This window comes from Phyllobates terribilis, unplaced genomic scaffold (assembly GCF_046119375.1).
Source record: "Phyllobates terribilis strain yellow unplaced genomic scaffold, ASM4611937v1 Scaffold_8__6_contigs__length_399053987, whole genome shotgun sequence".
NCBI classification, from domain to species: domain Eukaryota; kingdom Metazoa; phylum Chordata; class Amphibia; order Anura; family Dendrobatidae; genus Phyllobates; species Phyllobates terribilis.
In genome coordinates, this window is record NW_027362768.1 from 29,166,844 (window position 1) to 29,455,201 (window position 288,358).

The window sequence follows — 288,358 nt, forward strand, 5'->3', positions numbered from 1 at the left end:
ACAACAGCCACGGGCTGCATCATCAATCAGCTACAGTGCGGTCAGATATATCACGCGACCGTTGCCGCCATCAATCAGCATTGCACGGGTCCGGCAGCCATTCCACTGACAGTCACCACTGGTAAGTAGCTTGTGTTCTTTCACCAGTGATAAGAGTTTGTCACATGCATTTCAATGATTATTGAACATTGTGAATATTCCGTATTTATGAAACTGATGACTTTGATTTGCTGTGTAATTTCAGCTCCCTGTCAACCTCACAATGTAACTGCAGATATAAATTGCTCCAGCTCAGTGATCAGGTTGAGTTGGGACGAATCCCTCGGAGCTCAGAGTTATTATTCAGTGCTGAGGACACCAGAAAACCAGTATCTTCTGTGTAACAATACTGAGCTGGGGTGTGAGATCCGTGATCTTCCATGTGGACAGGCCTATGATGTGACAGTGACAGCAGTCAATGACCGGTGTGAGAGTGCACCCAGCCCTCCATCTGCGTTGTACACAGGTATATTGGAATCTCTGACTTCAAATATTGGCTGCAAATTATTCAAATAAATATAATACTAGATAAGGATGATGACTAGATATGGTTGTACCTGCTCTGGCTGGGGGAATTGTTAAGGCTTCAGCTCATCAGCAGCCACTGATTGGCTGCAGCGCTCATATGAAATAAACAATATCACATGATTGCCGGGGGAGTGGTGCCAGTACAGGAGACAAGTTGGCTTTTTTCTTGCCGTTCTGGGAAGTAAGTATGATTTTTTTCTTATTTTATTCATTACACTGGAGTCATTCAAAAGGGGTTGGGTAGTAGCGGACAAGCCCTTTAAATAATGTATTTAAAGTGACTTCTGATTGCATCGTAAGTGGCCTCATTTCCAGATATAGAAAGTTTTTTTTAACATGAATCTTCTTTGCAATATTCACCATGGTCATGAAAAACAGCTGTTAAAAGGGAACTACAGAATATAGCCATCTATGGGGGGGGGGGTGCAATAGTTTTGGAAATGCTAATGTAATCTAGTGGACATGTAAGAGGGGGAAAGCCGCAAATTCCCCTCTTTTGTGGGGAATTGGGTGTATGTTACTTTAAGAAAAGGTTATTAGTACCACATTCGTGTTGCTATGTACGTGTCCCCACTTTGTGCACCTGTTAGCCAAGAGTGGTGTAGGGCTGGCCGGCAGCTAAGATCTGCAATGCCCCCAATCACTCAGTCACTGGGCACCAGGAAATAAAATTGTATCTTACCAACTTGCAGGAGAAGGTGCCATTATCAAATCATGGCCAGGTAGAGCCTGATGCTGGTGTATTGAGGAGCGTTGTGTAATGTTGGCTGGTAGGAGCTGTTCTATAAAAGACAACATTTTGGCTCGAGTCATGGAGTGTGCGATGTGACCACGTAGGGTGCCAGGAATGCTTGCTCAAAGTGTCTGAGTGGAGTAAGCCTGAGCACTGACACTGAATATTGAGCCAGAGAGTTGAGCCATTAAACGATAGAGAGCCATAGCAGAGTGTCTGGTAAAGTGTCTGGTGCAACTCCACATCAAGCTCCATAGGGAGCCAGCAGCCTCCCAAAGATTCATAGCAGCACAGTCCGATGTGGACAGTTAATTTGTGCACAACCCAAGATCACAATGGCCCTGTTGGAGCATTTCATGGTCCCTGACCCCTAGTGAAAGGGAATCTGTCACCAGGATTTTTCTATGTAATCTGACAGCAGCATAATGTAGGGGCAGAGACCCTGATTTCAGTGATGCAGCACTTAGTTTACTGGGTGCAGCAGTTGTGATACAATCACAGTTTTCTCTGCTGCAGATCCAGCAGTGCTCAGACTGCTAAGCTCTGTATATCCCCGCCCACTACTCTGATTGGCAGCTTACTGTGTGCACTGTACATTGACAGAAAGATGCTAATCAGTAGTGGGGGTGAGGTTATACAGAGCAGTTGACTAGGAAGCACAAGGCAGCTAGTCCTTTAGTGACAATCTCCTGCTGATGAAACACTGATTTTATTAAAACAGCAAAACAAGGCCCAGTAAGTGAAACATAACTGGAATCCGGCTCTCTGCCCCTTCATCATGGTAATCTCAGGTTACATAGCAAAATCCTGCTGACAGATTCCTTTAAACCCTTTCATGGCTAGTTCCAGTCACCGCGCTTCATCACACGGCAAACGAGTTAAGATGACTGCTGTCTCTGACAGCAAACCATCCCTGCACGTTGCCCCGGGGGGCTGTACCGTCAGCAATCGCTGTGATTGGCCAGGCAATTCTGACCAGCCAATCACAGCAATTTGACAATAAAGTGAAAAAAAAAAATTCAATGAGGCAAGCTGTCTGAGACAGCACCAATCAATGCAGTCAAAATGGATGGGGTGATTACGATATCACCTGTTTATTAACATTTTGGCGCCGATTGGCTGAACAATAATTACTGATTTAAAATAGCGATCGCTGCTCTGCACGCCATCTTTTCCTCAGACCCGGCGTGCAGAGCGGTTGTAGACCCCCCCCTGTGATCTCCTGTGTCTCCTGCGATCCAGTGCAGTGCTGGCTGCCGTGTAACCGATCTGTGATCACAGCAGCAACAGCAGTTCAGCAGTTCCCAAATCACAGTTCCAGGCCCCCCTCCCAGTAGTTCTGAAACTGATGGTGCCCGTATTGCACCAGGTCAACATTTTCCTAGTGAGATTCCTCAAACTGCAAGGAAGGAGAGAACACAAACAAGACGCAGAGTATGCTCCAAGAGGGGAATACGAATGGACACAATTTACCATTGTGAAACCTGCCCTGAGGCCGGTGCCCACCACATGGCATCTGCAATGAGTTCCAGACAATTTTGTGTTCCAAAAGTCAAATGGTGCTTCTTGCCTTCCAAGCCCTGCCGTGCGACTAAACAGCAGTTTTTCACCACATATGGGTTATCTGCGTAGTCAAGAGAAATTGCACAACAAATTGTATCATCCATTTTCTCCTGTTACCATTATGAAAATTAAAAATTGAGGCTTAAATAACATATTGCGGGAAAAATGTGACTTTTTATTCTCACGGCTCGATGTTATAAAATTCTGTGAAGCACCTGGAGGTGCAAGGTGCTCATAACACATCTAGATAAATTCCTTGAGGGGTGTAGTTTCCAAAATGGGGTCACTTGTTTGGGGTTTCCACTGTTAGGCACATCAGGGGCTCTCCAAACGTGAGATGGCGTCCGCTATCGATTCCAGCCAATTTTGCGTTCCAAAAGTCAATTGGTGCTCCTTCCCTTCTGAGCCCTGCCATGCATCCAAATAGTAGTTTTCTACCACATATGGGGTATCAATGTATTTAGGAGAAATTGCGCAAAAGAAAAATTTAAATTTTTTTCCTTCCACATTTCTTTAGTTCCTGTGAAGCAACTGAAGGGTTAAAAACTTCTTGAATCTGGTTTTGAGCAGTTTGAGGGGTGCAGTTTTTAGAATGGTGTCACTTTTGGGCATTTTCTGTCACATAGGCCCCTCAAAGTCACTTCAAATGTGATGTGGTCCATAAAAATATTGGTTTTGTACATTTTGTTGGAAAAAATAGAAATTGGTGATAAACTTTTAACCCTTCTAACTTACAAACAAAAAAAAATTATGTTGATGCTGATGTAAAGTAGACATATGGTAAATGTTATTTATTAACTATTTTGTGTGACATAGCTCTCTGGTTTAAGGGCATAAAAATATAATTTTGAAAATTGTAATATTTTCAACAAATTTCCAATATTTTCACGAATAATGTAACCGCAAAGAATATCATCCTAAATTTACCATTAACACGAAGTACAAAATGTCACAAAAAGAACAATCTCAGAATCGCTTGTATCTGTTGAGGCGTTCCAGAGATATTACCTCAAAAAGTGACAGTGGTCAGAACTCAAAAAATTGGCCTGATCAGGAAGGGGAAAACAGGCTTTGGGGGGTGAAGGGGTTAAGGACTGCTCAATACACTGTTGTGCCACTGCTGTAAGAAATATCATCATTCTCCAGATATGCCTTCCCTACAGATATAGTTTTCTCAAAGTATCAAGAATAGATGCTAATAGTAATTGGAGTAGAAGAAGGGCCCTGTTTATAATGGCAATAATTCCGTCAGTGGGACATCATCGTGGACCATTAGAACTTTTCCTTGGAATTCGTGCTTAATACATGCTTGTAACAGGGAATTGCAAAGATTGCTCTTCTAAGGCACATTAGATTGACTGTCTTCTAAAAACAATGGGGAAGGTGGTGACAAGTTTAGGAAACTGAATGAAGTATTTTATGTCTAATGTATATGGAATTGTTGAATAGAAACCTGTAATATCAGACTTTCTGTCGTTCAGTTCCCTGTGTGCCAAGTCAAGTTCAAGCTGATATAAATTGTGAGTCCAATGTAGTAACTGTGTCCTGGGCTAAGACGGCGGCAGCCGTGAATTACACCACAGTCGCCACTGGACCTCAGGGAGAGCGGCACCATTGCCAGTCCAGCGACACGTCCTGCAGCCTCACACAACTCTCCTGTGGTCTAAGGTTGGAGGCCTCCGTAGCTGCAGTGGGAAACACTTGCACAAGTGATTTCAGTGGATCTGTACCTTTTCATACAGGTTTGTTCTCAGAATGGAGATTTATATTATAATTCCATTTCCAAATTGCAATTTCATTGTTTTTCTACAAATGCCCTACTTCTAAGTCTGAATTGTGCCCATGAACAGTTATAGCCAAAGATGCACTTGGGCATTCACATCATATCAGACCTGGTTTCCAAAAATGATCAAAAATTCCTGATCCATGTGCATGATGGAAGCTATAAGCACATGGGCATGATGGAAGCTATAAGCACTGTGTTCCCCCATATGGTGCCTCTCTGGCACACCTATAGCTGCAGTGTTTCTAGGGGAGAATAGCATCTTAACACTACATATTGTGCAACATGGACCAATTTTTTTATTTGATTCATATGAAAAAAAAACATTATGCCACTGCTATTTTATACATTCAAGTAATAAAAAAAATGCCAGCGCACTGTCCAGGAGTATATGAAATTAAAAACAGGAGTATATACACAGTGGGGGAAATAAGTATTTGATCCCTTTCTGTTTTTGTAAGTTTGCCCACTGACAAAGACATGAACAGTCTATAATTTTAAGGGTAGGTTAATTTTAACATTGAGAGATAGAATATCCCAAAAAAAATCAAGAAAATCACATTGTATAAATTAGATATTTTTTTTGCATTTTGCAGTGAGAAATAAGTATTTGATCCCTTACAAACCATTATGAGTTCTGGCTCCTACAGACCAGTTAGACGTTCCTAATTAACTCGTTACCGGCATTAAAGACAGCTGTCTTACATAGTCACCTGTATAAAAGACTCCTGTCCACAGACTCAATTAATCAGTCGGACTCTAACCTCTACAACATGGGCAAGACCAAAGAGCTTTCTAATGATGTTAGGGACAAGATCATAGACCTGCACAAAGCTGGAATGGGCTACAAAACCATAAGTAAGACGCTGGGCGAGAAGGAGACAACTGTTGGTGCAATAGTAAGAAAATGGAAGAAATACAAAATGATTGTCAATCGACATTGATCTGGGGCACCATGCAAAATCTCACCTCGTGGGGTATCCTTGATCTTGAGGAAGATGAGAGATCAGCCTAAAACTATACGGGGGAAACTTGTTAATCATCTCAAGGCAGCTGGGACCACAGTCACCAAGAAAACCATTGGTAATACCTTAGGCCTTAGAGGTTTAAAATCCTGCAGTGCCCACAAGGTCCCCCTGCTCAAGAAGGCACATGTGCAGGCCCGTCTGAAGTTTGCCAATGAACAAAAGGATGATTCTGTGAGATATTGGGAGACGGTGCTGTGGTCAGATGAGCTGAAACTCATTGTTACCCATCGACAGCCCCGAAACCTGAAAGATCTGGAGAATATCTGAATGGAGGAGTGGGACAAAATCCCTGCTGCTGTGTGTGCAAACTTGGTCAAGAACTACAGGAAATGCCTGACCTCTGTAATTGCAAACAAAGGTTTCTGGACCAAATATTAAGTTCTGTTTTTCTATAGTATCAAATTCTTATTTCATGCAATAAAATGCAAATTAATTATGTAAAAATCATACCATGCGATTTTCTGGATTGGATTTTTATTTTTTGATTCTGTCTCTCACTTTTGAAGTGTACCTACGATAAAAATTATGTACAGTGGCATGTAAAAGTTTGGGGACCCCTGGTCAAAATTACTGTTATTGTGAACAGTTAAGCAAGTTCAAGATGAAATGGTCTCTAAAAGGCCTAAAGTTAAAGATGACACATTTCCTTTGTATTTTAGGGAAAAAAAATAAACATTGTAATTTTTCTTTTTAAAAATTACAAAAAGGAAAATGGGCCGATGCAAATGTCTGGGCACCTTTGGAGATTTGTGTGCTCAGGTAACTTTGACCAAGGTTTCAGTCCTTAATTAGCCTGTTAGGGTTATGGCTTGTTCACTATCACCGTTAGGAAAGGCCAGGTGATGCAAATTTCCAAGGTTTATAAAAACCCAGCCTCCTGTAACCTTGTGCCAAAAAACAGCAGCCATGGGTTTGTCTAAGCAGCTGCCTAGCACTCTGAAAATGAAAATGGTGGAGCCCCAAAAAGTAGGAAAAGGTTATAAGACGATTGCAAAGTGTTTTCAAGTTGCCTTTTCCTCAGTTCAAAATATAGTTAAGAAATGACAGTTAACAGGAACAGTGAAGGTCAAGATAAGGTCTGGAAGAGAAAGCAAAATTTCAGTGAGAGCTGCTTGTAGGATTGCTAGAGAGGCAAATCAGAACCCCAACTTGACTGCAGAAGACCTTCAGAAAGATTTAGCAGACTCTGGAGTTGTGGTACATTGTTCTACTGTTCAGAGACACCTGCGCGAATATGGCCTTCATGGAAGAGTCATCAGAAGAAAACCTCTCCTGTGTCCTCACCATATAATTATTTTAGTGTCAGAAGTATGCAAAAGAACATCTAAACAAGCCTGATGCATTTTGGAAACAAGTCCTGCGGACCGATGAGGTTAAAATAGAACACAATGATCAAAGGTATGTGTGGAGAAAAAAAGAGCACAGAATTTCAGGAAAAGAACATCTCGCCAACCATTAAGCATGAGGGTGGATCAATCACGCTTTGGGGTTGCGTTGCAGCTAATGGCACAGGGAACATTTCACGGGTAGAGAGAAGAATGGATTCAATGAAATTTAAAAAAATTCTTGATGCAAATGTAGCACCCTGAGGATTCGGCTGCTACAGGGGTATTACACCTCAAGCCACAGGTGTGGTATTCCACTCCCGGGTAAGGATGGAGTATGGAACTGAGCTAGAAGGCTGCATGCACTACATACATCCCATTTCCGGGGGACAGATCAACGGTACTCCCACCAGTTTATGTGCAGGTACGACAGCGTCTGTCCCTGGCTGGAGTGGGAGGGGGGTGGAACATCCCAGTAGTGTAGGGGCAGATAGGGGGAGTAGTCTGGGTAAAGATAGGAGCTCATTGGGTGCTGGTCATCTGAGCTCACACATAGAGGGAGTATATAAGGTGGGCACCATCTTAGGACAGGGTCAGTCAGTCAGTCAGTGAGTCAGCAGTAACTCCAGGAGAGGAGAAGGAAGAGGGACTCAGAGGCGCAGGACGAGAGGGGACCCCAAGATCCCAGAATAAGGACAAAAGGGTGAAGGGTCGGCAAAAGGGTACCGGATCCCAAGCTGGCGGAGGCCAAAGCAAACCTTAGCCAGGAACCGGAGGTCGTGGTCAAGATTTGCCACGACCCTCACCAAATCCACCAGAATGGCACACCGAGCATAGGGTCAGGGAAGCCAGAGAAGGTTCAACCACCAAGAGACCCGAGGGAGCCGGACATAGGTGGATCCCTGGTGAGAACGGCCAGAGAGAGAGAGAAGAAGGGAGCTCAGGACCATACTCAGGAATTGCCCGGGAGTTGACCGAGTCCCGCACCTGGTGGACGCAGCACGGCTTGGGTGGTCACTGCTGTACAGAGTGACCCGAGCAACACCAGTGAGTAAAAACCCTGAAACTGCATTTCATGCCTCTGAGTCTCCTTGCTGCACCTTCACAACCACCATCCTCCACGTCTGACCCCCTGAGGCTATACCCCTCCCGTTGGGGGTTATACTACCACAGCTGCACACACACCACCAGCCTCAGCGGACCATCCTGCAGCGGCGGCCTTTTGACCGCAAATCAACGGGTGGCGTAGTCGACACTAAGAACATCTGCAAGGACTGCCGCACACTGAGTTTGACACCCTGGGCACGGACCGGGTCACAGCCACTCGGAGACTACAACCCCCATCTGATCCGGCTCCGGGTATCCCTAACAACATGGCCCAGGGGGCGCGTCACAAACATAACACCATCTGTAAAAAATCTGAAGTTTAACAAAGGATGGCTTCTACAAATGGACAATGATCCTAAACACACGTCAAAATCCATAATAGACTACCTCAAAAGGCTCAAGCTGAAGCTTTTACAATGGCCCTCACGGTCCTCTGATCTGAACATCACTGGAAATCAGTGGCTAGACCTCAAAATAGCAGTACATGCAAGACAGCCCAGTAATATCACCAAACTGGAAGAATTTTCCAAGGAAGAATGGATGAAAATCCCTTAAACAAGAATAGAAAGACTCTTGCCTAGCTCCAAAAATCATTTACAAGCTGTGATACTTTCAAAAGGGGGTACTACTAGGTAATAACCATACAGGGTGCCTAAACATGTGCATTGGCCCTTTTTACCTTTTGTCATTTTTTAAATATAAAAGATGAATATATATATATTTTGCCTAAAATGCAAAGGAAATGTGTCATCTTTAACTTTAGGTCTTTTAGAGATCATTTCATCTTCAACTTACTTAAGTGTTCATAATAACAGTGATTTTGACCAGGGGTGCCCAAACTTTTACATGCCACTATATATATATATATATATATATATATATATATATATATACACACATATATATATATATATACACTGCTCAAAAAAGTAAAGGGAACACTTAACAGAATATAACTCCCAAGTAAATCAAACTGTCCACTTAGGAAGCAACACTGATTGACAATCAGTTTCACATGCTGTGGAGCAAATGGAATAGATAATAGATGGAAATTATTGGTAATTATCAAGACACCCTCAATAAAGGAATGGTTCTGCAGGTGGGGACCACAGACCACATCTCAGTACCAATGCTTTCTGGCTGATGTTTTGGTCACTTTTGAATGTTGGTTGTGCTTTCACACTCGTGGTAGTATGAGACGGACTCTACAACCCACAGAAGTTGCTCAGGTAGTGCAGCTCATCCAGGATGGCACATCAATGCGAGCTGTGGCAAGAAGGTTTGCTGTGTCTGTCAGCATAGTGTCCAGAGGCTGGAGGCGCTACTAGGAGACAGGCCAGTACACCAGGAGACGTGGAGGGGGCCGTAGTAGGGCAACAACCCAGCAGCAGGACCGCTACTTCCGCCTTTGCGTAAGGAGGAACAGGAGGAGCACTGCCAGAGCCCTGCAAAATGACCTCCAGCAGGCCACAAATGTGCATGTGTCTGCACAAACGATTAGAAACCGACTCCATGAGGGTGGTATGAGGGCCCGACGTCCACAGATGGGGGTTGTGCTCACAGCCCAACACCGTGCAGGACGCTTGGCATTTGCCACAGAACACCAGGATTGGCAAAGTCGCCACTTGCGCCCTGTGCTCTTCACAGATGAAAGCAGGTTCACACTGAGCACATGTGACAGAGTCTGGAGACGCCGTGGAGAGCGATCTGCTGCCTGCAACATCCTTCAGCATGACCGGTTTGGCAGTGGGTCAGTAATGGTGTGGGGTGGCATTTCTTTGGAGGGCCGCCCAGCCCTCCATGTGCTCGCCAGAGGTAGCCTGACTGCCATTAGGTACCGAGATGAGATCCTCAGACCCCTTGTGAGACCATATGCTGGTGCGGTTGGCCCTGGGTTCCTCCTAATGCAGGACAATGCCAGACTTCATGTGGCTGGAGTGTGTCAGCAGTTCCTGCAAGATGAAGGCATTGAAGCTATGGACTGGCCCGCCCGTTCCCCAGACCTGAATCCGATTGAGCACATCTGGGACATCATGTCTCGCTCCATCCACCAACATCACGTTGCACCACAGGCTGTCCAGGAGTTGGCGGATGCTTTAGTCCAGGTCTGGGAGGAGATCCCACAGGAGACCATCTGCAACCTCATCAGAAGCATGCCCAGGCGTTGTAGGGAGGTCATACAGGCACGTGGAGGCCACACACAATACTGAGCCTCATTTTGACTTGTTTTAAGGACATTACATCAAAGTTGGATCAGCCTGTAGTGTGTTTTTCCACTTTAATTTTGGGGGTGACTCCAAATCCAGGCCTCCATTGGTTAATAAATTTGATTTCCATTGATGATTTTTGTGTGATTTTGTTGTCAGCACATTCAACTTTGTACAGAACAAAGTATTCAATGAGAATATTTCATTCATTCCGATCTAGGATGTGTTATTTGAGTGTTCCCTTTATTTTTTTGAGCAGTGTATATAATAGTAGTGTCTTTTTATGTCACAGGGAGGTCTTTGGACCCCCTTTAGGTTCAAGTGATATCTCTGCACTCATTATAACTACTCCCCTAAATATTTTCATTAAACCATATACTTTGTAGGCAGTTCCAAAAAACCACAAGATGCTGTTTGTCCAAGAAAATTAGGTTTTTAAAGAAGTACTCGCAACTAAATTGTTATTCTCTAATCCCTTATCAATATGTATGTAGTGAAATTTGGATGTGTTTTATACTTAATGATCACCATCCTGTCTGTTCCCAGCATCGTTCCGATCCTCTTCTGAACCACGTGACCACAAATCAGATGAGCCGAATAAAAAGCTTCTTTGGTACGGATTGGCAGTTACTTTCTCAATGTCTGTCTTTGAGAGCCTCAAAGTGACTCTAATAAGCTTAGATTGAGATATTTTGTGAACCGGCTAAGCTGAATTGCAGTCGCGTGGTTCAGAAGAGGATCAGAACTTTGCTGGGAACTGGATAAGTGAGTGATCGGTAAGTATTGACACACATCCACACTGCACTACATATATATTATTAAGGAGTTAGGGAATACAATCTTTGCTAGGAGTGTTTTTTAAGTGTGGAAATAATTGTTTTATATATTTTTAGTCCCCTGTGCAGTAAGAAACATTAATGCGCTGCACCAATGTGGTAGCGACTATGCAGATGTCACCTGGGAGGCAGCCGCAGGAGGAGTCACCTACACAGCTGCGCTCAGCACTGAGGACGGAGCGAGGAGTATATGCAACACTTCAGATGCCAGCTGTGTAGCCTATGGCTTAAAATGTGGTCAGCAATATGCAGTTATGGTGGAAACATTTGGGCCAAGTTGTAGCAGCAGAGTCAACGCCACCGACTATATCTTTACAGGTGATTTCATCTCTGATCACATAAATGATGACGATGTAGATTCCACGGATTGCCTGAATGCTATATTATTCTGTACCACTGCGTCCACTCTTAAACCTGTCATTTTCCCTTCTCTATTCATTTTATACAGTCGTAGCCAAAAGTTTTGGGACTGACCCAAATTTTGGTTTTCACATACAGTAGTTTACTGCTTCAATGTTTTTAGATCTTTTAGTCAGATGTTTCTGTGATTACTGAATTACAGTTATCAACATTTGATAAGTTTTTCCTTTTGTTGATAATCACATTAAGTTTATGTAAAGACTCAATATTTCCAGTGCTGACCTTTATTTTCCAACACTTCTGCCCTTCACTCTGACTGATGACTACCCATTCTCGTCTAATCAGTGCTTGGAGTTCATCATAATTTCTGTTTTGTCTCTTGCTTTTTGAGGACTGACCCCAGGTTTTCAATGGGATAGAGATCTGAGAAGTTTCCTGGTCATGGACCCCAAATTTCAATCTTTTGTTCACCTAGCCATTTGGTTATCACTTTTGCCTTGTGACATGGTGTCCATCTTACCAGGAAAAGCATTGTTCAACACCAAATTGCTCCTGGATTGTTGGGAGAAGTTGCTCTTGGAGGAGGTTTAGATCCTATTCTTTATCCATGATAGTGTTCTTTGGAAAAATTGTGAGTGAGCACCTCCATGGATGAAAAGCTCCCACACATGAATGGCCTCAGGATGCTTTACTGTTGGCATGACACAGGACTCATGGTAGTGCTCACCATTTCTTCTCTGGTCAATTATTCTTCTAGATAATCCAAACAGTTATAAGGGGGCGCCATCAGAGAAAATAACTTTTCCCCAGTCTTCTGCAGTCCAATCGCTTTGCTTTCTGCAAAGTTATTTTCTTTGATGAAGCCCCTTATATCACTGTATTTACTTATACAGATAACAAGGGATTTGAACAACCATACAGCTCTGGACATGAAATCCATACAATCGATCATTAGGAGCACTGCTCTGAAAGCTGAGAAGCCTGGTGATTTTGCAAGATATATAACAGTAGCTTATCAGGAGCTGAGATGGAGGGGGAGGGAGGTGAGCAGATAATTGCTGCATAAAATCAATAGACTGGATAGAGATGGCTGGGATATTAGAAGTTAACTTCTAGCCTGGAATGTACCTACTGGTCACACTTGGCCAGGTTCTGGGCAGGCACAACTAGCCGAGCTCCATGGAAGCCAGCTGTATATTCTGAAAGATAAATGCTCTCATTACTGGATAAAGACAGCAGATCAATTGCAAACCTGCTATCTAACTAATTAATGGAATTTAATAACATGAGAATACCCCTTTAAGAAAAATCATATATACTATATGTATATTATATGACTGAATACGGAGGTTTGACCAAGATGTTCATACATAACTATTTTAGCAGTAATTTCTTTAATTTACCTTTTCTTTATAGCACCCTGCAAGCCACAGAATGTCACCGCAGAGGTTGACTGCCTGACCAACCGAGCAGCTCTATTCTGGAGCCGGACATCTGGGGCTGCCCGTTACTTAGCATCGATCATAGGACCAGAAGTAGATGGTCCTACCTGTAACTCCACATCCACTACCTGTAACATTGATCATCTAAACTGTGGACTCACATATGACTTTATTGTCACAGCATCAAATGCACAATGCCAAGGTGAAAGCAGCATCGTCACACAACTTGTCACAGGTACAAACAACATATAATCTGCAGCAAGGTGAAGGCCGACCGTGGTTAGGTGAATGAGGAATGACAATATGTGGAGATGTATATGTGCAAGTATAAATCTAACTTTTTACAATGAAACCATTTTTAAGAATGTCCATATTTGTCTTTGCAAGCTCCGTGTGCTCCTGGTCTTGTCGTGACACAAATGCATTGTCATACTGGATCGCTGCTTCTGTCATGGAATGTAATGGCCAATATTGGAAATTTCACCTCTAATTTGATGGGCTCTGATGGAGTTAATAGAACATGCAAATCCACAGAAGCGAATTGCACCTTCCCCAGTCTGCCCTGTGGACAAGAATACGCGGCGTCTGTGTATGCCACAAACCAATACTGCGATGGGCCGATAAGTCAGAATGTCACGATCCACTCCGGTAAGGCAGCGGAGCTCAATGAATCTAACAAAACTGTTTTTGTGCATAGATATTTACTGTAGTCAATATTGGATTCATGAAAAAAAATGCAATACAATTCAATAATACAAAACAATAGATGTTACTGCATTGTGTGACTATTCTAGACGTAAGTCTCAATGACCAGTGTGAGCACTACGTGACATTCCTGTCTTTTCATACATTCACCAAACTTCTATATGACTTCTACAAGCCTCATATGTACAGTATGGCAAATATCTATTTGTGAAGTTTTGATGGACCCTCAAAACCTGTTACCATAGGTCCCCATTTAGTTATTATGCTGTTGTTCTTTGCAAAACTATTTGTATTAGATCTGATATTTAGTTGCCCAATCTATAATATGCAAAATTTTAATTTATGCTAGAAAATCTGCATAAATGAAAAGTCTTCATGTCAGTGGCATTGCGTGGATTGCCAGTGCCCGGCGCAAGGAAAGTATTGCAGTCCGTCATCTAGTATCAATAATGACAGTAGATAATAAACAATGACACATAATAATGCCTCGAAGTTCCTCCTTTAGAAAGTATCAATGCCCCTGTGGTGAGGCCAGGGACTGGAAATTCATATTCCCAGTTATGAAGGTCTCAGCAGGAATGCTAGTCTGTCTGACTTCAAAGGACCCCAGGGGAAATGGTGTATTCCCCACAGTCAGGATATGACTTAATTACCATTACGTTACTATGCCGGCTCCAAAAGGATGCTATTGCCCAGGGTGACAAGCCAGGAGAGAATTGAATACAGGTCAGCTAGGATATATACCTTTGTAGTGCAAACGCCTATTCCTGACAAGAGTATGGGGGAGCTAATTGAATCATGGCAATGAGGAATAGCTAATTGAATTACCTCTGAAGTCAGGGGAAGCTCCTGTGTTAGATCAATTACCATGCGCACCTTACAATGAGAATATTGCTGGGAAATGGATTATGAAATGTCTGATAGAAGGGAAGAGGAGATTACATGTAAATCGCCCATTTTCTGCCCTGCCCAAGTTACGTATAAATGTGTCCCTCTGTGAGAGAGGAGGCGTCTTCTGTTGAGGGTCACCTGTTGCTACAGATGTGCTGAAAGACCCAAGGAACCGCCCTGGACCCATGACAGCACCCTTCCTGCCGTGTCCAGAGACCTTTCACATTATCCTAAACCCGGAACTCACGGAAATTTTAAGGAAGGATCAGGGGCACGTGGCTCCGATCGGTTTGTGACAGCCCCCTTATAAAATAGTGAAGTCTAGATGAGTGCCCTCTCTAAAAGTAATAATTCCATCTTTGTGACCCTCCACACATCCCCCCAAAAAGAGGCCAATTCTTCAAGACTGGCGTAGTGCACACTCCAATATTGCTGGATATACGGTGCCAAATTCATTGAGAGCCACACGCCGCTTAATGAATTCAGCGCATCTTCTGTGTAGCGTGCGCTTCCGAGCACTGCACCAGAAATGCTATTCCATTCCCCGACTGGAGTAACATTTCTGTTGTACAAAATTTCAGCAATTTTTGAGAAGAATTTGACAGAAGGCATGGCCACGCCTCAGCTTCGCCCAGTTAGGTGGAGCTGATTCAAACTGGCATGAAAACTCCAGAAGTTGCAACATATTTGTGCAACTCCCCTTTGTGCAAAAATGTTGCAATTTTTCAAAACTTTTACACCAGTTTTCTGGTGTAAAAGTTTTGATGAATCATCCCCAAAGTTTATACACACATGATCCAAGCAATTGTGTTCTCTTCCCCTCTGCACACAGAGCAAACCAGCACAGGAGGTGCAATGCAACTGCATCATTGCGCTCACTGCAATGGGACACTGACATCTTGTAGGACATAACTCTAAAGCTGCCTGCTCTGCCCTAGGTTCCAACTGTATCAATAACATATTTATGCTGATACAGCTAAAAATTGCATTTTCTGGAAGTCATAGGCATGTGCACTGTCACAGATTTTTGACACTTGCTACCCTGTGCCCCCCCCACGTTACACCACTGCTTCATGTATTTACTTTTAGTTTTCTTAGTGGACACTTCACTGGACATTGCTCCTATCACTTAATAACAACAGGAGTCAGGAGTTATTCCTTTACTCACATGATGTCAATTCTAATCTACAGCCCCTTGTGCTCCTGTGGATGTACATCCCTCCCTAAACTGTACAGATAACTCAGCTCTGGTATCTTGGGGTGTTTCACCTGGAGCCTCCAATTATACCTTGTCAATGAACAGCTCATATGGAAACAGACATTGCAGAAGTGAGGACACGAGGTGTTGGGTACAGGATCTGGCATGTGGGGAGAGCTACGCTGTAGCCGTCAGCGCACACAATGAGGTTTGCAGCAGTGAAGAAAGCCGTGCCACTCAGCTTCTAACAGGTGAGATTACATTATTATTTTTAAATTGGGTTTTAATTCCTTATGCAAAAAATAGTTTCTGGTTACTGAAGAAAACTTATAGTGCTGTAAAATGTAACAACACAGTGTAAATGTGTGCAAATGCCATAGACGTGTTTGATAGGAGCTTCACCCACCGAGTATTTCCACAGACACGTCACACACTACGCCTGGCTGCCCGCCTCAAGTAAAGGCGTATACAACCCAAAATGATGCACGACAGAGCACACTGTGACTTCATCTGCATCATTATAGTCAGAGGCCCCATCAGAGCATACTGCCAGATCCCGTTTTGCGGGGTTTCGACTTAAGCCCCGACGGAGCAAATGGATGTAGTGGAAAATGCTATGTGAACATAGCCTTAGTCACATACTAGTGATGTCTATTTTCCCGGACTGTTTGCTTGGAGAAGATTGAGAAACCTCCATGGTTTGGTTTTTTAGGCATGTGAGAAAAACTGATGAATCACTGATGGTAAAATTGCAGGTAATGGAGAAACAAATGGGTTAATTCTGCGCTGACGTGTGGAAGGATGATGGATGCCAATCCAAGTATAAGTGGTTTATTTGTCAACACGTTTCAAAGTATATAAACTTCTTCCTCAGGACAGCCATGATAGCTGAGGAAGAAGTTTATATACTAACGTAGAATTAACCCATTTGTTTCTACATTACCTGCACTTTCATCAACTCTTGGGTCTGCAGCAGCCTTAAGCATCATTAGTGGTTGTGTGCACACAATCCGGCTAGGTGAGCATGACGCGCCCCCTGGGCCGTGGGGTACTCGGTAGCCGGGCTAGTCGGTGATGGGGATGTCACGGTGGCAGTGACCCGGTCCGTGACCCAGGGCGGTCAATTAAAGGAAAAGTAAAAGGGAATAAAGTTTTTAGAGATAATGTTCGTGACGCCACCTGTGGTATGCGGCTATATGGGGCCGCCGCTGCGGTGCTGATCCATTCGAGCCGATGGTGACGCAGCCGAGTTGGTTCAGCTCTCCACTGGCAGAGCTTAGCTCCAGGGCAGTATATGAAGAATTGTGGAGGTATATGTTGTTGGTGCGGTGTAATGCAGGGCTGAGGGCGCAGATAATGACCAGACAACGAATTAATGGCGGTTTCCTCTATTTTTACTTTTGTTAGAGCAGATCGGGGCACGGGTACTAGCTGGTAGTGGAGACCCTGGAGGCCTGGAAGCAAGTTGGGGATCCACCTCGCCAGGTGGAGTTGGAGGCCTTCCCTCTGCGCTATTCTCTTTGGCCCTGCTGCTTGAATCTATGCTGCGGCCCTCGTCCCTGAGTAAAACGTCTTTTTCCTCACCCGTATGGCAGGCTGCTCGGGCCTTCCTCAAGTGTCGCTCCTACGTGGCGGTGCTGGGCAATACGATGCTGCTGAGCCGCTGGGTGTCTGATGGGGCCAGGAGACCTGCAGTCTAGTGCCCTATGGATTTAGCGGCTGGACCTTCAGTGCCCTGCAACCACGGACTCCATGGTGTCCAGCTCCTTTGAGCTTCTCTCTGGGGTGAGCTTGTCCACAGCTTCCTTCCCCAGGTCCTTCCTCGACGCTCTCACGTCTCCAACTACTCTCCACTCATTCTTATTAACCCCGCCTCCAGATTCCAGTTGTTAAGGGGAGGAGCTCCCCTTTCTGGTCTGGAGCCAGGAAAGTGTTGTATGCTAATAAACCTGATTAGGGGACCCCTTCTTGCTTCCAGGCATGGCATCACCCCTTGTGAGGGAGGTAATGCCACTTTGGCAACCGGACCCCTGGGGTGCCACAAGCACCATTATGCAATTCTTTTAACATTGTTACCCAGATAAGACCCTATTTAGTGCTTTGTGTCTTTCCAGTCCTTATTTTCTAATGATGACACTGACCAAACACGGATGAGAATGGATCAGTTTTTTTCATGTACAAAAACAAAACAAAGATCTGAATGAGGCCTAAGGCTGGGTTTAGACCACGTTATGAATAATAATATCCATATTGCCATCCCGTATGGCCTCCAAATCTCAACCCGCATGTCCATTTTTGACATCCATATAATTTCCGTTTTTATACATGAATTAAAAAATTTCCCAAGGCCAAATACAGTTTTCTATGCTGTGTCTCTATGACATTCAATTATATTTGCGAGTCTGATAAAAAAAGTGGATGAGAGTTGTACATGCTGTGACTTTTTTACTTGTAGATCATCGGACCATGTGTAGAACTGTTCATCTGCACTACCCTATTCACTTACATTAGTCTGTGTGTTTGGCACACGGACAGCATAAAGACTGAACGGATCCCGAGTCAGTCCAAACCCTAGATTTCATTTTTGCACATTTTCTAGCACTGGAGGGGTAAGAGAGAAGTAAAACAGATGTCTCCTATGACAAATAATGTGCATTGCTTTATTTGTATTACCCTTTGGACTGTGATTTGGCAAAGATAAAGGAGGTTGTGGTTAGAGTCTTTAGCAATATTTCGTTTATTTCTTTGTTCTTTTATAAAGTTTTACCTATGTTTCACAAATGTTTTGTTAAATATAGTCCCTACTAGGAATATCAGATTTTCTTTTAGTCTTCAAAAACAACCTACATGAGCAGATCAGTCAAGAAAACTTTAATCCATGGAAAATAAAAGCCATTGGCTGTTTTGCAAGGAATATAACTAAAGCTTCATTCAGATGGCAATGATGTTTCTTGTACACAAAAACCAGTCTGAGTGTCATCAGTGGATTTGAGCAGAGTGTGATCAGAGTTTGATCAGTTTATACTATGAGAGTTTGGGCAGAGTTTCATCACTTTTTCTCAGATAAAAAACATGTGATGGAGGTTTTTCAAGCTTCTAATATCAAACAGTCTGTGAAAAACAGAAAGCACAGGGATGGCATCCAAGTGCTGTGTGATTTTTTTTTAAGGGCCAATAGACTTGTACTGGCAATTTTGATCCGAGAAGCTAATCAATATCAGATAAGTCTTTGTGAAATTGTGCAGACTACTGGGACATGTGAACATACATGGAGTTGTGATCAGCCCAATAGACTATAATAGGTACAAGTTCTTGAAAAACAAGAGTAGAACGTGTATGAGAAAAAATGAAGTCTGAATGAGCCCTAATTTTTATGAATGAACCCTAATTCAAACCTCATTATCAATTTACATTGCGTTACATTAGATTTTGTTGTATAAAATCTGGATTAATAAATCATACGTTTACTCATCTTTCAGGTCCATGTTCTCCAGTGAATTTACAAGCTAATATTACTTCTGAGTTGGTTGTCCTGGCCTGGGGAGAAGCACAAGGTGCTGTGAATTACACCGTACAAGTAGCAGGCACTAATGGAGAAATATACATTTGTCATTCATCCAATTCCTCATGTGAAATGAAGGACCTCGCTTGTGGCAGTCAATACTCTATGTCAGTAAGAGCTATTGGACCCTATTGCAGTAAAGTCAGTGGCAGCTATTTATTTCAAACAGGTAAAAAAGATACATTAAGATATCTTTATAATTCACTGGAGTTATAAATATTACCTAGAATTTTGTAACTGTTCAAATGGAATCGTCAAAAACATTCCACTCCAGTATTTTTTTTTAATACATTTGTTAAACTGCCTAAATATTTGGGTCACAGTTTAGTAACACAGACTGAAGCTCTCAAGTTACAACATCACAATGTATCAGCCATTTAGGAATATTTTACTATTCATCAGTTACTGTGACATTATATTAAAATATTGTTTTTTTTCTGTCTATGATTTTTATGTCACGTCATCGCCTATACAGTATATTTTATGGTGGGTTATTCCCAACATTGCAAGTTAACACCTATCCACAGGACACAGGATAGCTGATAACTTGCGGATCAGTGGTGTTTTGACCTTTGGTACATCCAGCGAAAACGGGACTCTGAAATGCCCCGCCGGAATAAAGTGATGGTCGCACATGCCCGCCATTGCTCCATTCATTATCTATGGGCCTGATTAGAGTAGAGGAGAGTATGAACAATCACCACTGTATTCCGAAAGACCAATTCATATCTATGTTCTCTGGATTGGTGGGATCCTAGCAGTTGAACCCCACCAATCTGCAAATTAACAGTTATTCTGTGTCCTATGCATAGGTGTTAACTTGTAATATTGACACTTTGATTATTAAAGTATATGTCCAATGAAAAATATATTGTTCACACGACGCTCAATGTAAAGTACTTTTATGAAGCTTTTCTCTCCAAAGTTCAGCTGTTTGGACTGCAGACCTCTTCTTATTCCTAATTCACTGTGGGAGATTATATTTGTCTGCAATGGTACAGATACATTTTCTACAAACCTGCTAGCTCACATTATAATTGGCACTCTTCACTTTTCCCTTTCCCTTGTTAGTTCACTCCTGTGGTCAAGCACTTCTCACACTGCATGAAACAGTGCTGAGGCTGCTGTGATCACAAGACAGCAAGATCTACCCCATTATGTTATGGGAGTTCTGTATCATGTTTGTTATCATGTCTTTATTATAATTAAGTGTTTATGTAGTTACTGCAAAACTGAAGTTTAGTGTCAGTTCGTCTGCACCCAGGCTAGTCCAGGAGCACCGTCACTTACAGTATCCATGCACTTCACTGGCATCACATCCACAACGGGGTGATTGGCTAACCAGCATGTGCAGGAAGAGCATGGAGGAGAAGAACAAGTCATCCCTCTTCTCCTCCTCCCTACACACACCGCTTTGTCAATCACACTGCACACTGCTTTAGGCATGATAACAGTGATGTGCAGTGATGAGTGATGGCACTCCCAGACTCGTCTGGGTAAATGCACACCAAGATTAAACTTAGTTTTCCTGTAATTACATTACATAATGTGGCGCCCCTGAGGGTTCAGTCGCCACAGGGGTACTGCACCTCAGATAGAGGTGTGGTATCTCCTCTTCCAGGTAAGGATGGAGCATCACTCAGGACCCCACTTCACACTCAACACTACACCAATCCTGTCCTGTAGGGGGCCTAAATGTACCAGGGTGCTGCCCCGGCCTGGGATAGAGGAGATGGGGGGAACCAAAGATAGGGGGAACCATGTAGTGGGTGAGGGTGGAGGACACACTTTTAGGAAGCACTTATTAATTGATATATAATCTACGGCCATCTTAAGTTCAAGGTCTTTGACTGAGGGTCTTCTGCCAGGGTCCAGCAAGAGTCTGTAGCTGGCTGAAGATTTGCGGTCCTCGTACTCTGGCCTTGAGACGAGGAGCGGGTCAGAGTTAACCACTGTCTCTACCCGGTCAGGGTCCTGTTCTAAGAAGGCCCTGGAGGGGAACGGAGGAGATAGGCTCCACAGGCAAAAGGATCCCAGGGGGATACGGACAGAGCGGAGTCGCCACCTGTATTCTTCACTCTGGCCTAGTCAGAGGGATTCCTGCTGCAAAAGGGGTAACCGGCACCCGATATCTGGCTTTGTCACTTCACGTCTCAGTCAGAAAAGCCCGGAGGCTTAGTGGATCCCAGGGAGATACGGACGGAGCGGAGTCGCCACCTGTATCTCTTAAACTGCGTTTACCCAGTGGGACCCGGCCTTACACCACATTCATTCCACACACAGTCAGGAGAAGACTCAGTGGGAGAACTTACCAAGGAGAGGAACACACACACCAGCGGGGTCTCGACAGGTGCTCCTGATCTACCTGGGAAGTGCAGGACCCCCTTCCCGGTGGCTGCAGTACGCCGTGTGTAGCAGTGAGAAGCTTTGCGGCTGAAAGTTCATCTACAGTGAGTAAAGACCCGGATGACTTCATTCACTGCCTCTGCTTGTTTATTCCCGCGCGGCACTGCACCCACCATACAGTTTCACCAAACACTGCCCTGAGGCCTACTCCGCCTGTGGGGAGTAGTACCAACCAAGCTGCCAGAACACCAGCCTCAGAGGACTGTTGCAGCGCTGGTGGCCTTCACCGGAAACCACAGGTGGCGTAGTTGAACAACCACTCATCCAAAAAGCCCATTATTTTAATGTGACATTCCTGGGCACGGAACGGGTCTAGGCCACGACTGCATCCCCGCAACACCTACACTGACCCGGCTCTGAGTAACCCCATCGCTCAGGGAGGGCGAGTCAATAACATAAACACTTATTTATAATAAAGCCATTACAAACATGATACTGCACTCCTAACACATTATGGGCTAGAATCCCACTTAAGTCCTGTGACCACAGCAGCCTCAGAACTGAGATTATGCTGAGATTTTGCTGTAATTGCTTAAATCAGGGGCGTTGGTAGGGTCACAGATGATCAGGGGACCTAACCCAGAGACATATGTTTTGCCACATCCCTACCACATGATGCTGCCACCACCATGTTTCACTGTGGGGAAGGTGTTCTTGGGGTGATAAGCTGTGTTGATTTGGCGCCAGACATAGTATTTACCTTGGTAGGCAAAAATTTCAACTTTGGTCTCATCTGACTACAGCACCTTGCTCCATACATTTGGGGAGTCTCCCACATGTCTTTTGGCAAACTCAAAATGAGCCTTACAATTTTTGTGTGTAAATAAAGACTTTTTTCTGACCCCTCTTCCATAAAGGCCACTTTTATGGAGTGTACAAGCTAATTGTGGTCGTATGGACAGATACTCCAGTCTCTGCTTGGGAACTCTGCAGTTCCTTCAGGGTTATCTTTAGTCTCTGTGCTGCCTCTCTGATTAATGCCCTTCTTGCCCGGGCTCAGAGTTTCGGTGGGTGCCCTCTCTTGGCAGGTTTGTTGTGCTACCATGTTCTTTCCATTTGATGATAATGGATTTGATGGTGCTCCGGGGGATCATCGGAGATTGGGATATTTTTTTATTACCCAACCCTGACTTGTACTGCTCAACAACTTTGTCCCTGACTTGTTTGGAGATCTCCTTGGTCTTCATGGTGTTGTTTGGTAGTGGTGCCTCTTGCTTAATGGTGTTGCAGCCTCTGTGGCCTTTCAGAAAAGGTGTGTATATACTGACAGACTATGTGACACTTAGATTGCACACAGGTGGACATCCTGTCACTAAGCATGTGACTTATGAAGGTAATTGCTTGCACCAGAATTTTTTAGGGGCTTCATCACAAAAAGGGTGAACACATATGCACATGCCAATTTTTAGTTATTTGATCCCATAAATTTAATTTATGCCTATATTTTTCTCACTTCACCAACTAAGACTATTTAGTGCTGATGCATCACACACAAATCGGATTACAAAAATATGTAAACACAGGTTGTAATGTAACAAAATAGGTAAAAAACCAAGGTGGGGAGGTGAATACTTTTGAAAGCCACTGTATATATATATATATGTATTGTGGTAGATCTGACTCGCCCCCTGGGCCGCGGGGCACTCGGAGCCGGGCAATAGGGAGACGATGGGGGTAGTAGTGGCAACCCGGTCCGTGGCTCAGGGTGGTCAGACCAGTGGTAGTCCCTTTATAGGTTTTAAGTGATGTCCACCCGTGGACTGCGGCTATTACGAACCGCCGCTGCAAGGTAATCCCCTGAGGCTGGTGGTGTGTGCAGCTGAGATTGTATAACTCCCCACGGGAAGAGTGTAGCCCCAGGGCAGTGCAGGGGATGGTGAGAGTGATGGTGAGGAGAGTCCCGGTACCGTTAGTGCTGGAGGAGCAAGGCACACACAGACAACGTACTGCAGTCCAATGCCTTTTACTCACAGTTCATATACTCCGGGTCACTTCTGTACAGGCAATGACCGCCCAAGCCGTGCTGCGTCCACCAGGTGAGGGGCTCGGTCAACCCCCAGGCAATTCAGGAGCGTGGCACAGGACCCCCTTTTATCCTTTCTCTGGCCTGCCTCACCAGTGACCAACTTTTGTCCAGCTGCCGCGGATCTGCGCGGGTAAACGTGGGCCCAGTTCCCCGCTGTCCTTTATGGTGCTTTCCTAGCAGGTTTGATGAGGTGTCGCACCAATAAATGATCACGACGTCCGGTCTTTGGCTGAGGGTAGTTTCTCCTCCACCAACTTGGGATCCGGTACCCTTAATCTGCCTGACCCTTCACCCGGTATTCTCATGGGTTCTTAGGGTCCCTTCCACATTCTTGTTTCTGAGCCCTTCTGTTTCTCTCTCTCTCTTCTCCTTCTTTCCTGTTCCTTCTCTTCTCAGGCCCCGGCCTTTTCTCTAGGCCTGCCTCTGAGCAGAGCTCCTACAGAGCCTCTGCTCCCTGTCTTCTCTGACTGAACTCCCTCTGACTGAACTGACTCTGATCTAAGATGGTGCCCACCTTTTATAACTCCCTCTAGAACATGAGCCCAGGTGACCAGCAACCAATGGGCTCCTACCTACGCTCAGGAACCGTCCCCTCTTGCTCCTACATCACCGGGTTTTCCTCCCCCCTCCCCACTCCAGCCAGGGACATGGTCTGTCATGCCTGCATTACTGCCTAATGGGAGCACCGTTGAACTGTCCCCCGGAAATGGGGTGTGTGTGATGTATGCAGCTACCCGAGCCCTGGTCCATACTCCATCCTTACCCGGGAGTGGAATATCACACCTCTGGCAGAGGTGCAATACCCCTGTAGCGGCCGAGCCCTCGGGGCGCTACAGATCCACTCACTCAGCTACACATAGAGGTAGCCACAGCAATGCTGTCTCTTTAAATCTTCCACAGATTTATTATGTGCAGTGCAGGATTAGCAAAATAAGGCCTAACGAGAAAGCAAAACATAACATATGGCACAGTCCATGTTACTGCTAGGATCCGCCCGCTCAGGAAATAAAGGTTCAGCTTTCCTTAACACAAACATACAACTCTGGAGCTCACATCTCCAGGCACACCCACCAATCAATCAGCCAGAAGGCTGTGCATTTATCCTCTGAACTCCCCCCAGGGGAGGAGATATGTTGAACAGCCTCCCACCCTCTCTCCAGCTGTTCAATCAACCTAGCCCTAAACATGGCCAATTAACCCCTCTCATCACTTAGTGTGCTGGGGCATTTTTCTAGGTTCATATCACTGAAGCTAACAACCTCAGTGATACATATCTCCCCTCCAGTACATTGCCAGCGACTTTGTCACAGTGTATATGTATATATACGCATATATATGTACAGTATATATATATATATTAAAAAAAAAATATTTATATATATATATATATATATATATATATATATATATATATATACACACTACCGTTCAAAAGTTTGGGGTCATTTAGGAATTTCATTATTTTTGAAAGAAAAGCACATTTTTTTTCAATGAAGCTAACATTAAATGAATCAGAAATACACTCTATACATTGTTAATGTATTAAATTACTATTCTAGCTGCAAATGTCTTGTTTTTTTTTTCAATATATACATAGGTGTATAGGGGCCCATTTCCAACAACCACCACTCCAATGTTTTAATGGTACATTGTGTTTGCTAACTGTGTAAGAAGGCTAATGGATGTTTAGAAAACCCTAGAAAACCCTTGCACAAGTATGTTAGCCCAGCTGAAAACGGTTTGGCTGATTTGAGAAGCTATAAAATTGACCTTCCTTTGAGCTAGTTGAGAATCTGGAGCATTACATTTGTTTGTTCTATGAAACTCTCAAAATGGCCAGAAAAAGAGAACTTGCATGTGAAACTCAACAGTCTATTCTTGTTCTTAGAAATGAAGGCTATTCCATGCGAGAAATTGCCAAGAAACTGAAGATTTCCTACAACGGTGTGTTCTACTCCCTTCAGAGGAGAGCACAAACAGGCTCTAACCAGAGTAGAAAGAGAAGTGGGAGGCCCCGCTGCACAACTGAGCAGCAAGACAAGTACATTAGAGTCTCTAGTTTGAGAAATCGACGCCTCACAGCTCCTCAACTGGCAGCTTCGTTAAATAGTACACGCAAAACGCCAGAGTCAACGTCTACAGTGAAGAGGCGACTCCGGGATGCTGGCCTTCAGGGCAAAGTGGCAAAGAAAAAGCCATATCTGAGACTGGCTAATAAAAGGAAAAGATTAATATGGGCAAAAGAACACAGACATTGGACAGAGGAAGATTGGAAAAAAGTTTTATGGACAGACGAATCAAAGTTTGAGGTGTTTGGATCACACAGAAGAACATTTGTGAGACGCAGAACAGCTGAAAAGATGCTGGAAGAGTGCCTGACGCCATCTGTCAAGCATGGTGGAGGTAATGTGATGGTCTGGGGTTGCTTTGGTGCTGGTAAAGTGGGAGATTTGTACAAGGTAAATGGGATTTTGAATAAGGAAGGCTATCACTCCATTTTGCAACGCCATGCCATACCCTGTGGACAGCGCTTGATTGGAGCCAATTTCATCCTACAAGAGGAGAATGACCCAAAGCACACCTCCAAATTATGCATGAACTATTTAGGGAAGAAGCAGGCAGCTGGTATTCTATCTGTAATGGAGTGGCCAGCACAGTCACCAGATCTCAACCCCATTGAGCTGTTGTGGGAGCAGATTGACCCTATGGTACGCAAAAAGTGCCCATCAAGCCAACCCAACTTGTGGGAGGGTCTTCATGAAGATGGGGTGAAATTTCTCAAGATTACCTCAGCAAATTAACAGCTAGAATGCAAAAGATCTGCAATGCTGGAATTGCTGCAAAGGAGCATTCTGTGACGAAAGCAAAGTTTGAAGGAGAAAATTATTCTAATAAAAATCATTATTTCTAACCTTGTCACTGTCTGGACTATATTTTCTATTCATTTTGCAACTCATTTGATAAATAAAAGTATGAGTTTTCATGGAAAACACAAAATTGTCTGGGTGACCCAAACTTTTGAACGGTAGTGTATATATATAATATATATACATACATATACACACACATAATCACTCTTTTCTTCATCATAGGATTGTGTACTTAGGCATCAGCAGCCTGAGGAGCCCTCCTGTCAGCCCTGCACACTTCCCCTGTTCGGACTGCTGAGCTACTGGGAACATTACAGGAGTGAGAGGGCTCTTGTGTGTGAATAGTATCCACAGAGGGGAAATTGCTGTAAGGTTTCTCCCCTCTCCTCCGTAATGTTAGGCCACTCCGCTCTCCTCATGACTGACGTATATCTCCCCTCTTCTCAGTGGTTTCTCCCGTCTCCCATCTTCTCAGTGGTGTTTCCCCTCTCCTCAGCACGCTTACATACCTGGCCCCGCTCACCTCTTCCCTTTACCCCTTGGTGACACAGGCACTCGCTCTGCAACTAGACGGGGACATTTCTCTTGTAACTGGCGCCGAAGAGGAGGAGCAGGGAGCGGGCAGGAGGATACACAGCTAATCATATGCACGCACCCGCGGGGCTGGGCCACAGTGAGGAATTGGTCAGTATTTGATATCAGTATCTGTAAGCCAAAACCAGGAGTGGGTGATAGATACAGAAGTGGTGACGTGTTTCTATTATGCTTTACCTCCGACTGTTCCTCTCCTGGTTTTGGCTTATAAATACTGAGGTAAAATACTGAGCAAATACTGAACGTGTGCACATGGCCTTAGGGCTCGCTCACACGAGCGTATACCACCACGGCTGAGTGCTATGCAGTATTTTATCCGAAAGCACTCAGCCGTGTTATTCTATAGGGCTGTGCAGATCTGCTTTTATTTTCTCATGCCAATTCAGCATGCTGTAAGTTGCTCCAATATCTGGATCACACACTCCTATACAAGATTATGGTTGTGTGTGAATCATCAGTCTGCACTCAGATGTCATCCAAGTGCAGTCCAATGTACAGACAATGGAGAAGATGGAGAAATGAAGTTCTCCATCTTCTCTGCACCTGTGCTGTGATTGTCTCATGGAAGAGAATCAGATCACACTAAGATGACACTCGGCTCAAATTCTGACAGAGTTTGAGCTGAATGTCATTAGCAGAATCGGCTCAATTCTCTTGCATGAGAGAATATACGCCAGTGTGAACGAGCCCTTAGGCACATCCTGCATGTGTGCATGGCTCTTTTTACAAATAAAGTTTATTGAAAAAAAAGCCTGAGATTCGGGGCAGTGCACTTCTGATCAGTGGCACAGGCCCCAGATCTAAGTGCCTATAAATGCCCCTGACTTAAATACTTATTCATAATAAAGACACGAAAACAGCCGTTATTAGGAGGCTGATACAGCACATTATGGGGGTTCCTGCTTTCAGGCTCCCTTTAATTCGTTTTCAGGTGGCGCCTGCTTTCAACTTCTAGTATTAGGGCACGGCCCCACTATCAGTATTTGGCCACGGCCCCACTATCAGTATTTGGTCAGTATTCGGTCAGTATTTTTTCCCAGGAGTGGGAGCCAAATCCAGGTGAAGAACAATCAGAGAAAACGTATAATAGAAACAAGTCACCAATTCTGCATTTATCACCCACTCCTGGTTTTGGCTCCCACTCCTGAGAAAAAATACTGACCGAATACTGACTGAATACTGATAGTGGGGCCGTGGCCTTAAGGACAAGTCTGGAATACGACACTTAAACACCTACATGTTGTTAATCTTCTTATGTATATGTCGGACCTGACAGTATTAGGGAACACTCTTTAAACGTATCATTACATTACTAATGTATTCTGTTCTTCTTTCAGCTCCTTGCTCTCTCCAGAATGTAGTCACAGCGCTGGATTGTACAAGTAATGTAGTCACTGTTTCATGGAACATAAGTTCGGGTGCCGACAGTTACCAATCTGAAGCAATTGGGACAAATGGAGAAAAATCTGTGTGTAACTCCACAAATACATCCTGTGACTTTTCTGACTTGACATGTGGAGAATTATACCTGGTTACCGTTACGGCAAACAATGAGGCCAGCAGTAGTAAGCCCAGTGCACCTGTTGAATTTGCAACTGGTAAGTTCTCAATAGTTTAGTATTAACTAATTAATCATTGTTACTTTGTAAGCAGGGAAATCACAAGTGATTTTTAACTGTCACCAGAATAATGTAGAGGCAGAGACCCTGATTCCAGTGATGTGTCACTTCCCTGGTTGCTTGCTGTTGTTTTGATAAGGGACACATGTCAGATTTAAAAATGGGGCTCTGTCAGGAAGATAAAATCAGTCTTCGGTGGAAAGGGGTTCAAAAGTATCTGTCGTCTTACAATTTTTCTTTGTCAGTAGAGTGGGTCCTTATTGTCTGCATTGCTTGAGGGGTGTAGGGATGCAGCAAATGAAGGTATCCAGTCGGATATAAAACTTCACCGATTTATTAGCACAGCATAAAAAGTTCCAGGCACATAAAAAATATTGTATCAAGGCAAAATCTGATGTGATTCGGACACAGAACTGTCCTTACCCTAACTAAGAACAGTTCTATGTCCGAAATGCGTCGGTTTTTGCCTTGATGCAATATTTTTAAGCTGCTTTTATGCTGTACTAATAAATTGGTGACGTTTTATATCTGAATGGCTAAACCTTTCTTTGCTTTGTCTGCATCTCGAGCCAAGCAGGGTCCTACTTTCTGTGCCGAGGATCTTCACAGCCAATGTACCGGAGCTGGTAAGCTTCGTGCTTATCGTGTAGGGACACACCCCACTGATAAGGGGAACGGTTATCCCTAATTATCAATTCATTCATACATTTACATGAGGAGTGACAGAGAAACGGCACACTGCAGATACTTTCATATTGTTTATGTTATGGGGAATGCTTGTATTTTATATAGCAGACACGTCTGGAGGGCTGACAGCTCTTCTATAGGAGAGTATTATTTGGATACTAAATACATATCATATTGTTCTCTTTTTCAGCTCCCTGTGTTCCAGTACAAGAAGTGCCCAAACTCATCTGCTACAACAATTCTGTTGCCCTGTCCTGGAGTCAAACATCTGGTGCCATCAGATATGTCGCCAATGTGACTGGTCAAAAAGACTTTTATTCCTGTCAAACAGAAGATACTGCATGTGTAATCAATGAGTTAAAATGTGGTCAGACATACAGTGCGACGGTGACTGCCATCAGCAAGCAGTGCAGTGGTCTGCCATCTGCCCCGGTTACACTGACATCTGGTAACACTGAATAAGCTATGTTTTTAAAGGGAATCTGTCACCAGGTTTTTGCTCCCCATCTGAGATTGGTATATTGTAGGGGAAGAAACCCTGATTCCAGCGATGTATCAGTTACTGGGCTGCTTGTAGTAGATTTGATAACACCACTGTTTTCTCTGCTGCAGATCTAGCAGTTCTCTGAATGTTGAGTTCTGTATAACCCCGCCCACACCACTGATTGGCAGCTTTCTGTGTACACTGTGCATAGGCAGAAATCTGCAAATCAGTGGTGGTGGTGGGGTTATACAGGGCACATGAATATGGAGGACTAAATGGCTGCAGGTTTTATAGTCTTAGGCCATGGCCCCACTATCAGTATTTGGTCAGTTTTCAGTCAGTATTTTTTCTCAGGAGTGGGAGCCAAAACCAGGAGTGGGTGATAAATGCAGAATTGGTGACTTGTTTCTATTATACCTTTTCTCTGATTGTTCCTCACCTGGTTTTGGCTCCCACTCCTGTGAAAAAATACTGACTGAATACTGACCAAATACTGATAGTGGGGCCATGGCCTTAAAGTGATAATCTCCTGCTGATAAAACTGTGATTTTATCAAAACTACAGCAAGCAGCCCAGTAAGTAACACATCACTAGGTCTCTGCCTCTGAATTATCCTGACCTAAGATTAGGTGGCAGAAACCTTGTGTTAGATTCCTTTTAATGATGACTTTTACCATGGATAATCCATTTTATATATCCTATGAATATCCATTATTATAGGTCCTTGCCAACCGCAGAATGTGGTCTCCAACTTCAATTGCTTAAATCACTCAACCCTTGTAACCTGGGATGAAGCCCCTGGGGCCCTGAGATATGTATCCAGTTTGATGTCAGTTGGAGAAGAACGCTTTGAGTGTAATAGTACAGATACGGTCTGTGAAATCACGGGTTTGCAGTGTGGATGGAGCTACAACGTGACGGTGACAGCTTTCAGCAGTGAATGTCAGAGTGCACCCAGCTCCCCAGCTCGGCTCTATGCAGGTGATCACACTCAATCAATGGAGTTGTATAGCTTAATAACTTGGCTATTTAGTTCCACAGACATCAATGAGGTAACCGCTGCCATGTCCAGTTCTTTCATGTTGCAGATATTCCTCATGCTTCCCGATCAAACATCCAATCTATTTTCTCGTCTCACAAGAATACTGTCCAGAGTAGGAACCTTGATAATGTGGGGCACCATGCAAATTGTTTGGTTTCCTGGCAGAATTGGTAAAATGTATAATTCTACTTATGACTACAAATCTACTGATTATTCTCTTTTTTTTAGTACCTTGTGTGCCGACTGAGCTACAAGCTAAGGTTGACTGCGAATCTGATTTTGCAATCGTATCTTGGACTATTGTAGCTGGAGCTGAAAATTACACTGCAGTGATCACCGGGCCTCAGATGGAGCAATATTACTGCAACACAATCAACTCGTCTTGTAACTTTACCCAATTGTCATGTGGGCTTGTATATCAGGCAACTATTCTTGCAGCTGGAAAGTTATGCAGCAGTACTGTAAGCTCGGCCATTACCTTTCACACAGGTATGTGGGATGTCATTCAATCTTTATATGGATTGTATGGGGCATTTATAAGGTATAAACTCAACTACATGTCTTTGATTTACATCCAGGAATCAAATTTTTTAGCAACCCTATTCTCAATACTTATTTACTACACAGTGCTTGGTTGGAGTCTTGGAGCTAATAATGTCAGAGTCATATATATTAAATGCCAGACTGAAACCACTTTCTATACTAGGCAGCATCTACAGTCATGGACAAAGGTTTTGAGACTGACACAAATTTTGGTTTTCACAGTTTTCTGCTTCACTGCTTTTAGATCTTTTAGTCGGATGCATCTATGGTTATTGAAGTAAAATGAAAAGCATTTAATATATTTTCAAACTTTTATTGATAAATACATCAATTTAAGCAAAGACTCAGTATTTACACTGTTAACTAGTGTTGAGCGAGCATGCTCGACTCTGCTCGGTTCTCGCCGGAGCATCACGCTACTCAGGATGTTCGGCGAGCACCGATCATTTCCGGGTTACTCGGGCGGGAGCTCGGGTCTCCGCCCTGCATGTTTGCCGCTCTTTACAGAGCCAATGAACATGCAGGGATTGCCAGCCAGTCACTGTAATGCCGCAGCCATGTTGTTTGTGGGCATTACAGTGATTGGCTGGCCGCACAGCGTCACCTCGAGTATTTAAAACCGGGCGCCGCCATCGTGGACACAGTCGGCTAGGATCAGACAGTGTAGGGACAGCGCTGCTGATTTAGGGAGAGATATATATACTGCGAAATAGTTAGTGTAGGGTCTGTAAAGGCTGCCCGATCAAACAAACAGTCCTTCTCAGGACTAATATCCATCCCAGATATCAGGCAGGCAGGCAGGCTGGCTTCACACTGTACAAATACCCGTCTTATTAACCTTTTGGTGTCCCCCCCCCCCAAAAAAAAAGTGTGTCTCTGATTTTTCAGACACAAATATATCTGTTGAAAATAGTCTGGTGTAGGCTAGAGAAACAGAAGTGTGGTTTTGCAGTTCCACGGTTCAAACCAATGTATTATCCACTTTTGGGCCATTTGTATCTAAAAAAAAACAGTTTGAGTGTGTCGCTCACTGTTCAGCCGCAAATATATATATTTAAAAAAGTCTGGTATACACCAGTAAATTCTAACTGTGGTTTCGCTGTTCCTCGGTAAAAAATCTCTATTATCCTGCTTTTGGCATTTTTTGCCATAAAAAAAACCTAATAGCGTCTCCCTGATTTTTCAGACACAAATATATCTGTTGAAAATAGTCTAGTGTAGGCCAGAGAAATAGAAGTGTGGTTTTGCAGTTCCACGGGTCAAATCTCTGTATTATCCTGCTTTTGGCATTTTTTGCCATAAAGAAAAACTAATAGTGTCTCCCTGATTTTTCAGACACAAATATATCTGTTGAAAATAGTCTGGTGTAGGCCCGAGAAATAGAAGTGTGGTTTTGCAGTTCCACGGGTCAAATCTCTGTATTATCCTGCTTTTCACATTTTTTCCGTAAAGAAAAACAGTAATAGTTTCTCCCTGATTGTTCAGATTGTTTAAAAGAGTCGGGTGTAGGCCAGAGAAATAGAACTGTAGTTTTCCTCTTCCACGGTTCTAATCTCCTTTTTGTTACCCTTTTTCCATTGATAGTGCGAGTGTAAGCTATTTTACTTCCTTTACAATGGGCAAGGCGCGTGGCAAGGGACGTGGAACTGGACGTTCTGGTGATGGTGTGTGCAGAGGACGGGGCCGTGGCCAAGGTGAAAATGTGCCACAGCCAACAGCCACATCTTCTCGCTCCCACTTCTTGACCAAATTACTAGAGAAGCACAGAACAACACCAGTATTGCGAACTGATCAGTGTGAACAGGTTATTAATTGGATAGCAGATAATACTTCCAGTTACCTGGGCACCACCACCTCCGGTCTGTCTTCCACATGGTCAACTCTTAGTAGCCGTGAGTCTCGACCGCATACTCCTCCTCACCCTGATGCCCCTTCCTCCCACCATGCCGAGTGTCATCAGACAGCAACTGATCCCACACTTGGACACTCTGAAGAGCTGTTCACTGGTCCATTTCCAGATTTGTGCCCCTCGCCTGCTCCGCTTGAAGTGGTGGAAGAGGAGATCCCATGTAGCGATGCCCAAATATTTAAACAGCCACGGCCACAGGAAGTCGACGCTGGCAATTTGTCACAAGAGCTGGATGATGACGAGACACAATTGCCAGGAAGTGAGGAGGAGGATCGTGGTGCGCAAGTGGAAGAGGAGGAGGTGGTGGATAATCTAGTAACTGACCCAACGTGGCAGGAGGACATGCAGAGCGAGGCCAGCAGCACACAGGGTGAGGGAGGCAGAGTACCCCAACAGGCAGGAAGAAGCAGTGTGGTGGCCGCACACAGAAGGCAGGCAACAGTTCCCCATAACACCAACACGAGGGACGTTGCCAGTACAACCTTTAGGTCTTCCAGAGTCTGGAATTTTTTTAAAGACTCTGCGGATAACATCAAAAAGGCCATTTGTACCACCTGCCATGCCAGCATCAGCAGGGGTGACAAAACTACCAGCCTGACCACCACCAGCATGATCAGGCACGTGGCAGCAAAGCACCCGACTTTGTGGGGTGAACCCCAGGGTCCACGATTAGTGTCAGCGGGTGTCACCACTGCTTCTTCCGCTGTTGTGCGTGCAATAGAACCCCCTGTTGTGTGTGCAAGGCAATCCCCTGTCCATACTGCATGCAAAGATGCCCCCTCCTCTCAGTCTTCACTTGTTCTGCCAGTTTCTCAAGAAACAGCATCAACGTCCACGTCCCACCGCAGCTTTCAATTGTCCATATCCCAGACCTTTGAACGAAAGCGGAAATTCGCAGCCGACGCCCCACAGGCCACAGTTCTAAATTCGCACATTTCATGACTGCTTGCGTTGGAAATGCTGCCTTTTAGGCTGGTGGAGACGGAATCCTTCACTGGCACACTGGGTAAACATAGTATAAACGGGGACCCAGTCGGACCTTGGGACGGAACACATCCTCCCCACACTGAGGATTGCGGGCCCTATGTCAGTCAGAGTTGCCCCCACAGTGTACAGCTCCTGCGCATCCTACTCCTCCTCCTCTTCATGTTCAGCCTCCATCTCAGATATCACCACATCAGTTACAAGCTGGAAGCACTGCAGTACTGCCTCCGCCAAGAGGCAACAGGCTGTGCTGAAACTCATAAGCTTAGGTGAGAAACCTCACACTGCTTGTGAGTTGTGGACAGCTGTGAAAGAGCAGGCAGATCTGTGGCTGAGACCGCTGAACCTATATCCAGGCATGGTCGTGTGTCACAATGGCCGTAACCTGGTGGTGGCTCTGATGCGAGGCGAGATCACACACGTACCATGCCTGGCTCATGTGCTTAACCTCGTGGTTCAGCGGTTTCTTAAATCGTACCCCGAGTTGCCAGATCTGCTCGTCAAAGTACGCCGCCTGTCAGCTCATTTTCGCAAGTCGGCTACAGTTTCTGCCGCCCTTGCTGTGTTGCAGTAGCGTTTGCTGCTTCTGTCACACCGACTGGTGTGTGATGTCCCCACATGTTGGAACTCTACCCTCCACATGTTGCAAAGGATTTGTGAGCAGAAGAGAGCAGTTGTGGAGTACCAGCTACAACAAGGCCATCGATATTCAGGTCAGACTCCACACATAAGACCTCTGGAGTGGACCTGGATGTCTGACATATGTACCATCTTGACAAACTTTGAGGAGTCCACCAAGATGGTGAGTGGCGATGACCCCATGATTAGCGTCAGCATTCCACTTGCCTGTCTTTTGCAACGCTCTCTGCAGAGAATTAAAGAGGAGGCATTGCAGCCAGAGTATGATGAGATGGATCAAGAAGCCGTAGCGGTCGATTACACACAGCCCAGCCTCATCTCATCCCAACGTGCATTGGGGGACAATGAGGGAGAGGAGGAGGAGGAGGAGGAAGAACAGGAGCTTGTATCATGCGCTGTAGACGGTAGTACCTGTACAACTGTCATACCGTCGGTTCAGCGTGGGTGGCCTGAGGACAGGGGGGAGGAGGAGGAGGAGGAGAAGGAGAGCATGGTCAGTCGTCATCTTGGTGAGGACACGGAAGTCTTGCCCGTTACCAGTCTGGCACACATGGCTGACTTTATGTTACGCTGCCTTAACCGTGACCCTCGCGTTGTCAAAATGTTGGGTGACAGTCATTACTGGTTGGTGACACTTTTAGACCCCCGCTACAAGGAGAACTTTCACTCTCTTATTCCTGAGGTGGAGAGGTCTACAAAAATGGGGCAGTACCAGAAGGCCCTTCCTGCAGAACTGTTAAAAAAATTCCCATCTGAACACGCTAGCGGCAGAGGTCACAGTTCGTTGCCCAACCAAGGCGTACATGCGAGAGAGACGCAACTCCAATCCAGCAGAGGCAGGGGAACACTGTCAACGTTCTGGGACAGTTTTCTCAGACCCTCCCTTCGGACAGACCCTGAGGCGCGGGGTACTCTCACAAGGAGTGGAAAGTTTCAAAAGATGGTGAGGGAGTACCTTGCCGACCGTACCAGCGTCCTCCGTGATTCCTCTGTGCCTTTTAATTATTGGGTATCCAAGCTGGACACTTGGAATGAACTCGCTCTGTACGCCTTGGAGGTCCTGGCCTGCCCTGCCACTAGTGTGTTATCGGAGCGTGTTTTTAGTGCCGCTGGGGGAATTATAACTGATAAGCGCACTTGCCTGTCAACTGACAATGCTGACAAGCTGACCCTTATCAAAATGAACAAGGACTGGATTGGGCCAGATTTCTCATCACCACCAAATGACAGCAGAGTAACATAAAGTCAAATCCACTGTGTTATTTCGGGAGGTGTATTCACATGCACCGCTTCACACCCACACATGGGTATACGCTTCCTCATTTCGGCTGTTTTATGCTCTTCTCATTATCCTCAGCTTCCACCACCACTATACCACCAGGGTGACCGTGGGCTGTGTTGCAATTATTGAAAGTTCCTCCGTCCTTATTTTTGGCAGCTTTTGCTTGGAAGGTGTAATGCACACACCCGGGCTGAGCATCGTGTGCGTGTATATGTAGTGATTCCACTGTGCCATGAACCGGAGAGTGCCTGGAGGGGCGTAACTAAGTATCTGCCCGATCCGACCAAGTTCGCACAACGGCATACGACGCCAGTGCACCAGGGAGGAATCGGGCAGAGGGACCAGGTGCTACTCCAGGTCAGACCCCGGACACGGCTGTTGACCCACACAGGGGAATACTGGAACAGGCAGGTTAGGCTGGCACACCGACTGGTGGGTATAGGCAGACACGGCTGGAATACTGATGGGTGGATGCTGGCGAGCATGACTGGTATGCAGGCAGGCGGGTATGCTGGCAGGGGGGTACAGGCAAGCACGGCTAGAGTGCAGACAGGGAGGCACTAGCAGGTAGGAACACAGGCGGGATAGGACCCAGTACACACTGGGACTCAGAAACAGAACCACACATGTGGCGGACAAACACAGCAGAGTGAGGCCGCCCAGAGTGGTGAGCGAGAGCAGGGCAAGACGAGACCGCCTAGAGCGGTGAGCGAGAGCAGGGCAAGACGAGGCCGCCTAGAGCGGTGAGCGAGGGTAGAGCAGGACGAGGCCGCCTGGAGCGGTGAGCGAGAGTAGAGCAGGACGAGGCCGCCTAGAGCGGTGAGCGAGAGTATAGCAGGACGAGGCCGCCTGGAGCGGTGAGCGAGAGTAGAGCAGGACGAGGCCGCCTGGAGCGGTGAGCGAGAGTAGAGCAGGACGAGGCCGCCTGGAGCAGTGAGCGAGAGTAGAGAAGGACGAGGCCGCCTGGAGCGGTGAGCAAGAGTAGAGCAGGACGAGGCCGCCTGGAGCGGTGAGCAAGAGTAGAGCAGGACAAGGCCGCCTGGAGCGGTGAGCAAGAGTAGAGCAGGACGAGACTGCCGGAGCAGCGAGCAAAGGGTCAGAGCAGAGCGAGACTGCCGGAGCAGCGAGCAAAGGGTCAGAGCAAAGCGAGACTGCCGGAGCAGCGAGCAAAGGGTCAGAGCAGAGCGAGACTGCCGGAGCAGCGAGCAAAGGGTCAGAGCAGAGCGAGACTGCCGGAGCAGCGAGCAAAGGGTCAGAGCAGAGCGAGACTGCCGGAAAAGGGTCAGAGCAGAGCGAGACTGCCGGAGCAGCGAGCAAAGGGTCAGAGCAGAGCGAGACTGCCGGAGCAGCGAGCAAAGGGTCAGAGCAGAGCGAGACTGCCGGAGCAGCGAGCAAAGGGTCAGAGCAGAGCGAGACTGCCGGAGCAGCGAGCAAAGGGTCAGAGCAGAGCGAGACTGCTGGAGCAGCGAGCAAAGGGTCAGAGCAGAGCGAGACTGCCGGAGTAGCGAGCAAAGGGTCAAAGCAGAGCGAGACTGCCAGAGCAGAGAGCGAGGCAGCGCAGAAGGGACAGGGCTCTGTTCACACGGAACAGACAGGACGGGAAAGACAGAGCCAGATACCCACAGGGTACTTGCAGTGAAGTAGCGAGTGGACCACAAACTCACAAACGGAAGTACAGTGACAACGAACAGGAGTTAGGTACGAGTTCAGACTCTGCAGAAAAAGGAAAGGTACGGACATAGAGAAAAACAGGAAACAGGCTAGAAGAGTATTCAGACAAGAACAGACACAGTAGCAAGATACAGGAGCTGGTCTAGGTATGCAGCCCCTAGAAGGCGGAAGGAACAGGCTAGGATCGTGTTCAGACAGGACAGTCAAGATACAGGAGCGGGTCTAGGTATGCAGCCCCTAGAAGGCGAAAGGAACAGGCTAGGAGCGTGTTCAGACAGGACAGACAAGATACAGGAGCCGGTCTAGGTATGTGTCCTCTAGAAGGCGGAACGAACAGGCAAGGAGCGAGTTCAGACAGGCCTGGAAATACAGCCTCCAGGAAAGGCAGGCAAGCAAACACAGAAACTGACCTGGCACATTCAGAGTGAAAGAGCACACTGAATGAAACACAATGCTCAGGCAGGGTTTCTTGGGAGGAGCTGGGTTAAATACCAGGTGACAGACAGCAATAGGCTGAGGACGCATCAGGTGTGTGCCCGCAGCAGGTGCAAGAAACAGGAAGTGATCGGGCGCCGCCCTTAAGCAGCAGAAACAGAGGCAAGCAAACAGCATGGAGGGAAGCCAGGCTAGCAGACTGGACTGGAGATCAAGTGCGCGCTCTTGCACAGTGGGAGATGGACCACTATGCAAGGACGCCGCCAGGTATGTTACAGAAGGCATAAGCGAAGACTGTGGGAGACCCACTCCCCAATAATGGGAATAATATTTTTAAGATGCTGTACTGTATGGCTCTTGTAAGGGGCATTAAAACCGTCTTGTTAAGCTACTGTGACCTCCACCACTTTTCCAAGGGGCATTAAAACCGTCTTGTTAAGCTACTGCGACCTCCACCAATTTACCAAGGGGCATTCAAACCGTCTTGTTAAGCTACTGTGACCTCCACGTCTCTTCCGAGGGGCATTAAAACCGTCTTGTTAAGCTACTGTGACCTCCACTTCTCTTCAAAGGGGCATTAAAAGTGTCTTCTTAAGCTACTCTGAACTCCACAGCTCTTCCAAGGGGCATTGAAATGTTGTTTTTAATTACCTCTAACCTCCACGACTCTTCCAACGGGCATTGCATTTCCTCCTAATTTTAGTCAGCTTTTGCTTTTCAATGCAAAGGCGAAAACTAAGGGAGACCCACTCCCCAATAATGGGTAGAAGGTTTTTAGTACGCTGTAATCCATGTCTGTTTCTAGTGGCATTGCAGTTCCTCATAATTTTTGGAAAGCCTTCCATTCACTGCTTAGGCCAACAGTGTACAGGAGACCCAGTTGCTATAAATGGAAAAAACGGTTTAGTTAAGGCCCTCTGACCTCCATGTAATTTCCAAGGGGCATTGGAGTGCCTCAAAATTTTTGGTAGGCATTGCACTCACTGTATGCCCTATAACTGTGTAGCCGAACCGCTCCTTTTGTTACAGAAACATATCCTACAAGACATATGTGGTTGACTGGCCTGATATTGATGTGAATGGTCCCTGTTCCTCCTGCTTTTTCTCCTTTGACACCACCTCATCCATCATTTATCACCTGAAGCTTTGTTTTAATGGGAGTCATAGAACTGGGATAGTAGCAGGAAAACATCCAGCAATCCTTGGAGGAGGTAGGATATGCGCCAAAATGCTGACCACCTCAGGCCTAGCCGCTACTACATACATGCGCTTGCATTCCAAGAAAACAAAGCAGATGCTAACTTCTATCATCATCATCATGCTCCTCACCTTGGCACTCTCAACTACCCTGATGGAGAACCAGAGTCTACCGGAGGAGTCTGGTTCTCTGGTGGGCTCGTCCAATGCTGTCCTAAAGCAGGCCAGACTAAGAAAAGTGTGTGGGAAGGTGACAGGAGAAATAGGGGCGGCTGGATACCGTTTATGGACACCCGGCCGCCCCCAGGCGGCTGGGGACCGTGTGTGGACACCCGGCCGTGGGGCGGCTGGGGATCGAGTATGGACACCCGGCCGCTCCCTGGCGGCTGGGGACCGAGCGTGGACACCCGGCCACCGGGCGGCTGGGGACTGAGTATGGATACCTCGCTGCCGAAGCAGCCATGAGGTAGTGGCCAGCCTCGGCCTCCTCCAAACTAAAAGGCCCCATTTCAAGTGCAAGCTAGCAGTATGGTATTGCAGCCTGGGGGTGGGTGGGTGGCAGGCTGCACACTTACGCTTGCATTCCAAGAAAACAAAGCAGATGCTAACTTCTATCATCATCATCATGCTCCTCACCTTGGCACTCTCAACTCCCCTGATGGAGAAGCTAGGGCCTACCGGAGGAGTCTGGTTCTCTGGTGGCCTCGTCCAATGCTGCTCTAAGCAGGCCGGGCTAAGAAAAGTGTGTGGGGGGAAGTTGACAGGAGAAATAGGGGTGGCTGGGGACCGTTTATGGACACTCTGCCGCCCCCAGGCGGCTGGGGACCGTGTGTGGACACCCGGCTGCCCCCTGGCGGCTGGGGACCGAGTGTGGACACCCGGCCGCCGGGCGGCTGGGGACGGAGTATGGATACCAGGCCGCCAACGCAGCCATGACGTGGTGGCCAGATTCCGCCTCCACATGCCTAAAAGGCCCAATTTCAAGTGCAAGCAAGCAGTATGCTATTTCAGCCTGGGGGTGGGTGGGTGGCAGGCTGCATACTTGCGCTTGCATTGCAAGGAATGGGAGAGGTACAATTGAACACTGCTCTGGGAGAAGGACTTGCACGGGGATAGTTGCAAGTCTGCATCTTCTGATGGGCACACTTTTAGGCAGTGACCTGGGTGTCAGAGATGCTTCCAGGGGTCTTCCCCATGCTGTTCCCATGTCTTTTCAGCACTGTATGCATGTGTCACACAGCACATGGCCAGATAAGGTTGTAAAATGTTAAAATGACATTTCCCGGTGAATGCATTTGTCACGGTTGAAAGCAATACAAAAGTGCAAAAATGCATAAAAAATGCTACTTGTGAACATAGCCCAAGGTGTGGAGGTGTATTTTTTTTTTTTGTTATTTATTTTACCTTATACACAAGTCTTTACCCTGGAAAGGAACTTCCTTAACATATTTCACAGGAAAGCAGTTTCAGTTTCATTTTTGAACTTTTTATTGTGAGCCCTTAAAAGTGGCTTAATACCTCTGACCACGTTGTTGACAGCAGTGACCTGGGGGTCAGAAATGCTTCCTGGGGTGATCCCCATGCTGTCCCCATGTCATTTGAGCACTGTCACTATCGTTTTGGGCACTTGTTAGGCTTTTAAAAGACTGCCAGGGGTGCCGCCGCAAAAATGCTCGGGTCGAGCATTGGGCTCGTTGCTCGGGTCGAGCACCCGAGTATCACGGCGAGCTTGGCCCGAGCTTCGAGCACCTGAGCATTTTAGTGCTCGCTCAACACTACTGTCAACCTTCATTTTTCAAAAATTCTGTAATTCGCCCTGACATGCTGGATATCATCTTCTGGGCCAAATCCTGACTGATAAGAACCCATTCTTGTCTAATCAGTGCTTGGAGTATATCACAATTTCTGTGATCCAGCATGCCAGGTCGTAGCGTGGAAGGATTGAAAAGTAAGGATTGTGATGACACAGCTTCTGTAGCGCTGGCGTCCCTGCCCTCTGCTAGGCAGGGACGCTGCTCCCCTCACCTCTCTTCTCCGTGCCCGGCGTCCTCTCCCCGCTCTGCTGTCAGCGCGCGCTCCTTCCCGGCGTCCTCCTCCCGCTCTGCTCTCAGCGCGCGCTCCTTCCCGGCCCCTGTGCTTAGGGCGCGCGCGCGCGCGCTCCCCTCCTCTTAAAGGGGCCGCGCGCGCCGTCCTAAGGAGTCCCCGGCCAATGGCCGGAGGACTTCATCATATTTAAGGCACCTCCTCCAAAATGGAGGTGCCCGAGCAATGTTGTTTGCACCTGTGTCTCACCTGTGCTTCAGCCCTCAGGTCCCGTTGCCAGTTACCTGCCAGTTACCTGCCAGTTTCCTGCCAGTTTCCTGCTAGTTACCTGCTTGATTCCTGCCTGAATACTTGTTACCTGTCTGCCAGCCTGAGGTCCGACGGTCTGCCTTACTACTCCTGTCAGTCTGTCTAAAGGACCAGCCTGCCCGCTCACCTGGGAGCGCATATCAGCTACCTGCCTGCTTGCCTGAGGTCCGACGGTCTGCCTTACTACTCCGGTCAGTCTGTCTATGGACCAGCTTGCCCGCTCACCTGGGAGCGCTTCTCCGTTATCTGCCTGCTTGCCAGCCCGGAGGCTCCGTTGTCACGTGCTGTGACCACCAGCTATCTCAGAGACTCTTGCCCGCTCACCTGGGAGCGCATCTCCGTTACCTGCCTGCTTGCCAGCCCGGAGGTCCCGTTGTCACGTGCGGTGACCACCAGCTATTCCAGAGACTCTTGCCCGCTCACCTGGGAGCGCTTCTCCGTTACCTACCTGCCTGCCAGCCCGGAGGTTCCGCTGTCACGTGCCGTGACCACCTGCTATTCCAGAGACTCTCGCTTGCTCACCTGGGAGCACACATCTACCATCTGCCTGCTAGCCTACCCGGAGGCTCTGCCATCACAGGTCGTACCTACCCCTTACCCAGAGACTGCCCTGATCACTTGCCGTAACTCCCTGTCCGTTCACCCAGAGACTGCCACCCGCTCCCTTACAAGGGCCGCCCCCTTGTATAGTAGCTCAGAGGTTCCGCCTCCCGGACCCGTTACAGTTTGCTCGGGCCCCTCCATTTTGGAGGAGGTGCCTTAAATATGATGAAGTCCTCCGGCCATTGGCCGGGGACTCCTTAGGACGGCGCGCGCGGCCCCTTTAAGAGGAGGGGAGCGCGCGCGCGCGCGCCCTAAGCACAGGGGCCGGGAAGGAGCGCGCGCTGAGAGCAGAGCGGGAGGAGGACGCCGGGAAGGAGCGCGCGCTGACAGCAGAGCGGGGAGAGGACGCCGGGCACGGAGAAGAGAGGTGAGGGGAGCAGCGTCCCTGCCTAGCAGAGGGCAGGGACGCCAGCGCTACAGTACAGTTTGCTCGGGCCATGGAACCCGGTGGCACCCAAGCTCCCTCGCTCTCGGACCTCTGTCTTGAACTGTCCCGTCAGAGGTCCCAACAGGAGGCCATCCTGGGTCACCTGCGGAATGTTAATACTCGCCTGAACACTCTGTCAGATCCACCAACAACCTCCGCCAGTGCCATATCTTGCAATCCGGCAGCTCCGCTGCCCACTAATACTATGGTATCCTACCCCGGACCCCGGCTTTCTGCACCTCCTCGCTTCGGAGGCGACCCCGTCCAGGCTCGGGGCTTCATAAATCAGTGCACCCTGCACTTTGAACTTTTGTCCCATCAGTTTAATTCCGACCGGGCCAAAATTGCCTTTATTATGTCCCATCTCACCGGGGAGGCCCTGGCCTGGCTAAATCCTCTATGGGAGAGAGGAGACCCCCTGGTGTCCAACTTGCCTGCTTTTCTCTCGGCTTTCCGGAAAGTCTTCGACGAACCCGGACGGAAGACCTCATCCGCATCCTCTCTGCTACGCCTCCGTCAGGAGGGTCTCACCGTGGGCCAATATGCCATACGGTTCCGCACCCTTGCCTCGGAGCTGGCCTGGGATAACGACGCTCTGGTATCCGTCTTCTGGGAGGGTCTGTCCGGTCGTATTAAAGATGAACTTGCTGGTCGGGACATTCCTACCTCTCTCGATGATCTAATAACCCTTGCCACCCGGATTGACCTACGGTTCCAGGAGCGTGCCAAAGAGGTCACCCGTGAGAGAAGGATTCCACGTTTAGCTCCTACTTTCCAGAAACCCGTCATTCCCTCCATCTCTCCCCAGGTACACTCTCCTGAGCCTATGCAGGTCGACCAGACCAAGATGGTCAAAACCCGTCAGGACTCACGCCGTGCCGAGGGGAGCTGCTTCTACTGTGGCAGTAAGGAGCACCGGATCCGTGCCTGCCCGGAGAGGTCGGGAAACGCCTGTGTCTAGGTTCGCTCAGAGAGGTCCACCTAGACAAAAATAAATCCTCTCCATCCCTGCTGTTGTCAGTTTCGATCATCTACGGGGAGAACCGTTATTTCGAACTAGCCCAACTTGACTCTGGAGCAGCCGGGAACCTTATTTCACAGTCCCTGGTTGAGAAATACCGCATCCCCACCAAACCTCTGGCTGTACCCTTGTCTGTCGCTGCCGTGGATGGGGGCCTCTTACCTCGCCCCATTCAACTCATCACCGAATCCATTACCCTGCAGGTGGGAATGCTGCATTCTGAAAGTATCTCCTTTCATGTTCTACCTGGACTCTCTCACGCCCTCTTGCTAGGTCTGCCCTGGCTCCAGAGACATGCACCCGTGCTAGACTGGCAAACCGGAGAGGTCCTTCGCTGGGGACAAGACTGTCATAAAACCTGCCTGGTTCCCGTCCATCCCGTCCGTCCCTCTCCTACCCCAGCTAATCTACCTGGACTTCCGATTCCTTATTGGTCTTATGCAGATGTCTTTAATAAAAAGGAGGCAGAGACATTACCACCACATAGACCATACGACTGTCCCATCGATCTGCTACCCGGTACTACTCCTCCCCGTGGGCGTATCTATCCTTTATCCGCTGCTGAGACCCGGTCAATGTCCGAATATATTGAGGAGAATCTGGCCAGAGGATTCATCCGGAAATCTACCTCCCCGGCGGGAGCAGGCTTCTTTTTCGTCAAAAAGAAGGACGGCTCTCTCCGTCCCTGTATAGACTATAGAGGCCTAAACCTGATCACGGTGAAGAATAAGTACCCCCTTCCGCTCATTCCAGAATTATTTGATCGCCTGAGGGGGGCTAGGATCTTCACCAAACTGGACCTTCGTGGGGCGTACAACCTGGTTCGTATTCGTCAGGGGGATGAATGGAAGACGGCATTCAACACCCGGGACGGCCACTATGAATACCTGGTAATGCCCTTTGGTCTCTGTAACGCTCCTGCCGTCTTTCAAGAGTTGGTCAATGACATCTTCCGGGACCTTCTCTACTCCTGCGTAGTGGTGTACCTGGACGACATCTTGGTCTTCTCTCCGGATCTCCAGACTCACCGGAGGGACGTTCGTCAGGTCCTGCTCAGGCTAAGGCAGAACCATCTCTACGCTAAATTTGAGAAGTGCCTCTTTGAGCAGACCTCGCTTCCGTTTCTGGGCTACATTATCTCTCAGACCGGCCTACAAATGGATCCTGAGAAACTGTCTGCCATCGAGAAATGGCCCCGACCGGAGGGGTTGAAGGCCATTCAGCGATTCCTGGGCTTCGCCAACTACTACCGCCTCTTCATACCACACTTCTCTTCCCGGACGGCCCCAATTTCTGCGCTCACCCGTAAAGGTACTAATCCCAAAGAGTGGCCACCCGAAGCAGAGGAGGCCTTTCTTTCCCTTAAACAGGCCTTCTCTTCCGCCCCGGTGCTGCATCGCCCAGATGGCAACAAACAGTTCTTCCTGGAAGTTGACGCCTCCTCCTCTGGAGCCGGAGCGGTACTTACTCAAAAATCATCTTCCGGGAGGATGGTAACTTGTGGCTTCTTCTCTAAACTCTTCTCCTCCTCTGAGCGCAACTATTCCATAGGAGACCGAGAGTTATTGGCCATCAAACTGGCATTGGAGGAGTGGCGTTACCTGCTCGAGGGGGCTCTTCACCCGGTAATAATTTACACTGACCACAAGAACTTGGCTTACCTCCAGCATGCCCAGAGACTTAACCCGCGCCAAGCCCGGTGGTCCTTGTTTTTTGCTCGTTTTGATTTTGTCCTTCATTTTCGCCCGGCTGACAAAAACGTCAAGGCGGACGCCTTGTCTCGGTCCTTTCTGGTGTCTGATCTCGAGGAGGATCCGAAACATATCATCGATCCCGCCAGAGTAATGCAGGTGGCTCCCGTGAGTCTAAATCGTCTTCCTCCTGGTAAGACGTTCGTACCAGTACCTGATCGGGAGAAGATCCTACACTGGGGTCATTCTTCTAAACTAGCTGGCCACGCCGGTCAGAAAAAGACCCTCCAGCTTATTACCCGGCACTACTGGTGGCCTAACCTGCACAAGGATGTAATAGACTTTGTTTCTGCCTGTGTGTCCTGCGCCCGCAACAAAGTTCCGAGACACCTGCCGGCCGGCCGCCTCCTACCTCTGCCAGTACCTGCTGCCCTCTGGCAGCATATAGCGATGGACTTCATTACTGATCTACCCGTCTCTGCCGGTTGTACGGTCATTTGGGTGGTCGCTGACCGCTTCTCCAAGATGGCTCACTTCATTCCACTGCCAGGTCTTCCGTCTGCACCCGAGCTGGCTAAAGACTTTATCCGCCACATCTTCCGTCTTCATGGCCTGCCCCGTCACATCGTGTCGGATCGTGGGGTACAGTTCACTTCCCGTTTCTGGAGAGCCACTTGTAAATTGCTGGACGTCACCCTGGACTTCTCCTCCGCTTACCACCCACAGTCTAATGGTCAAGTGGAGCGGATCAATCAGAACCTGACCAGTTACCTTCGGCACTTCGTTAATGTCCACCATTCTGACTGGGTGGATCTCCTGCCATGGGCCGAATTCTCGTACAACAATCACGAGAGCGAGTCTTCCTCCAAATCCCCGTTTTTTGTAGTCTACGGTCAGCATCCTCGGATCCCGTTTCCCGTCTCCACCTCGGCGGACAATCCGGCTGCGGAATCTCTTGTTAACAAATTTTCCTCCATATGGGAGAGTACCCGGTCCGCACTCCTTCTGTCATCCGAGCGTATGAAAAGACACGCTGACAAAAAACGTCTGGACCCTCCTCAATTCCGCCCTGGGGATAAAGTCTGGCTCTCGTCCAAATATGTCCGGCTCAAGATCCCTTCCTATAAGTTAGGGCCTCGGTTCATCGGCCCACTGGAGGTCATCAGTCAGATCAACCCGGTGGCCTATAAATTGAAACTCCCGGCCAACTTACGGATCCCTAACTCCTTCCATGTGTCTCTCCTCAAACCTGTGGTGCTTAACTCTTTTTCCAAGTCTACAGGTACGCCTCCTGCTCCGGTTTCTGCTGAGGACGAGTTTGAGGTAGAGAACATTCTTGCCACCAAAAGGGTAAGAGGAAAGACCTTTTTTCTGGTAGATTGGAAGGGGTTTGGTCCTGAGGAGAGAACGTGGGAGCCCTGGGAGAACATCCATGCCCCTCTCATCCTAGCTAAATTTCTGTCTGGCCTAAAAAAGGGGGGGCCTAAAGGGGGGGGTACTGTAGCGCTGGCGTCCCTGCCCTCTGCTAGGCAGGGACGCTGCTCCCCTCACCTCTCTTCTCCGTGCCCGGCGTCCTCTCCCCGCTCTGCTGTCAGCGCGCGCTCCTTCCCGGCGTCCTCCTCCCGCTCTGCTCTCAGCGCGCGCTCCTTCCCGGCCCCTGTGCTTAGGGCGCGCGCGCGCGCGCTCCCCTCCTCTTAAAGGGGCCGCGCGCGCCGTCCTAAGGAGTCCCCGGCCAATGGCCGGAGGACTTCATCATATTTAAGGCACCTCCTCCAAAATGGAGGTGCCCGAGCAATGTTGTTTGCACCTGTGTCTCACCTGTGCTTCAGCCCTCAGGTCCCGTTGCCAGTTACCTGCCAGTTACCTGCCAGTTTCCTGCCAGTTTCCTGCTAGTTACCTGCTTGATTCCTGCCTGAATACTTGTTACCTGTCTGCCAGCCTGAGGTCCGACGGTCTGCCTTACTACTCCTGTCAGTCTGTCTAAAGGACCAGCCTGCCCGCTCACCTGGGAGCGCATATCAGCTACCTGCCTGCTTGCCTGAGGTCCGACGGTCTGCCTTACTACTCCGGTCAGTCTGTCTATGGACCAGCTTGCCCGCTCACCTGGGAGCGCTTCTCCGTTATCTGCCTGCTTGCCAGCCCGGAGGCTCCGTTGTCACGTGCTGTGACCACCAGCTATCTCAGAGACTCTTGCCCGCTCACCTGGGAGCGCATCTCCGTTACCTGCCTGCTTGCCAGCCCGGAGGTCCCGTTGTCACGTGCGGTGACCACCAGCTATTCCAGAGACTCTTGCCCGCTCACCTGGGAGCGCTTCTCCGTTACCTACCTGCCTGCCAGCCCGGAGGTTCCGCTGTCACGTGCCGTGACCACCTGCTATTCCAGAGACTCTCGCTTGCTCACCTGGGAGCACACATCTACCATCTGCCTGCTAGCCTACCCGGAGGCTCTGCCATCACAGGTCGTACCTACCCCTTACCCAGAGACTGCCCTGATCACTTGCCGTAACTCCCTGTCCGTTCACCCAGAGACTGCCACCCGCTCCCTTACAAGGGCCGCCCCCTTGTATAGTAGCTCAGAGGTTCCGCCTCCCGGACCCGTTACAGCTTCTAATCTTAATTAGCTAAACGTCTAGATTTGTTAGACCAAGAGAAATATACTATTGTGTTTGTGTTGACTTTTGAATGTATGTGTTTTATTTTGGCTGGTCAAGAAGTACATACTAGTATTTGTATAAACCTAAATTTTGACTTCTCTTGGTCTGGAAACAATAGTTTTTGTTAATTTGCTAATTACACTTTGTACTAAGCCAGCTAATTGTTTATTTACAAGAGCAGTGAGATACCAACTATGCAAATTGATTAGATGCTCAAACAATGAGACCTGAGCCCTGCACTTTCCCCTTGATCTGTGAATGATGACCTAAGTCACAGAAAAATATAAAAAGGGATTTCTATCGTGCTGTGAGGAGAATCAGAAAAGCAGAGAATCAGAAAGACTCTTCAGGACAGTAGTTTGGTAGCATGGCTACATCCAGAGAGACACAGATTTAGATTACACAGGATTCCAGCCTAAGGGTACACGGCCCTGGCTGGAAGGATACAGATCTGCTCCATTGACCATCATAGAAGCCATGAATACATTTTGGGAAACCAGGTTGGGACAATGAGGTCACCTGACGCCATGGTTTGTTGTTTGGGGTTGCCAGTTGGGACCCTCCGGTCACCTGGAATCCATGGAGATGTTCGGAGAAGCCAGGCTGGGACCCTCTGGTCTCCTGACTTTGTATCTCGATGGACTGCCTGCTTCCTAAGCTTGCCGCTACCTCCTGTCTGTGGGGGAAGGGGGGCCACTGGTTGAGGTAGTTGGCTCTGAAAGTCCCGAAGTCGCAGCTGCTCTATTCTCGGCGGGCCAGCAGAAGGGTGAGACTGTGTAATTTTGCACCATCTTGGGTATTTGCTGGGACTGTTCTGTCTGTTTATTGTCTGCTTTGTGGTTCAATAAAATATTACCACGCTGTGTTACCATCACCCTGTGTTGTCTGAGTAGTATTATGCCCACGGAAGACCTCGGGTCTTCACAAGGATCATCCATGTAAATATTGAGTCTTTGCATAAACATTATGTATTTGTCAATAATAGTATAAAAACGTATGAAATACTGGCAATTGTACTTCACTAACCATAGAAACATCCGAATAATAGATCTAAAAACAATGTAGCATCAAACTGTGAAAAACAAAATTTATGTCAGTCTCAAAACTTTTGGGCACGACTGTAAATACTATAAGTTTTGGTGCAGATAGTAAAGTGGCAAAAACAGTTGTGTTTTCATGTAAATGTTCAATTAAACATTGTGCTTCTAATGTCCAGTTAAACATTGTGAAATAGTTTGTGTTCAGTGTGATTGGGTCTCAGAGGCTAGCCTGTCATTACATAAGTCTCAAGTTCACACATTTAGGTTGTCATGGCAAACCGATTGTCCAAGGAACTAGTCTGATTGCCGTATGTGGAGTCGGGAAGATATTTTCCCCTAGTATGGGGCAATTAGCATCTGCCTCATGGGGTTTTTGCCTTCCTCTGGATCAACATGTTGGGTTATAGGTTGAAATTAATGGCCTTATGTCTACCTTCAACTTTAAAGGAAGTCCATCAGCATAGCACCTTGTAGGGGACATAGCCCTAATAAAAACCATACCAAATCCATTGCTGTGTTTGCAGGAAATCGTTCTTTATTCAAGTATATTATGAAACTGCTCAGGTCACCCTAGGTGTGTTCCGAGGTTGGGGTAGGCAGCACAGGTTTAGGATATGTAGCCGAGGTCAGGAGCAGAGAGATCAGACAGGATAAGACGACAAGCTGGGTCAGTAACGGGAGGGATAAACAACAAAATACCTTGACAGAAAGTCGATGCTAACAGCAACTGGACCTTAAACTCAGGCAAAGTGTGGAGGGCGGCGCTGCCTAATATTGCACCTGATGGTCAGTGATTGGCTGGGGAATCCATACTCTGTAGGACACAGCAGGGTAAAATTCCTGCAGGCTCTGGCAGCGCTCTCCTATAGCCATGAGCTGACAGCATACAGATTCAGCAGTGCTGAGGAGTGCTGCAAGAGACAAACTCAGCAAGCCGGCCTGACAGGAAGAGAGGCAGTGCAGTAACCACAGAGAGTAAGGTGGCGCTGAGGAGTCATGGGAGTTATCACTGGGACATGTAGCAACAAATTTGGATACTAAAAGGTATGATTTTTATTAGGGCTATGTCTCCTACAAAGTGCTGTGCTTGGTTTAAACAAAAATTTGCGCTTACAGACTCCTTTAAGACCTCACTCAGACGTCCGGTTTTCCAGTACGTGTTTTATCAGTGGTTTTCATAGATAGAATACATACCCATTTTAATCTATGGGGATGTTCACATGTCCATGAGTTTTTGCAGATCGCGTGTCTGGGCTAAAATCACGGAGACATGACAATTTTTTATCCGCATCACGGATGAAAAGTTCCAACACAAGTCTATGGGTCCATGAAAATCACATACAGCACACGGATGGCATCAGTGTGAAGTCCTCGTTCTGTCTGTGATTCACGTCATAATTTATCATCTATTTCCTTATATGTGAAAAACACTAATAAAAACTCACAGATGTCTGAATGAAGCCTAGAACTGTGAAACTATTTGGCTTCAAAACTGCCTCAGAAAACTAAAACAAAAGCTGATTATCTGTCCGACTCCTCACCTTAAGACCAAGTTCACATGACCGTATCTTCGTGAAAAAAACAGACAGCACTCAGACCTATATTATTTAATGGGGCAGTTCAGATGCGCAATTTTTTTTTTCACGGACCCAACCTGTGCATAAAAAAAATTGCAGCATGCACATCCAGGTGTTGGAAGAGACTCGCCCATTCAAGTCTATGGGTGCGCAAAAAAAAATCAGATTTCACATAGAGCCACCAAATAGCATCTGACTTTTATGGATACATTGCAATTTTTTAACCCAGGAAACTATTTGTTTAATAATTATTTTTAATGACTATTGCTGTATAAAAACAGATTGCAAATGGATTACATAGTTACATAGTTACATAGTTTATAAGGCCGAAAAAAGACAAGCGTCCATCCAGTTCAGCCTATTTCTTGTGCACTGCAGCTATTCCGCAGCGTTGATCCAGGGGAAGGCAACAAAAAACCATGCGGTATAGGCCAATTTACATCATTGAGGAAAAATTCACTTCCCACCACCAATCTGGCAGTCAGATTAAATCCCTGGATTAATTAACTAAGCATAAGATGTAATTTTATTGTTCTCAAGAAAGGCGTCCAGGCCTCTCTTGAACTCTTTAAGTGAGTTGGACATCACCACTTCCTCTCCCAGAGAGTTCCAGAGTCTCACGGCTCTGACCGTAAAGAATCCCCTTCTATGCTGGTGCAGGAACCTCCTTTCCTCCAGACGCATAGTGTGCCCCCTCGTCTTTGTCACCATCCTTGGTATAAACAGGTCATGGGAGAGATCTCTGTACTGCCCCCTGATGTATTTATACATGTTTATGAGGTCTCCCCTAAGCCTTCTCTTTTCCAATGTAAATAGGCCTAATTTTGACAACCTCTCTGGGTATTCTAGTCCCTCCATTCCCTTTATTACCTTAGTCGCCCTCCTTTGTAGCCTCTCTAGCTCCAATATGTCTTTCCTGAGCACCGGAGCCCAGAACTGTGCACAATATTCTAAGTGCGGCCTTACCAGCGCTTTATACAGAGGAAGAACAATGTTCTCATCATATGCCCCTATTCCTCTTCTGATGCATGCCATGACTCTATTTGCCTTCGCAGCTGCTGCCTGACACTGGGCACTCCAATTTAATTTGCTGTTAACCAAGACGCCCAGGTCCTTCTCCATGTCAGATTTCCCCAACGGTTTCCCATTTAATATGTATGGGTGACTGCTGTTTTTCTTTCCCATGTGCATGACCTTACATTTATTGGCATTGAACCCCATTTGCCATTTTTTGGCCCAACTCCCCAATTTATCTAAATCCTCCTGTAGCTGTGCCATATCCTCATCTGTATTAACTACTTTACAAAGTTTAGTATCATCTGCAAATATTGCTATTTTACTATGCAACCCTTCCACTAGATCATTAATAAATATATTAAATAATATAGGGCCCAAGACAGACCCTTGAGGCACCCCGCTAGTAACCCTGACACACCCTGAGCTTACTCCATTGATAACCACCCTCTGCTTTCTATCACTCAGCCAGCTATTTACCCACTTGCACACATTATCCCCCAGACCAAGCATTCTCATTTTATATACCAACCTTTTGTGTAGCACGGTATCAAACGCTTTGGAGAAGTCAAGGTATACAACATCCACTGACTCTCCCCGGTCCAGCTGTGAGCTCACCTCCTCGTAGAAGGCGATCAGGTTTGTTTGGCAGGAGCGATCCCTCATGAATCCATGTTGATATGGAGTTAGACAGTTATTATCATTAAGATAAATGATAAAAATATTGTTTGAGTTTTCTGGATGTAACTTGGACATTTTTTTTTGTTCGCTTGTGTGAATTTAGCCTAAAGGAAAGCTGTCACCTGATTCATGCTGCCCAAACTGTGGGCAGCATGAATCAGAATGGCTGCATGATTGCCAGGTATATTCTTTTCTAAAACGATCCAGCATTTCAGACAGCATATACTTTACTTCAAATGAGAGAATCAAGCTGATTATGCAAATGGCACGGATCAAACTCTGATGAGAGTGTGATCCGATTCTCTTGGAATTTCTCCATCTTTTTGGAGAGAGTGTGATCCGATTCTCTTGGAATTTCTCCATCTTTTTGGAGAGAGTGTGATCCGATTCTCCTGGAATTTCTCCATCTTTTTCCATTCTGCGAGTCCGCGGAAATTGGACTGCACTCAGATGTTATCAGAGGGCAGTCCGATGTTTTTCACACAACTATAGACTTGAATGGGTGAGTGGCATCCGATTTCAGAGTGAAATCTCAGCATGCTGCAATTTTTTTCACAGACAAATTCTGTCAGTGAAAAAATTGTGCATTAGCCCCATTGAATAACATTGGTCGAGTCCTATCCGATAAACATTGGATAGCACTAGTGATGAGCGAGCATGCTCGCTACTGCTCGACATGCTCGGCGCTCGCCAAGTATTTTTGGGGTTGCTCCGTGGAAGCTCGGGTCTCCTCCCTGCATGTTTGGCACTCTTTACAGAGCCAATGAACATGCAGGGATTGCCTGCCACTCACTGTAATGCTGTAGCCATGTTGGTTGTGGCATTACAGTGTTTGGCTGGCCGCACAGCGTCATCAGGTCTATATCAGACCTGGCGCCGCCGTGCTCGTCACAGTCACTCCGGAATCAGACAGTGTAGGGAGAGGTGCTGCTGCTGAGCTAGGGAGAGATTTGCTTGTTTCTAGTTAGTGTAGGTGTACTAAACTATATTGGAGACACATATCCATCTCAACAAACAGTCCTTCTGAGGAATAATCCATCTGCAGAGATATCAGGAAGGCAGTGTATATAGGCAGGCAGGGTATATAGCAGACTGCAGTGCACATAGCACGAGATTCTCCATTCCAGTTTTGTCTGCTGCTGCTGTTAGATATTTCTAGAAATAGGCCCAGGTCTCAGGGGCCAGGAATATTTTTTTTGGGATCTTAATCCTCATTATTTGCTTAAAAAGCAATCCAGAGAACACCGTTTGTCTGCGCCATTTGCTTGTTGGCACTGCAGAATATAGCCAGGTCCTTTCCATATTACAGCGCTAAAAATCCAGCTATTTAAAACTGTGTTTTCTCCATCACACGGATCACATATACGTTTTCAGAAAATACTGCCATTTCTGGCCTACATTAAATGTTTTTTTTCAGTGTGTCAGCAAAGTTTTTGACACCGGTTTGCTGTTCAAAATAGTTACCTACAGGCCAGGTATTTAAAACTGTGGTTTCTCCGTCACATGGATTACATATAACTTTGCTCCAAATTCAGCCATTTGTAGTGAGCGTGTAAGATATTGTCCTCCATTTAAAATGGGCAAGGCATGTGGCAAGGGACGGGGAACTGGATGTGATGGTGATGGTGCATGCAGAGGCCGAGGCCGTGGGCAAGCTGAAATTGTGCCACAACAAACATCCACATCTTCTCGCCTGACCTTCCTGTCCCAATTCCTAGGGGACCACAGCACACCACTATTGAACCCAGAGCAATGTCAAAAGGTTGTTGGTTGGGTAGCGGATAATGCTTCCAGTCACTTTTCCACCACCAGCACCATCACACGGTTAAGTCTCAGTAGCTGTGAGTCTGGACTGCATATTCCTCACCCCGATCCTCCTTCCTCCCACCATGCTGAGTGCCCGGAGACCACTGATCCCACACTTGGACACTCCGAAGAGCTGTTCACTTTTCCATTTATAGATTTGGGCCTCTTGCCCGGTCCACTTGAAGCGGGGCAAGAGGAGATCGCATGTAGCGATGCCCAAATATTTGAGCAGCCACGGTCACACAAAGGCGATGGTGGGAAAGTGTCACAAGAGGTGGACGATGATGAGACACAATTGCCAGAAAGTCAGGAGGAGGATCACGGTGCGGAAGTGGAAGACGAGGTGGTGGATGATAAAGTAACTGACCCAACCTGGCAGGAGGACATGTAGAGCGAGGACAGCAGCACACAGGGGGAGGGAGGCAGAGCACCCCAACAGGCAGGAAGAAACAGTGTGGTGGCCGCAGACAGAAGGCAGGCAACTGTGCCCTGTAACACCCACACGAAGGAAGTTGCCAGTACAACTGTTAGGTCTTCCCGAGTCTGGTTGTTTTTTAAAGACTCTGCAGATAACCCCAAAAAGGCCATTTGCACCACCTGCCAGGCCAGCATCAGCAGGGGTGGCAAAACTACCAGCCTGACCACCAGCATGATCAGGCACATGGCAGCAAAGCACCTGACTTTGTGGGCCGAACCCCAGAGTCCAGGAACAGTGTCTGCGGGTGGCACCACTGCTTCTTCCGCTGTTGTGCATGCAAGCCAATCCCCTATCCATGGTGCATGTGAAGATGCCTCCTGCCCTGCACCTGTCGTTGCACACTCTCAAGTAGCAACATCAGGAAGCACATCCAAGTCCTTGTCTCAGCGCAGCGTTCAATTGTCCATACCCCAGTTGTTGGAACACAAGCGCAAATACGCAGCCAATGCCCCACAGGCCACACAACTAAATTCCCACATTTCACGACTGCTTGTGCTCGAAATTTTGCCTTTTAGGCTCGTGGAGACGGAAGCATTCCGTAACCTGATGGCGGCGGCCATCCCTCGGTACTCGGTCCCCAGCCGCCACTATTTCTTTCTATGTGCTGCGCCCTGCATTACACAAGCACGTGTCCCAAAACATTAGCCGTGCCCTCAACAGCGCACAGACACGTGGACAAGTGCTTGTGGGCAGGGACGGTACATCTCGCTGATGGCACACTGGGTTAACATAGTGAAAGCCGGGACCCAGTCAGACCTTGGGATGGAACAAGTCCTCTCGACGCCAAGGATTGCGGGCCTTAGGTCAATCAGGGTTGCCCCCACAGTCTACAGCTCCTGCACCTCATCCTCCTCCTCCTCTTTAGCCTCCATCTCCGAAATGACCACATCAGTCATAAGCTGGAAGCACTGCAACACTGCCTCGGCCAAGCGGCAACAGGCTGTGCTGAAGCTAATATGCTTAGGTGGCAAACCGCACAATGCTGAAGAGTTGTGGACAGCTCTGAAAGAGCAGGCAGATCTGTGGCTCACACCGCTGAACCTACAGCCAGGCATGGTCATGTGTGACAATGGCCGGAACCTGGTGGCGGCTCTGAGGTGAGACGAGCTCACACACGTACCATGCCTGGCTCATGTGCTTAACCTCATGGTTCAGCGGTTTCTCAAATCCTACCGGAGCTGCCAGATCTGCTTGTTAAAGAACGCCACCTGTGTGCTCATTTTAGAAAGTCACCTACATCTTCCGCTGCCCTTGCCGTGTTTCAAAAGCGTTTACAGCTTCCGGCTCACAGACTGGTGTGTGGTGTACCCACGCGTTGGAACTCTACACTGCAGATGTTGGGAAGCATTTGTGAGCAGAAGAGGGCAGTTGTTGAGTACCGGCATCAACAAGGCCGTCAGTGTTCAGTTCAGACTCCACACATAAGACCTCAAGAGTGGACATGGATGTCAGACATATGTACCATCCTCGAAAACTTTGAGGACTCCACCATTCCGCTTCTCTGTCTTCTAAAATGCTCTCTGCTCACAATCAAAGAGGATGCATTGCAGGCGGAGCACGATGAGATGGAGCAAGTAACCATACAGGGTGATTACACACAGCCCAGCCTCATCTCATCCCAACGTGGATTGGGTGACAATGAGGAAGAGGAGGAATAACAGGAGCTAGTTTCATGTGCTATAGACGGTACTACCTGCACAACTGTCATACCGTCTGTTCAGCGTGGATGGCCTGAGGACAGAGAGGAGAAGGAGGAGGAGAGCATGGTCACTCGTCCTCTTGGTGAGGACATGGAAGTCTTGCCTGTAAGCAGTCTGGCACGCATGGCTGAGTTTATGTTACGCTGCCTTTCCCATGACCCTCGCATTCTCAAAATTTTGGGTGACAGTCATTACTGGTTGGTGACACTTCTAGACCCACGCTACAAGGAGAACTTTATATCTCTTATTCCTGAGGTGGGCAGGTCTACAAAAATGGGGCAGTACAAGAAGGCCCTTGTTGCGGAACTATTAAAAAAATTCCCATCGGAAAACGCTGGCGGCAGAGGTCATAGTTCATTGGACAACCAAGGACTACAGGCGAGAGAGACACAACTCCAATCCAGCAGAGGCAGGGGGACACTGTCAAAGTTCTGGGAGAATTTTCTCAGTCCCTCCCATTGCACAAGCCCTGAGGCGCGGGGTACTCTCACAAGGAGTGCAAAGTTTGGGAAGATGCTGAGGGAGTACCTTGCAGACCATACCAATGTCCTCCGTGATTCCTCTGTGCCTTATTGGGTATCCAAGCTGGATACGTGGAATGAACTGGCTCCCTACGCCTTGAAGGTCCTGGCCTGCCCTGCCACCAGCGTTTTATCAGAGCGGGTTTTTAGTGCCGCTGGTGGAATTATAACTGATGAGCGCATCCTCCTGTCAACTGAAAATGCTGACAGGCTGACTCTTATAAAAATGAACAAGGACTGGATTGGGCCAGACTTCTCAACACTACCGAATGATAGCAGCGTAACATAAACTCAAATCCAGTGTCTTTTTTTGGGAGGTCTATTCCCATGCACCTCTTCACACCCACACATGGGTATACACTTCCTGATTTTGGCTATTTGCTCTTGTCCTCCTCCTTCTCGTCATCCTCATCCTCCACCACCATATCACCAGGGAGACCGTGGTCCGTGATGCAACACCCACATAATTTTTTTAAAGGGTGTTTATGGTGCCCGTAAAAAAAAATTTGTATACAGTATGTTCATGTATACACCCCAGGGGTAAATGTTTGTCAGCCCATACACTTAGTGCATGGGCATTACAAGTATAGGAGTCCCGCTCCTTTCTAATGGGAACATTTTTTATGAGGCCCTCCTCCACGTCTCTTCCAAGGAGCATTGGAGTGCCTCCCAATTTTTGGCAGCCCTTGCATAGGCAAACACAATGGGAGACCCACTTCCTAATAATAGGAATATTTTTCAGGAGGCCCTCCTCTACGTCTCTTCCAAGGGGCATTGGAGTGCCTCCAAATTTTTGGCAACCTTTGCATACACTGCATATGCAAACATAATGGGAGACCAACTTCCTAATAATGGGAACATTGTTTTCAGGAGGCCCTCTGACCTCCACATCTCTTCCAAGGGGTATTAGAGTGCCTCTAAATTTTTGGCAACCCTTGCATTCACTGCATAGACAAACACAATGGGAGATCCACTTCCTAATAATGGGAACATTGTTTTCAGGAGGCCCTCTGACCTCCATGTCTCTTCCAAGGGGCATTGGAGTGTCTCCAAATTTTTGCCAACCCTTGCATTCACTGCATAGGCAATCACAATGGGAGACCTATTTCCTAATAATGGGAACATTGTTTTCAGGAGGCCCTCCACTAAGTCTCTTCAAGGGGGTATTGGGGTGCGTCCAAATTTTGGGCAGCCCTGCCACTCAGTGCATACGCAATAACAGTATAGGAAACCCACTCTTTAGTAATGGGAACAATAAAACATAGCCGGCTGATGGCTCTCTAAGAATAGTGAGGGCCGACTGCTGGCCCTTTAAGAATAGTAAAGGCCGTCTGATGGCCCTATAAAAATAGGCTTTGTGACTTTCAGATTCCCTCCTTCATAAATGAACCACGATGTGTCTGATGATATCTCACACACCACATGGCCAGATAAGGTTGTAAAATGTTAAAATGACATTTCCTGATGAATGCATTTGTCACGGTTGAAAGCAATGCAAAAGTGTAAAAATGCATCAAAAACGCTAAGTGTGAACATGGCCCAAGGTGTGGAGGAGTATTTTTGCTTTTGGTTATTTATTTTGCTTTATATACAAGTCATTACCCTGGAAAGGATGTTCCTTAACATATTTCCCAGGAAAATCCATTTTGGTTTCGCTTTTGTATGTTTTATTGTGAGTCCGTAAAAGTGGCGTAATACCTCTGACAACGTTGTTGACAGAAGTGACCTGGGGTCAGAAATGCTTCCAGGGGTCTTCCTCATGCTGTTCCCATGTCATTTGAACATTGCTCCCATCGATTTGGGCAAGTTTTAGGCCCTCTGCAGACCGCCGGGGGGAGCCGCCTGAAAAATGCTCGAGTTTCCCATAGACTTACGTTGAGCTCGTTGCTCGGGTCGAGCACCCGAGTATTCCAATGTGCTCGACCCGAGCATCTAGCACCCGAGCGTTTTAGTGCTCGCCCATCACTAGATAGCACTTGTCCGATGTATATGATGGTGTGATCGAGCCCTAAAGACAAGACTGGTTTGGTGTCACCTCCCAGGAGGCTATTTCCAGCACAGCAGTAAGATACGAAAATAGGGATATATCACAAAGTAATATAGTTTTATAGTTTATTGACATCAATCGTAATTAGTCTAAAAGTGAACTTGTGCTTTATTTTAAAGAAGTTTTTATTGTAGTTATTGATAGAGATCTGACACAACTGTACTTTTTACATTTGTCTGACTTTTCCTTTCTTTTCACAGTGCCATGTGTTGCAAGTAATATAGATTTACAGTATCATTGTGGGGCAGATCACGCGGTGGTGTCCTGGGCTGCAGCCCCTGGTGGAGTGAATTATACAGCCTCCGTCAGTGCCCTGAATGGGGATGTAGGTTACTGTAGCGCAGCAGACACCAGATGTACTGTTAGCGGTATACAGTGTGGACAGGTCTATTCTGTGACTGTGGACTCCATTGGGACAGAGTGCAGCAGCAGAGCCCTCTCTCCACAACTGACACACACAGGTATCTCTTCTCTCTTTTATATAGTTCTGGTGTGGCTAACCCAGTGAATATTAGGGTAGACTCACATGCTGCAGATTTTTTGCAGTCATTTCTACAACTGTCCCATTCATCTTAGTGGAGATTGCAGAAAGTCAAGCACATGCTGCAAGAACCAATGAATGGAACAAATTCTAAGCTACAAAACTTCTGCAACAAATCTCCTATAAGGCCACGGCCCCACTATCAGTATTTGGTCAGTATTCGGTCAGTATTTTTTCTCAGGAGTGAAAGCCAAAACCAGGAGTGGGTGATAAATGCAGAATTGGTGACTTGTTTCTATTATACCTTTTTCTCTGATTGTTCCTCTCCTGGTTTTGTCTCCCACTCCTGAGAAAAAATACTGACCGAATACTGACCAAATACTGATAGTGGGGCCGTGGCCTTAGAGTTGTTATACACAATGGTTTTGGAAAAAACTTCTTCAACTGTCAGTGACATTTTTATTTGTCAGGATTTAAGAGGCATGGGGAATAGAAAGGAAGGACCTTTGCTCCATATGTTTCTGGCTTAGACTCAAAGAAACAACATAAAAAATTGTAGTGGTGTTTTTCCACAAAATGTTGTGTATTATCGTGGATGTTTCATTAATTTTTTTTTATTTTTAAACTGCATAGCTAATTAAAAAGTGACTGAAGTGCCGATTAATACATTTTTTTTCTCCATTGCTTTGTTGAGTTAGGGCCCACAATATGCAAATTTCCCCTTCACCCAAGAAACTGTAAGGCTATGTGCATACCATCAGGAATTGCTTGCAGAAGTTTCTGCAGCGTTTCTGCAAGGTTCTGCACCTCTTGGCATCAAAAACGCTGCGGAAATTCCTCGCATTTTTTTGTACTTTCATGCGTTTTTTGTGCGTTTTTGCCTGCGGATGTGCCATGCTTTTTTTTCCAATGCATTGTATAGGAAAAATGCAGGCAAATCCCCACAAAGAATGGACATGCTGCTTCTTTTTCTGCACATGAAATCCTGTCAGGAAAATTCCTGATCATATATACAGATCTTCCAAAATCCTACAGAAAATGCTGGCATAAGGTTTGCAATGCGTTTTTGGGGCCAAATCCGCTCGGATTTGCCGCAGCAAAAACGCATAAAAAACACACCGTGAGTACATACCATAAAAGAGATTATTTTCTGGGAGCATTTACATTTTCTACTCTATGACGCTGCCTTCTTATGATTGGCAAAGCAAAAGTCCCCAGAGAAGAGAAGGTCAAAGCAGGCATTTTCAGCGTGATCTGGTGAGACTTGATGCGTCTAACTTGACCATGCTGAGAACCAAATTCCATGTCAAAATGGTTGAATAATATTTTTTAAAAGTTTTTCTGTCTGATATTAAAGAGGTTGTCCACTACTTGGACAACCCCTTCACAATTGCTAGCTTCCTCCTTATAAAATAACAGCTCATACTCGCCTTCTGTACCGGCGCCGGTACAGCTACAATGGCTCTGGCTCTCCCGGGGCTCATCATGCTAACCCTGCGGCCCCAAAGAAGTGAGATCTGCTGCTGTTCTATGACTTTCTCTAGATGTCAGTTATGTCAGAAGGAAATGGGAGTGAAGTGGCCGCTAATTGGTTGCAGGGCTTGCATGACATAATGTCATGCAAGCCCCGGGAAAGCCTGAGCCGACATCACTAGAATGGCACCCGCACCAGAGATGAGAATAGACTGTTGTTATTTTATAAGATGGAATATAACAATTGAGAAGGGGTTGTCTGAGTAATGTACAGACCCTTTATGATGAGCATTTCATGCTCACTTTAGTATTAGGATTATACAGCCATTCTGATTTGTTTGTTTTTTTAAAGCTGTTGCGGTGTATATTGTGAAATGTGGTGACAGATACGCTTTCAATAAATGAAACTAATTTCTGGTTGGATGTTATTGTTGGAAATGTTGTCTTCAGCTATAGGAACTTTATAGAAAAAGAAAAACCATGGCTATGTGGAATTTTAAATCAAATATGTTTCATATACGGTACTTCTTACATATGTCTGAAAATGCTGTAGCGAGCACGGAAAAGTAATACATACAGACTCTTGATGAGAAGTCCCTTAGTTGCGCAAATAGGTTCCTCTAAGTTAGAAACCTGCTTTGTATTAGACATCAGAACAAATATTTCCCTGTAGGGTAACCTGCAGCGTAATTCATGCTGCTGTCAGTCTAGATGAGCAGGTGGGATTAAGCCGACAGCGGACTAGTGGTCACTGGCCTTCGTTTTCAGTGTTTCAGAGTAAAACATACTTTTCTTATCAAGGAGCATGGATCAAGTGATAGGTTCCCTTTAATTAGAGTAATATATGTCAAGAAACCTCTGATTGTATCAATGAGAATCCAAAAGTGGCATAATGAAATAACTTCCCTCTCTTGTCCTATCCTTTTGTGGGGAAATGTGGGCATAATATAGGCATACGATCATTTAGGTTAAGTTCACATGATCAGTTTTTCATGCTGTTTATTTTCATGTGCAAAAATTACAGTGTCCTACAATTCCAGCAAAGTGGATGAAATTGCTAAAAATCTCATGCCCACGTTCTTTAACGCTGCCGGCGGTGCCTGTTTGAAATCTGCAACTTGTCAATTTCTTTTACGGGTACGTCCAGTTTTCTGTGCAGATTTTTCCTGTAGAATATAGATGTGGAAAATCCGCAGGTACGAAACTCATGTAATCTGCACATGACTGTATCAATAAAGATTTGTCAAAGCCAAATACCAGGAAGTATCAAAAACAAAGCAGCTTTATTTAAAACATGACATACAAAAAAGAGACAAATAGTGATAAAAACATATGTAAAAAATGCAGCCAAAAACACAATAAAAAACCACGTCAATGATTAAGACGCGCTGCTTTGCGTCAAAACACGTATGTTTTTAATGTCTGGACTGTGACTTAATGGATTTTATACTATCTGAAGCTATGAAATAAATGAAGAATGGATTTTTTATGGACTTATAGCGCTGGACTTATTCATTTTTATGAAAAAACCAAGTAACCCCATTTTAGCTGCCAGATACAGAAATGGTGCAGGAAATCTGCAACGTTAAAATCTCCCCAATACTCATCGTGGGAACGTAGCCTTAGTCACTTAGTAGCATTACTCTTTGATATATTACTATGTCAGCATTATACACAATGTTGTAAAGTATAATTGCTAGTAAATCTTCTTCTTGTGTCTCCAGGACCCTGTGTGCCTCAGAATGTCTCCATCGCTGTTGCCTGCCTGACAAACGTTGCGGCTGTATCATGGGGCAGCACTCCGGGGTCTATTAATTATACTGCCCTGGTGACCACATCAGCTGGCGAGGTGCACACCTGTCATACCACATCTACTGCCTGTAATATCACCGGTCTGAGCTGTGGCGTCACTTATACTGTCAGCGTAACGGCATATAATGACCAGTGTCAGGGTGAAAGCAGCCCGGATGTGGAACTGATCACAGGTATCTTCTGGAAGTGTCCCTGCACTGTATGGGAGAAGGTCATTTATAATCTGACCTGATTCATATCCATTATACATTCATCTCATTTACTATAGATTTTTTCTCTGTAACCCAGTCTTTGCCTGATGCTTTTTTTCCATTTTTATAGTTAATTGATAGCCTGCAGCTACATAGTGGCACATTTCATGTTCATTTTAGGACTTGGAATATTATGTTTTTTCCTTTACTTTTTTCCCCTGGAACATTTGTAAGGGGCACGTATCATTTTACTTCATATTGACTCTATCTTTCTGCAGCCCCCTGTGCACCGGAGCAGGTCCATACAGAGACGGACTGTGCTACAAACGCTCTAGTCATCACCTGGAAGGAGAATAACCGTTCTGACATCTTCACCTCCATTTTAACAACACCTAGTGGGAACATGACTTGTACATCTGGACAGGCCAACTGCACTTTCTATAACCTGCCATGTGGAAGTGAATTTGTGGCATCCGTGTCAGCCACCAACAGCCACTGTAGCGGACCAAGGAGCACATATGTGACTGCTCAGACTGGTAAATATAGAGTGCAAATCACATGTTCTGCATAAAATAATGTTTTCAGACCATTAGAGTAAATCAGACCTATGTAGGTGGTACTGGGTACCATCCCTATTTGCTGCTCATGGACCTGTCGTGACATAACATGTGCTTTGTAGTGTGTCGCTCTGCTTGATGGAACCATTAGATGATAGAGTGGCCATATGATCAGCAGACATACTCTGGTCAGCGCCTGTGTGCTAAACAAACACCACCTATATCATTTCATAAGGGCACGTGTTCTAAACCAATGACACTGGGCAGGAGGCCTCCATGCATTGTTTGACACACACAAATTGCTGATCCTAACTTCTGCCTGCCACAACATTTACTGAGGTTCCTTAGAAAAGGGTATGACTTTATAGTAGTTTGGGTGATTGTGCTAATTATGGTCTTAAGGCCCCCATAACACATGAGATGGCTGTCAGCCGAACAATGCTTCAGCCGTTCATTCTGCCACCAACCATCTGAGCCATCTCTCATTCATCCAACATTAGAAAGTCATCGACAGACATCTCTGGGAGAACAAAGCGATTGGTAGTCCAAAATCAGACATGCGTGATCAACATCTCACACGGCAATCAGATGACCGGGGGTCCCCATACACATTAGACTGTCAGAAGAACATTAATCTAATAGGTATTGGGGTGCTTTAGTTTTCTGCTCCAATACTGAAAAACCTATCCTGGAAAGTATCCTAAAGTATTCTTCTAACCATATTCATATCTAGATTTAATGTGCTGTTTATTTGGTTGTGCATTTCTGCATACCTCTCTGGTAACAAATGGTTATATGAACTAACTAAAGGCAGCCATACACATCAGACTAAAGTCAGCTGAACCCACTGATATTGTGAGGTGACAATCCAATGTGTCTGTGGGACTTTAGTCCAATGATGATTTCAGGGGGAGACAAGGATCCGGCCTGTTGAATTTCAGCAGTGGATCCTTCTCTTCTCCACTCTTGAGCGGGTCTCTCATAGAGAACACAGGAGTGCTCAGCCAAGACATTTATTCCTGAATATGGAGGAGTCAGGTGAAATATAAGTTGGGTGAATGATCATTCAGCCGACAGCTCTGTAATGTGTATGGGGGCTTTTACTTTAGCTTTAATCATCTCCCTTTGACCTTTTATTAGAGGGATATTAAAACTAAAAAACGGAGTATTGGTGATGTTCCTTGGAGGAATTTCTTGTGTTCTATAAAATTAAAGAGTAAAATCATTTTTAAACTTTTTTTATCTTACCTTCCTTGTTGATCAGTAGTTGATGGTGTCTTCAGCATCTGATCAATCACTCAAACCAAGAAGCAGAAGCACTCATCTTTATCCTTGAGTATGAGCAGAGTGGTGTATGGATGAACATGTACGTGGGCTGAACTGCTGAAGTAAATCAATCCTTCAGAAATGATGATGAAAATGAGGTTTTTTGATCACAACGCGTTTTACAACAGTGTATGTTTTTTTTTCTTCACTTAATAAAGATGCAGGTACAGCATTGAAACGCATTGTGAATAAAAAAACCTTATTCTCATCATCATTTCTGATCTACTCCAGCAGCGCAGCCCACCTATGTATTCATCCAACTGGATCCAATATCTCCTGGATTTATCCACCAGCCATGGGGCAGCAGCAGCTGTTTTTCTTCATGTTTTCATAGGACTTGTGCCCGTCACATTTCTACCAGGTGAGCGTAACCAGCACTCTCCTACTCTCCCCCCATAGGGTTTCCAGCTACTGTGTGCTCTGTTTCCCACTTCTAGATCGATTCAGAGTGGTGTATGGACATATAGAATTTTTTATTGCTCATACATCACTGTGCTCGTTTCCAGATAAGATCAGGGTTTGGGTACTTGGTGGGGTTTTATAACCATGACTGACACGAATGAGGAAGAACTGTAACATAAAAAAAATGTTCACAAGTTTAGTTGTGCTGTAAGTTTATTCACTTTTCTCTTTATTTTGCAATCCACAGCTCCTTGTATCCCAATGAATGTGAACACAGCCCTGGACTGCATTAGTAATTCAGCATTGATTTCATGGAGTAATTCTCGGGGAGCATTAAATTATATTTCGTCACTTAATGGATCAGTTGGAGAAAGGTACAACTGTAGCAGCCAGGCCACGTCATGCTGGATGAGAAGTGTCCCCTGTGGTGGAGAATACACTGTAGTAATGATGGCTCAGAACAACATCTGTAGCAGTGTAGAAAACAGAGCGGGCGTGCTGGAGACATGTAAGATACTTTATATTCTATAGCTTGCTGATAAATCTTATGTAGGTCGTCCTAACAGACTAGATGTGAAATATGACATGAATCGTGTAATATCTGATACAGTGTTATCTAAAAGGTTCTCTCTTCTTAGGTCCTTGTGCTCCACAAAATATGTCTATATTTTCCCCCTGTAACTCTGATGAGGTTTCGCTGCAGTGGTTGGCCGCCCCAGGGGCTGTATATTATACGGCCAAAGTAAGATCATCAGAGGGAAGAAATTATATGTGCAACACAACAAACACCACCTGCAGCATTGGAGGACTTCAGTGTGGAGAGACTTACAATGTCACTGTCACGGTATTCAATGATTTTCTGGCAAATGTCAGCCTAGAGGAGAAGACATTTACCAAAGGTAATCACAAGAAGTATGCAAATGCCAAAGTACTGACAATAATTAGTGACCCTGTGTGTGGGTCTCTCTGCCAGCAAATAATATTAATGTTGTGTTACTGCATTACTGCTGTTCCATGTTGCAAGTACTGTATATGGTTCTCTTACACAGATGGTCCCTTTTTTTTACATACTGTACCCTAAGACTCGAATAGTGTAGACCACCTGATGATCTGAAACAGTACCCCGGTTGGGGCATTCATGTCTGTATGTACGCACCTGTGTGTAGTTAGGAAAGATATCTGGTATTGGCCTAGTGGTCACAAAAGCCCACGGAGGAGATGTAAATCAGTGGTTGTTGGATGATTCCAAATGTGTCACATTTATGAAGACTGCGACTTTAATAAATTAGGTACAAATCTCTCCCGCTCAACATAAGATGCATGAGGTAAGTGTACCAGTTATAGTAAGTGTGGCCATTACTGCTATTAGTGGCCATTGTCTCCTTCCCTCCTGCCAAGTTTTGTCCTGGGGTCCCATAGCTACTTGTTGTACCCCTGTGAACAGCTCCTCTCTAGTATGTTTTTTCGTTTATACCATATTCCTGTGTTTCCTGTATTCGGCATCTGTGTCACTGTCTTCAGTTTTATATCAGGTAATATGTTGTGTAGGACACATACAATGTTGGTGCCCCCATCACAGAGACTGAACCCCATAACACTTGTAATGTAATTTGGGTCAGGAGCTGACATTATTACATTACAATTGGTGGATATATTTACGATCTACTCTCTGTGTATAGACGCTCCTCTACATTTCTGTAATATGAGGGCCGTAGTGATCACTCCAATCAATATTACTGTATACAGAGAAATCCAGACAAAAACTGCAAATAACAATATAAGCTCTATATATCTTTATATTGAAATATCAATAAGACATATTGTAATGAACATGTTACTGGTCCTTTACAAAATGAAAAAATGATCACAGTGACTGCCAGGTCCGACACGGTGGATACCACAGAACAAGCCAGAGTCATTGAACCAAAAGATCCAGAGGAAGGAGAAGAAACCCCCCGGAGAGATCTGCCTCAGAGAAAAAAATCCTTCCTGACACCATATTTGACCATCAGATATTTCCTAGGATCACGTCTGTCCTGCTGCATATTGCTGTATATCTATATGTAACTATAAACTCAGGAAAGCCGAACCTGCAAGGAAAATGTCAAATATAACCTGCTCATACAGGGCTAAAATCTGATATACACCCTGCTCCTAGGAGTTTACAATCTAATATACACCCTGCTCCTAGGAGCTTACAATCTAATATACACCCTGCTCCTAGGAGCTTACAATCTAATATACACTCTGCTCCTAAGAGCTAACAATCTAATATACACCCTGCTCCTAGGAGCTAACAATCTAATATATACCCTGCTCCTAGGAGCTTACCATCTACTATACACCCTCCTCCTAGGAGGTAACAATCTAATATACACCTTGATCCTAGGAGCTTACAATCTAATATACACCCTGCTCCTAGGAGCTTACAATCTAATATACACCCTGCTCCTAGGAGCTTACAATCTACTATACACCCTGCTGCTAGGAGCTTACAATCTACTATACATCCTGCTCCTAGGAGCTTACAATCTAATATACACCCTGCTGCTAGGAGGTAACAATCTAATATACACCCTCCTCCTAGGAGCTTACAATCTAATATACACCCTGCTCCTAGGAGGTAACAATCTAATATACACCCTACTCCTAGGAGCTTACAATCTAATATACACCCTGCTCCTAGGAGCTTACAATCTAATATACACCCTGCTCCTAGGAGCTTACAATCTAATATACACCCTGCTCCTAGAAGCTTACAATCTAATATACACCCTGCTCCTTGGAGCTTACAATCTAATATACACTCTGCTCCTAGGAGCTTACAATCTACTATACACCCTGCTCCTAGGAGCTTACAATCTAATATACACCCTGCTCCTATGAGCTTACAATCTAATATACACCCTGCTCCTATGAGCTTACAATCTAATATACACCCTGCTCCTAGGAGCTTACAATCTACTATACACCCTGCTCCTAGGAGCTTACAATCTAATATACACTCTGCTCCTAGGAGCTTACAATCTACTATACACCCTGCTCCTATGAGCTTACCTCGCGTGCAGGGTCCTCTCTCCTCCTGTACCAGTCGCTGACTCGTTTTGTTAAGACTATGTAAATGTTTTTGCTATGTATATCCCTATCACATGGAATAAATGGCGCTATAATAATATAATAATAATAATAATAATAATATACACCCTGCTCCTAGGAGCTTACAATCTAATATACACTCTGCTCCTAGGAGCTTACAATCTAATATACACCCTGCTCCTAGGAGCTTACAATCTAATATACACCCTGTTCTTAAGAGCTTACAATCTAATATACACCCTGCTTCTAGGAGCTAACAATCTAATATACACCCTGCTCCTAGGAGCTTACAATCTACTATACACCCTGCTGCTATGAGCTTACGACGCGCCCCCAGGGCAGTGGGGTACTCGGTGTCCGGGCCTATGGATGCTGGGGGGAATATGTCACAGTGGCTGGCCCGGTCCGTGGCCCAGGGCGGTCAACAAAAAGGGGATAGTTTATATGGGATTTGTAGTTTGATCGTGACGCCACCTGTAGTTTCTGGTAATTTGTACCAGCGCTGCTGCAGACCTCTGAGGCAGTTGATAGGCAGCTAGGATGGAACAGCTCCCCACAGGTGGAGCGGGCCTCAGGGCAGTGTAGAGTTTGACGGTGGGTGGTGATGCTGGGGCTTGTAGTGCAGTCGGGATGGCGCAGCAGGAGTAACTGACAGAGACAGGGGATTCGCTTCAATACCTTTACTGGTGCGGATGTCAGGTACGGTCCAGGGTACTCGGTAGGAAGGATGCACTTCAGGACTTCTCTCCAGTGAGCGGGTATAAGGCCTCCTGGTCCGTATCTCCCTCTCTCTAAGCTCCTGGCCAGCCTGCAACTGGGCCTGCCTTTTGTGTCGTACTGTTCCTTCACCTGTCGCTTGGTAGTAGGACCTTTTTCTGGCAACCACTATCCCTGGGCACCGGGGCCTTCGTGGTTCCTGGTCCTGTGTGGGTCTAGCTTCAGGTCGGCCAGGTACTTGTAGTCCTCCTGGTATGCCGGTGATCCCTCCAGGTTATAAAGGGCCCTGTAGGCGCGGACCCGGTGTCCGGTTTACGTTCTGGGGTGAGCCTGTGGTGCTCCTCTGCCCCCTTATCACTTCTCTCCTCTGCATCTTGCCTCCGGCCACACTCGGGGCCCTCAGGCTTCTACTCGTGCTGTAGGCCTTGGCTCGCCTAAGCACAGCAGCCAGCGTGCTGCATCTTCACTGATCTCCTAGCGTCAGCACACTCTGACTAACTAACTCCACCCTCCAGTATATATATCTCTAACAGGGCTCCCTCTGGTGGTCTGAGGTGGAAGGGTGGAGGTGTTTGTATCTAGTGAGGGCCTCTTGTGGAGAAGTCCGTCCATGCACCCTTTTGGGTTCTGTGGTACCTGTGCACAGCAGGGCACCACACTTACACTCTAATATACACCATGGTCCTAGGAGCTTACAATCTAATATACACGCTGCTCCTAGGAGCTTACAATCTAATATACACCCTGCTCCTAGGACCTTACGATTTAATATACACCCTGCTTCTAGGAGCTTACAATCTAATATACACCCTGCTCCTAGGAGCTTACAATCTAATATACAGACTCCTACTAGGAGCTTACAATCTAATATACACCCTGCTCCTAGGAGCTTACAATCTAATATACACCCTGCTGCTAGGAGCTTACAATCGAATATACACCCTGATCCTAGGAGCTTACAATCTGATATACACCCTGCTCCTAGGAGCTTACAATCTAATATACACCCTGCTCCTAGGAGCTTACAATCTACTATACACCCTGCTCCTAGGAGCTTACAATCTAATATGCACCCTGCTCCTAGGAGCTTACACTCTAATATATACCTTGCTCCTAGGAGCTTACAATCTACTCTACACCCTGCTCCTTGGAGCTTACAATCTAATATACACTCTGCTCCTAGGAGCTTACAGTCTACTATACACCCTGCTCATAGGAGCTTACACTCTAATATACACCCTGCTCCTAGGAGTTTACAATTTAATATACACCCGGCTCCTAGGGGCTTACAATCTAATATACACCCGGCTCCTAGGAGCTTACAATCTAATATATACCCTGCTCCAAGGAGCTCACAATCTAATATACACCCTGCTCCTAGGAGCTTACAATCTAATATACACTCTGCTCCTAGGAGCTTACAATATACTATACACCCTGCTCCTAGGAGCTTACAATCTACTATACACCCTGCTCCTTGGAATTTACAGTCTAATATACACTCTGCTCCTAGTAGCTTACAATCTAATACACACCCTGCTCCAAGGAGTTTACAATCTAATATACACCCTGCTCCTAGGATCTTACCATCTAATATACACCCTGCTCTTAGGAGCTTAAAATCTAATATACACCCTGCTTCTAGGAGCTTACAATCTAATATACACCCTGCTCCTAGGAGCTTACAATCTAATATACACCCTGCTGCTAGGAGCTTACAATCTAATATACACCCTGCTCCTAGGATCTTACAATCTAATATACACCCTGCTCCTAGGAGCTTACAATCTAATATACACCCTGCTCCTAGTAGCTTACAATCTAAGTTACACCCTGCTCCTAGGAGCTTACAATCTAATATACACCCTGCTCCTAGGAGCTTACAATCTATTATACACCCTGCTCCTAGGAGCTTACAATCTAAGTTACACCCTGCTCCTAGGACCTTACGATTTAATATACACCCTGCTTCTAGGAGCTTACAATCTAATATACACCCTGCTCCTAGGAGCTTACAATCTAATATACAGACTCCTCCTAGGAGCCTACAATCTAATATACTCCCTGCTCCTAGGAGCTTACAATCTAATATACACCCTGCTGCTAGGAGCTTACAATCGAATATACACCCTGATCCTAGGAGCTTACAATCTAATATACACCCTGCTCCCAGGAGCTTACAATCTACTATACACCCTGCTCCTAGGAGCTTACAATCTAATATACACCCTGCTCCTAGGAGCTTACAATCTAATATACACCCTGCTGCTAGGAGCTTACAATCTAATATACACCCTGCTCCTAGGATCTTACAATCTAATATACACCCTGCTCCTAGGAGCTTACAATCTAATATACACCCTGCTCCTAGTAGCTTACAATCTAAGTTACACCCTGCTCCTAGGAGCTTACAATCTAATATACACCCTGCTCCTAGGAGCTTACAATCTATTATACACCCTGCTCCTAGGAGCTTACAATCTAAGTTACACCCTGCTCCTAGGAGCTTACAATCTAATATACACCCTGCTCCTAGGACCTTACGATTTAATATACACCCTGCTTCTAGGAGCTTACAATCTAATATACACCCTGCTCCTAGGAGCTTACAATCTAATATACAGACTCCTCCTAGGAGCCTACAATCTACTATACACCCTGCTCCCAGGAGCTTACAATCTACTATACACCCTGCTACTAGGAGCTTACAATCGAATATACACCCTGATCCTAGGAGCTTACAATCTAATATACACCCTGCTCCCAGGAGCTTACAATCTACTATACACCCTGCTCCCAGGAGCTTACAATCTAATATACACCCTGCTCCCAGGAGCTTACAATCTAATATACACCCTGCTCCCAGGAGCTTACAATCTAATATACACCCTGCTCCTAGGAGCTTACAATCTACTATGCACCCTGCTCCTAGGAGCTTACAATCTAATATACACCCTGCTCCTAGGAGCTTACACTCTAATATATAGCTTGCTCCTAGGAGCTTACAATCTACTCTACACCCTGCTCCTTGGAGCTTACAATCTAATATACACTCTGCTCCTAGGAGCTTGCAATCTACTATACACCCTGCTCCTAGGAGCTTACACTCTAATATACACCCTGCTCCTAGGAGTTTACAATCTAATATACACCCTGCTCCTAGGAGCTTACAATCTAATATACACCCTGCTCCTAGTAGCTTACAATCTAAGTTACACCCTGCTCCTAGGAGCTTACAATCTAATATACACCCTGCTCCTAGGAGCTTACGATTTAATATACACCCTGCTTCTAGGAGCTTACAATCTAATATACAGACTCCTCCTAGGAGCTTACAATCTAATATACACCCTGCTCCTAGGAGCTTACGATTTAATATACACCCTGCTTCTAGGAGCTTACAATCTAATATACACCCTGATCCTAGGAGCTTACAATCTAATATACACCCTGCTCCTAGGAGCTTACAATCTAATATACACCCTGCTCCCAGGAGCTTACAATCTACTATACACCCTGCTCCTAGGAGCTTACAATCTAATATACACCCTGCTCCTAGGAGCTTACAATCTAATATACACCCTGCTCCTAGGAGCTTACACTCTAATACATACCTTGCTCCTAGGAGCTTACAATCTACTCTACACCCTGATCCTTGGAGCTTACAATCTAATATACACTCTGCTCCTAGGAGCTTGCAATCTACTATACACCCTGCTCCTAGGAGCTTACACTCTAATATACACCCTGCTCCTAGGAGTTTACAATCTAATATACACCCGGCTCCTAGGAGCTTACAATCTAATATACACCCGGCTCCTAGGAGCTTACAATCTAATATATACCCTGCTCCAAGGAGCTTACAATCTAATATACACCCTGCTCCTAGGAGCTTACAATGTAATATACACCCTGCTCCTAGGAGCTTACAATCTAATATACACCCTGCTCCTAGGAGCTTACAATCTACTATACACCCTGCTCCTAGGAACTTACAGTCTAATATACACTCTGCTCCTAGTAGCTTACAATCTAATATACACCCTGCTCCAAGGAGTTTACAATCTAATATACACCCTGCTCCTAGGATCTTACCATCTAATATACACCCTACTCTTAGGAGCTTACAATCTAATATACACCCTGCTGCTAGGAGCTTACAATCTAATATACACCCTGCTCCTAGGATCTTACAATCTAATATACACCCTGCTCCAAGGAGCTTACAATCTAATATACACCCTGCTCCTAGGAGCTTGCAATCTAATATACACCCTGCTTCAAGGAGCTTACAATCTAATATACACCCTTCTCTAGTAACTTACAGTCTAATATACACCCTGCTCCAATGAGCTTACACTCTAATATACACCCTGCTCCTAGGAACTTACAGTCTAACATACACTCTGCTCCTAGGAGCTTACAATGTAATATACACCCTGCTCCTAGGAGCTTACAATCTAATATACACCCATCTGCTACGTGCTTACAATCTAATACACACCCTGCTCCTAGGAGTTTACAATCTATTATACACTCTGCTCCTAGGAGCTTACAATCTAATATACACCCTGCTCCTAGGAGGTTACAATCTAATATACACCCTGCTGCTAGGAGCTTACAATCTAATATACACCCTGCTGCTAGGAGCTTACAATCTAATATACACCCTGCTGCTAGGAGCTTACGATCTAATATACTCTCCGCTCCTAAGAGCTTACAATCTAATATACACTCTGCTCCTAGGAGCTTACAATCTAATATACACCCTGCTGATAGGAGCTTACAATCTAATATACACCCTGCTGCTGGGAGCTTACAATCTACTATACACCCTGCTCCTAGGAGCCTACAATCTAATATACACCCTGCTCCTAGGAGCTTACAATCTAATATACACCCTGCTCCTAGAAGCTTACAATCTAATATACACCCTGCTCTTAGGAGCTTACAATCTAATATACACTCTGCTCTTAGGAGCTTAAAATCTAATATACACTCTGCTCCTAGAAGCTTACAATCTAATATACACCCTGCTTCTAGGAGCTTACAATCTAATATACACCCTGCTCCTAGGAGCTTGCAATCTAATATACATCCTGCTGCTAGGAGCTTACAATCTACTATACACCCTGCTCCTAAGAGCTTACAATCTAATATACACCCTGCTCATAGGAGCTTACAATCTAATATACACCCTGCTCCTAGGATCTTACAATATAATATACACCCTGCAGCTAGGAGTTTACAATCTAATATACACACTGCTCTTAGGAGCTTACAATCTACTATAAACCCTGCTCCTAGGAATTTACAATCTACTATACACCCTGCTCCTAGGAGCTTACAATCCAATATACACCCTGCGGCTAGGAGCTTACAATCTACTATACACCCTGTTCCAAGGAGCTTACAATCTAATATACACTCTGCTCCTAGGAGCTTACAATCTAATATACACCCTCCTGCTATGAGCTTACAATCTAATCTACACTCTGCTCCTAGGAGCTTACAATCTAATATACACCCTGCTCCTAGGATCTTACAATCTATTATACACCCTGCTGCTAGGAGCTTACAATCTAATATACACCCTGCTCCGAGGAGCTTACAATCTAATATACACCCTGCTGCTAGGAGCTTACAATCTAATATACACTCTGCTACTAGAAGCTTACAATCTAAAATACACCCTGCTACTAGAAGCTTACAATCTAAAATACACCCGGCTGCTAGGAGCTTACAATCTAAAATACACCCGGCTGCTAGGAGCTTACAATATACTATACAAAGTGCTCCTAGGAGCTTACAATCTAATATACACCCTGCTCCTAGGAGCTTACAATCTAAAATACACCCGGCTGCTAGGAGCTTACAATCTAATATACACCCTGCTGCTAGGAGCTTACAATCTAATATAAACCCTGCTGCTAGGAGCTTACAATCTACTGTACACCCTGCCCCTAGGAGCTTAGAATCTAATATACACCCTGCTCCTAGGAGCTTACAATCTAATATACACCCTGCTGATAGGACCTTATAATCTAATATACACCCTGCTGCTGGGAGCTAACAATCTACTATACACCCGGCTCCTAGGAGCTTACAATCTAATATACACCCTGCTCCTAGGAGCTTACAATCTACTATACACAATGCTCCTAGGAGCTTACAATCTACTATACACAATGCTCCTAGGAGCTTACAATCTAATATACACCCTGCTGCTGGGAGCTTACAATCTACTATACACCCGGCTTCTAGGAGCTTACAATCTAATATACACCCTGCTGCTAGGAGCTTACAATCTAATATACACTCTGCTACTAGAAGCTTACAATCTAATATACACCCTGATCCTAGGAGCTTACAATCTAAAATACACCCTGCTACTAGAAGCTTACAATCTAAAATACACCCGGCTGCTAGGAGCTTACAATCTAAAATACACCCGGCTGCTAGGAGCTTACAATATACTATACAAAGTGCTCCTAGGAGCTTACAATCTAATATACACCCTGCTCCTAGGAGCTTACAATCTAAAATACACCCGGCTGCTAGGAGCTTACAATCTAATATACACCCTGCTCCGAGGAGCTTACAATCCAATATACACCCTCCTGCTAGGAGCTTACAATCTAATATACACTCTGCTACTAGAAGCTTACAATCTAATATCCACCCTGCTCCTAAGAGTTTACAATCTAATATACACCCTGCTCCTAGGAGCTTACAATCTAAAATACACCCTGCTACTAGAAGCTTACAATCTAATATACACCCTGCTGCTAGGAGCTTACAATCGACTATACACTCTGCTACTAGTAGCTTACAATCTAATATACACCCTGCTCCTAGGAGCTTACAATCTACTATACACTCTGCTACTAGGAGCTTGCAATCTAATATACACCCTGCTCCTAGGAGCTTACAATCTAATATACACTCTGCTACTAGGAGCTTACAATCTAAAATACACCCTGCTACTAGAAGCTTACAATCTAATATACACCCTGCTGCTAGGAGCTTACAATCGACTATACACTCTGCTACTAGTAGCTTACAATCTAATATACACCCTGCTCCTAGGAGCTTACAATCTACTATACACTCTGCTACTAGGAGCTTGCAATCTAATATACACCCTGCTCCTAGGAGCTTACAATCTACTATACACTCTGCTACTAGGAGCTTGCAATCTAATATACACCCTGCTCCTAGGAGCTTACAATCTACTATACACTCTGCTACTAGGAGCTTACAATCTAATATACACCCTGCTCCTAGGAGCTTACAATCTAATATACACCCTGCTGCTAGGAGCTTATAATCTAATATAAACCCTGCTGCTAGGAGCTTACAATCTACTGTACACCCTGCCCCTAGGAGCTTAGAATCTAATATACACCCTGATCCTAGGACCTTACAATCTAATATACACCCTGCTGCTGGGAGCTAACAATCTACTATACACCCGGCTCCTAGGAGCTTACAATCTAATATACACCCTGCTCCTAGGAGCTTACAATCTACTATACACAATGCTCCTAGGAGCTTACAATCTAATATACACCCTGCTGATAGGAGCTTACAATCTAATATACACCTTGCTGCTGGGAGCTTACAATCTACTATACACCCGGCTTCTAGGAGCTTACAATCTAATATACACCCTGCTCCTAGGAGCTTAGAATCTACTATACACCCTGCTCCAATGAGCTTACACTCTAATATACACCCTGGTTCTAGGAACTTACAATCTACTATACACAATGCTCATAGGAGTTTACAATCTAACATACACCCTGCTCCAAGGAGCTTACACTCTAATATACACCCTGCTCTTAGGAACTTACAGTCAAATATACACTCTGCTCCTAGGAGCTTACAATCTAATATACACCCTGCTACTGGGAGCTTACAATCTACTATACACCCTGCTCCTAGGAGCTTACAATCTAATATACACCCTGCTCCTAGGAGCTTACAATCTAATATACACCCTGCTCCGAGGAGCTTACAATCTAATATAGACCCTGCTGCTAGGAGCTTACAATCTAATATACACCCTGCTGCTAGGAGCTTACAATCTAATATACACCCTGCTCCTAGGAGCTTACAATCTAATATACACCCTGCTCCTAGGAGTTTACAATTTAATATACACCGTGCTGCTAGGAGCTTACAATCTAATATAAACCCTGCTGCTAGGAGCTTAGAATCTACTATACACCCTGCTCCAATGAGCTTACACTCTAATATTCTCCCTGCTCCTAGGAACTTACAATCTACTATACACCCTGCTCCTAGGAGCTTACAATCTACAATGCACCCTGCTGCTAGGAGCTTACAATCTAATATACTCCCTGCTCCTAGAAGCTTACAATCTAATATACACCCTGCTGCTAGGAGCTTACAATCTAATATACACCCTGCTCCTAGGAGCTTGCAATCTAATATACATCCTGCTGCTAGGAGTTTACAATCTAATATACACCCTGCTGCTAGGAGCTTACAATCTACTATACACCCTGCTCCTAGGAGCTTACAATCTAATATACACCTTGCTCCTAGGAGCTTACAATCTAATATACAACCTGCTGCTAAGAGCTTACAATCTAATATACACCCTGCTCCGATGAGCTTACAATCTAATATACACCCTGCTCCTAGGAGCTTACAATCTACTATACACCCTGCTCCTAGGAGCTTACAATCTAATATACACCCTTCTCCTAGGAGCTTACAATCTACTATACACCCTGCTCCTAGGAGCTTACAATAATATATACACCCTGCTCCTAGGAGCTTACAATCTAATATACACCCTGCTGATAGGAGCTTACAATCTAATATACACCCTGCTGCTGCGAGCTTACAATCTACTATACACCCGGCTTCTAGGAGCTTACAATCTAATATACACCCTGCTCCTAGGAGCTTACAATCTACTACACACCCTGCTCCTAGGAGCTTACAATCTAATATACACCCTGCTCTAGGAGCTTGCAATCTAATATACACCCTGCTCCTAGGAGCTTACAATCTAATATACATCCTGCTCCTAGGAGCTTACGATCTACTATACACCCTGCACCTAGGAGCTTACAATCTAATATACACCCTGCTCCTAGGAGCTTACAATCTAATATACACCCTGCTCCTAGGAGCTTACAATAGAATATACACCTTGCTCCTAGGAGCTTACAATCTAATATACACTCTGGTCCTAGGAGCTTACAATCTAATTTACACCCTGCTGCTAGGAACTTATAGTCTAATATACACCCTGCTCCAAGGAACTTACAATCTAATATACACTCTGCTGCTACGTGCTTACAATCTAATACACACCCTGCTCCTAGGAATTTACAATCTACTATACACCCTGCTCCTAGGAGCTTACAATCTATTATACACCCTGCTCCTAGGAGCTTACAATCTAATATACACCCTGCTCCTAGGAGCTTACAATCTATTATACACCCTGCTCCTAGGAGCTTACAATCTACTATACACCCTGCTCCTAGGAGCTTACAATCTACTATACACCCTGCTCCTAGGAGCTTACAATCTAATATACACCCTGCTCCTAGGAGGTTACAATCTAATATACACCCTGCTGCTAGGAGCTTACAATCTAATATACACTTTGTTCCTAGGAGCTTACAATCTAATATACACTCTGCTCCTAAGAGCTTACAATGTAATATACACCCTGCTCCTAGGAGCTTACAATCTAATATACACCCTGCTGCTAGGAGCTTACAATCTAATATAAACCCTGCTGCTAGGAGCTTACAATCTACTGTACACCCTGCTCATAGGAGCTTACAATCTTATATACACCCTGCTCCTAGGAGCTTACAATCTACTATACACCCTGCTCCTAGGAGGTAACAATCTAATATACACCCTGCTCCTAGGAGCTTGCAATCTAATATACATCCTGATGCTAGGAGTTTACAATCTAATATACACCCTGCTGCTAGGAGCTTACAATCTACTATACACCCTGCTCCTAGGAGCTTACAATCTAATATACACCTTGCTCCTAGGAGCTTACAATCTAATATACAAGCTGCTGCTAAGAGCTTACAATCTAATATACACCCTGCTCCGATGAGCTTACAATCTAATATACACCCTGCTCCTAGGAGCTTACAATCTACTATACACCCTGCTCCTAGGAGCTTACAATCTAATATACACCCTGCTCCTAGGAGCTTACAATCTACTATACACACTGCTCCTAGGAGCTTACAATAATATATACACCCTGCTCCTAGGAGCTTACAATCTAATATACACCCTGCTGATAGGAGCTTACAATCTAATATACACCCTGCTGCTGCGAGCTTACAATCTACTATACACCCGGCTTCTAGGAGCTTACAATCTACTACACACCCTGCTCCTAGGAGCTTACAATCTAATATACACCCTGCTCTAGGAGCTTGCAATCTAATATACACCCTGCTCCTAGGAGCTTACAATCTAATATACATCCTGCTCCTAGGAGCTTACGATCTACTATACACCCTGCACCTAGGAGCTTACAATCTAATATACACCCTGCTCCTAGGAGCTTACAATCTAATATACACCCTGCTCCTAGGAGCTTACAATCGAATATACACCTTGCTCCTAGGAGCTTACAATCTAATATACACTCTGGTCCTAGGAGCTTACAATCTAATTTACACCCTGCTCCTTGGAGCTTACAATCTAATATACACCCTGCTCCTAGGAGCTTACAATTTAATATACACCCTGCTCCTAGGAGCTTACAATCTAATATACACCCTGCTCCTAGGAGCTTACAATCTAATATACACCCTGCTCCTAGGAGCTTACAATCTAATATACACCCTGCTCCTAGGAGCTTACAATCTACTATATACCCTGCTCCTAGGAGCTTACAATCTAATATACACCCTGCTCCTAAGAGCTTACAATCTACTATACACCCTGCTCCTAGGAGCTTACAATCTACTATACACCCTGCTCCTAGGATCTTACAATCTAATATACACCCTGCTCATAGGAGCTTACAATCTAATATACACCCTGCTCCTAGGAGCTTACAATCTAATATACACCCTGCTCCTAAGAGCTTACAATCTAATATACACCCTGCTCCTAGGAGCTTACAATCTAATATACACCCTGCTCTTAGGAGCTTACAGACTAATATACACCCTGCTCCTAGGAGCTTAAAATCTAATATACACCCTGCTCCTAGGAGCTTACAATCTACTATACACCCTGCCCCTAGGAGCTTACAATCTACTATATACCCTGCTCCTAGGAGCTTACAATCTAATATACACCCTGCTCCTAAGAGCTTACAATCTACTATACACCCTGCTCATAGGAGCTTACAATCTACTATACACCCTGCTCCTAGGATCTTACAATCTAATATACACCCTGCTCATAGGAGCTTACAATCTAATATACACCCTGCTCCTAGGAGCTTACATTCTAATATACACTCTGCTCCTAGGAACTTACAGTCTAATATACACCCTGCTCCAATGAGCTTACACTTTAATATACACCCTGCTCCTAGGAACTTACACTCTAACATACACCCTGCTCCCAGGAGCTTACAATCTACTATACGCCCTGCTCCTAGGAGCTTACAATCTAATATACACCCTGCTCCTAGGAGCTTACAGTGTAATATGCACTCTGCTCCTAGGAGATTACAATCTAATATACACCCTGCTCCTAGAAGCTTAGAATCTACTATACATCCTGCTCCTAGGAGCTTACAATCTACTATGCAACCTGCTCCTAGAAGCTTACAATCAATAAATCCACCCTGATCCTAGGAGCTTAAAATCTAATATACACCCTGCTCCTAGGAGCTTACAATCTAATACACACCCTGCTCCTAGGAGCTTACAATCTAATATACACCCTGCTGCTAGGAACTTATAGTCTAATATACACCCTGCTCCAAGGAACTTATAGTCTAATATACACTCTGCTCCTAGGAGCTTACAATCTAATATACACTCTGCTGCTACGTGCTTACAATCTAATACACACCCTGCTCCTAGGAATTTGCAATCTACTATACACCCTGCCCCTAGGAGCTTACAATCTACTATACACCCTGCTCCTAGGAGCTTACAATCTATTATACACCCTGCTCCTAGGAGCTTACAATCTAATATACACCCTGCTCCTAGGAGCTTACAATCTATTATACACCCTGCTCCTAGGAGCTTACAATCTACTATACACCCTGCTCCTAGGAGCTTACAATCTAATATACACCCTGCTCCTAGGAGCTTACAATCTAATATACACCCTGCTCCTAGGAGCTTACAATCTACTATACACCCGGCTCCTAGGAGGTTACAATCTAATATACACCCTGCTGCTAGGAGCTTACAATCTAATATACACTTTGTTCCTAGGAGCTTACAATCTAATATACACTCTGCTCCTAAGAGCTTACAATGTAATATACACCCTGCTCCTAGGAGCTTACAATCTAATATACACCCTGCTGCTAGGAGCTTACAATCTAATATAAACCCTGCTGCTAGGAGCTTACAAACTACTGTACACCCTGCTCATAGGAGCTTACAATCTTATATACACCCTGCTCCTAGGAGCTTACAATCTAATATACACCCTGCTCCTAGGAGCTTACAATCTAATATACACCCTGCTCCTAGGAGCTTGCAATCTAATATACACCCTGCTCCTAGAAGCTTACAATCTAATATACACCCTGCTCCTTGGAGCTTACAATCTAATATACACTCTGCTCCTAGGAGCTTACAATCTACTATACACCCTGCTCCTAGGAGCTTACAATCTAATATACACCCTGCTCCTAGGAGCTTACAATCTAATATACACCCTGCTCCTAGGAGCTTACAATCTAATATACACTCTGCTCCTAGGAGCTTACAATCTACTATACACCCTGCTCCTATGAGCTTACCTCGCGTGCAGGGTCCTCTCTCCTCCTGTACCAGTCGCTGACTCGTTTTGTTAAGACTATGTAAATGTTTTTGCTATGTATATCCCTATCACATGGAATAAATGGCGCTATAATAATATAATAATAATAATAATAATATACACTCTGCTCCTAGGAGCTTACAATCTAATATACACCCTGCTCCTAGGAGCTTACAATCTAATATACACCCTGTTCTTAAGAGCTTACAATCTAATATACACCCTGCTTCTAGGAGCTAACAATCTAATATACACCCTGCTCCTAGGAGCTTACAATCTACTATACACCCTGCTGCTATGAGCTTACGACGCGCCCCCAGGGCAGTGGGGTACTCGGTGTCCGGGCCTATGGATGCTGGGGGGAATATGTCACAGTGGCTGGCCCGGTCCGTGGCCCAGGGCGGTCAACAAAAAGGGGATAGTTTATATGGGATTTGTAGTTTGATCGTGACGCCACCTGTAGTTTCTGGTAATTTGTACCAGCGCTGCTGCAGACCTCTGAGGCAGTTGATAGGCAGCTAGGATGGAACAGCTCCCCACAGGTGGAGCGGGCCTCAGGGCAGTGTAGAGTTTGACGGTGGGTGGTGATGCTGGGGCTTGTAGTGCAGTCGGGATGGCGCAGCAGGAGTAACTGACAGAGACAGGGGATTCGCTTCAATACCTTTACTGGTGCGGATGTCAGGTACGGTCCAGGGTACTCGGTAGGAAGGATGCACTTCAGGACTTCTCTCCAGTGAGCGGGTATAAGGCCTCCTGGTCCGTATCTCCCTCTCTCTAAGCTCCTGGCCAGCCTGCAACTGGGCCTGCCTTTTGTGTCGTACTGTTCCTTCACCTGTCGCTTGGTAGTAGGACCTTTTTCTGGCAACCACTATCCCTGGGCACCGGGGCCTTCGTGGTTCCTGGTCCTGTGTGGGTCTAGCTTCAGGTCGGCCAGGTACTTGTAGTCCTCCTGGTATGCCGGTGATCCCTCCAGGTTATAAAGGGCCCTGTAGGCGCGGACCCGGTGTCCGGTTTACGTTCTGGGGTGAGCCTGTGGTGCTCCTCTGCCCCCTTATCACTTCTCTCCTCTGCATCTTGCCTCCGGCCACACTCGGGGCCCTCAGGCTTCTACTCGTGCTGTAGGCCTTGGCTCGCCTAAGCACAGCAGCCAGCGTGCTGCATCTTCACTGATCTCCTAGCGTCAGCACACTCTGACTAACTAACTCCACCCTCCAGTATATATATCTCTAACAGGGCTCCCTCTGGTGGTCTGAGGTGGAAGGGTGGAGGTGTTTGTATCTAGTGAGGGCCTCTTGTGGAGAAGTCCGTCCATGCACCCTTTTGGGTTCTGTGGTACCTGTGCACAGCAGGGCACCACACTTACACTCTAATATACACCCTGGTCCTAGGAGCTTACAATCTAATATACACGCTGCTCCTAGGAGCTTACAATCTAATATACACCCTGCTCCTAGGACCTTACGATTTAATATACACCCTGCTTCTAGGAGCTTACAATCTAATATACACCCTGCTCCTAGGAGCTTACAATCTAATATACACCCTACTGCTAGGAGCTTACAATCGAATATACACCCTGATCCTAGGAGCTTACAATCTGATATCCACCCTGCTCCTAGGAGCTTACAATCTAATATACACCCTGCTCCTAGGAGCTTACAATCTAATATGCACCCTGCTCCTAGGAGCTTACACTCTAATATATACCTTGCTCCTAGGAGCTTACAATCTACTCTACACCCTGCTCCTTGGAGCTTACAATCTAATATACACTCTGCTCCTAGGAGCTTACAGTCTACTATACACCCTGCTCATAGGAGCTTACACTCTAATATACACCCTGCTCCTAGGAGTTTACAATTTAATATACACCCGGCTCCTAGGGGCTTACAATCTAATATACACCCGGCTCCTAGGAGCTTACAATCTAATATACACTCTGCTCCTAGGAGCTTACAATATACTATACACCCTGCTCCTAGGAGCTTACAATCTACTATACACCCTGCTCCTTGGAACTTACAGTCTAATATACACTCTGCTCCTAGTAGCTTACAATCTAATACACACCCTGCTCCAAGGAGTTTACAATCTAATATACACCCTGCTCCTAGGATCTTACCATCTAATATACACCCTGCTCTTAGGAGCTTAAAATCTTATATACACCCTGCTCCTAGGAGCTTACAATCTAATATACACCCTGCTCCTAGGAGCTTACAATCTAATAGACACCCTGCTGCTAGGAGCTTACAATCTAATATACACCCTGCTCCTAGGATCTTACAATCTAATATACACCCTGCTCCTAGGAGCTTACAATCTAATATACACCCTGCTCCTAGTAGCTTACAATCTAAGTTACACCCTGCTCCTAGGAGCTTACAATCTAATATACACCCTGCTCCTAGGAGCTTACAATCTATTATACACCCTGCTCCTCGGAGCTTACAATCTAAGTTACACCCTGCTCCTAGGAGCTTACAATCTAATATACACCCTGCTCCTAGGACCTTACGATTTAATATACACCCTGCTTCTAGGAGCTTACAATCTAATATACACCCTGCTCCTAGGAGCTTACAATCTAATATACAGACTCCTCCTAGGAGCCTACAATCTAATATACTCCCTGCTCCTAGGAGCTTACAATCTAATATACACCCTGCTGCTAGGAGCTTACAATCGAATATACACCCTGATCCTAGGAGCTTACAATCTAATATACACCCTGCTCCCAGGAGCTTACAATCTACTATACACCCTGCTCCTAGGAGCTTACAATCTACTATGCACCCTGCTCCTAGGAGCTTACAATCTAATATACACCCTGCTCCTAGGAGCTTACACTCTAATATATACCTTGCTCCTAGGAGCTTACAATCTACTCTACACCCTGCTCCTTGGAGCTTACAATCTAATATACACTCTGCTCCTAGGAGCTTGCAATCTACTATACACCCTGCTCCTAGGAGCTTACACTCTAATATACACCCTGCTCCTAGGAGTTTACAATCTAATATACACCCTGCTCCTAGGAGCTTACAATCTAATATACACCCTGATCCTAGTAGCTTACAATCTAAGTTACACCCTGCTCCTAGGAGCTTACAATCTAATATACACCCTGCTCCTAGGAGCTTACAATCTACTATACACCCTGCTCCTAGGAGCTTACAATCTAAGTAACACCCTGCTCCTAGGAGCTTACAATCTAATATACACCCTGCTCCTAGGACCTTACGATTTAATATACACCCTGCTTCTAGGAGCTTACAATCTAATATACAGACTCCTCCTAGGAGCTTACAATCTAATATACACCCTGCTCCTAGGAGCTTACAATCTAATATACACCCTGCTGCTAGGAGCTTACAATCGAATATACACCCTGATCCTAGGAGCTTACAATCTAATATACACCCTGCTCCTAGGAGCTTACAATCTAATATACACCCTGCTCCCAGGAGCTTACAATCTACTATACACCCTGCTCCTAGGAGCTTACAATCTAATATACACCCTGCTCCTAGGAGCTTACAATCTACTATACACCCTGCTCCTAGGAGCTTACAATCTAATATACACCCTGCTCCTAGGAGCTTACACTCTAATACATACCTTGCTCCTAGGAGCTTACAATCTACTCTACACCCTGATCCTTGGAGCTTACAATCTAATATACACTCTGCTCCTAGGAGCTTGCAATCTACTATACACCCTGCTCCTAGGAGCTTACACTCTAATATACACCCTGCTCCTAGGAGTTTACAATCTAATATACACCCGGCTCCTAGGAGCTTACAATCTAATATACACCCGGCTCCTAGGAGCTTACAATCTAATATATACCCTACTCCAAGGAGCTTACAATCTAATATACACCCTGCTCCTAGGAGCTTACAATCTAATATACACCCTGCTCCTAGGAGCTTACAATCTAATATACACCCTGCTCCTAGGAGCTTACAATCTACTATACACCCTGCTCCTAGGAACTTACAGTCTAATATACACTCACTCTGCTCCTAGTAGCTTACAATCTAATATACACCCTGCTCCAAGGAGTTTACAATCTAATATACACCCTGCTCCTAGGATCTTACCATCTAATATACACCCTACTCTTAGGAGCTTACAATCTAATATACACCCTGCTCCTAGGAGCTTACAATCTAATATACACCCTGCTCCTAGGAGCTTACAATCTAATATACACCCTGCTCAAAGGAGCTTACAATCTAATATACACCCTGCTCCCTGTAGCTTACAATCTAAGTTACACCCTGCTGCTAGGAGCTTACAATCTAATATACACCCTGCTCCTAGGATCTTACAATCTAATATACACCCTGCTCCTAGGAGCTTACAATCTAATATACACCCTGCTCAAAGGAGCTTACAATCTAATATACACCCTGCTCCCTGTAGCTTACAATCTAAGTTACACCCTGCTGCTAGGAGCTTACAATCTAATATACACCCTGCTCCTAGGATCTTACAATCTAATATACACCCTGCTCCAAGGAGCTTACAATCTAATATACACCCTGCTCCCTGTAGCTTACAATCTAAGTTACACCCTGCTCCTAGGAGCTTGCAATCTAATATACACCCTGCTTTAAGGAGCTTACAATCTAATATACACCCTTCTCTAGTAACTTACAGTCTAATATACACCCTGCTCCAATGAGCTTACACTCTAATATACACCCTGCTCCTAGGAACTTACAGTCTAACATACACCCATCTGCTACGTGCTTACAATCTAATACACACCCTGCTCCTAGGAGTTTACAATCTATTATACACTCTGCTCCTAGGAGCTTACAATCTAATATACACCCTGCTGCTAGGAGCTTACAATCTAATATACACCCTGCTGCTAGGAGCTTACAATCTAATATACACCCTGCTGCTAGGAGCTTACGATCTAATATACTCTCCGCTCCTAAGAGCTTACAATCTAATATACACTCTGCTCCTAGGAGCTTACTATCTAATATACACACTGCTGCTGGGAGCTTACAATCTACTATACACCCTGCTGCTAGGAGCTAACAATCTAATATACAACCTGCTCCTAGGAGCTTACAATCTAATATAAAACCTGCTCCTAGGAGCTTACAATGTACTATACACCCTGCTCCTAGGAGCTTACAATCTAATATACAGCCTGCTCCTAGGAGCTTACGATCTAATATACACCCTGCTCCTAGGAGCTTACAATCTACTATACACCCTGCTCCTAGGAGCCTACAATCTAATATACACCCTGCTCCTAGGAGCTTACAATCTAATATACACCCTGCTCCTAGAAGCTTGCAATCTAATATACACCCTGCTCCAATGAGCTTACAATCTAATATACACCCTTCTCCTAGTAACTTACAGTCTAATATACACCCTGCTCCAATGAGCTTACACTCTGATATACACCCTGCTCCTAGGAACTTACAGTCTAACATACACTCTGCTCCTAGGAGCTTACAATGTAATATACACCCTGCTCCTAGGAGCTTACAATCTAATATACACCCATCTGCTACGTGCTTACAATCTAATACACACCCTGCTCCTAGGAGTTTACAATCTATTATACACTCTGCTCCTAGGAGCTTACAATCTAATATACACCCTGCTCCTAGGAGCTTACAATCTAATATACACCCTGCTGCTAGGAGCTTACAATCTAATATACACCCTGCTGCTAGGAGCTTACGATCTAATATACTCTCCGCTCCTAAGAGCTTACAATCTAATATACACTCTGCTCCTAGGAGCTTACAATCTAATATACACCCTGCTGATAGGAGCTTACAATCTAATATACACCCTGCTGCTGGGAGCTTACAATCTACTATACACCCTGCTCCTAGAAGCTAACAATGTAATATACACCCTGCTCCTAGGAGCTTACAATCTAATATACACCCTGCTCCTAGGAGCTTACAATCTAATATACACCCTGCTCTTAGGAGCTTACAATCTAATATACACTCTGCTCTTAGGAGCTTAAAATCTAATATACACCCTGCTCCTAGAAGCTTACAATCTAATATACACCCTGCTGCTAGGAGCTTACAATCTAATATACACCCTGCTCCTAGGAGCTTGCAATCTAATATACATCCTGCTGCTAGGAGCTTACAATCTAATATACACCCTGCTGCTAGGAGCTTACAATCTACTATACACCCTGCTCCTAAGAGCTTACAATCTAATATACACCCTGCTCATAGGAGCTTACAATCTAATATACACCCTGCTCCTAGGATCTTACAATCTAATATACACCCTGCAGCTAGGAGTTTACAATCTAATATACACACTGCTCTTAGGAGCTTACAATCTACTATAAACCCTGCTTCTAGGATCTTACAATCTAATATACACCCTGCTCCTAGGAGCTTAAAATCTAATATACACCCTGCTCCTAGGAGCTTACAATCTAATATACACCCTGCTCCTCAGAGCTTACAATCTAATACACACCCTGCTCCTAGGAATTTACAATCTACTATACACCCTGCTCCTAGGAGCTTAGAATCCAATATACACCCTGCGGCTAGGAGCTTACAATCTACTATACACCCTGTTCCAAGGAGCTTACAATCTAATATACACTCTGCTCCTAGGAGCTTACAATCTAATATACACCCTCCTGCTATGAGCTTACAATCTAATCTACACTCTGCTCCTAGGAGCTTACAATCTAATATACACCCTGCTCCTAGGATCTTACAATCTATTATACACCCTGCTGCTAGGAGCTTACAATCTAATATACACCCTGCTCCGAGGAGCTTACAATCTAATATACACCCTGCTGCTAGGAGCTTACAATCTAATATACACTCTGCTACTAGAAGCTTACAATCTAATATACACCCTGCTCCTAGGAGCTTACAATCTAAAATACACCCTGCTACTAGAAGCTTACAATCTAAAATACACCCGGCTGCTAGGAGCTTACAATCTAAAATACACCCGGCTGCTAGGAGCTTACAATATACTATACAAAGTGCTCCTAGGAGCTTACAATCTAATATACACCCTGCTCCTACGAGCTTACAATCTAAAATACACCCGGCTGCTAGGAGCTTACAATCTAATATAAACCCTGCTGCTAGGAGCTTACAATCTACTGTACACCCTGCCCCTAGGAGCTTAGAATCTAATATACACCCTGCTCCTAGGAGCTTACAATCTAATATACACCCTGCTGATAGGACCTTATAATCTAATATACACCCTGCTGCTGGGAGCTAACAATCTACTATACACCCGGCTCCTAGGAGCTTACAATCTAATATACACCCTGCTCCTAGGAGCTTACAATCTACTATACACAATGCTCCTAGGAGTTTACAATCTACTATACACAATGCTCCTAGGAGCTTACAATCTAATATACACCCTGCTGCTGGGAGCTTACAATCTACTATACACCCGGCTTCTAGGAGCTTACAATCTAATATACACCCTGCTGCTAGGAGCTTACAATCTAATATACACTCTGCTACTAGAAGCTTACAATCTAATATACACCCTGCTCCTAAGAGTTTACAATCTAATATACACCCTGATCCTAGGAGCTTACAATCTAAAATACACCCTGCTACTAGAAGCTTCCAATCTAAAATACACCCGGCTGCTAGGAGCTTACAATCTAAAATACACCCGGCTGCTAGGAGCTTACAATATACTATACAAAGTGCTCCTAGGAGCTTACAATCTAATATACACCCTGCTCCTAGGAGCTTACAATCTAAAATACACCCGGCTGCTAGGAGCTTACAATATACTATACAAAGTGCTCCTAGGAGCTTACAATCTAATATACACCCTGCTCCGAGGAGCTTACAATCTAATATACACCCTGCTGCTAGGAGCTTACAATCTAATATACACTCTGCTACTAGAAGCTTACAATCTAATATACACCCTGCTCCTAGGAGCTTACAATCTAATATACACTCTGCTCCTAGCAGCTTACAATCTAATATACACCCTGCTCCTAGGAGCTTACAATCTAAAATACACCCTGCTACTAGAAGCTTACAATCTAATATACACCCTGCTGCTAGGAGCTTACAATCGACTATACATTCTGCTACTAGTAGCTTACAATCTAATATACACCCTGCTCCTAGGAGCTTACAATCTACTATACACTCTGCTACTAGGAGCTTGCAATCTAATATACACCCTGCTCCTAGCAGCTTACAATCTAATATACACCCTGCTCCTAGGAGCTTACAATCTAATATACACCCTGCTGCTAGGAGCTTATAATCTAATATAAACCCTGCTGCTAGGAGCTTACAATCTACTGTACACCCTGCCCCTAGGAGCTTAGAATCTAATATACACCCTGCTCCTAGGAGCTTAGAATCTAATATACACCCTGCTGATAGGACCTTACAATATAATATACACCCTGCTCCAAGGAGCTTACACTCTAATATACACCTTGCTCTTAGGAACTTGCAGTCAAATATACACTCTGCTCCTAGGAGCTTACAATCTAATATACACCCTGCTACTGGGAGCTTACAATCTACTATACACCCTGCTCCTAGGAGCTTACAATCTAATATACACCCTGCTCCTAGGAGCTTACAATCTAATATTCACCCTGCTCCGAGGAGCTTACAATCTAATATAGACCCTGCTGCTAGGAGCTTACAATCTAATATACACCCTGCTGCTAGGAGCTTACAATCTAATATACACTCTGCTCCTAAGAGCTTACAATCTAATATACACCCTGCTCCTAGGAGCTTACAATCTAATATACACCCTGCTCCTAGGAGTTTACAATTTAATATACACCGTGCTGCTAGGAGCTTACAATCTAATATAAACCCTGCTGCTAGGAGCTTAGAATCTACTATACACCCTGCTCCAATGAGCTTACACTCTAATATTCTCCCTGCTCCTAGGAACTTACAATCTACTATACACCCTGCTCCTAGGAGCTTACAATCTACAATGCACCCTGCTGCTAGGAGCTTACAATCTAATATACACCCTGCTCCTAGGAGCTTGCAATCTAATATACATCCTGCTGCTAGGAATTTACAATCTAATATACACCCTGCTGCTAGGAGCTTACAATCTACTATACACCCTGCTCCTAGGAGCTTACAATCTAATATACACCTTGCTCCTAGGAGCTTACAATCTAATATACAACCTGCTGCTAAGAGCTTACAATCTAATATACACCCGGCTTCTAGGAGCTTACAATCTACTATACACCCTGCTCCGATGAGCTTACAATCTAATATACATCCTGCTCCTAGGAGCTTACAATCTACTATACACCCTGCTCCTAGGAGCTTACAATAATATATACACTCTGCTCCTAGGAGCTTACAATCTAATATACACCCTGCTGATAGGAGCTTACAATCTAATATACACCCTGCTGCTGCGAGCTTACAATCTACTATACACCCGGCTTCTAGGAGCTTACAATCTAATATACACCCTGCTCCTAGGAGCTTACAATCTACTACACACCCTGCTCCTAGGAGCTTGCAATCTAATATACACCCTGCTCCTAGGAGCTTACAATCTAATATACATCCTGCTCCTAGGAGCTTACGATCTACTATACACCCTGCACCTAGGAGCTTACAATCTAATATACACCCTGCTCCTAGGAGCTTACAATCTAATATACACCCTGCTCCTAGGAGCTTACAATCGAATATACACCTTGCTCCAAGGAGCTTACAATCTAATATACACTCTGGTCCTAGGAGCTTACAATCTAATTTACACCCTGCTCCTTGGAGCTTACAATCTAATATACACCCTGCTCATAGGAGCTTACAATTTAATATACACCCTGCTCCTAGGAGCTTACAATCTAATATACACCCTGCTCCTAGGAGCTTACAATCTAATATACACCCTGCTCCTAGGAGCTTACAATCTACTATATACCCTGCTCCTAGGAGCTTACAATCTAATATACACCCTGCTCCTAAGAGCTTACAATCTACTATACACCCTGCTCCTAGGAGCTTACAATCTACTATACACCCTGCTCCTAGGAGCTTACAATCTAATATACAACCTGCTCCTAGGAGCTTACAATCTAATATACACCCTGCTCCTAGGAGCTTACAATCTAATATACACCCTGCTCCTAGGAGCTTACAATCTAATATACACCCTGCTCTTAGGAGCTTACAGACTAATATACACCCTGCTCCTAGGAGCTTAAAATCTAATATACACCCTGCTCCTAGGAGCTTACAATCTACTATACACCCTGCCCCTAGGAGCTTACAATCTACTATATACCCTGCTCCTAGGAGCTTACAATCTAATATACACCCTGCTCCTAAGAGCTTACAATCTACTATACACCCTGCTCATAGGAGCTTACAATCTAATATACACCCTGCTCCTAGGATCTTACAATCTAATATACACCCTGCTCATAGGAGCTTACAATCTAATATACACCCTGCTCCTAGGAGCTTACATTCTAATATACACTCTGCTCCTAGGAACTTACAGTCTAATATACACCCTGCTCCAATGAGCTTACACTTTAATATACACCCTGCTCCTAGGAACTTACACTCTAACATACACCCTGCTCCCAGGAGCTTACAATCTACTATACGCCCTGCTCCTAGGAGCTTACAATCTAATATACACCCTGCTCCTGGGAGCTTACAGTGTAATATGCACTCTGCTCCTAGGAGATTACAATCTAATATACACCCTGCTCCTAGAAGCTTAGAATCTACTATACACCCTGCTCCTAGGAGCTTACAATCTACTATGCAACCTGCTCCTAGAAGCTTACAATCAATAAATCCACCCTGATCCTAGGAGCTTAAAATCTAATATACACCCTGCTCCTAGGAGCTTACAATCTAATACACACCCTGCTCCTAGGAGCTTACAATCTAATATACACCCTGCTGCTAGGAACTTATAGTCTAATATACACCCTGCTCCAAGGAACTTATAGTCTAATATACACCCTGCTCCTAGGAGCTTACAATCTAATATACACTCTGCTGCTACGTGCTTACAATCTAATACACACCCTGTTCCTAGGAATTTACAATCTACTATACACCCTGCTCCTAGGAGCTTACAATCTAATATTCACCCTGCTCCTAGGAGCTTACAATCTAATATACACCCTGCTCCTAAGAGTTTACAATCTAATATACACCCTGCTCCTAGGAGCTTACAATCTAAAATACACCCTGCTACTAGAAGCTTACAATCTAATATACACCCTGCTGCTAGGAGCTTACAATCGACTATACACTCTGCTACTAGTAGCTTACAATCTAATATACACCCTGCTCCTAGGAGCTTACAATCTACTATACACTCTGCTACTAGGAGCTTGCAATCTAATATACACCCTGCTCCTAGGAGCTTACAATCTAATATACACCCTGCTCCTAGGAGCTTACAATCTAATATACACCCTGCTGCTAGGAGCTTACAATCTAATATAAACCCTGCTGCTAGGAGCTTACAATCTACTGTACACCCTGCCCCTAGGAGCTTAGAATCTAATATACACCCTGCTCCTAGGAGCTTACAATCTAATATACACCCTGCTGATAGGACCTTACTATCTAATATACACCCTGCTGCTGGGAGCTAACAATCTACTATACACCCGGCTCCTAGGAGCTTACAATCTAATATACACCCTGCTCCTAGGAGCTTACAATCTACTATACACAATGCTCCTAGGAGCTTACAATCTAATATACACCCTGCTGATAGGAGCTTACAATCTAATATACACCCTGCTGCTGGGAGCTTACAATCTACTATACACCCGGCTTCTAGGAGCTTACAATCTAATATACACCCTGCTCCTAGGAGCTTACAATCTACTATACACCCTGCTCCAATGAGCTTACACTCTAATATACACCCTGCTTCTAGGAACTTACAATCTACTATACACAATGCTCATAGGAGTTTACAATCTAATATACACCCTGCTCCAAGGAGCTTACACTCTAATATACACCCTGCTCTTAGGAACTTACAGTCAAATATACACTCTGCTCCTAGGAGCTTACAATCTAATATACACCCTGCTCCTAGGAGCTAACAATCTAATATAGACCCTGCTGCTAGGAGCTTACAATCTAATATACACCCTGCTGCTAGGAGCTTACAATCTAATATACACTCTGCTCCTAAGAGCTTACAATCTAATATACACCCTGCTCCTAGGAGCTTACAATCTAATATACACCCTGCTACTGGGAGCTTACAATCTACTATACACCCTGCTCCTAGGAGCTTACAATCTAATATACACCCTGCTCCTAGGAGCTTACAATCTAATATACACTCTGCTCCTAGGAGCTTACAATCTAATATACACCCTGCTACTGGGAGCTTACAATCTACTATACACCCTGCTCCTAGGAGCTTACAATCTAATATACACCCTGCTCCTAGGAGCTTACAATCTAATATACACCCTGCTCCTAGGAGCTTACAATCTAATATAGACCCTGCTGCTAGGAGCTTACAATCTAATATACACCCTGCTGCTAGGAGCTTACAATCTAATATACACTCTGCTCCTAAGAGCTTACAATCTAATATACACCCTGCTCCTAGGAGCTTACAATCTAATATACACCCTGCTCCTAGGAGTTTACAATTTAATATACACCGTGCTGCTAGGAGCTTACAATCTAATATAAACCCTGCTGCTAGGAGCTTAGAATCTACTATACACCCTGCTCCAATGAGCTTACACTCTAATATTCTCCCTGCTCCTAGGAACTTACAATCTACTATACACCCTGCTCCTAGGAGCTTACAATCTACTATGCACCCTGCTGCTAGGAGCTTACAATCTAATATACTCCCTGCTCCTAGAAGCTTACAATTTAACATACTCCCTGCTGCTAGGAGCTTACAATCTAATATACACCCTGCTCCTAGGAGCTTGCAATCTAATATACATCCTGCTGCTAGGAGCTTACAATCTAAAATACACCCTGCTGCTAGGAGCTTACAATCTACTATACACCCTGCTCCTAGGAGCTTACAATCTAATATACACCTTGCTCCTAGGAGCTTACAATCTAATATACAACCTGCTGCTAAGAGCTTACAATCTAATATACACCCTGCTCCGAGGAGCTTACAATCTAATATACACCCTGCTCCTAGGAGCTTACAATCTACTATACACCCTGCTCCTAGGAGCTTACAATCTAATATACACCCTGCTCCTAGGAGCTTATGTAGCACCCTGAGGATTCGGCTGCTACAGGGGTATTGCACCTCAACCCAGAGGTGTGATATTCCACTCCCGGGTAAGGAAGGAGTGTGGAACTGAGCTCAGATAGACTGCATGCACTACATACATCCCATTCCAGAGGAGCAGGCCGACGGTACTCCCACTTAGAAATGTGCAGGTACAACCGAGCCTGTTCCTGGCTGGAGTGGGAGGGGGGTGGTACATCCCATGTAGTGTAGGGGCAGATAGGGGGAGCAGTCTGGGTAGTGATAGGAGCTCATTGGGTGCTGGTCACCTGAGCTCACACATAGAGGGATATATAAGGAGGGCACCAACTTAGATCAGGGTCAGACGCTGAGAACAAGTCAGTTGGAGAGGAGAGAGAAGGAAACAGCAGCCCTGGAGAGAGAGAGAGGAGAAAGAAAGAGAAAGACCCAGAGGGGGAAGACTGAAGGGACCCAAGAACCCAAATTAGAGCACCGGGTGAGGAGTCAGCAAGAGGGTACCGGAACCCAAGCTGGTGGGGGCAAAGACATTCCCCAGCCAGAGACCGGAGACCGTGGGCAGTGTCTGTCACGGTCACCCACCACATTCACCCCGAAGGCACACCACATGGAGGGTCAGGGAACCCAGGGCCAAGGGTGTCCCAAAAGAAGGCCCGAGGGAGCTGGACCTAGGTGAATCACTGGTGGGGACGGCTGAAGAAAGGACAGAGGGAGAGCTCAGGGCCACGCTCTGGACTTGTTTGGGGGTTGACCGGATCCAGGACCTGGTGGACGCAGCACGGCTCGGGTGGTCACTAGCAGCTGGAGTGACCAGTACAACATCAGCAGTAAGTAAACACCCTTAACTGCACAACCCGAGTCTGTCTTCATTGCCGGCTGCACCGCACCATCACAACCCCCATCCTCTGCGCCTGTCCCCTCTGAGGCTATACCCCTCCCGTTGGGGGTTATCTCACCAAGCTGCGCACCCACCATCAGCCTCAGCGGACCCTGCAGCAGCGGCGGCCACAGTGACCGCATCACAACGGGTGGCGTAGTCGACACAAAAGAACTTTAGCAACATCTATAGAACTGCCACATCACACTGAGCTTGACGCCCTGGGCACGGGACCGGGTCACAGCCGCTCGGAGACTACAACCCCCCATCTGATCCGGTGCCGGGTATTCCCCTCAAAAAGGAATATGTCCCAGGGGGCGCGTCACTTACAATCTACTATACACCCTGCTCCTAGGAGCTTACAATAATATATACACCCTGCTCCTAGGAGCTTACAATCTAATATACACCCTGCTGATAGGAGCTTACAATCTAATATACACCCTGCTGCTGCGAGCTTACAATCTACTATACACCCGGCTTCTAGGAGCTTACAATCTAATATACACCCTGCTCCTAGGAGCTTACAATCTACTACACAACCTGCTCCTAGGAGCTTACAATCTAATATACACCCTGCTCTAGGAGCTTGTAATCTAATATACACCCTGCTCCTAGGAGCTTACAATCTAATATACATCCTTCTCCTAGGAGCTTACGATCTACTATACACCCTGCACCTAGGAGCTTACAATCTAATTTACACCCTGCTCCTAGGAGCTTACAATCTAATATACACCCTGCTCCTAGGAGCTTACAATCGAATATACACCTTGCTCCTAGGAGCTTACAATCTAATATACACTCTGGTCCTAGGAGCTTACAATCTAATTTACACCCTGCTCCTTGGAGCTTACAATCTAATATACACCCTGCTCATAGGAGCTTACAATTTAATATACACCCTGCTCCTAGGAGCTTACAATCTAATATACACCCTGCTCCTAGGAGCTTACAATCTAATATACACCCTGCTCCTAGGAGCTTACAATCTACTATATACCCTGCTCCTAGGAGCTTACAATCTAATATACACCCTGCTCCTAAGAGCTTACAATCTACTATACACCCTGCTCCTAGGAGCTTACAATCTACTATACACCCTGCTCCTAGGATCTTACAATCTAATATACACCCTGCTCCTAGGAGCTTACAATCTAATATACACCCTGCTCCTAGGAGCTTACAATCTAATATACACCCTGCTCTTAGGAGCTTACAGACTAATATACACCCTGCTCCTAGGAGCTTAAAATCTAATATACACCCTGCTCCTAGGAGCTTACAATCTGCTATACACCCTGCCCCTAGGAGCTTACAACCTACTATATACCCTGCTCCTAGGAGCTTACAATCTAATATACACCCTGCTCCTAAGAGCTTACAATCTACTATACACCTGCTCATAGGAGCTTACAATCTACTATACACCCTGCTGATAGGAGCTTACAATCTAATATACACCCTGCTGATAGGAGCTTACAATCTAATATACACCCTGCTCAAAGGAGCTTACACTCTAATATACACCCTGCTCTTAGGAACTTACAGTCAAATATACACTCTGCTCCTAGGAGCTTACAATCTAATATACACCCTGCTACTAGGGAGCTTACAATCTACTATACACCCGGCTTCTAGGAGCTTACAATCTAATATACACCCTGCTCCTAGGAGCTTACACTCTAATATACACCCTGCTTCTAGGAACTTACAATCTACTATACACAATGCTCATAGGAGTTTACAATCTAATATACACCCTGCTCAAAGGAGCTTACACTCTAATATACACCCTGCTCTTAGGAACTTACAGTCAAATATACACTCTGCTCCTAGGAGCTTACAATCTAATATACACCCTGCTACTAGGGAGCTTACAATCTACTATACACCCTGCTCCTAGGAGCTTACAATCTAATATACACCCTGCTCCTAGGAGCTTACAATCTAATATACACCCTGCTCCTAGGAGCTTACAATCTAATATAGACCCTGCTGCTAGGAGCTTACAATCTAATATACACCCTGCTGCTAGGAGCTTACAATCTAATATACACTCTGCTCCTAAGAGCTTACAATCTAATATACAGCCTGCTCCTAGGAGCTTACAATCTAATATACACCCTGCTCCTAGGAGTTTACAATTTAATATACACCGTGCTGCTAGGAGCTTACAATCTAATATAAACCCTGCTGCTAGGAGCTTAGAATCTACTATACACCCTGCTCCAATGAGCTTACACTCTAATATACAACCTGCTGCTAAGAGCTTACAATCTAATATACACCCTGCTCCGAGGAGCTTACAATCTACTATACACCCTGCTCCTAGGAGCTTACAATCTAATATACACCCTGCTCCTAGGAGCTTACAATCTACTATACACCCTGCTCCTAGGAGCTTACAATAATATATACACCCTGCTCCTAGGAGCTTACAATCTAATATACACCCTGCTGATAGGAGCTTACAATCTAATATACACCCTGCTGCTGCGAGCTTACAATCTACTATACACCCGGCTTCTAGGAGCTTACAATCTAATATACACCCTGCTCCTAGGAGCTTACAATCTAATATACATCCTGCTCCTAGGAGCTTACGATCTACTATACACCCTGCACCTAGGAGCTTACAATCTAATATACACCCTGCTCCTAGGAGCTTACAATCTAATATACACCCTGCTCCTAGGAGTTTACAATCGAATATACACCTTGCTCCTAGGAGCTTACAATCTAATATACACTCTGGTCCTAGGAGCTTACAATCTAATTTACACCCTGCTCCTTGGAGCTTACAATCTAATATACACCCTGCTCATAGGAGCTTACAATTTAATATACACCCTGCTCCTAGGAGCTTACAATCTAATATACACCCTGCTCCTAGGAGTTTACAATCTAATATACACCCTGCTCCTAGGAGCTTACAATCTACTATATACCCTGCTCCTAGGAGCTTACAATCTAATATACACCCTGCTCCTAAGAGCTTACAATCTACTATACACCCTGCTCCTAGGAGCTTACAATCTACTATACACCCTGCTCCTAGGATCTTACAATCTAATATACACCCTGCTCATAGGAGCTTACAATCTAATATACACCCTGCTCCTAGGAGCTTACAATCTAATATACACCCTGCTCCTAGGAGCTTACAATCTAATATACACCCTGCTCCTAGGAGCTTACAATCTAATATACACCCTGCTCTTAGGAGCTTACAGACTAATATACACCCTGCTCCTAGGAGCTTACAATCTACTATACACCCTGCCCCTAGGAGCTTACAATCTACTATATACCCTGCTCCTAGGAGCTTACAATCTAATATACACCCTGCTCCTAAGAGCTTACAATCTACTATACACCCTGCTCATAGGAGCTTACAATCTACTATACACCCTGCTCCTAGGATCTTACAATCTAATATACACCCTGCTCATAGGAGCTTACAATCTAATATACACCCTGCTCCTAGGAGCTTACATTCTAATATACACTCTGCTCCTAGGAACTTACAGTCTAATATACACCCTGCTCCAATGAGCTTACACTTTAATATACACCCTGCTCCTAGGAACTTACACTCTAACATACACCCTGCTCCCAGGAGCTTACAATCTACTATACGCCCTGCTCCTAGGAGCTTACAATCTAACATACACCCTGCTCCTAGGAGCTTACAATCTAATATACACCCTGCTCCTAGGAGCTTACAGTGTAATATACACTCTGCTCCTAGGAGATTACAATCTAATATACACCCTGCTCCTAGAAGCTTAGAATCTACTATACACCCTGCTCCTAGGAGCTTACAATCTACTATGTAACCTGCTCCTAGAAGCTTACAATCAATAAATCCACCCTGCTCCTAGGAGCTTAAAATCTAATATACACCCTGCTCCTAGGAGCTTACAATCTAATACACACCCTGCTCCTAGGAGCTTACAATCTAATATACACCCTGCTGCTAGGAATTTATAGTCTAATATACACCTTGCTCCAAGGAACTTATAGTCTAATATACACCCTGCTCCTAGGAGCTTACAATCTAATACACACCCTGCTCCTAGGAATTTACAATCTACTATACACCCTGCTCCTAGGAGCTTACAATCTATTATACACCCTGCTCCTAGGAGCTTACAATCTAATATACACCCTGCTCCTAGGAGCTTACAATCTATTATACACCCTGCTCCTAGGAGCTTACAATCTACTATACACCCTGCTCCTAGGAGCTTACAATCTACTATACACCCTGCTCCTAGGAGCTTACAATCTAATATACACCCTGCTCCTAGGAGCTTACAATCTAATATACACCCTGCTGCTAGGAGATTACAATCTAATATACACTTTGTTCCTAGGAGCTTACAATCTAATATACACTCTGCTCCTAAGAGCTTACAATGTAATATACACCCTGCTCCTAGGAGCTTACAATCTAATATACACCCTGCTGCTAGGAGCTTACAATCTAATATAAACCCTGCTGCTAGGAGCTTACAATCTACTGTACACCCTGCTCATAGGAGCTTACAATCTTATATACACCCTGCTCCTAGGAGCTTACAATCTACTATACACCCTGCTCCAATGAGCTTACACTCTAATATACACCCTGCTCCTTGGAACTAACAATCTAATATACACCCTGCTCCTAGGAGCTTACAATCTACTATACACCCTGCTCCTTGGAGCTTACAATCTAATATACACCCTGTTCCTAGGAATTTACAGTCTAATATGCACCCTGCTCCAAGGAGCTTACAATCTAATATAAACCCTTCTCCTAGGAGCTTACAATCTACTATACACCCTGCTCCTAGGAGCTTACAATCTAATATACACCCTGCTCCTAGGAGCTTACAATCTAATACACACCCTGCTCCTAGGAGCTTACAATCTAATATACACCCTGCTGCTAGGAGCTTACAATCTAATATACACTCTGCTCCTAAGAGCTTACAATCTAATATACACCCTGCTCCTAGGAGCTTACAATCTAAAATACACCCTGCTACTAGAAGCTTACAATCTAATATACACCCTGCTGCTAGGAGCTTACAATCGACTATACACTCTGCTACTAGTAGCTTACAATCTAATATACACCCTGCTCCTAGGAGCTTACAATCTACTATACACTCTGCTACTAGGAGCTTGCAATCTAATATACACCCTGCTGCTAGGAGCTTACAATCTAATATAAACCCTGCTCCTAGGAGCTTACAATCTACTGTACACCCTGCCCCTAGGAGCTTAGAATCTAATATACACCCTGCTCCTAGGAGCTTACAATCTAATATACACCCTGCTGATAGGACCTTACAATCTAATATACACCCTGCTGCTGGGAGCTAACAATCTACTATACACCCGGCTCCTAGGAGCTTACAATCTAATATACACCCTGCTCCTAGGAGCTTACAGTCTACTATACACAATGCTCCTAGGAGCTTACAATCTAATATACACCCTGCTGATAGGAGCTTACAATCTAATATACACCCTGCTGCTGGGAGCTTACAATCTACTATACACCCGGCTTCTAGGAGCTTACAATCTAATATACACCCTGCTCCTAGGAGCTTACAATCTACTATACACCCTGCTCCAATGAGCTTACACTCTAATATACGCCCTGCTCTTAGGAACTTACAGTCAAATATACACTCTGCTCCTAGGAGCTTACAATCTAATATAGACCCTGCTGCTAGGAGCTTACAATCTAATATACACCCTGCTGCTAGGAGCTTACAATCTAATATACACTCTGCTCCTAAGAGCTTACAATCTAATATACACCCTGCTCCTAGGAGCTTACAATCTAATATACACCCTGCTCCTAGGAGTTTACAATTTAATATACACCGTGCTGCTAGGAGCTTACAATCTAATATAAACCCTGCTGCTAGGAGCTTAGAATCTACTATACACCCTGCTCCAATGAGCTTACACTCTAATATTCTCCCTGCTCCTAGGAACTTACAATCTACTATGCACCCTGCTGCTAGGAGCTTACAATCTAATATACTCCCTGCTCCTAGAAGCTTACAATCTAATATACACCCTGCTCCTAGGAGCTTACAATCTACTATGCACCCTGCTGCTAGGAGCTTACAATCTAATATACTCCCTGCTCCTAGAAGCTTACAATCTAATATACACCCTGCTGCTAGGAGCTTACAATCTAATATACACCCTGCTCCTAGGAGCTTGCAATCTAATATACATCCTGCTGCTAGGAGCTTACAATCTAATATACACCCTGCTGCTAGGAGCTTACAATCTACTATACACCCTGCTCCTAGGAGCTTACAATCTAATATACACCTTGCTCCTAGGAGCTTACAATCTAATATACAACCTGCTGCTAAGAGCTTACAATCTAATATACACCCTGCTCCGAGGAGCTTACAATCTAATATACACCCTGCTCCTAGGAGCTTACAATCTACTATACACCCTGCTCCTAGGAGCTTACAATCTAATATACACCCTGCTCCTAGGAGCTTACAATCTAATATACATCCTGCTCCTAGGAGCTTACGATCTACTATACACCCTGCACCTAGGAGCTTACAATCTAATATACACCCTGCTCCTAGGAGCTTACAATCTAATATACACCCTGCTCCTAGGAGCTTACAATCGAATATACACCTTGCTCCTAGGAGCTTACAATCTAATATACACTCTGGTCCTAGGAGCTTACAATCTAATTTACACCCTGCTCCTTGGAGCTTACAATCTAATATACACCCTGCTCATAGGAGCTTACAATTTAATATACACCCTGCTCCTAGGAGCTTACAATCTAATATACACCCTGCTCCTAAGAGCTTACAATGTAATATACACCCTGCTCCTAGGAGCTTACAATCTACTATATACCCTGCTCCTAGGAGCTTACAATCTAATATACACCCTGCTCCTAAGAGCTTACAATCTACTATACACCCTGCTCCTAGGAGCTTACAATCTACTATACACCCTGCTCCTAGGATCTTACAATCTAATATACACCCTGCTCATAGGAGCTTACAATCTAATATACACCCTGCTCCTAGGAGCTTACAATCTAATATACACCCTGCTCCTAGGAGCTTACAATCTAATATACACCCTGCTCCTAGGAGCTTACAATCTAATATACACCCTGCTCTTAGGAGCTTACAGACTAATATACACCCTGCTCCTAGGAGCTTAAAATCTAATATACACCCTGCTCCTAGGAGTTTACAATCTAACATACACTCTGCTCCTAGGAGCTTACAATCTGATATACACCCTGCTCCTAGGAGCTTACAGTGTAATATACACTCTGCTCCTAGGAGATTACAATCTAATATACACTCTGCTCCTAGAAGCTTAGAATCTACTATACACCCTGCTCCTAGGAGCTTACAATCTACTATGCAACCTGCTCCTAGAAGCTTACAATCAATAAATCCACCCTGCTCCTAGGAGCTTAAAATCTGATATACACCCTGCTCCTAGGAGCTTACAATCTAATACACACCCTGCTCCTAGGAGCTTACAATCTAATATACACTCTGCTGCTAGGAACTTATAGTCTAATATACTCCCTGCTCCTAGGAGCTTACAATCTAATATACACCCTGCTCCTAGGAATTTACAATCTACTATACACCCTGCTCCTAGGAGCTTACAATATATTATACACCCTGCTCCTAGGAGCTTACAATCTAATATACACCCTGCTCCTAGGAGCTTACAATCTATTATACACCCTGCTCCTAGGAGCTTACAATCTACTATACACCCTGCTCCTAGGAGCTTACAATCTACTATACACCCTGCTCCTAGGAGCTTACAATCTACTATACACCCTGCTCCTAGGAGCTTACAATCTAATATACACCCTGCTCCTAGGAGCTTACAATCTAATATACACCCTGCTGCTAGGAGCTTACAATCTAATATACACTTTGTTCCTAGGAGCTTACAATCTAATATACACTCTGCTCCTAAGAGCTTACAATGTAATATACACCCTGCTCCTAGGAGCTTACAATCTAATATACACCCTGCTGCTAGGAGCTTACAATCTAATATAAACCCTGCTGCTAGGAGCTTACAATCTACTGTACACCCTGCTCATAGGAGCTTACAATCTTATATACACCCTGCTCCTAGGAGCTTACAATCTACTATACACCCTGCTCCAATGAGCTTACACTCTAATATACACCCTGCTCCTTGGAACTTACAATCTAATATACACCCTGCTCCTAGGAGCTTACAATCTACCATACACCCTGCTCCTTGGAGCTTACAATCTAATATACACCCTGTTCCTAGGAATTTACAGTCTAATATGCACCCTGCTCCAAGGAGCTTACAATTTAATATAAACCCTTCTCCTATGAGCTTACAATCTACTATACACCCTGCTCCTAGGAGCTTACAATCTAATATACACCCTGCTCCTAGGAGCTTACAATCTAATATACACCCTGCTGCTAGGAGCTTACAATCTAATATACACTCTGCTCCTAAGAGCTTACAATCTAATATGCACCCTGCTCCTAGGAGCTTACAATCTAATATACACCCTGCTACTAGGAGCTTACAATCTAATATACACCCTGCTGCTAGGAGCTTACAATCTATTATACACTCTGCTCCTAGGAGCTTACAATCTAATATACACCCTGCTCCTAGGAGCTTACAATCTAATATGCACCCTGCTCCTAGTAGTTTACAGTCTATTATACACCCTGCTGCTAGGAGCTTACAATCTAATGTAAACTCTGCTGCTAGGAGCTGACAATCTACTATACACCCTGCTCCTAGGAGCTTACAATCTACTGTACACCCTGCTCCTAGGAGCTTACAATCTAATATACACCCTGCTCCTAGGAGCTTACAATCTACCATACACCCTGCTGCAATGGGCTTACACTCTAATATACTCCCTGCTCCTAGGAACTTACACTCTAATATACTCCCTGCTCCTAGGAACTTACAATCTAATATACACCCTGCTCCAAGGAGCTTACAATCTAATATACACCCTGCTGCTAGGAGCTTACAATCTAATATACACCCTGCTCCTAGGAGCTTACAATCTAATATACACCCTGCTGCTAGGAGCTTACAATCTAATATACACTCTGCTCCTAGGAGCTTACAATCTAATATACACCCTGCTCCTAGGAGCTTACAGTCTAATATACACCCTGCTCCTTGGAACTTACAATCTAATATACACCCTGCTCCTAGGAGCTTACAGTCTAATATACACCCTGCTCCTTGGAACTTACAATCTAATATACACCCTGCTCCTAGGAGCTTACAATCTACTATACACCCTGCTCCTTGGAGCTTACAATCTAATATACACCCTGCTCCTAGGAGTTTACAATCTAATATACACCCTGCTCCTAGGAGCTTACAATCTACTATACACCCGGCTGCTAGGAGCTTACAATCTAATATACACCCTGCTGCTAGGAGCTTACAATCTAATATACACTCTGCTCCTAAGAGCTTACAATCTAATATGCACCCTGCTCCTAGGAGCTTACAATCTAATATACACCCTGCTACTAGGAGCTTACAATCTAATATACACCCTGCTGCTAGGAGCTTACAATCTATTATACACTCTGCTCCTAGGAGCTTACAATCTAATATACACCCTGCTCCTAGGAGCTTACAATCTAATATGCACCCTGCTCCTAGTAGTTTACAGTCTATTATACACCCTGCTGCTAGGAGCTTACAATCTAATGTAAACTCTGCTGCTAGGAGCTGACAATCTAATATACACCCTGCTCCAATGGGCTTACACTCTAATATACTCCCTGCTCCTAGGAACTTACAATCTACTATACACCCTGCTCCAAGGAGCTTACACTCTAATATACACCCTGCTCCTAGGAGCTTACAATCTACCATACACCCTGCTCCAATGGGTTTACACTCTAATATACTCCCTGCTCCTAGGAACTTACAATCTAATATACACCCTGCTCCAAGGAGCTTACACTCTAATATACACCCTGCTCCTAGGAGCTTACAATCTAATATACACCCTGCTCCTAGGAGCTTACAATCTAATATACACCCTGCTGCTAGGAGCTTACAATCTAATATACACTCTGCTCCTAGGAGCTTACAATCTTATATACACCCTGCTCCTAGGAGCTTACAATCTAATATACACCCTGCTGCTAGGAGCTTACAATCTACTGTACACCCTGCTCATAGGAGCTTACAATCTTATATACACCCTGCTCCTAGGAGCTTACAATCTACTATACACCCTGCTCCTAGGAGCTTACAATCTAACATACACCCTGTTCCTAGGAATTTACAGTCTAATATGCACCCTGCTCCAAGGAGCTTAGAAACTAATATACACCCTGCTCCTAGGAGCTTACAATCTACTATACACCCTGCTCCTAGGAGCTTACAATCTAATATACACCCTGCTCCTAGGAGCTTACAATCTAATATACACCCTGCTCCTAGGAGCTTACAATCTAATATACACCCTGCTCCTAGGAGCTTACAATCTAATATAGACCCTGCTGCTAGGAGCTTACAATCTAATATATACCCTGCTGCTAGGAGTTTACAATCTAATATACACTCTGCTCCTCAGAGCTTACAATCGAATATACACCCTGCTCCTAGGAGCTTACAATCTAATAAACACCCTGCTCCTAGGAGCTTACAATCTACTACACACCCTGCTCCAATGAGCTTACACTCTAATATTCTCCCTGCTCCTAGGAACTTACAATCTACTATACACCCTGCTCCTAGGAGCTTACGATCTACTATACACACTTCTCCTAGGAGCTTACAATCTAATATACACCCTGCTCCTAGGAGCTTGCAATCTACTATGCACCCTGCTGCTAGGAGCTTACAATCTAATATACTCCCTGCTCCTAGAAGCTTACAATCTAATATACACCCTGCTGCTAGGAGCTTACAATCTAATATACACCCTGCTCCTAGGAGCTTGCAATCTGATATACATCCTGCTGCTAGGAGCTTACAATCTAATATACACCCTGCTGCTAGTAGCTTACAATCTAATATACACCCTGCTGCTAGGATCTTACAATCTAATATACACCCTGCTCCTATGAGCTTACAATCTAATATACACCCTGTTCCTAGGAGCTTACAATCAAATATACACCCTGCTGCTAGGAGCTTACGATCTAATATACTCTCTGCTCCTAACATCTTACAATCTAATATACACCCTGCTCCTAGGAGCTTACAATCTAATATACACCCTGCTCCTAGGAGCTTACAATCTACTATATACCCTGCTCCTAGGAGCTTACAATCTAATATCCACCCTGCTCCTAGGAGCTTGCAATCTAATATACACCCTGCTGCTAGGAGCTTACAATCTACTATACACCCTGCTCCTAGGAGCTTACAATTTAATATACACCATGCTCCTAGGAGCTAACAATCTAATATACACCCTGATCCTAGGAGCTTACAATCTAATATACACCCTGCTCCTAGGAGCTTATAATCTACTATACACCCTGCTCCTAGGAGCTTACAATGTAATATACACCCTGCTCCTAGGAGCTTACACTCTAATATACACCCTGTTCCTAGGAGCTTACAATCTAATATTCACCCTGCTCCTAGGAGCTTACAATCTAATATACACCCTGCTCCTAGGAGCTTACAATCTAATTTACACCCTGCTCCTAGGAACTTACATTGTCATATACTCTCTGCTCCTAGGAGCTTACAATCTAATATACACCCTGCTCCTAGGAGCTTACAAGCTAATATACACCCTGCTCCTAGGAGCTTACAATCTAATATACACCCTGCTCCTAGGAGCTTACAATCTAATATACACCCTGCTCCTAGGAGCTTACAATCTAATATACACACTGCTCCTAGGAGCTTACAATTTAATATACATCCTGCTTCTGGGAGCTTACAATCTAATATACACCCTGCTGCTAGGAGCTTACAATCTCATATACACCCTGCTCCTAGGAGCTTACAATCTAATATACACCCTGCTCCTAGGAGCTTACAATCTAATATACATCCTGCTCCTAGGAGCTTACAATCTAATATACTCCCTGCTCCAAGGAGCTTACAATCTAATATACACTCTGCTCCTAGGATCTTACAATCTAATATACACCCTGCTCCTAGGATCTTACAATCTAATATACACCCTGCTCCTAGGAGCTTACAATCTAATATACACCCTGCTCCTAGGAGCTTACAATCTAATATACTCCCTGCTCCAAGGAGCTTACAATCTAATATACACTCTGCTCCTAGGATCTTACAATCTAATATACACCCTGCTCCTAGGAGCTTACAATCTAATATACACCCTGCTCCTAGGAGCTTACAATCTAATATACTCCCTGCTCCTAGGAGCTTACAATCTAATATACTCCCTGCTCCTAGGAGCTTACAATCTAATATACACCCTGCTCCTAGGAGCTTACAATCTAATATACACCCTCCTCTAAAGAGTTTACAATCTAATATACACCCTGCTCCTAGGAGCTTACAATCTACTATACACCCGGCTCCTAGGAGCTTACAATCTAATATACACCCTGCTTCTAGGAGCTTACAATCTAATATACACCCTGCTCCTAGGAGCTTACAATCTAATATACACCCTGCTCCTAGGATCTTACAATCTAATATACACCCTCCTCTAAAGAGTTTACAATCTAATATACACCCTGCTCCTAGGAGCTTACAATCTAATATACACCCTGCTCCTAGGACTTACAATCTAATATACACCCTGCTCCTAGGAGCTTACAATCTAATATACTCCCTGCTCCAAGGAGCTTACAATCTAATATACACTCTGCTCCTAGGATCTTACAATCTAATATACACCCTGCTCCTAGGATCTTACAATCTAATATACACCCTGCTCCTAGGAGCTTACAATCTAATATACACCCTGCTCCTAGGAGCTTACAATCTAATATACTCCCTGCTCCAAGGAGCTTACAATCTAATATACACTCTGCTCCTAGGATCTTACAATCTAATATACACCTTGCTCCTAGGAGCTTACAATCTAATATACACCCTGCTCCTAGGAGCTTACAATCTAATATACTCCCTGCTCCTAGGAGCTTACAATCTAATATACTCCCTGCTCCTAGGAGTTTACAATCTAATATACACCCTGCTCCTAGGATCTTACAATCTAATATACACCCTCCTCTAAAGAGTTTACAATCTAATATACACCCTGCTCCTAGGAGCTTACAATCTAATATACACCCTGCTCCTAGGAGCTTACAATCTACTATATACCCTGCTCCTAGGAGCTTACAATCTAATATCCACCCTGCTCCTAGGAGCTTGCAATCTAATATACACCCTGCTGCTATGAGCTTACAATCTACTATACACCCTGCTCCTAGGAGCTTACAATTTAATATACACCCTGCTCCTAGGAGCTAACAATCTAATATACACCCTGATCCTAGGAGCTTACAATCTAATATACACCCTGCTCCTAGGAGCTTATAATCTACTATACACCCTGCTCCTAGGAGCTTACAATGTAATATACACCCTGCTCCTAGGAGCTTACACTCTAATATACACCCTGTTCCTATTAGCTTACAATCTAATATACACCCTGCTCCTAGGAGCTTACAATCTAATATACACCCTGCTCCTAGGAGCTTACAATCTAATTTACACCCTGCTCCTAGGAACTTACATTGTCATATACTCTCTGCTCCTAGGAGCTTACAATCTAATATACACCCTGCTCCTAGGAGCTTACAAGCTAATATACACCCTGCTCCTAGGAGCTTACAATCTAATATACACCCTGCTCCTAGGAGCTTACAATCTAATATACACCCTGCTCCTAGGAGCTTACAATCTAATATACACACTGCTCCTAGGAGCTTACAATTTAATATACATCCTGCTTCTAGGAGCTTACAATCTAATATACACCCTGCTGCTAGGAGCTTACAATCTCATATACACCCTGCTCCTAGGAGCTTACAATCTAATATACACCCTGCTCCTAGGAGCTTACAATCTAATATACACCCTGCTCCTAGGAGCTTACAATCTAATATACTCCCTGCTCCAAGGAGCTTACAATCTAATATACACTCTGCTCCTAGGATCTTACAATCTAATATACACCCTGCTCCTAGGATCTTACAATCTAATATACACCCTGCTCCTAGGAGCTTGCAATCTAATATACACCCTGCTCCTAGGAGCTTACAATCTAATATACTCCCTGCTCCAAGGAGCTTACAATCTAATATACACTCTGCTCCTAGGAACTTACAATCTAATATACACCCTGCTCCTAGGAGCTTACAATCTAATATACACCCTGCTCCTAGGAGCTTACAATCTAATATACTCCCTGCTCCTAGGAGCTTACAATCTAATATACTCCCTGCTCCTAGGAGCTTACAATCTAATATACACCCTGCTCCTAGGATCTTACAATCTAATATACACCCTCCTCTAAAGAGTTTACAATCTAATATACACCTTGCTCCTAGGAGCTTACAATCTAATATACACCCTGCTCCTAGGAGCTTACAATCTAATATACACCCTGCTCCTAGGAGCTTACAATCTACTATATACCCTGCTCCTAGGAGCTTACAATCTAATATCCACCCTGCTCCTAGGAGCTTGCAATCTAATATACACCCTGCTGCTAGGAGCTTACAATCTACTATACACCCTGCTCCTAGGAGCTTACAATTTAATATACACCCTGCTCCTAGGAGCTAACAATCTAATATACACCCTGATCCTAGGAGCTTACAATCTAATATACACCTTGCTCCTAGGAGATTATAATCTACTATACACCCTGCTCCTAGGAGCTTACAATGTAATATACACCCTGCTCCTAGGAGCTTACACTCTAATATACACCCTCCTCCTAGGAGCTTACAATCTAATATACACCCTGCTCCTAGGAGCTTACAATCTAATATTCACCCTGCTCCTAGGAGCTTACAATCTAATATAAACCCTGCTCCTAGGATCTTACAATCTAATTTACACCCTGCTCCTAGGAACTTACATTGTCATATACTCTCTGCTCCTAGGAGCTTACAATCTAATATAAACCCTGCTCCTAGGAGCTTACAATCTAATATACACCCTGCTCCTAGGAGCTTACAAGCTAATATACACCCTGCTCCTAGGAGCTTACAATCTAATATACACCCTGCTCCTAGGAGCTTACAATCTAATATACACCCTGCTCCTAGGAGCTTACAATCTAATATACACACTGCTCCTAGGAGCTTACAATTTAATATACATCCTGCTTCTAGGAGCTTACAATCTAATATACACCCTGCTGCTAGAAGCTTGCAATCTCATATACACCCTGCTCCTAGGAGCTTACAATCTCATATACACCCTGCTCCTACGAGCTTACAATCTAATATATACCCTGCTCCTAGGAGCTTACAATCTAATATACACCTTGCTCCTAGGAGATTTCACTCTAATATACACCCTGCTGCTAGGAGCTTACAATCTAATATACACCCTGCTCCTAGGAGCTTACAATCTAATATACACCCTGTTCCTAGGAGCTTACAATCTAATATACACCCTGCTCTTAGGAGTTTACAATCTACTATACACCCTGCTCCTAGGAGCTTACAATCTAATATACACCTTGCTCCTAGGAGCTTTAAATCTAATATACACCCTGCTGCTAGGAGCTTACAATCTACTATACACCCTGGTCCTAGGAGCTTATAATCTACTATACACCCTGCTCCTAGGAGCTTACAATGTAATATACACCATGCTCCTAGGAGCTTACACTCTAATATACACCCTGCTCCTAGGAGCTTACAATCTAATATACACCTTGCTCCTAGGAGCTTTAAATCTAATATACACCCTGCTGCTAGGAGCTTACAATCTAATATACACCTTGCTCCTAGGAGCTTATAATCTACTATACACCCTGCTCCTAGGAGTTTACAATCTAATATACATCCTGCTCCTAGGAGCTTACAATCTAATATACATCCTGCTCATAGGAGCTTACAATCTAATATACACCCTGCTCCAAGGAGCTTACAATCTAATATACACCCTGCTCCTAGGAGCTTACACTCTAATATACACCCTGCTCCTAGGAGCTTACAATCTAATATACACCCTGCTCCTAGGAGCTTGCAATCTACTATACACCCTGCTCCTACGAGCTTACAATCTAATATACACCCTGCTCCTAGGAGCTTACAATCTAATATACACCTTGCTCCTAGGAGATTTCACTCTAATATACACCCTGCTGCTAGGAGCTTACAATCTAATATACACCCTGCTCCTAGGAGCTTACAATCTAATATACACTCTGCTCCTAGGAGCTTACAATCTACTATACACCCTGCTCCTAGGAGCTTACAATCTAATATACACCCTGCTCTTAGGAGTTTACAATCTACTATACACCCTGCTCCTAGGAGCTTACAATCTAATATACACCTTGCTCCTAGGAGCTTTAAATCTAATATACACCCTGCTGCTAGGAGCTTACAATCTACTATACACCCTGGTCCTAGGAGTTTATAATCTACTATACACCCTGCTCCTAGGAGCTTACACTCTAATATACACCCTGCTCCTAGGAGCTTACAATCTAATATACACCTTGCTCCTAGGAGCTTACACTCTAATATACACCCTGCTCCTAGGAGCTTACAATCTAATATACACCCTGCTCCTAGGAGCTTACAATCTAATATACACCTTGCTCCTAGGAGCTTTAAATCTAATATAAACCCTGCTGCTAGGAGCTTACAATCTAATATACACCTTGCTCCTAGGAGCTTATAATCTACTATACACCCTGCTCCTAGGAGTTTACAATCTAATATACATCCTGCTCCTAGGAGCTTACAATCTAATATACATCCTGCTCCTAGGAGCTTACAATCTAATATACACCCTGCTCCAAGGAGCTTACAATCTAATATACACCCTGCTCCTAGGAGCTTACACTCTAATATACACCCTGCTCCTAGGAGCTCACAATCTAATATACACCCTGCTCCTAGGAGCTTACAATCTAATATTCACCCTGCTCCTAGGAGCTTACAATCTAATATACACCCTGCTCCTAGGAGCTTACAATCTAATATACACCCTGCTCCAAGGAGCTTACAATCTAATATACACCCTGCTCCTAGGAGCTTACAATCTAATATTCACCCTGCTCCTAGGAGCTTACAATCTAATATACACTCTGCTCCTAGGAGCTTACAATCTAATATACACCCTGCTCCAAGGAGCTTACAATCTAATATACACTCTGCTCCTAGTAGCTTACACTCTAATATACACCCTGCTCCTAGGAGCTTACAATCTAATATACACCTTGCTCCTAGGAGCTTACAATCTACTATACACCCTGCTCCTAGGAGCTTACAATCTACTATACACCCTGCTCCTAGGAGTTTACAATCTAATATACACACTGCTCCTAGGAGCTTACAATCTACTATACACCCTGCTCCTAGGAGCTTACAATCTAAAATACACCTTGCTCCTAGGAGCTTTCACTGTAATATACACCCTGCTCCTAGGAGCTTACAATCTACTATACACCCTGCCCCTAGGAGCTTACAATCTACTATACACCCTGCTCCTAGGAGCTTACAATCTAATATACACCTTGCTCCTAGGAGCTTACAAACTACTATACACCCTGCTCCTAGGAGCTTACAATCTAATATACACCTTGCTCCTAGGAGCTTACAATCTAATATACACCCTGCTCCTAGGAGCTTACAATCTAATATACAGCCTGCTCCTAGGAGCTTACAATCAAATATACAGCCTGCTCCTAGGAGCTTACACTCTAATGTACACCCTGCTCCAAGGAGCTTACAATCTAATATACACCCTACTCCTAGGAGCTTACAATCTAATATACACCTTGCTCCTAGGAGCTTACAATATAATATACACCCTTCTCCTAGGAGCTTACAATCTAATATACACACTGCTGCTATGAGCTTACGATCTAATATACACCCTGCTCCTAGGAGCTTACAATCTAATATACACACTGCTGCTATGAGCTTACAATCTAATATACACCCTGCTCCTAGGAGCTTATAATCTACTATACACCCTGCTCCTAGGAGCTTACAATCTAATATACACTCTGCTCCTAGGAGCTTACACTCTAATATACACCTTGCTCATAGGAGCTTACAATCTACTATACACCCTGCTCCTAGGAGCTTACACTCTAATATACACCCTGCTCTAAAGAGTTTACAATCTAATATACACCCTGCTCCTAGGAGCTTACAATCTACTATACACCCTGCTCCTAGTAGCTTACAATCTACTATACACTCTGCTCCTAGGAGCTTACAATCTAATATACATCCTGCTTCTAGGAGCTTACAATCTAATATACACCCTGCTCCTAGGAGCTTACAATCTAATATACACCCTGCTCCTAGGAGCTTACAATCTACTATACACCCTGCTCCTAGGAGCTTACAATCTACTATACACCCTGCTCCTAGGAGCTTACAATCTAATATACACTCTGCTCCTAGGAGCTTACAATCTAATATACAACCTGCTCCTAGGAGCTTATAATCTAATATACTTCCTGCTGCTAGGAGCTTACAGTCTAATATACACCCTGCTCCTAGGAGCTTACAATCTAATATACACTCTGCTTGCTCCTAGGAGCTTACAATCTACTATACACCCTGCTCCTAGGAGCTTACAATCTAATATACACCCGGCTCCTAGGAGTTTACAATCTACTATACACCCGGCTCCTAGGAGCTTACAATCTAATGTACACCCTGCTCCAAGGAACTTACAATCTAATGTACACCCTGCTCCTAGGAGCTTACAATCTAATATACACCCTGCTCCTAGGAGCTTACAATCTAATATACACTCTGCTCTTAAGAGCTTACAATCTAATATACACCCTGCTTCTTGGAGCTTACAATCTAATATACACCCTGCTCCTAGGAGCTTACAATCTACTATACACCCTGCTCCTAGGAGCTTACAATCTAATATACACCCTGCTCCTAGGAGCTTACAATCTAATATACACCCTGCTCCTAGGAGCTTACAATCTAATATACACCCTGCTGCTAGGAGCTTACAATCTAATATACACCCTGCTCCTAGGAGCTTACAATCTAATATACACTCTGCTCATAGGAGCTTACAATCTACTGTACACCCTGCTCCTAGGAGCTTGCAATCTAATTTACACCCTGCTCCTAGGAGCTTACAATCTAATATTCACCCTGCTGCTAGAAGCTTACAATCTAATATACACCCTGCTCCTAGGAGCTTACAATCTAATATACACTCTGCTCATAGGAGCTTACAATCTACTGTACACCCTGCTCCTAGGAGCTTGCAATCTAATTTACACCCTGCTCCTAGGAGCTTACAATCTACTATACACCCTGCTCTTAAGAGCTTACAATCTAATATACACCCTGCTCCTAGGAGCTTACAATCTACTGTACGCCCTGCTCCAAGGAGCTTACAATCTAATATACACCCTGCTCCTAGGAGCTTACACTCTAATATACACCCTGCTCCTAGGAGCTTACAATCTAATATACACCCTGCTCCTAGGAGCTTGCAATCTACTATACACCCTGCTCCTACGAGCTTACAATCTAATATACACCCTGCTCCTAGGAGCTTACAATCTAATATACACCTTGCTCCTAGGAGATTTCACTCTAATATACACCCTGCTGCTAGGAGCTTACAATCTAATATACACCCTGCTCCTAGGAGCTTACAATCTAATATACACCCTGCTCTTAGGAGTTTACAATCTACTATACACCCTGCTCCTAGGAGCTTACAATCTAATATACACCTTGCTCCTAGGAGCTTTAAATCTAATATACACCCTGCTGCTAGGAGCTTACAATCTACTATACACCCTGGTCCTAGGAGCTTATAATCTACTATACACCCTGCTCCTAGGAGCTTACACTCTAATATACACCCTGCTCCTAGGAGTTTACAATCTAATATACACCTTGCTCCTAGGAGCTTACAATCTAATATACACCCTGCTCCTAGGAGCTTACAATCTAATATACACCTTGCTCCTAGGAGCTTTAAATCTAATATAAACCCTGCTGCTAGGAGCTTACAATCTAATATACACCTTGCTCCTAGGAGCTTATAATCTACTATACACCCTGCTCCTAGGAGTTTACAATCTAATATACATCCTGCTCCTAGGAGCTTACAATCTAATATACATCCTGCTCCTAGGAGCTTACAATCTAATATACACCCTTCTCCAAGGAGCTTACAATCTAATATACACCCTGCTCCTAGGAGCTTACACTCTAATATACACCCTGCTCCTAGGAGCTTACAATCTAATATACACCCTGCTCCTAGGAGCTTACAATCTAATATTCACCCTGCTCCTAGGAGCTTACAATCTAATATACACCCTGCTCCTAGGAGCTTACAATCTAATATACACCCTGCTCCAAGGAGCTTACAATCTAATATACACCCTGCTCCTAGGAGCTTACAATCTAATATTCACCCTGCTCCTAGGAGCTTACAATCTAATATACACTCTGCTCCTAGGAGCTTACAATCTAATATACACCCTGCTCCAAGGAGCTTACAATCTAATATACACTCTGCTCCTAGTAGCTTACACTCTAATATACACCCTGCTCCTAGGAGCTTACAATCTAATATACACCTTGCTCCTAGGAGCTTACAATCTACTATACACCCTGCTCCTAGGAGCTTACAATCTACTATACACCCTGCTCCTAGGAGTTTACAATCTAATATACACACTGCTCCTAGGAGCTTACAATCTACTATACACCCTGCTCCTAGGAGCTTACAATCTAAAATACACCTTGCTCCTAGGAGCTTTCACTGTAATATACACCCTGCTCCTAGGAGCTTACAATCTACTATACACCCTGCCCCTAGGAGCTTACAATCTACTATACATCCTGCTCCTAGGAGCTTACAATCTAATATACACCTTGCTCCTAGGAGCTTACAATCTAATATACACCCTGCTCCTAGGAGTTTACAATCTAATATACACCTTGCTCCTAGGAGCTTACAATCTAATATACACCCTGCTCCTAGGAGCTTACAAACTACTATACACCCTGCTCCTAGGAGCTTACAATCTAATATACACCTTGCTCCTAGGAGCTTACAATCTAATATACACCCTGCTCCTAGGAGCTTACAATCTAATATACACCTTGCTCCTAGGAGATTTCACTCTAATATACACCCTGCTGCTAGGAGCTTACAATCTAATATACACCCTGCTCCTAGGAGCTTACAATCTAATATACACCCTGCTCTTAGGAGTTTACAATCTACTATACACCCTGCTCCTAGGAGCTTACAATCTAATATACACCTTGCTCCTAGGAGCTTTAAATCTAATATACACCCTGCTGCTAGGAGCTTACAATCTACTATACACCCTGGTCCTAGGAGCTTATAATCTACTATACACCCTGCTCCTAGGAGCTTACACTCTAATATACACCCTGCTCCTAGGAGTTTACAATCTAATATACACCTTGCTCCTAGGAGCTTACAATCTAATATACACCCTGCTCCTAGGAGCTTACAATCTAATATACACCTTGCTCCTAGGAGCTTTAAATCTAATATAAACCCTGCTGCTAGGAGCTTACAATCTAATATACACCTTGCTCCTAGGAGCTTATAATCTACTATACACCCTGCTCCTAGGAGTTTACAATCTAATATACATCCTGCTCCTAGGAGCTTACAATCTAATATACATCCTGCTCCTAGGAGCTTACAATCTAATATACACCCTTCTCCAAGGAGCTTACAATCTAATATACACCCTGCTCCTAGGAGCTTACACTCTAATATACACCCTGCTCCTAGGAGCTTACAATCTAATATACACCCTGCTCCTAGGAGCTTACAATCTAATATTCACCCTGCTCCTAGGAGCTTACAATCTAATATACACCCTGCTCCTAGGAGCTTACAATCTAATATACACCCTGCTCCAAGGAGCTTACAATCTAATATACACCCTGCTCCTAGGAGCTTACAATCTAATATTCACCCTGCTCCTAGGAGCTTACAATCTAATATACACTCTGCTCCTAGGAGCTTACAATCTAATATACACCCTGCTCCAAGGAGCTTACAATCTAATATACACTCTGCTCCTAGTAGCTTACACTCTAATATACACCCTGCTCCTAGGAGCTTACAATCTAATATACACCTTGCTCCTAGGAGCTTACAATCTACTATACACCCTGCTCCTAGGAGCTTACAATCTACTATACACCCTGCTCCTAGGAGTTTACAATCTAATATACACACTGCTCCTAGGAGCTTACAATCTACTATACACCCTGCTCCTAGGAGCTTACAATCTAAAATACACCTTGCTCCTAGGAGCTTTCACTGTAATATACACCCTGCTCCTAGGAGCTTACAATCTACTATACACCCTGCCCCTAGGAGCTTACAATCTACTATACATCCTGCTCCTAGGAGCTTACAATCTAATATACACCTTGCTCCTAGGAGCTTACAATCTAATATACACCCTGCTCCTAGGAGTTTACAATCTAATATACACCTTGCTCCTAGGAGCTTACAATCTAATATACACCCTGCTCCTAGGAGCTTACAAACTACTATACACCCTGCTCCTAGGAGCTTACAATCTAATATACACCTTGCTCCTAGGAGCTTACAATCTAATATACACCCTGCTCCTAGGAGCTTACAATCTAATATACAGCCTGCTCCTAGGAGCTTACAATCAAATATACAGCCTGCTCCTAGGAGCTTACAATCTAATGTACACCCTGCTCCAAGGAGCTTACAATCTAATATACACCCTACTCCTAGGAGCTTACAATCTAATATACACACTGCTGCTATGAGCTTACGATCTAATATACACCCTGCTCCTAGGAGCTTACAATCTAATATACACACTGCTGCTATGAGCTTACAATCTAATATACACCCTGCTCCTAGGAGCTTATAATCTACTATACACCCTGCTCCTAGGAGCTTACAATCTAATATACACTCTGCTCCTAGGAGCTTACACTCTAATATACACTCTGCTCCTAGGAGCTTACACTCTAATATACACCTTGCTCATAGGAGCTTACAATCTACTATACACCCTGCTCCTAGGAGCTTACACTCTAATATACACCCTGCTCCTAGGAGTTTACAATCTAATATACACCCGGCTCCTAGGAGCTTACAATGTAATACACACCCTGCTCCTAGGAGATTACAATCTAATATACACCCTGCTCTAAAGAGTTTACAATCTAATATACACCCTGCTCCTAGGAGCTTACAATCTACTATACACCCTGCTCCTAGGAGCTTACAATCTACTATACACTCTGCTCCTAGGAGCTTACAATCTAATATACACCCTGCTTCTAGGAGCTTACAATCTAATATACACCCTGCTCCTAGGAGCTTACAATCTAATATACACCCTGCTCCTAGGAGCTTACAATCTACTATACACCCTGCTCCTAGGAGCTTACAATCTACTATACACCCTGCTCCTAGGAGCTTACAATCTAATATACACTCTGCTCCTAGGAGCTTACAATCTAATATACAACCTGCTCCTAGGAGCTTATAATCTAATATACTTCCTGCTGCTAGGAGCTTACAGTCTAATATACACCCTGCTCCTAGGAGCTTACAATCTAATATACACTCTGCTTGCTCCTAGGAGCTTACAATCTACTATACACCCTGCTCCTAGGAGCTTACAATCTAATATACACCCGCCTCCTAGGAGTTTACAATCTACTATACACCCGGCTCCTAGGAGCTTACAATCTAATGTACACCCTGCTCCAAGGAACTTACAATCTAATGTACACCCTGCTCCTAGGAGCTTACAATCTACTATACACCCTGCTCCTAGGAGCTTACACTCTAATATACACCCTGCTCCTAGGAGTTTACAATCTAATATACACCCGGCTCCTAGGAGCTTACAATGTAATACACACCCTGCTCCTAGGAGATTACAATCTAATATACACCCTGCTCTAAAGAGTTTACAATCTAATATACACCCTGCTCCTAGGAGCTTACAATCTACTATACACCCTGCTCCTAGGAGCTTACAATCTACTATACACTCTGCTCCTAGGAGCTTACAATCTAATATACACCCTGCTTCTAGGAGCTTACAATCTAATATACACCCTGCTCCTAGGAGCTTACAATCTAATATACACCCTGCTCCTAGGAGCTTACAATCTACTATACATACACCCTGCTCCTAGGAGCTTACAATCTACTATACACCCTGCTCCTAGGAGCTTACAATCTAATATACACTCTGCTCCTAGGAGCTTACAATCTAATATACAACCTGCTCCTAGGAGCTTATAATCTAATATACTTCCTGCTGCTAGGAGCTTACAGTCTAATATACACCCTGCTCCTAGGAGCTTACAATCTAATATACACTCTGCTTGCTCCTAGGAGCTTACAATCTACTATACACCCTGCTCCTAGGAGCTTACAATCTAATATACACCCGGCTCCTAGGAGTTTACAATCTACTATACACCCGGCTCCTAGGAGCTTACAATCTAATGTACACCCTGCTCCAAGGAACTTACAATCTAATGTACACCCTGCTCCTAGGAGCTTACAATCTAATATACACCCTGCTCCTAGGAGCTTACAATCTAATATACACTCTGCTCTTAAGAGCTTACAATCTAATATACACCCTGCTTCTTGGACCTTACAATCTAATATACACCCTGCTCCTAGGAGCTTACAATCTAATATACACCCTGCTCCTAGGAGCTTACAATCTAATATACACCCTGCTCCTAGGAGCTTACAATTTAATATACACCCTGCTCCTAGGAGTTTACAATCTAATATACACTCTGCTCATACGAGCTTACAATCTACTGTACACCCTGCTCCTAGGAGCTTGCAATCTAATTTACACCCTGCTCCTAGGAGCTTACAAGCTAATATTCACCCTGCTGCTAGAAGCTTACAATCTAATATACACCCTGCTCCTAGGAGCTTACAATCTAATATACACTCTGCTCATAGGAGCTTACAATCTACTGTACACCCTGCTCCTAGGAGCTTGCCATCTAATTTACACCCTGCTCCTAGGAGCTTACAATCTACTATACACCCTGCTCTTAAGAGCTTACAATCTAATATACACCCTGCTCCTAGGAGCTTACAATCTACTGTACGCCCTGCTCCTAGGAGCTTAAAATCTGCTATACACCCTGCTCCTAGGAGCTTACAATCTAATATACACCCTGCTGCTAGGATCTTATAATCTAACATACACCCTGCTCCTAGGAGCTTATAATCTAATATACACCCTTCTCCAAGGAGCTTACACTCTAATATACACCTTGCTCCTAAAAGCTTAGAATCTACTATACACCCTGCTCCTAGTAGCTTACAATATAATATACACCCTACTCCTAGGAGCTTACAATCTACTATACTCTCTGATCCTAGTAGTTTACAATCTACTATACACCCTGCTCCTAGGAGCTTGCAATATAATATACACCCTGCTCCTAGGAGCTTACACTCTAATATACACCCTGCTCCTAGGAGCTTACAATCTAATATACACCCTGCTCCAAGGAGTTTACACTCTAATATACACCTTGATCCTCGGAGCTTACAATCTAATATACACCCTGCTCCTAGGAGCTTACAATCTAATATACACCCTGCTCCTAGGAGCTTACAATCTAATATAGACCCTGCTCCTAAGAGTTTACAATCTAATATACACTCTGCTCCTAGGAGCTTACAATCTAATATACACCCTGCACCTAGGAGCTTATAATCTAATATACTTCCTGCTGCTAGGAGCTTACAGTCTAATATACACCCTGCTCCTAGGAGATTACAATCTAATATACACCCTGCTCTAAAGAGTTTACAATCTAATATACACCCTGCTCCTAGGAGCTTACAATCTACTATACACCCTGCTCCTAGGAGCTTACAATCTACTATACACTCTGCTCCTAGGAGCTTACAATCTAATATACACCCTGCTTCTAGGAGCTTACAATCTAATATACACCCTGCTCCTAGGAGCTTACAATCTAATATACACCCTGCTCCTAGGAGCTTACAATCTACTATACACCCTGCTCCTAGGAGCTTACAATCTACTATACACCCTGCTCCTAGGAGCTTACAATCTAATATACACTCTGCTCCTAGGAGCTTACAATCTAATATACAACCTGCTCCTAGGAGCTTATAATCTAATATACTTCCTGCTGCTAGGAGCTTACAGTCTAATATACACCCTGCTCCTAGGAGCTTACAATCTAATATACACTCTGCTTGCTCCTAGGAGCTTACAATCTACTATACACCCTGCTCCTAGGAGCTTACAATCTAATATACACCCGGCTCCTAGGAGTTTACAATCTACTATACACCCGGCTCCTAGGAGCTTACAATCTAATGTACACCCTGCTCCTAGGAGTTTACAATCTAATATACACCCTGCTCCTAGGAGCTTACAATCTAATATACACTCTGCTCTTAAGAGCTTACAATCTAATATACACCCTGCTTCTTGGAGCTTACAATCTAATATACACCCTGCTCCTAGGAGCTTACAATCTACTATACACCCTGCTCCTAGGAGCTTACAATCTAATATACACCCTGCTCCTAGGAGCTTACAATCTAATATACACCCTGCTGCTAGGAGCTTATAATCTAATATACACCCTTCTCCAAGGAGCTTACACTCTAATATACACCTTGCTCCTAAAAGCTTAGAATCTACTATACACCCTGCTCCTAGTAGCTTACAATATAATATACACCCTACTCCTAGGAGCTTACACTCTAATATACACCCTGCTCCTAGGAGCTTACAATCTAATATACACCCTGCTCCAAGGAGTTTACACTCTAATATACACCTTGATCCTCGGAGCTTACAATCTAATATACACCCTGCTCCTAGGAGCTTACAATCTAATATACACCCTGCTCCTAGGAGCTTACAATCTAATATAGACCCTGCTCCTAAGAGCTTACAATCTAATATACACTCTGCTCCTAGGAGCTTACAATCTAATATACAACCTGCTCCTAGGAGCTTATAATCTAATATACTTCCTGCTGCTAGGAGCTTACAGTCTAATATACACCCTGCTCCTAGGAGCTTACAATCTAATATACACTCTGCTTGCTCCTAGGAGCTTACAATCTACTATACACCCTGCTCCTAGGAGCTTACAATCTAATATACACCCGGCTCCTAGGAGTTTACAATCTACTATACACCCGGCTCCTAGGAGCTTACAATCTAATGTACACCCTGCTCCAAGGAACTTACAATCTAATGTACACCCTGCTCCTAGGAGCTTACAATCTAATATACACCCTGCTCCTAGGAGCTTACAATCTAATATACACTCTGCTCTTAAGAGCTTACAATCTAATATACACCCTGCTTCTTGGACCTTACAATCTAATATACACCCTGCTCCTAGGAGCTTACAATCTAATATACACCCTGCTCCTAGGAGCTTACAATCTAATATACACCCTGCTCCTAGGAGCTTACAATTTAATATACACCCTGCTCCTAGGAGTTTACAATCTAATATACACTCTGCTCATACGAGCTTACAATCTACTGTACACCCTGCTCCTAGGAGCTTGCAATCTAATTTACACCCTGCTCCTAGGAGCTTACAAGCTAATATTCACCCTGCTGCTAGAAGCTTACAATCTAATATACACCCTGCTCCTAGGAGCTTACAATCTAATATACACTCTGCTCATAGGAGCTTACAATCTACTGTACACCCTGCTCCTAGGAGCTTGCAATCTAATTTACACCCTGCTCCTAGGAGCTTACAATCTACTATACACCCTGCTCTTAAGAGCTTACAATCTAATATACACCCTGCTCCTAGGAGCTTACAATCTACTGTACGCCCTGCTCCTAGGAGCTTAAAATCTGCTATACACCCTGCTCCTAGGAGCTTACAATCTAATATACACCCTGCTGCTAGGATCTTATAATCTAACATACACCCTGCTCCTAGGAGCTTATAATCTAATATACACCCTTCTCCAAGGAGCTTACACTCTAATATACACCTTGCTCCTAAAAGCTTAGAATCTACTATACACCCTGCTCCTAGTAGCTTACAATATAATATACACCCTACTCCTAGGAGCTTACAATCTACTATACTCTCTGATCCTAGTAGTTTACAATCTACTATACACCCTGCTCCTAGGAGCTTGCAATATAATATACACCCTGCTCCTAGGAGCTTACACTCTAATATACACCCTGCTCCTAGGAGCTTACAATCTAATATACACCCTGCTCCAAGGAGTTTACACTCTAATATACACCTTGATCCTCGGAGCTTACAATCTAATATACACCCTGCTCCTAGGAGCTTACAATCTAATATACACCCTGCTCCTAGGAGCTTACAATCTAATATAGACCCTGCTCCTAAGAGTTTACAATCTAATATACACTCTGCTCCTAGGAGCTTACAATCTAATATACACCCTGCACCTAGGAGCTTATAATCTAATATACTTCCTGCTGCTAGGAGCTTACAGTCTAATATACACCCTGCTCCTAGGAGATTACAATCTAATATACACCCTGCTCTAAAGAGTTTACAATCTAATATACACCCTGCTCCTAGGAGCTTACAATCTACTATACACCCTGCTCCTAGGAGCTTACAATCTACTATACACTCTGCTCCTAGGAGCTTACAATCTAATATACACCCTGCTTCTAGGAGCTTACAATCTAATATACACCCTGCTCCTAGGAGCTTACAATCTAATATACACCCTGCTCCTAGGAGCTTACAATCTACTATACACCCTGCTCCTAGGAGCTTACAATCTACTATACACCCTGCTCCTAGGAGCTTACAATCTAATATACACTCTGCTCCTAGGAGCTTACAATCTAATATACAACCTGCTCCTAGGAGCTTATAATCTAATATACTTCCTGCTGCTAGGAGCTTACAGTCTAATATACACCCTGCTCCTAGGAGCTTACAATCTAATATACACTCTGCTTGCTCCTAGGAGCTTACAATCTACTATACACCCTGCTCCTAGGAGCTTACAATCTAATATACACCCGGCTCCTAGGAGTTTACAATCTACTATACACCCGGCTCCTAGGAGCTTACAATCTAATGTACACCCTGCTCCTAGGAGTTTACAATCTAATATACACCCTGCTCCTAGGAGCTTACAATCTAATATACACTCTGCTCTTAAGAGCTTACAATCTAATATACACCCTGCTTCTTGGAGCTTACAATCTAATATACACCCTGCTCCTAGGAGCTTACAATCTACTATACACCCTGCTCCTAGGAGCTTACAATCTAATATACACCCTGCTCCTAGGAGCTTACAATCTAATATACACCCTGCTGCTAGGAGCTTATAATCTAATATACACCCTTCTCCAAGGAGCTTACACTCTAATATACACCTTGCTCCTAAAAGCTTAGAATCTACTATACACCCTGCTCCTAGTAGCTTACAATATAATATACACCCTACTCCTAGGAGCTTACACTCTAATATACACCCTGCTCCTAGGAGCTTACAATCTAATATACACCCTGCTCCAAGGAGTTTACACTCTAATATACACCTTGATCCTCGGAGCTTACAATCTAATATACACCCTGCTCCTAGGAGCTTACAATCTAATATACACCCTGCTCCTAGGAGCTTACAATCTAATATAGACCCTGCTCCTAAGAGCTTACAATCTAATATACACTCTGCTCCTAGGAGCTTACAATCTAATATACACCCTGCTCCTAGGAGCTTATAATCTAATATACTTCCTGCTGCTAGGAGCTTACAGTCTAATATACACCCTGCTCCTAGGAGCTTACAATCTAATATACACTCTGCTCCTAGGAGCTTACAATCTACTATATACCCTGCTCCTAGGAGCTTACAATCTAATATACACCCGGCTCCTAGGAGTTTACAATCTAATATACACCCGGCTCCTAGGAGCTTACAATCTAATATACACCCTGCTGCTAGGAGCTTACAATCTAATATACACCCTGCTCCTAGGAGCTTACAATCTAATATACACCCTGCTCCAAGGAATTTACAATCTAATATACACCCTGCTCCTAGGAGCTTATAATCTAATATACTTCCTGCTGCTTGGAGCTTACAGTCTAATATACACCCTGCTCCTAGGAGCTTACAATCTAATATACACCCTGCTCCTAGCAGCTTACAATCTAATATACACCCTGCTCCTAGGAGCTTACAATCTAATATACACCCTGCTCCTAGGAGCTAACAATCTAATATACACCCTGCTCCTAGAAGCTTACAATCTAATATACACTTTGCTCCTAGAAGCTTACAATCTGCTATACACCCTGCTCCTAGTAGCTTACAATATAATATACACCCTGCTCCTAGGAGCTTACAATCTACTATACACCCTGCTCCTAGAAGCTTACAATCTAATATACACCCTGCTCCTAGCAGCTTACAATCTAATATACACCCTGCTCCTAGGAGCTTACAATCTAATATACACCCTGCTCCTAGGAGCTAACAATCTAATATACACCCTGCTCCTAGAAGCTTACAATCTAATATACACTTTGCTCCTAGAAGCTTACAATCTGCTATACACCCTGCTCCTAGTAGCTTACAATATAATATACACCCTGCTCCTAGGAGCTAACAATCTAATATACACCCTGCTCCTAGAAGCTTACAATCTAATATACACTTTGCTCCTAGAAGCTTACAATCTACTGTACACCCTGCTCCTAGTAGCTTACAATATAATATACACCCTGCTCCTAGGAGCTTACAATCTACTATACAACCTGCTCCTAGGAGCTTACAATCTACTATACAACCTGCTCCTAGGAGCTTACAATATAATATACACCCTGCTCCTAGGAGCTTACAATCTACTATACACTCTGATCCTAGTAGCTTACAATCTACTATACACCCTGCTCCTAGGAGCTTACAATATAATATACACCCTGCTCCTAGGAGCTTATGACGCGCCCCCTGGGCCTGTGTTGCTGCTGCTGTGCAGGGGGAATACCCAGAGCCGGATCGCTGGGGGTTGTAGTTCTCCGTGGCGGTGACCCGGTCCGTGCCCAGGGTGGTCAAACCAGTGGCAGTCTAAATGTTGTAATAAGTGTCCGACTACGCCACCCGTGGATTGCAGTCAGTGGGGACCGCCGCTGCGCTGCCGACCGCTGAGGCTGATGTTGGTTGCGCAGCCGAGAATGGGATAACTCCCCACGGGAGGAGTATTGCCTCAGGGCAGCTAATGTGAGAGATGATGGGAGTGATGGCACGAGCGTCCCAGTCCCAATGGTGCCGGTGCGGCGAGGAATCACAGAGACGTGCAGTTGCAGTTTTCAAAGCTTTACTCACGGTTGTTATTCTGGTCACTTGTGCACATGAGGGACCGCCTGAGCTGTGCTGCGCTCACCAGGCAAGGGACTCGGTCAACTCCCAGGCAATTCCAGAGTGTGGTTCAGAGCTCCCCTCTCTTCCTTTCTACTGGCCGTCCCCACCAGGGACCCACCTTTGTCCAGCTTCCTCGGGCCTTCTGTTGGCGAAACCTCTCTCCGGTTTCCCTGACCCTATACGGTATGCCTTTCTGGTGGATGTAGAGAGGGGTCGCACCAAGATGTGGTCACAACCTCCGGTTTTGGCTGAGGATTAGTCGCCTCCACCAATTCGGGTTCCGGTACCCTGCTCTGCCAACCCTTCACCTTGTATCTCCTGGGCATATGGGGTTCCTTCTGCCTTCGTGTCTCTGGGCCTTTCTCTGTGTTCCTTGCTTCCTTTCTCCTCTGTTCCAGTTCCTTTCCTACTTTCCTTTCTGTTCCTTCTTCTCTCTCCCTCTCTCAGGCTCCAGCCTCCTGACAAGGCCTGCCTGCAGAGCAGAGCCCATGCAGGGGCTCTGCTTCCTGTCTTCTCCTCAGACTGTCTCCACTGAACTGAACTGGACTGGACCTCGTTCTAAGATGGTGCCCACCTTATATACCTCCTTCTGACACCCGAGCCCAGGTGACTAGCAACCAATGGGCTCCTACCTATGCCCAGAGACCCACCCCTATCTGCTCCTACACCACTGGGTATTCCACCCCCCTCCCCACTCCGGCCAGGAACAGATGCTGTCGTGCCTGCACTTCTGTCTAGTGGGAGCACCGTTGAGCTGTTCCTCGGAAATGGGGTGTGTGTAGTGCATGCAGCCTACCGAGCCCTGGTCCACAATCCATCCTTACCCGGGAGTGGAATACCACACCTCTGGTTCGAGGTGCAATACCCCTGTAGCAGCCGAGCCCTCGGGGTGCTACATTCCCCCCTGGTAAATCACAGCACGTCCTAGGGCTGGAAAAGAGCAAAGACAATTTAAACATACAAGTTTTTAGAATGCATTCGTATATAAGACAATAACTTTTCACTCATCCCTTTATGGGAGGTATTCTTCTCTTTTTAACGTTACTGGTACTCCTTTTCATAAAACATCTTGCTAATGCCACTGGAACTCTTTTAGCATATAAAACATCACATAAAACATTTGTATTATTATTCTAGCAGCATATAAAACTTTTCAATATAAAACATTTTCAAGACAGATTCTTGAGTTCTGGCCGCTGTGCAACTTGCGACCAGGTAAAGGTGCAACAGTCCATTTAATCCGTCTTGAGGTAGGCGTTGCGTTTTTTGTATAAAACCAGTAGCGGGCGCTTTAAGAAGCGCAACTATTTACAAGGGATTGGCCGCTCTCAGTCCTCGGCCAGTGGGGATAAGGGAGTGGCTGCTCACAGTCCTCAGCCTGGTTAGGGATTAGGGGCACACAAGTAACAGTTCTTTAACTATTCCACACGAGTCCCAACGGGGACCACACTTCACTCAGCAACAGTTCTTGTACCCTGACGGGTAACTATATACAGTTCCATCTTACCGTTTACTGGTAACGGTGTCCTTCTCGCTCTTCCGGGTAATCTTCTGGTCCGTCCGGATCCTCAGTGTATTCCGTGTCTGGGCGGTACTGCAGTTCCTCCTCTGTGAGCCGGTGAACGTGGAGGGTGTACAGTCCCTTTGCGCCATTGTGTCGGGTGTAGGTGACCACGTCGCCGGGGTACAGGTCACGTCCGTGATGTCCCTCTGGCAGGTGGCTTTCAACGTCCCTTCTAGTGACGAAGACGTCGGTGTCAGCCTCCGGGTCTCTGACGAAGCCCCTGCCATGCTCCAGCTGGAACTTGACTACGGTCCCGGTGGCTCTGGGTCCGCAGATGGCGTGGATGTCTTGTCGGGCCCTCCTCTTTTGCTCCGCGCTCCTGGCCTGGAGTCGCTGCTCCCTGATGCGCCTCTGCCGCCGCTCTCTTTCATAGGTGGCTAGCTGCTGACGGCAGCACTCCAGGCGCTGGGCTTCTTCCGCCCGGGTCTCCTGGGTGAAGCCCATGAGGTTCTCGCCAGTGGGGTCCCATGCAAACTGGGCATCCTCCGGCAGGGGTGGAGCGATGTTGGCGGGCTCCGGGGCCGGGATCAAAGGCTCACTCAGGGGTCGCTCTTTCCGGAGACGGGGGTTGGCGAACTCCGGCAGCCATTCAAAGGGTAGCCCGTCCGGGCGGGTATATTGGGCATACAGGTCCGCGCCCAAGGGTGGCACTGTGGGCTTCGGACGGGTGGCAGCGCCCGGGGGCACTCGGCCTTGCGACCAGGCCGGTGGTCGCTTGTTGGTCGCGCCTGGGGGTGGCACCGCCAAGGTAGGGGGCGCTGGTGAGGCAGCGGCGCCCGGGTGTGCTGGGTCTTGCGTCCTGGCCCGTGACGTCTCACGCTGTACGGCGCCAGGGTTCAGAGGGCACAGCGCGGGGCGGGGCGTGACGACGGTGCTTGCTGCCTGAGGCCTAGCTGGTGGCGGTGGAGGCGTGGTGTCAGGTACGGTCCCCGGGGCTTCGGGTCCCGCAACAGAGGGTGAGGGCAGGCTGGTGTTCCCCGGGCTTGGGGTGGTGGTGTCCCCATTACCTGCCTCGGTCTCCGTGGCCTCCTCCGCGGCGTCATCTGCAGCTGCCGGTCCCTCTTCTCCGCGCCCAGTGGTAAGCGCGCTGCCCGGTTCTGGCGGGGTCCTCTGCTGGTCACCTCCGTGCTGCCGGGCCATCTCCTCTCTCCACCCGGGAAACACATCCCGCTGCGCCCGGACCATTCTTCTATTCAGATCTTCCAGCGCTGCGCGCGCACGATCCGGGTCTCTAGGCAGTTGGGCCAGCAGTTCTGTCAGGCTGCAGGGTGGCTCCGCTTGCAGCAGGCTGCGGGCCAGGGTGCTGGTGGAGTTTTCTGCTCCCTCCATCTGCGGGTGCAGCAGGTCCAGACTGATCCAGGCCGTGCCCGGCCCCACAGTTTTCTTTCCTATCCGCCCCCATGGGGGTTGGTCTTGGGGGCATCTGCTGACAATCACCTTCAGGGGCAGCCCCCCCACGTTGATGGACATCTCCATTGCTGCATTCATGGCTGGTGGGGGCGGGCTCCCTCTTTGGCGCCACTCTGGGACCTGGCCCACGATGGGAGGTGGCTTCCTGCTGTCCTTTGGTGCGCACATAATGGCGTCCGCTCTGCCAGGGCGGGAAAAACGGATGAAGATGGCGGGAAACGGTCCAAAATGGCGTCTGATGGCGGGAATCGGCTCCGGATGGCGGGAATCGGCTCCGGACAGCGGGAAACTTCTGGAAATGGCGGGAGACTTCTTTTTAAGGTACATGTGCAGTTTTCTTCAGGCACGCAATACCCGCTTGTGACGGGTTGGTAATGATCCTTCCGACTACGCCAAAGTTGACGCGTCCCCTAGGCCTGTGTTGCTGCTGCTGTGCAGGGGGAATACCCGGAGCCGGATCGCTGGGGGTTGTAGTTCTCCGTGGCGGTGACCCGGTCCGTGCCCAGGGTGGTCAAACCAGTGGCAGTCTAAATGTTGTAATAAGTGTCCGACTACGCCACCCGTGGATTGCGGTCAGTGGGAACCGCCGCTCCGCTGCCGACCGCTGAGGCTGATGTTGGTTGCGCAGCCGAGTATGGGATAACTCCCCACGGGAGGAGTATTGCCTCAGGGCAGCTAATGTGAGAGATGATGGGAGTGATGGCGCGAGCGTCCCAGTCCCAATGGTGCCGGTGCGGCGAGCAAACACAGAGACGTGCAGTTGCAGTTTTCAAAGCTTTACTCACGGTTGTTATTCTGGTCACTTGTGCACATGAGGGACCGCCTGAGCCGTGCTGCGTTCACCAGGCAAGGGACTCGGTCAACTCCCAGGCAATTCCAGAGTGTGGTTCAGAGCTCCCCTCTCTTCCTTTCTACTGGCCGTCCCCACCAGGGACCCACCTTTGTCCAGCTTCCTCGGGCCTTCTGTTGGCGAAACCTCTCTCCGGTTTCCCTGACCCTATACGGTATGCCTTTCTGGAGGATGTAGTGAGGGGTCGCACCAAGATGTGGTCACAACCTCCGGTTTTGGCTGAGGATTAGTCGCCTCCACCAATTCGGGTTCCGGTACCCTGCTCTGCCAACCCTTCACCCTGTATCTCCTGGGCATATGGGGTTCCTTCTGCCTTCGTGTCTCTGGGCCTTTCTCTGTGTTCCTTGCTTCCTTTCTCCTCTGTTCCAGTTCCTTTCCTACTTTCCTTTCTGTTCCTTCTTCTCTCTCCCTCTCTCAGGCTCCAGCCTCCTGACAAGGCCTGCCTGCAGAGCAGAGCCCATGCAGGGGCTCTGCTTCCTGTCTTCTCCTCAGACTGTCTACACTGAACTGAACTGGACTGGACCTCGTTCTAAGATGGTGCCCACCTTATATACCTCCTTCTGACACCCGAGCCCAGGTGACTAGCAACCAATGGGCTCCTACCTATGCCCAGAGACCCACCCCTATCTGCTCCTACACCACTGGGTATTCCACCCCCCTCCCCACTCCGGCCAGGAACAGATGCTGTCGTGCCTGCACTTCTGTCTAGTGGGAGCACCGTTGAGCTGTTCCTCGGAAATGGGGTGTGTGTGGTGCATGCAGCCTACCGAGCCCTGGTCCACAATCCATCCTTACCCGGGAGTGGAATACCACACCTCTGGTTCGAGGTGCAATACCCCTGTAGCAGCCGAGCCCTCGGGGTGCTACACTTACACTCTAATATACACCCTGCTCCTAGGAGCTTACAATCTAATATACACCCTGCTCCTAGGAGCTTACCCTCTAATATACACCTTGCTCCTAGGAGCTTACAATCTACTATACACCCTGCTCCTTGGAGCTTACAATCAAATATACACTCTGCTCCTAGGAGCTTACAATCTACTATACACCCTGCTCCTAGGAGCTTACACTCTAATATACACGCTGCTCCTAGGAGTTTACAATCTAATATACACCCTGCTGCTAGGATCTTACAATCTAATATACACCCTGCTCCTAGGAGCTTATAATCTAATATACACCCTTCTCCAAGGAGCTTACACTCTAATATACACCTTGCTCCTAAAAGCTTAGAATCTACTATACACCCTGCTCCTAGTAGCTTACAATATAATATACACCCTGCTCCTAGGAGCTTACAATCTACTATACTCTGTGATCCTAGTAGTTTACAATCTACTATACACCCTGATCCTAGGAGCTTACAATATAATATACACCCTGCTCCTAGGAGCTTACACTCTAATATACACTCTGCTCCTAGGAGCTTACAATCTAATATACACCCTGCTCCAAGGAGTTTACACTCTAATATACACCTTGCTCCTAGGAGCTTACAATCTAATATACACCCTGCTCCTAGGAGCTTACAATCTAATATACACCCTGCTCCTAGGAGCTTACAATCTAATATACACCCTGCTCCTAGGAGCTTACAATCTAATATACACTCTGCTCCTAGGAGCTTACAATCTAATATACACCCTGCTCCTAGGAGCTTATAATCTAATATACTTCCTGCTGCTAGGAGCTTACAGTCTAATATACACCCTGCTCCTAGGAGCTTACAATCTAATGTACACCCTGCTCCTAGGAGCTTACAATCTAATATACACCCTGCTCCTAGGAGCTTACAATCTAATATACACCCTGCTCCTAGGAGCTTACAATCTAACATACACCCTGCTCTTAAGAGCTTACAATCTAATATACACCCTGCTCCTTGGAGCTTACAATCTAATATGCACCCTGCTCCTAGGAGCTTACAATCTACTATACACCCTGTTCCTAGGAGCTTACAATCTAATATACACCCTGCTCCTAGGAGCTTACAATCTAATATACACCCTGCTGCTAGGAGCTTACAATCTACTATACACCCTGCTCCTAGTAGCTTACAATATAATATACACCCTACTCCTAGGAGCTTACAATCTACTATACTCTCTGATCCTAGTAGTTTACAATCTACTATACACCCTGCTCCTAGGAGCTTACAATATCATATACACCCTGCTCCTAGGAGCTTACACTCTAATATACACCCTGCTCCTAGGAGCTTACAATCTAATATACACCCTGCTCCAAGGAGTTTACACTCTAATATACACCTTGCTCCTCGGAGCTTACAATCTAATATACACCCTGCTCCTAGGAGCTTAAAATCTAATATACACCCTGCTCCTAGGAGCTTACAATCTAATATACACCCTGCTCCTAGGAGCTTACAATCTAATATACACCCTGCTCCTAGGAGCTTATAATCTAATATACTTCCTGCTGCTATGAGCTTACAGTCTAATATGCACCCTGCTCCTAGGAGCTTACAATCTAATATACACTCTGCTCCTAGGAGCTTACAATCTACTATACACCCTGCTCCTAGGAGCTTACAATCTAATATACACCCGGCTCCTAGGAGTTTACAATCTAATATACACCTGGCTCCTAGGAGCTTACAATCTAATATACACCCTGCTCCAAGGAACTTACAATCTAATATACACCTTGCTCCTAGGAGCTTACAATATAATATACACCCTGCTCCTAGGAGCTTACAATCTAATATACACTCTGCTCCTAGGAGCTTACAATCTAATATACAGTCTGCTCTTAAGAGCTTACAATCTAATATACTCCCTGCTCCTAGCAGCCTACAATCTAATATACACACTGCTCCTAGGAGCTTACAATCTAATATACACCCTGCTCCTAGGAGCTAACAATCTAATATACACCCTGCTCCTAGAAGCTTACAATCTAATATACACCCTGCTCCTAGGAGCTTATAATCTAATATACACCCTTCTCCAAGGAGCTTACACTCTAATATACACTTTGCTCCTAGAAGCTTACAATCTACTATACACCCTGCTCCTAGAAGCTTATAATCTAATATACTCCCTGCTGCTAGGATCTTACAGTCTAATATACACCCTGCTCCTAGGAGCTTACAATCTAATATACACTCTGCTCCTAGGACCTTGCAATCTACTATACAGCCTGCTCCTAGGAGCTTACAATCTAATATACACCCTGCTCCAAGGAGCTTACACTCTAATATACACTCTGCTCCTAGGAGCTTACAATCTACTATACACCCTGCTCCTAGGAGCTTACACTCTAATATACACCCTGCTCCTAAGAGCTTACAATCTAATATACACCCTGCTCCTAGGAGCTTACAATCTAATATACACCCGGCTCCTAGGAGCTTACAATGTAATACGCACCCTGCTCCTAGGAGCTTACAATCTAATATACACCCTGCTCTAAAGAGCTTACAATCTAATATACACCCTGCTCCTAGGAGCTTACAATCTACTATACACCCTGCTCCTGGGAGCTTACAATCTACTATACACCCTGCTCCTAGGAGCTCACAATCTAATATACACCCTGCTCCTAGGAGCTTACAATCTAATATACACCCTGCTCCTAGGAGCTTACAATCTAATATACACTCTGCTCCTAGGAGTTTACAATCTAAAATACAACCTGTTCCTAGGAGCTTATAATCTAATATACTTCCTGCTGCTAGGAGCTTACAGTCTAATATACACCCTGCTCCTTGGAGCTTACAATCTAATATACACTCTGCTCCTAGGAGCTTACAATCTACTATACACCCTGCTCCTAGGAGCTTACAATCTAATATACACCCGGCTCCTAGGAGCTTACAATCTGATATACACCCGGCTCCTAGGAGCTTACAATCTAATATACACCCTGCTCCAAGGAACTTACAATCTAATGTACACACTGCTCCTAGGAGCTTACAATCTAATATACACCCTGCTCCTAGGAGCTTACAGTCTAATATACACTCTGCTCTTAAAAGCTAACAATCTAATATACACCCTGCTCATAGGAGCTTACAATCTAATATACACCCTGCTCCTAGGAGCTTACAATCTACTATACACCCTGCTCCTAGGAGCTTACAATCTAATATACACCCTGCTCCTAGGAGCTTCCAATCTAATACACACCCTGCTCCTAGGAGCTTACAATCTAATATACACCCTGCTCCTAGGAGCTTACAATCTAATATACACCCTGCTCCTAGGAGCTTACAATCAAATATACAGCCTGCTCCTAGGAGCTTACAATCTAATATACACCTTGCTCCTAGGAGCTTACAATATAATATACACCCTGCTCCTAGGAGCTTACAATCTAATATACACCCTGCTCCTAGGAGCTTACAATCTAATATACACCATGCTCCTAGGAGCTTACAATCTAATATACACCCTGCTCCTAGGAGCTTACAATCAAATATACAGCCTGCTCCGAGGAGCTTAGAATCTAATATACACCCTGCTCCAAGGAGCTTACAATCTAATATACACTCTGCTCCTAGGAGCTTACAATGTAATATACACCCTGCTCCAAGGAGCTTACAATCTAATCTACTCTCTGCTCCTAGTAGCTTACACTCTAATATACACCCTGCTCCTAGGAACAATGTAATATATACCCTGCTCCTAGGAGCTTACAATCTAATATACACCTTGCTCCTAGGAGCTTACAATCTACTATACACCCTGCTCCTAGGAGCTTACAATCTACTATACACCCTGCTCCTAGGAGCTTACAATCTAATATACACCCTGCTGCTAGGAGCTTACAATCTACTATACACCCTGCTCCTAGTAGCTTACAATATAATATACACCCTACTCCTAGGAGCTTACAATCTACTATACTCTCTGATCCTAGTAGTTTACAATCTACTATACACCCTGCTCCTAGGAGCTTACAATATCATATACACCCTGCTCCTAGGAGCTTACACTCTAATATACACCCTGCTCCTAGGAGCTTACAATCTAATATACACCCTGCTCCAAGGAGTTTACACTCTAATATACACCTTGCTCCTCGGAGCTTACAATCTAATATACACCCTGCTCCTAGGAGCTTAAAATCTAATATACACCCTGCTCCTAGGAGCTTACAATCTAATATACACCCTGCTCCTAAGAGCTTACAATCTAATATACACTCTGCTCCTAGGAGCTTACAATCTAATATACACCCTGCTCCTAGGAGCTTATAATCTAATATACTTCCTGCTGCTATGAGCTTACAGTCTAATATGCACCCTGCTCCTAGGAGCTTACAATCTAATATACACTCTGCTCCTAGGAGCTTACAATCTACTATACACCCTGCTCCTAGGAGCTTACAATCTAATATACACCCGGCTCCTAGGAGTTTACAATCTAATATACACCCGGCTCCTAGGAGCTTACAATCTAATATACACCCTGCTCCAAGGAACTTACAATCTAATATACACCTTGCTCCTAGGAGCTTACAATATAATATACACCCTGCTCCTAGGAGCTTACAATCTAATATACACTCTGCTCCTAGGAGCTTACAATCTAATATACAGTCTGCTCTTAAGAGCTTACAATCTAATATACTCCCTGCTCCTAGCTGCCTACAATCTAATATACACACTGCTCCTAGGAGCTTACAATCTAATATACACCCTGCTCCTAGGAGCTAACAATCTAATATACACCCTGCTCCTAGAAGCTTACAATCTAATATACACCCTGCTCCTAGGAGCTTATAATCTAATATACACCCTTCTCCAAGGAGCTTACACTCTAATATACACTTTGCTCCTAGAAGCTTACAATCTACTATACACCCTGCTCCTAGAAGCTTATAATCTAATATACTCCCTGCTGCTAGGATCTTACAGTCTAATATACACCCTGCTCCTAGGAGCTTACAATCTAATATACACTCTGCTCCTAGGACCTTGCAATCTACTATACAGCCTGCTCCTAGGAGCTTACAATCTAATATACACCCTGCTCCAAGGAGCTTACACTCTAATATACACTCTGCTCCTAGGAGCTTACAATCTACTATACACCCTGCTCCTAGGAGCTTACACTCTAATATACACCCTGCTCCTAAGAGCTTACAATCTAATATACACCCTGCTCCTAGGAGCTTACAATCTAATATACACCCGGCTCCTAGGAGCTTACAATGTAATACGCACCCTGCTCCTAGGAGCTTACAATCTAATATACACCCTGCTCTAAAGAGCTTACAATCTAATATACACCCTGCTCCTAGGAGCTTACAATCTACTATACACCCTGCTCCTGGGAGCTTACAATCTACTATACACCCTACTCCTAGGAGCTCACAATCTAATATACACCCTGCTCCTAGGAGCTTACAATCTAATATACACCCTGCTCCTAGGAGCTTACAATCTAATATACACTCTGCTCCTAGGAGTTTACAATCTAAAATACAACCTGTTCCTAGGAGCTTATAATCTAATATACTTCCTGCTGCTAGGAGCTTACAGTCTAATATACACCCTGCTCCTTGGAGCTTACAATCTGATATACACCCGGCTCCTAGGAGCTTACAATCTAATATACACCCGGCTCCTAGGAGCTTACAATCTGATATACACCCGGCTCCTAGGAGCTTACAATCTAATATACACCCTGCTCCAAGGAACTTACAATCTAATGTACACACTGCTCCTAGGAGCTTACAATCTAATATACACCCTGCTCCTAGGAGCTTACAGTCTAATATACACTCTGCTCTTAAGAGCTAACAATCTAATATACACCCTGCTCATAGGAGCTTACAATCTAATATACACCCTGCTCCTAGGAGCTTACAATCTACTATACACCCTGCTCCTAGGAGCTTACAATCTAATATACACCCTGCTCCTAGGAGCTTCCAATCTAATACACACCCTGCTCCTAGGAGCTTACAATCTAATATACACCCTGCTCCTAGGAGCTTACAATCTAATATACAGCCTGCTCCTAGGAGCTTACAATCTAATATACACCTTGCTCCTAGGAGCTTACAATATAATATACACCCTGCTCCTAGGAGCTTACAATCTAATATACACCCTGCTCCTAGGAGCTTACAATCTAATATACACCATGCTCCTAGGAGCTTACAATCTAATATACACCCTGCTCCTAGGAGCTTACAATCAAATATACAGCCTGCTCCGAGGAGCTTAGAATCTAATATACACCCTGCTCCAAGGAGCTTACAATCTAATATACACTCTGCTCCTAGGAGCTTACAATGTAATATACACCCTGCTCCAAGGAGCTTACAATCTAATCTACTCTCTGCTCCTAGTAGCTTACACTCTAATATACACCCTGCTCCTAGGAACAATGTAATATATACCCTGCTCCTAGGAGCTTACAATCTAATATACACCTTGCTCCTAGGAGCTTACAATCTACTATACACCCTGCTCCTAGGAGCTTACAATCTACTATACACCCTGCTCCTAGGAGCTTACAATCTAATATACACACTGCTCCTAGGAGCTTACAATCTACTATACACCCTGCTCCTAGGAGCTTACAATCTAAAATACACCTTGCTCCTAGGAGCTTTCACTCTAATATACACCCTGCTCCTAGGAGCTTACAATCTAATATACACCTTGTTCCTAGGAGCTTACAATCTAATATACACCCTGCTTCTAGGAGCTTACAATCTAATATACACCCTGCTCCTAGAAGCTTACAATCTAATATACACTGTGCTCCTATGAGCTTACAATCTAATATACACTGTGCTCCTATGAGCTTACAATCTAATATACACCCTGCTCCTAGGAGCTTACAATCTAATATACACCTTGCTCCTAGGAGCTTACAATCTAATATACACCCTGCTCCTAGGAGCTTACAATTTAATATACACCCTGCTCCTAGGAGCTTACAATCAAAAATACAGCCTGCTCCTAGGAGCTTACAATCTAATGTACACCCTGCTCCAAGGAGCTTACAATCTAATATACACCGTACTCCTAGGAGCTTACAATCTAATATACACCCTGCTCCTAGGAGCTTACAATGTAATATACACCCTGCTCCTAGGAGCTTACAATCTAATATACACCTTGCTCCTAGGAGCTTACAATCTAATATACACCCTGCTCCTAGGAGCTTACAATCTACTATACACCCTGCTCCTAGGAGCTTACAATATGATATACACCCTTCTCCTAGGAGCTTACAATCTAATATACACACTGCTGCTATGAGTTTACGATCTAATATACACCCTGCTTCTAGGAGCTTACAATCTAATATACACCCTGCTCCTAGGAGCTTACAATCTAATATACACCCTGCTCCTAGGAGCTTACAATCTACTATACACCCTGCTACTAGGAGCTTACAATCTAATATACACCCTACTGCTGGGAGTTTACAATCTAATATACACCCTGCTCCTAGGAGCTTACAATCTAATATACACTCTGCTCCTAGGAGCTTACAATCTAATTTACACCCTGCTTCTAGGAGCTTACAATCTAATATACACCCTGCTGCTAGGAGTTTACAATCTACTATACACCCTCCTCCTAGGAGCTTACAATCTAATATACACTCTGCTCCTAGGAGCTTACAATCTAATATAAACCCTGCTCCTAGGACCTTATAATCTACTATACACCCTGCTCCTAGGAGCTTACAATCTAGTATACACCCTGCTCCTAGGAGCTTACAATCTAATATACACCCTGCTCCTAGGAGCTTACAATCTAATATACACCCTGCTGATAGGAGCTTACAATCTAATATACACCCTGCTACTAGGAGCTTACAATCTAATATACACCCTGCTCCTAGGAGCTTACAATCTAATATACACCCTGCTGCTAGGAGCTTACAATCTAATATACACCCTGCTCCTAGAAGCTTACAATCTAATATACACCCTGCTCCTAGGAGCTTACAATTTACTATACACCCTGCTCCTAGGTGCTTACAATCTAATATATATCCTGCTCCTAGGAGCTTAAACTCTAATATACACCCTGCTCCAAGGAGCTTACACTCTAATATACACCCTGCTCCTAGGAACTTACAGTCTAATTTACACTCTGCTCCTAGGAGCTTACAATCTACTATGCACCCTGCTCCTAGGAGCTTACAATCTACTATGCACCCTGCTCCTAGGAGCTTACAATCTAATATACACCCTGCTCCTAGGTGCTTACAATCTACTATACACCCTGCTCCTAGGAGCTTACAATCTAATATACACCCTGCTCCTAGGAGCTTACAATCTACTATACACCCTGCTCCTTGGAGCTTAAAATCTAATATACACCCTGCTCCTAGGAGCTAACAATCTAGTATACACCTTGCTCCTAGGTCCTTTCACTCTAATATACACCCTGCTCCTAGGAGTTTACAATCTACTATACACCCTGCTCCTAGGAGCTTACAATCTAATATACACCCTGCTCCTAGGAGCTAACAATCTAGTATACACCTTGCTCCTAGGTCCTTTCACTCTAATATACACCCTGCTCCTAGGAGTTTACAATCTACTATGCACCCTGCTCCTAGGAGCTTACAATCTAATATACACCCTGCTCCTAAGAGTTTACAATCTACTATACACCCTGCTCCAAGGAGCTTACACTCTAATATACACCTTGCTCCTAGGAGCTTACAATCTACTATACACCCTGCTCCTAGGAGCTTACAATCTACTATACACCCTGCTCCTAAGAGCTTACAATCTAATATACACCCTGCTCCTCGGAGCTTACAATCTAATATACACCCTGCTCCTAGGAGCTTACAATCTAGTATACACCCTAGTCCTAGGAGCTTACAATCTAATATACAACCTGCTCCTAGGAGCTTACAATCTAATATACACCTTGCTCCTCGGAGCTTTCACTCTAATATACACCCTGCTGCTTGGAGCTTACAATCTAATATACACCCTGCTCCTAGGAGCTTACAATCTAATATACACCTTGCTCCTAGGAGCTTTCACTCTAATATACACCCTGCTGCTTGGAGCTTACAATCTACTATACACCCTGCTCCTAAGAGCTTACAATATAATATACACCCTGCTCCTAGGAGCTTACAATCTAGTATACACCCTAGTCCTAGGAGCTTACAATCTAATATACAACCTGCTCCTAGGAGCTTACAATCCACTATACACCCTGCTCCTAGGAGCTTACAATCTACTATACACCCTGCTCCTAGGAGCTTACAATCTAATATACACCTTGCTCCTAGGAGCTTACTCTCTAATATACACCCTGCTCCTAAGAGCTTCCAAACTACTATACACCCTGCTCCTAGGAGCTTACAATCTAATATACACCTTGCTCCTAGGAGCTTACAATCTAATATACACCCTGCTCCTAGGAGTTTACAATCTAATATACACCCTGCTTCTAGGAGTTTACAATCTAATATACACCCTGCTCCTAGGAGCTTACAATCTAATATACATCCTGCTTCTAGGAGCTTACAATCTAATATACACCCTGCTCCTAGGAGCTTACAATCTAATATACACCTTGCTCCTAGGAGCTTACAATCTAATATACAGCCTGCTCCTAGGAGCTTACAATCTAATATACACCCTGCTCCTAGGAGCTTACAATCTAATATACACCCTGCTCCTAGGAGCTTACAATCTAATATACACCCTACTCCTAGGAGTTTACAATCTAATATACACTCTGATCCTAGGAGCTTACAATCTAATATACACCTGCTCCTAGGAGCTTACAATCTAATTTACACCCTGCTCCTAGGATCTTACAATCTAATATACACCCTGCTGATAGGAGCTTACAATCTAATATACACCCTGCTACTAGGAGCTTACAATCTAATATACACCCTGCTCCTAGGAGCTTACAATCTAATATACACCCTGCTGCTAGGAGCTTACAATCTAATATACACCCTGCTCCTAGAAGCTTACAATCTAATATACACCCTGCTCCTAGGAGCTTACAATTTACTATACACCCTGCTCCTAGGTGCTTACAATCTAATATATATCCTGCTCCTAGGAGCTTAAACTCTAATATACACCCTGCTCCAAGGAGCTTACACTCTAATATACACCCTGCTCCTAGGAACTTACAGTCTAATATACACTCTGCTCCTAGGAGCTTACAATCTACTATACACCCTGCTCCTAGGAGCTTACAATCTAATATACACCATGCTCCTAGGTGCTTACAATCTACTATACACCCTGCTCCTAGGAGCTTACAATCTAATATACACCCTGCTCCTAGGAGCTTACAATCTAATATACACCCTGCTCCTAGGAGCTTACAATCTACTATACACCCTGCTCCTTGGAGCTTAAAATCTAATATACACCCTGCTCCTAGGAGCTAACAATCTAGTATACACCTTGCTCCTAGGTCCTTTCACTCTAATATACACCCTGCTCCTAGGAGTTTACAATCTACTATACACCCTGCTCCTAGGAGCTAACAATCTACTATACACCTTGCTCCTACGTCCTTTCACTCTAATATACACCCTGCTCCTAGGAGCTTACAATCTACTATACACCCTGCTCCTAGGAGCTTACAATCTAATATACACCCTGCTCCTAGGAGCTTACAATCTAATATACACCTTGCTCCTAGGAGCTTTCACTCTAATATACACCCTGCTGCTTGGAGCTTACAATCTACTATACACCCTGGTCCTAGGAGCTTACAATCTAATATACACCCTGCTCCTAGGAGCTTACAATCTAATATACACCAAGCTCCTAGGAGCTTACAATCTACTATACACCCTGCTCCTAGGAGCTTACAATCCACTATACACCCTGCTCCTAGGAGCTTACAATCTACTATACACCCTGCTCCTAGGAGCTTACAATCTAATATACACCTTGCTCCTAGGAGCTTACTCTCTAATATACACCCTGCTCCTAAGAGCTTCCAAACTACTATACACCCTGCTCCTAGGAGTTTACAATCTAATATACACCTTGCTCCTAGGAGCTTACAATCTAATATACACCCTGCTCCTAGGAGTTTACAATCTAATATACACCCTGCTCCTAGGAGCTTACAATCTAATATACATCCTGCTTCTAGGAGCTTACAATCTAATATACACCCTGCTTCTAGGAGCTTACAATCTAATATACACCCTGCTCCTAGGAGCTTACAATCTAATATACACCTTGCTCCTAGGAGCTTACAATCTAATATACACCCTGCTCCTAGGAGCTTACAATCTAATATACACCCTGCTCCTAGGAGCTTACAATCTAATATACACCCTACTCCTAGGAGTTTACAATCTAATATACACTCTGCTCCTAGGAGCTTACAATCTAATATACACCTGCTCCTAGGAGCTTACAATCTAATTTACACCCTGCTCCTAGGATCTTACAATCTAATATACACCCTGCTGATAGGAGCTTACAATCTAATATACACCCTGCTACTAGGAGCTTACAATCTAATATACACCCTGCTCCTAGGAGCTTACAATCTAATATACACCCTGCTGCTAGGAGCTTACAATCTAATATACACCCTGCTCCTAGAAGCTTACAATCTAATATACACCCTGCTCCTAGGAGCTTACAATTTACTATACACCCTGCTCCTAGGTGCTTACAATCTAATATATATCCTGCTCCTAGGAGCTTAAACTCTAATATACACCCTGCTCCAAGGAGCTTACACTCTAATATACACCCTGCTCCTAGGAACTTACAGTCTAATATACACTCTGCTCCTAGGAGCTTACAATCTACTATACACCCTGCTCCTAGGAGCTTACAATCTAATATACACCATGCTCCTAGGTGCTTACAATCTACTATACACCCTGCTCCTAGGAGCTTACAATCTAATATACACCCTGCTCCTATGAGCTTACAATCTACTATACACCCTGCTCCTTGGAGCTTAAAATCTAATATACACCCTGCTCCTAGGAGCTAACAATCTAGTATACACCTTGCTCCTAGGTCCTTTCACTCTAATATACACCCTGCTCCTAGGAGTTTACAATCTACTATACACCCTGCTCCTAGGAGCTAACAATCTAGTATACACCTTGCTCCTAGGTCCTTTCACTCTAATATACACCCTGCTCCTAGGAGCTTAAAATCTACTATACACCCTGCTCCTAGGAGCTTACAATCTAATATACACCCTGCTCCTAGGAGCTTACAATCTAATATACACCTTGCTCCTAGGAGCTTTCACTCTAATATACACTCTGCTGCTAGGAGCTTACAATCTACTATACACCCTGCTCCTAAGAGCTTACAATCTAATATACACCCTGCTCCTAGGAGCTTACAATCTACTATACACCCTAGTCCTAGGAGCTTACAATCTAATATATAACCTGCTCCTAGGAGCTTACAATCTACTATACACCCTGCTCCTAGGAGCTTACAATCTAATATACACCTTGCTCCTAGGAGCTTACAATCTATTATACACCCTGCTCCTAGGAGCTTACAATCTACTATACACCCTGCTCCTAGGAGCTTACAATCTAATATACACCCTGCTCCTAGGAGCTTACAATCTAATATACACCCTGCTCCTAGGAGCTTTCACTCTAATATACACCCTGCTGCTTGGAGCTTACAATCTACTATACACCCTGCTCCTAAGAGCTTACAATCTAATATACACCCTGCTCCTAGGAGCTTACAATCTAATATACACCAAGCTCCTAGGAGCTTACAATCTACTATACACCCTGCTCCTAGGAGCTTACAATCCACTATACACCCTGCTCCTAGGAGCTTACAATCTACTATACACCCTGCTCCTAGGAGCTTACAATCTAATATACACCTTGCTCCTAGGAGCTTACTCTCGAATATACACCCTGCTCCTAAGAGCTTCCAAACTACTATACACCCTGCTCCTAGGAGCTTACAATCTAATATACACATTGCTCCTAGAAGCTTACAATCTAATATACACCCTGCTCCTAGGAGTTTACAATCTAATATACACCCTGCTCCTAGGAGCTTACAATCTAATATACATCCTGCTTCTAGGAGCTTACAATCTAATATACACCCTGCTCCTAGGAGCTTACAATCTAATATACACCCTGCTGCTAGGAGCTTACAATCTAATATACACCTTGCTCCTAGGAGCTTACAATCTAATATACAGCCTGCTCCTAGGAGCTTACAATCTAATATACACCCTGCTCCTAGGAGCTTACAATCTAATATACACCCTGCTCCTAGGAGCTTACAATCTAATATACACCCTACTCCTAGGAGTTTACAATCTAATATACACTCTGCTCCTAGGAGCTTACAATCTAATATACACCTGCTCCTAGGAGCTTACAATCTAATTTACACCCTGCTCCTAGGATCTTACAATCTAATATACACCCTGCTGATAGGAGCTTACAATCTAATATACACCCTGCTACTAGGAGCTTACAATCTAATATACACCCTGCTCCTAGGAGCTTACAATCTAATATACACCCTGCTGCTAGGAGCTTACAATCTAATATACACCCTGCTCCTAGAAGCTTACAATCTAATATACACCCTGCTCCTAGGAGCTTACAATTTACTATACACCCTGCTCCTAGGTGCTTACAATCTAATATATATCCTGCTCCTAGGAGCTTAAACTCTAATATACACCCTGCTCCAAGGAGCTTACACTCTAATATACACCCTGCTCCTAGGAACTTACAGTCTAATATACACTCTGCTCCTAGGAGCTTACAATCTACTATACACCCTGCTCCTAGGAGCTTACAATCTAATATACACCATGCTCCTAGGTGCTTACAATCTAATATACACCCTGCTCCTAGGAGCTTACAATCTAATATACACCCTGCTCCTAGGAGCTTACAATCTACTATACACCCTGCTCCTTGGAGCTTAAAATCTAATATACACCCTGCTCCTAGGAGCTAACAATCTAGTATACACCTTGCTCCTAAGTCCTTTCACTCTAATATACACCCTGCTCCTAGGAGTTTACAATCTACTATACACCCTGCTCCTAGGAGCTAACAATCTAGTATACACCTTGCTCCTAGGTCCTTTCACTCTAATATACACCCTGCTCCTAGGAGCTTAAAATCTACTATACACCCTGCTCCTAGGAGCTTACAATCTAATATACACCCTGCTCCTAGGAGCTTACAATCTAATATACACCTTGCTCCTAGGAGCTTTCACTCTAACATACACTCTGCTGCTAGGAGCTTACAATCTACTATACACCCTGCTCCTAAGAGCTTACAATCTAATATACACCCTGCTCCTAGGAGCTTACAATCTACTATACACCCTAGTCCTAGGAGCTTACAATCTAATATATAACCTGCTCCTAGGAGCTTACAATCTACTATACACCCTGCTCCTAGGAGCTTACAATCTAATATACACCTTGCTCCTAGGAGCTTACAATCTATTATACACCCTGCTCCTAGGAGCTTACAATCTACTATACACCCTGCTCCTAGGAGCTTACAATCTAATATACACCCTGCTCCTAGGAGCTTACAATCTAATATACACCTTGCTCCTAGGAGCTTTCACTCTAATATACACCCTGCTGCTTGGAGCTTACAATCTACTATACACCCTGCTCCTAAGAGCTTACAATCTAATATACACTCTGCTCCTAGGAGCTTACAATCTAATATACACCAAGCTCCTAGGAGCTTACAATCTACTATACACCCTGCTCCTAGGAGCTTACAATCTACTATACACCCTGCTCCTAGGAGCTTACAATCTAATATACACCCTGCTCCTAGGAGCTTACAATCTAATATACACCTTGCTCCTAGGAGCTTTCACTCTAATATACACCCTGCTGCTTGGAGCTTACAATCTACTATACACCCTGCTCCTAAGAGCTTACAATCTAATATACACCCTGCTCCTCGGAGCTTACAATCTAATATACACCCTGCTCCTAGGAGCTTACAATCTAGTATACACCCTAGTCCTAGGAGCTTACAATCTAATATACAACCTGCTCCTAGGAGCTTACAATCTAATATACACCTTGCTCCTCGGAGCTTTCACTCTAATATACACCCTGCTGCTTGGAGCTTACAATCTAATATACACCCTGCTCTTAGGAGCTTACAATCTAATATACACCTTGCTCCTAGGAGCTTTCACTCTAATATACACCCTGCTGCTTGGAGCTTACAATCTACTATACACCCTGCTCCTAAGAGCTTACAATATAATATACACCCTGCTCCTAGGAGCTTACAATCTAGTATACACCCTGCTCCTAGGAGCTTACAATCTAATATACAACCTGCTCCTAGGAGCTTACAGTCCACTATACACCCTGCTCCTAGGAGCTTACAATCTACTATACACCCTGCTCCTAGGAGCTTACAATCTAATATACACCTTGCTCCTAGGAGCTTACTCTCTAATATACACCCTGCTCCTAAGAGCTTCCAAACTACTATACACCCTGCTCCTAGGAGCTTACAATCTAATATACACCTTGCTCCTAGGAGCTTACAATCTAATATACACCCTGCTCCTAGGAGCTTACAATCTAATATACATCCTGCTTCTAGGAGCTTACAATCTAATATACACCCTGCTCCTAGGAGTTTACAATCTAATATACACCCTACTCCTAGGAGTTTACAATCTAATATACACTCTGCTCCTAGGAGCTTACAATCTAATATACACCTGCTCCTAGGAGCTTACAATCTAATTTACACCCTGCTCCTAGGATCTTACATTGTAATATACAATAAATATTCTGCTGCTAAATCTTACATAAACCTATGCCACTGTTCATATTATGATAGGAGCCTGCATTTTACATATGACCTAGAAAAGCGTCTGACATATATACTATACGTGTCTATAGGGTTCATTTAATCGGAAAGAGCACAAAGCACTCACATTTTGACCATTTTACATTCGTATATCCCTTTTTTACAGTATGAAACAACATGTACACTGTTCAATAGAAAGGTATCCAGTAAGTAAGACCATTAGATGCATAATCCACTCTATGACTGCACAGTGGAATATATTACCATCTTCCCGGGCAAGTATACAGCTGGTGATCCTGCAGAAGTTGTATGTCAACACAAGCTCACGTTGTGTGAACAAAACCCAAATAGATGTCAGCAAGCGCTCATTTGGCCGACAGCTATTCTTCCTGACCCCAACTTTATTTGGCCGGTGGATCCGGTCGCTATTTTGATGGGGAAATTAGCGTTACATGTAGCGCTATTTTTTTCTGTCATATTCGATGAAATCTTCTATGGAGGTTCGTAGTAAGAGCTTCCAAAGAAGATGTGAAATCAGCCAAAAATGTATGAGGACTAGTGAGTGACATCAGACAAAATGGCTGGAATGTAATGAACCTGTCTTCCAATATCTTGTCCTAGAAGACTCCGTGATACCATGTATTACATGGCAACCCACTAATTTAAAAGAACATCATGTAATACCGCACATGTCCTGGTGAGGCCGCTACCTGCCCCAGCCCTGTTTCAAATATTATCAGCCCATATGAGCGCAGATTTAAAAAATAACAAACTGAGTTCTTACTCAGCCTGCCTGACTCCAGCGATGCTTGTCTGCAGCTTCCGAATATTGTGTGCAACGATGACGTCATGTCGACAGCGCTGCAATCAATCTTTGGGTTCATTTGCTCCTGCCATCTACAGTCATGGCCAAAAGTGTTGGCATCCTTGGAATTGTTCCAGAAATTGAAGAATTTCTCCATGAAAATTATTGCAATTACACACGTTTTGTTATACATATGTTTATTATCTTTGTGTGTATTTGAACAACACAAAAAAAACTGGAAAAAATGGCAAATTGGACACAATTTCACACAAAACCCCAAAAATGAACCAGACAAAATTGTTGGCACCCTTAACTTCTTATTTGCTTGCACAGCCTTTGGAATAAATAACTGCAATGAATTGTTTCCTATATCCATCAACAAGCTTCTTACACCTCTCAACTGGAATTTTGGACCACTCTTCTTTTGCAAACTGCTCCAGGTTTGTCATATTTGAAGGCGCCTTCTACCAACAGCAATTTTAAAATATTTCCACCGGTGTTCAATGGGATTTAGATCTGCACTCATTGCTGGTCACTTCAGAACTCTCCAGCACATTTCTGGGTGTTTCTTGAAGTATTTTTGGGGTCATTGTCTTGCTGGGAGATCCATGACGTAGGACGCAAACTCAGCTTTCTGACACTTTGCACTATATTGTAACCCAAAATCCTTTGGTAATCTGAAGATTTCATGATGCCTTGCACACAGTCAAGGCACCTAGTGCCAGAAGCCCCAAAACATCTTTGAACCTCCACCATATTTGACTGCAGGTACTGTGTTATTGTCTTTGTAGGCCTCATTACATTTTCAGTAAACAGTAGAATGATGTGGTTTATCAAAAATCTGTACCCAGAAGAATTTTGGCTTACTCACTTACATTTTGACAAACTGCAGTCTAGCTTTTTTATGTCTCTTTGTCAGCAGTGAGGTCCTCCTGGGTCTCCTGCTATAGCATTTAATTTCATTCAAATGTTGACGGATAGTTTGCGTTCCCTGAAGACAGCCTGAATTTCTTTGGAACGTGATTGGGGCTGCTTTTCATATTGCCCACACCTGTTACTTGCCACAGGTGAGTGTTAACGAGCATCATATGCTTGAAACAAAAGTTGTTTACCCTCAATTTTGGAAAGGTGCCAATAATTTAGTCCAGCACATTTTTGGGGTTTTGTGTGAAAATATGTCCAATTTGGCTTTTTTTTCTGAGTTTTTTGTGTTGTTCCAATACGCAAAGAAAATAAACATGTGTATAACAAAACGTGTAATTGCAATAATTTTCTGGGAGAAATGCTTCATTTCCTGGAACAACTTCAAGGGTGCCAACACTTTTGGCCAAGACTGTACATCTACTGAACCACTGAGCCTAGTGATTGACTGCAGCGCTGACGATGTGACGTTATTGCTACAGCCTAGCAACAAAGACTGCAGTATCAACAGAGAGACATTTCTGGATCCAGGGAAGGTGAGTAAGAGCTCAGTATATTTTTAAAATCTGCAATGGTATGGGCTGATAATATTTGAAGAGAGACAACTCCTTTGAGGAATATGTCTCATTTACCTCCTCAAGGACCTGTAACTTACATTTTTGTTACAGGTTACTGTGGACTGTAAGGAGTGCGCTCAGGAGCGGAGCTCACTTCATACCTGGGAGATGACGGCTGTGTTACATAGGCGGCAGCTGCCGGTCACAGCACCGTCTGGAACTATCTCCGATCGCTGCTGTTTAGAGATGAGCGTTGTTCTACTCGAACTGTTCGCCAATCTCAAATTCGAGCTGTTTTGGGCGGTGTTCGAGCCGTTCGGCGAACACGAACAATTTGAGAAAAATTCGGCTGTTCGAGGTTATGTTCGATAACTGTTCGTGCACCAAAATCATAACTGGATTTTTTCTCAGTAATGATGAAAATTAATGTTAATACGCAGTTTGAGTGTACAGCGGGGTTGGGGGAGGGGCAGGGGATGGATCTCTGCAGGAACAATGAAGATCTCCATTTTTTTTTCTCTTTCCCGCATTTGCAGTGGGGAGGTGCAATCTGTCAGCCTATCAGCAGCGCACACACGGAGCGAAGTGCTTTTTTTCACACAAGCAAGGGCATGTGTCATTGGCAGTGTATGTCACATGTCCTTGCCCTATAAGACCAAGCCATTTTCCCCGTCGCCACCATTTTCTCACTGCTGCAGCTGCGTGTTAGATGGCACCGCTGTTGCTGTGTGCGCTATACCTTGTTAATTTCAAGCCAATTTTCGCACAAATCTACAGATAGCTTGGGAGTAGGGAATAGTTGTGATTGCAGTCCTTTTAAGGACTAGGTTACAGCATTTCCTACAACTTTTATCAGGGAGGTCTGTGCTCTTAAATAGATAGGTTGTGGGAGTAAAGACTAATTGTAATTGGAGTCCTTTTCAGGACTAGGTTACATGAGTTCCTATCAGTTTTTGCCAGGCAGGTCTGTGCCAGTGCTGTGCAAGTTTTTTTCACAGCATTTGGCTGAATCTAGCAAAGCTAATCCTTTTTGGCCTATTGCAGAGTGTGTTAGTCAGTGGAGTAGCCTATCTGTGTTGCAAGATATACCACCTGTGTATAGAATACCAATTTTTTTTACTGCACCTAGTGAAGTAAAATCTTTTGGGCATAGCTTCATTCTATTAGTCCATCTATACTGACCTCCATCAGGTTGCAAATTAAAACTAATTTTTATCTGCATCTACAGTACCTCTGAAAAAATATTTGGGCTTCTAGCAGTGTGTGGGACTTGTTCTATTAGTCCATCTATACTGACCTCCATCAGGTTGCAAACTGAATATATTTTTTTCTGCATCTACCTCTGAAAAAATATTGGGCTTCTAGCTGTGTGTGGGTCTTGTTCTATTAATCCATCTATACTAACCTCCGTCAGGTTGGAAACTGAATATAATTTTTTTCTGCATCTAGCTCTGAAAAAATATTTGGCCTTCTAGTAGTGTGTCGGACTTTCTCTATTAGTCCATCTATACTGACCTCCATCAGGTTGCAAATTAAAAATAATTTTTATCTGCATCTACAGTACCTCTGAAAAAATATTTGGGCTTCTAGCTGTGTGCGGGACTTGTTGTATTAGTCCATCTATACTGACCTCCATCAGGTTGCAAACTGAATATATTTTTTTCTGCATCTAGCTCTGAAAAAATATTTGGCCTTCTAGTAGTGTGTCGGACTTTCTCTATTAGTCCATCTATACTGACCTCCATCAGGTTGCAAATTAAAAATAATTTTTATCTGCATCTACAGTACCTCTGAAAAAATATTTGGGCTTCTAGCAGTGTGTGGGACTTGTTCTATTAGTCCATCTATACTGACCTCCATCAGGTTGCAAACTGAATATATTTTTTTCTGCATCTACCTCTGAAAAAATATTTGGCCTTCTAGTAGTGTGTCGGACTTTCTCTATTAGTCCATCTATACTGACCTCCATCAGGTTGCAAATTAAAACTAATTTTTATCTGCATCTACAGTACCTCTGAAAAAATATTTGGGCTTCTAGTAGTGTGTCGGACTTTCTCTATTAGTCCATCTATACTGACCTCCATCAGGTTGCAAACTGAATATAATTTTTTTCTGCATCTAGCTCTGAAAAAATATTTGGCCTTCTAGTAGTGTGTCGGACTTTCTCTATTAGTCCATCTATACTGACCTCCATCAGGTTGCAAATTAAAACTAATTTTTATCTGCATCTACAGTACCTCTGAAAAAATATTTGGGCTTCTAGCAGTGTGTGGGACTTGTTCTATTAGTCCATCTATACTGACCTCCATCAGGTTGCAAACTGAATATATTTTTTTCTGCATCTACCTCTGAAAAAATATTGGGCTTCTAGCTGTGTGTGGGTCTTGTTCTATTAATCCATCTATACTGACCTCCATCAGGTTGCAAACTGAATATATTTTTTTCTGCATCTACCTCTGAAAAAATATTTGGCCTTCTAGTAGTGTGTCGGACTTTCTCTATTAGTCCATCTATACTGACCTCCATCAGGTTGCAAATTAAAACTAATTTTTATCTGCATCTACAGTACCTCTGAAAAAATATTTGGGCTTCTAGCAGTGTGTGGGACTTGTTCTATTAGTCCATCTATACTGACCTCCATCAGGTTGCAAACTGAATATATTTTTTTCTGCATCTACCTCTGAAAAAATATTGGGCTTCTAGCTGTGTGTGGGTCTTGTTCTATTAATCCATCTATACTGACCTCCATCAGGTTGCAAACTGAATATATTTTTTTCTGCATCTACCTCTGAAAAAATATTTGGCCTTCTAGTAGTGTGTCGGACTTTCTCTATTAGTCCATCTATACTGACCTCCATCAGGTTGCAAATTAAAACTAATTTTTATCTGCATCTACAGTACCTCTGAAAAAATATTTGGGCTTCTAGCAGTGTGTGGGACTTGTTCTATTAGTCCATCTATACTGACCTCCATCAGGTTGCAAACTGAATATAGTTTTTTCTGCATCTACCTCTGAAAAAATATTGGGCTTCTAGCTGTGTGTGGGTCTTGTTCTATTAATCCATCTATACTGACCTCCATCAGGTTGCAAACTGAATATATTTTTTTCTGCATCTACCTCTGAAAAAATATTTGGCCTTCTAGTAGTGTGTCGGACTTTCTCTATTAGTCCATCTATACTGACCTCCATCAGGTTGCAAATTAAAAATAATTTTTATCTGCATCTACAGTACCTCTGAAAAAATATTTGGGCTTCTAGCTGTGTGCGGGACTTGTTGTATTAGTCCATCTATACTGACCTCCATCAGGTTGCAAACTGAATATATTTTTTTCTGCATCTACCTCTGAAAAAATATTTGGCCTTCTAGTAGTGTGTCGGACTTTCTCTATTAGTCCATCTATACTGACCTCCATCAGGTTGCAAATTCAAAATAATTTTTTTCTGCATCTAACCCAGCCAATAGTTTTGGCCTAATACCACAGTTTGGCCACTCAGCTCTGCTCGGTTACCATCCATTGTTTTTTTGTGCAAACAACTCCAGAGTTGTGAATTAGTTAACCACCAAAATGAGTGGAAAAAGGCCTGCTGCTGGTGGAAAGGGGAATAGGCGTGTTGGGAAGGGGAAAAAAGGTTGTGTCCGTGGGGTAGGTGTTAAAGCAACAGTAACATCTGCAGAAGAAAGACCATCTTCCAGCCAAACTAAAATGTCTACTTCTTTTAGCGGACAATGTGATAAGATCCCTTTCTTACGGCCACGCCAATCGCTACAAATTCCAGATGAGGCACAAAAACAGCAGGTGCTTCAACGGATATCAAGTGCTCCTTTAAGTGGGCTCTCCTCCACATCAACTTCAACATCACAAATACTCCAGTCCTCAAAGGTGTCACCCAAATCGCACTTGCTTCCTCACAGCTCCCAAATCTCCAGCTGCCCGTCTGAGTATGAGGTAGAACAGATGGTTGAGTCTGCAGAGCTGTTTACTCATACTATAGCCTGGGAATCAGAGGTCGACTCCAGCGCTTCTGTGAATCCAGACGAGGAAATGATCTGCACTGATGCCCAGAATCTTTATGAGTCGGATCCAGGACCAGACGCAGAAGGTTCTGACCATAATGTAGACCCTCATTCCCAAACTGTAACTCCTGTTGGTGGAGACAATGAGGAAGACGATGATAAGACTCAAATACCTGATTGGAGCGACAACTTTAGTTTTTTGTCAGGGCAGGAACAGGTTGGCTCTGAGGACGACGGGTGTGATAACGCACAGGGTGATGATGATGAGGTCGGAGATCCCACTTACTGTCAACCCACAGTCAGCCAAGAGATGAGGTCAGCAGAGGAGGTGGAGGAAGATGCTAGTGACGACGAGGTCAGGTTGCGCCTTCCTGGACAGAGACGTAGTACTGGAAGCACGTCAACAACTGCATCCTCAAACACAACTCTGCCTCTCACCACAAGTCGTGGTGGCTCTTCAGGTCGCATGGGTGCTAAGCCTTGCATAGCCTGGGCATTTTTTCAGATCGATAAAGATGACCCAACTCGTGTTATCTGTAACATTTGTCAGCAAAAGCTAAGTAGAGGCCAAAAAATACATAGTTTGAGTACTTCATGCATGAACCGGCACATGGACATGAAGCATAAGTTGCAGTGGGAAGCTCAGTGTGCTACAATGCGGCCTAGCCGGCCGGGCCAACCACCGTCTGCCATATCTTGTGCATCCGCGGCCTCTTCATCCTCTGTGACTGGGGGGACAGCAGTCACACCTGTTTTGGGGCGCAGACCTGCCACCTCTTTACCCGCAACAGCCAGCGTGATTGGCAGGTCATCATTTTCTTTGGAGGTGGTAACACCAGCTGGTGTTGAGCGCTGTCCGACATCGATAGCACCACCTTTGGATGAAGGCAACCTAACATGTCCGCCTGCATCTTCCTCACAGACCGGCAGTTTGCCGGGGACACCCTTATCAACCCCGTCTAAGCACAATAGCCAGCCCTCGGTCCCTCAGATGTGGACAAGTAAAAGACCATTTCCTCCTAGCCATGAGAAAGCTAAGAGGTTGAATTTCACCATCTGCAAGCTCTTGGCTACAGAAATGCTGCCTTTCCGCCTGGTGGACACAGAGGATTTTCGAGACCTTATGTCCGTCGCAGTGCCCCAGTACCAGATGCCCAGTCGGCACTACTTCTCAAAGAAAGGTGTGCCTGCGCTCCACCAGCATGTCGCACACAACATCACCGCTTCTTTGAGAAACTCTGTGTGTGACAGGGTGCATTTCACCACAGACACTTGGATGAGTAGGCATGGACAGGGGCGTTACATGTCGCTGACTGGGCACTGGGTAACTATGGTGACAGCAGGACAAGGGGCTGCTGTCCAAGTCTTGCCGTCCCCACGAGTTGTGCGTCAATCCTCTTTATGTCAAAGTTCCTCCACTGCTTCTGCCTCCTCAACCTCCTCTCGGTCTTCCACCTGCACCCAAAGCCTGTCTGGTCATGCCACAAGCTTTCTAACTGCGCAGAAGGGATCCTGCACACCTCCTTACTATGCTGGCAGTAGGGCTCAACGTCATCAGGCGGTTTTTACATTGAAATGTCTGGGAAATGTGAGTCACACAGCTGAGGAGTTGTGGTCAGCTCTGGAGAACCAATTTCATGAATGGTTGTCTCCACTGGACCTGAAACCAGGGAAGGCCGTGTGCGACAATGCTGCAAACCTGGGTGCGGCCCTTCGCCGGGGCAATGTCACACACGTGCCTTGTATGGCTCACGTGTTGAACCTGGTTGTCCAGCAATTTTTAGCCCACTATCCCAGACTAGATGGCCTTCTGCAGAGGGCACGGTCGCTGTGTGCTCACTTCCGCCGTTCGCATCCCGCAGCTCAGCGACTTACATCTCTACAGAAGTCGTTGGGCCTGCCACTTCACCGGCTAAAATGCGATGTGCCTACCCGGTGGAATTCAACTCTGCACATGTTGCAGCGACTGTGGCAGCACCGACAAGCCCTGGTGCAATACGTTCTGACGTATAGCCTGGGCCAACGAGATTCAGAGGTGGGGCAAATCACGCTGGAGGAGTGGTCTCAGATCAGGGACCTATGCACCCTTCTGCACAGTTTTGAAATGGCGACGAAGATGTTTAGTGCTGACGATGCCATTATCAGCATGACTATTCCGGTGATTTACATGCTGGAGCACATGTTAAACAGAATTCGGAGTCAGGTGGTGGCACAAGAGGAGGTGGAGGAAGTAGAGGAGGAGGAGTTGTATGCGGAAGGGCTAACATCTGCAAGGTCCAGAAGGTCGGCAGCACCAAGGCGGCAGGCATGTGAGGGTGGGGGAGATGGTTTTACCAGGGCGCATGGTAGCAGCCAAACTAGTGAGGAAGGTGCAGGAGCCCAGGAAGAAGTGGAGGACGAACTGATGGAAGACTCATCAGATGAGGGAGACCTTGATCACATTTCTGTTGTGCGAGGTTGGGGGGAGAGGACAGAGGAAGGAAGCATGATTGTTACCTCGCCACCAACACAACAGGGACTTGGTGCTCCTGGATGCGCAACACACATGAGTGCCTTCTTGCTGCACTACCTGCAACATGACCCTCGAATTGTGAGAATTAGAAATAATCCTGACTACTGGGTTGCCACACTGTTAGATCCCCGGTACAAAAGTAAATTTGCAGAAATTATTCCTGCCATAGAAAGGGATGCACGCATGCAGGAGTATCAGCAGAGACTGTTGCAGAATCTTACATGTGCTTTTCCACAAAATACCAGTGGTGCACGTAGTGAATCTCACAGTTCCAACTTGCCAACCGTGGGACCGTCAAGTGTTCAGCACTCAAACCGTAACAGAACCACAGTATCTGCTGGTAACATCAATTTTGCGGAATCATTTCACCACTTTTTTAGCCCATCCTTTGCAAGGCCACAGGAGACAAGAAGTCTGACACATAGTCAACGCCTAGAGACGATGGTACAGGAGTATCTCCAAGTAAACATTGAAGCCACGACTGTGTCACTGGACCCTTGCTCTTTTTGGGCTTCCAATCTGGATAAATGGCCGGAGCTAGCCACTTACGCCTTGGAGATCTTGTCATGCCCCGCAGCCAGCGTTCTGTCTGAACGTGTGTTCAGCGCTGCTGGTGGTGTGCTGACAGATAAGCGCACGTGGCTCTCCACTGATAATGTAGACAGACTCACGTTCATAAAGATGAACAAATCATGGATCCGAAACGACTTTTCTACCCCTGTGTCATCCTGGGGAGAGTAAAAGCTTGATGATTGGTTAAAATCACCCTACCAAACGTTTTAAGCTTTCAAATTACTAATCATGTTTATCTGTATCTTGACTGGAAAATAATTTGGGCTTTGTAGCAGTGTGCAGCACTGATCCTATTAGGCCATCTATAATAAGCTCCACCAGATTTAAAATTAAAAATAATTTTTAGCTGCATCTAGCCCGGAAAATAATTTTGGGGCTCCGAGATGCGCAAGACACATAAGTGCCTTCTTGCTGCACTACCTGCAGCATGACCCTCATATTGTCAGAATTCGAAGTAATCATGACTACTGGGTTGCCACACTCTTAGATCCCCCAAACTTTTCGATCAACCTTTTCATTTTAATAAAGACCAAAAAAATGGTCATTTTTGAAATTATAAGCATTAGCAGGTTGTTAGAAACTGAAATCAAACAGTTTTCAACTCAAAACTTTATTCTAGGTGATGTTACATTTTCACATAGGACCCCTTGTTCGAAAGGAGCTTCTGAACTCTCTCGTCCATTGAATTTGTCAGGTTTTGGATGGTTTCTGCTTCAATTGTTTTGCATGAGGACAGAATACCCTCCCAGAGCTGTTGCTTAGATGTGAACTGCCTCCCGCCATCATAGACACTCCTTTTAATGATGCTCCAAAGGTTCTGAATGGGGTAGAGGTCAGGGGAGCATGGGGGTCACACCATAAGTTTGTCCCCTTTTATGCCCATATCAGCCAGAGATGCAGATGTTTTATGTGCAGCATGAGATGGTGCATTATCATGCAGAAAAATGATCTTGCTGTGAAATACACGGTTCTTCTTCTTGAACCATGGCAGGAAGTGCTGTTTGAGAAAATCCACATACATTATGGAGTTCATCTTTAGCGCCTTCAGGGATCCTAAAGGGGCCGACAATCTCTCTCCCCATGATTCCAGCCCAAAACATTACTCCACCTCCTCCTTGTTGGCGCTGTAGCCGTGTTTGCGTGGGGTGTCCATCAACCAGCCTTCCTCCACTCCATCCATCTGGACCATCGAGCGCTGCACGGCACTCATCCGTGAACAAAACAGTTTTGAAATCAGTCTTCATGTAATGTTTGGCCCACTGGAGCCGTTTCTGCTTGTGTGAAGTGGATAGAGGAGGTCGACAGGATGGCGTATGCACAGTTGCAAACCTCTGAAGGACCCTGCATCTTGTTGTTCGGGGGACGTTGGAGGCACAAGCAGCTTCAAAAACTTGTCTGCTGCTATGACAAGGCTTTTTTGCCGCTGCTCTTTCAACCTGACGTAATTGCCTGTAGGAAAGAGTCCTCAATTTGCCCTTATGAGCACGCACACGTGTGTACTGTGAATCAGCTACATACTTCTTGATTGCCAAGACACTTCATCCTGATCATCGCACAATGTTGATTGTAGTCATGCCTTGACCTAAACACTCCACAATTTGTTGCTTCTCAGCAGCCGACACATCCTTTTTCTTTCCCATTTTGGCAGAAAATGTAGGCTGCTTAATAATGTGAGAGAGCCTTCTTAAGTAGTCTTGCCTTTCATTGGACACACCTGCCAAACTAATTAGCACAGGTGTCTGCAATTGCTTACAGTGATATAAAGAGCCCTGACACACATCACCATCAATGAGTTTAACTGACAAACAAACAAATTCTTCCCTTATCACTCCTAAACACTTTTTGCATAATAATTTGGAACGCGGTGTACATGTGCTTTTCCACAAAACACCAGCGGTTCACGTAGTGAATCTTACAGTTCTAACTTGCCAACCGTGGTCTGTATGGAATTGTTCAATAAAGGGCCCAAAATTAAGATAACATAGATGGGAGAGGTCTCTATGAATAGGAATTCCTAAGTATTTGATACCCTGTGAGGGCCAGGCAAAGGGAAAGTTGGACTGGATGGAATCCTATATGGATTTGGGGAGGGAGACATCGAGGGCCTCAGACTTCGCTGCATTGATTTTAAAATTTTACCATGTAACAAAGTGATCTATTTCAGCCATAACAGCATGGATGGATATATGTGATTGAGTGATATATACTAGGACATCATCAGCAAATAGAGAGCACTTGTACTCGGTGCCTCCCACCTCAATCCACCTAATATTGGGGTTATGGCGAATTGATGAGAGCAGGTGCTCCGTCACTAGGATGTATAAGAGAGGGGACAGAGGACATCCCTGCCTTGTCCCATTGGTGATTGTGAAAGGTGATGAAAATGTTCTGACGCACCCCCTGGGCCTTGGGACACCCGGAGCCGGACCCTTTTTGGTGGATGCTGGTGGTTGTAGTCTTCGTGACGGCGACCCGGTTCCGTGGCTCAGGGCGGTCAAACCAGTGGCGGAACTATTTATGTGGTTTTGATGTTTAAATGTCCGACTACGCCACCCGTGGATTGCGGTCAGAGTGAACCGCCGCTACAGGGCAGACCGCTGAGGCTGGTGTTGTGGGTGCAGCAGAGCGTAGCATAACTCCCCACGGGAGGAGTATAGCCTCAGGGCAGTGTATGCGGAGGATGGGGGTGATGGTGCAGGCAGCAGCAGTAACGACACGGAGTCAGTGATGCAGTCCAGGGCCTTTACTCACAGTTCTTATTATCCAGACCACGTCTGCAGGTAACGGCTGCTCACGTCGTACTGTGCTCACCAGGTGAGGGGCTCAGACAACTCCCAGATAACTTTGGAGCACTTCACAAGACCCCCTTTGTGTGTCCTTTGTCTGGCCTTTCTTACCAACACTTCTGTCCGGCTGCCTCGGGCCTCCTCTTGGTAAACTTGGCGCCAGTTTCCCTGACCCTATGTGGTGCCTTCCTAGCGGGTGTAGCGAGGGGCTGCGCCACATAAAATGTCAGAGCCTCCGGTTTGTAGCTGATGGTCGTTTCCTGCCTCCACTAGTTCGGGGACCGGTCTCCCCCTTTGGCCTGACCCCTCCACGCAGGTGGATTCGGGCGTGCAGTGGCGACTCGCCCGTCCGCACCCCTGGGATCCCTTCATTCCTCGTTCCTGGAGCCTTCTCCGCTCCTCTTCCTTCCTTCTCCCTCTTCCAGGCCTGGGCCTCTGTTACTAGGCCCGCCTCCGGAGCAGAGCTCATGCAGAGCCCCTGCTCCCTGCCACTTCTGCTCAGACTTCTCTGCACTGAACTAAGATGGTGCCCACCTTTTATACTCCCTTCTCAATGCACCCAGGAACTGCTTCCTCCCTGCTCCTGCACTACAGGGTTCCCCTTCCTCAGTGTTCCCTCCCCCCACTCCAGCCAGGGACAGGGACTGTCGTGCCCATCTCAGGGGCATATTGGTCGCCCTGCCCCACGGCAATGTGGTGTAATGCATGCAGGTGTCGGGTCCTGATCCACACTCCATCCTTACCTGAGAGTGAGATATCACACCTCTGGGTGAGGTGCAATACGTCTGTAGCAACCGAGCCCTCAGGGTGCTACAGTTCCATTTATCTTCAGCCTAGGTGACGTATTGCGATACAGGGCCGTGATTTTGGCTATAAAAGGGTCCCCTAGACCCCTACCCCAAGCTTTTTAAGAGAATCATATATGGCGTGCCAGGAGACTCTATGGAATGCTTTCTCAGCATCCAACGAGAGTATCTAATTACAAATTTTTAACTGCATCTAGCCCAGGAAATACTTTGTGCCTAGTAGCAGTGTCTGCTAGTCAGCGGATTATCCCGGCTGTTAAGCAAGCTACACCACCTGTAGTTTAGACACTTAATTTTTTCAAAGGAAATGCTTCGGGACCATGGGATACTCAGTGAAGAGCATCAGGAGGCACCCCAAGGCATAGGGGTTGGGACTGGCAGTAGGATGCCTTGCGGTGGACAGCCGAGCTCGATCCTTATAAAAGCTTTTTAACTGCAGCAGCTTTAGTGGACGCTACTGGAGCTGGAATTACGCGGCTGCTGGCATGAGACTTGCCCTCCAATAGATCCTTGTAAATGGATTTAAAGTGTATTCATTCAAATTAGAGAGACAATTTAAATTAAAAAGCTTAGAGCTGCCTCCACCACAGGGGGGCTCGCTCGACCCACCAGCGGACAGGCACCAGTATTGGGAGAGGGGGGCTGGCCGTCAGGGTTCACCGCGGCTCTGGCACAAACCCGGCGACACGGAGGTGGCACGGGCAGGAGCGGACTGGCCGTGTCGGCTTCTCACTTTTTGGATTTTAGAAGGGCATGACATGCCTATATCTGTGTCTCCCCCTCCTTTTACTCCTCCACCTCTTTTATTTTCGCATGACTATATGTACTTGTCACTTTTCCATGTGTTAGTTGTGTCTTCTGAGCAGTTTGTCAGCTTTTGGACACCTTTGAAGGTGTTTTCTATGTGTTTCTATGTGTTTTTGTTTGCCTGCCATTGGTTTTAACGGTGTTCGAAGGTGTTCGACGAACAGTTCGGCGAACACACGGGTGTTCGACGAACCGAACCGAACTCGAACACTACGGGGGTGGCTCAACACTACTGCTGTTATCTATTTATTTAGATGTTACAGTCAGTTAGTAACAGCGGCATTTAAATTGCCTGGTTGATTGCGGAGAGCTGATGGTTTACCGAGGCTGCCATTTTTGTCCTAGTGTGAAGCTCAGCTAGAGGCTGAGCTTCATAGGTGAGCTGGAGTTACACTATATACTGAAATATTGTAGTACTGCAGTATATAGTATGTGATCAAACAGTCACAGATTCAAGAACCTCAAGAGCATATAAAATAAAGTAAAAAAATGTTTAAAAAACCATTTAAAAATAAACCTATTGAAAAATAAAGAAACTAAAAAATATCTAAACTGATCAAAAGTTATATTAAATGCTGAAAAGAAAACAAAGGGGAGACTTCAGTATTGCCGTTTTTCTACCCTACAAAATACAAGAAGGAGCTATCAAGTTGTTGCTTGTACCCCAAAATGGTATCAATAAAAAGTGCAAAAAACAAACCCTCACACAGCTCCATTGAGGAAAAAATAAACCGTTACAAGTCTCAGAAAATGTCGACAGAAACAATTTTTTTTAATAGTACCACTAAAATAATAATAAAAAACATCTAGTTTAAGGTATCTTTGTAATTGTACCGACCTGGAAAATTAGGTTCCAAGGTCAATATCACAATGGAGAATGTAAAAGCAAAACCCAAAAAACAATTATGGAATTTAATTTTTTCACCATTGCACCGCACCGTATTTGGAAATTTCTTCTTGTTTTTCAGCACAGTATATGGAAAAGTGAATGGTGTCATTCAAAACTGTAGCTTGTACAGTAAAAAACAACAAGCCCTAATAGATCTATGTCAAGGGAAAAAGTTATGGTTCTTAGAAAAAGTGAGGGGGACGAAAGTGCAAAAACAAAAAATGTATGTGACATTAAAGGGATGAAAAGTACCTACGATTTTGTTTTGTTTAAATGATGCAATGGTGCAAGTCTACGTGTCTGTAAAAAGGGTGGATTATGGGATTCATTGACTTTCTATTGAGCTCAGGCACAAGCTCAGATCTTCTGCCTACCGAGCAGCACTCTGCAGAGAAACTTTTCGAATAATAGTTGGTGGTCTCAGGACCTGGACCCCCACCGATCTACTGCACATTTTAGTACCTTTCATTTTAAAAAAATAGTGATATGTACTCTTTAAGGAATCATCTTTATTCACAGTAAGGAACACATCACACAGAGATGTTCACTGTTATTTTAGGGATAAGCGGCACAGTCCCAGACTTCAGCACAAACACCCTCAATGTATGAATGGGGACCTCGCTATTACATCTACAGCTACTTATCTGGACTCGTCCTCCTCAAACTGTCAGACTCTAGTGACACAAAATGGTTCAGGGTGAGAACTTTGTATATTCCATAACAACTGTGATGTCATGTGATGTCTATGATATCATGTGCCCTGTGATGTCATCATAACTGTCACTGCTGGTTTATGTATCAAGAATATAACATTAGGCTAGAGTTACATTTATTAAACAAAAAGTCACAGACTGCAAATAATCCCCACCATTATTTTTTTATTTTGTAACACACATTTAAATGAACCCTTTTATTCTTAAATGTTAAATGATTATTCCAATCTTTAGAAGTTATCAGCTATCTATGGTATAAGTTGTAATTTGCTGAAGGTGAGGGTCTGACTGCTGATACCTCCACCGATCCTAAAACTGGGGCTTTGCAGAGCTCCATCTGAATGGAGCTGTTGGGGGCCATGTGCACCCCTGCTCCATTCTTTCACTATGGGTCTGCCAGAGATACAGCACTGAGTACAGCGTCTGGCTTTTCCTGGCAGTCCCATAGAAAATGAATGGAGCTGTGGTGCACATGATTGGCCAGCCCTCCATTAGGATGTGGTTCTCAGGCCCAACTACTGGGACCCCCACAGACTTATCCCATGGATAGGCGATAACTTCTAAAGATTGGAAAACCCCTTTACTCTACACCTACTGCTATATAAATTAAGGGAACATACTGCACTCCATATACTCCAATTCCTGACTGCAATAAACTACAAGTTCCATGTCACTGCCTAATACAACCAAGAGAACTAACTATAGAGAATTAAAGCATTTTACAAATAGATATGTTACAAAAATGGTAGGTTTTGTCCAGATTAATGGCCAAACTATCCAAAAATGGACCCCTGTCCATACGCTTTATTAGAGCATATGAATGTCATTCAAGCTGTCAGGCTCTAATGACACAAGATGGCTCAGATGTAGCACTTTGTACTTTCTATACCAATTGTGATGTCATGGGATGTCTGTGATGTCGTGTACTTTATGATGTCATCATATCTGCCACTGTTGTTTAATATATCAAATTTACAGGCTCAAGAAAAAAGTAAAATTGCTTAAAAAAATAAAACAAAAAAAAATAAATATATATATATATATAAAATGGAAGATAATGGAGGCTGTGATTATTTTACACACTTATTAATATTACGATTTGCAGGTATTAGTTGTGTCATGCTCCACCTCCTGTCCTGCACGTTATAAGCATCTAAACAGTACTTATAATAAACTGGTTTATTGTATTAATGGACAACTTACACGCTCTGGATGCATAATATAGAAGGCAGTTATTGGTACAGAGGTTTCATAACATTCCTAATTTCCATCTGTGTTCTGTACTCGGTGTAAGGCTAGGATCACCACACTATAGAAATCAGTCAGAGTTGCATGCAGTAAAGTAGGACGATGTTTTTCTCACTTGTCATCCGCATATATTCTTTTTTTTTTACTCAGCAGCTATTAATCATTTACAAAAACATTTACAGTTTCCTATGTTACAGAATTGCAATGTTTCTGTAAAACCCGTATGCTGTACTGTGGCATCCGATTTTTTACTCGCACCCATAGACGTGAATGGGTGACTCTCATCCAATTTCCGGAGGAAAATCGTGCATGTTGCTTTTTTTCACACATTGATTTGGTCAGTGAAATAAAATGATTTATCTGCACTGCCCCATTGAATAACATTGGTCCAAGTGTGTATTCTTTGGTTAAGTCACCTTTCTGCTGGTATTCAGGCACCAGATTAGTGGCTTCATCTTTGGAAACCAAAATATGGTAGATTCACCACCTAAAGCAGAATTTTAGAGAAAATTGTCATTGTCTTTTGAGTTGTTACCAACTACGTCACACTTTCCCAACAGTGGCTTTGGGGCTGCTTTGTGTGGTGCCCATTAAGTGTCTTTGGGGCTGCTTTGTGTGGTGCCCATTAAGTGGCTTTGAGGCTGCTTTGTGTGGTGCCCATTAAGTGGCTTTGAGGCTGCTTTGTGTGGTGCCCATTAAGTGGCTTTGAGGCTGCTTTGTGTGGTGCCCATTAAGTGGCTTTGGGGCTGCCTTGTGTGGTGCCCATTAAGTGGCTTTGAGGCTGCTTTGTGTGGTGCCCATTAAGTGGCTTTGGGGCTGCTTTGTGTGGTGCCCATTAAGTGGCTTTGAGGCTGCTTTGTGTGGTGCCCATTAAGTGGTTTTGAGGCTGCTTTGTGTGGTGCCCATTAAGTGGCTTTGAGGCTGCTTTGTGTGGTGCCCATTCAGTGGCTTTGGGGCTGCTTTGTGTGGTGCCCATTAAGTGGCTTTGAGGCTGCTTTGTGTGGTGCCCATTAAGTGGCTTTGGGGCAGCTTTGTGTGGTGCCCATTAAGTGGCTTTGAGGCTGCTTTGTGTGGTGCCCATTAAGTGGCTTTGGGGCTGCTTTGTGTGGTACCCATTAAGTGGCTTTGGGGCTGTTTTGTGTGGTGCCCATTAAGTGGCTTTGAGGCTGCTTTGTGTGGTGCCCATTAAGTGGCTTTGAGGCTGCTTTGTGTGGTGCTCATTACTGTGCCCAGTGTGTCGGATGTGATATGGACATGCAGCAGTTACACATCCCAGTAGACGACATGCTTGAGCGCCTGTGTAGTCTTAGGACTTGACTCGTACCTGACTAAGCCTAGGTCGTGCTGCATTTCCATCCCAGGCTCCCTTGACGTTCTTCTTCTCTGCTACTCCATGCTTTCATTACAGCATTAATATGCACAGTTTTGAAAATGTTCATCCTACAGATACTCACCTGTTTTATCTCCTGTCTTAGCGCCATGCCTTCCTGCTAACCTAATGGCAGAACTACATTGTGGGAAAAGTTCTGCCACTGTACTGTGGGATCCGGCACAAGGAGCGACAACATATTCTCTGCTCGTGACTGGAACAAATGGCTTCAGTGAATCGTGCAGCTCGGGAAACACATCTTGTGACATCAGTGGCCTCCAGTGTGGGCAGGCGTACAGTGCCACCCTCACCGCATCAAATGCACATTGCAATAGCATACCTAGTACCTTGGATATTTACACAGGTAAAATAGTGCTATATTAGAGTGCATTTACCAGGAAACACTAATAGGAAGGTCCTTGCAATTATTTAGAAGGGTCTATGGGGCAATATTGTTCAATAATTGGGTAATAGCTCAAACAAAAGCATGAAATCCCCAATGAGATAACAAATTATGTCTTTATATGCCTCCAGCATGTCCTAATAATTAGATACTTGGGTCTGATGGGGTGTCAGAGGGAGCAAAGGGGTTAAATAATAATAAATAATACAATTTGTATAAAACAGCGCAAAATGCCGCAACCTTCTTTTATATAAGCAGTGATAAAAGGTTGCACTTCAGAAGTACCTATCACAACTGCTGAAAAAACAATATATATCCGTCATTGGGGTGTTAAGCAGTCAGTATGGCCATCACATAGTCACCCGTAAATTTGATTGGAGAGGTGTATTACCACCTTTTTGCTGGGGAAATGTGTGGTAGCCCTTATATTTCTCTGGTGAGATCAGCAATGATCAACTGATTGCTGAAGCAGGTTTAATTTTTGGTGGAATTGTAAAGATTGTTGTTATTGGGAACCTATGGAATTAGTAGTATTACTGTATAGTCACTTCTCCCCCACTAAAAATGATACCTCATTTGTAGAGATCTGATGTGCCAGTCAAGAGAAATCTAGCATAGAAGCAATATGCAAATCAGGCTGGAGGTGCACTGGGGGTGTGTCAGTGCACTTTTCAAGACACAGTCCACATGCGCTGACACACCCCCAGGGCACATTCAGTCTGAGTTGCATATGACTTCTACACTAGATTCCTCATGACTGGTACATTAGATCGTTCACAATAGATATAATTTTTATTGGTGAACAAGCCCCTATAACCATATCACTACTGCTACAAGCAGAAAAAGAAGCTTATGACCGCACCAAAATCAACATCAATGCTCATCTGTGCTTGGATGCTTGGGCAAACAATCTGGGATTGGCAATCCAGAGTAGTTACCCCAAAAGAGAAGAGATTCCCCGACATCCAAGTAATAAAATATACACATTATGGAACATGAGTCTTTCTCAAGTGCTGATTCTGTAAAACATTTATGACTGCAAGTTCCAAAAATTGGACCAAAATGACTCTATGGCACTATATAAAGGGATCCAACACCTGAACAAAAAATATATAAGCGGGGCCCAATTATAAAGCTAAACAACCAACAGGAAATTAGACCCTTAAAATATAACTTTTATTTAAATATACTAAAAAGGACTCAATAATCACCACAACAACAAACAAGAAATGAACTGCCAGGGATCAGGGGTAAGTCACACATCAGTCACGAAGGATTACGGGCTCTGTCTGTCTCTATTTTGTCCCTAAATTCTCTCCCTTCCTGACAGCGGAGGTTGGCACCCTAATTTTTGCTTGGTGGCGCCCCCTCTCCTTGTCGGTGTCCCTAATATCCCTGGTGAATATCTATCTTTATAATTAAAAAAACACAATCGTGAAAAAAAGATAGAAAAAAGTGAACGTAAAGATTAAGAGGCCGACAATTCATCATAAATATACATTAAAGAAACCCAAGTCTGTATATTGCACAACATGCAACAATGTTCACTTTTCTCAATCTTTTTTTTTCACGATTGTGGTTTTTTAATTATAAAGATAGATATTCACCAGGGATATTAGGGACACCGACGTGGAGTGGGGGCGCCATGGAGCAAAAATTAGGGTGCCAACCTCCGCTGTCAGGAAGGGAGAGAATTTAGGGACAAAATAGGGACAGACAGAGCCCGTAATCCTTCCTGACTGATGTGTGACTTACCCCTGATCCCTCGCATTTTGTTTCTTGTTTGTTGTTGTGGTGATTATTGAGTCCTTTTTAGTATATTTAAATAAAAGTTATATTTTAGGGGTCTAATCTCCTGTTGGTTTTTTCTCTGTATAAAGGGAACCAGTGTGTAGAAAATGACCCAGAATTCGTAGATTCAAGTAGTAAAAACTGGACAATTCTTAAAAAAAATTGAACTGAGAGTCAATTTAAAAACATCAAATATGTACGAGACACTGGGTCCTCGCGTTTCAAACCTGTTGCAAATGTTGTCTTTCTATATCATGTAGTGTCATGATTAAGAGCCTTATACGGCTTCAAAACGCGAAGACCCGGTGTCTCATACATATTTGTTGTTTTTAAATTCACTCTAATTTTAAGTATTTTTCAATAATTGTGCTGTTTTTACTACCTGGATGGATGGATGCTGGGTCACTTTCTACACACTGGTTTCCATATGCTCGCCCAGGAGCGGGCCTGCAGTTTGTCTATGCACCGCATACAGAACCACTACCAAACTACCTGTGGGATTAGTGATCTGATGAAAAATCTCCTTTTCTGGATTAGGTTATACTGTATAAAGGGGCCATTCTTACTGTTATAAAGGGCAGGATAAATTACCAAACCCCAGTAAGATGAAGCTGATCCCCTGGTAATATAGGGAGGTGCAAAATTCTGATAAAGGTCCACCCGCACGCTGAGCATTCAGGAGAAAGGTATCCTGGCTGACAGCCTAGTGGTCACAGCTATACTAGTAGATCACACAGCAGCCCAGCTCCTTCAAGTACCAAAGTACATCCCACAAAGTATTTACACCCCATCCTTCTCCCAACACTACAAGCCCAGACTATATCCTGTAGAAATGATAACAAATAATGTATTTATGGACTGGTCCTTGGAGAGGTAGAGGAAGGACAGCAGCTTCAGCTGACGGACATGGTTAGAAAAATAACAGATTTACTCCGACCTGTCATGTAAAATTCGAGTAGGAGTTCAGCATACAACTATCTGTCTTAGAAGCTCTCAGAAATGTACAATATTAAACTAATTTTGTGAATCATATCTGCTTCGTTTTATTATTTTCTAGCGCCTTGTGTTCCACAAAATGTGAGACCAACAATTGTGTGTGATGTAAGAACAACTAAAGTGTCATGGAATGTGACGCCAGGAGCCTGGAACTATACTGCAGCAGTCAGAGGGGATGGCGGCGCTGCACACTGGTGCACCACACTGGGCACAACATGCAGCATTGACAGTCTGGACTGTGGGCAAAACTACCAAGTCATCGTCACTGCCTCCGGGGGGCAATGTACAAGTGAGAGCACAGCTGTCCCGCTCCATACAGGTAGGACAACTTCTATGGCTTCATTACATTTACTGCAGTAATTTACCTAAGGAAAGAGGCCCTATGCCTATGCTCATGAAAAAACATTGGAAATATACACAACTCGCCTTAGGACAAAGTGGTAGCACCTGCTACATATAGGACATCAAAAAGGAACTGGAGTGTTGTCATAGTGAATCTGCAGAAACTCTTAATGATGATTAGTATGCCTTATCACAGTGGTTATCAAGGGGCTCTTATTCTAAAGGGTAATGAATACACATCACATCTTGTAGGATGGGTTGGTGCCTGGCTCTGGGTCAGACATCCTCAAGAGAAGGTAGAAATGATAATTCTGTTTCTAAGGCGTACGTTTTCTCCTTATGGAGCGTGACATGCCAGGTCTGACATGCCAGTGTGAGGAGACTTAAACTCCTTGCATGCTCCTCTGGGAAATTAAATATGCAAATTGTCTCTTCAGAGAGGAAGAGGACCCGATAAAAGCTTTTATCCTAAGTCATATTGCACGACTCATTAAAGGGTTGATTGTGACTTGTAGGATTGCTACTTCCTATAGGTGGCACTATAGAGTTCAAGTCCTCTTCCTCTCTGAAGACACAATTTGCATATTTAATTCTGTTTCAGCATTCTCAATTCTGTGACATTGGCTGTATTCACACCACAGCTACCGCTATAGATCCACTGGGAATTTGTCCAGTTGTTCACCTGGTTTTGGATCTGTTATTTATTTTAACCTGCGCACTTCCATAGTCAGCACTTTTTGTTATTATTTCTGTATCCTTAATTGTACATCCTTAGCGTATGTGCACATGACGTCATTTTCTGCCTGGAACTCCCCCTGAAAAAGCGCTAAAGAAAAGCCAAAAAGAATGAATGACTTGCAATGAATATGTTCTTTCTTTCAACACTTATTTTAACTGCTTCAGGCTTTGAAAACAATGAAGTGGCTAAAAGAAGTGACCAGTTCATTCTTCTGGAGGCTTCCACTAGGAAGATGCTCGCTATTTAAAGTTTAAATTACTTAAAAAAGATGCCAGAGGTGGGACTGTGCACCCTGCTACTACAGGTACCACAGGACTCAAAAGGGTGCATGGACGGACTTCTCCACAAGAGGCCCTCATTACATTACAAACACCTCCACCCTTCCACCTCATACCATCAGAGGGAGCCCTGTTAGGGATATATATATGGAGGGTGGAGTTAGGTAGTCAGTGAGTTCAGTCAGAGAGTAGTCTGAAGACAGTGTGCTGGCACTTAGACCAGTGAAGAAGCAGCACGTGAGCTGCTGTGTTCTGAGGGCCCCGAGTGTGGCCGAGGCAAGGAGAGAGGAGTTAAGGGGGCAGAGGAGCATCACAGGCTCACCCCAAGACACAATCCGGACACCGGGTCCGCGCCTACAGGGTCCTCATACCCAGTAGGGAATACCGGCATACCAGGAGCCTTCCAGACCCCTGGTCATCCTGCAGCTACCATCAAATACAGGACTAGGAACCACGAAGGCCCCAGCGTCCAGGGATAGTGGTTGCCAAAGAAAAGTCCTACTACCAAGCTGTCAGGTGAGAGAGCAGCACAACACAGAAGCTAGGCTAAGTTCCTGGCTGGCCAGAAGCTTAGAGAGAGGAAGACTCGGATAAGGAGGCCTTATACCCGCTCACTGGGGAGAAGTCCAGAAGTGCACCCTTCCTAGCAAGTACCCTGGACCATACCTGCCATTACACCAGTAAAGGTACTGAAGCGAATCCCCTGTGTGCGTGTCCGTCATTCCCCCTGACCCGACTGGGCCATCTCTCACCTGCATCCCTTCCATCAACCCTGCCCCGGGGGCCCGCTCCGCCTGTGGGGAGCAGAAACATCCCAGCTGCCATCCCATCACCCCCGGAGGTCAGCAGCAGCGCTGGTAACTATTACCAGAAACCACAGGTGGCGTCACGAGACAAACTGTTAACAAAAACACTAAAACCACTTTTAAAGAGTGACCCAGAGGACGGGCCCGGGAGCCGACTGCCGTGACATCCCAAGGAGGTAAAGGCCCGGGTACCGAGTCTCCCCCATATGTCCCCCCTGGGCGAGTCACACTCTTCTTGGCGTCACGAACAGAATTTCGTGCCCGTTGCCACCGGGTACTGTGTGCCGTAATTGAACTGTGTTTGTACTGTGGTGAACATCGCCGCCATTACCGCGTCGCCGTGCGGGAAGAAGAGGGGCGTAACTGCGGGAATCAGAGAGGCGTGACTGTTGGAAGCGCGCGAAGCTCAAGCCCCGCCTCGCGCTCTGACGCAGCACCAGGAAGCGTCAGGTCCTGAAAGGAGACCGTCGTCTGCGGAGCTGCGGCCTACCCGAAAAAGGAAAAGAAGGTAGGCTACGGTTTACTAGGGGGGCGCAACCATGGCTGACTACCAGCAAGACGCCGGAGCACCGGATAACGCTCTCGATGCTCAACTCGCGCCTGGCGCTGCTCAGGCCGGAGCGGCCGCCCCACCAGCAGGGGTCGTGACCCCATTGATACCCATGGCCCTGCCGTATATCCCCGGAGCGAAATGGCTTCCCCAGTATGACGGCAAACCAGACACCCTGTCTGGATTCAAAAGGAAAATGTGCGGTGTACTGGACATGTACTCAATGACTGGTAAACAGAGAGCCGCTGTTGTGCTGGGACAATTGACTGGTGCCGCAGAGCGGGAAGTTGAGACCTGGCCAGCCGCAGACCAGAAATCAGTATCCATTATATTTAAGAGATTGCAAACTGTCTTTGAAAACCGCACTGAGACAGATCTTCGGATGAGGTTCTATCACTGTACCCAGAAACCTGAGGACAGTATCCGGGACTATGCCTGGCGACTACAAGAGGCACTGCGGGCCCTGAAACAGGTTAGTCCAGACAGCATACATGATTAGAACAAAATGCTGACAGAACAATTCATCCGGGGGTTAAGGTCCCAGGAGGAAAGCAGAACTGTACGGTGGTGGGCCTTAGATCATCCAAATGCCACCCTTGACACCCTGAAGGACATGGCTATTAAAGGCCTTCAGCCCCTGGAAACATCAAGTACTGCTATCCAGCGTTACCAAGGTGGGGCCACCCCAATGGCCACAGCACTCACTACCCCTTCATTAGCGGCTGAGACGAAAGTGCGAACAGCGCCCCCTAGCGAGCTGGACAGCCTGCGCTCTGAAGTGCGTCAGCTAAGTAAAACCCTGACCACTGTCCTGAGCGCCCTGCAGCTACAGACGGAGCCCGAGCCGGAGGGAAGGATCCTACTCGCCAACAGTCCTGAGGATGTCCCCTGGATGAGGAGAAGAAGGAGGACAACGCAACCCCATGGGAGGACCAACGACCAACGTCGCCCTCCAGGAGAACTCATCTGCTACCGTTGCCACAAGGCAGGCCACACCGCGCGGATCTGTCCTTTAAACGGGCAAACCCTGGGGCCAAGGGCCGACACCCAGGAGTAGATCAACCAGGCCCATCAAGCTGGTACGAACGGTTTGTAGGAGGAAGGCCTTTCCTGTCCATCGTGCTGGACGGCATAGCAACACCTGCACTACTGGACACCGGCTCACAGGTAATTGTGGCGCCCCTGAGGGTTCAGTCGCCACAGGGGTACTGCACCTCAGTAGAGGTATGGTATCTCCTCTTCCAGGTATGGATGGAGCATCTCTCAGGACACCACTTCACCATTCAACACTACACCACTCCTGTCCTGAAGGGGGCCTAAATGCACCAGGGTGCTGCCCCGGCCCGGGATATAGGAGAAGGGGGGGGACCAAAAGATAGGGGGAACCATGTAATGGGTGAGGGTGGAGAACACATTTTTAGGTTACACTTACCCATTCATATTTAATCTTCAGCCATCTTAAGTTCAAGATCTTTTGATTGTGATCTTCATCGCTGAATGTGGCTTTCGGCTAAGAACCTGCAGCCTATTGAAGATACACGGTCCTCGTTCTCTGGCCTTGAGACGTGGAGCGGGTCAGAGTTAACCACTGCCTCTACCCGGTCAAGGTCCCTACCTAAGAAGGCCTGGAGGGGAGCAGAGGAGACAAGCTCCACGGGCAAAAGGATCCCAGGGGGATACAGACGGAGCGGCACACGCCACCTGTATTTCTTACTCTGGCCTAGTCAGAGGGATTCCTACTTCAAGAGGGGTGACCGGCCCCCGATATCTGACTTTGTTACTTCACGTCTCAGTCAGAAAAGCCCGGAGGCTTAGTGGATCCCAGGAGGGATACGGACGGAGCGGTATACGCCACGTGTACCTCTCTACCTGCGTTCATCCAGTGGGACCCGGCCTTGCACCTAGTTCTAACCACACAAACAGTCAAATGAAGACTTAGTGGGAGAACTCACCTAGGAGAGGAACACACACACCAGAGGGGTCTCGACAGGTGCTCCTGATCTATCTGGAAAGGCTGGACGCCCTTCCTGGTGGCCGCAGCACGCCGTGAGGAGCAGAGGGAAGCTTTGCGGCTGAAACTTCATCAAGTAAGTAAAATACCCTGGATGACTTCACACCCCGCTTCAGCCTGTTATTTCCTGCGCAGCACAGCACCCACCATCCTTCCTCACACTGCCCTGAGGCCCGCTCCGCCTGCGGGGAGCCGTCCCATCTTAGCTGTCTGCAACATCGGCCTCAGTGGACTGAAACAGCGCTGGTGTCCATCACCGGGAACCGTAGGTGGCGTAGTTGGAAAATTACCACTCAACCCTGAAAGCCCATTAAACATCTTTTATTGTGACCGCCCTGGGCACGGACCGGATCCGGGCTGCGACTGCAACCCCCGAGACACCTACACTGACCCGGCTCCAAATAAAACCCCACTTCCCAGGGTGAGGGCTGTGAGCGTCACATAACCATCATACCTGATGTCCTCTACAAAAGGTACTGGTCCATGGATGAACTCCACCCGCCAGCCATAAATCTCTCTGTGTATGCCTCCAATGGCCTCCCTCTTAACCTAGTAGGGGTTAAGGACGTGACAGTGAAAGTGGGGAGAGTGGAACTAAAGGTCCAAGGACTGATTGTAATAGAGTCTAACCCTGGTGATACCAATCCATATATGATACTTGGTGCAACTATTGTTGGTAACTGTTTGGGAGATGTGTTGTTTTTACTCCAACAGATTGCTGACACTGCCAAACCAGGGCAGAGGAAGGTGCTCCAGAAGGAAATTTGCGCCCTCCTGTACCAGCAACAGGTAAAACTAACAGGTGGTGAGATTGGTAATGTACGGGTGACAGACCCGATACCCATTGTGATTCCTCCAATGAGTGAAATGCTGATTTGGTGTAGGGCAGCAATAGGTCTCAAGGTACAGAACTACCAGGTGATAGTAGAGCCCGTTAACTCAGAGCACAGACCTACACTCCTAACTGCTAGAGGGGAAGTTGATGTACGCAATGGGAGGGTACCCGTACATCTCCTAAATTGTGGGGAGGAGGAAGTTAAATTGCCACGATACGCCACTGTTGCCAGACTGTATACTGTGAATGATGATGCCATACACACAGTGGAATCCTTGACCCCACCAGATACAGTGGAGGACAATGACTCCGAAGCTCAGCTGGAGGAATGGTGTCAACAGCTCCATGTTGGGACTGACGCCACTCCTGTCCATCAGAAACATGGTGTCTACAGAGTGGTTCGGGAATATGAACAGGTGTTTAGTAAACACCCACTTGATTTTGGAAGGGTTAAAGGGGTACAACACCACATACCCACCGGTAACCATCCACCCATTAAGGAGCGTTACAGACCCATACCACCAGCACATTACCAAAAAGCCAAAGAAATGTTGCATGACATGAAAAAGGCAGGGGTAGTAAGGGATAGCTGTAGCCCCAGGGCAGCTCCCCTGGTCCTGGTCAGAAAGAATGATGGTAGCATGAGGATGTGTGTAGATTATAGACAAATTAATCGAATAACACATATAGATGCATACCCTTTGCCCCGTATAGAGGAATCCCTGGCTGCACTAAAATCTGCCAATTATTTCTCTACATTGGATCTCACTAGTGGGTACTGGCAAGTCTCTTTTGCTGAGGAAGACCGGGAGAAGACAGCCTTCACCACCCCGATCGGATTATGCGAGTTCAACAGCATGCCATTTAGACTCTGCAACACACCCAGAACGTTCCAGAGGTTGATGGAGTGTTGCTTGGGACACCGGAACTTTGAGACAGTGCTGCTATACCTGGATGACTTTATAGTGTACTCGAGGACGTATGAAGACCATCTAAAGCACCTGGCGGAGGTATTTGAGGCATTGTCCCAGTATTGGATGAAACTAAAACCTTCCAAGTGCCACCTGCTCAAACAGAAGGTTCAGTACCTGGGACAGGTGGTCAGCTCAGAGGAAGTAGCACCAGACCCGGAGAAGGTCACTGCAATCCAGAAGTGGCCTGAACCAAGGAACATCAAAGAGGTACGTCAATTTCTGGGACTGGTCGGGTACTACAGGAGGTTCATTAAGGACTACACCAAAAAGGTAGCACCTCTACAAAATCTCCTGGTAGGACAGTCCAAAAGAGGTAAAAGTCCCCCATTACAGTGGGGCAAAGAGCAGACTGAGTCCTTTGCATCAATGAAGGAAGTCCTAACCGGTGAGGAAATCCTGGCTTACCCCGACTACAGCCAACCTTTCCTGTTGTACACCGACGCCAGCAACGAGGGACTGGGAGCTCTGTTGTCCCAGAAGCAAAACGGCAGAGAAAATGTAATCGCCTATGCCAGTAGGAAGCTTCGCCCTACTGAGAGGAATCCGGAGAATTACAGTTCCTTCAAGCTGGAGTTCCTGGCCTTGGTCTGGGCTATCACTTAAAGATTCAAGCATTACCTAGCCTCAACCAAATTCACAGCCTTTACCGACAATAATCCCTTGACACACCTGGAGACAGCCAGGTTGGGAGCCATGGAACAGCGTTGGGTGGCCAGACTGTCGAATTATCAGTTCACAATCAAGTACCGGGCAGGTCACAAGAACACCAATGCTGATGCCCTATCAAGAATGCCCCACCAGTCGGACACCGAGGATGAAGTGGATGACCTAGAAGAAATTGAATTACCTGCTTTCCACAGAAGCTGAGTGGTCCACGAGCAACACGCCTCCAGAAGACTTCATGGTAAGACGCTAAACCCTTTACCTCATCACAGTTGGAAGGAGACCCAGGACAGTGACCCGGTTGTCAGCCTCATCAAAGAACTGATAACCCAAGAAGGTTCTCACCTGGAGAAGGATGCTCCTCCACAAGTCAAACACCTGTGGAATGAGAGAAGCCGACTGTTCATCTACAGAGAAAAGCTGTGCAGAAGGTATGTCAACCCCAGAACCCATGAAGTGGTGTGGCAGATTGTTGCACCCAGGACGGATATCCAGATGGTGCTAGAGGCCTACCATGACCAAGCAGGTCATTTTAGTTGGAAGAAGCTGGAAACCCTGCTGAAGGACCGATTCTATTGGGTTGGAATGCGGAGTTCCATAGAAAGGTGGTGCCGGAATTATGGGCCCTGTAGCCTCAGAAGGAAAGACTGCGGCAGCCAGAAAGCACCCTTGCAGTCCATCAAAACAACTCAACCCCTGGAGATTGTCGCTCTGGATCACGTCAAACTGTCGCCCAGCAGATAAGGCTATTCCTATGCCCTGACCATGGTGGATCACTATTCCCAGTTCCTGGTGGTAGCCCCTGTCAAGGATCTGACAGCAGAAACTGCAGCAAGAACGTTCCAAGCCTACTTCTGCAGACCCCATGGATTTCCGGACAAGGTGCTAACAGATCAAGGCCCTGCTTTTGAAGCTGAGCTATTCAAGGAATTCTGTCACCTGTATAGATGCAAGAAGATCCGGACTACGCCACATCACCCGCAAACCAACGGTATGTGCGAGAAAATGAATAACATCGTTATAGACCTGTTAAAAACCCTACCTTTGGAAGAGAGGAACCAGTGGCCAGACAAACTACCTGACCTAGTGGACCTGTATAACCACATACCCGTGAGTTCTACTAACTGTACCCCAGCGTACCTCATGAGAACAAGACCTGGAAAATTGCCCATGGACCTGGAGCTCGGAGTGGTAGAACGTGCTACAGATAAGTCAACTGAAGATTGGGATACAAGTCGGCAAGAGCAGTACAGGAAAGTACAGGCCTGTGTCGAAGACAGTCTAAACAAGGTGAGGGAAAGACAAGAAGACCAATATAACAAACATGCACCAGCAGAACCCTTGGCACCAGGAGAAATAGTGCTAAAGCGGAAAAGAAGAGGTCACAAGCTCGATGACCAGTGGGAAAGAGAGCCCTACACAGTGTTAAATTCCAAATTCGACAACACCAAAACCTGCCTGATCAGCAAAGATGGAGGTAAGACGACCGCAACAGTCTCGAGAGACCACTTGAAGTTGTGCCCAGGTCTACTGAAGACACAAGAGGAAGAAGCACCTCTTGTAATACCGGAGAAACCCAAGGAAGATGTACTTCATACAGTTCTAGGAGACTTCCCTGCGGACTGGCCTCAACTTGATGGAGCAGTTATTATACCAGTAATACACTTCTGTCAACCACCAGACGAGCCTCCACCACAAGAAGAACTTGCTCAGGAACAGGAAGAGTCCCCAGTAAGAGGAGGATCACCCGTTGAGGCAGAGCCTGAAGGCCCAGTAAACAGTGTACTTGCGAGTCCCATAGAGAGATTGAGGCAGTTTTATAATCTACCAGCACGTAGATCTGACAGGTTAACAGAGAGTGCATGCACAGACACCAGTATCACCCCAGTGCTACGAATGTCCACACGCAGCACACAAGGCCAAATCTCTGCCAGATATAGGGAATAAGTACAAAGTGCCTACATTGTAAATAGTTACCCAGTTGGGTATTACCTACTGTTATTTATTGTGTGAACTGAAAATAATATGTGCCTTTAGTTACCCGTGAGGACTGTGAGCAGCCAAAAACTTTCCCATGTAAATAGTTGCACTTACCAAAGTGCCCCCCTTATTTATTTCATATTAAAAAGACCACAGAACAAAAACCCGTTTGGCGTGGCCGAAGACGTGGTCCAACTCCTGGATCACTTATGACCTGTAGCCACGCCCAAGGCCTACGTTGAGGGTTTTCAGACAGGTCCCTCATGCTCCTGTTGTTACACCTTCATCAGTGAAATGGACACCTGGTGACGGGACTTACTGTAACATTGTCATTGTTGTTGTAATTATTATTGTTACTGTTGTTACCTGTCTAAAATGCTTCAGTCCAGGAGTACTGAATTGGCACCCTGCTACTACAGGTACCACAGGACCCAAAAGGGTGCATGGACGGACTTCTCCACAAGAGGCCCTCATTACATTACAAACACCTCCACCCTTCCACCTCATACCATCAGAGGGAGCCCTGTTAGGGATATATATATGGAGGGTGGAGTTAGGTAGTCAGTGAGTTCAGTCAGAGAGTAGTCTGAAGACAGTGTGCTGGCACTTAGACCAGTGAAGAAGCAGCACGTGAGCTGCTGTGTTCTGAGGGCCCCGAGTGTGGCCGAGGCAAGGAGAGAGGAGAGAGGAGTTAAGGGGGCAGAGGAGCATCACAGGCTCACCCCAAGACACAATCCGGACACCGGGTCTGCGCCTACAGGGTCCTCTATACCCAGTAGGGAATACCGGTATACCAGGAGGCTTCCAGACCCCTGGTCATCCTGAAGCTACCATCAAATACAGGACTAGGAAAAACGAAGGCCCCGTCGTCCAGGGATAGTGATTGCCAAAGAAAAGTCCTACTACCAAGCTGTCAGGTGAGAGAGCAACACAACGCAGAAGCTAGGCTAAGTTCCAGGCTGGCCAGAAGCTTAGAGAGAGGAAGACACGGATCAGTAGGCCTTATACCCGCTCACTGGGGAGAAGTCCAGAAGTGCACCCTTCCTAGCAAGTACCCTGGACCATACCTGCCAGTAAAGGTACTGAAGCGAATCCCCTGTGTGCGTGTCCGTCATTCCTCCTGACCCGACCGGGCCATCTCTCACCTGCATCCCATCCATCAACCCTGCCCCGGGGGCCCGCTCCGCCTGTGGGGAGCAGAAACATCCCAGCTGCCATCCCATCACCCCCGGAGGTCTGCAGCAGCGCTGGTAACTATTACCAGAAACCACAGGTGGCGTCACGAGACAAACTGTTAACAAAAACACTAAAACCACTTTTAAAGAGTGACACAGAGGACAGGCCCGGGAGCCGACTGCCGTGACATCCCAAGGAGGTAAAGGCCCGGGTACCGAGTCTCCCCCATATATCCCCCCTGGGTGAGTCAGGACCACTAGGAAATGATGAAAAAAGCCAGTGAAGATGCTTCAGGAGAAACACCGCCTGCGTTTTCCAGAAGTGTCTTGCCTTTGAAAAACTCAGCAGGTACACCGACGTTTAAATGATGATATGTACACATTAGCTTAGGGTGTGTCCACACTGAGGTTTTTCTTTTTGTAGCAGAAAGTTTCCATTATTAGGGTATGTGCACATGTGGCGCCCCTGCGGGTCCAGTTGCCACAGAGGTACTGCATCTCACCCAGAGGTGTGGTACCCCACTCTCAGGTAAGGAGGGGGTACTACCCGGGACCCACACACCCACATCCAATACACTCCACTTCGGTAGGGAAGGGCGAGATTGCTAGTTAGAGGAGGTGCGTGGAGGAAGTAGATCAGGGGAGCACAGGCAGAAAGAGTATAAGAAGAAGGGGAACCATCTAGAAGGGTCGAGTCCTGCTCAGGAGAGCAGTGTAGGAGGGTCCAGGCTCCTGTCTCCAGTGCTTGGAGCAGGAGTTGAGTTGAGAGAGAGGAGTCGGGTCCAGTCAGAGAGGCCCAGGAGGAGCGAGTGAGAGAGGACGGGAGCAGAGGGAAGGCTCCAGAGACAGAGGGGATCCCAGGGGCATGGTGAGTGCAGGAAGCCACCAGTGTGCCCGAGTTCACATGGACGTGGAGGGATCAGGCCGCAGAAGGGGACCAGCCCCAAAACTAGTGGAGAACAACCAGGCTCAGCTAGCCAACCGGAGGTTGCAGCATTTTCAAGGAGTCGCAGCCAAAACCCACAATTATATCGCTGAAAAGGTGGCCACATAGGGTCCAGGGGATTGCAAGTCGCCCGACAACACACGAGGCCACTGGCTTGGGACACTGATTGTGAGGGGCAGGGCAGGAGGGTGAGAGCCAGCGCAGTAAGATGACCGGGAAAGGTACATAGGTCCCGTTTAAGTGCTTCTGAGGTACTTGAGAGATTGCTGGACCCCTACCCTGGAGGACACAGAACGACGTGGGCGGTCATTCCCCTCTGCAGCGGTGACTTGGAACTGCTTTGAACTGTGAGTAAAGCCTGAAGACTGCACCCCACTGTGTCCTTGACTCATTATCAGTGCCATAACCTGCCTTACACCGCACCAACAACATCTACCTCATAAAATCATCATCTACTGCCCTGGAGTTAAGCTCTGCCTGTGGAGAGCTGAACCAACTCTGCTGCGTCACCATCAGCTCCAGAGGATCTGCACCGCAGCGGCGGCTCCCATGTAGCCGCATACCACAGGTGGCGTCACGAACATTATCTCTAAAAACTTTATTCCCCTTTTCTTTAATCTTTAATTGACCGCCCTGGGTCACGGACCGGGTCACTGCCACCGTGACATCCCCCAGCATCGACTGGCCCGGCTACCAAGTACCCCACAGCCCAGGGGGCGCGTCACACACTGTCCGGAGTCGCCTGCGGCCCCGACACAGCGGAATAGCCGCCGGCAGCTTCTGGTCGTTTTATGCAAATGAGCGACGCCATTTTTTTTTCACCTGCGGACTTTCCTCATAGAGGTTAGGTCTATGGGGAAAGCCCGCATGCCGACCCGCAAGAGAAATTGACATGCTGTGGTCTGGGAAGACGCACTGCATGTCATTTTCCGTGGGTGAGCCGCAGACGCATAGTGGACAAGGGATTTCTAGAAATCCCATCCGTTATGCTGTAACATTTAGATGCTGCGGGTTTGACGTTGCATGACACGCATCTTCAAACCCGCAACGGCTCCTGACCGTATGCACATACCCTTAGCTACATGCACACAATATTTTTTCAGGAGGCTTCCACTGCAGAAACCACCTGGAAACCCGAAAAAAAAAATTCATAAGAATGAACTTATGGATGTCTATGGAAAAAGTTCATTGCTGTACCTATGTTCAGATTTTGTTACTTTTTTTTAACTATTCAGGGTTCGGAAACCACGGAGCAATTAAAATAAGGACTGTGTTCATTCTTCGGAAGGCTCACCCTCAAAAGCCGCTCACTCTCTACATGGAAGATATAGTAAAAAGTTCTCGATGACCGAGTTGCTGCAGAAATGATAGTGAATTTGCTGATCGGAGCTGCTTTAGGATAAAGCTGCCTGCTTTTCCAGAAGTGGTTTTGTGAGTGATAACTCCAGCAGCTGCACCGGCGTCTAAAAGATGTCATGTCCACATAATCTCTGCAATCAAAATTCTTGGTTTTTGGAGAGTTTCTACTCCGAAAAACCCAGCAAAAAAAACTCATAAATTTGGGCTATCTACATACTGAGTTTTTGGAGCAGATCCTTACCAAAATCATCCTCAAAAACTGCTTCAAAACCTCTATGAAAACACTTCCATTTAATCTCTATGGAAATCCATTTTGCTGTTCATAGGAAGAGTTTTTGAGCTTTTTTTTCCTGAAGAGGTTTTGAAAAACTGTAAGTGAAAAAAAAAGTACAGATGACTTCAACTCCTGGAGGAGTCCTGACAAAAGTAGGCACTGTCTAAGCAAAACATTGCAAAGAACATCGCAGGCAAAACTGTTCAAAACCTCTTCAAAACCAGGGAAAGAAAGGCAACAGCAATATCTCCACAGAAGACATGACTTTCCTGAAGTGATTTCTGCTTGGAAAACTCATGGTTTTTAAAGACTTCAAACAGCTCAGTGTGAACATAGCCCTACATTAAGTACTCTGATTATAGTCACATGGCAGAAGTGCTTCAAATAGATCTACATAGCTGCGATGTTATTGGGGTTTCCTGCCATAATTACCACATTGTTTCTTTTTTCAGGTTTATTTTAGCTCTCTAACTATATGATCAATAACGTGTAATTTCATTTACATTTAGTAGGTGATGTGAATGGTCTATCTAATGTCTTTTTATCTTACTTGCCATTTTCATACACTGTCAGGCCGCGTGCACACATTCAGTATTTGGTCAGTTTTTTACCTCAGTATTTGTAAGCCAAAACCAGGAGTGGGTGATAAATACAGAAGTGCTGACGTGATTCTATTATACTTTTCCTCTGATCGTTCCACTCCTGGTTTTGGCTTACAAATACTGAGGTAAAATACTGACCAAATACTCTATATGTGCACGCGGCCTTAGGCTACGTTCCCGCGATGAGCTTTTATCGCATTTTTGACATTATGTTTTTTCTCTTTTTGTGTCATGCTTTAAATAAAGCTGCTTTGTTTTTGAAACTTCCTGGTATTTGGCTTTGACTAAACTTTATTGATATACTTAGGTGCGGATTACGTGCGTTTGTGATGCGTTTCCGCTGCTGAAACGCACTAAAACCGCATGTGTGTTTTTTACCTGTGGATTTTCCGCATGTAATGTAAGTCTGTGGGGAAAATCCGCACATAAAACTCAGGATACCCACAAGAGAAACTGACATGTTGTGGATGAGAAACACGCACCGCAGGTCAGTTTACACAGTGTAAAAAAAAGCACAGCGGGCAGGAGATCTCTATAGATCCCATCCACATTGCTGGAGCTGTAAGAGGCTGCGTTTATGACCCAGTGAAATACACAGCACCAAAAACTCAACTCACTAAAAGCTCATTGTGGGAGCGTAGCCTTATTTTATTTTACTTATATGGTAAAAGAAAACACTAAAAAATATATATATATGGTAAAAAAGAACACTCTAACTAAAACACTTGCACAAAAATTTCGAGTATACAAAAAAAAATCATTCCAGGGGGAGACTGGAGCACATCTGCGCAAAAACTGTATAACTTTTAAAAAAGTCACAAATAATGAATTAACTTCAAACATCTGGATTCCAAAAACTGCCATAATGGTGAACAGACAAAAAGCTGATATGCATTGACAAAGTAGACTTCATCTAAGGCCACGGCCCCACTGTCAGTATTTGGTCAGTATTCGATCAGTATTTCATCTCAGGAGTGGGAGCCGAAATCAGGAGTGGGTGATAAATGCAGAATTGGTGACTTGTTTCTATTCTACCTTTTCTCTGATTGTTCCTCATTTGGTTTTGGCTCCCACTCCTGAGAGAAAATACTGAATACTGACCAAATACTGATAATGGGGCCGTGGCCTTACAAGAAGAATTCGGCACAAAACAAAAGACAGCCTTAAAAAAGGCAAAACTAGATACAAAATAGGCACAAATGCAATAATGAATCGAGCTCTATTGCAAAAAAGTACACACAAAAAATAACTATATATGTTTTTTATTTTATTTATAGTGTTCTCTAATGTTCTTTCCCAATATACCTGCTCCATCATTAGGTCCCTGTGTGCCTCAACAACTGGACACCAAGCCTTCATGCGCCTCGGACTTTCTAACACTGTTATGGAGCGCTGCCGCAGGAGCCGATTATTACACAGGAACATTAATAGATCAAAGTGGGAAGACACTGACATGTAATACTACAGATCTGAGATGTGACATTAGTGGCATTGAGTGTGGCAAGACTTACACTGTGACAACGGCAGCGTATAATGACCAGTGTCGCAGTGACAACAGTTCTTCTGTCTCCATTGTTACAGGTAACTATTTCATTCAGGGTATGTTAATCAAGATCTGTTGCCATCATTGCACATACTCGTCCACAAGGTTTATCATGCTAAGTTGGTACTACATAATAAAATACAGGTAAATCCCAGGAGTGCCAGCAGGTGTATGGACAAGGAACAATAAACCAATAAACCATGTAAGGGATAAAGAAACATACACATAAAGAGCAGCACATCCAATATAAAAAGGGGGTACTTTATAGACATATATACCTACTAGATACAAAACATATCTAAAAAGAAAAACCATCAGAAAACATAAAGGTCACAGTCCCAGCCCCAGGTTTGGCAATGGACCTCCACTCACAGTATAAATGAATGGATGCAACACAAGGATGAAAAAATGCATTAATGATGCAGTAAATAAAACTGTACTCCACAAAATAGCAGACACAGAAAAAGATGTTTGCAGTTACCACATTCTCAATACGGAGTTCCAATCCAGGAATGATTAAGAGGGTGTGCATCCATACTTAGTCAGGTGGGGAATGCTACCCCCATGTATCGCCATACCAAGATTGCTTCTTTGGAAGTGATATCAGTCATGTTAACACAATCAGCGCAGGATGTCCACGGGAGCGCAAGTAATCAGTAAGGTGAGGAGGATTTTTTGTTTTACTTTTTAGTGCCTCATTCATGTTTTATTTTTGTTTTTTAATCACGGGTGGAAAACCTCATTAATACACTTTCATTGTGTTTGGAGCTCCGTTTATCTGATACAAGAGCTCCATGTCCCCAGCTATACATGGATTTAAAGGATTATGCCAATGTTATGAAGTTCATATAGTAAGTTCAATAGCATGAGAATAAGCAAGTTTGTAACTGACTTGCATTTTTCTCTGCTGTCATTCTCCTGTTATGAGAGCTTTTATCTTACATAGTGTACAGCTTGTTGCCAAGGAGACCGACAACTAGAACCTGGCTGAGTATACAAAATAGCTACATTCCAGGCTGATGAATTAACAAAACACTCCCATGAAATTTTTTATTCTGTAAACCTATCTACATGTGTATGTAATGTAGTGTAAGTGCGTTAATATACTCACCAATTGCAGTCTTGCCCGGTTTTCAGCATCTGTCTGGTCCTCTTCTCACTCATGTGACTTCTATTCTGACTCTCCAGATCACACTGGATTTTATGTGTGATCTGGAAGTTGCTTTTACAATTAAGTCTATGGAGAAAGAGGTACAGTAAGTACAATTATCAGCATTTCATAAGGTTTTATACTTTTATTGACAAATACAACAAATTTATGCAAAGACTCAATATTCACAGAGTTGACCCTTAATTTTCAAGACTTCTGCAAATAAAAACACAGAAATTGCGATAATCTCCAATCACTGAATAGACAAAAATGGGTTGTCATCAGGATTTGGCCCAGAAAGCTGGTATACAGTATGCCAGCACAAATTTCAGAAGTCTTGAAAAATAAGGGTCAACGGTGTAAATATTGTGTGTGGGGAACTGTAGGGGATCATACTGTTTAGGGGCTGTGCTTTCTGTTTTATTGGGTTTGGGAGCTGCAGAGGCTCATACGGTGTGGGGGGGCTGTGGGGGATTATAATGTGTATAGGGGGCTGTGGGGGAAATCATAATGTGTTTAGACCATCATTCTGTATGTGGGATAATACTTTTTGGGTAGCTGTACTGTGCTGTGTTGAGGAGCTGTGGGGAATTATAATGTGTTGGTGGGCAACACAGCTCTTATATAATGTGTTGGTGGGAGGGGAACTGTGGGGATAATCATACTGTGCAGAGGCCACCGTACTGTGTGTGTGGGATCATACTTTTAAGGAGATATGGGAGTCATCATAATAACTGTGTGGGGACTGTGGAGATCATATTGTTTGGGGGGCCACTGTTGACCATCATGCTGTGTTGAGGGGCTGTTGGGAATTATATCGTGTGGGGCATCATATTGTGTGTGGGGACATCATACTGTGTGTGGGGAGGCAGTTGGGTTCAGCATACTGTGTGGGGAATCTCTGAGATCATCATTCTGTATTAGGGACTCTGGGGCATCAATCTTTGTGTGGGGGAGCTGCTGATCATGCTACAAGGGCTGAATAAGAGGAGCAATATGATTTACTGGTTGCTATAAACTTTATAATAAGCAGTAAATTATATAGGTTTGATTAGCTGCTACTGGTAAGAGTACATACAATAAGCTGTATTGTAACTTCTATTAGTTGAAGCAGCGAGTCAACAGACTTTTAATTTTGCTCAATATTAAGCAACAAAATTAAGATAAAATAATAAAATGTTAATATTTATATTGAACAGAATTCAATTTGGTTCATTGTTTCGGCCCTCTACAACAGTCACAGTCTCTCATGTGGCTCAACTGTAAAATGAATTGCCCACCCCCGCACTGGACAATCCCTTTAAATCTTAAAAAGAGAATGTATTTTATTATTAAGAGATGGAATAAATGTTAACATAGTATGTAAAAAGTATTGTAAAAAGATGAGAGGTCTGAGTATTAATATATTAATATCTCAGCTGAGATTCAGTGAAAATGTATTATTATTATTTCATTTTAGCTCCGTGTGTTCCTACTAATTTTGTGAAATCTGTGACCTGTGAGACTTATTCCATATCTTTATCATGGGATGGGGCTCCTGGAGCCACTGCATACACAGTGACAGCTCGTGCAGGGCAGAATGAGACCTCCATCACAACCACAAATACCCACTATGAACTTCATGACCTCTTATGTGACATGGAGTATGACATCATCTTGGTCAGTGAATCTGCAGATTGCATCAGCAACGGGAATAATTCCATCCACCTTTGGACAAGTAAGTCTTAAAGGACCAAAACTGTTTTTTTTTTTTATTGTAGATGAACAATATTTCATATTTTATTTTTTCATTGTTTTGGTTTTTCTAGTTCCTTGTCCTCCCCAGATTCTAGAAGCCTATGCATTATGTGATAATAATTCAGGGTTCATACAATGGGAGATTAGTCGCAATGCAAGGTCATATTCGGCTGTAGTGGAAGGAGTTAATACCTTGGCTTGCAACACAACTAACACTAGGTGCGAGACCCCCGAACTAGAATGTGGACGGAATTACACAGTCACCGTTTGGGCTGAGGATGGAACATGCATGGGTCAGAATAGTACGAAAAGATCATTTAAAACAGGTCAGTGTCCAGAATGATGCATGATGCCATTTACTAGATGAACATTTGTTGGCAAACCTGGCACAGGTATCAATCCACACAATGATGAAATGAATCAACACATACATTCTAGATTGTATGAAATGAACTCTCTTTCACCATCCTAAAGCCCCGAGAATGGGCTTGTTGATCACTTTGCTAACCAGAGATATCAGATATTTACCCCTGAGCCCTTCTTAAGGGGTTATTCCCATCTTCATAAATGGTATTGTCGGATAGTGCTACTTAATTCAAATCTTTTTTCAATTTACTACTTATTAAAATTTTCAGCCATTCTTGAGTTATTAACACTTTTATTTACAGCTCGCTGCCTTGAAGACCGACCATCGCTGCTAGACATGAGAAATATGCACAGTTCTTAGAAATTCTTTTATATTGAGCTTGTAAGCACTGAAGCTGACCAGGTTCACTGGACATCACTGTTACCTCCTAATCCAGGCCTGCTTCAGTGCAGTGCTTACAAGCTAGACGACAGCAGTGGTCAGTCTCCAAGGCAATGAGCTGTAAATAAAAGAAAATTACTAATATGTGAAGATCAGATGTAAATGTTAATAATGAGCAGTAAATTGCCAAATCGCTTGCACGATCTGACAATATCCATCTTTGAAGATGGGAGTAACCCTTTAACCACTATTACTAGGAATGCAATCACTACCCCTAGACCACTCTACTGTATATACATGTCTTATGTAGGTAAAGTGAGTATAATATATGCTCAGTGTTCTCTCTAAATCTACGCAGCCAGTTGCTGGTGCTGTGTTCTCTCTTAGCTGTGCAAGCAGTATAAAAAAATATATAAAAGTACAGTACATTAGTGTTGGAGGGCAATTCCATAAGATAAGACAGCAAGAACAGCGCTACATGCCATTCCATACATTATATCAAATGACACAAATCATGACAGAATAAGGACAGCAGTCCACTCCTTGTGAATCTCCCCCAAATTGTTGAATGGCCTTTTCTTAACAATCCTTTCAAGGCTGTGGTTACCCCGGTTGCTTGTGCACCTTTTTCTACCACACTTTTTCCATCCAGTCAACTTTCCATTAATATGCTTGGATACAGCACTCTGAACAGCCAGCTTCTTTAGCAATGACCTTTTGTGGCTTACCCTCCTTGTGGAGTGTGTCAATAATTGCCTTCTGAACATCTGTCAAGTCAGCAGTCTTCCCCATGATTTTGGAGCCTACTGAAACAGACTAAGGGACCTTTTTAAACGCTTAGGAAGCCTTTGCAGGTGTTTTTTGTTCATTATTCTAATTTACTGAGATAATGACTTTTGTGTTTTCATTGGCTGTAAGCCATAATCATCAACATTAACAGAAATAAACACTTGAAATAGATCACTCTGTTTGTAATGACTCTATATAATACATGTGTTTCACGTTTTGCTTTGAAGAACTGAAATAAATTACCTTTTTGATGATATTCTAATTTAGTGAGAAGCACTTGTAATAGTCATGATGAAATAAACTGGTATAGAGGTTTCAGCAAAAAAAAAAAATCTTTGTATTATGAAAGGTTATACAAATTTCCAATATATTTTCCTTGTGTTTTTTCTTTTAATTTCATTGCTTGCTATCTGGATAAGTTCAGTATTTCCTCCCAGTTGTCACTGTCATACGATGATCATGCCACAACTCCTGTAATCAGTCACCTTTATTGAAATCAGAATATCCTTGAACTTGTTTTGCGGAAGATATACATACAGTATAATATGAAGGAGTCTTGAATTACAATTTTTTTTTACATTACTATTCTTATGAAAGAATAAAGTCTCCCAAACTCTTTGCGATTTTAGTGCCATGTGTTCCTCAGAACATAAACACTACAACTTTGTGCCAGGAAAATACCCTTAACGTGTTTTGGGATATCAGTCCTGGAGCTACTGGCTATTCGGCTACAGCTGTGGGAAGACAGGGGGATGTTATCACTGCAGACGTCTCGGACAGCACCTGTCAGTTGTCCCCTCTTCTATGTGGGGAGGTATACAGCTTGACTATTCTGGCCATGCATGATGAATGTAAGAGTGCACAGAGCGCCACCGTGGAAGCCAAATCCGGTAAGTGGGCAATGAAAAGGATGATATTTGTGAGGTCACTCCGTCAAATGGGTGGGAGGTTTGTGCTTTGTGTTTATACCCGAAAACTGGATTCAACCATGTCCCCAGATGTATCCATTGACGTCAATAAGGAAAATGGAGTCCAAATAATGAACATTATGGCTATGCATTGTCAATGGTGGGCACATCGTATATGTCAGGAACTGCTCCCAATATGTACTTCAGTTGCATGTGATAGATGTGAAACAGCCTCATAGTTACTTCACATGAGCACATAGTGGGACTAATGAAAATCATTATAATTTCATATAGTGGACATGGGTACTGGGTTACCAGACATCTTTACACTGTTATCAGCCCAAATTGAAATCTGGTAAATTCTCTAGATGCCATTCCTGACGTATCTATCCACACTGATAACTTTTTTCAAATTTTGAAATCGAGCCCCGGTTTGTAATAATAATAATAATAATAATAATATTAGCATATACCTCCAATTAGACATGTAGTATAGTTCTTCTGATTCGCTAGGTCGTTTTCCCCACGTGCAGGGCATTGCAGTAGCTCAGGTCCATGGTGATGACCACTAACAACTAACTGACTGTCACTTTGAGTGGTGGTAACCATGGATACCTAAGGTCCTGCAATGTCCTGCACATGAATAAGAACTATATTACATTTCTAATTGGAGGTATTTTCTAATATTATTATTAATTAATTAATTATTAATATTATTATTATTACACCTACTACATATTGGGATAGGATTTTTAAACATGAATTCACCAGGTATGTAGTTTCCAGGCAAAAACTAGAAGTGACCAAATAAATGAATCATAAAATCAATTTTTTATTTGAAAATTATATTTAAAACATAATTAAAATCAGGAATAGGTGCTAGAGAAGAATGAAGGACTAGAGCTCCAAATAATGGTAATAGCAATATAGGCAGGTAAACTCATGGGTTTGTTAATCTTATTATACACGGCTAAAGCAGATAGCTAATGATTTTCATATGTGAGGATGTTCCCCTACTTCTGCCAGTGAAGAAACTATTTAAAATCTGGCAATTAGATAAATATCAATAGAAAATTTAATTGAGCAATATACTCATAATATGTTATGCTTATTTATTGCTGCTTGAAAATGCTCACCGAGAACTAGAAGTAATACATTGTAATTATTCAAAATGGCCTGCAGATGGCACTTGACCTCTCCAAGTATAAAGTGCACATGCTTATAATAAACTGATTAAAGTGCAAAATGTCACAATAATATTCACCTCTATATATAAAGCACTCAGAATAGTACAATTATATCAATACCATTTGTCAAATTTAGACATTATAGCTATAAAGTGCATTAAGCAGATAACACATAAGGTACAACTATTTGAAAACCACTATAATCAGCATGGTAACATATCCTAAATTAAACAGGTGTCTTAAGGTGCATCAGTGCCTGACAATTGTACTTGTCTTATTGCCTATTTGAATGCATAGCTTCTAACATAATATTAGCCCTGAAAATTCTGAGTGCCTTATATAGAGGTCAATATTATTGGGGTACATCCTCACATGTGAAAATCATTAGCTATCTGCTTAGCCGTTTATAATTAACAAACCCATGAGTTTACCTGCCTATATTGCTATTACCATTATTTGGAGCTCTAGTCCTTCATTCTTCTCTAGCACCTATTCCTGATTTTAATTACATATTGTTAGTAAAGCCGAATAAAGACTTGCGTCCATCAAGTTCGACCTGTTAGTTCTGTAATTGCTAAAGTTGATCCAGAGGAGGGCAAAAACCCCAAATGATTTAGCCAATCTTCACCTGAGGAAAAATTCCCTCCCGACTCTGAAACCAGCAGTCAGAATAAATCCCTGTATCAACCTACTATTTTATTCTATTTTTAAGTATACGCTGAAATCTGCCTGGTATCTAGAAAAGCATCCAGTCCCCGCTTGAACTGGTGTAGTGAATCCGACATTACCGTCTCCTCACTCAGTGAATTCCATATTCTCACTGCTCTTACCGTAAAGAACCCCTTCCTATGCTGGTGCTGAAACCTTTTCTCTTCCAGTCTTAGTGAGTGCCCTCTTGTTACCGTAATATCCCTCCTTTTGAACAAATCCCGGGCAAGGTCTCTATACTGTCCCCTAACATATTTGTACACATTTATTATGTCCCCCCTCAACCTTCTCTTTTCCAGGCTGAATAGTCCTAGTTTTGCCAACCTCTCTGGGTATTGCAGTCCCTCCATTCCCCTTATTAATTTTGTTGCCCTCCTTTGTACCTTTTCAAGCTCATTTATATCCTTTCTATATATTGGGGCCCATAACTGAGCACAGTATTCCAAGTGTGGTCTGACCAGTGCTTTGTACAGTGGAAGAACAATGTTCTCATCCTTTGCAGCTATACCTCTTCTGATACATCCCATTACCCTGTTTGCCCTTACAGCAGCGGCCTGACTTTGGGCACTCCAATTTAGTTTGCTATCAATCAAGATGCCCAAGTCCTTCTCCATCTCTGAATTCCCCAATGATTTCCCATTCAGTGAGTACTGGTGACTTCCATTTTTCCTTCCCATATGTATGACCTTACATTTCTCCTCGTTAAACCTCATTTGCCATTTAATGCTCCACATACCCAGCTTATCCAAATCCCTCTGTAGGTCTGCACTGTCCTCTTTTGTATTAATTGTTTTACATAACTTTGTGTCATCTGCAAATATTGATATTTTACTATTTATCCCGTTGACTATGTCGTTAATAAAGATATTAAATAACATTGGGCCTAGTACAGGCCCCTGTGGTACCCCACTAGTGACGCTTACCCAATCTGAGTATATTCCATTTATAACCACCCTCTGCCTTCTATCCTTTAGCCAGTTAGCTACCCACTTGCAGACATTTTCCCCCAGCCCCATCATTCTCATTTTGTATACCAACCTATTATGTGGCACGCTATCGAACGCTTTTGAGAAGTCGAGATACATGACATCCACTGGTTCCCCCTGATCTACTCGAGAGCTAACCTCCTCGTAGAAGTCAATCAGGTTTGTTTGGCAGGAGCGATTCCTCATGAATCCATGTTGGTTCGGGGTTAATAGATTATTAGCATCAAGATGCTCCATGATTGCCTCTTTAATGAAGCTTTCAAAAATTTTACCCACAACGGACGTCAGACTCACCAGCCGATAGTTTCCGGCGTCACTTTTCGCTCCCTTTTTGAATACTGGCACTACATTCGCCTGTCGCCAATCAAGTGGTACAGACCCAGTCTCAACAGAGTCCTTAAATATAAGATATAACGGTCTGTCTATCACATTACTTAGTTCCCTTAGTACCCGTGGGTGTATGCCATCAGGTCCTGGTGATTTGTTTATTTTAATGTTACTGAGGCGTTTCTGTACCCCAGCTTGGGTTAGATTTGTCATACTTAGTGGAGGATTAAGCTTGTCACTTCTCATTTCGCCTGTTAGTTCTTTTTCCTTTGTGAAAGTTGACGAAAAAAAATTATTTAATAGATTAGCTTTATCCTCATCTTTCTCTATGATTTTGCCTTCCTCACTTTTTATCGGTCCAATATTATCCGATTTAATCCTTTTACTATTTATATACGTAAAGAACAGTTTGGGATTTGATCTACTTTCCCTAGCAATACGTCTCTCTGTTTCCTCCTTTGCTATTTTTATTTGTTTTTTGCAGGTTCTCGTTTTTTCCTTGTAACACATTAGTGCCTCCTTGCTGTTTTCCTGTTTTAATCTCTTGAATGCCTCTTTTTTGCTATTTAACGCCCCTTTTACGTTCTTATTCAACCATATTGGTTTCCTCTTATTTCTGGCCCTTTTATTCCCATACGGTATATACCTCTCGCACTGAGTATTCAGAATTCTTTTGAAGGTTTCCCATTTACTATTCGTATTCCTTTGATTAAGAACTTTGTCCCAGTCTATAAGCTGAAGGTTTTCTTTCAGCTGATCAAACTTCGCCCTCCTAAAGTTTAATGTTTTAGTTATTCCCTTATTGATAACCCTACTGAAGGGCATTTTGAAATTGATAATATTATGATCGCTATTACCTAGGTGCCCCCCTATCTGTACCTCAGTTATTCTATCAGGCCTATTAGTCAATATTAAGTCCAACACTGCCTTCCCTCTCGTTGGTTCCTGCACTAGTTGGGAGAGATAATTATCCTTGATATTTGTCAAGAACCTTTTTCCTTTCTGCGATCTACAGGTTTCTGTTTCCCAGTCAATATCCGGGTAGTTGAAGTCCCCCATTACAATCACCTCATTATGTTTTGCTACTTTGTCTATTTGTCCTAATAGCAGTTTCTCATTCTCCTCTGTTATATTAGGTGGCTTATAGCAGACCCCCAGTAATATTTTATTTTTATTTTTTGCCCCCTCTATCTCTACCCACATGGACTCGACCCCCTCTTCTCCCTCTCCTATATCTTCCCTTAGTCTGGGCTTTAGACGTGACCTTACATATAAGCAGACTCCTCCGCCCTTCCCCTGTTTCCGGTCCCTTCTAAATAAACTATAATCTGTTAAATTTACCGCCCAGTCGTAGCTATCGTCTAGCCAAGTCTCTGTTATACCTACGATGTCATACCTCTCCTCCGATATAAGCGCCCGCAGCTCATCCGCCTTATTGGTCAGGCTTCTTGCGTTGGTCAGCATGCAAGATAAAACTTTGGGGTTATTTAGCATCCTATTCTTCTTTAACGATCTAACTGTACTATCCCCACCCCCCTCTCCACCCTCATTATATTCACTTCTCCCCTTCCCCCTTGCTTGCCTCACATCCCACCTATTTCCTTGGTTTCCCCCCCCGTCTCTAGTTTAAAAACTCCTCCAACCTATTAGCCATCTTCTTCCCCAGCACCGCTGCACCCTCCCCATTGAGGTGCAGCCCGTCCCTACGGTAGAGCCTGTAGCCGACAGCGAAGTCGGCCCAGTTCTCCATGAACCCAAACCCTTCTGCCTTGCACCAACTCTTTAGCCACTTATTCACCTCCCTAACCTCCCGTTGGCGCTCCTGTGTGGCTCGCGGGATTGGTAGTATTTCTGAGAAAACTACCTTGGAGGTCCTTGCCCTAAGCTTCCTACCTAGATCCCTGAAATCATTTTTAAGGACCCTCCATCTACCACTCACTTTGTCATTGGTGCCAATGTGGACCATGACCGCTGGGTCTTTGCCAGCCCCACCCAGTAACCTGTCAACCCGATCCGCGATGTGCCGGACTCGAGCGCCAGGGAGGCAGCACACCGTTCGGCGATCCCGGTCTTTGTGACAGATTGCCCTGTCTGTCCCCCTAATAATAGAGTCACCCACTACCAGGACCTGTCTAGCCTGCCCTACACTTCCCCCCTCCCCCTCATTACTGGAGCATACACTCCCCCGGCGGTCAGAGGATCTGTCGTGCTCCAATAATGCCGGTTCTGAACCAGCCTTCCTATACTTCTTCCCTCTATCCCTTCTAACTGTTACCCAGCTCCCTGCCTGTTCAGCCTGCGCTTCCCCACTAAGCTCCACCCCCAGTGTTGACCCATTGAGTGTCTGCTCAGTGAGCAGCAAACTCCGTTCCATGTTGTCGATGCTCCTCAGTACCGCTATCTGAGCACTTAGATCCAGGATTTGGGCTTCCAAGTGCACGATATGCTCACATCTCTCGCAGCAGTATGGATCCCTGAGCGGTAGCTCAGGGAATGCATACATTGCGCAAGATGTACACTGCACGGCTCCGGCCAACATGGACGTCATTCTAAATATGGGGATACAGTCAGTATATATGTACAAGTACAAAACACAATTATTTATATATAGGTGTATGGACGGGGATCAATTAGGGATGTGCAAGTGTATCGATTAGATATCGGCGCGGGATCAGTTAAGTATGGACGGGGGATCAATTAAGTATCAATTAAGTATGGACGGGGATCAGCTGAGTGGGTCAGGTGGATTAATTAAGTATGGACGGTGTGTCAATTAACTATGGACTGGGATCAATAAGTATGGACTGGGGAAATAATTAATTGTGGACTAGGGAATCAATCAATTAATTATGGACAGGGGGTTTAATTAAATAGGATGGGGGGTAAAGCAAATAAATAGGTATGGACGGTGGGTCAATTAACTAAGGACTGGGGATCAATAAGTATCAATAATATCAATAAATATGGACTGGGGAAATAATTAATTGTGGTCTGGGGAATCAATCAATTAATTATGGACAGGGGTTAATTAAATATGGTGGGGGATAAGGCAAATAGATAGGGACTGGGGATGAGTAAAAGTGGACAAGGGGAATCTATTAAATAGGACAAGGGGGATCAATCAATTATGGGCTGGGGGGGTCAATCATTTAAATGTGGTCAGGGGGATCACTTTAATATGGACGGGGGGTGGTCGGGGATCAATTAAATGAGGACGGGGGGGTCAATTTAATGTGGTCAGAGGGATCAGTTAAATATGGACGGGGGTGTTCAGGGGAATCAATTTAAATATGGACGGGGGTGATCAATTAAATATGGACGGGGGGGTAATCAATTAAATATGGACTAGGGAATACAATACAATTACAATACAGATACAAATACAATACAGTACAGTACACACTTGGGTTCAGTAGGGCCGCTTATCGCGGCCTCCTGCCCCTCACTCACCTCCTCTAGGGACGCTGCACGCTATCACAGCGCGCTTGTCCCTCCGGTCGCCTCTTACCGGTCCTCCTGATCACCTCCTGGTCACCACCACCTGGCACCCTCCGCTGGCCGGCACTGCACGCTGCCACAGCGCTCTCTTGCGCTCGTCCCTCCGGTCGCCTCCTACTGGTCCTCCCGGTCCGCTCGGTCACCTCCGCCTAGCTCTCCTCCCTTCCCAGGAGCTCTCTCCACACACAGCACAACTCTTGCAGCACACGGCAGGCTCCGCCTCCACCACTTCCTGTCAGGTTTTAAATATAATTTTCAAATAAAAAATTGATTTTATGATTAATTTTTTTTGTCACTTCTAGTTTTTGCCTGGAAACTACATACCTGGTGAATTCTTATGTAAAAATGTATATTGATGAGAAGTGCTGCCCAGATATCTAGGGCTATTTTTTGGGGAAAAAAGGGCAATTGTTGTTATATAATATTGGGATAGGATCTTGGAGATGGGAATACTACGTTAACTTCTCAATACATTTTCATCTATCCAGTGCCATATAGAGCATGCTTGCTACAGTAATCTTTCCGTAATCTCCCACCTACACCAATATACACTCCAATGGTTAGAGAGACACATTTACAGAATAGACATTGTTAATTATATCTGTCACTCGCTTCCAAAAAATATCCAAGTCTGGACAGGTCCACATCATGTGCAGCCGATCTGCGGATTGTGATTTATATACAAGACACAAGGAGTCGTCCTTCTGTCCTACATTACACGGGAATTGAAGCGTTCTGTAGACATGGTGGAGTAGATGTAGTGTCACAATCTGTGCACCTCACTCAGAGAAAGGAGGGAAGCCTCTCCAGAATTTCTCTCCCTTGCCCTGCCCCAGTAGCTGCTATATCCCCTTACCATTTTGCTTCCTTCTTCCTGGGTATTGTGACAACACTATTGCTAACAATGGCAGGCACTTGCATTGAGATGACACCTGCTGACATGTACATGCTAGTATGGCTGTCCTCCGGTCACCTCCAGTGACTCCGCATGGTAAGTGTGTCACAGCTGCAGGAGATTCAGCGTGAGGCAATTTAAAGAGCTGATAGTTCTGACACCATTCCCCCCACATGTTGATCTTTTGGGTTTATCTACCTCATGTGGGGACCTGACTGGGCCAGGTAACATGTATGAGAGGTAGTTGGATCTCTTATATTAAATAACTATGTAATTATATATACTAATTTGACTGGAATGGTTAGGATAACGTGCTTTACCTGAATCTTACAGCCCCATGCAGCCCGATGTACCTCACTGCAGCACCGGATTGTGGTGTAAACGGAGCGTCAGTCCGGTGGGAGCCGAGTGCTGGGGCAGTGTCGTATATGGCGGTATTCCATGGGCCTGATGGCAGTGAAGCTTCTTGTGTTTCATCAACCACCTCATGCTCAGTGTCTAATTTAGAGTGCGGACAGCTCTACAATGTCACTGTCACAGCAATGGATGGCAGCTGCCACAGCATTACAACTAATGCCACAACAGTTACAACAGGTCAGTGTGTCTAAGATACGGCTATAGACAAGCATGAAAGTGTACAATTTCTTAATTGTCTCTTCAGAGAGGAAGAGGACTTGAACGCTATAGTGGGACCTGTTGGAAGTAGTGATCCTACAAGTCATTATTAAGGACCCTTTTACGAGCCTTGCCATATGACTTATAAAAGACAAATCAGAATCTCAATTTGCAGACACATTGTTTCGGGGTATTGCCCCTCGTCAGTACAAAGTATGAAATCTGATTTGGCTGGGTGAGAGGCTAAGACTGGGATCTAAGGGGTGAGGTTTCTCCCTGTGAAGAGTGACATGTATATTTAATTTCCCAAAGAAGCATGCAAGGCGTTTAAGTCTCCTCATACTGGCGTGCCAGACCTGGCATGTCACTCTCCACAAGGATAAACCTAACTCCTTAGAACCCAATTTCTTAAAGACATTTTTTAGGTTTTTGAAGCATTTCAACTGAAATAATACCATATAGCTCCATGTAACATATGTAAAACCATGGGTCAATGCAAAACACGCAACAGCATGGACTTGTTCCAATCACTGCTTGATGGTAGATAGAAAACTGTATTCCCATCTAATGGGTGTAATGTTCCCTCTCTATAATCCATTTGAAGCACTGACTAACAGATGACACTGTGGCCCCGGTTCATCAAGACTGGCATTGTTCACAGCGGTGTTGATGAGGAGGCGCGCTGGAGTCAGAGGCGCCTGATTCATTAAGATCATTAAGAGGCCGATGCTTATTAATGAATGAGGCTCATCTGGAAAGTGGTGAGCGCCTCTGTGTGCGCCACACCACTAATCTTAGCACAGTCAGCGACTGGAGTAAGATGTATGGCATAAGATATGCCACAACTTGTCATGAATTAGATGAGCGGGTGTCGTCTTGCCACAACCCGCCCTAGCTCAGCACATTTTGGCCAAAACTAGTGGGAAAACACCAAAAGTCGCTACATTTTTAGCGCAACCTCGCATTGTACAAAAAAGTGCAACTTTTTAGAGAGTTTTATTCACAATTTCTGAGGTAAACACTTTGACCAATCAGGGTCCTTGACTTATGTTTGCACTTTTATTCTGTTTTACCAAATTGCATATAGCATTGGTACTGGTGCAATTTGCCAGTAGAGTGTGAGGGATGGAAATCAAAAAGCCTGACATCATTACCCTTGTGAAACTGAGCAGAGAGCACAGGACCTACAGTATGCCCGCTTACACATGCCGATCAAATGGATACTATGGATTGAAGTGACCCATGAAACCGCTGCAACCCTAGGAACTGCTAAGTCATGGGGACAAAATGCTGATGTTATTCCACCTTTCTAATCACTGCAGTAGTCATATCCTTACACCGCAGCTTAGAAATACCAGCCTTTTATTCATGGCCCTAGATGAAAATGCTTTCTAATAGATTACAAAACTACGTATAGGGTGTGAATGTATGTAAATATATATACAGTACAGACCAAAAGTTTGGACACGCCTCATTTAAATATTTTTCTGTATTTTCATGACTATGAAAATTGTACATTCACACTGAAGGCATCAAAACTATGAATTAACACATGTGGAATTATATACTTAACAACTAAAAATATGTCTTATGTTCTAGGTTCTTCAAAGTAGCCACCTTTTGCTTTGATGACTGCTTTGCACACTCTTGGCCTTCTCTTGATGAGCTTCAAGTGCTAGTCACCGGAAATGGTTTTCACTTCACAGGTGTGCCCTGCCAGGTTTAATAAGTGGGATTTCTTGCCTTATAAATGGGGTTGGGACCATCAGTTGTGTTGTGCGGAAGTCAGGTGGATACACAGCTGATAGTCCTACTGAATAGACTGTTAGAATTTGTATTATGGCAAGAAAAAAGCAGCTAAGTAAAGAAAAACGAGTGGCCATCATTACTTTAAGAAACGAAGGTCAGTCAGTGCGAAAAATTGGGAAAACTTTGAAAGTGTCCCCAAGTGCAGTTGCAAAAACCATCAAGCGCTACAAAGAAACTGGCTCACATGAGGACAGCCCCAGGAAAGGAAGACCAAGAGTCACCTCTGCTTCTGAGGTTAAGTTTATCCGAGTCACCAGCCTCAGAAATCGCAGGTTAACAGCAGCTCAGATTAGAGACCAGGTCAATGCCACACACAGTTCTAGCAGCAGACACATCTCTACAACAACTGTTAAGAGGAGACTTTGTGCAGCAGGCCTTCATGGTGAAATAGCTGCTAGGAAACCACTGCTAAGGACAGGCAACAAGCAGAAGAGACTTGTTTGGGCTAAAGAACACAAGGAATGGACATTAGACCAGTGGAAATCTGTGCTTTGGTCTGATGAGTCCAAATTTGAGATCTTTGGTTCCAACCACCGTGTCTTTGGGCAATGCAGAAAAGGTGAACGGATGGACTCTACATGCCTGGTTCCCACAGTGAAGCATGGAGGAGGAGGTGTGATGGTGTGGGGGTGCTTTGCTGGTGACACTGTTGGGGATTTATTCAAAATTGAAGGCATACTGAACCAGCATGGCTACCCCAGCATCTTGCAGCGGCATGCTATTCCATCCGGTTTGCGTTTAGTTGGACCATCATTTATTTTTCAACAGTACAATGACCCTAAACACACCTCCAGGCTGTGTAAGGGCTATTTGACCAAGAGGGAGAGTGATATGGTGCTACGCCAGATGACCCGGCCTCCACAGTCACCAGATCTGAACCCAATCGAGATGGTTTGGGGTGAGCTGGACCGCAGAGTGAAGGCAAAAGGGCCAACAAGTGCTAAACATCTCTGGGATCTCCTTCAAGATTGTTGGAAGACCATTTCCGGTGACTACCTCTTGAAGCTCATCAAGAGAATTCCAAGAGTGTGCAAAGCAGTCATCAAAACAAAAGGTGGCTACTTTGAAGAACCTAGAATATAAGACATATTTTCAGTTGTTTCACACTTTTTTGTTAGGTATATAATTCCACATGTGTTAATTCATAGTTTTTATGCCTTCAGTGTGAATGTACAATTTTCAAAGTCATGAAAATACAGAAAAATCTTTAAATGAGAAGGTGTGTCCAATCTTTTGGTCTGTACTGTATATTGTAAATAACATGTGATATTTCAGATGCTTTTGTTGCTGCTATACTATTCTTGCCTCATTCACAGCACCGTGCATGCCCACCAACGTTCAAACCAACATGGACTGCTCAGCACTGGACCTTGTGAATGTTACCTGGTCTCCTGGCAGAGGGGCAGTATCCTATGCAGTGGTGGCCAAAGGGAATAATGGACACACTCTGTCATGTAACACAACCACAAATATGTGTGCTATCGAAGGGGTTCGCTGTGGATATAATTATTCAGTGTTGGTTACATCCTGGAACACACAGTGCGGTAGTGATGCAGCCACCGAAGTTACTATTGCGACAGGTGATCACATCAAATACCATCTGAGCTAATGCAATTACAGGCTGATCAGATATCTAACTTCTAATTATTGCTTAGGCCTCATTCAGACATCCCTTATTCTCGGACGAGTGCTATCTATGTTTTTCACGGATAGCACTCATACCTATGATAGCCTATGGGGCTGTTCACATGTCCAATTTCATCGGTCCGAGTGTTCCGTGTAAAAAACCTGACACGTGTCCAATTTTGATCCGACGGTCTAATCAAAAACGGCAACGCAAGTCTGTGAGTCCATGGAAAAAATTGGACTGCACTCAGGTGACATTCGAGTACAATCCGATTTTCTTACAGTGTCAGAATGGAGAAGGTGGAGAAACTTTTTTTTCTCTACATATGAGAAAAATTGATGACACTCAGATCACACTGATCAAAGTGTGATCAAAATAATCTGTCCATTTTATTTGTACGTGGAAAATACTGACGTCTGGATAAGCCCTTATTCAATGACAACACAGGAAAATGCCCCTGCCTCTATACTGGGGTCTGTGCACATACTAACACAATTGGGTACAGTCATGCCGGTGTTCACAGTATCCCAACTATTCTAACTGGTGTCAGACTGCTAAACTCACAATGGGCCACTGAATCATTACTGCTAAAATCATGGAGAAAGATATAGAATACATATATCCACATACTCACATCACCATGGATGGAAACCACAGGCTCCACCCTGACGAGTTTATCTAATCTAAGTCAACTTGTATCAGATCTTTACTCCAGCAAATTTATGACAAATGGATATAAGATAACTTGTATTGAATAACCAATGGGGTTTACTGCATATCAGCCCATATGGCAGGATTGCATTGAGGGTTGAGAACATGGGAATGGAGACATGTGAACTGACTGATGTAGTGATCAGCATTGAACACTATCACCGCGGTGAATTTTTAGTGTTTTGGCTCTTCTTGCACCAAACATATGTAGTTGGAAGTCAGTGGTTAGATTAATATGGATCCCAGAGCACAGTCCCCTCCATCTGCAGCATGGCATGACAATGCTTATCACCCCATCGGGCACCCACAGTCATCACTCCTGATCTGTGCACATAATACACTAATCATCTCCCAGCTGGAGATGCCACTGACTCACAGGCACAGTGCCCTTGTGGCAATCAGAGTGCAGTGCCATGCATAGGGCCGGGAAGAAAGGAAAGTCTGCTTTTGTGGGCTGCATTGTGTCTGCTGAGACAATGTGCATGTCCTGCCTCTCTGAACAGGCGCTTCACTTGAATGCTGGGTCTGATTGTGCCTGATTGTGAAGCGAGGCCAGGTAGTGCTGCTGCCCCTGTGGATGGCTCTACAGTAGAGTGGCTCCTCTACCTCCCTAGCCCCATCGAGGTCACAATTGTTATTCCCCTGTTGGAAGTCCTAATAACACTGACTCAATCAATATAAATGAATAGATCAGTTTTAAAGCTTCCGCGTATAACCTAGCCTCTATGACCTTTTCAGTATTGAATGTGTCTTCTTTATATGCAGTTCCATGTACTCCAGATGTGGTGGAGGTGAACATTGACTGTTTGAAATATGAAGCTCTGGTATCCTGGCATGAAAACAACATGTACCCGACCTATCATACAGCAGTCGCCATTGATCCCTTGGGAAATGAGCTTTCCTGTGATGGCTTTGACACCTCTTGTCAAATGTCGGGTTTTGAGTGTGGATCGGAGTACAGCTTTCATGTTTATTCTTCTAACCATCAGTGCAAGTCATTAAACAGCGCAGTCCACAAATCCTGGACAGGTCAGTACTTATGGAGACAATTTTAAAATATTGTTAATAACATGTGCAGACAGATCTATTTTTGGAAGGCAGGTGTTAGGAATTGTGATTCCGTGCTCCCACGTGGGAATGGAGCAAGTCCGGTGATACGGTCTCAGGTGCCGCCAATGTCCTGACCCTGGAGGCAGAGCTACTACGCAATCACGGAGACTGTCCCAATCTTATGGAGAATCACTCTCTAGCGTTGTAGGATGTGTGAGGACACGGGATGCCGTGTCTCTCACTGATTTCCCCGGTTGTCAGGCAATGCAGGACGCTGCTTTGTCTGGCACTAAGCAGTGGTGGAATTATGTTCATTCTGCTGTGGAAGCTAGCAGGGAGTGGCTGTCTGGGGATGATTGGGAGGTATTCAACACCTGGTCATTAGGCGGGCTATATAATCCTGCTCCCTGCTCGATTCTTTGCTGTTTATGGGTATGTGCACACGATGCAGAAATGCTCAGGATTTTTTCCTGAGCGTTTCTGCATCTCTCTGGCAGGAAAAAACGCATGCGGATTGTACATGCGGTTTCCTGCCAGGGACATGCGGAAATGAAGCGGTCTTCACTTTCATTTCCGCATGCGGGTTGACAAGCGCTTCCCAAGCGATTTTAGCATCACTTGGAAAGTGCTTGTCAACTTCACACTATATAAATCCATGCAACCGGCATGGATTTATATAGTGTGTGATGTCAAAAAATAAAAAATAAATCTATACGTTACCATCTGATGGCCCCCGGTGTCCTGCTTCATCGGTCCCGGCTGCCGGCAGTGAAGACTGTAGGACCTTCCGACGTCAGCGTCACGTGACCCGTCACATGACTCTGACGTCAGCGAAGGTCCTTCATTCAACCGCGAAGTGCGCGGGAAGCCGGCAGGACGCAGCGCGGGCCGTCAGAAGGTGAGAATATATATATTTTTTATTTTATTCTTTTTTTTTTAATGGTACCTGGGTCTGGATGAGAGTCCTCTCATCCACACCCGGGTACCATCCGCACATTAGACCGCATGAAAAGCGCATCAACATATACAGTGATGCGGATTCCATGCGGTCTAATGCAAGTCAATGGCGGCAAAAGAGCAGCGTTTCCGCAAAATTAATTGACATGCTGCGGATTTTTGACCGCAGCGTTTACGCTGCGGAAAAATCCGCATCATGGGCACAGCACATGCGGATTTCCATTGGGGAACATTGCTGCCCTTCTACCATACGTTTTTCATGCGTTTCCGCGGCGTTTACGCAACTGCAAAAACGCCGCGGAAACGCATGAAAAACGCATCGTGTGAACTCAGCCTATTTCAGTTCCTTTGTGCTTGGTGGTGAGTGGTGCTAGCATTAGTGTTGCTATCTTTTCAGGGGTTTTCTCATTTTCTCCTCTGGTTACACTTTCTGGGGTTCTTGCAGAGGTACTCACCAGGTGCTTGACTAGGCACTAGCCACATCACCAGAGGCCAGCTCTCTGGCGACAGTGGGCCTGGAAAGGGCTCTGCTATAGTCCCCCTTCCATTTACTGGGAGCTGGGTGAAGAGTATTGCCAGCCCTCAAGGGTTCACCTAGCTGGGCAGCTTGTGCCAAGTATGCCTGTGGCTGCGCCTTTGCTGGTTTGGTGCCAGTCTTGCTGCGTCCCTCTGCAAAGCACATAACAGCAGGTTTGGGCCTAGAATAACCCTCAGTTTACATGGCATGCCAAGTGTGGCACTAGAAAACTAAAATTATGGACATTGGTCTGCAGTGCAGAATCTTTTTAGGTTCATGGAGTTAATTATTCACACCTTAAGGCCACAGCCCCACTATCAGTATTTGGTCAGTATTCGGTCAGTATTTTTTCTCAGGAGTGGGAGCCAAAACTGGGTGATAAATGCAGAATTGGTGACTTGTTTCTATTATACCTTTTCTCTGATTGTTCCTCACCTGGTTTTGGCTCCTACTCCTGAGAAAAAATACTGACCGAATACTGACCGAATACTGATAATAGGGCCGTGGCCTTAAGTTGTTATCCCACCAACAACATTCACCACTCATCCACAGCATATCTGCTAAATATATAAGTTGTGGGAAACTGACTTTTGGGACCCCAGTGATCACAGAAATGGGGGCTCCATATTCCCCATATAAATTAAGCTCTATAGTGCATGTGTGACTACCGCTCCATTCACTGTCAGTGGGAGAAATGGTTTCACATGTACTACCGCTCCCATAGACTCATAGAAGTGAATGGAATGGTTATCATGCATGAGGGCTACCGTTCGGCTCACACTGGACTTTTTTAACCTCTGTTCTTAGGAACGGTGTAGGACCCTTACCAGTCATGCCTTTATCCCCTGCCTTGTTAGTGTTAGGACACATTCTTTCTTGACAACCCCTTTCCACATCCTTTAGCAAGACATATGGAGGCAATGGAGATGACAAGGGCTAGTGATCTATTTTATCTGTTGCTAATATAGGTTCTTCAGCAGAAAGTGATGATTTATGCATTACATAGGAGTTCTTAGCTGCACTGTTATTTTTTTGTGTGGAGATTGATCAAGCTGAAGTCATTATATACTGCGATAATTACAGATGACATTATTATTCCTACAGTTATATTCCAGAACATACTATAATTATTCTGGCTTTTCTCATTTATTTCTGTGGCCTCCCAAGATTATTACCCACTAAGCCATGCACACTCCTATTTTGCCTTTTCCAAAGTCTTGCCCTAAATGCACCAATGGTTATTATTATTCTCTTATCACAGCCCCATGTCAACCAAGAGATATCATTACAAATGTGCAATGTGAAAACAATGATGCCTTAATATCATGGACAGACAGCAAAGGAGCCCTCTACTACCTGGCCACGCTGTCTGGAAACGGGAAGATCTCCGCATGCAATACTACCACTACACAGTGCTCATACCCGAGCTTACAATGTGGACAGTCCTACAATGTGTCCGTAATGGCAGTAAATGATGTGTGTGACAGTGCACTCTCTGCTGTAAGCTCATTCCAAACAGGTAATTATGATATGATGTGTATTAAAGGGATTGTCTGAAATAAAGGGGTTTTCCCACGAATAAAAGTATTTTTTTTAATCAATAGATCTTGGAATGATAATAATTTCCACAATTGGATGTGCTTAAATAAAATGTTCATGTGCTGAGATAATCTTATAAATGTGCCCCTGCTGTGTACTGTGTAATAGCTGTGTCTGACTGTACAGGAACATGGTCTGATCATACCACATCTCCTGGGCAGGGGAGGAAGCAAAAGAGTATACAGACAGGACAGCAGGGGATCACAGTTGATTCTTTCTTTGAAGTAAAACATTGTTTAAAAACAGGCAGGAAAATATTTTAGCTCACAGTAAGACTCAGCTGTGATCCCCTGCTGTCCTGTCTTTATACTCTCTTGCATCCTCCCCTGCCCAGGAGCTGTGGTATGATCAGACCATGTTCCTGTACAGTCAGACACAGCCATTACACAGTACACAGCAGGGGCACATTTATAAGATTATCTCAGCTCAGGAACATTTTATTTAAACACATGCAATTGTGGAACTTATTATTATTCCAAGATCTATTGATTAAAATGAACTGTTGTTCATGGGAAAACCCCTTTAAGCTAATAGTGGGAGTACACTCATTTATAACCTCTAGCACCGTACATTGGGATTATCTCTGGGGCGGACGCAGACAGAGGAGGGCCCCTGTCCAAGAACGATATATGGGCCTTGTGTAGCCAAATAGCTCATCATAATGCACAATTCCACATGCTTTGGAGGTGGTCGTGGCCCTCTTTTATCTTGGGCCCCTGTGCGGCTACATAGATTGCAGCAATGTTATGTCCACCCATGGATCATCTTATTGTCAAGAGGACCCTTCCAATAAACGCGGGTTTTCTGAAGCCAACAAGATGGACATTATCATCATTCATTAGCTTTATGGTCTTGTGAGCAGCTAACTATTCTTTACAATGTTATTCTCCTGGGATAGGTAGTTCTACGAGAAAACTTCCTTTATGACAAGTAACAGGGATTATTTTTCACCATCGTAGCAGAATAATTGAAGCTGTATTTGCAGTATAGGAATGACCATTTGAATATCTGCAACGAGTTCAGAAAATTTCTCAGCATTGCGGATTTTCCAAACCCATTCATTTGGTCATTTTGCCCATTACCCATACTATATATAATTTATTGTGTTTACTTCTATAATTCCATATTCTGCAGCTCTTTACAGACATTATCATCACCCATTGGAGCTTATAATCTAAATTTCCTACCAGATTGGGGAGATTCATCAAAGCTTTTTCACCAGATTTCTGCCAAAAAAGCTTTGAAAAGTTGCAACTTTTTTGCACCAAAAAAATTGTGGCTTTTGGCAATTTTATGCTATTTTTGCCCAACTCCAACAAAGTGGGTGGAGCTACGGCAGAAAGGGGCGTGGTGACCCCTATTCATCAAATTCATGACGAGCAGGGACTTGAGTAAGATTTGTAACAAAGCACATGCCACCACATGCCTTGCCTGATTTATTAAAAGGTGGGCACCTCTTAATGAATCCAGAGCATGTGCTCCAACACGTCACCTCATCAATACCGGCGAGAAAACTGGTGCTTATATCTTTGGAGTGTGGAAGAAGATCCAGCACCTGGAGGAAAACCACTGAAAACTTACAAACTTCTTGCAGAAGATTTGCATGGTGACACTGCTAACCACTGAGCCCCCGTGCTGCCCTACTGTACTATTACATTATTGCAGACGGCTAGCATTACATTTAGAATTCATTGCACTGTGAGTCGCTGTGCAGATTCATTCTTATTACCATTGTCACATTTTTATTTTCAAGGTCTACTTCAGAAATGTTTTATTTGTTAGCAGATATTGTATAATTATAATATATTGCTGATTTTTTTCATAGTTAAATGGCTAAAAATAACAAAAAAAAAACGTTTTTGCTTTATTCCCAGCTCCATGTCAGCCGCAAGGGTTGAGTATCGATCTTGACTGTAGTAGCCAAACTGCATCCATGGTCTGGGTAGAGAGCGATGGAGCCCGGATTTATACTATAACGATTGAAGGCATCAATGGCGCTGTATCTTCATATACCACAACGAGTACCTTCTTTAACTCCAACGTACTAGCTTGTAGTCAGACTTATGGGTTTTCTGTTCTGGCAATTGGTGGAACATGCAACAGCTCGAAAAGTCTTACTGTTTATGAAATCACTGGTAATTGTCTTCAGCGTTTAAATGCATGACATTGGTCTGCAGTATTAGTAGTTATAAGGGACTAGATGGAAAATACCACTATTCTATAATAACATTAAAAATATATTTGGGTCACATTCAATTGTTTAATCATTTTTATTGTTTTCCCAGCTCCCTGTGCTCCACTCAATGTCTCACATACAAGAAATTGCCCAACTTCGATGGCTTCAGTGACGTGGTCCCCAAGTGCTGGAGCTATTATGTATAATGTAACCGCCACTGAGACGGGAGGGTTGGAGATATATTGTCATAGCCCCAAAACCGACTGTTCGCTAATGGGTTTAAGCTGTGGATTGTCATATGATGTAAAAGTGGAAGCTGTAGGACAGAAGTGCAGTAGTAACACCAGCTCTTCATTGCTCCTAAAGACAGGTAAGATCCGCTATCCAGTAATCATCTGTCTCATTAATTGTTTCTTGACACCAGATAAACAGCTAATGAATAATTCGCTACCCTGGCCATAAACAATCGGGGCAATTTTTCATTGTTTTTGCCAAAAAACTAGCGTGAAAGACTTTGAAAATAACATGGAGTTGCGCAAAAAATTTGCTACTTTTGGAGTTTTCACGCCAGTTTGAAGCAAGTCCTGCAAAATAGGCAAAGCTGGGGAGCAGCCAGGGTAGTAAGGGCATCAATATTGCCATCGTCTCTTATTCCAGAAATTATACTCCAGTCCCTGATTGGAGTAACATTTCTGGAGAGGTGCATGGAGAAGTGCACCACTAATAAGATGCACTGAAAATGAATTGGGCCAACGCATTTTAGAGCAAGGGAAATTGACATATAACAAAGAAGTCCTACAACACAGTGAGTATGAGCATTTTGTGACAGATATGATCCAAAATCATTTCAAATATGGCTCAATACCACCCAGCTTGTCAGGGGCGTAATGATTGCAGAGGTCGTGATCGGGCCTGAGCAAGTAGGGGGCCTGCTGACGCCAATGCAAACTTCAACTTCAGGATGTGGCCCAGGATAAGCAACATACATACCAGGATGGATAACATATTTCCCAGGATGTGCTTAGGATGGGGGACATATATATATACTAGGATGCGGGACATATATACCAGGATGGGGGACATATATACCAGGACGGGGAACATATATTACAATAGGGGGCCCAGGATGGGGAACAGTTATACCAGGATGGAGGTCACATATACCAGGATGAGGCCAGGATGGAAGACATTTATACTAGGATGGGCCCAGGATGGGGGACATTTATACCAGGAAGGTGCCCACGATGAAGGACATTAGTACATAATGGAGGAGGGGGGTGCAACACGTATGTCCTTATAGGATTTAGAACGCTACAAGGGCCCATATATCTGACCAACATGTGGGGCGGGGGGTCCAGGTCCAAATTTTGCAGAGGGCCCATTGGACTCTAGTTACTCCAATGCAGCTTCTAACTGCAATCAGATTTGTGCATCTTGCAACTAGAAGTTCCACCCTTGTCTCTGGGCTAGGCTTAATAGCACATTATAGACCTAAATACACGCTGCTAACACTAATATAGCTCAGTTTCTTCTCAATAATTCGGGGGCCCATGCCTGACTTTGCTGACTTCACCCCTTTGTTTTCATTACCTCCTGTTATGTCTATTGATAATGTAGTCAGGTTTTCAGTTACTGTTCTATTATTACTAATACAATCCTTTCCACTGGCGGACACAGACAGAAAAGGCCCCGGTGCAAGAACAATACATGGGCCCTTTGCAGCCCAAGAGCTCCTAAAAATGCAAAATTGCACCTGCTCTGGAGGTAGAAATGGGCCCCTTTACCCTTTACGGCCGCACAGGTTGCACCAATGATATGTCCGCCCCTGATCCTTTCCCTGTCTCTTTCCTTTTACCACATACTGAAAAAAACAGAGAAAACCCCTGTATTGTTCTCTACTATTCAAACAACCTCTTTCTGCCTGTTGTGTCTCCACATAAGGGAATGGAGGTGCAGCTGAGAGGTAAGATGCTGTGCGATTTTGTTTTCCTTACCGCCATATCCAAAATGGGGAGCAGACAGGACCGGCGCAGGCTCAGCGTCCGTAGACTTGAATGTAGAACCACAGCGAGGTGCAATTCAAGACTTGGTTTATTGAAAACCGGATGCAGAATAATCCTTGATGGTACAATACTGTCGCTTTCTCTGAAGCCGCTGACGTCGGTTGCTGCTGGTCAGAAATTGATGACTTCTTTAGCCCAATAAGTGGTTCCTGCCTCACAGCAACTCTGGCGATAAAATGGCTGCCAAGAGCAAGTGACGCACCAACTGCCATGCGAAGCCACGCCCAGTTTGAACCAACTTAATTGGAACGAACGAGAGTGAGCGGTGAACAAATACTGGCCAGCAGATGACGACGCAGCGATAAAACATTTAGCAGATAACACATTCAGAACTCATTTCCCAATATATGCAAAACAAACAGCCGAACAGCAACCATTTCTGTGGGAACAGCACACTGCCCATATTTTACCGAAACAAGTTTACTTTACTCTATACGTTCATTATCAATCTAATTTCTAGCTAGAACCCCATAAGTTATAAATACTTTTTTCTTTTCTTAAACGATCTCATTATTGTCATTTTTACCGGTGTTCTTTAAAAGGGAATATTATGTCAGATAATGACTTATTATTTAAATCAGATTTTTGCGTTCATTTCGTTTCCCAATGGCCACTGGAGCAGTCATACTTCCTGTTCTTTTGGAAGTCTCATATGACCGGCAGGATTACAGATAACATCTCTATACACTGCTGACCCTGCTCTCCCTCTCTTCACAGTGACGTTTTCACATGCGCATTAGATGCTTCAATACAAAAGATAGGGCCAGAATCAGTCTATTGCTGCTAATGTACATGAGGATTTCCTGAAAACCCAGGAAGTATGAATCCAGAATAGTGTGAAAATGGTCAGTGTGAAAATTGCAGGATTTCTCATTTTTATTTTTAATATAGATTGTGGTTTAGCAAAAAAAAATATTGCTAATAGTTTTTAAAAATACAGTTAAAGGGAATCTGTCAGTAGGATATCCCCTCCTAAGCCGTCTCTATGGGCATGTAAGTCATAGGAAGCTGAATATAATGATACATTAATATCTGTAATCTGATGTTTTATTACAGAGAAATTTAGCTTTTCTTATATGTAAATGAGATAAGATCTATGGGGCGGACACTGATCTGTATGAGATCTGCTTCCAGAGATTATTATAAATAGGAGGAGGCATTACAGGTGTGATGTGCAATGGCCGCTCTCTGCTCTCCTGATCTCACTGCAGAGTTGTGTGTGATTATACCTGACACATCTGCAGGTTCCTCTCAGCTTCAGCCTCCATCTCACAGGCAGACAGGACTGCAATATTGTTACACTACAGCAGAGCTGTGTGTGATTATACCTGACACATCTGCAGGTTCCTCTCAGCTTCAGCCTCCATCTCACAGGCAGACAGGACTGCAATATTGTTACACTACAGCAGAGCTGTGTGTGATTATACCTGACACATCTGCAGGTTCCTCCCAGCTTCAGCCTCCATCTCACAGGCAGACAGGACTGCAATATTGTTACAATACAGCAGAGCTGTGTGTGATTATACCTGACACATCTGCAGGTTCCTCTCAGCTTCAGCTTCCATCTCAGGCAGACAGGACTGCAATATTGTTACACTACAGCAGAGCTGTGTGTGATTATACCTGACACATCTGCAGGTTCCTCTCAGCTTCAGCTTCCATCTCACAGGCAGACAGGACTGCAATATTGTTACACTACAGCAGAGCTGTGTGTGATTATACCTGACACATCTGCAGGTTCATCTCAGCTTCAGCCTCCATCTCACAGGCAGACAGGACTGCAATATTGTTACAATACAGCAGAGCTGTGTGTGATTATACCTGACACATCTGCAGGTTCCTCTCAGCTTCTGCCTCCATCTCACAGGCAGACAGGACTGCAATATTGTTACAATACAGAAGGAGTAACCAGTGTGACACATGTAACTAACACAATACAGTACAATATTAGCTGTGAGAGCTGCAGCTAATTTTCTACTGTATTGTGTTAGTTACATGTGTCACACTGGTTACTCCTTCTGTTATTTAAACTAAGTTATAGAGACCGATTCTCAGGGAGATCAGTGTCCGGTCCATAGATCTTATCAGCTCATTTACTTACAAGAAAAACATGGATTCATCAAGAATAAGACATTGGATCACAGATATCAAGGTATCATGGTATTTAGCTTCCTATGATCTACATGCCCATATAAACGGCTTAGGAGGGTTGATTCTACTGAAAGATTTCCTTTAACCCAAAAACTTTATTTAAACAATAGGTAATTTTCTGATGACACATTCATTTTAAAATGGTTGTCCACTACTATAATATTTTTAGAAAAGTCATCCATATCAGATCAGTGGGTGATCTGACTCCCAACACTCCAGCTGATTAGCTGTAGAGCCTCCAGCAGTCCACAGTGTATGGAGGGGATCAGCACAGCTCCGTCACACTGATTAGTGGCCACTCCCAGGTATGGCAGATCAGTTCCCATTCAGATGAATAGGGGCTGATATGGATATGCCATGCTCTAGAGTGGCGGTAAAACAGTGTGATGGAGCTGTAGTATTTGGTTTGTAAACTGTTTATATCTGGCCACTGTTGAACCTGGTAACAGATGAGCTGAACATGGTGGGTGTCGGACCCCCAATGATCTGACATTCATTACCTTTACTATGAATAGTTCACCAGTATCATAGTAGTGGAAACCCTCTTTAGTAAACCATGATGAGACCTGAAACACAAATTTTTATTTTTATACCACCCTACCTAACAGCTGCGTGCGATATGGCTCCTGAAGTTGCAGGGTATGTTTGTAGATTTATCAAGACCCTAAATACTACACTTCTATCCATGTAAATGTTCTGCACAGCACGGTCTTTGGGAAGGGTTGTGCAGGCGCAGAAGACGCAGCATTCAGTTTTATAGCTTGCGAGGGCAATTATTTATCCATCCCCTGTACACTGTTTCACTGGTAACATCCTGTATATAGTGTGAAGGAGTGCAGTCGAATACAAAACCATAAGAAATAAACAAGGGGGCGGCGGCCATCAATGTGGCACTCGTGAATCCTAGATATTTACCTGATCTCTGAATATTGGAGTCCGCATTGGAGATGACGTTGTGAGAGACTTTCTGTAACACATTTGGCTCTGTTCTCTTTCCAGGCAATGTGGTATGATTGTGACTGGTGTCATTTAATAACAGGATTTTCTAAATGCATCTTTTACTGTTCCAGTCTGAGATTACTTCTTCGTGTTATCTATGGTTTATCGCTCTGAAAAGCAGTGATCATCTCCTGATGAGGTTATCATTTTTGTAGCCCCTTGTCTACCAAACAACACTGCTGTGCATATAGTCTGTGAAAACGACTCTGCCGTGTTATCATGGGAGGCAAGCAGAGGTGCATTGGACTATGTTGCCACGGTGAAATATGGTGAGGACGTGGTGTACTCCTGTGCCACCGAAACTACAAGCTGTGTTGTGTCAGACCTAACCTGTGGGGCATCTTACTCCTTCTCAGTGCTGGCTAAGGATATGGAATGTAACAGCTCGTATACTACACCCATTGGCTTTGGTGCAGGTAAGTTTCATGTATATTTAAAGGAAGAATTAATAAGAAAAGGTAGAAAAAAAATATCCCAGCTGTTTCCCTAAATCTTTTTCTTTTCTTTGATCCTACTCTGTCTCATATAACAATTAAAACTGAGTATTATATTTAGAGATCTTCTCTGTGTGTGACATCAGCTCAGCCATGTCCTCCTTCCTTCTCCTCAATGTCTTGTGTCTGGCAGTAGGACAACTGGCTGCAGCCGAACTCTCCACTCCCTGCCCTAAATGCAGCAGCACAAAACATTGCTAAGCCCCACCCTGTTGGTTAAACCCTGCCCACTGAAAGAGTTACCAGTCTAAAATAGATCGGCATGAGATTCACCCATGTTCTCTGCAGGATTTCTACAAGGTTGTTAGTTTCAGGATCATGCAGAGACTCATGCCAACTGAAGCAGTGAGGATAACTATATTTCATCTTTACCTTTTATCATTCATTTCTAGATTTTTGTTTCTTTAATGGTTGCATTGCATCAATATTTTAGGCAGCAGATCTTGCAGGCGATCCATAGGAGATGCAATAATTGTGCTACCTGAAGGTGAAGCCACTGACGTTATCTTGGTATCCTGGGGACCATTAAGGTTGGCAGAAGAGGTTCATCAGGAATGTTTGAGATCTGTTGTGTTACTGTGATGTCTCTTCGACCTTCTACATGTTCTAACTGGCACCCTGAAGCCAAGTGGCACATGCTACCAAGCAAATCTGCAGCAGTTCTCCATACAATACCTGTGAATACGGTCTTTGTTGAGGATCTGACCTCTAACTATACAGTAAAAGTGATTCAGAAGTGTGCACAATATTCCTCTTTCTAAATGAATTTCACTACCTATCGTACTCTGAATAGCAGCACAAGCTGGCTGCGATGTCCATTAGGAAACCGAGGGCTGTATAGTCACATCACATTATACACCACTGACTTCTAGAAATGGAAGCAGATATATATCCAGAAATTAGAAAAATGTCCATAGCAGTCTCAGTCTCGAAACAAGGCATATTGCAAAGTTTATCTGCTATTCAAAGAAAAATCAGTATAGAAATATGATACCTGTGCACTATAATAATTGATATTATTCTAGGTACACCATAAGCATTATTTACCAATTATTCAGTAGAATCCCCCTTTATTAACATGCTTCCATGTATTTTTATTATTTGTCTATAGTCCCTTGCTCTCCAAGTGAAGTGGAGACGTTAATATACCGTGGTAGTGTAAAACCTCAGGAAGTGGAGATAACCTGGAATGGGAGTCACTGTGGCTCCGATTATATGGCCACAATCCAAGGACAGATTGGAAAGGATCCAGAATCTACGTTTGTTCTCAATTCTTACTGGACTTCATACATGGACTTTTACATCCCTGTGCCATGTAGTTCAGTGTATAATGTTACAGTAACTGCCCGGAACCCGTCAGGACCCAGTGATCCAAGCAGTCCCATAGTCGGCTACACAGGTCTGTATGGCGAGGTGTACGGGAGCTTACGTGTTTCATTTATGGTGTGTATCACTGAGTAAAGAAATAGATATTCAATAATCCCCTGAAAATACTATTTGCCTGTATGTATGGAAAGTCACACTCCTTTGTGCATTTTAAGGAGATGTCTTTCTAAAATCTGCAAAGCACTGATCCACCCAATAAACCTTTTTTGGGTCTAATAAATGACAATGTTGCACTGAGATTTTACAAAGTTGGATCCCTGCTCCACACTGCTGCTGGGGATACAGACACATGAAGAGTTTTTCTATGAAGGATTTTCTTTATTTTAAAAAACATGGCTGATTTCTCCAAACACAATGCAACTGTCTGCAGGTTGTCTGTGGATGTATCATGGCCCCATCCACTTGACTAGAGCTAATCTGCAATTACACAAACGACCTGTAGGGGTGGTGCTATTTCTATAAAAGGTTCAATATGTCCCTTTATAAAGGGAGTCTGTCAGCGTAAAATGGCTGTTCAAGCCAAGCACATGTGCTCAGTCTGAACAGTGCCGTGCACCTCCCCACCTACTTGTTTTGCATCTATTTTCATTCCCCTTTGCTGGATTGACGGCTCTGACATTACAGGAGTCAGGGAAGTTCAGTGGAAGATAGAAAACATGTAGGTGGGACTGTTTGTCCAAACAAGGCACTTGGTGCGCACTTGTCCTGGTCAATCATTTTCCGCTCATGAACTCCCTATAAGGCTGCGTGCCCACGATGCGTTTTTCATGCGTTTCCGCTGCGGAATTTCCGCAGCGGAAACGCATCAAAAACGCTTGGTAATCCGCACCCCATGGTCCCAAATGGCATTCCGCAATGTCAATGCACATGCTGCGGATTTTTCTGCAGCGTTTCTGCAGCGCTCATAAATCCGCACCATGTTCATTAATTTTGTGGAAGCGCAGCGGAATTGCCGCCATTGACTTGCATTGAGACGCATATAATCCGTGTCTGTACATTTGTACACGCGGATTATATGCGTTTCAATGTGCGGATGGTACCCTGTTCTGGAGGAGAGAAGACTCTCATCCAGACCTGGGTACCATTGTACGTATAAAAAAAAAGAATAAAATAATAAATAAAGTTTATATTCACCTGTCCGGCGGCCCCTGCAGCGCTTCTCCTTCCAGGACCTGAGATGACGTCGCGGTCATGTGACCGCAGGCTGTCTCGCGAGAGCCCGGCAATCCGGAAGAAGCCAGGACGAGCGCTGCAGCACACGCCGGGGCATCGGAGGTAAGTATAGCTTTATTTTTTTTATTTTTACGGTCACACTATATAAATCATGCTGTTTGCATGGATTTATATAGTGTGACCTAGTTGTCAAGCACTTTCCAAGTGATGCTATCGCCTGGAAAGTGCTTGTCAGTCCACATGCGGAAACGCATGCGTTAACGCATGTGAATCCGCATGTGAATACGCATGTATTCTGCAGGAAAAACACATGCACAATCTGCATGCGTTTTTTCTGGCAAGCGAGATGCAGAAACGCTGCAGAAATTTTCTGCATCGTGGGCACATAGCCTAAGACACATTCCCACAATGAGTATTTGGTGACTTTTTGATGTTGCGGTATTTCTGCACCTTTTAGCTAAATTAGGTTAGTTGTGCTTTGTGTGTGTGTTTTTGACGCTATGTTTTTTGTCTCTTTTTTTGTCTGTCATGTTTTAAATAAAGCTGCTTTGTTTTTGATACTTCCTGGCATTTGGCTTTGAGAAAACTTTTTATTGATACAGTCATGTGCGGATTACATGTGTTTTGTACCTGTGAGTTTTGGGCAACTAATGCCAGTCTATATGGAAAATCCGCACAGAAAACTCCAGTACTCACAAGAGTAATTGCCATGTTGCGGATTTGAAACCCGCACTGCAGGTCAGTTTATGCTGCGTTAAAATAAAGCACAGCGGGCAGGAGATTTCTATAAATCCATCCACTTTGCTGGAACTGTAAGATTCAGTGTTTCTGGTGCAGCAAAAATACTCCGTGTCTAAAACTCCCCAAAAGCTCATCATGGGAACACAGCCGAAATATCCTACATTGTAGATGGAATTCCTGGCGCAGGTGAGTGAATGGTCCATTACTCGTAGTGACGCTGAGCTTGTGCTGATTTCATTCCACAGCTCCTTGCACTCCCCAAGTGAAACCAATTGAAATAAAGGATGGAAAACTCTTGATTTCATGGGACGAAACTCCATACGCTGACGAGTACAGAGTGGTAACGACGGAAAACAGCAACATCATTTGCACAACACCAGGACTTTCCTGTCAGGTCCCGTTGACTTCTAGCGCATTTCAAGTCATTGCTGTTAATCCATCAGGACAAAGCCCTCCGGCGGACCTTTCAGGTAACATAAATTAATAAACAGAATCCCAAATACATAATGTTGGTCGGCACATCAGCACGTACAAACGTGTGTGTGCCACCGCTGAGAAACCACCCCAAAGACCATGGAGAAACGGAGTTTAAGGTTTAGGAGTAAAAAAATATATCTTTACTTGTATTAATATACTATATATATTTAATAAACAACAAGCGTGCGCAATGGAATAAAAATGCGGAAACAGATGGGGGGCAAGAGACCCGGGAACACAACAAGCCCAATGAAAAAATGTAGAGGCTAGTCTGAAAACAGCAGATGCAGTGAATGGAGAGCCAAACACAGGGAGTACTGGTGGGCAAGTTTCTGTGTCATAGGCAGTGCTACGGCCATTACTCGGGTCAATTCCTTCACCTGGAGGATTATAGGTGTTGTGCTGAATTGCTACTAACCTCCCAGTGTATAGGGGCCTCCAGAGGGGTCTATGAGGTGCATGTTGGATTTGAACATATTTTACCTGGAAGACAAGTAGTAGTTATAGTTCTCTTTCCACATGTACTGTGATAACCATATCTCACCATAACTCCCTTTACCTGGGAAGAAATAAGAATGAAGGCCCCTATACGCATTATACGGTAGTTGGCATGTCCGGCTCACCATCTAATATGTATGGGGGCTTCTGGCCCTCCCCCAACCCATGATGTTGACGGAGAGATGTATGGGACAGTATGAATTCAGATATTTGAGCCTTTTATTTCTCAGTAAGGTAAGCGGAGTCTGCCAGCTGCTTCGCCTTAACTCTTTTAAAACACTTGGTATTTTTTTCACACTTTTGGTGCATGTTTGGGGTCATCCCATTATTTTTTTCCCAAATGCAGCATATTGTAGGTGTAATGTTTTTATGTGCTTTTACTTAGGGATCTTGCACACGTGCAATTTTCTCGTACGAGTGTTATCCGTTTTATTCACGAATAGCACTCGTACCTATGATATTCTACGGGGCTGTGCACATGTCCAATTTTTTTTTTTCCTCAGACCAAGTGATCAGCGGAAAATAACGTACACATATCTGCTTTTGATTGAAGAGTCTGATCAAAATCAGCAATGCAAGTCTATGGGTTCATGAAAAAATTGCAGCACACTCGGATGACATCTGAGTACGGTCTGAATTTCAATGCCTGTCAGAAAGGAAAAGGTGGAGAAACATTGTTTCTTTTTGTCTCCACGTACCAGAAAAACTGATGCCACTCTGATCAAAGTCTGATCAGAATAATTGGTCCTTTTTTCACATATGTGGAAAATATTGACGTCTGAATGAGGGCTGAGGCTTCTCATAGGATAAAAATGCATCATTTAAAAGTTAGTGTGTTAAAAATAAAGAAAACTACAAAAAACTCTTATAAAAAAAAACCTGCTCAATTCTTGGCTTGCTATACAAGTCTTAAAAAAAGCTGTAAAGTATCTCGGTGTGACAAAGAAATTGTTTACCTTAAATAATTCTATGAATCCTAATTGTAAAATGATTTGTGCTCTTTACAATAAAATACTAACAGATTATTTTTTTTTGGTAACAGGTTATAATTAAGTGATCAATTTGTAATTTCGAAGCCAAGAAAATGGACTCTACTGGAATCTTCTCTTTACTGTTGCTATGAAGCAGATAATTACACTATTGTGAAATCAGGGCTACTTTTGGATTATCATTTTCCAAGTGTTTCAATCTTATAATGTTTAAAAAAATTCAATAAATCTTTTTATTCAAGGCAAATGGTAGATTTTATGTAAAATAAGACTCCATTACATTAAATGGGTTGTCCAGGACTGGAAAAACTCCAGCTTGCTCTAAATCTGTGTTATAAATTAAAACAAACCTAAATATGTCCTGTTTTTTGTATTTTGTTTGTTCTTTGTTTGTAGACTCAATGTGGCGCGCACACAGTTTATTACATGCGGCACACTCGCTTCCAGGACAAGTCAGAATAGCAGAAACCACACTTCACATGCATTGTGCTGGCATCACAGCCCGCTCTGTACCCACCCACTATATCTCCTAGCAGGTCAATCTCTAGGTGCTGCCTTTATCCTCCCAAAACTTCTTCCATCATGCAAGTATCCTCAACCTACACCCTGTAGCTTTCTACCCACCCTCCCCACTTCATCCTTGACCAGGCTGAATATTATGTCATGTGTCCTGCATAATAACGATTATGAACAAACATGTCCCATAATTGCTTTGTGCATATCTGGGTGTGTATTCTGCTGCCTGTTAGATATCTATTAGATATATTGCAGTTTGTTGGATGCTTGGTGCAGGTGCATTGACATGCAGGGCTCCAGCTGTCACTTGCTCTCGTCATCAGTGATGATTTGCTTTACCAGCAACTGCAAATGTTCAAAGGAGTTTCGGACACATTTCGACTAGATGTGCGCAGCCTCGCTCAATACTAGTTGGAATGAGGCTGGGAGTTTGCACATTGCATACTTACGGTTACATGGTCTCACCTTCGGCACTGGAAAATCCCCACAGAGCACAATATGAGGATTCATAAGCCAGAAGTCACATAGAGTGACTGCAAACTTCTGTGAAAAGCCTGGACTCCTAAGTTATCTTTTTCCTAAACCTGTCAAACTATCTATGTAAAGTAGTATAGATACATTAACATACGTACAGATTGCCATCTTCCCTGGTTTCCAGCATCACTCCAGTACTCCCTTTCGGCACGTGACTTAAATTCCAACTTGCCTGATCACACTCCTATAAGAAAAAATAATACCTTAAAGAATAATTTCAAAACTTTTTCCACCTTTAATGTCACTCATAATCTGTACAAACCCATTAAAAAATGAATTGAAATCTTTTTTGGCGTAAAAAGAAAAATAAAGCACTAAAATAATGTGGCTGCATAAATATACACACCCTTAAATACTTTGTTGAAGTACCCTTTAAATTTATGACAGCATTCAGTCTTTTTAGGTAGGAGTCTATCAGCATTACATATCTAGAGTTGGCAATCTTTGTCTATTCTTTCTTGCAGTAGCTCCATATCTGTCAGATTACAAGGGCATCTAGAAATTTTGACGTACCCTTCTCCTGACTAATAACTTTCAACGATGTGATCCCTTTGTTGTGTTGTAAGCTGTTTACGAACCATGGCTTTTGCTGTAAAATGCAACAAAGAAAACGTCAGGAAACCCCTATTAGAACAGCTAAACTTTATATGGGGTTAATCAGAATTATTTGATGGAAGCTGTATACTGACTACTATTTAACACGAGTTTAAATATGATTGGCTAATCTAATATATATAATCGTCTTATCCCATCTGTCTGTCCTTCTGTCCAGGAAATCCCGCATCGCTGATTGGTCCGGCCGCGGCCAATCAGCGATGCTGGATTTCAGAAAAAGATGGCGGCCGTTAGCGGCTCATCTGCCGCACGGAGGTCAGCGGCGATGCAGCCGGGAGATGACCTCGCAGCAGAAGTACCCCGACAGGCAGCGCCGCTGACTTCCATGCGGCTACCGCCGGGAGATCAGCGGCTAGGGCCGCTGATCTCCCAACGGCAAGTGTGAAGGGAGGACCGGGTAGCGGCGCCGCCAGTCAGGATACTTCTGCTGCGAGCAGCCGGTCATCTCCCGGCTGCTCGCAGCGGAAGTACCCGCACAGGCAGCGCCGCTCCCCGGTCCTCACTAATACAATTCGCTGATTGGTCGCGGCCGCCGGTATAATTTTTTTTTACATGACAGAATTCTGGCATTTTAACAGGGGTGTGTAGAATTTTTATATCCACTGCACATGTCAAGTGCTGACTAGATGTGCCCAACTTCTCTTAATTGACTAATATTGAAAGAAACCAAGCATGTCTAGTTGGAATGTGGCCGGAAGTATGCAAATCGCATAATTGCAGTCACGTGACCACCAGCTCTTGCTGGCAATACAGAGAGTGCCTGCAGACTTATCAAAAAGACCAGACAACCCCTTTATTCATTATAGTCAACTGTTAGACCCTTTTTTTCTGCACACACATCTTTAGACCCTCATTTTTCCTCTTGCCTACTTTTGAGACAGTCCTCTTTTTTCCTAATTTATTTTTGCCTAAAGGAAAATATATTAAACATTCTTGGGTGACAAATAATAATACGCATCCATTACCCTCAATTGGGAACCATGGAAAGAGTATTAGCGTATTTTTCGTGTTATAAGACGCACTTTCTTTCCCCCAAATTTGGGAGGAAAATGGGAGTGTGTCTTATAATCCAAAAATAGCTTACCGGGTGGGGTGGCTGCAGTGGTGTGGGGTCCCAGGAGGCAGGGTCGCTGCTGCAGAAGGCCTGCGGTGGCAGGAATGGGGAGATGCTATGGACCCCAGGTTGGGAGGAGGGGGTATGCCAGTCGATGCGAGGCTGCAGGGCCTGACCTTTCATAATATGTCTGCAGTGAGCGGAGTCCCCTTCCCATTGATTTCCCTGCGATGTCTGCCTGAGGCTGCGCATGCGCGGATTGAGATATCGGGAGACGAGATCTCGAGGTGTGATTTCATCTCCCGAGAGCTGTCTCCGGCGAGCATTTTCCCAAAGTCCACAGCAGGGAAATCAATGGGAAGGGGACTCTGCTCAACGCTGACATCTTATGAAAAGGCAGGGCCCGGGGCCCACAGCATCGCCCCACTCCTGCCACTGCCGGCCTCCTGCAGCAACGACCCTGCCTCCTGGGACCCCGCTCCACCGTAACCACCCCCCGGTAAATTACAGAAAAATCGCACTATAAGATGTACCACCATTTTATTTAAAACATTTTTTTCCTATTTTCATCCCCAAAATTTGGGTGCGTCGCATGGTCCAGTGCGTCTTGTAGTCCGCAAAATATGATATTTATAGTTATGAAGATGACTCGCCCCCAGGGCCGTGGGGTACTCGGCATCCGGGCCTTGTGGCTGCTTGCGGGGGATGTCACGGCGGCTGGCCCGGTCCGTGGCCCAGGGCGGTCACTGAAAAGGGAAATTAATGGTTGGGGGAAATTGTCATGACGCCACCTGTGGATTCTGGTAAGAGGTTACCAGCGCTGCGACAGTCCACTGAGGCTGATGTTATGGGCAGCTATGATGGGACGGCTCCCCACAGGTGGAGCAGGCCTCAGGGCAGTGTGGAGGTGTAGAAAGATGGTGGAAGCAGGAGGGAGACGGCAGGACGGTCCCAGGGGAAGTACAGGCACACACACAAGGGTAAACTTCAATACCTTTACTGGTGGTGATGCAGGTACAGTCCAGGGCACTCAGGGTACATTTCTGGACTCTCCCCAGTGAGCGGGTGTAAGGCCTCCTGATCTGTGTCTTTTACTCTCTAAGCTTCGGGCCTGCCTGGAGCTAGGCCTGGCTTGCTTACTGCTTCCTTCTTGTACCTACTGACCTGGCGGTAGGGTTTTCTCCTGGTTCCCACTATTCCTGGTCGCTGGAGCCTTAGTGGTACCTAACCCTGTTGCTGTGGTCAGCGGTTGGTTAACATGGGACTTGTAGTTCTCCAGGGATTCCGGTTGTTCCTACTGGTCATAAAGATCCCTGTAGGCGCGGACCCGGTGTCTGGTATATGGTTCGGGGTGAGCCTGTTATGCTCCTCTGCCCCCTATGCGTTTCTCCTTCTTCTCCTCAGTCTGCAGACTCTCTCATGCATACTCCCTGAGCAGACTCTCTGAGTTCTGTCCCTGTCTGTGCCTGACAGGAACTCTCACTTGCCTTCTAGCCCGCTCCAGGCTCTCACTGGCCAGACTATCCCGCAGCTTGGGCCTAGCCTGGCCTTCAGCCACACAGACTTCAGCTTGTTTGGAGCTGTAGCATGGTGTCACACTGTCTGCTTCCCACTGACTGACTTCCCGAACTCCACCCCTCAGTATTTATATACCTGACAGGGATCCATCTAGTGGACTTGGATGGAGGTGTCTGTATGTATTGAGGCCACTGGGGAGAATTCTGTAGCACCCTGAGGACTCGGCTGCTACAGGGGTATTGCACCTCACTCCAGAGGTGTGGTATTCCACTCCCGGGTAAGGATGGAGTGTGGGACTGAGCTCAGTAGGCTGCATGCACTACATACATCCAAATTTCCGGGGGACAGAACTACGGTACTCCCACCAAGTATATGTGCAGGTACGACAGCGTCTGTCCCTGGCTGGAGTGGGAGGGGGTGGAACATCCCAGTAGTGTAGGGGCAGATAGGGGGAGTACTCTGGGTAAAGCTAGGAGCTCATTGGGTGCTAGTCACCTGGGCTCACACATAGAGGGAGTATATATGGTGGGCACCATCTTAGGACAGGGTCTTTTGAGCAGGGGAGCTCAGCCAGGAGGGCTGACTGGGAGCTGTGGCTCCAGTTGGGCCCAGCTCCAGAGCCAAGCCTGCAGAGGAGAGAGGAGAAAGAAAGGCCCAGAGTGGAAGACCAGAGGGAACCCTAAGAACCCAGAATCAGACCAAAAAGGGTGAAGGGTTGGCGGACACGGGTACCGGAATCCGAACTGGTGGAGGCCACTTATCCTCAGCCAGGAACCGGAGGTCGTGGTCAAAATTTGCCACGACCCTCACCAAATCCACCAGAAAGGCACATCAAGCATAGGGTCAGGGAACCCAGAGGAGGTTTGACCACTAAGAGACCCGAGGGAGCCGGCCAAAGGTGGATCCCTGGTGGGAATGGCCAGAGACAGAGAGGGAGAAGGGAGCTCAGGACCACGCTCCAGAACTGCCTGGGGGTTGGCCGAGTCCAGGACCTGGTGGACGCAGCCCGGCTCGGGTGGTCACTCAAGGCCAGAGTGACTGAGAGAACACTTGTGAGTAAAACCCCTGAAACTGCATCTCCTGACTCTGACTCTTCTTACTGCACCGTCACAACCCCCCTCATCTTCACCTGCTGCCCTGAGGCCATACCCCTCCCGTTGGGGGTTATACCACCACGCTGCACATCCTTATACACCTGGCCTCAGTGGACTGTTCTGCAGCGGCGGCTTCAAAGCCGCACTCAACGGGTGGCGTAGTCGACACATATTCTAACATCTACTGCCATAGACTGCCGCTTAGTTTGACACCCTGGGCACGGACCGGGTCACCGCCACAAGGACTACTACCCCTATCCAGATCCGGCTCCGGGTAATCCCTTGAACATGGCCCAGGGGGCGCGTCAACTTTGGCGTAGTCGGCAGGATAACGTGCCCGCAACCACCGGGTACTGCGTGCCTGAAGAAAAGTTCACATTTACCTCAAAAAGAAGTCTCCCGCCAATTCCGGAGGGTCCCCGCCATCGGACGCCATCACGGGTCGTTTCCCACCGGTTGCCCGCCATCTGCAGCTTTTTCCCGCCATCCACAGAGTTTCCCGCCACTGGGAGACGATTCCCGCCATCTTGGACAGTTTCCCGCCCTGGCAGAGCGGACTCCATTATGGGCGTGCCAGAGGGTGGCAAGAGGCCACCTCCCATCGTGGGCCAGGACCAAGAATGGCGCCAAAAACGAAGACCGCCCCCACCAGCAGAGACTGCAATGATTGAGATGTCCATCAGCGTGGGGGGTCTGCCCCTGGAACTGACAATCACCAAGTTGCCCCAGGACCGCCCTGAGTGGGGGCGGAGACAGAACAAAAGAGCGAAGATGGGTGCAGCCTGGAGGAGTCTGGAGGAGCCGTACCCGGAGATGGAGGGAGAGGCAGGCAGCACCGACCCTGTGGTCAGGAGCCTGATGCAAGCAACCACCCCACAAGACCTGGTGGAGATCCTGGCACAGCTCCCCCGAGACCGGGAGCGTGCACAGACCGCGCTGGAGGGCCTCGCACGGAGGATGGCCCAGGTGCAGCGAGAAACGCTGACGGAATGGAGCAGGGAGATGGCCCAGCAGGCTGGAACCCGCCAGCGGAGCACACCACCCGCAACGAGGAGCACGCCTGCCCCTGAAGAGGATGCAGAAGGGACGGAGGCCGGAGACGACGCCGCAGAGGGAGCTGAAGAGACGGAGGCAAGTAAAGGGGACGTTACTACCCCAAGCCCAGCCACCGTAAGCCTACCCCCGCTCCCCGTCGCAGAGCCCGAAATCCCACCGATCGTGCCCGTTGCCGCACCGCTACCGCTCCAGACTAGGCCCCAAGCAGGAGCCGCGACCACGCCCCTTGTGACGTCACGCGCCTCAACCCTGAGCGCGGCCAAGCAGGAGACGCCACCGGCCTGGTCGCAGGGCCGAGTGCCCCCGGGCGCCGCAGTACCAACAGCGCCCTCTACTGAGCCACCGGCCTGGTCGCAAAGTCAAGTACCCCCGGGCGCCGCCGTCTTCACGGTGCCCTTTACCTTCAGGGTACCCCAAGCCTGGTCGCAAGGCCTAGTGATCCCGGGTGCCGCTGCCACCACCGCGCCCTCAACCTCCACAGTGCCGCACCTGGGTGAAGACTTGGTAACCCAGCATATTTGCCCGGATGGGCAGCCTTTTGAGTGGCCACCGGAGTACTACCATCCCCGACTCCGGAAGGAAAGGCCCCTGGATGAGCCCCTGATCCGGGCTCCGGCGCCCGCTAAGATCACCCCACTCTCGCTGGAGGAAGCGCAGTTTGCGTGGGATCCCACTGGAGGAGACCTCATCGGGTTCACTCAAGAAACCCGGGCGGCTGCAGCTGAGCGTGCAGAGTGCTGCCGGCAGCAGTTAGAGGTTTTCGACCGGGAACGGCGAGAGAAGCGGGTCCGCGAGGAGCGGCTGCAAGTGAAGAGTGCAGAGCAGAAGAGCCGGACCCGACGGAACCCCCGTGCAGCTCACGGTCCCCGTGCCACCGGGACTGTAATCAAATTCCAACTGCAGCACGGTTGGGGCTTCATCCGGGATCACCACACGCCAGGCGACGTCTTCGTGACCCGCAGAGATGTCGAGTCCCACCTGCCGGAGGGACACAGAGGTCGTGACCTATACCTGGGTGACGAGGTCACCTTTACCCGGCACCAATGTGCCAAAGGACCCTATGCCCTTCATGTACACCGGTTGACAGAGGAAGAGCTGAGGTGTCAGGAGGAGCAAGAGGACCCGGACGGGTCTGAAGAATACAGGGAGGAAGCATCAGGAGGACGCCGTTATTAGAGTACGGTAAAAAAAAAAAAAAACTGTACATAGTTATCCGTAAGGGTATGAGAACTGCTGCTAATTTAAATATAGTCCCCGTTGGGACCAGCGAACTGTTACCCGTGTGTCCCTATCCCTTACCAGGCTGAGGACTGTGAACAGCCATTCCTTTTCCCCACTGGCCGAGGACTGAGAGCGGCCACCTCCCCTTGTATATAGTTGCGCTTTCTAAGGCGCCCCCTACTGGTTTTATAGGAAACTGTTGTTCTTGAACTGACTGTTGCACTTTTACCTGGTCACAAGTGCCCAGTGGCCAGAAGCTCAAGAATATTTATATGAAGAAGTTTTATTGCTAGATTGATAATGTTTAATGTTTGATATGTTCTTGTATGTTTTGGAAAAAAAATTGTATGTTTTTGGATATTTTATTCTTTTACAGCCCGAGGACGTGCTGTTATTTACCAGGGGGGAATGTAGCACCCTGAGGACTCGGCTGCTACAGGGGTATTGCACCTCACTCCAGAGGTGTGGTATTCCACTCCCGGGTAAGGATGGAGTGTGGGACTGAGCTCAGTAGGCTGCATGCACTACATACATCCCATTTCCGGGGGACAGAACTACGGTACTCCCACCAAGTATATGTGCAGGTACGACAGCGTCTGTCCCTGGCTGGAGTGGGAGGGGGGTGGAACATCCCAGTAGTGTAGGGGCAGATAGGGGGAGTACTCTGGGTAAAGCTAGGAGCTCATTGGGTGCTAGTCACCTGGGCTCACACATAGAGGGAGTATATATGGTGGGCACCATCTTAGGACAGGGTCTTTTGAGCAGGGGAGCTCAGCCAGGAGGGCTGACTGGGAGCTGTGGCTCCAGTTGGGCCCAGCTCCAGAGCCAAGCCTGCAGAGGAGAGAGGAGAAAGAAAGGCCCAGAGTGGAAGACCAGAGGGAACCCTAAGAACCCAGAATCAGACCAAAAAGGGTGAAGGGTTGGCAGACACGGGTACCGGAACCCGAACTGGTGGAGGCCACTTATCCTCAGCCAGGAACCGGAGGTCGTGGTCAAGATTTGCCACGACCCTCACCAAATCCACCAGAAAGGCACACCAAGCATAGGGTCAGGGAACCCAGAGGAGGTTTGACCACTAAGAGACCCGAGGGAGCCGGCCAAAGGTGGATCCCTGGTGGGAATGGCCAGAGACAGAGAGGGAGAAGGGAGCTCAGGACCACGCTCCAGAACTGCCTGGGGGTTGGCCGAGTCCAGGACCTGGTGGACGCAGCCCGGCTCGGGTGGTCACTCAAGGCCAGAGTGACTGAGAGAACACTTGTGAGTAAAACCCCTGAAACTGCATCTCCTGACTCTGACTCTTCTTACTGCACCGTCACAACCCCCCTCATCTTCACCTGCTGCCCTGAGGCCATACCCCTCCCGTTGGGGGTTATACCACCACGCTGCACATCCTTATACACCTGGCCTCAGTGGACTGTTCTGCAGCGGCGGCTTCAAAGCCGCACTCAACGGGTGGCGTAGTCGACACATATTCTAACATCTACTGCCATAGACTGCCGCTTAGTTTGACACCCTGGGCACGGACCGGGTCACCGCCACAAGGACTACTACCCCTATCCAGATCCAGCTCCGGGTAATCCCTTGAACATGGCCCAGGGGGCGCGTCAATTCCATCCATGCATCCCTCTGGGATCTGTGGCACCAGTGCGCAGCAGGGCGCCTCAAATAGATCTAACTATTAAAAGATTTTTAGATCAAGACTGTTCAGATACTTGTCCTCGAATATGCTAATCCAGTTATATTATTATTATTTATTTATATAGCACCATTGATTCCATGGTGCTGTACATGAGAAGGGGTTACATACAAAATAAAGATATCACTTACAGTAACAAATAAACAATGACAGACAGAGGGAGGAGGACCCTGCCCTTGAGGGCTTACATTCTACAGGGTGGTGGGGAAGGAGACAGTAGGTGGGGGTTGCAGCAGCTCCGATGTTGGTGAGGCGCAGGTCCGGTGTTGGTAAGGCAGCAGCTCCAGTGGTGTTGAGGAGGCAGCTGGGTCATGGCAGGCTGTAGGCTTTCTTGAAGAGATGGGTTTTCAGGTTCTATCTGAAGGATCAGAGTGTGGTGGATAGTTGGACATGTTGGAGCACAGAATTCCAGAGGATGAGGGATATTCGGGAGAAATCTTGGAGGCGATTGGGTGAGGAATTAATAAGTGCGGAGGAGAGAAGGAGGTCATGGGAGGAGTCTTTGTCCCTATCCCTACAATGAATGCCTTCTTGAAGCCAGGGTGCAGTCATAGGCCAAAACCAATTCAGGTTATCGCTTCTCGGCCTTTTGGCTAACATCAAGTGTAGTATCTGTTCTCATTTAGTATATGTGCTTTGCTTTTATCAATATATTGTATTGTAATGTTATCTATCTATCTATCTATCTATCTATCTATCTATCTATCTATCTATCTATCTATCTATCTATCTATCCCTTCCTTCCTGGGATAAGCTGCAATGATGCATTTGTCCTTTGCTACACCATTGCACATACACCATATACCTAGTCAGTGGCCTTGTTATCAGCTGCTACTCTTTTAATTCAACTGTCCCATCAGTTGGGTTTTGCTGAGTACCACTCATTTAAAAAAAATGTGGGGGCCATTGCGATTTATTTAGTGAAATGCTGGCTCCCTCTGGTGGAGCACTGACATCTTTAATTTTCTATCTGTGGATGAAAAAAAGATAAAAAAAAGTTTGGTCTGAGATGTTGTTTTAAAGTGCTACCTATGTCTGTCAATCAGCGCATCCTATTGGTTTTCACCCCGGCAGATAGATTGCTTGCAATAGATGTAATGAGTGAATGGAACAATGGAATAATGCAAGAGAATGGAACAATGGAACAATGGAATAATGCAAGAATGGAACATCATTGCACATGTCATAATGGGCTCCTGGCCTTTATCTGGCTGTGCTGCTGCAGTCAGCTACTGTCTTCAGGGAGCCTGCAGACTAGGAAGAAGGTGCACCGCTGGTTGTTTGTTCACTAATTAGTTATCCACTCCCCATCCCCTTGTCTGCAGGTGCATGGGACATTGGGGGGAGGGGAGAATGTTTGAAAATAGGCAGACTCATGCAGATTAAAAATGCATGCGTGGGCTGCAGCTGCAACAAGCAGTAAAGTTGTGGGTTTTAAGGTGTCTATTGATGAACAACATGTCCTCTTAAGGGGAGTCTTTGTCCCTATCCCTTCAATGGGTGCCTTCTTGAAGCCAGGGTGCAGTCATAGGCCAAAAGCAATTCAGGTTATCGCTTCTCGGCCTTTTGGCTAACATCAAGTGTAGTATCTGTTCTCATTTAATATATGTGCTTTGCTTTTACCAATATATTGTATTGTGATGTTTTCTATCTATCTATTCCTTCCTTCCTGAGATAAGCTGCAATAATGCATTTGTCCTTTGCTACACCGTTGCACAAACACCATATACCTAGTCAGTGGCCTTGTTATCAGCTGCTACTCTTTTAATTCCACTGTCCCATCAGTTGGGTGTTGCTGAGTACCACGCATTTAAAAAAAAATGTGGGGGCCGTTACGATTTCTTTAGTGAAATGCTGGCTCCCTCTGGTGGAGCACTGACTTCTTTAATTTTCTATCTGTGGATGAAAAAAAGATAAAAAAAAGTTTGGTCTGAGATGTTGTTTTAAAGTGCTACCTATGTCTGTCAGTCAGAGCATCCTATTGGTTTTCACCCAGGCAGATAGATTGCTTGCAATAGATGTAATGAGTGAATGGAACAATGGAATAATGCAAGAGAATGGTACAATGGAACAATGGAATAATGCAAGAATGGAAGAATGGAACATCATTGCACGTGTCATAATGGGCTCCTGGCCTTTATCTGGCTGTGCTGTTGCAGTCAGCTACAGTCTGCAGGGAGCCTGCAGACTAAGAAGAAGGTTGGACCGCTGCTTGTTTGTTCACTAATTAGTTATCCTCTCCCCATCCCCTTGTCTGCAGGTGCATGGGACATTGGGGGGGAGGGGAGAATGTTTGAAAATAGGCAGACTCATGCAGATTAAAAATGCATGCGTGGGCTGCAGCTGCAACAAGCAGTAAAGTTGTGGGTTTTAAGTTGTCTATTGATGAACAACATGTCATCCTAAGGTGAGTCTTTGTCCCTATCCCTACAATGGGTGCCTTCTTGAAGCCAGGGTGCAGTCATAGGCCAAAACCAATTCAGGTTATCGCTTCTCGGCCTTTTGGCTAACATCAAGTGTAGTTTCTGTTCTCATTTAGTATATGTGCTTTGCTTTTACAAAATATATTGTAATGTAATGTTATCTATCTATCTATCTATCTATCTGGTGTGTGCCCGCAGCAGGTGCAAGAAACAGGAAGTAATCGGGCGCCGCCCTTAAGCAGCAGAAACAGAGGCAAGCAAACAGCATGGAGGGAAGCCAGGCTAGCAGACTGGACTGGAGATCAAGTGCGCGCTCTTGCACAGTGGGAGATGGACCACTATGCAAGGACGCCGCCAGGTATGTTACAGAAGGCATAAGCGAAGACTGTGGGAGACCCACTCCCCAATAATGGGAATAATATTTTTAAGATGCTGTACTGTATGGCTCTTGTAAGGGGCATTAAAACCGTCTTGTTAAGCTACTGTGACCTCCACCACTTTTCCAAGGGGCATTAAAACCGTCTTGTTAAGCTACTGCGACCTCCACCAATTTACCAAGGGGCATTCAAACCGTCTTGTTAAGCTACTGTGACCTCCACCACTTTTCCAAGGGGCATTAAAACCATCTTGTTAAGCTACTGTGACCTCCACGTCTCTTCCAAGGGGCCTTAAAAGCGTCTTGTTAAGCTACTGTGACCTCCACCACTTTTCCAAGGGGCATTAAAACCGTCTTGTTAAGCTACTGGGACCTCCACGTCTCTTCCGAGGGGCATTAAAACCAACTTGTTAAGCTACTGTGACCTCCACCACTTTTCCAAGGGGTATTAAAACCGTCTTGTTAAGCTACTGGGACCTCCACGTCTCTTCTGAGGGGCATTAAAGCGTCTTGTTAAACCACTCTGAACTCCACAGCTCTTCCAAGGGGCATTGAAATGTTGTTTTTAATTAACTCTAACCACCACGACTCTTCAAACGGGCATTGCATTTCCTCCTAATTTTTGGCAGCTTTTGCTTGGAAGGCATAAGCAAAGACTATGGGAGACCGACTCCCCAATAATGGGAATAATGTTTGTAATATGCTGTACTGCATGGCTCTTGTAAGGGGCATTGCAAGTTCCTCCGTCCTAATTTTTGGCAGCTTTTGCTTGGAAGGCATAAGCAAAGACTATGGGAGACCCACTTTCCAATAATGGGAATAATGTTTGTAATATGCTGTACTGCATGGCTCTTGTAAGGGGCATTGCAAGTTCCTCCGTCCTAATTTTTGGCAGCTTTTGCTTGGAAGGCATAAGCAAAGACTATGGGAGACCCACTCCCCAGTAATGGGAATAATATTTTTAAGATGCTGTACTGTATGGCTCTTGAAAGGGGCATTAAAACCGTCTTGTTAAGCTACTGTGACCTCCACCACTTTTCCAAGAGGCATTAAAACCGTCTTGTTAAGCTACTGGGACCTCCACCACTTCTCCAAGGGGCATTAAAACCTTCTTGTTAAGCTACTGGGACCTCCACGTCTCTTCCGAGGGGCATTAAAAGCGTCTTGTTAAGCTAGTGTGACCTCCACCACTTTTTCAAGGGGCATTAAAACCGTCTTGTTAAGCTACTGGGAGCTGCACGTCTCTTCCGAGGGGCATTAAAACCGTCTTGTTAAGCTACTGTGACCTCCACTTCTCTTCAAAGGGGCATTAAAAGTGTCTTCTTAAGCTACTCTGAACTCCACAGCTCTTCCAAGGGGCATTGAAATGTTGTTTTTAATTACCTCTAACCTCCACGACTCTTCCAATGGGCATTGCATTTCCTCCTAATTTTAGTCAGCTTTTGCTTTTCAATGCAAAGGCGAAAACTAAGGGAGACCCACTCCCCAATAATGGGAAGAAGGTTTTTAGTACGCTGTAATCCATGTCTGTTTCTAGTGGCATTGCAGTTCCTCATAATTTTTGGAAAGCCTTCCATTCACTGCTTAGGCCAACAGTGTACAGGAGACCCAGTTGCTATAAATGGAAAAAACGGTTTAGTTAAGGCCCTCTGACCTCCATGTAATTTCCAAGGGGCATTGGAGTGCCTCAAAATTTTTGGTAGGCATTGCACTCACTGTATGCCCTATAACTGTGTAGCCGAACCGCTCCTTTTGTTACAGAAACATATCCTACAAGACATATGTGGTTGACTGGCCTGATATTGATGTGAATGGTCCCTGTTCCTCCTGCTTTTTCTCCTTTGACACCACCTCATCCATCATTTATCACCTGAAGCTTTGTTTTAATGGGAGTCATAGAACTGGGATAGTAGCAGGAAAACATCCAGCAATCCTCGGAGGAGGTAGGATATGCGCCAAAATGCTGACCACCTCAGGCCTAGCCGCTACTACATACATGCGCTTGCATTCCAAGAAAACAAAGCAGATGCTAACTTCTATCATCATCATCATGCTCCTCACCTTGGCACTCTCAACTACCCTGATGGAGAACCAGGGTCTACCGGAGGAGTCTGGTTCTCTGGTGGGCTCGTCCAATGCTGTCCTAAAGCAGGCCAGACTAAGAAAAGTGTGTGGGAAGGTGACAGGAGAAATAGGGGCGGCTGGATACCGTTTATGGACACCCGGCCGCCCCCAGGCGGCTGGGGACCGTGTGTGGACACCCGGCCGTGGGGCGGCTGGGGATCGAGTATGGACACCCGGCCGCTCCCTGGCGGCTGGGAACCGAGCGTGGACACCCGGCCACCGGGCGGCTGGGGACTGAGTATGGATACCTCGCTGCCGAAGCAGCCATGAGGTAGTGGCCAGCCTCGGCCTCCTCCAAACTAAAAGGCCCCATTTCAAGTGCAAGCTAGCAGTATGGTATTGCAGCCTGGGGGTGGGTGGGTGGCAGGCTGCACACTTACGCTTGCATTCCAAGAAAACAAAGCAGATGCTAACTTCTATCATCATCATCATGCTCCTCACCTTGGCACTCTCAACTCCCCTGATGGAGAAGCCAGGGCCTACCGGAGGAGTCTGGTTCTCTGGTGGGCTCGTCCAATGCTGCCCTAAAGCAGGCCAGGCTAAGAAAAGTGTGTGGGAAGGTGACAGGAGAAATAGGGGCGGCTGAGGACCGTTGATGGACACCCGGCCGCCCCCTGGCGGCTGGGGACCGTGCATGGACACCCAGCCGAGGGGCGGCTGGGGACTGAGTATGGATACCTCGCTGCCGAAGCAGCCATGAGGTAGTGGCCAGCTTCGGCCTCCTCCAAACTAAAAGGCCCCATTTCAAGTGCAAGCTAGCAGTATGGTATTGCAGCCTGGGGGTGGGTGGGTGGCAGGCTGCATACTTACGCTTGCATTCCAAGAAAACAAAGCAGATGCTAACTTCAATCATCATCATCATGCTCCTCACCTTGGCACTCTCAACTCCCCTGATGGAGAAGCTAGGGCCTACCGGAGGAGTCTGGTTCTCTGGTGGCCTCGTCCAATGCTGCTCTAAGCAGGCCGGGCTAAGAAAAGTGTGTGGGGGGAAGTTGACAGGAGAAATATGGGTGGCTGGGGACCGTTTATGGACACTCTGCCGCCCCCAGGCGGCTGGGGACCGTGTGTGGACACCCGGCTGCCCCCTGGCGGCTGGGGACCGAGTGTGGACACCCGGCCGCCGGGCGGCTGGGGACGGAGTATGGATACCAGGCCGCCAACGCAGCCATGACGTGGTGGCCAGATTCCGCCTCCACATGCCTAAAAGGCCCAATTTAAAGTGCAAGCAAGCAGTATGCTATTTCAGCCTGGGGGTGGGTGGGTGGCAGGCTCCATACTTGCGCTTGCATTGCAAGGAATGGGAGAGGTACAATTGAACACTGCTCTGGGAGAAGGACTTGCACGGGGATAGTTGCAAGTCTGCATCTTCTGATGGGCACACTTTTAGGCAGTGACCTGGGTGTCAGAGATGCTTCCAGGGGTCTTCCCCATGCTGTTCCCATGTCTTTTCAGCACTGTATGCATGTGTCACACAGCACATGGCCAGATAAGGTTGTAAAATGTTAAAATGACATTTCCCGGTGAATGCATTTGTCACGGTTGAAAGCAATACAAAAGTGCAAAAATGCATAAAAAATGCTACTTGTGAACATAGCCCAAGGTGTGGAGGTGTATTTTTTTTTTTTGTTATTTATTTTACCTTATACACAAGTCTTTACCCTGGAAAGGAACTTCCTTAACATATTTCACAGGAAAGCAGTTTCAGTTTCATTTTTGAACTTTTTATTGTGAGCCCTTAAAAGTGGCTTAATACCTCTGACCACGTTGTTGACAGCAGTGACCTGGGGGTCAGAAATGCTTCCTGGGGTGATCCCCATGCTGTCCCCATGTCATTTGAGCACTGTCACTATCGTTTTGGGCACTTGTTAGGCTTTTAAAAGACTGCCAGGGGTGCCGCCGCAAAAATGCTCGGGTCGAGCATTGGGCTCGTTGCTCGGGTCGAGCACCCGAGTATCACGGCGAGCTTGGCCCGAGCTTCGAGCACCTGAGCATTTTAGTGCTCGCTCAACACTACTGTCAACCTTCATTTTTCAAAAATTCTGTAATTCGCCATGACATGCTGGATATCATCTTCTGGGCCAAATCCTGACTGATAAGAACCCATTCTTGTCTAATCAGTGCTTGGAGTATATCACAATTTCTGTGATCCAGCATGCCAGGTCATAGCGTGGAAGGATTGAAAAGTAAGGATTGTGATGACACAGCTTCTAATCTTAATTAGCTAAACGTCTAGATTTGTTAGACCAAGAGAAATATACTATTGTGTTTGTGTTGACTTTTGAATGTATGTGTTTTATTTTGGCTGGTCAAGAAGTACATACTAGTATTTGTATAAACCTAAATTTTGACTTCTCTTGGTCTGGAAACAATAGTTTTTGTTAATTTGCTAATTACACTTTGTACTAAGCCAGCTAATTGTTTATTTACAAGAGCAGTGAGATACCAACTATGCAAATTGATTAGATGCTCAAACAATGAGACCTGAGTCCTGCACTTTCCCCTTGATCTGTGAATGATGACCTAAGTCACAGAAAAATATAAAAAGGGATTTCTATTGTGCTGTGAGGAGAATCAGAAAAGCAGAGAATCAGAAAGACTCTTCAGGACAGTAGTTTGGTAGCATGGCTACATCCAGAGAGACACAGATTTAGATTACACAGGATTCCAGCCTAAGGGTACACGGCCCTGGCTGGAAGGATACAGATCTGCTCCATTGACCATCATAGAAGCCATGAATACATTTTGGGAAACCAGGTTGGGACAATGAGGTCACCTGACGCCATGGTTTGTTGTTTGGGGTTGCCAGTTGGGACCCTCCGGTCACCTGGAATCCATGGAGATGTTCGGAGAAGCCAGGCTGGGACCCTCTGGTCTCCTGACTTTGTATCTCGATGGACTGCCTGCTTCCTAAGCTTGCCGCTACCTCCTGTCTGTGGGGGAAGGGGGGCCACTGGTTGAGGTAGTTGGCTCTGAAAGTCCCGAAGTCGCAGCTGCTCTATTCTCGGCGGGCCAGCAGAAGGGTGAGACTGTGTAATTTTGCACCATCTTGGGTATTTGCTGGGACTGTTCTGTCTGTTTATTGTCTGCTTTGTGGTTCAATAAAATATTACCACGCTGTGTTACCATAAGCCCTGTGTTGTCTGAGTAGTATTATGCCCACGGAAGACCTCGGGTCTTCACAAGGATCATCCATGTAAATATTGAGTCTTTGCATAAACATTATGTATTTGTCAATAATAGTATAAAAACGTATGAAATACTGGCAATTGTACTTCACTAACCATAGAAACATCCGAATAATAGATCTAAAAACAATGTAGCATCAAACTGTGAAAAACAAAATTTATGTCAGTCTCAAAACTTTTGGGCACGACTGTAAATACTATAAGTTTTGGTGCAGATAGTAAAGTGGCAAAAACAGTTGTGTTTTCATGTAAATGTTCAATTAAACATTGTGCTTCTAATGTCCAGTTAAACATTGTGAAATAGTTTGTGTTCAGTGTGATTGGGTCTCAGAGGCTAGCCTGTCATTACATAAGTCTCAAGTTCACACATTTAGGTTGTCATGGCAAACCGATTGTCCAAGGAACTAGTCTGATTGCCGTATGTGGAGTCGGGAAGATATTTTCCCCTAGTATGGGGCAATTAGCATCTGCCTCATGGAGTTTTTGCCTTCCTCTGGATCAACATGTTGGGTTATAGGTTGAAATTAATGGCCTTATGTCTACCTTCAACTTTAAAGGAAGTCCATCAGCATAGCACCTTGTAGGGGACATAGCCCTAATAAAAACCATACCAAATCCATTGCTGTGTTTGCAGGAAATCGTTCTTTATTCAAGTATATTATGAAACTGCTCAGGTCACCCTAGGTGTGTTCCGAGGTCGGGGTAGGCAGCACAGGTTTAGGATATGTAGCCGAGGTCAGGAGCAGAGAGATCAGACAGGATAAGACGACAAGCTGGGTCAGTAACGGGAGGGATAAACAACAAAATACCTTGACAGAAAGTCGATGCTAACAGCAACTGGACCTTAAACTCAGGCAAAGTGTGGAGGGCGGCGCTGCCTAATATTGCACCTGATGGTCAGTGATTGGCTGGGGAATCCATACTCTGTAGGACACAGCAGGGTAAAATTCCTGCAGGCTCTGGCAGCGCTCTCCTATAGCCATGAGCTGACAGCATACAGATTCAGCAGTGCTGAGGAGTGCTGCAAGAGACAAACTCAGCAAGCCGGCCTGACAGGAAGAGAGGCAGTGCAGTAACCACAGAGAGTAAGGTGGCGCTGAGGAGTCATGGGAGTTATCACTGGGACATGTAGCAACAAATTTGGATACTAAAAGGTATGATTTTTATTAGGGCTATGTCTCCTACAAAGTGCTGTGCTTGGTTTAAACAAAAATTTGCGCTTACAGACTCCTTTAAGACCTCACTCAGACGTCCGGTTTTCCAGTACGTGTTTTATCAGTGGTTTTCATAGATAGAATACATACCCATTTTAATCTATGGGGATGTTCACATGTCCATGAGTTTTTGCAGATCGCGTGTCTGGGCTAAAATCACGGAGACATGACAATTTTTTATCCGCATCACGGATGAAAAGTTCCAACACAAGTCTATGGGTCCATGAAAATCACATACAGCACACGGATGGCATCAGTGTGAAGTCCTCGTTCTGTCTGTGATTCACGTCATAATTTATCATCTATTTCCTTATATGTGAAAAACACTAATAAAAACTCACAGATGTCTGAATGAAGCCTAGAACTGTGAAACTATTTGGCTTCAAAACTGCCTCAGAAAACTAAAACAAAAGCTGATTATCTGTCCGACTCCTCACCTTAAGACCAAGTTCACATGACCGTATCTTCGTGAAAAAAACAGACAGCACTCAGACCTATATTATTTAATGGGGCAGTTCAGATGCGCAATTTTTTTTTTCACGGACCCAACCTGTGCATAAAAAAAATTGCAGCATGCACATCCAGGTGTTGGAAGAGACTCGCCCATTCAAGTCTATGGGTGCGCAAAAAAAAATCAGATTTCACATAGAGCCACCAAATAGCATCTGACTTTTATGGATACATTGCAATTTTTTAACCCAGGAAACTATTTGTTTAATAATTATTTTTAATGACTATTGCTGTATAAAAACAGATTGCAAATGGATTACATAATTACATAGTTACATAGTTTATAAGGCCGAAAAAAGACAAGCGTCCATCCAGTTCAGCCTATTTCTTGTGCACTGCAGCTATTCCGCAGCGTTGATCCAGGGGAAGGCAACAAAAAACCATGCGGTATAGGCCAATTTACATCATTGAGGAAAAATTCACTTCCCGCCACCAATCTGGCAGTCAGATTAAATCCCTGGATTAATTAACTAAGCATAAAATGTAATTTTATTGTTCTCAAGAAAGGCGTCCAGGCCTCTCTTGAACTCTTTAAGTGAGTTGGACATCACCACTTCCTCTCCCAGAGAGTTCCAGAGTCTCACGGCTCTGACCGTAAAGAATCCCCTTCTATGCTGGTGCAGGAACCTCCTTTCCTTCAGACGCATAGTGTGCCCCCTCGTCTTTGTCACCATCCTTGGTATAAACAGGTCATGGGAGAGATCTCTGTACTGCCCCCTGATGTATTTATACATGTTTATGAGGTCTCCCCTAAGCCTTCTCTTTTCCAATGTAAATAGGCCTAATTTTGACAACCTCTCTGGGTATTCTAGTCCCTCCATTCCCTTTATTACCTTAGTCGCCCTCCTTTGTAGCCTCTCTAGCTCCAATATGTCTTTCCTGAGCACCGGAGCCCAGAACTGTGCACAATATTCTAAGTGCGGCCTTACCAGCGCTTTATACAGAGGAAGAACAATGTTCTCATCATATGCCCCTATTCCTCTTCTGATGCATGCCATGACTCTATTTGCCTTCGCAGCTGCTGCCTGACACTGGGCACTCCAATTTAATTTGCTGTTAACCAAGACGCCCAGGTCCTTCTCCATGTCAAATTTCCCCAACGGTTTCCCATTTAATATGTATGGGTGACTGCTGTTTTTCTTTCCCATGTGCATGACCTTACATTTATCGGCATTGAACCCCATTTGCCATTTTTTGGCCCAACTCCCCAATTTATCTAAATCCTCCTGTAGCTGTGCCCTATCCTCATCTGTATTAACTACTTTACAAAGTTTAGTATCATCTGCAAATATTGCTATTTTACTATGCAACCCTTCCACTAGATCATTAATAAATATATTAAATAATATAGGGCCCAAGACAGACCCTTGAGGCACCCCGCTAGTAACCCTGACACACCCTGAGCTTACTCCATTGATAACCACCCTCTGCTTTCTATCACTCAGCCAGCTATTTACCCACTTGCACACATTATCCCCCAGACCAAGCATTCTCATTTTATATACCAACCTTTTGTGTAGCACGGTATCAAACGCTTTGGAGAAGTCAAGGTATACAACATCCACTGACTCTCCCCGGTCCAGCTGTGAGCTCACCTCCTCGTAGAAGGCGATCAGGTTTGTTTGGCAGGAGCGATCCCTCATGAATCCATGTTGATATGGAGTTAGACAGTTATTATCATTAAGATAAATTATAAAAATATTGTTTGAGTTTTCTGGATGTAACTTGGACATTTTTTTTTGTTCGCTTGTGTGAATTTAGCCTAAAGGAAAGCTGTCACCTGATTCATGCTGCCCAAACTGTGGGCAGCATGAATCAGAATGGCTGCATGATTGCCAGGTATATTCTTTTCTAAAACGATCCAGCATTCCAGACAGCATATACTTTACTTCAAATGAGAGAATCAAGCTGATTATGCAAATGGCACGGATCAAACTCTGATGAGAGTGTGATCCGATTCTCTTGGAATTTCTCCATCTTTTTGGAGAGAGTGTGATCCGATTCTCTTGGAATTTCTCCATCTTTTTGGAGAGAGTGTGATCCGATTCTCCTGGAATTTCTCCATCTTTTTCCATTCTGCGAGTCCGCGGAAATTGGACTGCTCTCAGATGTTATCAGAGGGCAGTCCGATGTTTTTCACACAACTATAGACTTGAATGGGTGAGTGGCATCCGATTTCAGAGTGAAATCTCAGCATGCTGCAATTTTTTTCACAGACAAATTCTGTCAGTGAAAAAATTGTGCATTAGCCCCATTGAATAACATTGGTCGAGTCCTATCCGATAAACATTGGATAGCACTAGTGATGAGCGAGCATGCTCGCTACTGCTCGACATGCTCGGCGCTCGCCAAGTATTTTTGGGGTTGCTCCGTGGAAGCTCGGGTCTCCTCCCTGCATGTTTGGCACTCTTTACAGAGCCAATGAACATGCAGGGATTGCCTGCCACTCACTGTAATGCTGTAGCCATGTTGGTTGTGGCATTACAGTGTTTGGCTGGCCGCACAGCGTCATCAGGTCTATATCAGACCTGGCGCCGCCGTGCTCGTCACAGTCACTCCGGAATCAGACAGTGTAGGGAGAGGTGCTGCTGCTGAGCTAGGGAGAGATTTGCTTGTTTCTAGTTAGTGTAGGTGTACTAAACTATATTGGAGACACATATCCATCTCAACAAACAGTCCTTCTGAGGAATAATCCATCTGCAGAGATATCAGGAAGGCAGTGTATATAGGCAGGCAGGGTATATAGCAGACTGCAGTGCACATAGCACGAGATTCTCCATTCCAGTTTTGTCTGCTGCTGCTGTTAGATATTTCTAGAAATAGGCCCAGGTCTCAGGGGCCAGGAATATTTTTTTTGGGATCTTAATCCTCATTATTTGCTTAAAAAGCAATCCAGAGAACACCGTTTGTCTGCGCCATTTGCTTGTTGGCACTGCAGAATATAGCCAGGTCCTTTCCATATTACAGCGCTAAAAATCCAGCTATTTAAAACTGTGTTTTCTCCGTCACACGGATCACATATACGTTTTCAGAAAATACTGCCATTTCTGGCCTACATTAAATGTTTTTTTTCAGTGTGTCAGCAAAGTTTTTGACACCGGTTTGCTGTTCAAAATAGTTACCTACAGGCCAGGTATTTAAAACTGTGGTTTCTCCGTCACATGGATTACATATAACTTTGCTCCAAATTCAGCCATTTGTAGTGAGCGTGTAAGATATTGTCCTCCATTTAAAATGGGCAAGGCATGTGGCAAGGGACGGGGAACTGGATGTGATGGTGATGGTGCATGCAGAGGCCGAGGCCGTGGGCAAGCTGAAATTGTGCCACAACAAACATCCACATCTTCTCGCCTGACCTTCCTGTCCCAATTCCTAGGGGACCACAGCACACCACTATTGAACCCAGAGCAATGTCAAAAGGTTGTTGGTTGGGTAGCGGATAATGCTTCCAGTCACTTTTCCACCACCAGCACCACCACACGGTTAAGTCTCAGTAGCTGTGAGTCTGGACTGCATATTCCTCACCCCGATCCTCCTTCCTCCCACCATGCTGAGTGCCCGGAGACCACTGATCCCACACTTGGACACTCCGAAGAGCTGTTCACTTTTCCATTTATAGATTTGGGCCTCTTGCCCGGTCCACTTGAAGCGGGGCAAGAGGAGATCGCATGTAGCGATGCCCAAATATTTGAGCAGCCACGGTCACACAAAGGCGATGGTGGGAAAGTGTCACAAGAGGTGGACGATGATGAGACACAATTGCCAGAAAGTCAGGAGGAGGATCACGGTGCGGAAGTGGAAGACGAGGTGGTGGATGATAAAGTAACTGACCCAACCTGGCAGGAGGACATGTAGAGCGAGGACAGCAGCACACAGGGGGAGGGAGGCAGAGCACCCCAACAGGCAGGAAGAAACAGTGTGGTGGCCGCAGACAGAAGGCAGGCAACTGTGCCTTGTAACACCCACACGAAGGAAGTTGCCAGTACAACTGTTAGGTCTTCCCGAGTCTGGTTGTTTTTTAAAGACTCTGCAGATAACCCCAAAAAGGCCATTTGCACCACCTGCCAGGCCAGCATCAGCAGGGGTGGCAAAACTACCAGCCTGACCACCAGCATGATCAGGCACATGGCAGCAAAGCACCTGACTTTGTGGGCCGAACCCCAGAGTCCAGGAACAGTGTCTGCGGGTGGCACCACTGCTTCTTCCGCTGTTGTGCATGCAAGCCAATCCCCTGTCCATGGTGCATGTGAAGATGCTTCCTGCCCTGCACCTGTCGTTGCACACTCTCAAGTAGCAACATCAGGAAGCACATCCAAGTCCTTGTCTCAGCGCAGCGTTCAATTGTCCATACCCCAGTTGTTGGAACACAAGCGCAAATACGCAGCCAATGCCCCACAGGCCACACAACTAAATTCCCACATTTCACGACTGCTTGTGCTCGAAATTTTGCCTTTTAGGCTCGTGGAGACGGAAGCATTCCGTAACCTTATGGCGGCGGCCATCCCTCGGTACTCGGTCCCCAGCCGCCACTATTTCTTTCTATGTGCTCCGCCCTGCATTACACATGTCCCAAAACATTAGCCGTGCCCTCAACAGCGCACAGACACGTGGACAAGTGCTTGTGGGCAGGGACGGTACATCTCGCTGATGGCACACTGGGTTAACATAGTGAAAGCCGGGACCCAGTCAGACCTTGGGATGGAACAAGTCCTCTCGACGCCAAGGATTGCGGGCCTTAGGTCAATCAGGGTTGCCCCCACAGTCTACAGCTCCTGCACCTCATCCTCCTCCTCCTCTTCAGCCTCCATCTCCGAAATGACCACATCAGTCATAAGCTGGAAGCACTGCAACACTGCCTCGGCCAAGCGGCAACAGGCTGTGCTGAAGCTAATATGCTTAGGTGGCAAACCGCACAATGCTGAAGAGTTGTGGACAGCTCTGAAAGAGCAGGCAGATCTGTGGCTCACACCGCTGAACCTACAGCCAGGCATGGTCATGTGTGACAATGGCCGGAACCTGGTGGCGGCTCTGAGGTGAGACGAGCTCACACACGTACCATGCCTGGCTCATGTGCTTAACCTCATGGTTCAGCGGTTTCTCAAATCCTACCGGAGCTGCCAGATCTGCTTGTTAAAGAACGCCGCCTGTGTGCTCATTTTAGAAAGTCACCTACATCTTCCGCTGCCCTTGCCGTGTTTCAAAAGCGTTTACAGCTTCCGGCTCACAGACTGGTGTGTGGTGTACCCACGCGTTGGAACTCTACACTGCAGATGTTGGGAAGCATTTGTGAGCAGAAGAGGGCAGTTGTTGAGTACCGGCATCAACAAGGCCGTCAGTGTTCAGTTCAGACTCCACACATAAGACCTCAAGAGTGGACATGGATGTCAGACATATGTACCATCCTCGAAAACTTTGAGGACTCCACCATTCCGCTTCTCTGTCTTCTGAAATGCTCTCTGCTCACAATCAAAGAGGATGCATTGCAGGCGGAGCACGATGAGATGGAGCAAGTAACCATACAGGGTGATTACACACAGCCCAGCCTCATCTCATCCCAACGTGGATTGGGTGACAATGAGGAAGAGGAGGAATAACAGGAGCTAGTTTCATGTGCTATAGACGGTACTACCTGCACAACTGTCATACCGTCTGTTCAGCGTGGATGGCCTGAGGACAGAGAGGAGAAGGAGGAGGAGAGCATGGTCACTCGTCCTCTTGGTGAGGACATGGAAGTCTTGCCTGTAAGCAGTCTGGCACGCATGGCTGAGTTTATGTTACGCTGCCTTTCCCATGACCCTCGCATTCTCAAAATTTTGGGTGACAGTCATTACTGGTTGGTGACACTTCTAGACCCACGCTACAAGGAGAACTTTATATCTCTTATTCCTGAGGTGGGCAGGTCTACAAAAATGGGGCAGTACAAGAAGGCCCTTGTTGCGGAACTATTAAAAAAATTCCCATCAGAAAACGCTGGCGGCAGAGGTCATAGTTCATTGGACAACCAAGGACTACAGGCGAGAGAGACACAACTCCAATCCAGCAGAGGCAGGGGGACACTGTCAAAGTTCTGGGAGAATTTTCTCAGTCCCTCCCATTGCACAAGCCCTGAGGCGCGGGGTACTCTCACAAGGAGTGCAAAGTTTGGGAAGATGCTGAGGGAGTACCTTGCAGACCATACCAATGTCCTCCGTGATTCCTCTGTGCCTTATTGGGTATCCAAGCTGGATACGTGGAATGAACTGGCTCCCTACGCCTTGAAGGTCCTGGCCTGCCCTGCCGCCAGCGTTTTATCAGAGCGGGTTTTTAGTGCCGCTGGTGGAATTATAACTGATGAGCGCATCCTCCTGTCAACTGAAAATGCTGACAGGCTGACTCTTATAAAAATGAACAAGGACTGGATTGGGCCAGACTTCTCAACACTACCGAATGATAGCAGCGTAACATAAACTCAAATCCAGTGTCTTTTTTTGGGAGGTCTATTCCCATGCACCTCTTCACACCCACACATGGGTATACACTTCCTGATTTTGGCTATTTGCTCTTGTCCTCCTCCTTCTCGTCATCTTCATCCTCCACCACCATATCACCAGGGAGACCGTGGTCCGTGATGCAACACCCACATAATTTTTTTAAAGGGTGTTTATGGTGCCCGTAAAAAAAAATTTGTATACAGTATGTTCATGTATACACCCCAGGGGTAAATGTTTGTCAGCCCATACACTTAGTGTGACGCGCCCCTGGGCCTGTGTCGCGCTGCGTTGCGCACGCGGGAGCTTACCCGGAGCCGGATCTCTTGAGGGTTGTAGTCTCGTGGCGGTGATCCGGTCCGTGCCCAGGGAGTCAGACTAAGTGGCGCTGTATCAGCGGTAGATGATGGACGACTACGCCACCCGTTGAATGCAGCTATGGAGCTGCCGCTGCAGGGCAGACCGCTGAGGCCGGTGGTAGGATAGTGCAGCGTAGATGGTATAACCCCCAACGGGAGGGGTATGGCCTCAGGGCAGCCGACGTGGATGATGGGGGTAGCAGGAACCACTCAGAGACGATGCGGTGTAGTTCAGGGTCTTTACTGGTGACAAAGATAGACCCTCCCGGAGTACTGGCTAGCGATTGGGGCCTGGTCAGTCCTTGAGCAGATGGGATCTCCCCTGGCCAGGCGGAGTTGTAGGCCTCCCAAACTGACTGTACTCTTCTGGCTACCTTGCTAGAAGCGAGTATAAGTAGCCCACGTCCCTGAGTGTACCGTGTGGTGCTCACCCGTATGGCCGGTGACTCGGGGCCTTCTAGTAGCTTCCGCTCCACGACGGCGGTGCTGGTCCCATGCGTGTGACCGTGCCTTCGGGTTTCTTGGCCAGAGGACCTGAAATCCCCTGCCTGACGGATTCTGCTGCTGGGTAGGAGTTAGTCCCCACAGCCTCGGACTCCGGGTCCGGTAAGAAATCTTCTCAGTCAGGGCGAGCTCTGCAGCTGCCAGCCCCTGACTCCTTGTAACACTGCTCCCACAGAGCTCCTGTTGTTTCTTCCTATGCTGCTTCTCTTCTCTACTTCTGGCATGGCCCAGGAGCTGGGCCCAGCCGGAGCCACAGCTCCCTGTCAGCCCTCCTGGCTGCACTCTCCCTCTGAACTCTCTAACCCTGCCTCAGCCCCAGGTTTATACAGGGGAAGTTCTTCCCCTCCCAGGACTGGGCAGGAGGTGTGGCATGCATAGGATTCCTGACCAAGAGACCTCCCACCTGCTCTCAGACATAACATTGCCGTTACTGTGGAAACCAGACCCCTGGGGTGCCACAAGTGCATGGGCATTACAAGTATAGGAGTCCCGCTCCTTTCTAATGGGAACATTTTTTATGAGGCCCTCCTCCACGTCTCTTCCAAGGAGCATTGGAGTGCCTCCCAATTTTTGGCAGCCCTTGCATAGGCAAACACAATGGGAGACCCACTTCCTAATAATAGGAATATTTTTCAGGAGGCCCTCCTCTACGTCTCTTCCAAGGGGCATTGGAGTGCCTCCAAATTTTTGGCAACCTTTGCATACACTGCATATGCAAACATAATGGGAGACCAACTTCCTAATAATGGGAACATTGTTTTCAGGAGGCCCTCTGACCTCCACATCTCTTCCAAGGGGTATTAGAGTGCCTCTAAATTTTTGGCAACCCTTGCATTCACTGCATAGACAAACACAATGGGAGATCCACTTCCTAATAATGGGAACATTGTTTTCAGGAGGCCCTCTGACCTCCATGTCTCTTCCAAGGGGCATTGGAGTGTCTCCAAATTTTTGCCAACCCTTGCATTCACTGCATAGGCAATCACAATGGGAGACCTATTTCCTAATAATGGGAACATTGTTTTCAGGAGGCCCTCCACTAAGTCTCTTCAAGGGGGTATTGGGGTGCGTCCAAATTTTCAAAGTGGTATTGGGGTGCGTCCAAATTTTGGGCAGCCCTGCCACTCAGTGCATACGCAATAACAGTATAGGAAACCCACTCTTTAGTAATGGGAACAATAAAACATAGCCGGCTGATGGCTCTCTAAGAATAGTGAGGGCCGACTGCTGGCCCTTTAAGAATAGTAAAGGCCGTCTGATGGCCCTATAAAAATAGGCTTTGTGACTTTCAGATTCCCTCCTTCATAAATGAACCACGATGTGTCTGATGATATCTCACACACCACATGGCCAGATAAGGTTGTAAAATGTTAAAATGACATTTCCTGATGAATGCATTTGTCACGGTTGAAAGCAATGCAAAAGTGTAAAAATGCATCAAAAACGCTAAGTGTGAACATGGCCCAAGGTGTGGAGGAGTATTTTTGCTTTTGGTTATTTATTTTGCTTTATATACAAGTCATTACCCTGGAAAGGATGTTCCTTAACATATTTCCCAGGAAAATCCATTTTGGTTTCGCTTTTGTATGTTTTATTGTGAGTCCGTAAAAGTGGCGTAATACCTCTGACAACGTTGTTGACAGAAGTGACCTGGGGTCAGAAATGCTTCCAGGGGTCTTCCTCATGCTGTTCCCATGTCATTTGAACATTGCTCCCATCGATTTGGGCAAGTTTTAGGCCCTCTGCAGACCGCCGGGGGGAGCCGCCTGAAAAATACTCGAGTTTCCCATAGACTTACGTTGAGCTCATTGCTCGGGTCGAGCACCCGAGTATTCCAATGTGCTCGACCCGAGCATCGAGCACCCGAGCGTTTTAGTGCTCACCCATCACTAGATAGCACTTGTCCGATGTATATGCTGGTGTGATCGAGCCCTAAAGACAAGACTGGTTTGGTGTCACCTCCCAGCAGGCTATTTCCAGCACAGCAGTAAGATACGAAAATAGGGATATATCACAAAGTAATATAGTTTTATAGTTTATTGACATCAATCGTAATTAGTCTAAAAGTGAACTTGTGCTTTATTTTAAAGAAGTTTTTATTGTAGTTATTGATAGAGACCTGACACAACTGTACTTTTTACATTTGTCTGACTTTTCCTTTCTTTTCACAGTGCCATGTGTTGCAAGTAATATAAATTTACAGTATCATTGTGGGGCAGATCACGCGGTGGTGTCCTGGGCTGCAGCCCCTGGTGGAGTGAATTATACAGCCTCCGTCAGTGCCCTGAATGGGGATGTAGGTTACTGTAGCGCAGCAGACACCAGATGTACTTGTGGCACCTCAGGGGTCTGGTTTTCCACAGTAACAGCAATGTTATGTCTGAGAGCAGGTGGGAGGTCTCTTGGTCAGGGATCCTATGCATGCCACACCTCCTGCCCAGTCCTGGGAGGGGAAGAACTTCCCCTATATAAACCTAGGGCTGAGGCAGGGTGAGTGAGTAGAGAAGAAGCAGAAAAAAGAAGCAAATATAAGAAGAAACAACAGGAGCTCTGTGGGAGCAGTGTTACAAGGAGTCAGGGGCTGGCAGCTGCAGAGCTCGCCCTGACTGAGAAGTTATCACCGGACCCGGAGTCCGAGGCTGTGGGGACTAACTCCTATCCAGCAGCAGAAACCGACCGGCAGGGGATTGCAGGTCCTCTGGCCCAGAAACCCGAAGGCCCCGAGTCACCGGCCATACGGGTGAGCACCACACGGTACACTCAGGGACGTGGGCTACTTATACCCGCCTCTAGCAAGGTAGCCAGAAGAGTATCGTTAGTTTGGGAGGCCTACAACTCCGCCTGGCCAGGGGAGATCCCATCTGCTCAAGGACTGACCAGGCCCCAATCGCTAGCCAGTACTCCGGGAGGGTCTATCTTTGTCACCAGTAAAGACCCTGAACTACACAGTACCGTCTCCGAGTGGTTCCTGCTACCCCCATCATCCACGTCGGCTGCCCTGAGGCCATACCCCTCCCGTTGGGGGTTATACTATCACGCTGCACAATCCTACCACCGGCCTCAGCGGTCTGCCCTGCAGCAGCAGCTCCTTAGCTGTACTCAACGGGTGGCGTAGTCATCCAACATCTACTGCTAATACAGCGCCACTTAGTCTGACTACCTGGGCACGGACCGGATCACCGCCACGAGACTACAACCCTCAACAGATCCAGCTCCGGGTAAGCTCCCGCGTGCGCAACGCAGCGCGACACAGGCCCAGGGGCGCGTCAACTTTTGGCGTAGTCGGCAGGATCTCGTGCCCGCAACCACCGGGTACTGCGTGCCTGAAAAAGACTGTGAAAACTTACCCGTGGTGAAGATTCCCGCCATCCGGCGCCATCTTCCGCTTTCTTCCCGCCATCGGTGGAGTTTTCCCGCCATCCGGCGCCATCTTCGGCCTTCTTCCCGCCATCCGTGGAGTTTTCCCGCCATTGGACGCCATCTTGAGGACGCCGCGCGGGAAGAAGAGGGGCGTGGACTCCGAAAACGCGCGAGAACTGAAGCCCCGCCTCACGTCCGGACGTTGCGTAAGGTCCTGGAAGGAGCCCAGCAGACGCCGACGTCACAGGAGCGCGACGGAAGGTACTCAACCCTGACGATCCACTGCGGAGCCGCGGCCTACGGAAGAGGATCATCGCAAGGTAGGCCACGGTCCACTAGGGGGGAGAAGGATGTCGGATACGGAGGAGAGCTTCACCGCTCCAACCCCCGCCAGCGCCACCGCTGTTGCGGTCATGCCTTTCACCATGCCCTATATCCCGGGGGCAGCCTGGCTACCCCAGTACTTAGGGGAGTCACATACCCTGCAGGACTTTAGAGAAAAACTGGATAGCCTCTTCCAGGTGTACCCCCTCACAGAAGAGCAAAAAGTAAGCATCCTGGTGGCCCAATTAACCGGGGCAGCCCAAAGGGAGGTAAAGTCCTGGCCACCTGGGGGGAGGACTGTCGCAGGGATACTAACCCGGCTGAGGGACACCTTTGATACCCGCACCTCAGCCGAGATCAAGCTTAGATTCTACGGGTGCAAACAGCGGGCACATGAGAGTATAAGGGACTATGCCCTGAACCTACAAGAGGCCCTGAGAGCCATTAAGCAGACCGACCCTGACGGCGTGGGAGACGAGGACAGGCTGTTAACTGAACAATTTATAGAGGGTTTATATTGCAATGCCCACCGAACCCAGTTGCGGGCAATGGCCTTACAGGACCCTCATCTGGGATTTGCACAGTTCAAGGACAGAGCCATCCGGGTGCTCCGAGAACCGGCACCAGGTGGCGTTGTGACCCACAGACGCCCCACTACCACCTACCACCAGGAGGCGGCGCCCTTGTCGGCAGGGCCTGTGGGAGCTGATGCGCAGGCTTTGAACAATGACTCGGCTCCAGACCTGCACCATCAGGTCCAAGAGCTAGCTAAAAGCGTTGCTGCGCTAACCCGAACTGTGCAGTCTTTACAGGTTTCCACTCCAGGGAAGATCCAGCTGGCATCCGGACCGGAGGACATCCCGTGGCGTCGACCAAGGAGGACCCCACCGGCCAGAGGAAGACCCAGCGACCGATACAACGAGGACGGACGACCCATCTGCCGCCGCTGTAATCAACCCGGACATATGGCAAGGTACTGTCCTTTAAACTGGCACAACCTAGGGTAGAGGGCCAACCCCTAGGAAAAAGATCATCAGGCCCATCAAACTGGCGCGACAAATATGTGGGAGGACGTCCAGTCTTGCCTGTGGTACTGGATGGCATTCCTATGAGTGCCCTACTGGACACCGGGTCACAGGTCACCACCATCCCGTACGTGCTCTTCAAGCAGTACTGGAATGACTCGGATATTACCCGCTACCCTGACGACGACTTGAGTATCATCGCCAGCAATGGTCAGCCCGTGCCACAGATCGGATTTAAAGAGGTGACCATTAAAATTGGTAGAGTTGAACTGGCAGCACAGGGACTGATCATTGTAGACATTGACAAACACGAGAGTCACCCAAAGATAACTCTAGGAACTAATGTAATTGAAAATTGTCTTGCAGAGGTGATTTTCCTTTTACAGCAGGTTGCCAAGAACGCCAGCTCCGGCGAGCAGCGAGTGCTCCAAAAAGAGATCCGGGCACTGATGCGACGGCAACAGGTGGAACTCTCCGGCGGTGAGATTGGTAGCGTGAGAATGTGTGACCCTTTCCCTATTGCCATGCCCCCAAAAAGTGAAATGATGATTTGGTGCCGGGCAGCTATTGGTCTGAGAGGTAGAGATTACCAGGCAATGGTAGAACCAGTTTACTCAGACAGTAGGCCCACCATCTTGACAGCACGGGGGGTGGTTAATGTACGCCATGGGAGGGTGCCCGTTCGCATAATCAATATCGGGAAGAGGGAAGTGTACCTGCCCCGGTATGCCACGCTAACCAAATTATATACCATTAACCAAAATGCTATACAATCTGTGGAACCCTTGCCTCCATCTCACCCGGAGGAAGGTAACGGCTCTAAGAAAACAATGGAGGACTGGTGTCAGCAACTACATTTGGGTACTGACTCCACTCCCTCACATCAGAAACAGGGAGTCTATCGGGTGGTTCAAGAGTACGAGAGAGTGTTTAGTAAACACCCGTTAGACTTCGGGCGAGTCAAGGGGGTAGAACACCACATCCCCACGGGAGACCATCCTCCCATAAAAGAGAGGTATCGACCCGTACCCCCTGCACACTACCAACACGCCAAGGGGATGCTTAGAGACATGAAGGAGGCTGGGGTGATCAGGGATAGCTGTAGCCCCTGGGCAGCTCCACTAGTCTTAGTCAAAAAGAAAGACAACACCATGAGGATGTGTGTAGATTACCGGAAAATCAACCGTATCACACACAAGGATGCGTACCCCTTACCAAGGATAGAGGAGTCTTTGGCTGCTTTAAGATCTGCTAACTTCTTCTCTACCTTGGATCTCACTAGTGGGTACTGGCAGGTTCCTGTAGCAGAGGCGGACCGGGAGCAGACCACATTCACCACCCCGATGGGACTTAGCGAGTTTACCTGCATGCCGTTCGGACTCTGCAACGCACCAGGAACCTTCCAACGATTAATGGAGTGCTGTCTGGGCCATAGAAACTTCGAGACGGTCCTGTTGTACCTGGACGATGTCATCGTATATTCTAAGACTTATGAGGACCACCTGAAACACCTGGCGGAAGTGTTCGAAGCTCTGGCAAGCTACGGCCTAAAGGTGAAACCCTCCAAGTGTCACCTCCTGAAACCAAAGGTGCAGTACCTGGGACACGTGGTGAGCGCTGACGGAGTGGCTCCCGACCCTGATAAGATCACCGCAATTAAGGAATGGCCAAGTCCCTCCAGTGTAAAGGAAGTGCGGCAGTTCCTCGGGTTGGTAGGCTACTACCGCAGGTTCATCCCCGGTTTCACCAAAAAGGCAGCTCCTATGCAGGACCTCCTGATAGGCCAGTCCCGGAAGGCCAAGAACCAGAAGCCGCCCTTCAGATGGGAGAAGTTGGAAGAGGAGTCCTTCCGCCAGCTGAAGATGGCCCTCACGGGGGATGAAATCCTGGCGTACCCGGATTACAGCCAGCCCTTTATCCTCTACACCGACGCAAGTAACATCGGGCTAGGAGCCGTGCTGTCCCAGATCCAGCAGGGGAAAGAACGAGTAATCGCTTACGCCAGCCGAAAACTGCGACCCACCGAGAGAAACCCTGAGAATTACAGCTCATTTAAGCTAGAGTTCCTGGCAGTGGTGTGGGCAGTCACCGAACGCTTTAAGCACTACCTCGCTTCTTCCCGGTTCGTCGTGTACACGGATAACAACCCGTTGACACACCTGGACACAGCAAGACTCGGTGCCCTAGAGCAGAGATGGATGGCCCGTCTGTCCAACTACGAGTTCACAATCAAATACCGGGCAGGACGCTCCAATACCAACGCGGACGCCCTGTCCAGGATGCCAAACCTACCGGACGTAGGAGAAGATCCAGAGGGACTGGAAGAAGTCGAACTCCCTGCGTTCCACCGGCATGGGACTATCCAGTATTCCCACCGGGTAAGGAGTAAGCAAGCCGCTACGTTTAACCCCTTGCCTCACTACAACTGGGAGGAAACGCAAGACAGTGACCCTGCCGTCCGACTGGTGAAGGAGATGCTGACTCGGCCAGAGGCTCGCCTTGACCCAGACGCTCCGGAGGAAGCCAAGCAACTGTGGGCTGAGAAGAGTCGACTGTTCCTTTATAAGGGGAAGTTGTGCCGCAGAATGGTTAACTCCCGGACGCATGAACTAATCTGGCAAGTAGTGGTGCCACGAAGAGACGCAGCCATGGTGATGGAGGCATACCACGACGGGGTTGGACACTTCGGATGGAAGAAGCTGGAGTTCCTGCTGCGCGAGCGGTTCCACTGGGTAGGCATGAGGGGAACCATCGAGAGGTGGTGCAGAGACTGTGGCCCGTGCAACCTAAGAAGGAAGGACCGTGCCAGCCAGAAGACTCCCCTGCAGTCCATCGTCACCCGGCAGCCGTTGGAACTGGTAGCCTTGGATCATGTAAAACTGACCCCAAGCAGAAGTGGCTACGTCTACGCACTAACCATCGTGGATCACTACTCCCGGTTCTTGGTTGTCGTCCCCGTCAAGGACTTAACAGCTCGAACAGCAGCGAGAGCCTTCCAGCAGCATTTCTGCCGTCCACACGGGTACCCGGACCAAGTGTTGACAGACCAGGGACCTGCCTTTGAAGCGGAGGTCTTCCAAGAATTCTGCACTCTGTATGGCTGCCGGAAGATAAGGACGACACCCTATCATCCGCAAACTAATGGACTTTGTGAGAAAATGAACCAGGTGGTAATGGATCTTCTGAAAACGTTGCCCCTGGAAGAACGCAGTCTGTGGCCTGAGAAGCTGCCCGATCTGGTGGACCTATACAACCACATCCCGGTAGGTTCCACCAACTGTACCCCGGCTTACCTAATGAGGGCGAGACCTGGTAAGTTACCTGTTGACCTGGAAATGGGAGTCCTGACACCTGAGGACACTTCACCAGAAGCAGACTGGGACACAGAGAGGCAGCAGCAGTACCGGAGAGTACAGGAGAGCGTGGAGCGAAGTCTCTGTCAGGCTAGGGAAAGACAAGAGAAAACTTACAACCAGTATGCTCCCGCTGTTCCCCTGGTACCCGGAGAGCAGGTCTTGAAGAGAAAAAGACGGCTCCACAAGTTGGACGACCAGTGGGAGAAGGACCCGTACACCGTACTGCCCTCAAGCCACGACAACCCAAAGGTCTGTACCATCAGTAAAGACGGAGGGGAAACCACAACCATTGTATCCCGGGATCACCTGAAGAAGTGTCCCGAACAGCTACGGAACCCTGAAGAGGAACAAGAAGACCCTCGACCCGTAGAAGAAAGGGAAGACATGGTTAATACTGTGCTCGGAGACTTCCCTCGGTCTTGGACTCAAGTCAATGGTGCAGTTGTGGTACCCGTACTCACCTTCCTCCAACCAGCATCCCAAGCACCTACGGAGCAACAGGTAGAGCTGGAAGAACAGCCGGTCCAGGAGGCAGAAGACCCCACACCAGCAGACCAGGAGGATCAACCCTCTGCTTGCAGTGAGCCTGCCATATCCCTAGTGAGCCAAAGGGCCCGTAGACCGCTGCCCAGTTTACCCTTAACAGCTCCTACACCCTGTAGTTCAGGGCCAGACAGTCAGCTCCGTAGGTCCACTAGGGCCACTAGGGGCCAGTTACCCGCACGTTGGAGGATTTGAAGTGTATAAATTGTTTTATTTGTGGTTACCTGTTTATTGTTGCTTGTGTATAATTATGTGTTTCTAGTTATTTTTAGGAGTCCTTGGTGGATTTACCGGGAATCCTTTGTACATAGTTGGAGCGTAACCCAGGACGGACTAAAGACTGTTAAGGACTCGGGGCAGGACAGACCCCTACCTGGTTACGTCTCCCTGTTTTGGTGAAATGGACACCTTGCTTTCTTCAAAGACTGCACCCGGTTACGGACATGCCGTGACCACCTTTATGTGTTTCCTTATTGTTATTGTTATATCTTGTTATGTTTTTCTAAAATATGTTTAGTCCCGGAGTACTAAATTTCACTAGGGGGGAATGTGGCACCCCAGGGGTCTGGTTTTCCACAGTAACAGCAATGTTATGTCTGAGAGCAGGTGGGAGGTCTCTTGGTCAGGGATCCTATGCATGCCACACCTCCTGCCCAGTCCTGGGAGGGGAAGAACTTCCCCTATATAAACCTAGGGCTGAGGCAGGGTGAGTGAGTAGAGAAGAAGCAGAAAAAAGAAGCAAATATAGGAAGAAACAACAGGAGCTCTGTGGGAGCAGTGTTACAAGGAGTCAGGGGCTGGCAGCTGCAGAGCTCGCCCTGACTGAGAAGTTATCACCGGACCCGGAGTCCGAGGCTGTGGGGACTAACTCCTATCCAGCAGCAGAAACCGACCGGCAGGGGATTGCAGGTCCTCTGGCCCAGAAACCCGAAGGCCCCGAGTCACCGGCCATACGGGTGAGCACCACACGGTACACTCAGGGACGTGGGCTACTTATACCCGCCTCTAGCAAGGTAGCCAGAAGAGTATCGTTAGTTTGGGAGGCCTACAACTCCGCCTGGCCAGGGGAGATCCCATCTGCTCAAGGACTGACCAGGCCCCAATCGCTAGCCAGTACTCCGGGAGGGTCTATCTTTGTCACCAGTAAAGACCCTGAACTACACAGTACCGTCTCCGAGTGGTTCCTGCTACCCCCATCATCCACGTCGGCTGCCCTGAGGCCATACCCCTCCCGTTGGGGGTTATACTATCACGCTGCACAATCCTACCACCGGCCTCAGCGGTCTGCCCTGCAGCAGCAGCTCCTTAGCTGTACTCAACGGGTGGCGTAGTCATCCAACATCTACTGCTAATACAGCGCCACTTAGTCTGACTCCCTGGGCACGGACCGGATCACCGCCACGAGACTACAACCCTCAACAGATCCGGCTCCGGGTAAGCTCCCGCGTGCGCAACGCAGCGCGACACAGGCCCAGGGGCGCGTCATACTGTTAGCGGTATACAGTGTGGACAGGTCTATTCTGTGACTGTGGACTCCATTGGGACAGAGTGCAGCAGCAGAGCCCTCTCTCCACAACTGACACACACAGGTATCTCTTCTCTCTTTTATATAGTTCTGGTGTGGCTAACCCAGTGAATATTAGGGTAGACTCACATGCTGCAGATTTTTTGCAGTCATTTCTACAACTGTCCCATTCATCTTAGTGGAGATTGCAGAAAGTCAAGCACATGCTGCAAGAACCAATGAATGGAACAAATTCTAAGCTACAAAACTTCTGCAACAAATCTCCTATAAGGCCACGGCCCCACTATCAGTATTTGGTCAGTATTCGGTCAGTATTTTTTCTCAGGAGTGAAAGCAAAAACCAGGAGTGGGTGATAAATGCAGAATTGGTGACTTGTTTTGTATTATACCTTTTTCTCTGATTGTTCCTCTCCTGGTTTTGTCTCCCACTCCTGAGAAAAAATACTGACTGAATACTGACCAAATACTGATAGTGGGGCCGTGGCCTTAGAGTTGTTATACACAATGGTTTTGGAAAAACTTCTTCACCTGTCAGTGACATTTTTATTTGTCAGGATTTAAGAGGCATGGGGAATAGAAAGGAAGGACCTTTGCTCCATATGTTTCTGGCTTAGACTCAAAGAAACAACATAAAAAATTGTAGTGGTGTTTTTCCACAAAATGTTGTGTATTATCGTGGATGTTTCATTAATTTTTTTTTATTTTTAAACTGCATAGCTAATTAAAAAGTGACTGAAGTGCCGATTAATACATTTTTTTTCTCCATTGCTTTGTTGAGTTAGGGCCCACAATATGCAAATTTCCCCTTCACCGAAGAAACTGTAAGGCTATGTGCATACCATCAGGAATTGCTTGCAGAAGTTTCTGCAGCGTTTCTGCAAGGTTCTGCACCTCTTGGCATCAAAAACGCTGCGGAAATTCCTCGCATTTTTTTGTACTTTCATGCGTTTTTTGTGCGTTTTTGCCTGCGGATGTGCCATGCTTTTTTTTCCAATGCATTGTATAGGAAAAATGCAGGCAAATCCCCACAAAGAATGGACATGCTGCTTCTTTTTCTGCACATGAAATCCTGTCAGGAAAATTCCTGATCATATACACAGACAGATCTTCCAAAATCCTACAGAAAATGCTGGCATAAGGTTTGCAATGCGTTTTTGGGGCCAAATCCGCTCGGATTTGCCGCAGCAAAAACGCATAAAAAACACACCGTGAGTACATACCATAAAAGAGATTATTTTCTGGGAGCATTTACATTTTCTACTCTATGACGCTGCCTTCTTATGATTGGCAAAGCAAAAGTCCCCAGAGAAGAGAAGGTCAAAGCAGGCATTTTCAGCGTGATCTGGTGAGACTTGATGCGTCTAACTTGACCATGCTGAGAACCAAATTCCATGTCAAAATGGTTGAATAATATTTTTTAAAAGTTTTTCTGTCTGATATTAAAGAGGTTGTCCACTACTTGGACAACCCCTTCACAATTGCTAGCTTCCTCCTTATAAAATAACAGCTCATACTCGCCTTCTGTACCGGCGCCGGTACAGCTACAATGGCTCTGGCTCTCCCGGGGCTCATCATGCTAACCCTGCGGCCCCAAAGAAGTGAGATCTGCTGCTGTTCTATGACTTTCTCTAGATGTCAGTTATGTCAGAAGGAAATGGGAGTGAAGTGGCCGCTAATTGGTTGCAGGGCTTGCATGACATAATGTCATGCAAGCCCCGGGAAAGCCTGAGCCGACATCACTAGAATGGCACCCGCACCAGAGATGAGAATAGACTGTTGTTATTTTATAAGATGGAATATAACAATTGAGAAGGGGTTGTCTGAGTAATGTACAGACCCTTTATGATGAGCATTTCATGCTCACTTTACAGCCATTCTGATTTGTTTGTTTTTTTAAAGCTGTTGCGGTGTATATTGTGAAATGTGGTGACAGATACGCTTTCAATAAATGAAACTAATTTCTGGTTGGATGTTATTGTTGGAAATGTTGTCTTCAGCTATAGGAACTTTATAGAAAAAGAAAAACCATGGCTATGTGGAATTTTAAATCAAATATGTTTCATATACGGTACTTCTTACATATGTCTGAACATGCTGTAGCGAGCACGGAAAAGTAATACATACAGACTCTTGATGAGAAGTCCCTTAGTTGCGCAAATAGGTTCCTCTAAGTTAGAAACCTGCTTTGTATTAGACATCAGAACAAATATTTCCCTGTAGGGTAACCTGCAGCGTAATTCATGCTGCTGTCAGTCTAGATGAGCAGGTGGGATTAAGCCGACAGCGGACTAGTGGTCACTGGCCTTCGTTTTCAGTGTTTCAGAGTAAAACATACTTTTCTTATCAAGGAGCATGGATCAAGTGATAGGTTCCCTTTAATTAGAGTAATATATGTCAAGAAACCTCTGATTGTATCAATGAGAATCCAAAAGTGGCATAATGAAATAACTTCCCTCTCTTGTCCTATCCTTTTGTGGGGAAATGTGGGCATAATATAGGCATACGATCATTTAGGTTAAGTTCACATGATCAGTTTTTCATGCTGTTTATTTTCATGTGCAAAAATTACAGTGTCCTACAATTCCAGCAAAGTGGATGAAATTGCTAAAAATCTCATGCCCACGTTCTTTAACGCTGCCGGCGGTGCCTGTTTGAAATCTGCAACTTGTCAATTTCTTTTACGGGTACGTCCAGTTTTCTGTGCAGATTTTTCCTGTAGAATATAGATGTGGAAAATCCGCAGGTACGAAACTCATGTAATCTGCACATGACTTTATCAATAAAGATTTGTCAAAGCCAAATACCAGGAAGTATCAAAAACAAAGCAGCTTTATTTAAAACATGACATACAAAAAAGAGACAAATAGTGATAAAAACATATGTAAAAAATGCAGCCAAAAACACAATAAAAAACCACGTCAATGATTAAGACGCGCTGCTTTGCGTCAAAACACGTATGTTTTTAATGTCTGGACTGTGACTTAATGGATTTTATACTATCTGAAGCTATGAAATAAATGAAGAATGGATTTTTTATGGACTTATAGCGCTGGACTTATTCATTTTTAAGAAAAAACCAAGTAACCCCATTTTAGCTGCCAGATACAGAAATGGTGCAGGAAATCTGCAACGTTAAAATCTCCCCAATACTCATCGTGGGAACGTAGCCTTAGTCACTTAGTAGCATTACTCTTTGATATATTACTATGTCAGCATTATACACAATGTTGTAAAGTATAATTGCTAGTAAATCTTCTTCTTGTGTCTCCAGGACCCTGTGTGCCTCAGAATGTCTCCGTCGCTGTTGCCTGCCTGACAAACGTTGCGGCTGTATCATGGGGCAGCACTCCGGGGTCTATTAATTATACTGCCCTGGTGACCACATCAGCTGGCGAGGTGCACACCTGTCATACCACATCTACTGCCTGTAATATCACCGGTCTGAGCTGTGGCGTCACTTATACTGTCAGCGTAACGGCATATAATGACCAGTGTCAGGGTGAAAGCAGCCCGGATGTGGAACTGATCACAGGTATCTTCTGGAAGTGTCCCTGCACTGTATGGGAGAAGGTCATTTATAATCTGACCTGATTCATATCCATTATACATTCATCTCATTTACTATAGATTTTTTCTCTGTAACCCAGTCTTTGCCTGATGCTTTTTTTCCATTTTTATAGTTAATTGATAGCCTGCAGCTACATAGTGGCACATTTCATGTTCATTTTAGGACTTGGAATATTATGTTTTTTCCTTTACTTTTTTCCCCTGGAACATTTGTAAGGGGCACGTATCATTTTACTTCATATTGACTCTATCTTTCTGCAGCCCCCTGTGCACCGGAGCAGGTCCATACAGAGACGGACTGTGCTACAAACGCTCTAGTCATCACCTGGAAGGAGAATAACCGTTCTGACATCTTCACCTCCATTTTAACAACACCTAGTGGGAACATGACTTGTACATCTGGACAGGCCAACTGCACTTTCTATAACCTGCCATGTGGAAGTGAATTTGTGGCATCCGTGTCAGCCACCAACAGCCACTGTAGTGGACCAAGGAGCACATATGTGACTGCTCAGACTGGTAAATATAGAGTGCAAATCACATGTTCTGCATAAAATAATGTTTTCAGACCATTAGAGTAAATCAGACCTATGTAGGTGGTACTGGGTACCATCCCTATTTGCTGCTCATGGACCTGTCGTGACATAACATGTGCTTTGTAGTGTGTCGCTCTGCTTGATGGAACCATTAGATGATAGAGTGGCCATATGATCAGCAGACATACTCTGGTCAGCGCCTGTGTGCTAAACAAACACCACCTATATCATTTCATAAGGGCACGTGTTCTAAACCAATGACACTGGGCAGGAGGCCTCCATGCATTGTTTGACACACACAAATTACTGATCCTAACTTCTGCCTGCCACAACATTTACTGAGGTTCCTTAGAAAAGGGTATGACTTTATAGTAGTTTGGGTGATTGTGCTAATTATGGTCTTAAGGCCCCCATAACACATGAGATGGCTGTCAGCCGAACAATGCTTCAGCCGTTCATTCTGCCACCAACCATCTGAGCCATCTCTCATTCATCCAACATTAGAAAGTCATCGACAGACATCTCTGGGAGAACAAAGCGATTGGTAGTCCAAAATCAGACATGCGTGATCAACATCTCACACGGCAATCAGATGACCGGGGGTCCCCATACACATTAGACTGTCAGAAGAACATTAATCTAATTGGTATTGGGGTGCTTTAGTTTTCTGCTCCAATACTGAAAAACCTATCCTGGAAAGTATCCTAAAGTATTCTTCTAACCATATTCATATCTAGATTTAATGTGCTGTTTATTTGGTTGTGCATTTCTGCATACCTCTCTGGTAACAAATGGTTATATGAACTAACTAAAGGCAGCCATACACATCAGACTAAAGTCAGCTGAACCCACTGATATTGTGAGGTGACAATCCAATGTGTCTGTGGGACTTTAGTCCAATGATGATTTCAGGGGGAGACAAGGATCCGGCCTGTTGAATTTCAGCAGTGGATCCTTCTCTTCTCCACTCTTGAGCGGGTCTCTCATAGAGAACACAGGAGTGCTCAGCCAAGACATTTATTCCTGAATATGGAGGAGTCAGGTGAAATATAAGTTGGGTGAATGATCATTCAGCCGACAGCTCTGTAATGTGTATGGGGGCTTTTACTTTAGCTTTAATCATCTCCCTTTGACCTTTTATTAGAGGGATATTAAAACTAAAAAATGGAGTATTGGTGATGTTCCTTGGAGGAATTTCTTGTGTTCTATAAAATTAAAGAGTAAAATCATTTTTAAACTTTTTTTTATCTTACCTTCCTTGTTGATCAGTAGTTGATGGTGTCTTCAGCATCTGATCAATCACTCAAACCAAGAAGCAGAAGCACTCATCTTTATCCTTGAGTATGAGCAGAGTGGTGTATGGATGAACATGTACGTGGGCTGAACTGCTGAAGTAAATCAATCCTTCAGAAATGATGATGAAAATGAGGTTTTTTGATCACAACGCGTTTTACAACAGTGTATGTTTTTTTTTCTTCACTTAATAAAGATGCAGGTACAGCATTGAAACGCATTGTGAATAAAAAAACCTTATTCTCATCATCATTTCTGATCTACTCCAGCAGCGCAGCCCACCTATGTATTCATCCAACTGGATCCAATATCTTCTGGATTTATCCACCAGCCATGGGGCAGCAGCAGCTGTTTTTCTTCATGTTTACATAGGACTTGTGCCCGTCACATTTCTACCAGGTGAGCGTAACCAGCACTCTCCTACTCTCCCCCCATAGGGTTTCCAGCTACTGTGTGCTCTGTTTCCCACTTCTAGATCGATTCAGAGTGGTGTATGGACATATAGAATTTTTTATTGCTCATACATCACTGTGCTCGTTTCCAGATAAGATCAGGGTTTGGGTACTTGGTGGGGTTTTATAACCATGACTGACACGAATGAGGAAGAACTGTAACATAAAAAAAATGTTCACAAGTTTAGTTGTGCTGTAAGTTTATTCACTTTTCTCTTTATTTTGCAATCCACAGCTCCTTGTATCCCAATGAATGTGAACACAGCCCTGGACTGCATTAGTAATTCAGCATTGATTTCATGGAGTAATTCTCGGGGAGCATTAAATTATATTTCGTCACTTAATGGATCAGTTGGAGAAAGGTACAACTGTAGCAGCCAGGCCACGTCATGCTGGATGAGAAGTGTCCCCTGTGGTGGAGAATACACTGTAGTAATGATGGCTCAGAACAACATCTGTAGCAGTGTAGAAAACAGAGCGGGCGTGCTGGAGACATGTAAGATACTTTATATTCTATAGCTTGCTGATAAATCTTATGTAGGTCGTCCTAACAGACTAGATGTGAAATATGACATGAATCGTGTAATATCTGATACAGTGTTATGTAAAAGGTTCTCTCTTCTTAGGTCCTTGTGCTCCACAAAATATGTCTATATTTTCCCCCTGTAACTCTGATGAGGTTTCGCTGCAGTGGTTGGCCGCCCCAGGGGCTGTATATTATACGGCCAAAGTAAGATCATCAGAGGGAAGAAATTATATGTGCAACACAACAAACACCACCTGCAGCATTGGAGGACTTCAGTGTGGAGAGACTTACAATGTCACTGTCACGGTATTCAATGATTTTCTGTCAAATGTCAGCCTAGAGGAGAAGACATTTACCAAAGGTAATCACAAGAAGTATGCAAATGCCAAAGTACTGACAATAATTAGTGACCCTGTGTGTGGGTCTCTCTGCCAGCAAATAATATTAATGTTGTGTTACTGCATTACTGCTGTTCCATGTTGCAAGTACTGTATATGGTTCTCTTACACAGATGGTCCCTTTTTTTACATACTGTACCCTAAGACTCGAATAGTGTAGACCACCTGATGATCTGAAACAGTACCCCGGTTGGGGCATTCATGTCTGTATGTACGCACCTGTGTGTAGTTAGGAAAGAAATCTGGTATTGGCCTAGTGGTCACAAAAGCCCACGGAGGAGATGTAAATCAGTGGTTGTTGGATGATTCCAAATGTGTCACATTTATGAAGACTGCGACTTTAATAAATTAGGTACAAATCTCTCCCGCTCAACATAAGATGCATGAGGTAAGTGTACCAGTTATAGTAAGTGTGGCCATTACTGCTATTAGTGGCCATTGTCTCCTTCCCTCCTGCCAAGTTTTGTCCTGGGGTCCCATAGCTACTTGTTGTACCCCTGTGAACAGCTCCTCTCTAGTATGTTTTTTCGTTTATACCATATTCCTGTGTTTCCTGTATTCGGCATCTGTGTCACTGTCTTCAGTTTTATTTCAGGTAATATGTTGTGTAGGACACATACAATGTTGGTGCCCCCATCACAGAGACTGAACCCCATAACACTTGTAATGTAATTTGGGTCAGGAGCTGACATTATTACATTACAATTGGTGGATATATTTACGATCTACTCTCTGTGTATAGACGCTCCTCTACATTTCTGTAATATGAGGGCCGTAGTGATCACTCCAATCAATATTACTGTATACAGAGAAATCCAGACAAAAACTGCAAATAACAATATAAGCTCTATATATCTTTATATTGAAATATCAATAAGACATATTGTAATGAACATGTTACTGGTCCTTTACAAAATGAAAAAATGATCACAGTGACTGCCAGGTCCGACACGGTGGATACCACAGAACAAGCCAGAGTCATTGAACCAAAAGATCCAGAGGAAGGAGAAGAAACCCCCCGGAGAGATCTGCCTCAGAGAAAAAAATCCTTCCTGACACCATATTTGACCATCAGATATTTCCTTGGATCACGTCTGTCCTGCTGCATATTGCTGTATATCTATATGTAACTATAAACTCAGGAAAGCCGAACCTGCAAGGAAAATGTCAAATATAACCTGCTCATACAGGGCTAAAATCTGATATACACCCTGCTCCTAGGAGTTTACAATCTAATATACACCCTGCTCCTAGGAGCTTACAATCTAATATACACTCTGCTCCTAAGAGCTAACAATCTAATATACACCCTGCTCCTAGGAGCTTACAATCTAATATATACCCTGCTCCTAGGAGCTTACCATCTACTATACACCCTCCTCCTAGGAGGTAACAATCTAATATACACCCTGCTCCTAGGAGCTTACAATCTAATATACACCCTGCTCCTAGGAGCTTACAATCTAATATACACCCTGCTCCTAGGAGCTTACAATCTACTATACACCCTGCTGCTAGGAGCTTACAATCTACTATACATCCTGCTCCTAGGAGCTTACAATCTAATATACACCCTGCTAGGAGTTTACAATCTAGTATACACCCTGCTCCTAGGAGGTAACAATCTAATATACACCCTGCTCCTAGGAGCTTACAATCTAATATACACCCTGCTCCTAGGAGCTTACAATCTAATATACACCCTGCTCCTAGGAGCTTACAATCTAATATACACCCTGCTCCTAGGAGCTTACAATCTAATATACACCCTGCTCCTAGAAGCTTACAATCTAATATACACCCTGCTCCTTGGAGCTTACAATCTAATATACACTCTGCTCCTAGGAGCTTACAATCTACTATACACCCTGCTCCTAGGAGCTTACAATCTAATATACACCATGCTCCTAGGAGCTAAAAATCTACTATACACCCTGCTCCTAGGAGCTTACAATCTAATATACACCCTGCTGCTAGGAGGTAACAATCTAATATACACCCTCCTCCTAGGAGCTTACAATCTAATATACACCCTGCTGCTAGGAGCTTACAATGTAATATACACCCTGCTCCTAGGAGCTTACAATCTAATATACACCCTGCTCCTAGGAGCTTACAATCTAATATACACCCTGCTCCTAGAAGCTTACAATCTAATATACACCCTGCTCCTTGGAGCTTACAATCTAATATACACTCTGCTCCTAGGAGCTTACAATCTACTATACACCCTGCTCCTAGGAGCTTACAATCTAATATACACCCTGCTCCTAGGAGCTTACAATCTAATATACACCCTGCTCCTATGAGCTTACAATATAATATACACCCTGCTCCTAGGAGCTTACAATCTACTATACACCCTGCTCCTAGGAGCTTACAATCTAATATACACTCTGCTCCTAGGAGCTTACAATCTACTATACACCCTGCTCCTATGAGCTTACAATCTACTATACACCCTGCTCCTAGGAGCTTACAATCTACTATACACCCTGCTCCTAGGAGCTTACAATCTAATATACACTCTGCTCCTAGGAGCTTACAATCTACTATACACCCTGCTCCTATGAGCTTACCTCGCGGGCAGGGTCCTCTCTCCTCCTGTACCAGTCGCTGACTCGTTTTGTTAAGACTATGTAAATGTTTTTGCTATGTATATCCCTATCACATGGAATAAATGGCGCTATAATAATATAATAATAATAATATACACCCTGCTCCTAGGAGCTTACAATCTAATATACACTCTGCTCCTAGGAGCTTACAATCTAATATACACCCTGCTCCTAGGAGCTTACAATCTAATATACACCCTGTTCTTAAGAGCTTACAATCTAATATACACCCTGCTTCTAGGAGCTTACAATCTAATATACACCCTGCTCTTCGGAGTTTACAATCTAATATACACCCTGCTCCTAGGAGCTTACAATCTAATATACACCCTGCTCCTAGGAGCTTACAATCTACTATACACCCTGCTGCTATGAGCTTACGACGCGCCCCCAGGGCAGTGGGGTACTCGGTGTCCGGGCCTATGGATGCTGGGGGGAATATGTCACAGTGGCTGGCCCGGTCCGTGGCCCAGGGCGGTCAACAAAAAGGGGATAGTTTATATGGGATTTGTAGTTTGATCGTGACGCCACCTGTAGTTTCTGGTAATTTGTACCAGCGCTGCTGCAGACCTCTGAGGCAGTTGATAGGCAGCTAGGATGGAACAGCTCCCCACAGGTGGAGCGGGCCTCAGGGCAGTGTAGAGTTTGACGGTGGGTGGTGATGCTGGGGCTTGTAGTGCAGTCGGGATGGCGCAGCAGGAGTAACTGACAGAGACAGGGGATTCGCTTCAATACCTTTACTGGTGCGGATGTCAGGTACGGTCCAGGGTACTCGGTAGGAAGGATGCACTTCAGGACTTCTCTCCAGTGAGCGGGTATAAGGCCTCCTGGTCCGTATCTCCCTCTCTCTAAGCTCCTGGCCAGCCTGCAACTGGGCCTGCCTTTTGTGTCGTACTGTTCCTTCACCTGTCGCTTGGTAGTAGGACCTTTTTCTGGCAACCACTATCCCTGGGCACCGGGGCCTTCGTGGTTCCTGGTCCTGTGTGGGTCTAGCTTCAGGTCGGCCAGGTACTTGTAGTCCTCCTGGTATGCCGGTGATCCCTCCAGGTTATAAAGGGCCCTGTAGGCGCGGACCCGGTGTCCGGTTTACGTTCTGGGGTGAGCCTGTGGTGCTCCTCTGCCCCCTTATCACTTCTCTCCTCTGCATCTTGCCTCCGGCCACACTCGGGGCCCTCAGGCTTCTACTCGTGCTGTAGGCCTTGGCTCGCCTAAGCACAGCAGCCAGCGTGCTGCATCTTCACTGATCTCCTAGCGTCAGCACACTCTGACTAACTAACTCCACCCTCCAGTATATATATCTCTAACAGGGCTCCCTCTGGTGGTCTGAGGTGGAAGGGTGGAGGTGTTTGTATCTAGTGAGGGCCTCTTGTGGAGAAGTCTGTCCATGCACCCTTTTGGGTTCTGTGGTACCTGTGCACAGCAGGGCACCACACTTACACTCTAATATACACCCTGGTCCTAGGAGCTTACAATCTAATATACACACTGCTCCTAGGAGCTTACAATCTAATATACACCCTGCTCCTAGGACCTTACGATTTAATATACACCCTGCTTCTAGGAGCTTACAATCTAATATACACCCTGCTCCTAGGAGCTTACAATCTAATATACAGACTCCTACTAGGAGCTTACAATCTAATATACACCCTGCTCCTAGGAGCTTACAATCTAATATACACCCTGCTGCTAGGAGCTTACAATCGAATATACACCCTGATCCTAGGAGCTCACAATCTGATATACACCCTGCTCCTAGGAGCTTACAATCTAATATACACCCTGCTCCTAGGAGCTTACAATCTACTATACACCCTGCTCCTAGGAGCTTACAATCTAATATGCACCCTGCTCCTAGGAGCTTACACTCTAATATATACCTTGCTCCTAGGAGCTTACAATCTACTCTACACCCTGCTCCTTGGAGCTTACAATCTAATATACACTCTGCTCCTAGGAGCTTACAGTCTACTATACACCCTGCTCATAGGAGCTTACACTCTAATATACACCCTGCTCCTAGGAGTTTACAATTTAATATACACCCGGCTCCTAGGGGCTTACAATCTAATATACACCCGGCTCCTAGGAGCTTACAATCTAATATATACCCTGCTCCAAGGAGCTCACAATCTAATATACACCCTGCTCATAGGAGCTTACACTCTAATATACACCCTGCTCCTAGGAGTTTACAATTTAATACACACCCTGCTCCAAGGAGTTTACAATCTAATATACACCCTGCTCCTAGGATCTTACCATCTAATATACACCCTGCTCTTAGGAGCTTAAAATCTAATATACACCCTGCTCCTAGGAGCTTACAATCTAATATACACCCTGCTCCTAGGAGCTTACAATCTAATATACACCCTGCTGCTAGGAGCTTACAATCTAATATACACCCTGCTCCTAGGATCTTACAATCTAATATACACCCTGCTCCTAGGAGCTTACAATCTAATATACACCCTGCTCCTAGTAGCTTACAATCTAAGTTACACCCTGCTCCTAGGAGCTTACAATCTAATATACACCCTGCTCCTAGGAGCTTACAATCTACTATACACCCTGCTCCTAGGAGCTTACAATCTAAGTTACACCCTGCTCCTAGGAGCTTACAATCTAATATACACCCTGCTCCTAGGACCTTACGATTTAATATACACCCTGCTTCTAGGAGCTTACAATCTAATATACACCCTGCTCCTAGGAGCTTACAATCTAATAAACAGACTCCTCCTAGGAGCCTACAATCTAATATACTCCCTGCTCCTAGGAGTTTACAATCTAATATACACCCTGCTGCTAGGAGCTTACAATCGAATATACACCCTGATCCTAGGAGCTTACAATCTAATATACACCTTGTTCCCAGGAGCTTACAATCTACTATACACCCTGCTCCTAGGAGCTTACAATCTAATATACACCCTGCTCCTAGGAGCTTACAATCTACTATGCACCCTGCTCCTAGGAGCTTACAATCTAATATACACCCTGCTCCTAGGAGCTTACACTCTAATATATACCTTGCTCCTAGGAGCTTACAATCTACTCTACACCCTGCTCCTTGGAGCTTACAATCTAATATACACCCTGCTCCTAGTAGCTTACAATCTAATATACACCCTGCTCCTAGGACCTTACGATTTAATATACACCCTGCTTCTAGGAGCTTACAATCTAATATACAGACTCCGCCTAGGAGCTTACAATCTAATATACACCCTGCTCCTAAGAGCTTACAATCTAATATACACCCTGCTCCCAGGAGCTTACAATCTACTATACACCCTGCTCCTAGGAGCTTACAATCTAATATACACCCTGCTCCTAGGAGCTTACAATCTACTATACACCCTGCTCCTAGGAGCTTACAATCTAATATACACCCTGCTCCGAGGAGCTTACATTCTAATATATACCTTGCTCCTAGGAGCTTACAATCTACTCTACACCCTGATCCTTGGAGCTTACAATCTAATATACACTCTGCTCCTAGGAGCTTGCAATCTACTATACACCCTGCTCCTAGGAGCTTACACTCTAATATACACCCTGCTCCTAGGAGTTTACAATCTAATATACACCCGGCTCCTAGGAGCTTACAATCTAATATACACCCGGCTCCTAGGAGCTTACAATCTAATATATACCCTGCTCCAAGGAGCTTACAATCTAATATACACCCTGCTCCTAGGAGCTTACAATCTAATATACACCCTGCTCCTAGGAGCTTACAATCTAATATACACCCTGCTCCTAGGAGCTTACAATCTACTATACACCCTGCTCCTAGGAACTTACAGTCTAATATACACTCTGCTCCTAGTAGCTTACAATCTAATATACACCCTGCTCCAAGGAGTTTACAATCTAATATACACCCTGCTCCTAGGATCTTACCATCTAATATACACCCTACTCTTAGGAGCTTACAATCTACTATACGCCCTGCTCCTAGGAGCTTACAATCTAATATACACCCTGCTCCTAGGAGTTTACAATCTAACATACACCCTGCTCCAAGGAGCTTACAATCTAATATACACCCTGCTCCTAGGAGCTTACAATCTAATATACACCCTGCTCCTAGGAGCTTACAATCTAATATACACCCTGCTCCTAGGAGCTTACAATCTACTATACACCCTGCTCCTAGGAGCTTACAATCTGCTATACACCCTGCTCCTAGAAGCTTACAATCAATAAATCTACCCTGCTCCTAGGAGCTTAAAATCTAATATACACCCTGCTCCTAGGAGCTTACAATCTAATACACACCCTGCTCCTAGGAGCTTACAATCTAATATACACCCTGCTGCTAGGAACTTATAGTCTAATATACACCCTGCTCCAAGGAACTTATAGTCTAATATACACCCTGCTCCTAGGAGCTTACAATCTAATATACACTCTGCTGCTACGTGCTTACAATCTAATACACACCCTGCTCCTAGGAATTTACAATCTACTATACACCCTGCTCCTAGGAGCTTACAATCTATTATACACCCTGCTCCTAGGAGCTTATGTGACACCCCAGGGGTCTGGTTGCCACAGTGATAGAGATATTATGTCTGAGAGCAGGTGGGAGGTCCTTTGGTCAGGGATCCTGTGCATGCCACACCTCCTGCCCAGTCTTGGGAGGGGAAGAACTTCCCCTGTATAAACCCGGGGCTGAGGCAGGGTGAGTCAGACAAGGAGAGTGGAGAAGAGAAGCAGCATAGGAAACAGCAGAGTTACAAGGAGTCAGGGGCTGGCAGCTACAGAGCTCGCCCTGACTAAGAAGATTCGGAGTCCGAGGCTGTGGGGACTAACTCCTACCCAGCAGCAGAATCCGTCGGGCAGGGGATTTCAGGTCCTCTGGCCCAGAAGCCTGAAGGCACGGTCACACGCGTGGGACCAGCACCGCCATCGTGGAGCGGAAGCCATTAGAAGGCCCCGAGTCACCGGCCATACGGGTGAGCACCACACGGTACACTCAGGGACGTGGGCTACTTACATCAGCTTCTAGCAAGGTAGCCAGAAGAGTACAGTCAGTTTGGGAGGCCTACAACTACGCCTGGCCAGGGGAGATCCCATCTGCTCAAAGACTGACCAGGCCCCGTTTGCTAGCAAGTACTCCGGGAGGGTCTGTCGTTGTTACCAGTAAAGACCCTGAACTACACCGTACCGTCTCTGAGTGGTTCCTGCTACCCCCATCATCCACGTCGGCTGCCCTGAGGCCATACCCCTCCCGTTGGGGGTTATACTATCACGCTGCACAATCCTACCACCGGCCTCAGCGGTCTGCCCTGCAGCAGCAGCTTCCTGGCTGCACTCAACGGGTGGCGTAGTCATCAACTATTTACTAATAATAGACTGCCGTCTAGTTTGACTCCCTGGGCACGGACCGGGTCACCGCCACGAGATTACAACCCTCCACGGATCCGGCTCCGGGTAAGCTCCCGCGTGCGCACCGCAGCGTGACACAGGCCCAGGGGCGCGTCGACTTTGGCGTAGTCGGCAGGATTTCGTGCCCGCAACCACCGGGTACTGCGTGCCTGAAAAGCAAAGACTGTTCAAACTTACCAGTGGTGAAGGTTTCCCGCCATCCGGCGCCATCTTCTACCTTCTTCCCGCCATCCGCGAAGTTTTCCCGCCATCCGGCGCCATCTTCGACCTTCTTCCCGCCATCCGTGGAGTTTTCCCGCCATTGGACGCCATCTTGAGGACGCCGCGCGGGAAGAAGAGGGGCGTGGACTCCGAAAGCGCGCGAGAACTGAAGCCCCGCCTCACGTCCGGACGTTGCGTAAGGTCCTGGAAGGAGCCCAGCAGACGCCGACGTCACAGGAGCGCGACGGAAGGTCCTCAACCCTGACGATCCACTGCGGAGCCGCGGCCTACGGAAGAGGATCATCGCAAGGTAGGCCACGGTCCACTAGGGGGGAGGAAGATGTCGGATACGGAGGAGAGCTTCACTGCCTCAACCCCCGCCAGCGCTACCGCTGCTGCAGTTATGCCCTTCACCATGCCCTATATCCCGGGAGCAGCTTGGCTACCCCAGTACTCAGGGGAGTCACATACCCTGCATGACTTTAGAGAAAAGCTGGATAGCCTCTTCCAGGTGTACCCCCTCACAGAAGAGCAAAAAGTGAGCATCCTGGTGGCCCAACTAACCGGGGCAGCCAAAAGGGAAGTAAAATCCTGGCCACCTGGGAGGAAGACTGTCGCAGGGATACTAACCCGGCTGAAGGACACCTTTGATACCCGCACCTCAGCCGAGATTAAGCTTAGATTCTACGGGTGCAAGCAGCGAGCGCATGAGAGTATAAGGGACTATGCACTAAACCTACAAGAGGCCCTGAGGGCCATAAAGCAGACCGACCCTGATGGGGTGGGAAACGAGGACAGGCTGTTGACTGAACAATTTATAGAGGGTTTATATTGCAATGCCCACCGAACCCAGTTGCGGGCAATGGCCTTACAGGATCCCCATCTGGACTTTGCACAGTTCAAGGACAGAGCCATCCGGGTGCTCCGAGAACTGGCACCAGGTGGCGTTGTGACCCACAGACGCCCCACTACCACTTACTACCAGGAGGCGGCGCCCTTGTCAGCAGGGCCTGTGGGAGCTGATGCGCAGGCTTTGGACAATGACCCGGCTCCAGACCTACACCATCAGGTCCAAGAGCTAGCTAAGAGCGTTGCTGCGCTAACCCGAACTGTGCAGTCTTTACAGGTTTCCACCCCAGGGAAGATCCAGCTGGCATCCGGACCGGAGGACATCCCGTGGCGTCGACCAAGGAGGACCCCACCGGCCAGAGGAAGACCCAGTGACCGATACAGTGAGGACGGACGACCCATCTGCCGCCGCTGCAATCAACCCGGACATATGGCAAGGTACTGTTCTTTAAACGGGCACAACCTGGGGTAGAGGGCCAACCCCCAGGAAAAAGATCACCAGGCCCATCGAACTGGCGCGACAGATATGTGGGAGGACGTCCAGTCTTGCCTGTGGTACTGGATGGCATTCCCATGAGTGCCCTACTGGACACCGGGTCACAGGTCACCACCATCCCGTACGTGCTCTTCAAGCAGTACTGGAATGACTCGGATATTACCCGCTACCCCGACGACGACTTGAGTATCATCGCCAGCAATGGTCAGCCCGTGCCACAGATCGGATTTAAAGAGGTGACCATCAAAATTGGTAGAGTCGAACTGGCCGCACAGGGACTGATCATTGTAGATATCGATAAACATGAGAGTCACCCAAAAATAACTCTAGGAACTAATGTAATTGAAAATTGTCTTGCAGAGGTGATTTTCCTTTTACAGCAGGTTGCCAAGAATGCCAGCTCCGGCGAGCAGCGGGTGCTCCAGAAAGAGATCCGGGCACTGATGCAACGGCAACAAGTGGAACTCTCCGGCGGTGAGATTGGTAGCGTAAGAATGTGTGACCCTTTTCCTATTGCCATGCCCCCAAAAAGTGAAATGATGATTTGGTGCCGGGCAGCTATTGGTCTGAGAGGTAGAGATTACCAGGCAATGGTAGAACCAGTTTACTCAGACAGTAGGCCCACCATTTTGACAGCACGGGGGGTGGTCAATGTACGCCATGGGAGGGTGCCCATTCGCATAATAAATATCGGGGAGAGGGAAGTGTACCTGCCCCGGTATGCCACGCTAGCCAAATTATATACCACTAATCAAAGTTCTATACAATCTGTGGAACCCTTGCCTCCATCTCACCCGGAGGAAGGTAACGGCTCTAAGAAAGACATGGAGGACTGGTGTCAGCAACTACATTTGGGTACTGACTCCACTCCCTCACATCAGAAACAAGGAGTCTATCGGGTGGTTCAAGAGTATGAGAGAGTGTTTAGTAAACACCCGTTAGACTTCGGGCGAGTCAAGGGGGTAGAACATCGCATCCCCACGGGAGATCATCCTCCCATAAAAGAGAGGTATCGACCCGTACCCCCTGCACATTACCAACACGCCAAGGGGATGCTTAGAGATATGAAGGAGGCTGGGGTAATCCGGGATAGTTGTAGCCCCTGGGCAGCCCCATTAGTTTTAGTCAAAAAGAAAGACAACACCATGAGGATGTGTGTAGATTACCGGAAAATCAACCGTATCACACACAAGGATGCGTACCCCTTACCAAGGATAGAGGAGTCATTGGCTGCTTTAAGATCTGCTAACTTCTTCTCTACCTTGGATCTCACTAGCGGGTACTGGCAGGTTCCTGTAGCAGAGGCGGACCGGGAGAAGACCGCATTCACCACCCCGATGGGACTTAGCGAGTTCACCTGCATGCCGTTCGGACTCTGCAACGCACCAGGAACCTTCCAACGCCTAATGGAGTGTTGTCTGGGCCACAGAAACTTCGAGACGGTCCTATTGTACCTGGACGATGTCATCGTATATTCCAAGACGTATGAGGACCACCTGAAACACCTGGCGGAAGTGTTCGAGGCTCTGGCGAGTTACGGCCTAAAGGTGAAACCCTCCAAGTGTCACCTCCTGAAACCAAAGGTGCAGTACCTGGGACACGTGGTGAGCGCTGACGGAGTGGCTCCCGACCCCGATAAGATCACCGCAATTAAGGGATGGCCAAGCCCCTCCAGCGTAAAAGAAGTGCGGCAGTTCCTCGGGTTGGTAGGCTACTACCGAAGGTTTATTCCCGGTTTCACCAAAAAGGCAGCACCTATGCAGGACCTCCTGATAGGCCAGTCCCGGAAGGCCAAGAACCAGAAGCCGCCCTTCAAATGGGAAGAGCTGGAAGAAGAGTCCTTCCGCCAGCTGAAGATGGCCCTCACGGGGGACGAAATCCTGGCGTACCCGGATTATAGCCAGCCCTTTATCCTCTACACCGACGCCAGTAACATCGGGCTAGGAGCCGTACTGTCCCAGATCCAGCAGGGGAAGGAACGAGTAATCGCCTACGCCAGCCGAAAACTGCGACCCACCGAAAGGAACCCCGAGAATTACAGCTCATTTAAGTTAGAGTTCCTGGCCGTAGTATGGGCAATCACTGAGCGCTTTAAGCATTACCTCGCTTCTTCCCGGTTCACCGTGTACACGGATAACAACCCGCTGACACACCTGGACACGGCAAGACTCGGTGCCCTGGAGCAGAGGTGGATGGCCCGTCTGTCCAACTACGAGTTCACAATTAAATACCGGGCAGGACGCTCCAATACCAACGCGGACGCCCTGTCCAGGATGCCCAACCTGCCGGACGGAGGAGAAGATCCGGAGGGACTGGAAGAAGTTGAACTCCCTGCGTTCCACCGTCATGGGACTATTCAGTATTCCCACCGGGTAAGGAGTAAGCAGGCTGCTACGTTGAACCCCTTACCCCACTACAACTGGGCGGAAACGCAAGACAGCGACCCTGCCGTCCGACTGGTGAAGGAGATGCTGACTCGGCCGGAGGCTCGCCTTGAACCAGACGCTCCGGAGGAAGCCAAACAACTATGGGCAGAGAAGAGTCGACTGTTCCTTTACAAAGGGAAGTTGTGCCGCAGAATGGTTAACTCCCGGACGCATGAATTACTCTGGCAAGTAGTGGTGCCACGAAGAGACGCAGCCATGGTGATGGAGGCATACCACGACGGAGCTGGACACTTTGGGTGGAAAAAGCTGGAGTTCCTGCTGCGCGAGCGGTTCCACTGGGTAGGCATGAGGGGAACCATCGAGAAGTGGTGCAGAGATTGTGGCCCGTGCAACCTGAGAAGGAAGGACCGAGCCAGCCAGAAGACTCCCCTGCAGTCCATCGTCACCCGGCAACCGTTGGAACTGGTAGCCTTGGATCATGTAAAACTGACCCCAAGCAGAAGTGGCTATGTCTACGCGTTAACCATCGTGGATCATTACTCCCGGTTCTTGGTTGTCGTCCCCGTCAAGGACTTAACGGCTCAAACAGCAGCTAGAGCCTTCCAGCAGCACTTCTGCCGTCCACACGGGTACCCGGACCAAGTGCTGACGGACCAGGGACCTGCCTTTGAAGCGGAGGTCTTTCAGGAATTCTGCAATCTGTATGGCTGCCGGAAGATAAGGACGACACCCTACCATCCGCAGACTAATGGACTTTGTGAAAAAATGAACCAGGTGGTAATGGATCTTCTAAAAACGTTGCCCCTGGAAGAACGCAGTCTGTGGCCTGAAAAGTTGCCCGATCTGGTGGACCTATACAACCACATCCCGGTAGGTTCCACCAACTGTACCCCGGCTTACCTAATGAGGGCAAGACCTGGTAAGTTACCTGTTGACCTGGAAATGGGAGTCCTGACCCCCGAGGACACTTCACCAGAAACAGACTGGGACACAGAGAGGCAGCAGCAGTACCGGAGAGTACAGGAGAGCGTGGAGCGAAGTCTCTGTCAGGCTATGGAAAGACAAGAGAAAACTTACAACCAGTATGCTCCCGCTGTTCCCCTGGTACCCGGAGAGCAGGTCTTGAAGAGGAAGAGACGGCTCCACAAGTTGGACGACCAGTGGGAGAAGGACCCGTACACCGTACTGCCCTCAAGCCACGAGAACCCGAAGGTCTGTACCATCAGTAAAGACGGAGGGGAAACCACAGCCATTGTATCCCGGGACCACCTGAAGAAGTGTCCCGAACAACTGAGGAACCCTGAAGAGGAACAAGAAGACCATCGACCCGTGGAAGAAAGGGAAGATATGGTTAGTACCGTGCTCGGGGACTTTCCTCAGTCTTGGACTCAAGTCAATGGTGCAGTTGTGGTACCCGTACTCACCTTCCTCCAACCATCATCCCAAGAACCTACGGAGCAACGGGTAGAGCTGGAAGAACAGCCGGTCCAGGAGGCAGAAGACTCCACACAAGCAGAACAGGAGAATCAACCCTCTGCTTATAGTGAGCCTGCCGTACCCCTAGTGAGACAAAGAGCCGGTAGACAGCTACCCAGTTTACCCTTGACAGCTCCTACACCCTGTAGTTCAGGGCCAGACAGTCAGCTCCGTAGGTCCACTCGGGCCACTAGAGGCCAGTTACCCGCACGCTGGAGAATTTAAAGTGTATAAATTGTTTTATCTATGTTTTTCTGTGTCTTGTTGCTTGTGTATAATTTTGTGTTTCTAGTTATTTTTAGGAAACCTTGGTGGATTTACCGGGAATCCTTGTATATAGTTGGAGCGTAACCCAGGATGGACTAGAGACTGTTAGGGACTCGGGGTGGGACAGACCCCTACCTGGTTACGTCTCCCTGTGTTGGTGAAATGGACACCTTTGCTTTTCTTCAAAGACTGCATCCGGTTGCGGACACGCCGTAACCATCTTATGTGTTTTTCTTATAGTATTGTTATTGTTATACTTTGTTATGTTTTTCTAAATGTGTTTAGTCCCGGAGTACTAAATTTCACTAGGGGGGAATGTGACACCCCAGGGGTCTGGTTGCCACAGTGATAGAGATATTATGTCTGAGAGCAGGTGGGAGGTCCTTTGGTCAGGGATCCTGTGCATGCCACACCTCCTGCCCAGTCTTGGGAGGGGAAGAACTTCCCCTGTATAAACCCGGGGCTGAGGCAGGGTGAGTCAGACAAGGAGAGTGGAGAAGAGAAGCAGCATAGGAAACAGCAGAGTTACAAGGAGTCAGGGGCTGGCAGCTACAGAGCTCGCCCTGACTAAGAAGATTCTTTACCGGACCCGGAGTCCGAGGCTGTGGGGACTAACTCCTACCCAGCAGCAGAATCCGTCGGGCAGGGGATTTCAGGTCCTCTGGCCCAGAAGCCTGAAGGCACGGTCACACGCGTGGGACCAGCACCGCCATCGTGGAGCGGAAGCCATTAGAAGGCCCCGAGTCACCGGCCATACGGGTGAGCACCACACGGTACACTCAGGGACGTGGGCTACTTACATCAGCTTCTAGCAAGGTAGCCAGAAGAGTACAGTCAGTTTGGGAGGCCTACAACTACGCCTGGCCAGGGGAGATCCCATCTGCTCAAAGACTGACCAGGCCCCGTTTGCTAGCAAGTACTCCGGGAGGGTCTGTCGTTGTTACCAGTAAAGACCCTGAACTACACCGTACCGTCTCTGAGTGGTTCCTGCTACCCCCATCATCCACGTCGGCTGCCCTGAGGCCATACCCCTCCCGTTGGGGGTTATACTATCACGCTGCACAATCCTACCACCGGCCTCAGCGGTCTGCCCTGCAGCAGCAGCTTCCTGGCTGCACTCAACGGGTGGCGTAGTCATCAACTATTTACTAATAATAGACTGCCGTCTAGTTTGACTCCCTGGGCACGGACCGGGTCACCGCCACGAGATTACAACCCTCCACGGATCCGGCTCCGGGTAAGCTCCCGCGTGCGCACCGCAGCGTGACACAGGCCCAGGGGCGCGTCACTTACAATCTAATATACACCCTGCTCCTAGGAGCTTACAATCTATTATACACCCTGCTCCTAGGAGCTTACAATCTACTATACACCCTGCTCCTAGGAGCTTACAATCTACTATACACCCTGCTCCTAGGAGCTTACAATCTAATATACACCCTGCTCCTAGGAGCTTACAATCTAATATACACCCTGCTGCTAGGAGCTTACAATCTAATATACACTTTGTTCCTAGGAGCTTACAATCTAATATACACTCTGCTCCTAAGAGCTTACAATGTAATATACACCCTGCTCCTAGGAGCTTACAATCTAATATACACCCTGCTCCTAAGAGCTTACAATCTAATATACACCCTGCTCCTAGGAGCTTACAATCTAATATACACCCTGCTCCTAGGAGTTTACAATTTAATATACACCGTGCTGCTGGGAGCTTACAATCTAATATAAACCCTGCTGCTAGGAGCTTAGAATCTACTATACACCCTGCTCCAATGAGCTTACACTCTAATATTCTCCCTGCTCCTAGGAACTTACAATCTACTATACACCCTGCTCCTAGGAGCTTACAATCTACTATGCACCCTGCTGCTAGGAGCTTACAATCTAATATACTCCCTGCTCCTAGAAGCTTACAATCTAATATACACCCTGCTGCTAGGAGCATACAATCTAATATACACCCTGCTCCTAGGAGCTTACAATCTAATATACACCTTGCTCCTAGGAGCTTACAATCTAATATACAACCTGCTGCTAAGAGTTACAATCTAATATACACCCTGCTCCGAGGAGCTTACAATCTAATATACACCCTGCTCCTAGGAGCTTACAATCTACTATACACCCTGCTCCTAGGAGCTTACAATCTAATATACACCCTGCTCCTAGGAGCTTACAATCTACTATACACCCTGCTCCTAGGAGCTTATGTAGCACCCTGAGGATTCGGCTGCTACAGGGGTATTGCACCTCAACCCAGAGGTGTGATATTCCACTCCCGGATAAGGATGGAGAGTGGAACTGAGCTCGGTAGGCTGCATGCACTACACACATCCCATTTCCGGGGAACAGACCAACGGTACTCCCACTTAGAAATGTGCAGGTACGACCGAGTCTGTTCCTGGCTGGAGTGGGAGGGGGGTGGTACATCCCAAGTAGTGTAGGGCAGATAGGGGGAGCAGCCTGGGTAAAGTTAGGAGCTCATTGGGTGCTGGTCACCTGAGCTCACACATAGAGGGAGTATTTAAGGTGGGCACCATCAAAGATCAGGGTCAGTCTTTGCAGAGGAGTCAGTCAGTCAGTCAGATGCAGAGAACAAGTCAGCAAGCAGAGGAGAAGAGAGACCCAGAGTGAGAGAGGAGAAGAGAGACCCAGAGTGAGAGAGGAGAAAAGAGAGAAAGACCCAGAGGGGGTGAGAGAGAGGGCTCTGAGACCCCAAATCCAATCCACGGGTGAAGAGTCGGCATCAGGGTACCGGAACCCAAGCTGGTGGGGGCAAAAACACACCCCAGCCAGAGACCGGAGGCCGTGGGCAGCGTCTGCCACGGCCACCCACCACATCCACCACGAAGGCATACCACGTGGAGGGTCAGGGAACCCAAGGCCAAGGGTCTCCCAACAGAAGGCCCGAGGGAGCTGGACCTGGGTGGATCACTAGTGGGGACGGCCAGAGAAAGGACAGAAGGAGAGCTCAGGGTCACGCTCCGGACTTGCTTGGGGGTTGGCTGGATCCAGGACCTGGTGGATGCAGCACGGCTCGGGAGGTCACTTGAAGCTGGAGTGACCGGAACATCAGCAGTGAGTAAATACCCTAAACTGCATAACCCGACTCTGTCTTCATTTAACACCTATGCTGCACCACCACAACCCCCATCCTCTGCACCTGACCCCCTGAGGCTATACCCCACCCGTTGGGGGTTATACCATCAAAAGCTGCACCTACACCATCAGCCTCAGCGGACCCTGCTGCAGCGGCGGCCATAGTGACCGCAATACAACGGGTGGCGTAGTCGACATTAAGAACTTAATAACATCTGTAGGACTGCCACATACAACTGAGTTTGACACCCTGGGCACGGACCGGGTCACAGCCACTCGGAAGACTACAACCCCCATCTGATCCGGCTCCGGATATTCCCCCTAAAGAATATGGCCCAGGGGGCGCGTCACTTACAATAATATATACACCCTGCTCCTAGGAGCTTACAATCTAATATACACCCTGCTGATAGGAGCTTACAATCTAATATAAACCCTGCTGCTGCGAGCTTACAATCTACTATACACCCGGCTTCTAGGAGCTTACAATCTAATATACACCCTGCTCCTAGGAGCTTACAATCTACTACACACCCTGCTCCTAGGAGCTTACAATCTAATATACACCCTGCTCTAGGAGCTTGCAATCTAATATACACCCTGCTCCTAGGAGCTTACAATATAATATACATCCTGCTCCTAGGAGCTTACGATCTACTATACACCCTGCACCTAGGAGCTTACAATCTAATATACACCCTGCTCCTAGGAGCTTACAATCTATTATACACCCTGCTCCTAGGAGCTTACAATCTACTATACACCCTGCTCCTAGGAGCTTACAATCTACTATACACCCTGCTCCTAGGAGCTTACAATCTAATATACACCCTGCTCCTAGGAGCTTACAATCTAATATACACCCTGCTGCTAGGAGCTTACAATCTAATATACACTTTGTTCCTAGGAGCTTACAATCTAATATACACTCTGCTCCTAAGAGCTTACAATGTAATATACACCCTGCTCCTAGGAGCTTACAATCTAATATACACCCTGCTCCTAAGAGCTTACAATCTAATATACACCCTGCTCCTAGGAGCTTACAATCTAATATACACCCTGCTCCTAGGAGTTTACAATTTAATATACACCGTGCTGCTGGGAGCTTACAATCTAATATAAACCCTGCTGCTAGGAGCTTAGAATCTACTATACACCCTGCTCCAATGAGCTTACACTCTAATATTCTCCCTGCTCCTAGGAACTTACAATCTACTATACACCCTGCTCCTAGGAGCTTACAATCTACTATGCACCCTGCTGCTAGGAGCTTACAATCTAATATACTCCCTGCTCCTAGAAGCTTACAATCTAATATACACCCTGCTGCTAGGAGCATACAATCTAATATACACCCTGCTCCTAGGAGCTTACAATCTAATATACACCTTGCTCCTAGGAGCTTACAATCTAATATACAACCTGCTGCTAAGAGTTACAATCTAATATACACCCTGCTCCGAGGAGCTTACAATCTAATATACACCCTGCTCCTAGGAGCTTACAATCTACTATACACCCTGCTCCTAGGAGCTTACAATCTAATATACACCCTGCTCCTAGGAGCTTACAATCTACTATACACCCTGCTCCTAGGAGCTTATGTAGCACCCTGAGGATTCGGCTGCTACAGGGGTATTGCACCTCAACCCAGAGGTGTGATATTCCACTCCCGGATAAGGATGGAGAGTGGAACTGAGCTCGGTAGGCTGCATGCACTACACACATCCCATTTCCGGGGAACAGACCAACGGTACTCCCACTTAGAAATGTGCAGGTACGACCGAGTCTGTTCCTGGCTGGAGTGGGAGGGGGGTGGTACATCCCAAGTAGTGTAGGGCAGATAGGGGGAGCAGCCTGGGTAAAGTTAGGAGCTCATTGGGTGCTGGTCACCTGAGCTCACACATAGAGGGAGTATTTAAGGTGGGCACCATCAAAGATCAGGGTCAGTCTTTGCAGAGGAGTCAGTCAGTCAGTCAGATGCAGAGAACAAGTCAGCAAGCAGAGGAGAAGAGAGACCCAGAGTGAGAGAGGAGAAGAGAGACCCAGAGTGAGAGAGGAGAAAAGAGAGAAAGACCCAGAGGGGGTGAGAGAGAGGGCTCTGAGACCCCAAATCCAATCCACGGGTGAAGAGTCGGCATCAGGGTACCGGAACCCAAGCTGGTGGGGGCAAAAACACACCCCAGCCAGAGACCGGAGGCCGTGGGCAGCGTCTGCCACGGCCACCCACCACATCCACCACGAAGGCATACCACGTGGAGGGTCAGGGAACCCAAGGCCAAGGGTCTCCCAACAGAAGGCCCGAGGGAGCTGGACCTGGGTGGATCACTAGTGGGGACGGCCAGAGAAAGGACAGAAGGAGAGCTCAGGGTCACGCTCCGGACTTGCTTGGGGGTTGGCTGGATCCAGGACCTGGTGGATGCAGCACGGCTCGGGAGGTCACTTGAAGCTGGAGTGACCGGAACATCAGCAGTGAGTAAATACCCTAAACTGCATAACCCGACTCTGTCTTCATTTAACACCTATGCTGCACCACCACAACCCCCATCCTCTGCACCTGACCCCCTGAGGCTATACCCCACCCGTTGGGGGTTATACCATCAAAAGCTGCACCTACACCATCAGCCTCAGCGGACCCTGCTGCAGCGGCGGCCATAGTGACCGCAATACAACGGGTGGCATAGTCGACATTAAGAACTTAATAACATCTGTAGGACTGCCACATACAACTGAGTTTGACACCCTGGGCACGGACCGGGTCACAGCCACTCGGAAGACTACAACCCCCATCTGATCCGGCTCCGGATATTCCCCCTAAAGAATATGGCCCAGGGGGCGCGTCACTTACAATAATATATACACCCTGCTCCTAGGAGCTTACAATCTAATATACACCCTGCTGATAGGAGCTTACAATCTAATATAAACCCTGCTGCTGCGAGCTTACAATCTACTATACACCCGGCTTCTAGGAGCTTACAATCTAATATACACCCTGCTCCTAGGAGCTTACAATCTACTACACACCCTGCTCCTAGGAGCTTACAATCTAATATACACCCTGCTCTAGGAGCTTGCAATCTAATATACACCCTGCTCCTAGGAGCTTACAATATAATATACATCCTGCTCCTAGGAGCTTACGATCTACTATACACCCTGCACCTAGGAGCTTACAATCTAATATACACCCTGCTCCTAGGAGCTTACAATCTAATATACACCCTGTTCCTAGGAGCTTACAATCGAATATACACCCTGCTCCTAGGAGCTTACAATCTAATATACACTCTGGTCCTAGGAGCTTACAATCTAATTTACACCCTGCTCCTTGGAGCTTACAATCTAATATACACCCTGCTCATAGGAGCTTACAATTTAATATACACCCTGCTCCTAGGAGCTTACAATCTAATATACACCCTGCTCCTAGGAGCTTACAATCTAATATACACCCTGCTCCTAGGAGCTTACAATCTACTATATACCCTGCTCCTAGGAGCTTACAATCTAATATACACCCTGCTCCTAAGAGCTTACAATCTACTATACACCCTGCTCCTAGGAGCTTACAATCTACTATACACCCTGCTCCTAGGATCTTACAATCTAATATACACCCTGCTCATAGGAGCTTACAATCTAATATACACCCTGCTCATAGGAGCTTTCAATCTAATATACACTCTGGTCCTAGGAGCTTACAATCTAATTTACACCCTGCTCCTTGGAGCTTACAATCTAATATACACCCTGCTCATAGGAGCTTACAATTTAATATACACCCTGCTCCTAGGAGCTTACAATCTAATATACACCCTGCTCCTGGGAGCTTACAATCTAATATACACCCTGCTCCTAGGAGCTTACAATCTACTATATACCCTGCTCCTAGGAGCTTACAATCTAATATACACCCTGCTCCTAAGAGCTTACAATCTACTATACACCCTGCTCCTAGGAGCTTACAATCTACTATACACCCTGCTCCTAGGATCTTACAATCTAATATACACCCTGCTCATAGGAGCTTACAATCTAATATACACCCTGCTCCTAGGAGCTTACAATCTAATATACACCCTGCTCCTAGGAGCTTACAATCTAATATACACCTTGCTCTTAGGAGCTTACAGACTAATATACACCCTGCTCCTAGGAGCTTGCAATCTAATATACACCCTGCTCCTAGGAGCTTACAATATAATATACATCCTGCTCCTAGGAGCTTACGATCTACTATACACCCTGCACCTAGGAGCTTACAATCTAATATACACCCTGCTCCTAGGAGCTTACAATCTAATATACACCCTGCTCCTAGGAGCTTACAATCGAATATACACCCTGCTCCTAGGAGCTTACAATCTAATATACACTCTGGTCCTAGGAGCTTACAATCTAATTTACACCCTGCTCCTTGGAGCTTACAATCTAATATACACCCTGCTCATAGGAGCTTACAATTTAATATACACCCTGCTCCTAGGAGCTTACAATCTAATATACACCCTGCTCCTAGGAGCTTACAATCTAATATACACCCTGCTCCTAGGAGCTTACAATCTACTATATACCCTGCTCCTAGGAGCTTACAATCTAATATACACCCTGCTCCTAAGAGCTTACAATCTACTATACACCCTGCTCCTAGGAGCTTACAATCTACTATACACCCTGCTCCTAGGATCTTACAATCTAATATACACCCTGCTCATAGGAGCTTACAATCTAATATACACCCTGCTCCTAGGAGCTTACAATCTAATATACACCCTGCTCCTAGGAGCTTACAATCTAATATACACCCTGCTCTTAGGAGCTTACAGACTAATATACACCCTGCTCCTAGGAGCTTAAAATCTAATATACACCCTGCTCCTAGGAGCTTACAATCTACTATACACCCTGCCCCTAGGAGCTTACAATCTACTATATACCCTGCTCCTAGGAGCTTACAATCTAATATACACCCTGCTCCTAAGAGCTTACAATCTACTATACACCCTGCCCCTAGGAGCTTACAATCTACTATATACCCTGCTCCTAGGAGCTTACAATCTACTATATACCCTGCTCCTAGGAGCTTACAATCTAATATACACCCTGCTCCTAAGAGCTTACAATCTACTATACACCCTGCTCATAGGAGCTTACAATCTAATATACACCCTGCTCATAGGAGCTTTCAATCTAATATACACCCTGCTCATAGGAGCTTTCAATCTAATATACACCCTGCTCCTAGGAGCTTACAATCTAATATACACCCTGCTCCTAGGAGCTTACATTCTAATATACACTCTGCTCCTAGGAACTTACAGTCTAATATACACCCTGCTCCAATGAGCTTATACTTTAATATACACCCTGCTTCTAGGAACTTACACTCTAACATACACCCTGCTCCCAGGAGCTTACAATCTACTATACGCCCTGCTCCTAGGAGTTTACAATCTAACATACACTCTGCTCCTAGGAGCTTACAATCTAATATACACCCTGCTCCTAGGAGCTTACAGTGTAATATACACTCTGCTCCTAGGAGATTACAATCTAATATACACCCTGCTCCTAGAAGCTTAGAATCTACTATACACCCTGCTCCTAGGAGCTTACAATCTACTATGCAACCTGCTCCTAGAAGCTTACAATCAATAAATCCACCCTGCTCCTAGGAGCTTAAAATCTAATATACACCCTGCTCCTAGGAGCTTACAATCTAATACACACCCTGCTCCTAGGAGCTTACAATCTAATATACACCCTGCTGCTAGGAACTTATAGTCTAATATACACCCTGCTCCTAGGAGCTTACAATCTACTATGCACAATGCTCCTAGAAGCTTACAATCAATAAATCCACACTGCTCCTAGGAGCTTAAAATCTAATATACACCCTGCTCCTAGGAGCTTACAATCTACTATATACCCTGCTCCTAGGAGCTTACAATCTACTATATACCCTGCTCCTAGGAGCTTACAATCTAATATACACCCTGCTCCTAAGAGCTTACAATCTACTATACACCCTGCTCATAGGAGCTTACAATCTAATATACACCCTGCTCATAGGAGCTTTCAATCTAATATACACCCTGCTCATAGGAGCTTACAATCTAATATACACCCTGCTCATAGGAGCTTTCAATCTAATATACACCCTGCTCCTAGGAGCTTACAATCTAATATACACCCTGCTCCTAGGAGCTTACATTCTAATATACACTCTGCTCCTAGGAACTTACAGTCTAATATACACCCTGCTCCAATGAGCTTACACTTTAATATACACCCTGCTCCTAGGAACTTACACTCTAACATACACCCTGCTCCCAGGAGCTTACAATCTACTATACGCCCTGCTCCTAGGAGTTTACAATCTAACATACACTCTGCTCCTAGGAGCTTACAATCTAATATACACCCTGCTCCTAGGAGCTTACAGTGTAATATACACTCTACTCCTAGGAGATTACAATCTAATATACACCCTGCTCCTAGAAGCTTAGAATCTACTATACACCCTGCTCCTAGGAGCTTACAATCTACTATGCAACCTGCTCCTAGAAGCTTACAATCAATAAATCCACCCTGCTCCTAGGAGCTTAAAATCTAATATACACCCTGCTCCTAGGAGCTTACAATCTAATACACACCCTGCTCCTAGGAGCTTACAATCTAATATACACCCTGCTGCTAGGAACTTATAGTCTAATATACACCCTGCTCCAAGGAACTTATAGTCTAATATACACCCTGCTCCTAGGAGCTTACAATCTAATATACACTCTGCTGCTACGTGCTTACAATCTAATACACACCCTGCTCCTAGGAATTTACAATCTACTATACACCCTGCTCCTAGGAGCTTACAATCTATTATACACCCTGCTCCTAGGAGCTTACAATCTAATATACACCCTGCTCCTAGGAGCTTACAATCTATTATACATTCTGCTCCTAGGAGCTTACAATCTACTATACACCCTGCTCCTAGGAGCTTACAATCTACTATACACCCTGCTCCTAGGAGCTTACAATCTAATATACACCCTGCTCCTAGGAGCTTACAATCTAATATACACCCTGCTGCTAGGAGCTTACAATCTAATATACACTTTGTTCCTAGGAGCTTACAATCTAATATACACTCTGCTCCTAAGAGCTTACAATATAATATACACCCTGCTCCTAGGAGCTTACAATCTAATATACACCCTGCTGCTAGGAGCTTACAATCTAATATAAACCCTGCTGCTAGGAGCTTACAATCTACTGTACACCCTGCTCATAGGAGCTTACAATCTTATATACACCCTGCTCCTAGGAGCTTACAATCTACTATACACCCTGCTCCAATGAGCTTACACTCTAATATACACCCTGCTCCTTGGAACTTACAATCTGCTATACACCCTGCTCCTAGGAGCTTACAATCTACTATACACCCTGCTCCTTGGAGCTTACAATCTAATATACACCCTGTTCCTAGGAATTTACAGTCTAATATGCACCCTGCTCCAAGGAGCTTACAATCTAATATAAACCCTTCTCCTAGGAGCTTACAATCTACTATACACCCTGCTCCTAGGAGCTTACAATCTAATATACACCCTGCTCCTAGGAGCTTACAATCTAATATACACCCTGCTCCTAGGAGCTTACAATCTAATATACACCCTGCTGCTAGGAGCTTACAATCTAATATACACTCTGCTCCTAAGAGCTTACAATCTAGTATGCACCCTGCTCCTAGGAGCTTACAATCTACTATACACCCTGCTCCTTGGAGCTTACAATCTAATATACACCCTGTTCCTAGGAATTTACAGTCTAATATGCACCCTGCTCCAAGGAGCTTACAATCTAATATAAACCCTTCTCCTAGGAGCTTACAATCTACTATACACCCTGCTCCTAGGAGCTTACAATCTAATATACACCCTGCTCCTAGGAGCTTACAATCTAATATACACCCTGCTCCTAGGAGCTTACAATCTAATATACACCCTGCTGCTAGGAGCTTACAATCTAATATACACTCTGCTCCTAAGAGCTTACAATCTAATATGCACCCTGCTCCTAGGAGCTTACAATCTAAAATACACCCTGCTACTAGAAGCTTACAATCTAATA

At 45.5% G+C, this 288,358-nt stretch overlaps 1 protein-coding gene and 3 pseudogenes across 1 annotated transcript; all 4 read left to right on the forward strand.

Moving 5' to 3' along the window:
• The first annotated feature begins 29,354 nt into the window (after window positions 1-29,354).
• On the forward strand, window positions 29,355-220,288 carry LOC141156637 (receptor-type tyrosine-protein phosphatase beta-like). Its single transcript, XM_073642826.1, has 23 exons — window positions 29,355-29,448; window positions 29,700-29,957; window positions 30,714-30,974; window positions 31,082-31,147; window positions 31,264-31,524; window positions 62,985-63,245; window positions 63,542-63,799; window positions 66,187-66,447; window positions 170,063-170,320; window positions 184,856-185,116; window positions 187,688-187,945; window positions 188,037-188,291; window positions 190,132-190,392; window positions 198,345-198,605; window positions 201,752-202,015; window positions 203,539-203,802; window positions 206,559-206,816; window positions 208,771-209,031; window positions 209,182-209,442; window positions 214,441-214,701; window positions 215,891-216,178; window positions 218,325-218,549; window positions 220,097-220,288. The coding sequence occupies exons 1-23, from the start codon at window positions 29,355-29,357 to the stop codon at window positions 220,105-220,107; spliced, it is 5,367 nt and encodes a 1,788-aa protein (XP_073498927.1). The 3' UTR covers window positions 220,108-220,288.
• A 9,632-nt stretch (window positions 220,289-229,920) lies between these two features.
• LOC141160286 (U2 spliceosomal RNA) lies at window positions 229,921-230,022 on the forward strand (annotated as a pseudogene).
• Window positions 230,023-230,897: 875 nt separating this feature from the next.
• LOC141160266 (U2 spliceosomal RNA) lies at window positions 230,898-231,003 on the forward strand (annotated as a pseudogene).
• Window positions 231,004-231,833: 830 nt separating this feature from the next.
• Window positions 231,834-231,940, forward strand: LOC141160329 (U2 spliceosomal RNA; annotated as a pseudogene).
• The last annotated feature ends 56,418 nt before the right edge of the window (window positions 231,941-288,358 follow it).

Excerpts from the sequence above, each read along its gene's own strand:
- LOC141156637 (XM_073642826.1), top strand. The coding sequence starts at position 29,355 with ATGGCTAAACCTTTCTTTGCTTTGTCTGCATCTCGAGCCAAGCAGGGT. Across the intron at positions 30,975-31,081 it reads CCCAGCTCGGCTCTATGCAG|ATATTCCTCATGCTTCCCGA; the intron begins GTGATCACACTC and ends TTCATGTTGCAG. Across the intron at positions 214,702-215,890 it reads ACCCATTGGCTTTGGTGCAG|TCCCTTGCTCTCCAAGTGAA; the intron begins GTAAGTTTCATG and ends ATTTGTCTATAG.